At 44.9% G+C, this 234,166-nt stretch overlaps 3 protein-coding genes and 3 long non-coding RNA genes across 17 annotated transcripts in view; 2 read left to right on the top strand and 4 right to left on the bottom strand.

Annotated features, from left to right (window-relative positions):
- The first annotated feature begins 11,244 nt into the window (after positions 1–11,244).
- DENND11 (DENN domain containing 11) lies at positions 11,245–56,868 on the top strand. 8 transcript variants are annotated; one of them, XR_006199270.1, is made up of 11 exons: positions 11,245–11,512; positions 27,197–27,296; positions 28,520–28,678; positions 37,703–37,856; positions 45,092–45,230; positions 46,197–46,328; positions 46,556–46,706; positions 47,345–47,413; positions 49,100–49,314; positions 55,109–55,227; positions 55,391–56,868. XR_006199270.1 is itself a non-coding variant. In XM_042926703.1 (10 exons), exons 1-9 carry the CDS (start codon positions 11,245–11,247, stop codon positions 49,293–49,295), a joined length of 1,368 nt encoding a protein of 455 aa, XP_042782637.1. In that variant the 3' UTR covers positions 49,296–49,314; positions 55,109–56,868. The 8 variants fall into 8 exon arrangements, 6 of the variants coding, with proteins under 6 accessions (XP_042782637.1, XP_042782652.1, XP_042782620.1 ...); XR_006199268.1 differs by lacking the exons at positions 55,109–55,227; positions 55,391–56,868 and adding an exon at positions 51,009–55,067 and having other exon boundaries at positions 49,100–50,569; XM_042926703.1 differs by having other exon boundaries at positions 55,109–56,868.
- A 62-nt stretch (positions 56,869–56,930) lies between these two features.
- AGK (acylglycerol kinase) lies at positions 56,931–137,621 on the bottom strand. Of its 4 annotated transcripts, none has more exons than XM_042926719.1 (16): positions 137,557–137,621; positions 134,403–134,524; positions 110,092–110,131; positions 106,367–106,446; positions 101,376–101,451; positions 96,408–96,500; positions 94,691–94,723; positions 93,517–93,611; positions 85,816–85,885; positions 78,390–78,469; positions 71,897–71,954; positions 67,423–67,570; positions 66,886–66,983; positions 60,784–60,854; positions 58,786–58,870; positions 56,931–57,727 (listed from the first exon to the last, which is right to left on the bottom strand). In XM_042926719.1, exons 2-16 carry the CDS (start codon positions 134,501–134,503, stop codon positions 57,590–57,592), a joined length of 1,266 nt encoding a protein of 421 aa, XP_042782653.1. In that variant the 5' UTR covers positions 134,504–134,524; positions 137,557–137,621; the 3' UTR covers positions 56,931–57,589. The 4 variants fall into 4 exon arrangements, 3 of the variants coding, with proteins under 3 accessions (XP_042782653.1, XP_042782662.1, XP_042782671.1); XM_042926728.1 differs by having other exon boundaries at positions 134,403–134,520; positions 137,557–137,605; XR_006199294.1 differs by lacking the exon at positions 56,931–57,727 and adding an exon at positions 59,341–59,564 and having other exon boundaries at positions 58,791–59,060.
- On the top strand, positions 136,881–147,926 carry LOC122212777. 2 transcript variants are annotated; one of them, XR_006199305.1, is made up of 4 exons: positions 136,881–137,086; positions 146,376–146,441; positions 146,918–147,015; positions 147,665–147,926. It is a non-coding gene; the product is annotated as an uncharacterized LOC122212777 (long non-coding RNA). The 2 variants fall into 2 exon arrangements; XR_006199309.1 differs by lacking the exon at positions 136,881–137,086 and adding an exon at positions 137,685–137,802.
- LOC122212784 lies at positions 140,414–142,177 on the bottom strand. Its single transcript, XR_006199318.1, has 2 exons — positions 142,092–142,177; positions 140,414–140,937 (listed from the first exon to the last, which is right to left on the bottom strand). It is a non-coding gene; the product is annotated as an uncharacterized LOC122212784 (long non-coding RNA).
- Positions 147,927–209,252: 61,326 nt separating the features above from the next.
- TMEM178B (transmembrane protein 178B) overlaps positions 209,253–234,166 on the bottom strand; it is a 358,912-nt gene continuing 333,998 nt past the window's right edge. Inside the window, exon 4 of the mRNA XM_042926669.1 lies at positions 209,253–209,614. Within this exon, the coding sequence (XP_042782603.1) occupies positions 209,364–209,614 (251 nt within the window). The 3' untranslated portion in view covers positions 209,253–209,363. The remainder of the gene's footprint in view (positions 209,615–234,166) is intronic.
- On the bottom strand, positions 228,254–230,299 carry LOC122212714. The gene is made up of 2 exons (XR_006199264.1): positions 230,233–230,299; positions 228,254–228,661 (listed from the first exon to the last, which is right to left on the bottom strand). It is a non-coding gene; the product is annotated as an uncharacterized LOC122212714 (long non-coding RNA).

The following is a 234,166-nucleotide window of genomic DNA, read 5'->3' as shown; positions in this document are numbered from 1 at the left end:
GAAATATCATGCTCTCCTCTGTCCCCCACCCCCCACCCAGTGGCTAACAGCAGTTAATTAGAACTCAGCATCACCAGGATATCATAATCATCCTTAAATGGTCTCCTAACTTATCTTGGCTGGAGTTCATCTCCCTACCAGAGAGGTGCCTTAGATTTTTGCCAGGCACACCTGCCATAATTCAGGCATCTCACATCCTCCACCTGCCCCCAGGTATTAGCAGTTAAAACTTGCAGGGAATAAGACAAATTTTTAAACTGACAAAAGAAAGCCTAGAAAGATCAGTGACACATAGAAGCAGGTATGTATCACTTGAAAATGGCAATTACTTTGCCCCCAAATACCTTATTTTGTAAAAAAAAAAAAAAAAAAAAAAAAAAAAAAAATTTTTTTTTTTACTCTTTAACCTACATCATTTAATTTCTTCCTCAGAGAGGCCCCCATGGGAAAAGTAAAAAAAAAAAAAAAACTCTCTGAAGAAAAAAAAAAGCCACCGATATCACTTTAAAGGAGAAACCGTGTGAAAGGCAATCCATGAAAAAAGAAAATGTTATACATGAGCCCTCCTGTGACTTCGGGAGACACTCTGAAAGTCCTGGACACGTGGAATTATCTACATGATAAATGTGGGCCCAAAGAGAGAGGTGCTGGGGATAGTTTGATCTCGACCAAAACAAATTTAATTTCTCTTCTCTTACAGTCTTTGGCTTCTCATTGCCCATCACCTCTCTTCTATTTCCTATCAATCCCTCCACACCTTTCTCCTCTCTGGGTCTTTCCCATTTCTGACCTGAACCCATGAGGGGTGTTAATCCAAGTGAAACTAACTGGGAGGATGTGAAAGTATTTTTCCAGCTAAAAGCTTTCTTCTGCTCCAGCTTTTTATAGGTGGGCACACCGTCCGATCCTTTGCCCTTCCCTAGCTCACAACCACCCATGCAAACCTTCCCAAATCATTCCACAGGGGAAATCGTATTGCCCATAGCATACAGAAGCTCTCGGCTGCCCTTTCTCAGGTTTTCACCATCTCAGAGGGGTCAGAGACATTGAAGTCATCAACAGGGGAAGGAGGACTCAGGTTATAAGGAAATAAATAGCTATTAACTGAGATTTTGGGTTGAGGAGCAAGTTTCTTGTTCACAAATCGGCAGGTCGTGTGATACTATTCCTTCCCTATGGTCTTGATGTTGACCAGTATTCCCATCTCAGGCCTCGGCCGGTCATTCTTGCCTGTCCAGGCCAGCTGGAGGCTGGCTCTGCTCTGAAGCAGGATAGGACTTGCCCAAAGCACTCTGAGCGTATCACAGGCCTGCAGGCAGGTCACCGGGCGGCTGTTTTATGGGGTGCTAACTAGACAGACCAAGTTGTACTTTACCATCACCACCTCCCCCTTTCCTCTTGGCCTTGCTAGAGTTCTCACCCTTATTTCTGACCACACTGTTTACCTGGGGAGGGAGCTGTGCCTTCGTGATGCTTTGGGCCCCATGTCATCAGCGGTGACTTTGTTAGAAACTTGTGCCATTCACCTGTCACTGTCATGTATTGTCCCTCGGGCAAATGATCGTGCTAAGGCTTGAGAATAAGAAAGGCATAATAACAAGTACAAAAAAGATGCTCCCAACTTGGAAAGTAGAACAATGAGAACTGGGCAGTTGCTGACCTTGGTGGCCCACAGCCTCACTATTTGGGGTGTTCTTACTCTTTGTTCTCAGTTTCTGCGCTTTATAAAAAATCCCATCTTTGCCTCACTGCATGCTGATACCCTAGGCAACTATCCCGGGCAAAGAACTTCACATCATGAGATGACATGTCAAAAGGGGAACCCAGGTAATCTGTGGCAAGAAGGGAATGCCTGACACATAGTGGGTGTTCCTTAAATTGTTTTTGAGTAGACTTTGTACTTGGGAAAATAAATTAATGTATCTCAGTTTTCTTTAAAGTACTCAGTGTTTGGGGCGCCTAGGTGGCTCAGTTGGTTGAGTGTCTGACTCTCAATTTCGGCTCAGGTCACAATCTCAGGATTCGTGAGTTCAAACCCCATGTGGGGCTCTGTGCTGATGGTGCAGGGCCTGCTTTGAATTCTCTCTCTCTGCCCCTCCCCTGCAGTCTCTTGCACGCACACTTTCTGTCTGTCTCTAAAAATAAATGTATAAACTTAAATAAATAAATAGGGACTCCTGGGTGGCTCAGTCAGTTAAGTGTCCTATGTTGGCTCAGGTCATGATCTTGCGGTTTGTGAGCTTGAGCTCATTGAGCTCATTGGGCTCTCTGCTGTCAGCACAGAGCCCAGTTCAGATCCTCTGTCCCTCTCTGTCTCTCTCTGCCATCCCCAGCTTGCACTTGCTCCCTCCCTCTCTCTCTCAAAAATGAATAAACCTTTTTTTTTAAAAAGGAGAAAACTATTAATAAATAAATAAATAAATAACTCAGTGTTTTACTTTTTAGAAGTTTGAATATTTTTCTTACCGTACCAGGGGTTGCTGCACTACGGGAAAGCAGTGTTCCCAGGAATGAGATGTAAAAGGAAGGAGCCAGCTTTGCATCCCAGGGCTAAGATCCCTAAACCCTGTGCTTGGAAGAAGTTCTCTCTCCCACCGCTGAGTGACGAGAAAGCGTCTCGACCCAGAGCCCCACTCTGACCAAACCTTGGTGCTGAGGCGTTTGAAACACCACTGGTAAGAACAGAAGCAGGAAAGTCTGTCCATTCAGATCGGTTTAGAAGAGGTGGAAAATTGTATTCACCTTCGGGGTAGCCTGTTCCTTTGCAAAAGTAAAGCTAAGCCCACAGAAAATGAGATATTTGGGAGTCTATGGCTTCAAGGAAGGACATGCTGGCCTCATTGTTCCCTCAGGAGGGAGAATTGCAAACAATGCGTGAACAAGCCAAAGCGAAGCTCTCTAGCACATTATTTATTGAAGACTGAATTAAGACTGTGTCATTCCAGACTCTGAAAAATTACCAGTGTTGGGTTATGGTATATTTAATGAGACTGCCCCATTGGGAACCCTTGGGAGGTCTGGTTTCCCAAGCAAGAAAGGGACATTTTTGCCGTGAGGCTTTCTGGGAAGCTGGCAGGCTCCAGGACAGGAAGTGAACACCTGAGGAGGGCTAAGGCTGAAAGCAACTTTCCGGGGCTCCAGCCTGTTGGGCCTGGACTCTGAAGACTGGAGGCAAATCTGAGGGAACTCCAGGGTGATAGAGGGGAAAGTTGGCCTTCATCACCAGAACAGACCCTGTGAGGCAACAGTGCCACCATCAGCATGCTCAGACTAGGGCCTGTGGGCCTGTCGACTCAGGGAGGATTGCTCTTCCACTCGCTGAGGACACCAGCAGGCTAAACGGTATCTCTAAGGTCCCTGCCCACTCCAGCCCCATGGTCTTCTTTGTCCTTATCTTGTTCAGTCTCTCATCACAACCGGAAGTGTTGCTTCATCCCTGAAGGGGAAAGTTTGCAGTAACTTAGAGAAAAGCAGAATCAGTTCATCATATGTCGTATATCATATGTCACCAGCTCCCAGGACAAATCTATCAGCAGCAGTGACAGGAGGTGCAGACTGGAGCAGCTGCCCTGGGTGGGGGTCCATTGCAGCATGAGGTCTCAGATGCTCCTGACTCCTCTAGCAGCCCAGGGCGGTCAGCAAGGCCAGGAGCCTTGAAGGGGGACCTTATCTTGACCTCGCAGTAAATCTAGTGATAATTATATAAATCATAAATCATTAACAATACTTTATATTTCGCCACCACCAAATTTTGCATTTCAAAGTGCATATACAACTATACTAAGTAGCCTTGACTGCAGAACAGAATTCCAAGGGAAGATTGTGGGCTGAGTAAGATAAAGCCTAGAGGTCATTCTATTTTATTTTTTTATGTTTATTTCTTTATTTCGAGAGAGAGGGAGAGAGAGAGGCAGAGATAGAGGGAGAGAATCCCAAGCAGGCTCCATGCTGTCAGCACGGTGCCTGATGCAGGGCTTGAACTCATGAACCGCGAGATCATGACCTGAGCTAAAATCAAGAGTCAGATGCTCAACTGACTGAGCCACCCAGGTGGCCCATCCTGGAGCTCATTTTAAAGCCTCATTAATACTTTTCTTCTTGCTTAGCTTTTCCTTGCAGAAATGTCCAAGCACGCCGAGAGTAGAGAAAATACAGTATCAGGAGCCTTGTTGTATCAGTAATGTAGCTTCAAACAGTCACACTCACACAGTCTTGCTTCATTTATATCTCCAATTGTCTTGGGGTGGTGGGTGGGAGTATTTTAAAGCAAATCACTGATAACATGTCCTTTCACTCATGAAGACTTTCATGCCATTAGTAAAATCCTCAGATTAATCTATTCTCTTCAAATCGACTATAAATCTACCTGATGAAAAAATCAGATTCTAACAAACTGCTTCTCTCACCAGAACTTGCCATTTGGTAAATAGAAGATGTCCATCAAAATAACTGTTAGAGACACATGACTCACAAGACATGGGATTCTCCTTAGAACAAGCACAGATTGCTAACCTGACATCCCAACAACTTAGAGACCGTTGGTGTGCTACCCATATTTTAAGGGGCAGATATTTTGAAACTACCGTATAGACTCATTAGTCTGATCTCTTCCCTATTACCCGCAGTTGGGAGAATTTATGTGGCCCTTGGCCATTCCCAGATTCTCCAAAGTTAGACCAGATGGGTTGTCTTTGTGACCTAGTCCAAGGCCATCCCTGCCACCACAGAGGTTAGATATCTGTGTCTCTCTGTTTCTCTCTCACGCACACACACTCACTCACTGCTTTACGGGAAAGAATTTGTAGGAAAAGAAGAGAGCAGGATCTGCTGTGTCCGGGTCTTGACTTAGTATCTCTCTGCTCCCAGGACTGGGCTCAAGAAGTTGCTAGTAACTTGGTCAAACATTCCCAGCCCCTCTTCATGCTTCTGATCCAATTACAAGATCCCCACCCTGAAGTTTTACCTTCTTAAAACAAAACAAACGTTTAGTGATTTGGGGGAAGTGTGATAGGGAAGAATTAAAGCTCTTCCACAGAGGGTAACCCCCAGAAGCTGTAAACACGGAAACTGTCAGAAGTGGCAGCCTCTGAGTCGGGGAGAAGGGGTGCAGGAAGGTTGGGGGACAAGGAAATTGCTGCTCACTGTATGTGCCGTGTGCAATTTGATTTAATCAAATGGAAACCTGCTTATTAGAATGTTAAAATAATATCTAAAAATTTAAATGGGCGCCTGGGTGGCTCAGTCAGTGAAGCGTCCCACTCTTGATTTCGGCTCAGGTCATGGTCCCAGGGTCTTGGGATTGAGCCCTGCATCAGGCTCCAACGCTGGGCATGGGGCCCACTTGGAATTCCCTCTCTCCCTCCCTCTCTGCCCTTCCCTCATTCGTGTACTCTCTCTAAAATAAATAAATAAATAAATTAATTAATTAAATAAAATTTAAATGAAAATTATATATATATTTCAAACTGGTCGATAAAGTGCTTCAATCACTCTGCCCACTCCTCTGCACCTCCTGACCTCTGAACTCTGCAGGTCCCTTGGCTCAGTCTCCCCTGCTTTTTTCTCTGTGCACATTCACTTGTCGGAATAGCGTGCAGCCCGCGGCCGTGAACCCTCCACAAGCCAGTGACCCCCAATGTATATCTGCATCACGACCTCTCTCCTGAACCTCCGCTCTGCAGTTCCCTAATCCAGCCTCCCTCTGGATGTCCAATAGGGCATCTCCGTTTTAACATGGCCAAACCCACACTCCCGACCTCTCCAACCAAACCTGCTCCTCCCACAGTTTTCTCCTTCCTCCGTAAGTGGAAACGCGCTGAGCATGCTCTCTCCGCACCCCTGCCTCCGGTCTAGGAGAAATCCCTGCAGTTCCCCTGGCCTCCTACTGGCACCCCCTGCTTTCCCGCTGGCCTCACTTCAGTCTGTTCTGCAACAGTAGCCAAGGGGTCCTCCTGAAAGGGTCGGTCCTGCACTCACATCCTCCAGGGCCTCCCATTTCACTGAGCATACAGAGTCAGCCCCTGCTCCGTGGCCCACGGGGCCAGAGGACCCTCCCCACAACCTGTCTGGCTCCAGACTCCTCACTGTTCCTCCAGACACCACAATCGTTCCCTGCGTGTCTCACTCAGCCCCTGGCTTCCTCTGGGGGTCTGCTCAAAGGTCATTTGTCAGAGAGGCTTCCTTGACAACCCACAGAGTTCCCACCACCTATTCTCTGACTTCTTAATAAGCCTGTCTCACGCTTCCTCACACTTACCACTACATCATATTTATACATTTAATGGTGCATTTTACTTTATTTTTTTTTAAATTTTTTTTTAACGTTTTATTTATTTTTGAGACAGAGAGAGACAGAGCATGAACGGGGGAGGGGCAGAGAGAGAGGGAGACACAGAATCGGAAGCAGGCTCCAGGCTCTGAACCATCAGCCCAGAGCCCGACGCGGGGCTCAAACTCACGGACCTCGAGATCGTGACCTGAGCTGAAGTCGGACGCTTAACCGACTGAGCCACCCAGGTGCCCCACTTTATTTTTTTTTAACGGTTCATTTTAAACATTGTGTCTCCCCATCCGACCCCCAATAGAATCTAAATTCCATCAGGACAGGGGCTTAACTCTCCCTTGATGCTCTGTTTTCATTACCGGGAAGAGGGTGTGGCGCACAGCAGATGCTCTGAATCAAGGTGCGGGCCCTGGATGCATCCGATGTATCCTCATGTGGGCGCTACTGCAGAATGAATACCTTTTAAGAGGTTTCAGATTTTAAGTTTCCTACTCCATTGCAAATTCCAGGGGCCTAAAAGGGAGGAATGTGTTGATTTTAAATAACTTAGTAATTTTGACTATCTATTCATTTTATTAATCCCTATAACCATTTCTGCCTCCACCTGAGCTCCGCCTGTGTGGTACATGATTTATTGTGCTTTCAGCTTGGGTCAAACCAACAAATGCCTGTAGCACAGGCGATCTGGAAGGAAACAGTGCAGGCAGGTCTGACGTATAGCTAATATAGTCTAATGTATACAGTAGATATTAAGAAGGCAGAAGTCTGGAACAGACCACGTTCACCAGGATGCCTCTGGATGCCCCGAGCTCTGGGTCCTCAGGACAGATGGGACTTAAGTTCACAGGACAGAGAAGGGTACAGATATTCCTTAGGGCACAGGAAGATTATTTTTTTTCAAGCCCTTTATTCACAGTCTTAATTTTACCCTCTTACACCTCAGCTTGTCCCACAGTCTGGACTCTTGTATGGACCAGTAGTATCCGTCCTAGTCAACTAACTATGCAGTTTGGTCACGGAGGTAGTGTAACCTGTTCCTTACCTGGGAAAATAACAGTCAAAGAAATAGCTGAAGATTTTTTTAAAGGGTAGAGAACACTACCTCTCAAAAAAAATTAAAACTTATAAAACTTGTAAGAATAGTCACATCAGTGGTGAAGAATACATAAATTAGTAAATATCAGGAATTTAATATTGTAATTTCAAGGGGAATTATTAATCATAGGAATTGAAAGAATTATTCAATAAGTGGTGTAGCAATTATTAACTAGTCAATAAAAATTTTAGACTCTCACTTCATATCACGTATCAATATAAACATGGATTAGATTAAGAAATCAAAAGTCAACATAAGAAATCAACATATAAATAACTAAAAGAATAAAAGTGAATATTGAAAAAATTTCTGGGCGGGGACCAACTTTCTAAATGTCAAAGCAACATAAGAAATCACAAAAGAAGTGGGGGCGCCCGGGTGGCTCGGTCGGTTGAGCGTCCGACTTCGGCTCAGGTCATGATCTCATGGTTTGTGAGTTCGAACCCCACATTAGGCTCTGCACTGACAGTATAGAGCCTGCTTGGGATTCTCTCTCTCCCTCTCTCTTTGCCCCCCACCCTCTCAAAATAAATAAACTTTTTAAAATGCCATGTTCATCTGACAAGTTGGCAAAAAGTACTTTAAACGGCAATATCTAATTGCGACAAAATGAAATGGATGTCCTTACATACCCATGAATCAACAATTTGGCAGTATTATCGAGAACCTTAAAAACACAAATACATTTTAACCCAATATTGCTGCCTCTGGAAATCTGTCATCCATAAGTCAACAACCCGAAAAGCTGATTGTATCTGCCCTGTCACCCCTCCTTCTATATTTCATTTCTTGCCTGATAGCTGCCTTCCCTGCCAGGCTATAAGCCTGGTGAGAAGCGATATCTGCCTTCTTCCTGGCTGCCCCATCACTGTGTGCAGGGCTCGGCATATAATAGGTAGTGTTACTTCAGTGAAATTTGGCCAACACTTTAGGCACAATGAAAGGGGGAAGGGCTTGAGTGTCCAACAAGGAGAAAATGGTTAAATAAATTTTCAAACATACATACAATGGGAACCATTAAAATGATGCATACAAAAAGTTGCTAAAAGGATAGGAAAATGTTCCCGGTCTGATGTTAAGGAAAAAAAATACAAAATTTATGTATGGTATGATTTCAACATAAGCATGGAAAACTTTTCATTATATCATGTATTTTAAGATACAGCATTATTTTTACATGCCACTAAGAATTTTAAAATGCCCCAGGTGAGGAGTCGAGCACAATACCCCATATACACCTGTGGCAAATAAACCTTCCACATGGACAGGGCCAGGTAGGGAAACTTGTCTCTACTTTGTCATTGGCTGGAGGGAAGAAAAACATGTCGCCCAAGAATCTGCACTATCAGCCGGTGTTTGCACTAGCTTGCGTTTTGAATTCACACTACCAGCACGGTCCAAAGAACCTCAAGCACAGGACTTAACTCAAAGTACTCTCTGGTTGGCTGTGCCTGCAGAAGGCCGGCAAAAGTAAACACAAATCTCCTCAGTGAGAACTCGATCTCAGTGGGGCTGGCAGCAATCAGGAGTCACCATAGCAATGCTAGCAAGTGAGAAGCTGCACCCGAGAACTAGCAAAAAAGATAAGCAAAATCTTAACAGTGGCCAACCCAGTGGTGAGATTATAGATCAAAATCACTTTTATATACTACATTTTATATACATTACGTGTTTTATATCATATAGATATATAATGTAGATATGTTCAGTATTTGGGAAAATAAAATAACTTTATTTTAAAATTGAGATATATGGCATTCTAGGGGAACTCATTTTAAAATATAATATCATCCAGGGCGCCTGCGTGGCTCAGTTGGTTGAACATCCCACTTTGGCTCAGGTCATGATCTCGCGGTTCCTGAATTTGAGCCCCGAGTCGGGCTCTGCACTGACAGCTTGCTCAGAACCTGGAGTCTGCTTCGGATTGTGTGTCTCTTTCTCTCTCTGCCCCTCCTCTGCTTGCTCATGAGCTCTGTCTCTCAAAAATAAATAAATGTAAAAAAAAATCTTTTTAAAATATAACATCATCCTAGGGTCCCTGAATCTGACTGCCCTTCATTTCTTCTTGCCCTTCACACTCCTTTCCCACCAGAGCTATTCTAATAGCTACATTTAATTAGTTTCTTTTCCTATCATTTCGTGAAATTCAGTAGATACAGAGAAGATAATCTGATGGTCAGATGTAGAGCCCTTTCAGACTGTGAATGTGTTAAGAGGTCTGTCATCACCATCATTAACATTTTTGAGCACGTGTTAAGTGCAAGATGCTAGGTTAAGCCTGGCAGGAGGAGCCAGTTGTACGGAGGTGTTAAGTCTCTACTTTTATTCATCTGCTTAGTTGACAAATGCTTCTTGTGCACCTGTTATGCAGGGCACTAGGAATCTGCAGATAGACATGGTGGCTGGTGAGCTAGGACACATACGTTAATAAGTGTGGGAAAGGCTCTAGGTTTAAGGTTTGGACATTTTAGTCTTTTGTTTATATAGCAAATTATATATAGCATATATATCTGAATATATATAGGATGGAGATTATGAGTTTATTTCCTGGCACATTTACAACTTTTGGTACCTACACAACTTGAAGGTACTAAACTAGGGGGTTCTGGGTGGGGTTCACACAAAAGATCAGGAAAAAGAAGTCCCTTAGGGGAGAAAGAGAAAAGTCAGAACCAAAGCTGATGGCTTTGGAAATTGAGGATTTTCTATGAACCCCCTGTTTTATATTTAGAAATAGTATTTTGAATGCCCCAACCCTTGGGTATATCTGGTGGCTAAGTAATCAGAGGAGGTGGGAATAAGAAATAGCCGTTAAAATAAGAAAGAATGAGGAGAGGAGAGAGACCTGTTCAGACATGACTCCTCCAAGGTTCGAGGAGCCCCAGCAGTTTGCCTGCTCTCAGAAGGATCTGGTGGATTTATGCACTGGGTGTCACTCAGGCAGTGCCGAAGAAGAAGCCTATCCTATGTGCCAGAGATACAATGAAGACACGATTTAACCCCTCTTCCTAAGGAGATAATAAATGACTGCCCGGGGCTGCTGTTTCCAAGCCAAAATCCATGACATAACCATAATCTATTTATGCGGCATTTAGCCTACAGAAGGGGGACTGCTTTCATCGTTTGGCTCAACCTCCCCTTCCCGGGCCCAAGGGCAAGTAAATGACCATCCACCACCTTCTCTGGAGGCTTAGTCACTGAAATGGATGAGCCCCAGGCAGGGTCCAGGGAAGGGCGGGGCCAGGCAACAGCCGACTGGGTTCTGGACGCAAAACTACCTCAGGCAGCACACCCAAGCCCACAGCTCCAGGAGGCCAGGCCACATCCAAAGCCCAAACAACCCCGGGGCGGCCAAGGCTCCCTCTCCCGCTTCACTTCCCAGCCCAGCGCAGGCTTCAGCCACACTTCCAGGATTATGTAACACATTTCTGTCATGGTCCATATGACCAGGGAGATTACAAAAAGAATGATGGCGTATAAAAATTCACGGTGGTACAGTTATCCGACGGACTCCCAGGTGAGAAGGCACCTCACCCCAGCACAGGTGGACGGATCCAGGTGGATGCGCGTCCATGCCGCCAGACGTTTCCCGTGCACCGGCACACACATGCACCCGCGAATCCCAGCCGGGCACGCAGTTGGGCGAAGCCGGTGGGGAGGACGCCTTCTCTGGCTGGATCGGAGCGCCGGCCCTGGCGGGAGGGCGGCGGGAGGGCGGCGGCGGCGGCGGCGGCGGCGGGCGGGGCGGCGCGGGGCAGGTGCGGCCTCGGGCGGTGCGGCGGCCCGGCCCGGCCCGGCGAGGGGAGTTCCCGCAGCCCGCCCCTGCGCCCGCCCCTCGCCGCCCGCGGCTCCTCCTCGCTTCGCCATGGTGGAGCGGGGAGACGAGGCGCCGCTGCTGCGCTGGGCCGAGGGCCCCGCCGTCTCCCCGCCGCAGGCCCCGGAGCCGCAGGCCGGAGGCCGGGGCTGGGGCAGCGGCGGGGGCGGCCGGCCGGCCGCGGAGCCGGCCAGGAGGCGGGGGCCCGAGGAGCTGGGCGCCTCCGAGGTGCTGCTGCAGCCCGGGCGCCTGGAGCTGGGCGACGTGGAGGAGGACCAGGTGGTGGCCGTGTTCGTGGTCACCTTCGACCCCCGCTCGGGTGAGAGCCGCCGCTCCGGGGGCCGGGAGAGGGTCGCGCACCCCGGGGCTTTGGGGGCGGCGGGGGAGGGGCTCGCTGCGCGCGCACCCTCACCCACACACCTGCACCCCCCACCCCGCCGCCCCGCTCGCTCGGAGCGGCCAGAGTGCCCCCGCGAGGTCCGGGCGCGGGACGCGGGGCTTTGTTCGCGGAGCCCCCCCGACGCCCTTCTCCTTCCCGTCCCGCGCGGCCTCCCGGCAGATCCGCGGTCCGCGCCCGGGTCCCCACAGCCCTGTTTGCACTTCTCCAGTGCTGCAGGATCCCGTCGGCGGCCGCGGCGCGCTGCCTTTTGTTTTCTGGCTCTGCTGAAAGGTGTTTTTTGTTTTTTGTTTATTTTTTTCCCCATCAAGAGGAGAAATGCCCCCCAGGTGAACTCCTGAAACAGATTGTACTGAACTTCCAGGTTTTCTGCTTCCCCGCCCTCGCTCCCCGTCACTCCCGGCACGGTAACTTTCCAAGCGGCCAAGTTCACTTGCTCTGGCAGCATCATTTTGAGGAATTAGTGCCGGGAGCATTAAGGGATAGGACTGAGGGATTAAACTGGAGGCGGATTAAAGGAGAAGCCTCCTCAGGTAGACTCTTGATGGTTTGTATGGAGAATTAAAGGGTTATCTAAAATAATCTTGAGCCTAATTAACCAGGAAGGAAGTGTCCAAGTGAGTGGTGAAAGACTTCGTGGGGGTTCAAAAGTGAGTAAATACACTCTCTGGGAAAGCCTCAGGTGGTTGCTGCGGGGCCTCAAGCCGGAGCTCATCAGCTCTCAGCATTGAAGGAAGGAGTGCCTATTCCTGGTTCTGGGGTTTTAGGAAACCCAGATATTTCTGACCCTAACTCCCCGAGGGGAGTCCTGGAATGAAGAGTGCCTGGTAGTGAATGGAAATAACTTCTTCGTGATCCTCCAGGGAGGAGCTGTAGAACTCATTCACAAGAACCTGATGGGTGGCCGTGGGGTGGGAGGAGAAAGGCCTGGGATCTTCAGGTGGCAGAAGATAGTGTCCAGGCCGGGTAACTGACCTAGGGTCCGGGATGATAAAGCAGCAAGATGCAGGAAGAAATAGCATAGAATAGAAAAATAGTTGGTGGACGGACTAGGCCTTTCAGCCTCCTGTCTATTCCTTGGCCCTTATCCCAGTGGCTTTCAAACTTTTTTGATTGTGTGTGACCCACTGTTGGAAGTAAATTTGACTTCACGACCACTACACTCACAGGCATACAAATGAAACTGAAACCAGTTTCATGAAATAGTACTAACCCCTTCTACATGTGGTGCATACTGGTATTCTCCTTTTTCTTTTTTAACACCTGCTGGTTGACTCGTATGGTTGGGACTCCTAGATACCAGTGATTTCAGAAGCTACTGTTTCTGACCAAAAGCAGTCTTTATTGGTAAATAAAAACGGATACTTTGTAACTAATAATATTCCTTATCCCCTATCCCATCATCTACAGGTAAATGGTCGCAGGCATGGGACTGTGGGAAATGCTGAAGGCTAGCTAGAAGAAACGGCAAGAGAGCACTGACAGGGTCCGATTCCACAGTGGTATAGCACTGGCAGTAGAGTCTAGGGAGGGGAAAGAGAAAAGAAAAGCCCACTAACCACAGATGCAGTTGATGACATTAAAAAGCACTACAGAGCTGGGACCCTCCCCCTGCCTTGTCAGTCCCAGCTGTGACATCATTTGGATGGGTATATGTATATGGAATATACATACAAGGGGGTATGTATGTAATGTTTTCAAATTAAGGTTAGAGTGGACAGAAGGGATTGTAACTGGTCCTTGGACTCTTTGTGCAGGCGTTTTACTATCATGGTGTTTCATGTAGTTGTAATCCTCTATTTTGATCATCGTTCATACCCAGTTTATACATGAGCAAGCAGACCAAGGGTGATTAAGTAATTTAGAGACATTAACTAGCTAGTACATACTTGACTCTTAAGTTCAGTTGTCTAATGTATACCACACTGTGTGAACCTCTGCCCCCCCAACTTTTCATCTTTACTGTGTCCAGAGGGTGGAGAGGAAGGGAAGGAGTGGGAGAGAGGACAGGGGAAGAGAGAGAGAATGTGTGTTTAGCTTTGGTTGCTTTTGGTTTTTGTTTTTTCTGAAAGCTGCTGTTCCCTGCCCATAAACCTACCTCTCCTTTGTTACCTATCCCAGTCCAACAAGTCTCTTTGCATCTTGTAAAAATACTCTGGAAAAAAAAAATACTCTGGTAGTACCTCTATAAAGTGAAAGTAATATGGTGCATCTCCTAATGTAGAAGTTGGAATGAATGAATGCTGAGGTTCCTGGATCCTCAAAGGTTAGCACTAGGGCTCAGAGCTCCTGCTGTGTCCCTTATCTGGCGGTCGAGGCAGTCACTGTGCGGAGAGGTGAGATGCCAGTTCTCAGTTCCCCAGTGAGCTGGAGACATCACAGGACCAGACCATGTTTCCTGGTTCAGTTCCGTGTCCTCCTCACTCTGCTACTGAGGCTGATCTGCTATGTGTTACTCTTTAATCTTGGTCCGTGTTTTTCAGTTGGGTTAGAGCACAATGCTAGTAACCCTGGTCCACCAAGACTTTTGCCTTCCTTAGCCTTTGATACCAAAAATAGTAAAGCAATTACTGGCTTCTTTATAAAAATCAGAACATATCACAGAGCTTCTCACGTGGGAGAGATTGGAGTTTTTTCTCTTGCCTGCCTGCCTACCCACTCCCCCGTGTTTCTTCCACCTGTGTCCTGTTTCGTTCCCTAGTAGCCCCTCCCTTCTACCCTGACCTACCCAGTCATTTACTGCCCAGCCCATGGCTATTTCATTCAGCTTCCCATCTGGTGGAAGTAACTGTTGGCACGCGTGCACACGAGAGGGCGAGAGAGAAGATGTGGGAGGAGAGAAATCCACGGCTGTGGTGCACCTTGCGGCGGGGGGGTGGGGGGGGGGCAGAGAAGGTTGTGAGTGGCCTGTGGTGAAAGCGGATGTAAGAGGGTGTGAGGGAGGAGTGGGTCCTGGTGAGGGTGTGGGAGGGTGTGGGAGGGTGTGGGTGGACGTGTGCATGAGCACACGCTTCCAGCAGGAATACACTTAGGGATTCTCAGGCTGGTGTATAACAATGGGAGAGAGCAGTTCTTTTATACTTCTGGATACAAGTTTTGGGTTGGGCATTTGTAGGAAGGATCAGAGAAGAGGGTAGAGGTGTAATGCATGCGATTGTCATTGGATTCATGGTTTGAAAATTATGGTGGTCGTATCTACAAATGACGTGAGGACCGGGGCCTCAGGTTCAAGTGCAGTAGAGGCGCGTGTGCTCGCTCTCTCTCTTTACTCACTCACTCTCACACACTCAGTCTCTCTCTGGAGCAGGGAGCCCTGGGATGGCAGTTCTGGCCATCTGGGCTACAAAGCTGCTATTGACAGCAGGCCCAGATGCTTACTATGCAAGCCAGGTGGGAGGGTTTGGCAGCCAGAATCTTGCTCTTTCATTGTGATCAACCCATTATTCAAGCCTTCGATTCTTAATTTTTATTTTTTTTTCTGCCCACTTGTGTGTGAGCCTGCAGCAGGTAAAGCTTTGGACACAATGAATCGTTGGGGCTGTTTCTTTATAAGAGGTTCACCTTATTTTTATTTAATGTTTATTTATTTTAGAGCACAGGCAGGGGAGGAGCGGAGAGAGAGAGAGAGACAGAGGATCTGAAGCGGGTCTGCCCTGACAGCAGTGAGCCCGGTGTGGGGCTGGAGCTCACAAACCGTGAGATCATGACCTGAGCCCAAGTTGGAGGCTTAACCCACTGAGCCACCCAGGCGCCCCGTAAGAGAATTGCTTTAAACTGCTACATTCCCCCCAGCCTGAGTTATTTCATGGGGGGTCTGCAGATAATTCCTGTGTGGCGTATGCTTGCTTTGGACTGCTGAGGAGGGCACAGGGGAAGGCTGAGGGGAGGAGAGCTGAAGTTTTTGAGATAATCTCTTTTCCTTTTTGTTCTTCCAGATGAGGAATGAATTACTACCCGTTCCTCCCTCAGCCGCTAGCCACCACCTAAAGTACATCTAAACACCTGTTTCATTTAGTGAGTCTAAATGCCCCTAAATTTATGTATTTGAGATCACTCACACACCAATTTTAATCTCCATACGGTCTCCAAAAGTCCACACCGTACAAGCATGTTCTTTTCCACAGCAGACATGAGGGGGCACGGCGGGATTAAGGTTAGGTGTGGTGTCTGAGACCCAGCTTGGAGCATGGCCCACGTCCCCTGACTTGTGCAAATCGTAAGTGGCTCCAGCCGTGACAGGGGCAGTGACAAAGTAGAGTGAGAACGGAAGATGTGGGACATAATTTTGAGATGCAAAGAGCAGTCCTAAGCACGGCCAGCTCAGAGGGCAAAGAGAGGGCGCTTTCTGCCAACCAGCCAGGAGGTCCTTAGAATGATTAACTGCCACATCCTTTCCCAGAGTTCCCTCAGATGTCAGTGGAATGCAGTTGTGGTTAATTTCATTAATCCCACGTTGGCAGAATCTTCCCCGGCTGTTGGTGATTCACCTGCTTGTGGTTTTCAGAGAAAAGTCAGTGTGGCCATCTGCTGTGAATTCTGTTTCTTAAGAGAGTCAAGCAGGAATAGGAACCATAAGACCCACCAGTTACTGGGTCCCCATTATGCGGGGGGTTTCGGGGACCTGGTCTCTAATCCTTCTGACGCTGCTCATCACGGTAATGGCTCGGGGCGGTGGGGGGGTTGGGGGGGGTGGGCAGGAGAAGATGCCCTGAATTCACGGAGCAGAGAGGTCAGAGCCCAGAGGCCAGCCAAGTCTCCAGGGCCAGTGCTCCCTCCTCACACCGCTGCCCAGGGTAATACGATACAGAGTCTGTGAACTGGAAGGGTTTTTCCACTTGAAATTAATGCATCGGAATTCAGCCATGGATTGGTTGAGGGCTGACTTGAAATCACCAGGATTGATTTCTTCCTGCCCCAGGTTTCTTTATCCTGACTCTTCTTTTGCTTCGCGCATACTCTCACCCTAGGTGGTTTTAAAATTATTTAAGACCATTTAAGACCAAAAATCAATAGAAGCTATTTCCTTTTCTGGTGTTTGGAGGCTGAACCAAATAATCTTCTGAGGTTTCTTCCCTCTCTGGCATTTGGTGACACCCCCCCCCCCGCCCGCCCCACCAAGGAAATGGTTCTGTAGAGGGAAGGTGGGGAGGGGAGGCGCCACGTACCCCTGGATTCTTGCCTTTCTTCCCGAGACAAAGTTCCTTTTTACTTCCCAGCTAAAACCAGGGCTCGTGTCTATGCTGATGAGACGATGGAATGGGTGAAAAATCAAGGCATATGTTGGGGAGGGAAAAGGGGGCACAAAGCTCTGCTCCTGAGGTCAGAAGGAGCTGTAGGACATGTGCTGATGCAGCCACCGATAGCAAGACCTCAGGAGGAAATCCTTGATTGGAAACCACCCAACAGGAGGGAGGAGGGGGAAGGAAAGTCACGCGTTTCCCGTTAGAGATTATTTCGGTGAAGATCCTTGCTCTGTCTACTTTAAATACTTTGAGATGAACTTTGTAACAGGCAGCAGCAGTAACAGCCCACGTCTGTTCTCCCAGAGCAGTGGTGGTGCCAAATCACCTCAGTGTACACGGAAACAGTCCCGTTTGCAGTAGATGGGACAGAGCAGATCTCGCCCAGTGCAGGAGTTCATCAAACATCAGCCCTGGGAGGCTCTGCCGTGGACACAGCTGCCAGGCTGACCTTCCGAACTGTGGAGAGGCAGGTTCAGACCATCTGTCCATCTGCACCAGGCTCAGCCTCGCCCTCTGGCTTCCCCTGGATGACTGGGCTGCCTGCGCAATAAGCTGGGAGTCCAAGTTCCACGGGGACATACATATTTGCCTTTGCATGAGCCCAGCCCCTGGCACTGGCTGCCAATTATGTTCTGCCAATATTTATTGAATGGCCGGCTGGACGTACATAATGCAGATTGCCACATGTGACCCTCGTGCGCTCATGTGGCCCTTCCCCATAGGTTGTCTTTGCAGCTAGAGATGAGGCTGGGCCTCCAGGTGGGCCCACGGTTGCGAAGGAGAGAAAGTGAGGCGGGAAAGCCCTTGTCATTGTCAACTCGTCTCTTTTTGATTGATTACCCCTCGGATGAGCCCTTCTGTAGAATCCTTTTGGGCCCCAGTTTCCTGGCTGAGTTCTAAAATATGGTGAGGGTATTTGGGAAGCCAATAATAGTCCGAAGACCAAGACCGGGGTAGTTAGCATTCAATGGGAAGTTTTTCTGGCATGCAATGGGTTTTATTTTTACAGAATCACTTGTCTTTAAGTCTCTACAAATTTTATATGTAAACTGGCTTCCAATTTTTGTGAATGTTGTAATGTTTCTGGAAAGGATGACCTTTAGCCACGATGCCTCGTTATTACCCTACTTAGTGTAGATTGCCCCCATTTATTTTCCTTTTGCAAAGTCCTTTCTGCTTACCTTATGTTTTTTTCACATCCCTATCATTTAAATTATGTTCTCCAATTTGTTGAAATTTTTTAAACCTCAGAAAAGTTGGAGGAATAGTACAGTGAATACTTCGAGCCCGTCCCCATTTGTGGACATTTTGCCATATTTGCTTTATGCGTACACATCTCAGCTCTAATGTGGAACATGCATTCCTAAAAGTCACTGTGCTGTGAAAGACTTATGGTAAAAGTCACAAGGTTTATGGAGAAGATGGGGTCAGGGCACAGCGCTCAAAAACTGTCAGTGACACATTTTTTTTTAAAAAAAGGGAACCAAATAAAAATGGTAGGACAACTTTACATATGATAACTAGTTAGGAGATGCATAAATACTCAAAGTTTGGCACTTTACCTTAAGACACCTGGGGAGGTGGAGCCTGTGATTTATGGTGAAATGAATGGAAGTGGAGCTATGTGACATTTGATGAACAACAGTAGGCCTGGAAGTGATAGTCAGGGCTCTTAACTCTGAAGAAGGTAATGTGTGAGTGTTTGAGGTTTCGGGGGGGGTGTTTTGTGTATTTCCGTGCATCTCATTTCAACTGGGTGCAGTTTTCTGCATTCACATTGTGATCCTTGTGATCAAAATCACCTATCAGCAAACAGGAAATCCCCTACGATCAAACGGCTCCCTAATGTATCAGTTGCTTTGGATCGAATTCAGCTGGCGTTATAGCAGAACTGACTATATATAGAGGTGTGCTTATCTTTTTCTGCTGAACTATTTGACAGTAAGTTGCAGACATCATAACATTTCTTTTCTGAATACTTCAGTACAAATCTCCTAAGAATAAGGCCGTTTTCCTACATGACCACAATATCATTACCAATCCCAGGGTAATTCACCTGCATTAATTGATCCGTTACCTTCTTTTCTTAGTTAATAAACATTTTTTTTACGTCAGTTTCAGATTTACAGAAAAACTGAGAAGAAAGTGCAGAGGGTCCCATATCGCACCTTCGTACCCAGTTTTCCATTTTTATTCACATCTAGCATTAGTGTGGCATGTTTGTTACAATTGATGAACCAATATTGATAAATAATTATTAACTAAAGCCCATAGTTTACATTAGGGTCTACTCTTTGAGTTGTACATTCTCTGGGTTTGAAAAATGCACGATGTGGGGCACCTGGGTGGCTCAGTCCGTTAAGTGTCTGACTTCGGCTCAGCTCGTGATCTCATGGTTCCTGAGTTCAAGCCCCGCATCAGGGTCTGTGCTGACAGCTCAGAGCCTGGAACCTGCTTCGGATTCTGTGTCTCCCTCTCTCTCTGCCCCTTCCCATGCCCCACCCCCCCGCACCGGGAATAATCATCAAAAAAAATAAAAATGATTGCTTTAAGTACGTATAAATATTTCATGATGATTTGATAAAAGGAGTTTTAACATTGTTTAACAAAGCACACCAACTGTGAAAGAAATATAAAAGTTTTATCCTTGGGGTGTCTGGGTAGCTCAGTTGGTTAAGTGTCCAACTTTGGCTCAGGTCATGATCTCGTGGTTCGTGAGTTCAACACCCACATCAGGCTCTGTGCTGACAGCTCAGAGCCTGGAGCCTGCTTCGGATTCTGTGTCTCCCTCTCTCTCTGCCCCTTCCCACTCATACTCTGTCTCTCTGTCAAAAATAAAGAAACATTAATTTAAAAAAAATGAAAAGAAAAATGCGCAATGTTACATATGCGCTGTAAGAGTACCCCTACAGAAAGGGTTTTATTGCCCTAAAAATCCTCAGTGTTCCCCCTACTAATCCTTATTTGCTGATCTTTTTACTATCTCTTAATTTTTTCTTTTCATGGATGTCACAGAGTTGGAATTATATAGTATGTAGCCTTTTCAGATTGGCTTCTTTCTCTTAGCAACATGCATTTAAGGTTCCTTTATGTCTTTGTGGCTTGATAGCTCATTATTTCTGAACAGTATTTTATTGTCTGGATGTTCCACAGTTTGTTTATCCATTCACCAACTGAAGGACACCTTGGTTGCTTCCAGTTTGGGACAATCAGAAATAAAGCTGCTGTAAACCGTGGGCAGGCTTTCATGTGGACCTAAGTTCTCACTCTTGGGATAGATGTGAAGGAGCATGATTGCCTGATCATACAGTGAGAGTATGTTTAGTTGTAAGGAAATGCCAAACTGTCTTCGAAAGTGGTTGTACCATTTTGCATTCCTACCAGCAACGAATGAGACTTCCTGTTGCTGCGTGCTCTTGCAATTAGCATTTGGTGTTTTCCATGTTCGGGATTTTGACCATTCTAATAGGCGTGAGAAGAATCTTGTTTGGATTTGGAATTCCCCAATGACATGTAATTTTCAGCATGTTTTTCATAATCTCATTTGCCATCTGTATATCTTCTTCGGTGAGATCACTGGTCTGATCTTTTGTCCATTTTTAATATTTTTTTAAGTACACTCCACGCCCGGCATGGAGCCCAACATGGGGCTTGATTGAACTCACAACCCTGAGATCAGTACCTGAGCCGAAATCGAGTCATATGCTTAACCGACTGAGCCACCCAGGTGCCCCTTGTTCATTTTTTAAATTGGGTGTTTATATTTTTCTTAATGTTGTGTTTTAGTTCTTTGTATATTTTGGATTTAAGCCTTTATCAGGTATGTTTTTACAAATATTTTCTCTGTCTATGTCTTGTCTTTATTCTCTTCATAGTATCTTCCACAGATCAGAAGTTTTTAATTTTAATGAAGTACAACATACCAATTTTTTTCTTCATGGATCTTGCTCCTGGTGTTGTATCTAAAAACTCATTGCTAAACTCAGGGTCACCTAGATTTTCTCCTTTGTTACCTTCCAGAAGTTTTATAATTTTGCATTTTGCATTTAAGTATACTATTCATACTGAATTAATTTTTGTGAAAGGTGTAAGTTAAGTTCTGTGTCTAGATTCTTTTTTTTTTTTTTTTTTTTTGCCTGTGGTTATCCATTGTTGAAGAGATAATCCTTTATCCATTGTATGGCCTTTGCTTTGTTGGCAAAGATCAGCTGACTGTATTTGTGTGGGTCTGTTTCTGGGCTCTGTGTCCTGTTCCGTCGATGTGTCTAATCTTGTCTAATCACTGTCTTGATTACTGTAGTTTTCATGGTAAGTCTTAGAATTGGGTAGTGTCAATCCTCACTTTTTCTTCAGTCTTGTGTTGGCTGTCTGGGGCCTTTGCCTTTCCATATAAACTTTAGAATTAACTTTTCAATATCCACAAGTAATTTGCTGGCATTTGGATTGAGATTGCATTGAATCGCCAGCATAAGGAAATGTGAAATCCCTATGCTCAGATCGTTCAATACTTCAATTGTGTTGGGGCGCCCGGGTGCGTCAGTCAGTTGAGCATCTGACTTCCGCTCGGGTCATGATCTCGCAATTTATGGGTTCAAGCTCTGTATCGGGCTGTCTGCTGTCAGCATAGAGCCCGCTTCGGATCTTCTGTCCCCCTCTCTCTGCCCCTCCCCTGCTCACTCTTTCTCTCAAAGATCAATAATCTTAAAAAAGAAAAATACTTCAGTTGTGTCGACTCTAGTTCAGCAAGCAATGTGTCAAAACTGACTATATAAAGATATACTTTTTTTTTTCCTGAGCCTTTTGATAGTAAATGCAAACATGATGATCCTTCTAAATTCTTGAGTATAAACCTCCTAAGAAGAAGGACATTTTCTTACATAACCACAGTATCATTACCCCTAGGATAATTAACATTAATTCATCAGTTGGCTCTTTAAAAAATGCCTGCCTGCAATAAAGCTGTTTTTCTTTCATTATTGTTATTACTACGTAACACCCATCCTGTACCGTGCTAAGCGGTGTGCCATGTTGGGATGTGACGATCAACGAAGTTCCTGTCTTTAAGAAGTCCCGTCTCCTGTGGAAATAGACCTCTAAGAGTGATTACATAGGCTGGCATGAGGACCAAAGTAGCTTCGTCTACTTCATTTACTTTCCTTTCATTCAAGGAGCATGTCAGTAGGTAAAGGTGAGGGTAACTAGTCCCAGAGCAGTGCTCTGGAACCCGTGCTCATTCCGTGACTCGCCAGCCTGACCCTGATGGAACTTTCCCCTGAGGGACTTACATCCATCTAGAAGTTAAGACTGTAACTACCAGGATGTCACTCCCTCCATCTGAGTCTGTCAGTTTCTGTAGCGCGAGGACCGGACACGCACAGAGGGACGAGGGTGGCGGCTTTGAGAGCCACGCTGAGGAATGGGGGCTTTCTTCTACAGGTCAGTGGTGTCAGGTAACACGTGGGTTTGGCCATGAATACCAGGGACCCAAAGTAACAGTGGCTTAATCAAGATAGGAGTTTATTTCTCTTTCATGCAACAGGAGATAGCTAGCCTAGGGCTGGAATGCTGGCTCAGTCCAAGCGGCCATCCAGGGACCTAGATTCATGATGGCTTGTCACCACATCCACATTCTAGACAGCAGGATGGAGGAAGGGACAGCACGTACACCTGCCCTTTAAGGTACTTTTTGGCAACCATACACCTCACTTCTGTCCGTTTCCCATTGGCCAGAATTGACTCATGTAGCCGTACCTACAGGCAAGAAGGTACTGAGGAACGTAGTTGTGATTTGGCTAAATATAGGAGGTTTTGTTCCCTGTAAGAGTGGATATTGAGGGTCAACTTGCAGCTCCTTGTGCGCTGGCATTTCTTAAAAAAAAAAAATGTCTTCAGTAAAATTAGTCCCTTAAGATGCTTCTTCCCCCCACTTTGGTGGGCTGTACAGGGGATGCTTGTTAAGAATAGGTTTATTAGCCCCCAAATTTTGGAAACATTAAGGTCTCGTAGAGGTCCACAAAGCAGAGTAACATACTAAAGGCTCTGAGAAGTTCTGCAGTAAAGAAATGTGTCTATCCTTGTTTACCCTAAGATAATTTGGCCAAAATCCCTTTTGAAAAATGTGTTTTGTTTTGTTTTTGTTTTTGTTTTGTTTTTGTTTTTTTGCAGAAGCTCTGTCAACAAAAGCTTTGGGAAACACTGCTTTGGGAATTGTTAAAGATCTCTTAGTTAGCCCCGATGAAGACATTTTTACGGTAGTTCTATTCCTAGGGATGTTGTCGACGGAAATGTGTGCATATTGTATCAAAGTTTAATCGAAGAAACAGAACCGCTAGGAGATGTCTAAAGGGATTTATTGCAAGAATTTGATCTTATGCAGTTGTGGGAGCTAGGTAGGCAGGCTGTATAAGGCTGTTGTCTTTCTGCCTGATGAGGGAGCTGGAACTCTGTTGGGCCGGCAGTTATGGAAGAAGAGAGTATAGTTGGGAACATGGAGAGAAGCTGGAACTCATGTACAGGAACCCGGGTCAGTCCGCCTCCAGCTTTCAGGATGTGGGTGTCCTGATGAAGTTGATGCCCTTCATTGTGGAACTAAACACACACCTGGCTTAGGAGTCAGAGAAGGTGAAAGAAGATCCAGGGGAAGGTGGGTCCAGCATTCACGGGCCTGGCTGCCACCCCCAGACCCCCGAGGTGGTCCGCAGACGAGCAGTAATGCACACGAGCTGCCTGGTGCTCCTTCCCCAGCCTCCTGATGTGCATACAATATGCCGACTGCTGCCCTGCCATATCACTCCCACATCCCACATCCCACATTCCACCCGTCTCACCTGGAATTCACGAGGAAGGCAATTCTGAGAGACGTAGTTCGGCCTAGCCAGGCTGACCTATTACAAAGCCACCCCACATGTGTTCACCAGACGACTTAAGTATAAGACGTTTGGTAGTGGTCTGTTTGTAACAGCCTCAAATTGGAAACAAGCTAAACGCACATCAACAGTGAAATAGATAATCTGTTACATGCATAGGATGGAAGTAGCTTCGTGGATCCGCATGAATGAATCTTGCAAAGAATATTGAGCAAAAGAAGACCTAAAAGAATGTAAACTACAATTGCATCGATATAGATTTCAAAACAGCCAAGCGCATTTACAGCGTTAGAGGTCAAGATAATAGTTCCCGTTAAGAGAGGGTCACGAGGGGGACAGCGGGGCTTCTGGTGTATAGAAGGCTTCTCCTTCTTGGTCTGGGTGCTGGTTACGCAGGGATGTGCATGTTGGGGAAATTCACTGAGCAGTAGTTAGGATTTGTGTGCTCTTCTGTACTTAGCTGTCAGGAAAAAAATTTTAGGTAAATTCAAGTTTTGTTTCTTTGTTTTAAATGTTTATTTTGAGAATGTGTGAGCAGGGGAGGGGCAGAGAGGGAGAGAGAGAGAATCCCAAGCAGGCTGCATGCTGTCAGTGCAGAGCATGATGGGGGGCTTGATCCCCAGGCCTTGAGATGATGCCTGAGCTCAAAATCAAGAATTGGATGCTCAACCGACTGAGCCACCCAGGCACCCTGGTGGTGTTTTAACAAGTTTTTTTTGTTAGAAGTCATGGATTGGCTGGGTTGGAGGAAAGAAACAGTGTTAGGACTCTCTGAACCCATTATGGAGCGGCAGCGAGGGAAGAAGGCAGTGGATAAGAGAAGAGGCAGGTTGGGTAGGCAAGGAGGACAGCGTCTACCTGAGGGACACTGCAGCAGCCCTGTCCCAGGCTGTCCCTTCCTAGGCCGGCCACCTGTTCCCATCGCAGAGGGTTAGGGCCGTGTACACAGGCTGAAGCAGGAGCTCGCCAGCAGAATCCCCATGTGCTCCGAGGCAGGGACCATGATCCCGTATATTGGGGATAGGCCCCAACACCCTTATAAGTTCCCTGGGTGCCCTGATGCACTCCACAGGCCGAAAGCCACTGAACCACAGAGATAGTAGACGTGCACGGAAGGGGAAAGATGGAAATCCCTTTATCCCCAAGTTCACCCCTCTTTCAGTATGCAGCATGCTTTTCCTTGTCTTTAACCCGGACACGCACACCATCATTCTGTCCTTTCTGTTTTATAAAATCCTAATTCCCCTTTACACGCTTTTGGGTTTAGCTCTTTGTTAGAGCCCTGATTCCTCTCTTGAAAGAAAACTATTTGAAAGCACCTTAGGCTCTGAAGGTGAGGCCAGATAACCCTCCGTGGTGTCTGCCACGTTTGGAGACTGGACCCATATGTAGTAGACTGGATATGCAGCTTCTCTGATGCTTGGAGTACGATCTGAAAGCACTGTTGGCTGGATTATTCATGGCATCTCTAATGCCTAGGAAAGTAGGGTTTGGGGTAGTGATAAGTTTGTTCTAAAATAAAGTGTCATAATCCTTCCCACCCCTGTTTATACTCACAGGGCCATTGCCTACTCCTGGGCAGGTCACCCAAGGCCTGCCGCATCTGCTGCCCTCACCCCCCCCCCCCCAACTCTTCCCACCTTTCTCTGCCCTTGAAAGGGTCATTTCACATGTTTCTTTCCCACTTGGCTGAGGCCTATGCCAGGTGCTCAGAGCACAAGGGAAGTAGACGAGCCTCTGTCTTCAAGGAATATATATTCCTCTTGTACTGGATACTTGGGAATTTATGTTTAATTTTCTCCCCCTCATTGTAGTTGGGAATTAAAAGCTAGAAGCAATCTTACAGGTGAGTCAGCCTCCTCACGTATTGAATTGTCTTCATTTTACAATAAGGAAACCGAGGATCCAAGAGCTTTTACCAGAGGCCACACAGCTTGTGACAAAACCAAGCCTTGGAGCCAAGTCTAGCCTGGGCTAAGTGCGTATTTAACTGCTCCCCCCACACCGCTGTCGGATGACTGGTCTAGCTTCATGCAGGGAGTCCAGGCCCGGCCTGGAAACCAGCTCTTTTTTTTTTTTTTTTTTTTTTTTTTTTTTTTTAAGTTTATTTATTTATTTTGAGAGAGAGAGAGAGAGAATGAGCAGGGGAGGGGCAGAGAGATTGGGGCACAGAGGATCGGAAGCAGGCTCTGTGCTATCAGTATACAGTCTAGTGCAGGGCTTGAACTCGAGAGCCATGAGATAATGACCTGAGCCAAAGTCAGACACTTAACCCACTGAACCCTTCAGGTGCCCCCAGAACCCTAGTTCCTGGCAGCCCCTGCAGCACACCAGCTCAGCTGGTTAGGGGTGACTCTGAGCAAGTGTTCTATTTGTCTCATTGTTTCCTCGGATGTAAAAATGGGAGAACATTGAAAATGTGGTAGTTGGTTGCACAGCTGACTATACTAAAAGCCGTTGCGTTGTTTGCTGTAAGTGAGTAGATGGCACGGTGTGCGAATTGTATCTCAAGCTGTTAGAAAAAATAAAAATAAACTCACGCATAGCTCGATACTGTTATTTTGAAAAATTTTGAACACACAAGAAAACAGTAGGGAATATTCCGTATGTGTTCTGTCCGTGTTCTGGGTAACAGTGCTGTTGTGCAAATCTCCGATTCCCTCAATCTGATAGATGCTCATCGCTGCTCACATTCTCCTCTCTCATAGCGTTTATCCCCTGGAACTGTAATCTGTGGTCTCCTTGTTGATCTCTGGATTCTAATCTCTTTGCAGTCAGGGACTATGTCTTATTTGGCTTTGTAGCTCCAGCGTCCAGCTTGGTAAAAAGTCAGTAACTGATGATGAGTGAATGAGCCCCAAGGTTCTGGAAGCAAAGAACTGAAGGCCAAGCCTTGGATATGGGCCTCACCTAGGGAGAGAAGAGAAAGACTTTGGGAAGGAAGCAGAGCTACCTAGACAGAGAAGTAGGGAAAAAACCAAAATAGTATTTTCTCATGGGAATCAAGGCAAAAGAGGAATACACTTTTGAGGAATTCTCAAATTCCACAAAGAGGTCAATGACAACGTGAATTAAAAAGAGTTCAGGGTTGTCAGAGTCATCAGTAGCTGTAGAAGGACAAGTTGGAACAAGATCTCAGGGGGTTAGGGAAAGGAGACGGGGGTAAGAACCATGCCCTCAGAAGTAAGGCCATGAAAGGAAGGACATTTGAAAGTAGCTATGCAGAATGGAGCACCAAAGACCATATCGTCACTAGAAAGAATGTGCTCCTCTCTCGGCAGAGGGCAAGGCTCCTTTAAGGCCTGTCTCCTGGCCCTCTGGAGTAACTGGGGAACTCTGCCAGCGTGTGGGTGGTGGATGAGATGACCCACTTAAGCGTCTTGGTGGCTGAGCCAGCAGTGCGTGTATTGGGCAGCCGTATGCCCTCAGCCCTTGTACTACGTCCTTTTCTTTGAATGACTTTGTTTCTTTTAACTTGTCACCTTCCTTTCCCACAGGGAACATGGTGGAATGGTGCTTACCTCAAGATATTGACCTTGAAGGTGTTGAGTTCAAGTCTATGGCCAGTGGGTCCCATAAAATTCAGTCTGACTTCATGTAAGTATTTCAGAATGTAAATCCCTGTACCATTTCTCTCTTCTCACAGACTTTCCCCACAGCGTAAGGGCTCTCATCAGGGGGTCTTCCAAAGGTGTGTAGAAATGCCCTGAAAATATATATAGATAGATTTGTGTTTATATCAGTTTTCCAGCAAGAAGGCCCCCAGCTTTCATTAGGTTCCCAATGGGTTTCATGACCCCCAAAAGTTAAGAACTATCAGAGGTTCTCTCTCCCTTTTAAGAAAACGCTAGGTCTTACTTGAGGTTTGTCTTTGTTGAAAGAATGGACTTTCAGTACAGTTTGGGTTAACTTAAGCCATTTGTGGGCTAAAACTTGAAAGTCCAGCTTTCAGTAAGGCCAAGTTATAGTCCTGTGTAATTAAGATTCGTGTGAGGAGCAAACGAATAGAACACGAGGGTAACGAGAGTAGCTTTAATCTTCTCCCTGGGCTGAAACCATGACAGAAGTGTAAGAAAGGGGGAGGAGATAAAGTGACAGCTGTGGTCATCGGCCCTGTTAAAAATCTCAGAGACTCGGGAAGTGAGGAAAGAATCGACGTGGCTTATGCTACTAAAACAGAGCGCCCTTCCAGAGGGGCCTGAAGATGAATCTTTGTTTTGGTTCCTTATGGCATCAGTAGTTATGCAGGAGCGAAGGGATCTGTCCATGGTCATGGGCAGTGCAGCAGCAGACTTGCCAGAGGTCAAGTCCTAGCTCCTGCTGGGTGACCCTTGGTGAGTTGGGTAATCTCTTTATACCTGGGTTGTCTCCTCTGTGGGGTTGAGTGGTCTGGACTGACATTCCCCTTTGGTTCTAAAACATTGGTCTTCAGGCTGAGAGGTTTGTCATGCAGACCCCTGGACACAGCTCTCTGTCTTCCTCGGGGCTGCATCTCACATTAAAAACCAAAGCCAGGGGCGCCTGGGTGGCTCAGTCGGTTAAGTGTCCAACTTCAGCTCAAGTCATGATCTCGTGGTCTGTGAGTTCGAGCCCCGCATCGGGCTCTGTGCTCACAGCTCAGAGCCTGGAGCCGGCTATGGATTCTATGTCTCCCTCTCTGTCTGCCCTTCCCCTTGCTCACATACTCTCTCTCTCTCTCTCTCAAAAATAAAAAAATAAACATTAAAAAAAATTTTTTTTTAAACAAAACAAAAACCGAAGCCAAACAAAATTTCTCTTCTCTGATTTTGAGCCCCATGACGCATTTGGTCCGTTTTTAGCTATTTCCGAAAGGGACCCTTCTTCGGCCTGGCCTGCTTCGCCAACATGCCTGTGGAAAGTGAGCTGGAGCGTGGTGCACGTATGAAGTCTGTGGGCATCCTGTCTCCATCCTACACCCTGCTTTACCGGTACATGCACTTCTTGGAGAACCAGGTTCGGTATGTGGCTCGCATACATGTGCGGGGTGGCCGTGGGAATCTGCCAGCCAGGTGTGTGTGTGTGTGTGTGTGAGTGTGTGTGAGTGATGAGTCCTCAGAGACATAGGTTGTGTGTCAGAACAGCAGATGCCCTTGCTCGAACATCCATGGCCACATTTCACACCTCAGGTGGTGGTCTTTTCTCTGTCAACCCAACTCATGGCCCAAAGACTCTTCATGCTGGGGCGGATTTGCCTTCGGTCTGTGTCAATACTGTCCTCAGTTTTGTTGAATGACATAATCTGTTAATAAGTACGTGATCTTTGTTTACCCTAAGCCACAGCAATTACCTCCTTCACCCCAGGTAGGCAAATAGACTCTAAACTCTTTTTAAGCCTCATCATTCATTATTCGGGGTCATTATTACTGCTTGTGGTAATAGGAAGGGAATCTTTAACAGAAGCAGTGAAACTATTCGTTATCTTCTATAGTTTTCATTACTCTCATTTCAGATTTTGAGAGAAATCTATCCCTAATCCCTGAGGCACTATTAAAATCTTAGCACCTTTGCCTCTTTTCGGGTACACACATGTGTATACTTTTTAAAAAATATATATACTTGGCATCATACTATGTATACACTTTTATACTTTTAGAATTTATTTGAATTTTTTAACAGAACAGTCATTCTTGATGATGATCTTTGAAAGAACATGAAATTTGTTGCTTGTGGGAAAAAAGTTTATTATTTAAAATGTATGTAAAAGTACAAAGGGGCATCTGGGTGGTTCAGTCAGTTAAGCCTCTGATTCTTTTTTTATTTTGTTTTAATGTTTGTTTATTTTTGAGAGTGAGAGCGAGAGCGAGCAAGCACACAAGCAGGGGAGGGGCAGAGAGACAGGGAGACAGAATCTGAAGCAGGCTCCAGGCTCTGAGCTGTCAGCACAGAGCCCCATGTGGGGCTCAAACCCATGAACTATGAGATCATGACCTGGGCCGAAGTCAGACACTTAACCGACTGAGCCACCCAGGTGCCCCACTTTTTATTTTTTTAATGTTTAGTTTTGAGAGAGAGAGAGGGACAGACAGAGTGCAAGTGGGCGAGGGGCAGAGAGAGGGAGACACAGAATCCGAAGCAGGCTCCAGGCTCTAGGCTCTGAGCTATTGTGGGGCTCGAACCCATGGCCTGTGAGATCATGACCTGAGCCAAAGTCAGACGCTTAACTGACTGAGCCACCCAGGCATCCCCGATTCTTTTTTTGTTTGTTTGTTTTTTTAATGTTTATCTATTTTTGAGAGAGGCCAAGTGTGTGTGTGTCCCTTTTGATCTATAGATAGATCTTTTATTTTTAATTTCAGGAACGTTTCCTCCTGTAAGAAAATATTCCACTTTTCCATTCCATTTTTTTCCTTCTTTATGCACTGGTTAGGCATATGTTTTCTCTGCATTGTCCTCCGTATGTATCATTTTATCATTTTGATGATTATTTTAATAATTCTGTAATGCTAGAGCTGTTCTGTAAGTTGTCTTCATTATTCACTATGGTTGTCTGAGTCCTGACTTCAGCTCAGGTCATGATCTCACGGTTCGTGAGTTCGAGCCCCGCGTCAGGCTCTGCGCTGACAGTGTGACCTGTGCTCACTCGTTCTCTCTCTCTCTCTCAAAAAAATTAAACTTAAAAAAATAAATAAAATATTCATTATTCAGTGTGGTTGAGCATTTAGCGTGTTGTTGTTCACTGGTAAGTTCACTTGGTAAGTTTACTGGTGAAACCGTGGTTCTGTTATTGAGAATCCCCTTGCCCGTTTTCCTCCATGGCTCCTAGCTTTGCCTTCTAGGAGATTTTGTACCCATTTTCCGCCACAACCACTTCTGAAGCAGGCATGGGGGAACGTGATCTCCCTGAGGCTGCACACCTAGAGAGCACATTTCTTGCTGGTGTAGGTTGGTGGGTGTAGTGGTTTCTTTAAGGGTAGAGCAGTCACAGGCTTTTATAGGCCAGCCACATGACAATACAGATCCCTCAAAAACCGAATAGGCTTCTGGTCTGTTTGCTTCTAGTCGGTCCCAAATTAAAGTATCTGTTGCAAAAGATTCTTTTCGGTCTTAGTTTTTAAGTCAGTGGACTGTAGACTGGTTACTGTTGTCTGTTCTTGGCCTATCCATCTTTTTCTCATTTAAATGGCAACTACCATAAATACATACGTAAATACATACATATGTATACACACACACACACACACACACATATATATATATGTATATATATATATATATATATACACATATATATATAAAATATGACGCTACCTTGAGGCTGTACCCTAAATCTGATCTTTGCAAATGGGTCTGTCTCCCATGACTCTACTCTTAACTGGAGAGTTTCATAAAAGCTTTGAAGGAAATTCTTATCTCCTGGTTTTGGGGTACAAAAGCGGTTGGCTTTTCTAGTCCCATGGGATCTCAAAGAGTTGGAGCCTCAACTAACTTATATTGTAGAACTCAGAACACACTGTCCCTTGGGCTGTATTTCTTTCCATTTTGGCCTGCAAAGTGGCCAGTTCTTGCCTGTCTTCATCTTACTCTTGTAGCAGCTCACTGCAAATGAGAAGCAATCAACGTTTGATTTCTAAGTGCTTCCCCTGGAGGTACAAGTTCACATGACACGGGGCCTGTCCAAGTTACTGAAGTTCTAGCAGGTTTTTGCTACAGGGGGACAAGGGTTACCAGCTTTCTAGTCTACAACACCTACTTCCTTACCACCTTCCCGTGCCAGCTGCGAATTCAAATGCCACGGTGTCTTGTCTGATACCGCAGCAACTCATTTCTGGGCACCACTTTCCGCTTTAGCTAGAGCACAGGCTACGTTGCTACAACAAAGAGACCCAAAATCTAGTGACTCAAAGGAGATAGCTTTTCTAGCACAGCAGTCCTGGAGGGGGAGAGGCAGTCCCGTGTACTAGATGGCTCTGTTCCGCTGGGTCATCCTGGGACCCAAGTCTTTCTGTGTCCTATGCTCCTGTCTCCTAGAGTATTGTCCTCATCTGCATGATAGAGGAGGACTCACCATTACCAGGTCATGTTCAAGCCTCCAAGAAGAGGAAGAACTCAGGAATCCCCCAAGTTAAACACATCACTTCTGCTTACGTGCCATTGGCCAGTTCATTCCTAGCCACACCTAACAGCAAGAGAGTCTGGGAAATGTGGTCCTTGACTAGGTGACTCTGTAATGCGCTACAATCAGAAAGTTCTATTATTCAGGGAAGAAGAGAGTGGCAGTCTCTACTACTGGCATAAAATGAAAAGTCTTATCCCAGTTCCAATATTCATCCAATAATCCCAGCAATTACTGTTAATTTCTCTTCTATCTTTCCAAAATGTGTGTGTGTGCACAAATACAAATATATGTTCTTTTTTCCCCTCCTTTTCATGCAAAAAGTATCAGGTTGTACATGTTGTTTTACACCTTATCTTTTTCAACGAACAATATATCCAAGGAGATATCAGTACAGAAAGTTTATCGTTTCTCACCATTGTATTATATGCCTTGTCTAGAAGAACCGTGCTTTATCAAGTCTCTTATTGATGGACATTTGGTCATTTCCACTCTTTTGTTATTACAAATAATGCTGCACTGAATACCTATGTGCAAATATCATTTCACATATGAACAGAATATGTGTACAGTAAATTTCCAGAAATGAAATTGGTGGTTCAAGGGGTAGCGGTATTTGTAATTTTAATAGATTCTGTCCAGTTGTTTTCTATAAAGATTGTACAATTTTGCCCACCCAGCAGTAATGCAGGAGAATGCAGTTTCCTCACAACATTGCCAACACAAAAATAAAACTTTGAGGTTTTTGGCATTCTGTAGGGTAAGACACCATGCATGAGCATGGTTTTAATTTGCATTTTTCTTAGGAATGAGATGGAGCACCTTTATATTTATTTGATTCACTTGTTTTCCCTCTTCTGTGAACCATTTCCAGCCTTTGCTCAGTTCTGGTTTTTGTTTTTTTTGGTTGTTGACCTTATTAATTTCCAGGAGATCTTTGTATAGTAGGGACATTTGTTCTTTGCACTATAAATTATTTTTCCACTTTGTCATTCATCTTTTGGCATTACCTTTTGTCATGCAGATATCTTTCTTGATTGAATTCATTAATCTTTTCATGGCTTCTAGATTTTGAGTCACAGCTAGGAAGGTTTTCCAGCTTGCTGATTACAGAGGGCTTGAGGTGACATGAGAGGGAGGGACTTGCGTGACAGTGTGAGGGGGAGAGGAGCATGTGAGGCAGGTGCAGGTCCAGGCACAGGGCTGTTAGTCTAAATTAACTAGACTTGGTTTCTGAAAACACCGAATCTGTGTTTTCTGTCCATTCTTACTTCTTGTACCCAAACTTATTTATTAGATTTCCTCCGTAGACCTGGGCTTCAGTATCTCTCTAGCTAGTCCTTTCTGTGACTAGTTCTTATTAATCAGAAGATACTGGAGAACTGTCTTATAATTTAAAAACTAAATTAGAAAAAGGGGAGCGTTCTAGCGTAAAACAGGCTTATAAACATGTTAGTTACCATATCTCTGGACCCTCCTTCGATCATGATTCAAACAACCAACTGTAAAATATTTTGGGGACAGTTGGTATAATTTGAATGTGGACTGGCTATTATTTTGCATTCGGGCTTTGTTACTGATTTTGTTAGGCAAGATAATGGCATGGTGTTTAAGCTCTGTTTTAAATACACTTTATCAATTAGAGATGCACACCAAAGTGTTTATGGGTAAAATATTATGATAAGGGATTTTCTTTAAAGCATTCGAGGAAAAAGTGGTGTGGGGGCAGGGATACGGTGTAGATGTAACCAAACTGATAAAATATTGATCACTGTTGAAGCTAAATGTTGGATAATGGGGCTTATTATTCTTTTTTTTACTTTTTGTAGAAGTTTAAAATTTTCCATAATGAAAAGTTTAAAAGGACTAAACATAAAATTATCACATACTTATTGTAGAAGACTGAAAAATAGACAAAACTCAAAAAAAAAAAAAAAAACCCAACCATGATCCCACTAGCCAGCCCTATCTGCTGTGAACATAGCCTTCTGGTCTTTTCCCTGTATAAATATATACATACACGATTTAAAAATATATATATATCAAAGTCATTCAGCATCTAAAATTTCTAACTTCATACATTAACCTTTCTGTGAATGTCGCTCATAATAGTTCTCAACATCATGGTGATTTCAAAGCCTCTCAGTATGTAGACGTATCATGGTTTATTTAACTGTATCCCTGTTATTAGGCTTTTGAGTTGTTTCTTATTTTTTGCCACTGTAAACATGAGCAGCACTGTAGGTAAATGATCATTCATATCCAGATATGGTTGTTTAGGTCACCTTCCCAGAAATGGAATTGCTGGGTTAGACAGTATATGCAGTGTACAATTTGATACAGATTGCAAGTGACCACTCAGAAGGCTGGTACCATTCTATACCCACACCAGCAGTAAAAAAAAAAAAAAAAAAAAAAAAAATGCCTATTTTTCTGTACTTGCAAAGCCAGAAGCCAGACTGGGTCAGACCAGCAGTGAATACACCAGAGTGAGGAAGGGTACCTATCCCGCAGAGGCATCTCGGACTCTGACGCTGGCCACTTCATTGCTGGGTATGTAGGGGAAGCCAGGATTAGCTGCAGTGGGCATCTTTGTGGTCACATGAGCTTATGTTATGTCCGTGAAGGGGCTTGGGCTTAAGGAGAACCCCAGCGTCTCTGGTCCTGCAGGGGAGCCCTCGACTTAGCCTAGAAGCCTGAGGCTTCAGATCAGTAGTATCTATTCTGCCGTCATTCTCTAGTTTTTACAATGTCCTATGTTTTGGACACTTTCCCTAGATGACTTGGCCTGCCTTTCAGTGTGGTACTATGCGTCCTGAGAGGCAAGATCACCCAGAAACTCACCCCTTGCACGTCTTTGAAGCTCACCATCCCTTCCAGCTCTCAACCTTGCTACAGTACCTTTGGGGATATCTTGGTACTGAGGCTTGATAATCAGTGTTGTTTATGGCAAAATCTCCAGTGTGTTCAATTTTGACGCTTTCATACAACACTTGTTTAACATTTATCCAGAACTGCCAATTTATATTCCCATCCGTCCTCATATTCTGTCTTCCATATTAGTGCCTTGTTCCGTTCCATCAGTCAGTGATATCTTAGGCTGTCAGAGGACAGGGTCCTGAAACTAGCTTTTTGTCAAGGGACTCTAGCTTAGTGAGCTTTTTCTTTAGAAACTCAGTTCAAATATAGCATTTAAGGCAGTCAAACAGAAAAGACGCTGAGCAGCAAACCAAGAACCTAGAAAATGAAAAATTATCATAGCAGTTACCCCCAGCCCCCTTTAGTGCAGAAAATAGAGTATTGAGAATACAGTAAACTGATTCTCATTGTTCTTTCAGGGAAATTACATCCCAGTGAAAACACTTTTGAACTTAATCATTTTTGAGTTATTTTGTATTAAGCAAATTTTCATCAGTTTGACACATGTCCTTGAAGAGTATCCGGAATCTGCCATCTTCTTAGAATTAAACACAATTTAGCCACCACGGGGTTCCCATCAAGCACATGAGTAGGAGTGAAAAAAGGATTATAGGCACCCACTCCTCATGGTCATTTATTGTTATATCACATGACTTCCTTCTTGTGCAAAGCTTAAAACAAGGTATAGGAACCCCCAAATTAGCCTCCACTCTAAGAGGAACTTATCTTAGTAGTGTGTGTGTGTGTGTGTGTGTGTGTGTGTGTGTGTATTTAATTTTAGAGAGAGTAGGGGAGGGGCAGAGAGAATCCTGAGCAGGCTCCAAGCTCAGCATGGAGTCCAGTGCAGGGCTCGATCCCACAACCCTGGGATTGTGATCTGAGCCTAAATCAGGAGTCGGATGCTCAACAGACTGAACCACCCAGGAGCCCCTGTAATAATTTTTTTAAATGTAGTTGATTTTTTTTAATGTTTATTTTTTTGAGAGAGGGAGGGAGGGAGGGGAAGGGGCAGAGAGAGAGGGAGACATAGAATCTGAAGCTGGCTCCAAGCCCTGAGCTGTGAGCACAGAGCCCAGTGTGGGGCTTGAACTCACGAACAGCGAGATTATGATGTCGGATGCTTAACCAAACTGAGCCACCCAGGCGCCCCTACTTGATGTTGATTTTTTTTTTTTCTTCTTAAAAGGTGAATTTGCCTGTAGATCTCTTCCAGGGCTGGGCCTGAATTTGCCCCATTTACCCAGTGTTTTGAGCCCTCACTGTGCACCTGCCTAGATGCTGCCGGGTCGCTGGGGAGGAAGGAACCTAATGTTTGTGAATGACTGAAATGTGGCACAAGGCATATGAGGCTCTCTTCCTGCTTTATTTCATTTAGCCCTCAAAATAGTGTTGAGTTGGCACTAGTACCTCTCTTCGAGGGAGAGGGGGCAAACAGCGGATTTTAAAAAGCGTAGTAACTTCCCGGAGATCACCCAGTGCAGAGTGACAGCTGTCACCTTGGCATCAGGAGCTGGAAGTCATTCTGGAGAAGAGACCGTTTGAGGGCAGCTGGCTCCCGGTTGGAGTAGGAAGATCCTGACTCTGAGCAGTTTGAGGAGGTCTGAGGTCTGAGCTTGGAGGAGGCCAACAGCGATGGACTGGGGCGGTGGGGGGGGGGGTTCCCTGTTTTAGTCATCGTTGCTCCAGGGGCCAACCATAGTTTGTATGCTGAGTCTCTCACTGCAGTATGATGGAGATTGTAGGGCGCCAAGAAGATAAGACTAAAACGGCTTTACTGCCTTTTATTCCTCCCTATATTTGTTTCCTAAGGTGGTCGTAGCAAAGAACCCAAATCTAGGGGACTGAGAACAAGAGAAACCCTCCCACAGCTCTGGAGGCTGGCAGTCCGAGGTCAGGTGTCCGCAGGGTCGATTCCTTCTGGGGCCATGAGGGAGAGTCTGCTCCTTGCCTCTCTCCTAGCTTCTGGTGGTTTGCTGGTGATCTTTGGTCTTCCTGGGCTTCTAGATGCGTCTCTCCCGATGTCTGCCTTTATTTTCATGTGGCGTTCTCCTTGTGTATGTCAGCCATGTCCAAACTTTTTCCTTTTGGTAAGATCAGCAGTCATATTGGCTTGGGACCCACCACAATTACTTCATTTCAACTTGACTCTGTAAAGACTCTTGTCTCCAGAGAGGGTCACATTCTTAGGTACTGGGAGTTAGGACTCCAGCTGATCTTGTTTCTGGTGGGGTTGGAGGGGGACAGTTGGACCCATAACACCCCTATCAAACATAGTGCCCACAGCACTCCTGCGCTTGACTCGAAGGCAGGATTCTCCATTGTCCAAATGGCCAAGGGCTTCACTGAGGCTTTCTTGGTCTTGCGGTCGGTTGACAGGGTTCCCCACAGCCCAGTCTCTGTGGGCCTGAGCAGGTGGGGTGGGAAAATAAGAGATTCTGAGTTTTTCCTTCCTTCCTTCCTTTCTTTCTTTCTTTCTTTCTTTCTTTCTTTCTTTCTTTCTTTCTTTCTTTCTTTCTTTAAATAATTTTATTACTTGATGCAGAAAGTCTGAGGCCTGGTGACATCCAATAATTGTTTTCCCTCATTTGAGACGTTGAGGGGTAAGTTCCCTCTGAGTCTTCTATAACGAAGCAAACAAGCATGGTTTCTCAGCAGAGAGCAGCTGTAAGCAGGGGATTTGTGGCCTTCCACGTTGTCCCTTGGCTCAGCCTTCCCTGGGAGGCGCCACACCCTCTTCAGCACACCTTTCTGGAGAACAATAAACATTAGTCACGGTCTGTACATTCTGTCTGTTTCCCACGAGGAGGCGTGTGTCCCATGGTGTCAGGGAGAACCAGACCCCACGTGAGGATCTTCTGTAACCCCCGAGGGGGCATTCTGGGCAACCTCGAAATGAGGGTTTTTTGGTTTATCGCTTCGTCCCCAAGGGTTCCAGCCCTTGGGGCAAGGCGACCGAGGGGCAGAGCCGGGGCCAGAGCTGTTCTCACTGTGTGTGTGTGTGTGTTTGCAGACACCAGCTGGAGACGCCAGGACATTACTCTCATCTGGCTGCGTTCTATGAGGACAAGAAAGGGGTGCTCCATGCCGGTCCGGGGAGAGGCGGCAGCCTGCCCCCTGTCTACTGGCTGCCTTCCATCCACCGATACATGTACCCTGAGATGAAGGTGAGGCTGGCCAGGCGCTCGCGTGGGCCTGGGCTCGTGTCTGCTACAGTGGTTGTTGATTATTTTTTTGATTCATAAGGAATTTATGTCTTGGGCTTATGCCCAGAGTCTGATTTTGATGGAATAGGTTTCTGACGTAAGCATTTGGGTTCTTTGAAAACCCATATGCTTTCCAGACATTTCTAGAACCATGGTGCAAAGCCATATAGGATGATAGGGCAGGCCAGTTGTGGTAGATTCCTAGCAGAGAAGAAGTGGATTTGTTTCTGCTGTTTGCTTTAGATATTTAAAGCCAGACGTTGGAGTCAAAAAGATGAAAGATGAAGAATTTGATGAACACATGTTGTATTTCGTAGTTACCATATTACTTTTTTTTTTTTTTTTTTTAAGATTTTATTTTTGGGACACCTGGGCGGCTCAGTCGGTTAGGCATTCGACGTTGGCTCAGGTCATGATCTCACCAGTCATGGGTTCAGGCCCCACATCAGGCTCTGCATTGACAGCTCAGAGCCTGGAGCTGCTTCGGATTCTGTGTCTCCCTCTCTCTGTGCCCCTCCCCCTGCTCGCTCTCTCTCTCTCTCTCTCTCTCTCTCTCAAAAGTAAATAAATATTAAAAAAAATATATATTTTTTAGTACTCTCCACACCCTCCATGGGGCTCAAATTTACAACCCAATATCAAGAGTCGTGTGTTCTACCAGCTGAGCCAGCCAGGCTCCCTGTAGTTACCATATTCTTGATACGACTTTGCGATGCACTTTTTCTGAAGCACTTAGCTTGTGTACTAGAATATGTTCGCTTACAGTTGACAAGTGTGAGGCATTGGTAGGGTACAGAGATGACTGTGAACATGAAGCTCCTCCTTCTCCCTCCCCTGTAGGTGGCCACAAGGTACTTCAGGAGAAACCTAGGGCTCCCCGGTAGAGAAATTACGCCAGGGCTTTAAGGGTAAACTCTGGAAAGGCATCTTGGAAGAAGGGTTAGTCCCTGAAGTATTTGGCCAGGTGAGAAGTGAGGGAGGCTGGTTCCAGACTGAGGGAACAGGCCAGTGGGGGCCGTCACCTTCTCAGCCCCTCCTGTGAGGCTGGCTTTCTGCCAGCTATTTATCTATACCTGTTGCAGCATATTTTGTTTTATTTTTAACTTTAATTTTAATTTAATTTTAATGTTTGTTTATTTTTGAAAGAGAATGTGAGTAGGGGAGGGGCAGAGAGAGAGGGGGGGTGACACAGAACCTGAAGCAGGCTCCAGGCTCTGAGTTGTCAGCACAGAGCCCAACGCGAGGCACGAACTCACAAAACAGTGAGATCATGACCTGAGCCAAAGTCAGACGCTTAACTGACCAGGCTGCCCAGGCGCCTCTATTGCGGCATATTTTAAAGTAAATGATTGTTTACTCTCTGTTTCCAGATAAGCCAGCTGTGGTCTGTAAAGGTCCAGTGACTTACCTAGGGCCTTACAGCTAGTAGGAGATAGAGCCAGGACTTAAACACAGGACTGGTGCCAGAGTCAGTGCCAGCTGCTTAGCCCACCACCTTTGTGAAGGGATAGGTGTGAAAAGGCACAAGCAGGTTCATGGAGCATGAGCAGGCCACAGGCATGCCTGAGATCCCGCGGGTTCGGCTCCAGGCCATGCAGGAAAGCGAAAGCCGCAGTAAAGTGAGTCAGATGAAATTTCTGGTTGCCCAGTGCATTCACAAGTTATGTTTATACCGTGCTGTAGTTTATTAAGTATGCAATAGCACCATGCCTAAAAAACAATGCACATCCCTTAATTAAACCATACTTTATTGCTAAAAAATGCTAACCATCATCTGTGCTTTCAATGAGTCATAATCACTGATCACAGTTGACCATGACAAAAAAAAAAATAATGAAAAACTTGAAATATGGTGAGAATTACTAAAATGTGACCCAGAGATGTGACATGAGCAAATGCCATTGGGAAATGGCACCAATAGGCTGGCTCAATGCAAGGTTGCCACAGACTTTGATTTTATAAAAAAAAAAAAAAAAAAATATGCAGTCTGCAAAGCCTGATAAAGTGAAGTGCAATAAAACGAGGTCTTCCTGTAGCTGGACTGGGACGGATTCCTATGTCCACTGAGCAGGAGAGAAGAGAGTGGAAAAATAGATTGGAATCAAACGGTAGAGAACCTTAAACACTAGACCATGGAATGTGAACCCTATTAAGTACCAGTTAGGGTCTCGTCAGGAAAACACAAACTATGTTAGCTATTCCAGGCTACTTCCATACAGGGAATCCGTGATCTAGGCACTGGAAGACTGAAGGAGCAAAAAGGGAGCAAGGTAATACAGATACTTCTAACTGGAGACGGCTACCACCTTATATTAGTTATCGCCGCATTAAAAATTATCCCCAGATTCACGGTTTGAAATAGTACAAATGTATTATCTCACAGGGTCTGTGAACTAGGAATTCAGGCATGTTTTGGCTGGGTCCTCTGCTTCATGGTCTCCCGTGACACCACGGGCAGGGTATCGGCCAGGGTTGGGGGCTTGTCCGAAGGCTTGACTGGGGCGGGGGCAGTATCACTTCTGGGCTCATGTGACTGTTGGAGGATTGGTATCCTTGAAGGCTAGTGGACCAAGGCCCTCAGTACCTCCGCCTCTTTGTTGTCCTCAGTCCATAGCCAGGTGGGTCTCTCCAACACGGTGGCTTGCTTCATCAAAGGCAGCAAGTGAAAACAAAAGGGAAATCAGAATCCTTTGTAACCTAATTATAGAAGTGACAGCCCTGCAATGTTGCCATATTTTGTTGGTCAAAGCAAGTTACTCAAGAGGAAGAGGGGATTACGTACGGCTGTAAATACCAAGAGGTGGGGATTACTCAGGGCCCTCTTCCGGACTGCCTGTCACACCCTCACGGGGCTGGGGTAACTGGAGAGGTGATGTTATCAAAACCGTGGCAACCTGAGGAGGAGTCCTACACAGCCTGTGCTCAGGTGTCCTAGGCACTGTGCACCTGCTGTTGCCGGACCCTCTGGGGGGTCTGGCTCAGCTGGAGCTGCGGCTGCTGGGAGAAGCTGGAGGTTAGAATCAGACGCGTCCTCTGCTGCTGGCAAAATACCAGCATGAGTGAGAAAGCGGAGAGCTCGCTCTCCCTGCCTTCTGCCTTCCAGTCCCCAGTCATTGCCTCCCGCGGACGAACTTAACTGGAAGCCAGCTGCCATGGGAGTCCAGGGAACATAGTTTAAGGATTTCCCCACCCCATGGCATGCCCTGAGAGGCAATAATCAAGAAGTGGTCAGAGGGTCATTAGGGCGTTCTGGGTCTGTATTGACTGAACCCTGCTCTTTTTCTCACCACTCCAAACTCTGACCCAGCTTTTGCTCTGAGTCCAGTTGCTGCTGGGCTATCTTGAAACCTAAGCAAGGTGACCTGGGTCACCAGCATCTGACCTGGGTGTCCCCAGATTCCTCTCCCTAACAGGCCACAAAGGAGGGACAGAGGAGAGAAAGTAAAATCGCCATCTGCTTTTCTCTAGTGAGGGCTGCTCATTAACATGCCTACCAAACTCTAGTTGATGTGATGCGGGAAGAAGTGTACTTTGTTGGTTGCAGATGGAGATGTGACTGGTCTTCCAAATTTGTTAGGGGGTGCCTGGGTGGCTTATTTGGTTAAGCGTCCAGCTCTTGGTTTCGGCTCAGGTCATGATGTCACAGTTCGTGGGTTCAAGCCCCACATCTGGCTCTCTGCTGACAGTATGGAGCCTGCTTGGGATTCTGTCTCCTTCTCTCTCTGCCCTTTCCCTGCTCGCTCTCTCTCTCTCTCTCTCTCTCTCTCAAACATAAATACATAAAAACATTTAAAAAAAATCAAAATCAATTTGTTAGTACCTATTGAAAATACAAGTACCCTTTGTGTTAGCAATCCCACCCCTTAGGATCTGCCCTATATCTATAACCCAACAGAATATAATGATGTCTGTATAAGAATGTTTAAGTCAGCATTGTGTAGAGCGGTGGAGAATTAGAATGCCCCATATATTATACAGCCATTATAAATAACGAATTAGAGCATACATAGTTGACGTGCAAGGTTTACCAGCAAGTGTTTTTGTGTGAGAATAGCAAAGTACGGAAAACCATCTGTGATACGATCATATGCTTTCATAAAATAGTCACAGCCTCAGGTGCAGAAATGATAGATACACATACGTGCATATATAAACATGAGGCGGTGTTTGGGTGTATATACTAGGTTATTAATATATGTATTACCTGGGGATGAGATAAGGTATGGAGGGATGGTGCTTACATATGTAAAACAGGAAAGAACCAGGGAAAAAATGGCAGCACTGAAACAATAATATATGATATGACTCCATTGGCTGTTTATGGACTATCACATATAGGTACATATAAAGAAATTTGTCTGTAAGCTATTGAAACACCATATTTTGTCCCCACAAGTTAAAAGAACACCATACATATATAGTTAAGTGAATTTTTACAGAGTGAACACATGTATGAAGAACATGTAAAGTCGGGGTCAGATCTAAGGCCGTTGCAGAGTCAACACTAACTGGCAAGGGAGGAAGGACGGCCAGAGGCCGCTCGGAGGGGTCCAGCAGTGGCTGGTAGAGGCCCCTCCTTGGGAAGTGGACAAGTGGGGAGAGAGAGAAGGGAGCAGACGGAGTCCCTGGGCGGGGGCACAGGAGAGGCGAGGGACAGAGAGAGCCCAGGCGTTGCCAGCACAAGCCAGGGAAAGAGTTCCTTGTAAAAGCTGCAGCAGAACGAGGCCCAGAAGGGAGAGGTGGATTTTAAGAGGAGAAACGTCTGTTGTGTTGTGTGGTCGGACAGGGTCAGGTCGAGAGGGGTGCGTGTTCTCTGCCGCGGCCTCCAGAAGAGGGTGGCTCTTCCTCATCGTGGCCACTTCCCGCATCGCCCTGGTGCAGCCCAGGCCCAGCGCCTCAGCTACTGGCAGTTGTGTCCTATCTCCGGGCCTCGGCACGCGCTGGTCCCGCCACCAAGAACGCCCTCCCTCCAGTTACCCTTCATGTCAAAGATGAGACACGCTGCCTCCAGGAAGTCTTCCCTGTCTCTCTAGAATCAGTCTCTCCTGTGTACTCCTGCAGCCCTGCCCTCTCCCATTTCGGCTCTCAGGCTGGGATTGGCTCACGTGTGCACCTGCTTCTTCTAGTAGTCTCCAGGCTATATGGGGGCAGGGTCTGGGCCTTGCCATTCATTGTTGGGCTGAGACTAAACAGTGTTTGTGCAAAGTATGTGAGAACTATTTCTTGTGTGTGTGCGTCCATGCATTCATGAATGAATGAATAAGATCAGAATTAAGGGTTGGTCATTTATTCTGGGATCCTGGGGCCCAGGACACATTTGGACAAAATGCTGGCAGGCCTTTCCAGTGCTTGGGGCTTGGGGCCTGAGGATCAGCGGAGGGGAGCTGGGAGGGACCTGAACAGGCCTGGGCTCCCTTTCCTCTATAGTTGCCTTTGTTTCTTTCTTATTTAAATTCAAGTTAGTTAACATACAGTGTAGTTTTGGTTTCAGGGGTAGAACTCCGTGATTCATCACTTACACATAATACCCAGTGCTCATCAGAACAAGTGGCCTCCTTAACACCCATCCCCATCTAGCCCATCCCCCCACCCACCTCCCCTCCAGCAACCCTCAGTTTGTTCTCTGTAGTTAAGAGTCTCATGGTTTGCCTCCCTCTCTGTTGTCTTATTTTTGCTTCCCTTTCCCTATGTTCATTTGCTTTGTTTCTTAAATTCCATGTATGAGTGAAATCATATGATATTTGTCTTTCTCTGACTTATTTCACTTAGCATAATACACTCTAGCTTCATGCATGTCATAGCAAATGGCAAGATTTCATTCTTTTTGATTGTGGAGTAGTATTCGGTGTGTGTGTGTGTGTGTGTGTGTGTGTGTGTGTGTGTGTGTGTATTACATCTTCTTTATCCATTTATCAGTTGATGGACATATGGGCTCTTTCCGTAGTTCAGCTACCGTTGATAGCACACTGCTGTAAGTATTGAGGTACATGTGCCCCTTTGAATCAGCATTTTGGTATCCTTTGGATAAATACCTAGTAGTGAATGTTGGGTCGTTACCTTTGGACTTTTGTGAAAGATTGTGATTGTAGGAATCTGACCAGATGCGGTGGCTCGGCGCCTCTGCCCCTGGAGATCTGGGAGAGGGGTAGGCACAGGAGCAGGACAGGGACCCTCAGCGGAGGGCAGCCTTTCTGCCCACTCGGGACAACTGAGAGGCAGTGGTGCTGGGGTGCTGCCTGGGAAAGGGAGCCTCTGGTGCTGCGTGTCTCAAGGTCTCCTAGCCAGCAGGCCCAGCACTCTGCCTTGGTGTGGGTACCGCTCCTCTGAAGTGCTCTCATCGGCGCCCCCCAGGGGTGGTGAACGATACTGCTTCTGACACTTGTGCTTGGAAGTGACGCTGCGCATTTATTTGTTGCATCGGCTCCTGTGTATTTCATGTGTTTTGTCTCATAATCCTGGAGAGCCATGTGAGGGATGGGATGGCCTCCCCGTTTCGCATGCGGAAAGTGAACCGGAAAGTTGGCTACTTTCTCAAGGCCTTCCCTTACTAAATGGCAGAGCCGGGTTGGAATTCAGCTTTTCTGAGGTCAGAGCTTCTGGGGTATTCCTGGCTCAGGGCTCCTAGAAGCAGTCTGCAGGGGCCGATAGGCTCTTGCAGTTACCGAGAAGGAAGAGGCTGGACCCGACGTGCAGTGGTGGTCAGGCCGGGGAGGGGGCAGGGGGCGTGGGTCTTCCTGCCTGCACAACCCCTCACCTCACACGGCAGCGGGCCCCTGAGTACTTGGGGAGCTGATATGAGACCGTTGGCTCGTCACTGTACTCCTTCCAGGGCTCAATCATGGTTTCGAGTTGGATGTTCTCATTGAGAGGTACTGTCATTTCAGAGACTTTTCTGACTCTTCAAAAGTTAGGTTCAGCCTTGTGTCCTCTGTGCCTCTCTCTCCTGAGTACTTAATGACCCCTAAACTCAGACCTCACTGTATCAGGGGAGCTGTTGCAGTATCGAAACCCAGCATAAAGGTGAGACTTTAGAGAAAAATACCATCTTGTGTGGAAGTAACCGTCCCTTAATGCATCTGTTGGTTGTACTTTGTGATGTCTGTGGTGCAGGGGTGTGGGGAGTGGTTAGCACACATCTGCACGGGAGGTTTTTCACATTTTTTAACAAGCTCTTCTCCTCTCCTTTATTTTTTCAGATCACTCACCCAGCCGGCTGCATGTCTCAGTTTATCAAGTTCTTTGGAGAACAGATCCTCATCCTTTGGAAATTTGCCTTACTTCGAAAGCGCATTTTGATATTTTCTCCCCCTCCTGTGGGCGTTGTATGTTATAGAGGTAACTAAACACCAAGGTTGGGTGTCGTGTCGTGAGTTTCTCAGGGCAGAAACTGCTCGAGTCTTTGCGTTGTTGACCGAGTTCAGAAATGTTGGGGCTGTCCCAGGAGGGTCCCAGGTTTTCAGCCTGGGAATGCCAGGGCCGGACTTGCATTCTAGAATGTGGGCCCTGGCGGCCGTGAAGAAGGTTGGTTGGGGGACGCATCCGTGGTCTAGTAAGAGGTAGGTGGCGAGAGGAGATGGGGATTCTGATACAGTAAAGAGGAAAACTTGGCAAGAGTTGGTGTGTGATTGGGTTGGAAGGTTCTGATGTGTGTGAGGTAATGGAGGAGGGGTCCAGGATGACAAGGATGGGGGGGCCACCAGATGAGGGTCCAGGAGGAGTAGGGGGTGGAATGACAGCACTGGCTTTGAATACGGTGCGTGTCTGCTGTGAGGCCTCCGTGAGGTGGACACAGGCGCTGGTGCGGGTGGGTCAGGACTTGGGGGGGAAAGCGAGGCCGGCGTGTGGAGTGCCAGTGACCGCGGGACGGATGGCGTCACCCGGGAAGAGCGCGAGTGCAGGGAGGTGATGCGGGCACAGGAGGTGGAGCAGTAAAGGTGCAGGACAGAGGAGACTGCGGTGGGGCCATCAGAAGCAGGGAGGGAGCCGGGAGAAACAGGGGTTATCGCAGGCGGGGGTTCGGAGATGGGGGAAGGTCAGCAGTGCCAGAGTCTAAGCGGGACGCGGTGAGCTGCGCACTGGAAGCTGGAGGGGGTGAGGCACCGTTGGCGTGACTGGAGGTCCGGTTCCGCTGTGGGACCCGAGAGGCTCGTGCCCCCGTCCCACCCCTCAGAATGCCAGAGCGAGCCTCCTGTGACTCCGGTGCCGGGACAGCGCAGAGCCAAGCCCTCCGCGGCGTCCTCGGAGGCTGACTGCTCCGAGGGGGGCGGGCCACACTCCTCTCTCACCTCCCCTGTCCCACAGTGTACTGCTGCTGCTGCCTGGCCAACGTCTCCCTGCCTGGCATCGGGGGCGCCATTCCTGAGTCCAAGCCTTTCTTCTACGTGAACGTGGCCGACATCGAGAGCCTGGAGGTAGAGGTGTCCTATGTGGCCTGTGAGTACGGGGCCCTCCCTGCACCCCGCCCGCACATCCTTGCCCCGGCTCCCCGGGCCGGCTCTGCCAGAAGCCAGGCTCTGGCCTTCCAGCTCGCTCCCCGGGGGCCCCTTCTCCTCTCCTCGCAGTGCGGGGGCTCCCGGACCCCTTGTTTCCCCGGTGGGGTTGGGCTGGTGCCTCTCAGCGATGGCCTCCGGGTTCCCATACCCTGAGCTTGGCTGTCACAGGCACCACGGAGAAGATTTTCGAGGAGAAGCGGGAACTGTACGACGTCTACGTGGATAACCAGAATGTGAAGACGCACCACGGCCACCTGCAGCCCTTGCTGAGGATCAACAGCGCCGACCGGGAGAAGTACCGGCGGCTCAACGAGCAGAGGTAGTGGGAGCCGGTCCCGGCACGTGCGTGCCCACGCGGGGTGGCGGGCGCGGCCAAGGCCAGCACACCCTGAGAGAGACGGCCCCGGGGCACTGCCCTTCTCAGTTCAGCCGGGCCGGCCGACTGCACGGGAGATGGGGAACGAAGGGGAGCCTGGGGCGGACGAAGCCGGGCTCCTGGCGTGTTGGCCTGATATGCGGGCAGCGAGCGTGTGGAGGTGACCTCTGGCTGATGGGCTCGGAACCGGGGAGGCCCAGGGAAGAGCACGAGCACCTGGCGAGCACAGTGTTGGCAGCTTGCCTCTGCGTCATCTCCCGCAGTTCTCAGGAGTTTGGTTACCCCGTAAAGTAAACGGCACCCCCTGGTACCGGTGGCGAAATAAATACCATCACCATCCCTATCCCTGTTTTAGGGGCAGTTACGAAAGACTGCCACTTGCCTGAGGTCACCCAGGGGCAGAGCTGGCCCTGGACCCTGGGGGCTTTGGCTCCAAGGCCCGTTGATTCCCTTCCGGTCTCCCTGCTTTCGGGCCGGGGGCAGGGGCCGCCCGCCCCGTGCAGGTGCCTGACCCACGACCTGGCCGATGTCCGGGGTTCTGTGACGGCACCGGAGTGTGACGGGGGCCTCCTTCACCACAGGCAGATGCTGCTGTACTCCCAGGAGCTGGAAGACGACTACACCCCCTGTGAGGAGGACCTCTTTGTGCTGTAAGTCAGCCCGGGCAGCGGTCGTGGGGCTTCCCGGGATCCCTAAGCACTCGCCGCCTTGGGCCTCGACCCCTCCCGTGTCACGCTTGGCAGGCCAGGGATGGCCTTTATCGCTGCCGGGTACACTGAGAGCTGGGCTCCGTGTGGAGTCCACCGTGAGCCCTAAATGCCACTGGGGGACACCCAGCGGACAGGGAAGAGAAAAACGGAAGTCCTGATGTTTTGTCTTTCCGTTGAGCGTGTGCATCCAGATGTCCACTGCCCAGAAGCGTCTGCCCTGCAGGGTGCGGGGGCTTCTCATCCGTTGCTTCGCTCGAATAAAGAGTTCCTTGCGTTCAGTGTTACGGGACGATCAGAAATGTTAACTTTTGAACCTAATGAAATCCCCTGCCCCCAGATATGTTGGTTCGTGGTTGGGGGCAGGAGCCATAGTCTTCATACCTTACAGCATTTATGTAACTTCTGAGCAGCTTGTGAAACAGCGCTCGGCAGGGCGAACAGAACTGTGATTGGAACGGAAACCAATTATCCTGGCTTCCTGTCTGGACTTCCTTCCCCAGGCCCCGGGGTCGGGGTGAGGAACATGGCACTTTCAGCGAGAACCATCTCTGGCTTGGATGTTGAGAACTTAATGTGGACATTTCAACAGAGGTGTAGTTCTTGGATTCTACTAAAGCGTACCTCCCCACCCATGCACGATGCTGAGAGGTACAAGTTTTCGGAAATGATCCAGGAGGCTCCTCAGGGTCTGATGCGTTCCACTGCACCTGAAATTCACGAGCAGTTAGAACTTCTTTGGGCACTTAGATGCCTTGGTGGAACCTGAGAGCCCCTTGGAATAGATCTGAAAAGTCTAGACAGTTCACGCCTTTTCTGAACATGGCTCATAAATTTACGTAGCACCATAAATCGGTGACACGTAAATCACACTCTGTGTATAATACCCCCCCTCCCCCCCCCCGACACACAAAAAAAAGTAACCAAAGGAAAAGAAATACCGGAGGGTGGTGGGGAGCTAGGGCAGTATTGGTGCCTACAGTGGGGCTCCACGGCCCCTTGGCCTTTCACTCCCAGCTGTGGTAGCTACAAGACATCCCCGTGCCTGCCCCAGCCCCGAGCCCCACCTCTTCCTTGTGGATGGCCAGCCACAGCCTGGCGTGCTCTGTGGTGGCTCTCAGGCTGGAGAGCCTCTCAGGGCCCTGCTCTGTCCCCGCTAAGGCTCGTCCGTGCTGCTGGCCCCAGTGACCTGTCCGGGGCTTTGAAGGTGAATTTTAGTTTCTCACGTTTAAGTCTTGACCTCAGAGCTGGATCATCAGGATTTTTTTAGGGTTTTCTCTTTTCTTTCTCTTCCCCTTCTGACTAAGCAGAACAAAGAACACAGTGTATGTAGTAACCTTCCATAGGAAAGTTTGTTTTTGGCAGGCAGGCCAAAAGTCCCCAAGTTTGGGGACTTTGCAGGTCATGCCATGATTAATGCTAGCGGTTTCTTTGCTAAAGTTGGTGTCACTTTAGTAACCCTTGAACTTTGGTCCTAATTTTCTTATTTTTTTAGAGATCATTCTATTTTTGAAAGCATTTAAAAGCATATTAAAGCAATGTAGTTTTGGTTCCCCATGTGTGGATTATTTGGTGACCCTTTTTTTTTTTTCTGCCCTCCCTTCCGTGTGTCTTATCTTGTGAACACAGGTTTTTCCTAGAGCAGAACAACCGGATATTTCAGACTCTGTTGGAGGTGTCCGCCAGTCAAGACAAAACTCTGACCGCTGAGCACGCCCGGGGCATGGGTCTAGACCCCCAAGGGGACCGGAGCTTTCTGATGGACCTGCTGGAGGCCTATGGCATCGACGTCATGTTGGTCATTGACAACCCCTGCTGCCCATAGGAAGAGTGAGCCCAGACCGGTGAGCCGCTCCTCATGTGGGGAGTTCACACTGGGCCCCCAAGGACCTCCTTTTTTATTAAGTTGACACAAAGGAATATGGTTTATACTTCCCAACAAATGTGATTTTTTGCAATCTCCTTTCTCCCTTCCTTCCTAGTGGTAAGATGAGACCACCTTGGTTTTGTGCCCTGCCCTGGTGCCATGTTGGAATGGACCACTTTCTCCCAGAGCTACTGCCTGGGTTTTGTCATAGGCGTCATCCGAGTGGCTTCTCTTGCGTCCTGGTCGAGTGACTTGAGGGGATGTGGTGAAGGCCATGTGTCACTGGGAGCGGGCTGAGCTCGGAAACACTGGGGTGGGCTGTTCAGAAAGTCTCCAGGAGTTCGTCCCTTGCGGTATTCTGTCCAGGGTGGCCTTGTACGTGCATCTCCTCAAGGTGGAAGCTAGAGCTCATGACCTTTCGAGGTGTTTTATCAGTTCCGGGAGTCCAGTGTTGGGATCAGATCCCTTTTCCTGTTTGCTGGGGCAAATCTGTCTTCTCTGTTCACGTGAGTGGAGACCTCAAAGAGGAACAAGAGGATGTTGCCGTCACAAAGCATGAGCTTCTCTAAGGACAGAATGACAAGAAGAGGTTTCTTACCAGCCAGCTGGAAAGTAAAATTGTAGCCTGAAGTGTTGAAACTTTCCTCAGAGTAAATTAACGGTGGCCACTCAACGTAAAACTCCTCCTTTCTCTGAATCCCGCTCCTTCAGGGATGGCCCTGGAGCTTGCAAGCAAATTCATTTTACAATTGAGCTTCCTTTAAGGGCTAACTATGCTCTTAGAGCAATGTTTGTTCCCACCAAAGGTAGAGCAGTTGGGGTTCAAAGAGGATAGAGCAGAAGATGTTTCTCTGAGAGTTCTCTGGACATATCACCAGCAGAGCCTCGGGATCAAAACAGAGATTCACTGGATTCCATATTCCAGCAAGAATCCGGAGTTGGTTACTCAGAGTTTGAAGCATGGAACAAGACTGTGTACCAGTCTGGGGCCCTCACAAACAGATTTCTTGCCAGCAGAGTTGACAGTCCTTGAGCTAAGCAGTTGGGGCCAGAGACAGAACACGTTTGTTGGAGAGCAAATTTGATAGTGCCTTCACCTAGAGAAGTGGTTGGAACCCCCGAGCGTCAGTGATGAGTTTACCTGTGTCCCCGTGACATGTTTTGGTGTGGGACGGCTCCTGTGGGTCCCTGCCTGTTCTCTTTGGCTGTGCATTCCAGGAATGCCAACTTAGGTGAGACCGTAGGTATTTGAAGCCAGCTCCTGTGAGTAGAGGTTAGGGCTTTTTTTGGCCATAGTTTAGGATTTTGACTTGGGCTCCTGGGTTGTTGGTGACTTTCTTCCCTCTCGATCTTCTTGCCTGGCTCTGTTACTGGAATAGCCATCCGTGTGTTCATGTCTGTGACCAGGTTCCAGCCAGGCTACTACACACAGCAGAGAAATGACTTTCAAGTGGATGGCACACAAGTCTTACAGCTTTTCAGGGCTCACTGCTTTACTCAAAAATATTTTCACTGTAGTTCCATGATAGGGGATTCACGACTAAAGAAATTCACATGTAAAAATGCAAATACGTATTGATTAATCAAAGTAGGTTCTTTTATGTAAATATATAAATAAGTTTGGGCATTGAAATGTAAACTGTACAACTAATACACTTTTCTCCTCTGCAGTGTGGATTTAGCCATTTCAGTAATATAGATGTTTACAAAAAAAGCCTCGCCGCCTCTTTCCTTGAAGAGCAACCTTCTCTTGTCTCTGGGGAAGGAGCAGCCTTTCGGACTTGGGTCAAGTCATGGTGACTTTTAGTGCTATCTGAAGGCTCAAGGTTTTCTAAGTTAGGGGGATGGTCGATCGGAAGCAGGAAAGGTCGGATTCTCTTGGTGGACGCAGGCCCCCTTCCTCTGGAATTGAGGGGTTTGTTGGAAAGGACTATCTTAAAGCACGTCCGTCCCCGCGCCCTTCTGCATGCAAACACTTGTGTTTCTGTGGAATTGTAACTCCAAGCTCATAAGTGCTCATGTAAAGGTCGTAAGGTGAAAATAAGGTTTCTGTTCTTTCCTTTGCGTGGCGGGTCGGGGTTCTGGGTTCCCTTTAGCTGCAGACTCTTCCAGGCGGTTGTCTGGCGGCTGTGGGCCGCCCCCTCACCCTCGGGCAGGGGGCTGGGGGCTGGGCACGGAGGGGAATAATACGAGTGAGCCTGGGCTCAGCTGACCCCAGGACAGAACTGCTCCCCCTCCTGCCCTGTATTCCCTCTGTGAGGAGACCCAGCCGTCCTTCCCTTGCCAGTGTCATTATCAGCCAGAAGCCCAGCACAGCACCTCTGGCTGACTGAGCAACATGCCCCGTCGCTCTGTAGTCAGTCATACGGAGGTCCCCTTTGGAAGACTTGCTCTGTCCCCCACCCCTGCTTCCATCCCCCTGTCCTCTCCCCAGTGTCTCCAGTTAGCGGCTGCCCCTTCTCTACAAGGGGAACCGGAGAGTGAGGTACCCGGCAGGGCTCCCTGCAGTTGCAGAAGCTAGAAGCCACGTGGACCAGCTTTTCTGTCACTGTTGAACTATTTCCTTAAAACCCTTCTGCTTTCGGTCAGAAGACATTGGTCAACGTTCTTCTTCACCGCCTCGTAGATCAATAAGCTCTGGAGGGCGGGGATGGTTACCACCGACCCTTGGGGCAGAGCTGGAAGCCTAGGTGGGGTGGCTGGACCCGTGGTAGCCTTCTGCCCTTCTGTGCTGTTGAACCTCACCCCCTCCCCTGCCTCCTCTCAGCTGGCTGGGTCCTTCTGAGAACTCTCAGCCTGGTCTAATGCCATGCTATGAGCCATGTGGTCACCTGGAAACGTTGCTGACCTGAGACACCTGGGCTGCTGCCACCGTTGAATCAAGGCAGAAAAAACCAGGTGGCAGGACTCCTTGTGGGACCAAGAACCCAGGCCTGGGGTTTACTGACGTCCCGCCAAATGCGACAGAGGCCCATTTAGGTGGATTTTTCCAATTCTGCAGGCTCGGCAGATGGTAATAGTCAGCCATGGGGAGAATGTCTGGTTGCCCTCTGGCTTAGGCTTCTTTCTTCAGGAGTCAGAAACAGTAGGATTTATCTCCTACGAGAGCAAAAAGGGTGGGCCAATTTGTGTAGAATTAACTATGGCTTTAGACAAGCACGAAGCACTCCTTAGGCCCGGTGTCTGTTCCAGTATCATTGTGCCACCTGGGGCCTTGCACGGTCCTCCGGCAGCCAGGACGGCCGTGAGTCAGAAGGCTCTCGCCTCCCACAGCCGCCATCCGGCACGGCACCTCTTCCACTCGGCCGGGGAGGGGTGCCGAATTCATTGGTAATGATAGAAATAACTTGGCCCAGAATTTGCATCTATAGCTTCCCTTGTTTTGCTCCTTGTGAAAATCAAGATGGGAAATTGAAGTGTAGCACAGGGCACAGATCATTCTAAATACCACCTGTGAAGACGCATTTATCAGTGTAACTCCCTGATATTTTAACCGGAAGATAAAAGTAAAGAGAAATCCGAGCTGAATCGCTGTTTTTCATTCCGGTGGCTACGAGGACGAACTTGCTATTCGTCTTGATCCACTGAAAGCCCTTCCAACACAGTAAAAAGATGAGATGATTCACCTTTAAACCGAGGCCTTCAGGGAAGCTTTTGTAAAGGGCAGTCATGAATTAACGTTTTAATGGTAGGACAGCAACCCTCTGAGAAGAGGCAGGGACCTCAGGGACCTTTTTTTTTTCCCCCTGAAACTGCATAGCCCAGGGAATGGATTGAGATGTTTTCTCCAGTCCCCGTACAGATCATACTTGGAAAGGTAAAGGAGCAGGAGGGCGTCGAATAAAATTGTAAGACAACGTTCAGCTTGACACTGAACTTTCCTTCGTAGGATGCCAGTTCTGAAATAGGCAGGAAAGTCAACATGGGGACCAACACGTCATGCGGGGGCTTTCACCTCCCTGTCCAGTTCCTCACTAGTGGGCTCAGGGTCTGAGGTCCAGCCCCAGGGTCTTCCCGCACTTCGTGCCCTGCGGTGAGGCTCCTCCAGAGCCGGGGGGCTTACCTCCGCTGGCCCCCACCTGCCCCTTCTTGTTTCAGGAAGACCCTTCTCTGATTTCAGGTAGGGGAAGAGAAGGGGTCAAGGGCTCCTCTTACCCCCGAGTCCGTGGGTTTCGAAGATTCCATCTGATGACTAATATACCTCTGTTCCCAGGAGCTGCTAGGGCACTGAGTGTTGGGAGAAAGGCTAACTGTGAATTAAGTTACTGTTTTTCTTATGAGAAATGGGAGTTTATTTTTATGTCGATATTATTATGTGATGAATTAAGTGTGCAGATGTGGAAACGGAAGAAAATCTCAAAACTAGAATCCTGGAAGAAACAAGTTTTGTAACTTGGAAGCAACTGAAACCTCATAGAAGTGTCATTATTCGTCTTTGAGCGTGAATAAGGACACTGTGCTGGGAGCCTTAGCCATGCTCTCTGGGAGGTGAACGGGAGGGTCTTCGAGAGGATGGCACGGGCAGCGACCTCAAGGGAAACTCTTGCTTCACGTGAGGAGGCCGATTAGCAGGCCTCTTCCTGAAGCCACGTGGTCTTCTGCCTGGCACTTTCTCTCTGGAGCCGGAAGACGGGGGCAGTTGGGTAAAACTGCTCATTTAGAAAGGAAGTAAGAATTTTCTAGTGATTACAAACAATGATGGGGGGCCGGGGGGAAGCCCTCTTTAGAGTTATTCCAGAAGCTCAGCATAGGATGGGCTTTTATCAGTAACGTAATCTAAATTCAGAAAATTTATTTACTTACCGTAGTGTAAGGATAGGTGTGAATTACTTACGTTGGCTTTGGAAGGCGTGTTTAGACTAACGATACATTTAGTCTGCTTTCTAAAGACAGCTGGGGAATGCAGGGGTAGAGTAGGGCAGGGCCTTAGAAATTAGCCAGGGAGGATCCACAAAATGAAAAATCCCCAGAGAGGTCATAGAGTTAGCTGGTTGCAAATAGATTTCATTGATGTTGGAGTGAAAACCTCCTTAGGCCAAATGAAGATAAAAAGTGTTCAAAAACTTGGAAGGCGGCCTCAGGAATAGTTTGACTCGAGTGCCCACAAAGACCATAATGAGGAAAGGTATGAATTCTGTGCTGTTGAGCAGTCCAGCTAGGACACTTCAGGGGTACAGAGTAGAGGAAAAGAAAATCAACCTCCTTATTTACCCAAGCTTGTTGGCTGAATTTTTTTTTTTTTTTATAGGTCTGGGAAGTCAACCTTTTCTGAAAAAGGAATGGTTGTAGCCTTGGACAAATGGTTTTCCTATTTCTCCCAAGTTAGGATTAACATAGCCTCCCTGTCGCCTTAAATGTCAAACCCCTATTTTAATACCCCAGCATAAGAGTTCTAGCAATAAGAGACACTGAATCTATTTTTGTTTAAATTCTTGACCTCATAGTATGAAGCTAGTAAGACAGTTGATAAATTTCACCCTGAATACTAGTCGCATAGGTACATTCTTCTGTTTTGATGGTAATGATTTTAATGCCCTAAAGAAAGCTGGTGTTAATCCTGAAGCTACGAGGAGTGAATGTTTCTTTAATGATTTTGTGGTACAAATAACATCTGTGTATATCATATCTGTATATATCGGAACCAAGTTGTGTGCAGAGAGGTTGATATAACTATATTTACAGAAAACAATTTTTACAATTAAAATTCACATTTTAACATGAACGTGTGCGTTTCAGTCCTTCCCTGGCCCGAGAAATGTGGTTTGTGGTAGGAAGGAGGGATGGCCCAGTGTATGAGCAGAACCTGAATGCGGACGTCACAGTGACAGAGCAACCGGGGCGCCTGGTACCTGTTCTCCTAGAGGCCACGGTCTGCATGAACATCCTCCAGGTAATGGGGACCAAAGCTGGGAAGAATCGTGCCGTCCGGAAGAGCCAGGACTGGGCGTGCATATACACACCCACACACTTAAGTTTTCTTTCATTTTTAACCTTTGGGGGAGTTAGTGTAAGGGTAAAATTCCTAACATCACTGATGCTGTATTCAACGCCAGGTTCCTGCTTTCCAAGGCACATGACCGTATGATGGTACCGACTTCCCAGGGATGGGGTGAGAACACGGCGAATCTGTTGCGTGTGTAAACAAAGCACTGCACGCAGTCACGACAGCCATGTGCCCAGACCAGCCATGGCACCAAGCAAAAGACTTGCGTGCCAGGAAGCATCTGGATTTGTATTAGAAATAATCTGGCTTTTGAATAAAATTCGCCTTTCAAAAGGTTTGTGCCTAACAGGAGTGTCCTTCACCTGGATGTTCTGCTCCAGGACCATGGAAAGAACCAGAGCATGAACGATAAGAAACCACGTTCTCACAGGAAAGAGCCTGAATCAAGAAGGCAAAATTCACACCAGGGAGCCTAGATTTCAGAACGCATACAGATATTAATCTATTCGATATCCTTCCCCAGTTGAAATCCCACTATTTCACTGCAAGGACCCCATTCACTAAGTAAATACACATGCTGGTAGCCGATCAGGGAGGGAGCGAGCCGGCTTCTGGGCTTGTCCTTTACAGTCTTATCAGAAAACCAAGAAGGTGTAAGATGCTCCTCGCTCCCGCACAAACTTTTCCTCCTCCCACAGCATCCCTGCTCCCCTCTGTGGGCACCAGGGTGTGGGTCCTCCTTCCACTGCAGGGTTTTGGAGGCCAAAGCACAGCTTTTAACACCACTCTGAAGGATACAGAGCTGAACAGGTAAGCCTTGGTTTTTTTTGTGATCTTCATTCATGAGCTTTTTGTAGCTGCTTTGTAATCCTTTGAAGCATTAGTCTTCACTCTCCAAGGGCCTCATGGGCACAGGCATACATACGGTCCTAAAACTGATCTGCCCAAGGATGTGCCTGTCGCCAAGGCCTGCCCATCTGCCCCTTTACACTCCTGTTTCCTCTTTACAAAGAGGAAGGCTCACATCTCCTCCAACCTGGGCATCGCCTTCTGGAGTCTGAAAACCTCAGGGGCACCAAAGGTAAATCCCAATGGTAGTATTGAACGTAAAGGGCTATAAAGCCTGGTTAGCAAATCCTTCTCAAACCAGCCAGTTTCTGGTTTCTGCTTTCAACAAACTAAAGGAAGAGCATTAATAATTTTTGACATGTAATTCCAGAGGAATTCGAAGAACTGTATGTATGACATTAGAATCGTCTCTTCTGCTTATGTGCTTAGATCTATAAAGAACAAGGAATATCAATGATGTTGAGTCCTGTTCTAAGCTGTAAGTAACATGTGTTCTTCAACTCGTTAGGATAAAGAGCATTCTCATGAAGTGTTTATAGTATCCATTTTTGGTAATTAAAAAATTACTGAAATAAAATGGATGAAAACAATATTAGTTCTGGGTTAACACTAAAGAATTTCCATTTATATTTTTTGTTGGCAAGAAAATAGGGCAAGTGATAAAATTTCAAGCATGAAAATAGATCACGATAGCATTCTTTGCTGAAAGTGTATAGAAATAACCAAAGAACCTATTCGTGTATTTTTGTAAATGGAGGATGAGAGTCAAATTGCTGTATATTTAAATTGCACCAAATATGTTTAAAAGAGTGATATAACAGCTTTATTTTAAAATAACCAATATTTACATGACACCAGGAAATACACATACTGGTAACTCTTCAGTTGATATCTAGAAAGTGTGAGGGATACACGATCTTCCAAAATACTCGTAGGGGTGCGTGAACGGTGGCTGGTGTGCTTTACCACACTGACCAGCAAGGCTGGGGGACCGCATGGAGTAGAAGCACCTGGGCTTTTAATTAGAAATGCAGATCCCGGGGCTCCACCCCCAGCTTGAGTTGCTAGGTTTTCAGCATGCACCCCCGGGTGGTTCTCATGCAAACCAATACTTAAGCGCTACTGGAAAAAATAATACAAACTAGTATCTTACAGCATCGCGGCTGAGGGGGAAACACCTCACAGGTTTCTGGACTGAGGGGAGGACGGAGACCAGCGACATTCGAATCTGAGCTCAGAAAGCAGCAGCACCCATGGAGAAGCCCGGCTGCACCTGGGGGCCGGCGCGAGGTCGGGCCCCTTTCCCTCCACCGCACGCGGGCCCCCGGGGGGGACGGCGCCACGGAGGGGGACAGTGGTCACACGGAAGGAGGAGCATGCGCGGCGGGGAGGGGCGGGTACTTGCCGAGGCCTCTGCTCCCTTTTGGTCCCACCGGGGGTGCCGCCGCTCCCTGGGCGCTCACTGGGCCGAGCGCGGCAGCAGCTGCTCCCGCTTCCGGGGGTCGCAGAAGAACTGCAGCTTCCGGGGCAGCAGCTTCACCTCCACGGGCATCGCCTCGTACTCCTCGCTGTCGATGCTGAAAGAGCCCCCCGTGCCCTGCGGAGAAGAGTATTCGCAACGGCTCTCACCCCCGCAGCCCCCGGACAACGTCACCCTCGCGCAGGGAATTACCCTCCCGTTCTTTAAAAAAAAAAACCCGTGTCACTGCCTCTTACTGGTGCTGGTTCCGGAAATGTCTGCATTCGGCCACCAGCTCTTTTTTTTCAACCCCTCCCCTTGTTTGGCTTCTCTCTCTTCCCAGGGTATTTTGGGAGTCGAGAAACAAGGTTAGGATTTTAAAATACTTACTAAAATACGGGGGTCCTGCCACATCGTACAGGAATTCCTAAACTTAACAACGTTCTATGACCTAGGAAAACCACTCTGTCCACCTGATGGTTTGCATGGTTCTTCTGGAGGACTTGCTTATTAGCCTTATAGCTAAAGCACAGCAATATTAATATTACAGATGCTACAGAACCTTCCATAATTTGTGCATTTAGTTCCACATTTGCTATGTTGAAACTGTGGTGCCACCCCCGGTGGGGACAGCTTGTTTTACCTACAATCCTTTTTGAATGCCGTGGGACGACGAAGCCTGCCAAAGCCATCTGCAGCAACTCTTTTTCCTGAGGTATTACTCACAGAGTAACTACGTAATTTATATTCCTAACATTTTCCCCACTTCGATGGGTTATTCTAAGCTTGGCGTTTTATAATACAGAAAAACTTACTGCCATCCCCAAAGTGGTTTCCTGATCCTTTATAAAAAATGCGAAGGTAGAATCCACGAGGAGTGTCTGCCAGCTAGAAAATTCTGTGATGGCAGCCTCTGCCTACTTTACACTGGGAAGAATAAAGGCTGAGGAGCCACAAAGGTCGCTTTACACAACCCTGGCTTGAAAACACCGGAAGTCTGCGGGAAGCCCGCACCTCGCACCTCGGTCCCGGTCCCCGACGCAGGCAGGGGGTGCTCTCGGCTCCCCAGGTCTCCCAGAGCCTGGCGAAGTGCCCTCAGCCCATGCTAGGCGCCCACGTGCGCGTCTGGCACTGGAAAGGCAGATGGACCAAGACAACCCAGAGCTGGGGGAGCAGAGCCCCCCGCCCCCGCTCACCTCAGGAAGCAGCAGGGTGCACTGGCTGGCCTGGAGACACTCGGTGCCAGCCGCCCGCAGCCTGGGGTCCCTCACCTTTTTGCTTCTGTCGGTACAAGAAAAAGCACACTTGGGCACCGGCAACTGCGCTTGACTGCCGGAGCACAGCAAGTTCTTTTGTTGAGAGTGAACAGACGGGCTCGTGACAGGATGAACCGCGGGGTTCGGCGAAGAATTTTCCCACACTGATTCTTGCTTAGCCGTGTGGTATATTCTAGATTGAGAAGGTTAATTTGCTGAAAAGAATGGTGCAGCAAGTTAGGATGGAGTGATTTTGTACCTAATTCTTGGGCTATTAAAAATCCTCCATTTAAAAGTTAGAACGAATTGAAATTTTTGTAGGGAACTTACTAAACTTTTGCTATCTGATACTTGTGAGTCCATCATTACTTAAGGAGAAAATATCTTTATTCTAATTTAAAGGAGACATTTCTGTTATAGATGTATATGAACAACCAGTTCTGGGGACGCTCTATATTCACGTTAACAGACCACTTGGCATATACCGCCATCTACCTGGGAGTACAGCGAGCAGACCACACACTCCGCCTCATGCACATACACCCTGGAGAGCTTGTCACCGTCAGTGGAGAGAGCACAAGCTAATCCAAGTTAGTCCGTTCTTTATCATTAATTGATAACCAATTCGTTAGTATACGGAACTTCAGAGGTTTCTAAAGCAGCTTCACGATGTTCTATTCAGAGACCCAGAGGAAACGGACATGACTGAATCTCACTTCCTGTAGAGACCAAAGGAAACCGTGTTACTGCTGCCGATGAAAATGTGGACGGCAATGATGCACAGCATCATGACTTCACCTACACGAAGCAACATAAACATAAGCAGTTTTTGGTCTCAGTTTTGGACGTCAGTATTATGAAGGAAATTTGAGCACAGCTGGCCCCGTGGGCCAGACTCTCAATCAAGACAGTGTGTGGCTTCTGAACAACCTCTAGGAGAAGGGAAAGGCTTTTCCCTTCTTCCTTCTACGACAGATACAGCAAGGAAATCAAAGGCTGCAGAATCAGCTATTCAGCATTTGAAGACTGTAGCAAAGGCAAGAACAACACAAACCAATGAAAGCCATTCTGCTGCGGGTTCTGGTGCAGACAATGGAGTAGCCATGGAGACAGGGCTGCGGCAGCAGCAATGTCTAATCCTTAGACGGGCACAAGAGGGAGCTCTGGGACAAAGCACAAAATAACATAGCTGAGCAGATTACCAGTTGGCATGGCAACACGCAGCCTCCTCGGAGGGGTGGAAGACTGGTGGGGGGAGGGTTTAGGCCGTTCTTAACCAATAAAACTCTGGCAGAGGTCGGCCTTAACAAATCAGGACTGGAGAATATTTGCTAGTGGAAAAGGGGAAAAGCCTGGAGAATGTCCAAGGTACTCAATACCTTTTCAGGTTTTTCATTACTGCCCTGGGAACAGGACAAGGTGGACCGACGTCCATAGTAACCCACCCTGTGAAGTGCTTCACAGCAAGGACTTTCCCACACATGCTCTCATGTGAGACTCAAAGACAACCCTGAGGTAGTGAGATGGGATTACAGTATTCCTTTCTACACACAGAGGAAAGGAGCCAGAGAAGTTAAAGCGTTTGCCCAAGTCACGAGGCCAGGACGCGGCAGATCCAGGTTTGTATCCAGTAACTCTGACCCTGAAGCCAAAATCCTGGACGCTGTGCAATGCTACACAGAACCCTTCACTTCGTCGGAAAGGCAGCGCGTGCTCCCACGACGTGATTTTCCCAAAATGAACAGGGAAGGCCAAAGCAGGAGAGCTGTGCTCTACCCGTCAGCCCAGCTATTTGAAAGAAAGGCGGCGTCTCGGTCCCCAAAGCAGATGAGTCCTCTGCCGGGTCTCCATCTGAGGCTTCCTGGGCACGCGCTCTGAAGAGTGTTTCTGAGGATACAAACACTGAACCCGCACTTCCTAGGAGCCCAGCCCACTTACCCTATGGTTATGAAGTCTCCTTTGCTGACAGTGTCGGGTTCAATGCAGATGTTCATGAAGTCTTCTTTGCTCTACAAGGTCAGGAAGACGAACATTAGCACTCTACATTTTGGTGAACGCGGCCTGTTGTCCTCCTTTGCCCCAGAGTTTTATACTTTGAAGCTCTTTATTATACAGAGGCATTAACTTACAATAACTCCATCCTGAATACAGTCCCTTTCTTTCTTTTACATTAAGACTCTGGTTGAGGTACAATTTACATAGCATGAAGCTAATCACTGCTTGCTTGTTTGGTTGGTTCCTACTCCCCAGACAGCGAAACGAAAACTCAGGTTTGTCGGAACTCCGAGCGGGACATTTGTGAGGCTTTCACTCATCATCGGGGCTGTCCTGGTGTGTACGGTTCCCTCCCTTGCGGGCCAGGTTTCAGCCCCACCACCGGCAAAGCCCGGATCCTCACCGTCCGCCAGCATCACCCCACACCGGCTGGAGCCGCTGCTCGGTGTGCGGGGCCCCACTACCTACGGGCAGTTTCGATATGCGACCAGAGTTGAAGGTCCACAACCTCGTTTCTGCCATGGTAATGTTTTTAAAACTTTTCATTACAGACCACCGAGAGCTCTGGAAGAACGGAGCTATGAGGAAGTGGCTATAAAACCAGACTGGGCTCTTGTACCCCTCCGCCCCCGTTTACTACCAGGCCGTGGCTAGCGATACAAATCTGGCCCTCTGTACGTCAGTACCTCTACTTCTGTGTCTGCTTCAGGTAGAGGTTTTGTTTCTTCTTGGACAGGTTCAGAATCTGTTGCCCCAGGATATCTGCTGAGAGCAGACAGCCTTTGCCTAAGACTAAAGAGTGCTACCAAAGCACAACTTTCTCTCTCTCCCAGGAATTACAGATCATAGAGGGGATGACTGTGCTCTAGGTTCACCTTTCATTCAACAACTTGCTGAGTGTCAACTACCATCAACTCTTCCAGGTGTGTGAGTTACATCAGTGAACTAAAAAAACAATTATTTCTGCTTACGAAGAGTTTATATTTGGGGAGTGGAGATAATCAAAAAAAATAAAAATAAACCCTAACCATAATAAGTTACAGAATATACTAGAAACATGTGAGAGTGTATCAGTACAAAAATAGCAAATTACATAGAAACACACATGGTATATTACAGAGTATATTAGAAAACAAGTATATTAGAAGTATAGGAGACTTTATTAGGAACGTGAGATAAAAGAACTAGCACAAGAAACACCAGATGGTATGGGTGGCAGGGGTGTGGGGAGAGGGTGATCTTGAGCAGACACCTGAAGGAGGTGAGGGAATTAACAATGTGGATATCCAGGACTGTGGTTCTCAGACTTCAGCAAGTATCACCTGCAAGGCTTGTTAAAACTCAGACTCTGGCCCCATTCTCAGATTATGGCTCAGTAGACCTGGGGTAAGGCCCGAGAATGTCCATTTCTAACAACTTCCCAAGGACTGTACTCAGAACCACTGGCCTAGGGAAGAGCGATCCACACAAAGAGAACCACCAGGGCGGGCGCCGAAGATGGAAGCATGCTCGACAAGCCCAAGAGCAGTGAGGAAGCCAGTGTAGCTGGAGTAGAGCGAGAGAAGGGGAAAATAGGAAGGAAGTCAGAGAAGAAGGAAGGCCAGGGCCCTAGGGCCTATAGACCATTCCAAGGAATTTAGCTATTAGGCTGAGTGAAATGAGGAGTCATTGGAAGGTTCTAAGCAGAGAAATATGATCTGGCTTCATTTTAATAGGACCTCTCTGGCTGCTGTAGTTAGAATAGGAGGAAGGTGGGGGGAGCAGGGCAACCACTTAGGAACCCACTGGAATCACCCAGGCAGATGAGGGTGGCTTAGAGCAGTGACTCGGGGAGATCGTGTTAAGCACTGGCAGTAATTAGAAGGTGAAGCCACCAGCACTTCCACAAAGATTCGATGTGAGGGGAAAGAGGATGGCTTCAAGAGGTTTGGCCTGAACAACAGAAAGAATGGAATTAGAGTCAACAGCAATGGGGAGTCTGGATGGAGCACCAGCATCCAGGGGTGGAAGTAAAGAACAGGAGCTGTTGTGGACACACTGAGTTTGAAAAGCATATTAGCTATCTAAGGGGAGAAGTTAAGTAGACAGTTATACGCAGAAGACTAGGATTTGTTTTTTACAAATAGTGCACGTGCAAAAATCAACATCGTAGACACAAAGAATTACATGAGAAGACTCTCTCAGTAGATGCTGGAAAGGGACGTGATGAAATTAAGTATCCATTCATGATAAAAAAAAAAAAAAACAAACCCTTAGCAAATTAGGAACAGAAGGGAACTTCCTTCATCTTCTAAAAGGTGTCTACAAAAAAATCCCATCAAGGGGCACCTGGGTGACTCAGTCAGTGAAGCGTCCGACTCTGGCTCAGATCATGATCTCGCGGTTCATGAGTTTGGGCCTCGCGTCGGGCTCCGTGCTGACAGCTCAGCCTGAAGCCTGCGTCAGATTCTGTGTTTCCCTCTCTCTCCGGCCTCCCTTTCACTCACACTCTGTCTCTCTCTCTTTCTCTCTCTCTCAGAAAAGTAAATAAACATTTTTAAAAAGTCCCATCAAACTCAAGAATGAAGCAACGGAACCTTTCTGTCTACATCGGAGTAAGACAATGACATCTGCTAGCCCTACTTCTACTTAACACTCAACTGAGGTCCCGGCCACGGTGGTAAGAGAAAAGATTAGAAGGCTAAGTAGTTAAAAGGAAACACAAAACTTGCACTCTTTGCAATTGATATGGATGAATCCAGAGGAAATCCAAAGGAATCCATAAATGATAAATAAGAACTTGGTCATAAGATTGTTGATCACATATCTGTAAAAAATCAATTACATGTCCACCGAAAATATTTAAAATAAATTTTTAAGGGATACTATCTACAAAAGCATCAAAAATTAAGATAACCAGGAATATATCCAACAAAAGACAAAATGTTAGAGAAAACTATAAAACTTCATTGAAAGGCATTAAAAACCTCATGAAGAGCTATGCCACTTCATACGACAGCAGAGTCTATATTATAGAAATGTCATTTCTCCTCAAACTGATCTACAGATTCAGTGTAATCCTGATCAATAGGACAGATTTTTATGTGGAACCTAATAAAATAAACCTTTTAAGAAATTTATAGAGGTCAAAGAGCCAAGAATAGCCAAGAGACTCTTTAAGAAGAAAAACATTGAAGGACTTACAAAACGATAATAATTAAAAGCAGCATAGTACTAATCCAGGCCTAGAAAATCAGATCAATTGAAGAGAGAAACTGCGAACACGTCCATGTATACCTACACTTACAATACAACGGGGGTTTACAGCAGATGGGGGAGACAAGGGTGAGGAAATTCAGTAAATGCTGCTTGGACAACTGGCTTTCTATCAGAAAAGATTATAAAACTGAAGCCCTGCCTCCATCATTCACCAAACTCAATTATAGGTGAAAGTGTTTCTTTCTTTCTTTTTTCTTTTTTTTTTAGAGAGAGTAAAAGTGTTTCTTTTTAAAATAAAAATAGAATCATGTGATGCATACCATACTAGCCTGGTTTTTCACTTAACAATATATGATAACTATCTTTCCATGTCAGTAAACAGAGAACATTTTAAATAAATGCACCAGAATGTATTTAACCAGTCCCTTGGTTCATTTGTTTCATACACTTTGCTATTATAAATACAGTGAACAAAGCTGAACAAGAGATCCTAATTTGCACACACTCCACACCCCTTAAAGCCTCTTTGACTCTGAATGTACTTTTTTAAACGATAAATGAATTTTGAGCTATTACATGGCGGCATCATTGTCTTTGAATTATTTTATTGCATTTGCTTCTATTTCTACAAAGAGGTGTGGAAAAAGGAAATGAATGTGCGGCTACGGGTGATAAGCAGCACAGTACCCTACACTCTCCTAATTGCATGTGGCTAATCTTGAGCCACAATCACATCCTCGACTGAACTCCATCCATTCACTGGTATTCCATCATCAGAGAAAAGAACGACGATGAAGAACATGAACAAAGTACTAGAAACACACATTATCAGAGACTGGGTATAAAAGCAATGTGTAATTAGAAATTTTATCTTTCTTCTTGAAATCGTCCGGAACAAAAACTATTTTTTCAACCTTACTACATTCACTTCCACCAGTGTGTTCAGAATCCCATCATGTGAGAAGGGCATGTCTACACTATGTACGCATCTGACTGTTCCTGTACGATAAATTCTGGAAACATACTTAACAGGGCCAAAGGTGTGCTTATGTTTTAGATGCCTCATAGAGACCACCAAGATGCCATCAGGAAAGGGTGTTCTGATTTACCGTTCCAGCAGAAATGCACGAGTGCCCACTCGCCCACCGACCCCAACAGGGCACACTAGCATGCTTAATTTAGGACATTTCAATAGTTATTATTTTAATTTGCACTTCTTCGGTGTTGAGACTTTTTTCTGTTTCCTTACCCATTACATGTTTATAAAAGTTACATCTACCTGATAAGGTAGTTCTAAGGATCCCATGAGTTGACACTATGTAAAATTCTTAGGACAGTGCCTCGCTTACATTCAGCAAATGTAAGCTATTTTCTCAGGTTTATATGTCCTTTGTGAATTTCTATTCTTGTCCTGTGCCTGTTATTTATATTAGTACTCTGCCTATTTCTTAAGAATTTGTTATAAAAGAAAGCTATTAACTCCTGCTCTATCACTTCTCTTTCCCAATTTGTCATTAAAAGTTTGGTTATAGTTTCTTTCATTATGAGTAGGCAAATGCATCAATATGATTTTTGCTTTAGATGCCATGCTTAGAAAGATCTGGTCCTCCCCAAGTTTACATCAATAATCACTTAGCTTTCAGTCGAGTGCTTTCATGGTTTTATTTTTCTAATTTAACTCTTTAATCCAACTTGAATTAATCCAGGGGAAGGAAGCTGTGTTATCCAAATCTTATAGAACGGACACGTATTACTCTTACAGTTAGAAACCATCAGTACTCTGTTAACATTAGAGGCGAACTGCCCACTGTACTCATACGTTTAATCCCTACGTTCAGTCTCCAGACTGACTGGGTCAAGTGTAAACATACTACTTGGATCTACATAAAACCCGATCTTAGTAACTGGCCCACAGGTTAGGACAACTTTTCTATTAGCATTCTCACTAACATAAACTACTAAGGTTTTCTCTGCAGCAGGGGTCAGAAAACTCTGAATGGCCCGAGAGTCAATATTCTAGGCTTGGGGGCCAGAGAGTCTGTGGCAACTACTCGACTCTGCCGTCATGGCACGAAAGCAGCCAGACAGCATGTATGTGAATGAACGTGGTTCTTCCAATTAAACTTTACTTATGGACATCGAAACTCGAATTTCCTATTCTTTCTGCACATCACAAACTATTCTTTTGATTTTCTTACACCCATTTAAAAATGTAAGATCGATTCTTAGTTTGTGGGTTATACAAAAACAGGTGGCAGACCAGTGTGCCGACCTCTGTATTATGTCAACATTTTTTGGTGCATTGTCAATAGGGGCACGATCCAGAACTTTCTGCACTAACGGAAACATTTTGTATCTGTGCTTTCCAGTGTGGTAGCTACCTGCCACTATGGCTAACGGGCACTTGAAATGTGGCTATTGTGACTAAAGAAATGAGTGCTAGAGTTTATTTAATCCAAAAAGCCACGGGTCTAGAGGCCACTGCACTGGACAGTGTATGTCAACAGACTGGATTCTATGTATGTATATATATCTTTTTTTCTCCTGGGGACCTAAGTCCATACATTTAATGTAGTCACAAAAATAATGGAGAGTCGCTCAGGTAAAAGTTCCACAATTTTCTATTCCCACGACAAAAGGGAACAAACAGGTCAACTTTTCGTGTCTACTAAGCAGTGGCCGGAATCCTTGCTCAGAGCCCGTTAAGCGGGCTGTTCACTTGCTGTTTCTTTTCATTGCTATTATTCCTTAAAAGCACACCACACCCTCTTCTTCCCGATTCCTTTCCTCTCTCTCGGTCACTTTTCCCAGATACCAAATGCTCTTCTAATAAAGAGGCACACTCACCGTCAGGTCCAGCTGGCTGTTCCGTGTGGTGATGGACAGTTCGATGGTGGACAGCTGCACTTCTTTCCAGACCTTGGGGCTCAGCTCCTGGGACAGGGCTGCGTGGGTGCATGAGACTCAGGTCAAGTGCTCCCGTTAGTGTTCCACCACTGCCCCACCGAGGGCCAGCTGCCGGCTGCTCCGCTTGGCCTCCTAAGCCTGGCTGCTGACTCTCCACCTGTTTCCTTCCCCAGCTCTTACACACAGGACAAAGAGCCACGTGCCAGTGGCATCTCTGCGCCTGCGACACCCCCACCCAAGCAGCCACAATAACATCAAGCTTGGTGACAGAACGGGGGAGCCGCAGTTGGTCAGCAAAGGCACGGGCTGCTGCCACATCCGGGACGCTGTGCTGACTCGGGTCCTGCTCTGTGGCGCACACACGGCTAATTCAAGGATCCTTGAAAGGCTCCCCCTGCGCGAGAGAAGTCTCTCGCGCTGATCTGGGGCCCGCGCCAGGCAGTCCCGAACGGACCGCGGCACCACCACACGGCTCACCGTCCTGCGGTTGGGCCCAGTAGGACGCGAGCCTTCGCAGGATTCTCCTGTACAAAGAGGGCCGGGGAGGGGTCTCTTCTGCTCCACTGGGAAGTCTCTCTGTGGGTCCCGTGTACGAGATAGAGGCTTGATGAGTCTGAGGCCACTCCTTTTAATGTGAAGAGAGAAGCTTGTCAGGCACACACCGGTCCAAACTCTGGGAGTATCTCTACCTGCACCCGCCTGGACGCTAATTAATAATCTCTCACTGACTGGAATCATCTCTACTTTGGAGCATGGAGTCCCCAAGCTTTCTTTTCCTCCCGAAGGCCTGTCTTCTATCTTGAGAACCATGAACTCCGTGACTGCTGCCTCCACGGCTCTCACAGAGCAGGAGGTCCATGTGGACTAACCACCACTGCTTACGCTTCTCCAAAAACAACCATTTGAATGAGCATACAATCATCCCATAATGAGTTTATCTTCGGTTTACAGAAAATGACACAAAAATGACACGCATGAAGTCCCGCTGCATCGAATACCTTCTTCACTTCTGGAATCGTACTCCACACAGAGGCCAGAGTGGCTTCGGCCAGCCCCGTGATCCAGCCCAAGGCTTCAAAGTCCATCATTCTCACACTCTAGATTTTTTTGTCTTCTACTCCCTGACACCCCAAGCCCACCTCATCAGTGTCTACAGGAATAATTAAAACAACACCCTAGCCTCTCAGTCCTTGACATCATCTCTAATCCCCGCCCCAAGCCACCCATTTCCATGGCCACATCCTGGTCGTTCCTGTTACCCAGAACTATTCCACCATGGAAGTCTAAAACCTTGATATCCTACTCTCTAACCACACCCCATATTCTTCTTTTGACTGATTCTTTTGTGCTCAATATATCTCTTAGGGTGAACCACTCCTCCCTGTTCTCAGAGTTCCATGCAGTGAATTACAAAGGAGTAACAATTTTGGTTTCTCTCTCTCTCTCTCTCTGAAAGCGGCCATCCTGGGGACTCTGCTTCCTACAGCAGTCTGCCCTGAAGGAGACGTTTTAAGGGGATGAATTCAATTTGGAGTACTCGGAAATCTGATTGTGACCGTATTATCTAAGCTGTGTCCTTTACTCCTGCTGACATTTATAAGGCTGGTATTTTGATCTCCCTCTGCCTGGTTCCTGCATTTGCTTTCATAACCTGGTTCAGACTCAGAAGAGGAAGACAGGGGTGTTCGTTTTAGAGTCCTGAAGATCCTAACCACACCACATTTCTAATCACATTGGGAATTCCTGTCCCTGACCCCATTTCCTTCAGTACCTAATTAACAGTTGATTACTTCAAATCGCTCCTTTCCCATCACTGTTGGCTCTCTTATGTCTTTGGTGTTCCATAGTAGGGGCCCTGAAAAGCCCCTATTCTGGATCAGTCTTATCACTAGGTTTCTGTACTTGTACATCATGGCTCAGTGTTATTAGAAGGGCAAACAACACTCCAGCTAAGAACTGATACAGGGAAAGGGGCACATGAGTGTCACAATTCTTGGTCTCAGGTTCTCAATGCCATTTGATAATCCTTCTCAACCTCCCTGTTTTCATCTTTCTTCAAATCCCCCCCTCCCACTACCACCCACCTCGTTTTCAACAGATCACTTTGCTCCCTACGCTTCAGCGAGACTATCGAGACATCAGTGAGAACTGCCTGAACACTCTGTAAACTTGTTTTCACCTGGACCTCTGCTTTATTCCTCTTCTGTCTCAAGGAAAAGGGCTCCCCTTCCTCTGTTCAAGGCCTGTCCATGGGCCCCACACCCTCCTTCCTGCGCGTGCATTTTGCCACCTCACGCTTTGTGTCTTCCCTCACCTGTCCCTAGTCTCCCTTTCTCATTTCAGGGTATAAAGACACGGCTCTCTCTCCAATCAATAAAAACAACACTCCACTGGCCCCATATTTCTCACTAGTTTTTGCCTTTTCTATCTCCTTCCCGTCAAAGTCGGGCTTCCTGAAGGAGTGGCCCGATCCTCTGTGCCCACTTCTTCCCCTCCCATTTATTCCCTAACTTGCTTCAATGTGGCTCAGCAGCTCCACTCAGGAGGTGACCAGACCTTCAGAGGCCGCTGAGCTCAGGGGACACTTTCCTGCCCTTATTTAGCCTCTGTGCCGCTGCCTCACGAGGCTCTGGCTCCCACTAGTGTGCGCGTGTCCCTTCCCGGGGACTTCCCTCCCCTCGGGCTCCGGCTCCGGAGGCAGCTTTGAGGCTCTTTAAATGCTTACATTACTTGGGGCCATCCCTGTATCCCTGACCATCTCTCCTGCGCACATCCTCATCCAACCCACAGTCACAATGGCACTCAGACACTTACGATGTCTACACCGGTTTCTTCAGACCAAAGTCACAATTATGTCTCCACTGGCCTGTACCACAGGGAGGTTACACTCCGTATATGCCAAACTGAACATTTCATTTCTCTTTACAAACTTGATCCTACTCTAATATTGGCAATGTTGATGGAAAACTCTAGGCAGCCAACTAGTCCCTGAGACCAGAAATCTGGGGGTCCCATACTCTCCTTCCCACTTGTGAGGGGTCAACCTCAGTATCTCTGTATTCCATCCTCCTTGTCGACACGCACTGTTCTCACCCTATGTGGGTCTCATCCCCTCCCACCTGACTTACTTCCACAATCTTCGATCTGGTACCCTCACCTTAACCGCCCACAGCCATCTCTCGTCTACACTGCTGACAGGTAACTTTTCTAAAAGGCATACCTGCTCATGTCTCTCCCCTGCTTAAGACTCAGTAACTCCCCAACACTTTAATGGTGTAAGTTAGATCCCACATTCAGACCTGCCGTGACCGGCCCCTCCCCAACCCCCCAAAACCCCCTTCCTGCCACTCTATTGCACTGGCCACGTGACAGCACAGGGCCATCCCACAGTGGCTCCTCCACTCAGAATTCCCTTGACCTAGTCTTGTACAGATTTCAAACTTTAGTAAAACTGTTCCCTGCTCTGAAAAGACTGCTGTCCCTGAGTCAGATATGAGTGCCCCTCCTCTCCGCTCCCACCTCATCCTTCCATGCTCTCCCAGCACTTGCCAAACCGCGGATTTACTTGTCCTTCACATTCTCCTTCTTGGGGGCAGGAAACCGGCCTTATTTGACTTTGTATTCCAAGCATTGGCAGGGCTTGCCACAAAAGATATTAAAAACCGTTCAGTGGGCACCTGGGTGGCTCAGTAGGTTAAGCATCTGCCTTTAGCTCAGGTCGTGATCTTGCAGTTTGTGAGTTCAAGCCCCACATCAGGCTCTGTGCTGACAGCTCAGAGCCTGGAGCCTGCTTCGGATTCTGTGTCTCCCTCTCTGTCCCTTCCCCGCTCTCACTCCCTCTCTCAAAAACAAACTTAAAAAAAAATAACTGTTCACTAAAGAAATGGTGGAAACAGTTCACATTCTCCCTACTCTACAACTTAAATAGGTACTCTATTCTTCCTAAATGCACCTACTACTCCACCACTGAAATTATTCTCTTAAGCAAGAGTAACAATGCATTTTGCGTTTTAGTCTGCTTTCGGTGTAGAAACGCATTGCCCTCCAAGTTCATTTTCATAATCATGTAAATTGGTTACCCCTAGTACTTTAGGGATTTCATGTTTTTACATTTCTTTAACATAGTGGCAATTTATTTAGAAGGTAAAGGGAGCTTTGTTTTCCAAATGTTTTGCAATGGACATACATCATTTTTATAGTTAGAAAAACACCTGATACTCTGAATATTAACATTAGAACCAAGGTTTTCACTACAAACTTCATCTGCCAATTTTCAGATTGACCTGCCAAATTTTGTGTTTAGAGCTTTGATTTGCATAAAAGCTGAACACAATAGATCACCCGCAGATAAGGATGACTTTTCTATTAGCATTTCCATTAATGCACATTGTTCAGCTTTTCTCTATGCCAACATTTTTCAGTGTATAGTCTATAGCAGCAGCACTGCCCGATAGAACATTCTCCAATGTTGGAAATATTCTTTATTTGTACTGTCCAAGACAGTAACTACTACCCATATTTCGCTAGCACTGTCTGAAGCAGACTTTATTATACACAAGTCTGTACAATCATACATTCAGATACAAATCTCCAATTCATTTCCAGATACTAATACAGATACCCTTACAAATCACTGATGAGATATAGGTCATTCTGTTTCAGGTTTGTCTGGCAAGAATGAGTGAATAAATAGGCAAAAAGAAATGGAATATCAACAACAAATTAAGTATGGGTTTGGTAATGGAAGGAATGAGCTGGTAGAGGAGGGGTGACTGCTTAGGGAACAGGAATGCTTTCTGCATTCGTACCTATGTAAATATCCCCCATTTTACATCATTGGAGCATGTCATATGTATCTGTAGCAAGGGATTTTTCAAAATCCAAATACACACATCACAGACTAACAACACAATAACACAGGGCAAATTTCTACACTGTAAATTGCATTTACCTTAAGAGTACTGAAGAAGTGAGCCGCTTTGGTTTTTAGGGGACCAAGGTACCAGTACCTGAGAAAGATCAAGATAAAAATCTAATTAGAAAATTAAGAGAACTGGGGTACCTGGGTGGCTCAGTTGGTTGAGCATCCAACTTCGGCTCAGGTCATGATCTCACAGTTCGGGCCCCAAGTCGGGCTCTGTGCTGACATCTCAGAGCCTGGAGCCTGCTTCGGGTTCTGTGTCTCCCTCTCTCTCTGCTCCTCCCCTACTCACACTCTGTCTCTCTCTCACAAATAAATAAAGATTTTTTAAAATTTTTTTAAAGAAAATTAAGGAACTATCAACATTATTGAGACCATTCATGAAGGACACTATATTCGATTTCTGCCTCTACTGGGAGCACTAGTCATAAGCCCCCTAGTGTGAGCGGTGTACTAAGAATTACACTCTACTCTGAGCTCTGGAGGCTTAGGGATTGTGCTTTAGCAGAAAAAAGTCAGGCAGTTAAATTTTTAATCTGCATTTCAATGCCACGTCGAACAGCGTGTAATTAGTTATACACTGGATATAGATCCTTGCAATTTGTAAGAAATACATAATCAGCAACTCCCTGACTCTCTCAATTCCCAGGTATCACTGTAATGTACACTTTCAACCAAAGAACGTAGTAGAGTCTCCATTCAAAAGTGCAATGAGTGGAGGACAATGAAGCCACAATGAGAGGCAGATGCCAGGTGATCTGGTGTGTGACTCACAAGCTAAGTGACTGTATCCTGTATACCATGTTCTATCTCTATCCCTCTCTCTCTCTCTCTCTCTCACACACACACACACACTCAGAATTAAAATCTGTAAGTCAGCATAACTTCACATTACTCGTGTTATACAGCTTTAAAATGGCAAGTGTTAAATCTAGGAATGAAGAGGGTCTTCATATTGCTAAATACATAAAAGCCTGGTGTAAAGAGAAAGATGACTACTGGAAATTAGAAAAGTGGCATAAAGTAGATTCCTCTTCCTCTCCAGCCCCTACCAGCACATCTGAAGTGCTCCCTATTTGATTCTGATCAATATGCATTTATTTAGCACTTACTATGTATATGAAGCAAACAGAAGAAATACAGCGTATAAAATTCCTGCCTTTGAAGGCTTATAATTTGAGAAAACCCAAAAAAGTAGCAGAAAATGATAAATGACCATGTATATATATATTGGTATAAACCCATCGCCGTTTATTGGTAAGGAGAGTCAAGAAGGGATAAGAAATCACCGAGGGCCGAAAATCGTCAGAGCAGCCACGCCTATACAACGAATGGCTCCGGAGCAAAGTAAAGGTGTGGGATTTAGAAGGATCGTTTGGATTTAGATACATGGAAGAGGGAAAGCAATCATTCTAGGCGAGAAGAGAAGCAAAGGCACAGGAACCACTGAGAATAACACCCACAGCAAAAACTTAAAAGTAAAGATATGTAACTATGGAATTAGAGTTGATGACAGATTAAGTTGGGCCTTGAATGCCAGAATAAGGAGGTTTGATAGGCTCCAATGAGCCATGTGGAGCCATCCTAATTATTATCCAGGTTAATACTGTGATGCTACTAATGAGGGCCTTGACCATCTGATTTTTTTTAAGCTTATGTAATAATTGACTTCTCTTCCCAGCCAGCCAGAGAGAAAGGCGGTTTATTTCTCACTATCCATAGTTCCACTCATCTCTACCAATAGCAGAACTTGAGATGGCACTTGTAGCCTGATGGCCAGCTAGGAAACCATGGTTTGCAAGCCTACTGCTTCTCCCACAGCACACGGAGCAACTCGAGTCCTACTCAAGGTGTTAGAAACCACCACCCAAAATTTTAAAGTCACTGTTCCAAAACCAACCAAAATATAGGCAAGTGTGTGAGATATCCCTATGACCTATGCTAGTGTTCAGTTGTCAATGAACACATTTCAGGAAGCCATTTGTTCTCATCAGACTCAGGGAAAACTAAGCAATTCCTCTTGATGGAGTTGCTGGTATTCGAGATCACAGATAAAACCTAGGGTGATTGGTGCAGTCAAGGTAATCATGGCAATTTTGCAAATAAAAACAACGTGAAACGCTAAACAACTGCAGGGCGTAGTGTAATACAACCCATCTCTGACATTCCACTCTCAGGAACTTCATCAGCAGGATACAAAAGTGAGACAAGTATGAGAAATTTCCGTAAAGAAAGTGTGGTGGGAAAGCCTATGAGGAAAGAGTTTTCTTGATGAAAGCTATGTGTCAGATCGATCATAACTCATTTAAACTGCACTAAACCTGTAAGCCCGATGTTAAGGAAAGTTAAAAAAAAAAAAAAAAAAAAAAGGCACGACCCACCAGATATGGACCAAACCTCATACAGTGTCTCCTTAGTCCCACCTCAGGAAGCCTTTGCCTGCACCACCCTCCACTTCTAACAGAACACGGCACACCCTCTCTCCAAGCCAATAGTTTCATTTAGCACAATGAACTTTGCAAAAATAAGTCCATTTCTGTGGAAGCCAGCGACAGCTTCTCATCCCTGACTCCACGGGTCTGTTTCTTCCAGCTCCAAACACCATCAGGCGTCCACCTTTCTTCCCTCTCAGATAGGCAGCCTGCGGTCTCTCAATCTGCTAGGCTTGAGTTATACAGTGGAAAGATTTACAAGAATATACAAGAAATACATAGTCAGCATCTGCCTGACTCTCTCAATTTCCAAGTATCACTGTCGTGTAGCTAGGCTTTCAAAAAGAACACATCTCAAGAAGTTGCTCTGGCCGAGGTCAAAGAGGTTTCTGCCTGGGTTCTCTTCTAGGATTTTGATGGTTTCCTGTCTCACATTTAGGTCTTCCGTCCATTTTGCATTTATTTTTGTGCATGGTGTTCAGAAAGTGGTCCGGTTTTCCCAACACCATTTGTTGAAGAGACTATTTTGCCTCAGATACTCTTTCTTGCTTTGTCGAAGATTAGTTGGCCATACAGATGTAGGTCCATTTCTGGGTCTTCTATTCTGTTCCATTGATCTATGTACCCATTTTTGTGCCAGTACCATATTGTCTTGATGACTACAGCTTTGTGATATAGCTTCAAATCCAGAATTGCGATGCCTCCAGTTTTGTTTTTTTCAGGATTGCTTTGGCTATCCTTTTGTGGTTCCATACAAATCTTACATTTGTTCTGGCTCTACACAAAAATGCTGGTGGTATTTTGACAGGGGCTGCATTACATGTGTAGATTGCTTTGCATAGTATAGATATTTTAACCATGTTTGTTCTTCCAATCCATGAGCACGGAAAGCTTTCCCATTTCTTTGTGTCCTCTTCAATTTCTTTCATCAGTGTTCTATAGTTTTCAGAGTACAGAACTTTTACCTCTTTAGTTAGGTTTATTCCTAGGTATCTTACTGTTTTTGCTGCCATTGCAAATGGGATCAATTCCTTGATTTTTCTCCTGCTTTGTTATTGGTGTATAGAAATGCGACAGATTTCCGCACATCGATTTTGTATCCTGAGACTTTGCTGAACTCATGTACTAGTTCTAGCAATTTTTTGCTAGTCTTTCAGGTTTTCTACATAGACTATCATGTCATCTGCAGATAGTGAAAGTCTGACTTCTTCCTTGCTGATTTGGATGCCTTTCATCTCTTTTTGTTGTCTGATTGCTGAGGCTAAGACTTCCAGTACTATGTTAAACAGTCATGGTGAAAGTGGACATCCTTGTCCTGTTCCTGACTGTAGGGAAAAGGCTCTTAGTTCTTCCCCATTGAAGATGACATTAGCTGTGGGTCTTTCATATATGGCCTTTATGATGTTGAGGTATGTTCCGTCTATCCCTACTTTGTTGAGGCTTTTCATTAGGAATGGATGCTGTATTTTCTCAAATGCTTTTTCTGCATCTATCAACAGGATCGTATGGTTCTTATCCTTTCTTTTATTAATGTGGTGTATCATGTTGATTGATTTGCCAATATTGAACCAGCCCTGCAGCCCAGGAATAAATTCCACTTGGTCATGGTGGATAATTCTTTTAATGTGCTATTGAATTCAATGTGCTAATATATTATTGAGAATATCTGTATCCATGTTAGGGATATTGGCCTACAATTCTCCTTTTTAGGGGTCTTTGTCTGATTTTGGAACCAAGGTAATGCTGGCTTCTGGCTTCATAGAGTGAGTTTGGAAGTGTTCCTTCCATTTCTATTTTTTGGAACGGTTTGAGAGGAATAGGTATTAACTCTTCTTTAAAGAAGTCTGGTAGAATTTCCCTGGGAAGCCATCTGGCCCAGAACTCTTGTTTGTTGGAAGATTTTTGATTACTGATTCAATTTATTTGCTGGTTATGGGTCTGTTCAAATTGTCTATTTCTTCCTGTTTCAGTTTTGGTAGGTTGTGAGCTTCTAGGAATTTGCCCATTTCTTCCAGATTGCCCAATTTGTTGGCACGTAATGTTTCATTGCATTCTCTCATAATTGTATTTCTGTGGTGTTGGTTGTGATCTCTCCTCTTTCATTTGTGATTTTATCTATTTGAATCCTCTCTCTTTTCTTTTTGATAAACTAATCAATTTTGTTTACTCTTTCAAAGAACCAACTCTTAGTTTCATTGATCTCTTCTACTGTTTTTTGTTATTGTTGTTGTTTCTATATTATTTATTTCTGCTCTAATCTTTATAATTTCCCTTCTTCTGTTGGCTTTAGGCTTTATTTGCTCCTTTTCTAGTCCTTTAGGTGTAAGGTTCTTCTTACTAGACACAAGGCTGAAGGCAAGGGAAAGAAAAGCAAACAGGTCTATTGGGACTTCATCAAGATAAAAAGCTTCTGCACAGTGAAGGAAAGAATCAAGAAAACTAAAAGGAAACTGATGGAACGGGCTAAGATAATTGCAAATGACATATCAGATAAAGGGTTAGTATCCAAAATCTATACAGAACTTATCAAACTTAACACCCAAAAAAACAAATATGGGCAGAAGACATGAATAGACACTTTTCAAAGACGACATCCAGATGGCTAAAAGACACGTGAAAAGATGCTCAAAATCACTCATCATCAGGGAAATACAAATCAAAACCACAATGAGATACCACCTCACACCTGTCAGAATGGCTAAAATTAACAACCCAAGAAACAACAGGTGTTGGTGAGGATGTGGAGAAAGGGGATCCCTCTTGCACTGTTGTGGGAATGCAAACTGGTGCAGCCACACTGGAAAACAGTATGGAGGTTCCTCAAGAAACTAAAAATAGAACTAAAAATAGAACTATTCCTACGATGCAGCAATTGCACTATTATTTACCCAAAGGATACAAAAATGCTGATTCAAAGGGGCACAGGCACCCCAATGTTTATAGTGGCATTATCAACAATAGCCAAACTACGGAAAGAGTCCAAATGTCCATTGACTGATGAATGGATAAAGAAGATGTGGTATAGGGGAGACTGGGTGGCTCAGTCAGTTGAGCGTCCGACTTCAGCTCAGGTCATGATCTCCCAGTTTGTGAGTTTGGGCCCCGCATCGGGCTCTGTGCTGACAGCTCAGAGCCTGGAGCCTGCTTCAGATTCTGTGTCTCCCTCTCTCTCTGCCCCTCCCCTACTGGCACTCTGTCTCTCTCTGCCTTCAAAAAATAAAGTATTAAAAAAAAAAAAAAAAAAAAAAAAAAAAGATGTGATATATATACACAATTGAATGTTACCTAGCAATCAAAAAGAATGAAATCTGGCCATTTGCAATGACATGGATGGAGCTAGAGTGTATTAAGCTAAGCAAAATAAGTCAATCTGAGAAAGACACATACCGCATGATTTCACTCATATATGGAATTTAAGAAACAAAACAGATGAACATATGGGAAGGGGGTGCCGAAAGAGAATAGAGGGAGGCAAACCTTAAGAGACTCTTAAATACAGAGAACGGAGGGTTGATGGAGGGAGGTGGGTGGGGGATGGGCTAGATGGGTGATGGATACCAAGGAGGGCACTTGTTGGGATGAGCACTGGGTGTTGCATGTAAGTGATGAATCACTGAATTCTACTGCTGAAACCAATACTGCACTGCATTTTAACTAACAACAATTAAAATTTTTTTTAAAAGGGGGGAAAAAAACCCCAAAACCCCTCTCAGGCAGTCTTGAGACCAGGGCGGTAAAAGCTCCATAAGGCTGGGGCTCCAGCACTGTCTTTCACTTGGTGCCCAGCTGAGCAGGCTGCAGGATGATAGGCAACTTCTGTGTAGCATGAGCCTAACCTGCCCTCAAATATGACCTCCAGGGACAGAGATGCATCTCCTCCACTCCAATACCAAGCTGGGGGCGGGGAACCGAACCTTCCCTAACTGCTCTGTGTGGAAGACACAAACCTCTACCTGTATTAGTCACACATAATTCAACCGGCAGGCCCACCGGATTTCTTCCTAGAAGATCACTGTAGATAAAAATGTCAAGGATAGGAGCAAAACAAGATTTTTAAAAAATCATCCCATGGCAGTATAGTAATCCTTTACTTGCTAACTTTGACGCCAGCGTCTCTGAAGGATCCCCATCGAAGGCCGGTCACTGCAAACACGGGCTTTTCCTTTTCACCCTGGAAGTTAAATACATTCATTTTAAATTAATGATTACAGTTAACCTGGAACTCTCTATAGTTAAGTCAGCAAATGCTCACAGCCTAGTTTTCCTCAAACCAAATTCTAAAAAGGGTGTTCAAGGGGCGACTGGGTGGCTCAGTCGGTTAAGCGTCCGACTTCAGCTCAGGTCACGATCTTGCGGTCTGTGAGTTCGAGCCCCGCGTTGGGCTCTGTGCTGACTGCTTAGAGCCTGGAGCCTGTTTCAGATTCTGAGCCTCCCTCTCTCTCTGCCCATCCCCCGTTCATGCTCTCTCTCTGTCTCAAAAATAAATAAACGTTAAAAATAAATAAATAAATAAAAATAAAAAGGGTGTTCAAAATCTCAGAAATTAACTGAGTACTCAGTAAAAGGACCTGAATAAACCATCCTGTAAAATGAAATTAATTTTTATATATTAGGCCTCATGAATCTGCTGGCAAGGGAACATATTATCATACTTCAGACTGTAAAAGAAGTACCTAACTATGCTGGCTTTTTGACCAATCAGAAGTCGGGTCAGCCAGAAGTACTTCTCTCTCAGACTTGCCCAAGGCAAAGATCATTTCAGCCTGCATTCTCTTTAGAGGTCCATGTGTTCTCAAGTAAGATCAGAATCCTGGTACTCTAGAAAGTTTCACCTGAGCATCTAACAATACAGCCAGTTATCTGTCACAACAAGTCAGAATAAAAAGTGATTCGGACTGGGGCACCTGGGTGGCTCAGTCGGTTAAGTGTCCCACCTTCAGCTCAGGTCATGATCTCACAGTTCGCGTGGGTTCGAGCCCCACGTTGGGCTCTGTGCGGACAGCTCAGAGCCTGGGGCCTGCTTTGGATTCTGTGTCTCCCCCTGTCTCTGTCCCTCCCCCACTCATGCTCTGTCTCCGTCTCTCAAAAACAAATTAAGAAAAAAGAAAGTGATTCAGATTTAGCCCAATGCTTTATGGCAAAATACTGCAATTACCATCAGTGAGTTACTAATTAATCTGCCAGTTAAGCATTATAGAGAAAACATACACAATAGAGTCATTGTCTTTAAGAGTTTATACTTTATAATGGACCTTCCTTAGAATATAAAAATATTTAAATATATAGATATAGATAGATCAGGATCTATCTATATCTATATCTATATAATATATACAAGATCCAGATCCTAAAAGGGACTTTTCCCACAGCTCAGAATTAGAGCTAAAGCCCAAGAGTGTGCCCACATTCTAAACAGAGCAGCCACACGCTAGACATAACTCCACAGAACTTGCTAAATGGGGGCAGAGCCAGCTCGATTTCCACCAGGCCATCAGTACAAGCAAAGATTAGGAGCTGGAGGAGAATCCTGGACACCATAAATTGCTGGTCTAGGTCAAGTATATCAAGTGTTCTCCTCGGGGAGGGCGTGCTTCCCCCTCAATCCCACGATACCGAAACCCAGTGAGGGATTTCCAGGAAAATCACACACTCATAGGGGCAGCTTGTAAATAAAGATACTGGCCTCCCATTCCTTGCTTGTGTGTCTGTTCCAGCAGATTTGCTTTTCCGCCCTCTGCACCAGTAAGCAAGGAAAAGGGAACTAGACAGAGATGGTGAAGCACAGAGCTCATGGTGCGGCACCTTGGCCCCTGGCACAGGAGGGGTATGTTAGTCCCCTAGGTGCCAAGTGGGTATTGCGGAAAACAGCAGGACTTTGAGCCATCCTGATGATGGAAAATTCATCTTTTCTTTTTGCCCCATGGAATTATCATTGACAATATGATATATTAGGGAGTAGTAATAAAAATACCTGCTCTCCATTGAGGAGGGCACTTGCTGGGATGAGCACTAGGTGTTGACTGTAAGCAATGAATCATGGGAACATAACCCAAAACCAAGAGCGCACTGTATACACTGTATGTTAGCCAACCTGACAATAAATTATATTAAAAAAAAAAAAAAAAACCTGCCCTCAAAGAGCTCAAGGTACAATGAGGGTAGACAGACACAGACAACAACAATCCAATGCGGGAGGTTCCCACCACCAAGAAATGCATCGAGTGCTATGAAAGCACAGCAGGTGCGACTGGATGTGGTGTGTGAGGGGATCAAAGGACACACATGGTCAGGGCAACACAACATAAATTTTAAAACAAAACAAATTTTAAAGAATAAGGTGTCTAGATTGAGGGAGGTTAGAGAGAAGCACGGAGAGAAAGAAAAGGGAGAAGAAAGGTCTAACCTGAGGAAGAGAAGCAACACTGTGTGAGTCTGCAGTGGACTATTTCCCTCAACTGTTCCATAAGGGGTTTGTAAGCGTCACAACTAATAATAATGATAACTGTACAAGATTCCATGATGAAAGGAGTTGAGAAATACCAAAATTCGTTGGTTTGAAACAAGTTATGTTCACTACAATTCTTCTTGGGGTCTTTAACATGTTAATGTATATTATAAACTTCCAGAAGGAGAAATACGAATAGTTTTCCTGAATTGTTAACTGTGCAACCCTTCCCTGGGAGGCACTTTGTGTAACTAATACTCCTGGGGAAAGGCTGATCAAAAGCACATAGTCTAACACGATGTCCTGGTTTTAGTATTGAAGACTTCCCAACTGGTGCTCTAAAAATGTTTTCTCTGTCTTCATTGAGGAGGATTTTAGGAATATTCTGGGAAGATTAACTAAAAAGCCTTGTAACTTCAAGGTGCTACTGATTTGGGGTGCTATGTCCTAGCAAGGGGTAGGAATGACTCTGGACACTAGGAAATGAGTGTGGAAAGATCTAGAGAAGCCCAGCTAACAGCCAGATGGTCACAGGGCCCTCAGGATTCAGGAGAGGACAGAGGGTCGGTAATGAAGGGACTAGTCCTTGTTGGGGTACACAAGAAAAATAAGGGTAGGTGGACAGAGGAGAAGCCAACAGACAAACTACCACTGGAATGTTAACCCGATGAAGGTCTGGGTAATTGAGGATCAGATGGAAGGGTCAGTAAACAAAAACAGATAAAAACAGGCACACAACCAGGTCTTAACAGCAAAGGACATATGTTGTCCCAAGTCATAGACCCTCTGCAAAGGGAAAAGGGCCTACTGGTTTGCTAAAGAAAAATAACTCAGAAAGCTGGCTGGAATAAAAGCTTAAGGAACAGTGAAAAGAAAACAATTCTGGTCAACTAGATAGGTACCTAATCTAGGAATTTTAGGAACTCTAGATGAAGAGAAAGAAAATAGGAATTCTGAAGTTCTGAAGCAGCCCTAAGCGTCATCTTGAGAGAATGATCAGTCAGGGTTAAAAAAAAAAAAAAAGGAAACCAGGAATGATAGGGGAAAGGGGCAGATTCTAACTTCAGCCAGCAACCCTATCCTCCTCTTTGGGTTCTGGGTTGGCAGATTCTATGAGCCAACTGAAGTAGAAAAAAGAAAGAACTAGAAAGACTTCTGTAAGTCTTTAAAGCCTTTGAAGTTAAGTACCAGGCTTTGTAGATGTCTATATGGGAAAATGCCATTTGGAAATCACAGGATCGTGCCAAGAGTGATACCACCTAGACAAAGCAGTCAAGTTGAAAAGCAATGGACTATAAAACAGAAAATCTAGACTCTACTTCTGTCTTCAGCGTGACTAGTCAGATGACCAGCTGACTTTTTGTTTTCACTCAGTCAAATGAAGATAATAATACACATCTTGTCTTCTTAAGCTGGAGGTCCAAATGAGATGTAAGCATTCCTAGACACTATAAAAAGCTAAATATAAAGCATTATTATAGCTTCCAAGGACTATTTTTGGGGACTCTTCAATTATACAGGTTTAATTGGGTTTGGGTTTGTTTTCTTTTAAGAAGAGGAATCCAGTATCAGGCTTTACCTATCATGCTGCCCCCATATTCTGAAAGCAATTTCTAGGAATAAGGAAGAAAGAGAAGACAAATTCAGCTCTAGCTGAGTGCCTCAGAAGCCACAGAGGAGGCTGCTGTACTATGTTTTCTAGGAATTAATTTTCAAAGTTTTCTGCTTCCTGGGCTGTGTCATCAATACATGGAGCCTGTGGCAAATTTGATGCTGGTTTCATCAATTCACAAACTCAGTACATTTGGGAGAAAAGAAAAAAATCAGAGAGAAGACGTTTAAATACAAGCACAGTCAACAATTTCCAATTAAATCCTGATTACTCTGGAATGTATTACTCCTCACACATTTATAAGCAGCAGTGAATTACCTAGTTATCATAAGATACAGCCTGACTCACCTCCTTCAGTAATAACAACATTTTAAGATAATATCTTCATAGATGCCAATCTGTGGTGCGTTCCTAGGCTAGACTTTCACCCAGCTCTTGCATTTTGTTGAGAATGACTTAGATTTATTATTGCTAAAGAATAAAATACAACTTAAGTCACTTTTATCACGATCAATGACATCATGGTGGGGAGTCCAGACATCAGTGCAGAAGAACAGAGGAAAAGGAAAGGAAAACAGGCTGCAAGTACATGGGTTCACCAGTCATAAATATGCATATGGCCAATGCTATATAATCAACACCAATATTTTAGGACTCAAGTTTGGAATTGTGACATAGTATGGAACATTCTTTCAGAGATATCAGGAAACTTGAATGAATATAAAATGTTCAGAGCCTCTGAAGGACAATCGGAATGTAGCCAGTGCATTTTAAGACCAAATCTCAGTAAAGGACACAGGGCTCACTGTTCATACAGTTGTTTGGCTTTATGGCTTAGCCTTCTCGGGAATCTGTCCTTTTGTTGTGGGGAAAGAGGGGAGAAGATCTATGAAGAAGGAATGGTTACTTAACTACTGCCCAGAGAGAATATCCTTTGTTCCAGGAATTAAATTCTTTTTAAATGTTTATTTTTCAGACAGTGCAAGTGTTGGAGAGGGGCAAAGAGAGAGAGAGGGCGACAGAAGATCTGAAGTGGGCTCTACACGGACAGCACAGGGCCCAACGTGGGGCTCGAACCCACTAATTGTGAGATCATGACCTGTGCCTAAGTCAGATGCTTAGCCGACCGAACCACCCAGGTGCCTGGGAATTAAATTCTTCTTAAAGAGAGGATTCTAGGGGCGCCTGGGTGGCTCAGTCAGTTAAGTGGCCGACTTCGGCTCAGGTCATGATCTCGCGGTCTGTGAGTTTGAGCCCTGCATCGGGCTCTGTGCTGACAGCTCAGAGCCTGGAGCCTGTTTCAATTCTGTGTCTCCCTCTCTCTGACCCTCCCCCGTTCATGCTCTGTCTCTCTCTGTGTCAAAAATAAATAAACGTTAAAAAAAAAATTAAAAAAAAAAAAAAAAAAAAGAGGATTCCAAACAGGAATCAGGAACAGCTACTGGGTCTTCTTCCCTCCAAAATTTTTCTTTCGGAAAAATGTCAAACCAAGAAATCCTTTAATGTACAATGAACACCATTTACGTCTTTCACCTACATTCACCAGGCAAAACATTGTCCCCTATTAGCTTTATCTGTCTACGTGTTTTGTAGTTTTGTTAAATCATTTTCAAATACGCTGAAGACTTCATGACCCTCACCCCTCAAATTTCAGCACATCTCCTAAGAACAAGGACAGACATAAACATAATGCTGTCACCCTCAAGAAATCTAAATTGATATAGAATATTTAATATACAGTCCCTATTAAATAGGTCTGATTGTTCCAGTAGTACCTTTTATGGTCTTGTTTTTCATTCTTCTAATCCAGGATTTTGTGCCAGATTTAATTCTATTACTTTGGCTTCTGTAATCCTGAATAGACCATCTTCTTTTGGATTTCATGACACTGAAATTTTTGAAGAGGCCAGACCAACTGTTGTTTTTAGAAGGTCCCACAATTTGACAGACTTTTTTCTCATTATTATTTTCAGTTAGATTCAGATAATTTAACATTTTGAGCAAGAAACTATATACGTGATGATTTATCCTTCTTGATAGATCACATCAGAAGGCAGATAATGCCCATCTGTCCCATAACTGATGATGCTAAGTTTAATCACTAGGTGGTATATGCTAGATCTCTCTACTGTAAAGGTACGCTTTTCCCTCTGTAATCATTAAGTAGGCTGTGATGCTTTAAGACTGTGTTGATGTATGTTCCCCAACAACCCTTTTATCCAGCGGTTTGAGCATCCACTAATGATCTCTACTTGAATCAATTATTTCATTAGTGATTGCAAAATAATAACTATCATGTCTTCTACGTTTACAAGCTGGAAATTCTCTAATATTAAACTGTAGGCTTATAGATTCTTCATTTTTACTTATTGCATTATAATCCATCAGCATTATTATTCTTTTTGATGTTCAAACTATCCCAAAACTGGCCAGGAGGATACCATCAGACTAGCCTCCTATGTCTTTTCCTGTTGTCTCCATCAGTTTCTGAGTAACTCTTTGCTTTGTTCTTGCCTTGCCTCTGGAAGCCATCTTTTCACAGAGCCCTGGTCATGTTTATTATGGAACACTATTTAGAGACCAAAATCTGAAGGCCAGGTACATTCTTTGTTGTTTAGTGTCACTGCTTCTAAGCCCTTTGAGTGTGCAAAGCCAGCAGAAGTTTTTTTTTTTTAAACAATTCACAAGTTCATCTACAAATCAATAAAATGTTAGACAACCCAACAGAAAAATGGGAAGTCCTGCTCCCACCGAACATTAGGGTGGAACATTGTTTCCACCCTAAAAAAAAAAAAAGCCAGATAATTTACAAACTATCATTTTTTCTTGAGCTCATCAGAGAGAGAGCAGAGGCTGCAAGACATCGAAGTAACCTGAATTCCAAAGGACGGATGTGACATGAGAAAGATTTCACCTTTAGCAAAGCCTAAGGGATGGCCACCATGCAAACAGGTTCAGATGAAACCAGTCACTGTCGTCAATGCTTTGTATAATTAGCTCTTCTAATATTCCAAACCACCACATGAGATAGAGAAATTATATGGTCCAAAGGTAATCAGTGGAGGAAGTACAAAGAGAAACAACTATACTGAGAGGAGATATAGAGGAATTCTTACAGGGTACGGAGAGGTCAAGAGAGAAAGTCTGATACCGGTAAGTCAAAGGCAATGTTATACACTGAACACTAATGATCAAGTGTACACGTAAAAAAGGTTATGATGGTAACTTTTCTTTTGTGGGTTTTTTACCACAATTTTAAAAAGGAGTATCATGAGCATGTTAACTAGTGATAACAACTAGAATAAACAGGTAAAGTTATTTTTCTGTGGGAGTTATGCCTGGGACGGAAACAATATTGTTTTCATTGTAACCTCATTTGAACTGCTACAGCTCATTTCTTTAAAATGTATGTGTGCACTACTTTGTTAATTTTTCAAACTCTGGGAAAAACAGACTTTACCTTGATCTGCAAGACATCGAGTGGAATGGTCTCTCCTTTCACAATGGCAAGTGTAGCATCTGTAATATGTCTAAAAGACAAAGGGAGGAAACGATCACGTGCGGAAAACAAGCAGCACTTCCCCCATCACACACACACACACACACACACACACACACACACACACACACTCACTCACTCACTCTCTCCTGTCCAGAGTACTAACAGGTTCAGGGAAAAGAAATTCCTTCAAAATACTCCAAGATAGCAGAACAAGTGAATATAAAAGAATTACTGATACAAACATAGTGAAAGGCTCTGATACAGACTCAAAAGAGAAGGCTTTGGCCAAGAGAAGTTTATACAAAGTGCCAGTCATTTGTTTATTTCACATTTGACTCTCTACTATGTGTCTGACTCCTATCACTGGAAAATATGATAGTTAATATTAACAGCATCTTTCACTCATTCTAAGAAACTCAAGCACTTGAAAAAACATTATTTCTTTTTACTCTATTAACCCAAAGGGTAACTAAAGGACAGGTTTGAGTTATCTAAGCAAAATATAATCCAGAACCCAAGACCTATTCCTCTGACTTTCCAGGATTACAAGGATGTAATTTTAATTGCTGATTCTTTTGTTCAAGGACACGAGACTGTCCCTATCTACATTCTGTCAGTTGAAAAGTCTACAGGTAAAAAAAAAAAAAGCTTGTACTATCAGCAACCGTTCAGGGCATGTGAAACTATGCCAGGCTTGAAAGTAGTTCTAGGTTCATACTCTAATTAGATCCCAGGTCAGACACACATTAGGATACAAAAGACAGTCAGCAAAAGAAATATTAAATCAACAAGTGGCCAGACAATAAGATATTTTCTCTTGCAGCAGAAAGAACAAGCAAACCCACATTGAATACTTTCCTAGCCCGGCCTGTCCACCCCTCCTGTCACTTACCCGCTGTCCCTTTGCATGGCTCACTAGTCTCACCCTTCAGATCTTGGCTGATATGTCACCACTTCCCCTAAGCAGCCTCTAGGCCCTTCCCTATAATTCTCTATCACTGAACTGTGTTCATTTTCCTTCACAGCAGATCACAATTTATAATACATATTTTTTATTTACATCTTTATCATCTGCCTCCACCTGGAGACTAAAAGTTCCACAAGGTTGGTGATAATTTACATCCCTTATTGACCAATACAAAACCTAACACCTAGCCTAGTGCATGGTGCATACTAGGCAATCAATATTAGATGGATGATTTTATTCTATAAAATTCCAAGCATATAAAAAAAGTACAGAGAATAGTATCATGATTCCTGTGTATTCCTCATCCAGCCTCAACAATTATCAATGCACAGCCGATCTTATTTCCTTTTGCACCTCCCACCCACTTCTCCCCATCTGTATCAGAGCAAATCCCAGTTATCTTAACACTTTATCCATAGGTATTTGTTTATATATCTTTAAAAGATAAAAAGGTTCTTTAAAAAAAACATAAATTGCTATTATATCTAAAACACTTAAATAATTCCTTTAAATCAACAACATTTAGTCAATGTCAAAATTTCCCCAATTAACTCATATTCTTTTCAGCTTCTTTGTTCAAATCTGGACCTAATAGATAAGATCTATACATTGCAATTGGCTTATATGTCAAGTCTTTTCAAATCTACGGAGTCTCTCTCCTTTTCCCTACTCATTAAAGAAATGGGTTGTCTTACTGTGTTGCTGAGGATCTGGATTTTACTGATTGCATTCCCATGATATTAACACGTGTCCCAATTCCCTGCATTTCCTAAAAATCTGATTGAGCATGGAGTTTTTGGCAAAAATACTCCAGAGGTAGTGGTGTGTACTTGTATCAGTAAGTACATGAAATCTGTTTGCCTCTTTTTTGTGTGATAGTAGCAACCATTGACAATCAATGGCTAGATTTACTAGTTAACAGAGAGTTGCAAAATGGTGACCTTTTAATTCTGTTATTCCTTCTTACTTATTATCTGGTCCACAAAGAGAAACTTTCCCTCATCCAAAACTTGGTACCATAAAATTGAGGTCATGTGAGAAAAATCGATAAACGCTTTTTTTGTTAACTTCACCAATTTTCAAAATAAGTTGATATCCTTAGTATCCTCTAAAAAGGACCAGTAACTTTTTCATTTTTATTTCCTAGTATCATTATGAATGCATAGCTTTAAATATATTTGATATGTTTCAATACATTACAGTTATTAGCCTGATACTCAAATTGTCCCAAATGAATGAACTGCAAGGGTGGGGTACAAGGGTCAATAGATAATCACAAAGAACAATGAGAAAGAGGAGCCAAGGAAGGTCCAGGTCAATGTCAACCAAACTGAGAAGCGACTAACACTTCCACCCAAGCACTTATTCACACAAGTAGAATTATCTAAGCTTAAAAGAATTAGTTTAATATTTTAACTTCTTTTTTGAAGTTAGATTTATTGAGATATAATTTATACACAGCAAATTTCATGCTTTTAGTTATACTGTTCTACAAATTTTGACAAATGCCTTCAGTCATGTAATCATCACCATGACCAAGATACAGAACATTTACAGCATCTCAGAAAGTTCCTTCATGGCCCTTTGTGGCCAACCCACTCACCCCACCATCTGCTTCTGGCAACTACTGGCTGCTTTCTGTTTTCCAGAATGTCCTACAAATTGAAATAAGAAGTGTGAAGCCTTTTCACTAGCTTTTTAAAACTCCTAGCACGAGTATGAGGCTCATGCTGTTGGATGAATTTAAAGACTATTTCCTTTTATTGCAGAGTTGCATTCCGTTGTATGGAAGTACACAGTTTATCCATTCACCAATTGATGGACGCTGGCACCGTTCCCAGTTTTTGGCAGTTACCAATGAAGCTACCATAAACATTCCTCTACAGGTTTTCGTATTGACAGATGTCTTCATTTCTTTTGGGTAAGCACCTATAATTATGGCTCACAGGTTTAATTTTATAAGCAACTGCCAGACTGTTTTCCATAGTAGCTATACCACTTGGCATTTCCATCAGAGATAGGAGAGTTTCAGTTGCCTCATGTATATGTCAGCACTTGATGATGTCACGTTTCTGTTTGGCTTGTTTAAGCCATTCTAATAGATGCGTCTCAAAGTGGATTTAACTTGCACTTCTCTAATGACAAATGCCATCTATGTCTTTGGTGAAGTGTCTGTTCAAATGGTTTGCCCTTCTTTCTACAAGGGAGTTTGTTTTCTTATTAGTGAATTGTGAGAGTTATTTGTATACTCTGGATACTGGTCCTTTACCAGATATGTATCTTGCAAAATTTTTTTCCCAGTCTGTGGCTTGATTTTTCATTTTCTTAACAATTATTTTCAAGGGACAGATGTTTTAAATTTTACTGAAGCCCAATTTATCTTTTTTTAAAGGTTTCTGCTTTTTGTGTCCTAAGAAATCATTGCCTAACCAAGATCACAAAGATTTTCCTCTAGAAATGTTACAGTTTTAGGCTTTACATATAAGCCTATGATCGATTTCATGTTAATTTTTATATGTACTATGAAGTATGTGTTATGATTCATTTTCTTGCATGTGGTTAGCTCACTGTTTCAGCACCAACTGTTGAAAGAGTTAGTCTTGGACTGTCTGTTACAGAGTTAGTCTTAGAATCAGATAGGGTAAGTCCTCAAACCTAGTTATTCTTTTTCAGAGTTATTCTGGGTATTCTAGTTCCTTTATTTTTCCATATAAATTTTAGGATCTACAAGTCCATTTCTATAAAAAATCTTGAAAAAGAGATCAATTTGGAAAACAAACATCAAAATATTAGTCTTGAAGTCCATGAACACAGGTCTCTCCATTTATTTATGTTTTCTTGATTTCTCTCTTCAAGGTTTTGTAGTTTTCAGCATATACATCTTACACATATTTTGTTGGATTTATCCTTAAGTGTTTCATGTTTTTTTGTAAAGGCTCAGCAATGTTAGTATTCTATTACCTTTATTGTTATATTTTAGAAAACACAGTAATTACTAATAAAGTAAAAGATTTAGTGTGTCTAGCCTTTAAGTACAACTATAAAAAAGGAGACATTTAGAAATTACTATAATCTCTGTTCAAAAAAGTGTCGTTTCTCTCCTAATATGGCTCCTCCTAATCCGTTCTGCTCTGTACCCCACTGGTAGGAAAAAAAACCTTTCCATAGTAAAATGTTCTTTCCTTTAAAAATAAATGCTTTTCCTGGGGTGCATGGCTCAGTCAGTTAAGTGGCCTACTTCGGCTCAGGTCATGATTTCGCAGTCTGAGAGTCAGGCCCCGTGTCGGGCTCTGTGATGACAGCTCAGAGCCTGGAGCCTGCTTCAGATTCTGTGTCTCCCTCTTTCCCTGCCACTCCCCAGCTTTCACTCTGTTTCTCTCTCTCAAAAATATATAAACATTAAAAAATTTTTTTCTAATAACAATAAATGTTTTTCCTTAGGTGAAACAGCAAGAGAATAGAGGGTTGTCTTTTTTGATTTATGTTGTTTTAATTATAGAATCTAAACTCATTAATTGTACAGTCATCCTATTTCTTATTTACTATTTTCCATCCTAAATCATCAATAAATATGCATAAAGTCTTATCCCATGGTTTACCAAGCATAATTGCTTGTTTACCTAACAAGTCCTTATTTTAACTTGTTAATCTTCTGAGGTTCTATTGTTGGGCATCTGATAAATGCAGGTAAAGAAACTGACTCAAGAGGGAGATTTAATCATATTCTCAAGATGACAGAGCAAGCTGGTGGCAAAACAAGGTTCAACTAGGTCTAACTCCAAGGGTGCACTCTCTCACCTTCTGAGATTACTGTGAACGTACCAAAGGAGTACCTATGGTTCCCAAAGGGCAAGCCCATGACTTAGAGGCCTCCTCATCAGTGTGATCAGACTTAAAATGTAAACAGCTAAGTCAGGAATCACATCCACCTGAATCGGCACTTCTAGGAAAGTTACATACAGTTTAAGACACTTTCCCCAAAATATACACATTAACTCACTTAGAGTACATTCTGGGTTCCCCAGTAAGGAAAATCAAAGTGAAAAGATGGCCTACTTTACTTTTCCGTATTCCTCTATCGACACGTCTTTACCCCATTTTTCCCCCTCCAGTACAGATGCTATCCAGGACGTAGGCAGCAGTTTAGAAAATGAGGTTCAATTTAGGAGAAAGCAAGCAGCATGATCACAGGTTTAGATCCTATAAATATATTAATTCTGAAGGAAGCTCTTAGAAAGGATCCAAAAGCTCTGGACTTGCTCTGAGTAACACCTAGCACATTGAGGGGTTTAGGAAGAGCTTTTGAGAGACTGACCTTAAAATACAATGTCGTGGCTGAAAAAATCCTTTTTTTTTTTTTTAAAGTAGGCTCCACACCCAGCAGAGCCCAGTGCAGGGCTTGAACACATGACCATGAGATCAAGACTTGAGCTGAGATCAAAAGTCAGATATTTGCGGCGTCTGGGTGGCTCGGTCGGTTCAGCGTCCGACTTCGGCTCAGGTCATGATCTCACGGTCCGTGAGTTCGAGCCCTGCGTCGGGCTCTGTGCTGACAGCTCAGAGCCTGGAGCCTGTTTCAGATTCTGTGTCTCCCTCTCTCTCTGCCCCTCCCCTGTTCATGCTCTGTCTCTGTCTCAAAAATAAATAAATGTTAAAAAAAAAAAAAAAATTTAAAAAGTCAGATATTTAACCAACTGACCACCCAGGTGCCCCATGAAAAAGCCTTTTAATATTATTTTTTTCCCCAAAAATTATGTGGCAGAGAACAGCTAAGACACAACTCCAAATGTATCATTCTCTGGCAGTAATGGAAAGTTCTAAATAAAGCAGCACTGTAGCATGGAACAGCTATTTTTTAGGATTATTTACCTGCAACATTCCAGAGGCAAGACTCTTTTTTCTCCTGTAGTAATCGTGGTACAACACATCTTGAGAGCAGTGCAAAAAACAAAGCCTTGTTCTCTTAAATGGCCTTAGGCATCTGCCCTGTTGAGAGGTCTACAAAATTCCAAACCCAGGGCAAATTTACTTAATTACCTAAGAGCCCTTGGGCATGCTTATAAATTAAGTTTTATAAATCTTTAAATTATAAATAGAAGCAGCAACAACATTAGTTTAACCACAGGGAAAATCAGCTCCCAAAAAACTGAAGACCTTCAACAAACTAAGACCTTGAGGGCAGCTACGACGCGCACAAGCTGGCTTTTTGGGTAGGCAAGGTGTTCTCCAAGGAACATGGTCTCCCTCTGGATCACTGACATATTTGGGAACATTGGCTAAGCAATTCAAATAATCTGTATTGACACAGAACAAAAGACTAACTCTCTAAAGTAGCCAAGGCCCAAACCACATAGAATTTATCTCAGACAAACAAAAATGTTTGAATAATTCACTTTTTGTTATATCTACTGCTCCTCAAAAATTCTAAATTGGGAATAACAAGTCTGGCAAACTGAAATGCCATGTCAGGCTTTAGGATGACTAATGAAGAACTGGACATCCCACACAGATTAAGGATTGAAGCAAGAGACGTTAGATGAAGGCCTGATATATGTCTATGTTTATGCCTCGTGTTTGACATACGGACCAAGACTTTTATAATATATATGTAGGTGTATACATATGTGTATGTGTGTATATATGTGTGTGTGTGTGTGTGTGTGTGTGTGTGTGTGTAGATATATATACACAGAGAGAGGAGAGAGAGAATTGGTAAAAAGATATAAAATAACTCCTAAAATTGTAACAGCAAAAATAAATCCACAGAAACCAATTTAATCAAAATCCCAAAAGCAGAAAGAAAAAAAAAAAAAAAAACCCAAACAGTAAATCACTTGAATACTATTATTGTTATGATTCTAGAACCTTATATAACCAGAAATATCACGAGAAGATTTTAGTTAACACATTCAACAAGTATTTATTTATTGATCTCCCCTAACTGTGTCACAAAGCTGACATTAAAGATCAAGCAACTGACAACGAGAGCCTGCAAAGGATTTTCTCAGTTATACTATTTGTCACTGTTCAAAGCCAGGACTCCTATTCAAGATTTCCATCTTCTCGAAGGACTACAGCTTTGTTTACATAAGGCTTTTGAGAGAAAAGAACAACAACAACAATCTGCCCGACTCCTGAAGACAGATTCACAGCAATTTCATTTAGATGTTGCTTCCCCAGCTGCTTTATCCACAATGCCTTCCACTTTAGGCATTTCCCAAAGGATGCCACTATTACTTAGCTATTCTAGCTACTTATATTATCAGAATAGAGAAGCCACGGCTACCAGTTCAGTTTTCACAAGGGACATGCTGTTTGTGATCATGCATTTTTAAAGCAAACAAATGATCAATGCAAACCTGTCTTCACTAGACGATCTTACAACATAAAGGCATAAAGACAGTTTGGGTCAGGCATGCAATCTTCAAAACTGACAAAAGGACATCAATATTCATCTCTACACCTGACCTGGGCACTTGATATCAGATCACCAGGGTCCCAGAACCCAAAAAAGGAAACTTCCCAGTGAACAGAAAGGTTGAAATTTGATCTAGGTCTTGCGCTTAATGATTTGACGTTTCAGGCTATCAAAGCTAGAAACAAAACCAAAAAATTCATATCACCCACATGTGAACTGTCCATTCCCAGTCTCAGTCCCCCACAAATGCTACCACCCCACATTGACAACCTACTGGACTTTGTTTCCACTTTCGGCAAAGAGAGTATGACTCAAACTACTGGTCTGTCCCAGTGGGATAAATCCAATGGGGATTTTACTGAAGGAAGCCTAGGGGAAAAAAAGAAAAGTTTTATGGTTATGGTCAAAAAAAGTCAGGCTGAACAGAGACACAGACGCGTCCACTATGACAAAGTAACTGACCCTAAGTCCACTACCCTGTCTCTCCCTTACCCTAGACCAGCAATCGGGTAACATTAAGTGAGCAGTTTCTAGAATGAGAAAGCCCTTAAAAACAGGACTCTGAATCTGGAAGAAATATTTGGGTACTCATTAACGACAATTGGTTCAAAGAAATTTGGTTACAAAAATGAGGGTCTTAAAGATATTAGATAAATGTGCTATTGTGACAGAAATTGTATTATGTTGTCACAGTATTATTTGAAAAAATTGTGGATAAAATTCAACTAAAAATATCTAATCCTTGTAGAGTAACTAATGACAAGGCTTTATAAACAATCTCCAGTATAAAGAAGGCAAAGAGAATAAGCACATTCAAGGAGAAGTCCTTCATCCGTTTCCCTCTCTCCCTTCTGAGAGGCAACCATTATCCTGCCGTTGATGGGATTCCTTTCCAGCCACATTGTTATTCTTTTACAACATATTTAGGCATTCATCGATAGTATACAGTATTGTTTTCTGAATTCCAAAACCTAGTAGTAATGCCTAACATACTTTGGCAACCTGCCTTTTTCATTCAATATTTTAAAAATTTTATATGTACACATAAATATATATGTGTATACATACATACATAGAGAGAAAGATCTATAAATACTTATAGATCTAATTCATTCATTTTTACTGCTCCATGGCTTCCAGTATATGGATATACCACCATTCATTCATTTATGAAGGAATTCTGTGAACAAGAGTTTCCATGGGAAAATTTTATATTCCAAACAATAGCTTTTCCAGTAAAAAGCTGTTGGGTACTCTGGAATACTACAGCAGAGAAGTCTGTCACAGATTAATAATAAAAGTGTTCTAGGACACAGGCAGCAGTATTTACTAAAACCCAAGGAAGCACCTTAATATATAAAATGGTAAAAAAAAAAAAAAGGTAAAAGAAGAGAAAAAGAACAGAAATGCAGAAGTTAAAATGCAATTGCTCTTTCTTTAAAGCTCACCTCATCTGCTCTTTGAAGAACTCCAGTAATAACCTACAAATGTTAAAAAAAAATTATTATAAACGTGTATTCCCCTTATCATACAAGAATTAGACTCAATTTTCATGGATCACAAACTTGTTCCTATTTTCTTCCTAGAAACTATGTGAAAAGATGTACTAGCTCTTCAACCACAGTATTCTGCAAAGGGATCAGAGCTAAATTAGATTTTATTCTTGACCTAAAATCAATAGTCCAATAGAGGCTAAGACAAAATAATTACAAAACCTCCACATCATATTAGCAAAATTGTTTTAAGTTCTATAAAATGGATACAAGTGTGAGGCACCCATCAATCATACGGAAGAGCTGAGGTTGTACTGTAAGTGCACATACAGGAAAAAACTAACTCTTTGCTACACGCGGGAAAGTCTCTGCTCAATAAATGTTTCTTATTGATGAAAATGAAGACAAGGGGAAGAGCGGCCCCGCTTTTAAAAGGTATTTTTAATTTGAATTTGTACATGTTTTATTTTTAAAATATAATGCACAGGTCTTGTAAAAGTGGTGAAAAATACCCGAAGAAGAAATTCTTTCTCAAAGTCCCACCATGCAGAACAACCATCATTAATCAGTTTTTTACGTTTTGGCATATTCAGTGCCTATTTTTATATGACTGTGATGATTCCAGATACGCGATTTGGTATATTTCTTAAAAACTTTTTGTGAAGTAAAGGTTGACGCCAATCTTCCCCCTTCACCTCCTGCCTCACTGAATTTCAGGATTAAAGGGGGCTGTGTGAGGTCTACTTCCTTCTTTGTTGGCATGCTACCAGTATTCTTCACACTTCATTAAAACGCCATAAAAACAATTACAAGATCATTAGCACAGCCTTTCTAAAAGAAGCTTACTAAGGCTCACATAATTGCTAAGTCAAACATAGGACACTGCTCTGTCTGCTGTTAGCTCCGGATCCCTCAACACTGAGGAAACCACCAAATGGAGGCAAAAGGCAATCAGAAATGAGGCACAAATGTGAATTATGGCCCATAGGATGGAAACACTGAGCCAGAGGAGGGGCACCTGACCTGGCTCTTCAGGGGTTTCCAATACATAATGAAGGTTTCAGTCTGCTGCCCTCCAAAAGAAGAGCACTTCTAGGGCAACATACCTCCTGTCCTCATTGGACCAAAGTAAGCATTAAGGACATGAAGTTTTAAAAGAGAGGCAGATACATACACCTAAATATATAGACGCCGGCCTCTAACTGTACTATTAGGAGATAACATGCCATGTGATGGAAATGATGTGAGGACAGGCAAATGCATTTTGTTCAAAAGGGGTTCTTTAAGTTTATTTCAGAAGAATAAAATTCTTCATAATTAAAACTGATTCCCTAACTCCCTAACCAACAGGGCTTCTCCATCAGAGTCTCTAAAGTATAAAAATCTTATTGTACTCAACACCATTTCTTCTCTGTATTCATTTTTATCCAACTTCAATTTGATAAAACAAAAATCCTTCTATATGCTGGGTATAAAGTTTATACGAAGCAATGAAATAAAAGCACATGAGGAAAACGTAATGCTATGCCTGTGTCAGAGAGTAACAATCCTAAAAAAATAAACTAAAAATAAATCATTTCCTTAAGTTGTAACCACTTTATGCCATTGCTCAACCATCTAGTTTCCATTTTTCTCACCTTCAAAATGGTTTCAAACAGAACAACAGCCATACCTCCTGCAGTGTCCCATCTCCCCCTGCAACAATGATCACATCTGTGTTTTCCAACAGTTCCAGGAGTTTCTTGGCTTGGCCCTCATAATCAGTCTGAAATACAAAAGAAGACTTTGGTAAATTTATCATCCTAGGGCCATAAGATCAAAGATGTAAACATCTGAGATATTTTCTTTAAAGTTTTACACAAGTCTTTCCTCAAAGTCTGCATAATTGATAGGCATGAAAAACTAAGCAGCTATCAAAGCAATTATATATATACTTTTGTACTGTTTAGAGCTGGAAGGGACCTCAGAAACCATCTTTAAGCTTCTTAAAAATATAAAACTCGGGGCGCCTGGGTGGCTCAGTCGGTTCAGCATCAAACTTCGGCTCAGGTCATGATCTCACGGTTCGTGAGTTCGAGCCCTGCTGTCAGATGTCAGCACAGAGCCTGGAGCCTGTTTCAGATTCTGTGTCTCCCCCTCTCTCTGCCCCTCCCCCAGTTGTACTCTGTCTCTCTCAGAAATAAACACTTTAAAAAAATGTTAAAATATATATTTATATATATATATATATTTATATTATATAAATTTATATATGTATATGTGTATATATATATATATATATATATATATATATATATATATATACACACACACACACACACATATATACATATATATAAAACTCAAACCCAGTGATCTGTCTCCAGTTATACAGTTAGCTAGTCAAAGGACTCATTTCCAGTCCAGTGCAGATTCAATTACACTATTTACCGGGTGCCTTTCATCTGAAAGCAGGAAGTCATGTGTATATGCAAATACAGAGTAACAGATGTAATGAAAAGAGCACAGATTTGGGAGCCCAAGAAACCCAGATTAAAGGCCAACCCTGCTTGCTACTTTTTAGCTGAGAGGCCTTAAACTCTCAGGAGGTTAATTTCCTTATCAATGAGATTATGTGTGTTGGGGGATGGGGTAATAATAACTTCCCCTTAGTACTGTTGTAAAGCAGTGTATAAAATTACTAAACTAGCAAGGTAACTGTTCATAACTTGTACTGTACTTAAATGAAAGGTTAGGTTTTGCTATGACTACACGTTAAAGATGTACAGGTATGATTCAGAGTAGTTACGACACAGTACCTAAACCTCACCATTTTTACTGAAAGTATTTCCTCAGATACGTATGCAGACTTCAATAAGCCACTACCTCTAAAACCAAACATTAAATTTTAAAACACATAATGCAACTAATACTAAAATAGGAAACAGCCCTTCCTATTGACACTGTACAAGACACACTAATAGGCAAAGTACCTGAGCACAGTTAACACAGAGGAAAAAAGAAGCCCCTGAACTAACACCATTAATCTTATGATGAATTATCCCACTTTTATTCTAAAAATGAAATGGCTGGCTTTATTGTTAAACACACGTTTGCAAATAGTTAATTTTTTTTAAAAAGAATATATGTCAATCCTGATTAAGAGGATGGGTTGTGAGTATCCCAAAATAGGCGATCGTCAGGAATCAGTATGGGTTCGCTAAGAACGAGGCATTTTGGACCATCCTCATCTTCCTTGACATGACTAGATCAGTAGATATGGGAAACTAGACAGACATTGTATCTGCTCTTTAGCAAGGCACCTGGCAAGCTATGTGATGAGGTCCTCGGGGACAAAATAGAGAAACGTGGGAACAATACACTAGAATTTAAGCAGGTTAGTTAGCTACCAACTGAAGATCTGTGCTCCAAGGGAGCAGCTCAGTGGAGTGACATCAAATTGTAGGTAGATTCCCAGTGACATTTCTTTAGGACTCTCCCTTGAGCCTTTCTCTATACAACACTATCAACAATAGAGGCAAAAGGTAATTTACTGAATATGTAAATGACACCCCTATTCCTGCCGGTCCTTACTCTACTTGATATTTCTTCTTGGCACTCATCACCATCCGACAAACCGTATGTTTGTGTGTTTCCTATCTGATCCTTCCCTCTCCCACTTTGAAGCTCTTTGGGGACAGACATGGAAAATTTATTTTGTTCAGCCTGTATCCCCAATACCTAGAACAGGACTTAGCTCACAGTAGACAGTCAATAAATACTTGCAAAAAAATTAATAAATATGAATATGTACATGAATGCACCAAAATTCAAAAAATTTTTGACAGATTTAATAGACAGTTATTTAAAAGATTACATTTCTAAGGATAACATACTTGAAGATGAAAATTCCAAATGCACCAACAAAGGAAGGATTAAAAAAAAAAGTGGCCTAATGATATTAAATAAAGAAAAGTGAATCAAGACACTAGCTAGCATGACATGATATTAGAGAACTGTTACTTGTGCTGGGTATAATAAGGACACCGCAGTTACAAAGAAAGGTAGTCTGATTTTTTTTTTTTTTAAGTGCATACTGAAGAATCTAGGGATTAAAATGACATGATGTCTGTAATTTACTTCAGAGAACCCAGCTGCCAGGTGAAGATGTGTGCTGGGGACCACATGAGCCAGACAGCAGCAGAACTGACCGACAGATACATGAGTCAGGCCATCTTAGGCCATCCCTCCTCAGCCAGGCCATGGGCGAGCCCAGTGAGACCAGCACAAGGGCAGCTCTGAACAGACCACTGACCAACAGAATCAGAAGCAGAGAAGCAGTTGTCAAGGTGTTTCTTATGTAGCAGTAGATATCTAGTGTAGAAAGAAATATGGCAGTAATTATAATAAATGTTAATGGATTCAATGGTCCAGTAAAAAGACCAAAAAAAAAAAAAAAAAAAAAAAAAAAAGGTGGATCCTTAAAATACCCTGTTTTCAAGCCTTTACCAGCAGTACATCTAAAATATAAAGATACAAAAAGGCTGAAAGTAAAGGGATAAAAAAATATTACACCAAGCAAAAACCAACCAAAGCAAGCTAGAGTCACTAATACTAGAGAAGACAGACTGTGGCAGAGGTAGTACTGGGGCTAAAGAGAATTGCTCTCGACAGGGTCAAAGTGCAAGACAAATGAGGTGACTTGAAACGGGAGAGCAATCTATCAAATCTATCAAATATATAAAAAAAAAAAAAGATATATATATATCTATCTATATATATATATAGATAGATATATATATATATATATATCTCAAAATATGAAAACCAAAAATGAGCAAAACTACATAGAGAAATAGAAAAATTTGCACTAACGGTGGGAGCGTTCTAATACCCCTCTCTCTATAGTTAAAGCAGAAGGAAAAAACTCAGTAAGGACACAGAAGACTAGAACCACACAACGAACAGACTTAACTCATTGGGCACAAGCAGAACATGGTACCCAATGAGTGATACTCTTTAATGCATACGGGGAACATTTATGAAAACAAAACACACGCTAGGCCACAAAACAAGACTCGATAAACTTCCAAATGCTGGAATTGTATAGACTACATTCACTGACCCATAATGCAATCAAATAAGAAATCATTAACAAAATGCTAACTAGGAAAAAAGATAACTAGAAAAACTTTACATTTGGAAATTTAAAAACGGATCTAAAGAACTCACTGGCCAAACAAAAATCATGATGGAAATTAGAAAATATTTTTTAATGAATGTTAATGAAAATATCATATGTCATAACTTAGAAGATGCAGTTGAAGAAGTAAAGCAAAATTTATAGCTTGAAATAAACACAATGAAAAATGGTAAAACATAAATAAACATCCAAGTTAAAATGTCAGAACAGAACAGCGGGAAAAACCCGAAGTAAGTAGAATAAAGGAAACAATAAAGACAGACTAGAAATTAATGAAACAAACATAAACGAGAGGATCAACATGCCAAAAACTGATTCTTGGCAAGGATTAAATTGACGTATCTCTCACAAGACTAATGAGAGAAAAAACGGGGGCACATATAAACAATATGAAGAATTAAAATGAGATACTACAAGTATTACAGAAACTTAAAGTCAAAAGGAGGAAATTATGAACAACTTGATATCAATTAATTTGAAAACTTCAATGCAATGAACAAACTGCTTGAAAATCGTGCCTTACCAAAATTAATTCAAGAATAGAACCTGACTACTTCTAGAACCATACAAAACAATCTCCCCTCAGAGAAAGCTCCAGGTCCAGATGGTTTTGAGTTCAATCAAACATTCAAGGAAGAAATGTCAGTCCTACATAACAATTCTAGGATCTCTCATACGTGGAGCCTGAAACGTGCATTACAAGCACTCAGATGAACGTTAGCTCTCTTCCCCCTTCTCCCGTCCCTGGAGGTGGACAACTGAAGACCACATCTCGGACCAGCTGGACACGATAGGTCAACACGTCACGGTAAATTGGATTCAATTACCTTTTAATCTCTGATTTCATGAAAGTGTGTAATATTAAAAATAAACCACAGACTTACAAACATGAGAAGAGTGATTTTCACCAAATGCACACGCCTCGGTACACACCATATACATATCGCTTCAAAGTTTTGGGGCTTTGAGTGGAGTCTTGGAGCATCTTCTCTATAGCACAATCCTTCTAACTTACTTTTGTCCCCTTGTCTTAGCCAAATGTCACAAATTCTACAGCTTTACCACTTAAAATTCCTCACCAGAGAGAAAATGTTTACCTGTCTGTGGCACTACCAAGTAATTAATTACTCAAAGTGGAAATTTTTTTATTTTCAGGAAAAGAATTCTTACAGCTATTACTACTTTCATCTTCTAAGAGACAGTAATTCCGCGTCCTATCTTGCAGATGAAAGGAATCAAGTTCATGCTTCCATCTAATCTTACTCTGAAAATGAAAAGCTGGCAATGCTTTGAAAAAAATAAAAATAAAACCACTTTTATTAACGATCAGAACAAAGACACAACATTGATTCCTCTGTTCCCAGCTTCTTGTGTGTTAAGTGATTTCTGCTATGGAGTCAAGAGAAGAAGGTAAGAAGCAGTAGCTCGGATAAAATCAACACTCTGGAGCGTTCTTACCTTAACGACAGTCACATCCATGCCAGATAAGTGTAAAATTGGGGCAGCATTTTTTTCAAATAGAGTCCTGGCTTTGCTGTAGACAAAGGAAAAACACAAAAATTTTAACACAAGTTCTCAAGAGGGAGAATAAAAAGCCCAGCCATCCTCGCTGGAGTAGAACAAGAAGCAGATTTCCTCTATTTGTGCAAGTACAGGAAGTCGAACAATGAGTGATGAGCTTCTATGGATAGAAACGTAGATGGTACCACTCTGGGGCCTCCAGGAGTTTACCTTCTAATGCAATCAGCTCTTACCCACCTGGGATGCTTATAGTTCAGAGTCTAGTTCCTCTAGAGGAAGCATGTTCACTGCGTATGGCTCCCCTCAGGAAACAACATTTGATTCATTCAGCAAGTATTTACTGAGGACCTACTATGCGCTAGACACAGGTATAGGGGCTAGGGACACAGCACAACAAAGCAGACAAAAACAACTAGAACTTAAGTATAATGTAGTAAGTCCTCATGGAACTGATTTATATTCCAGGGGTAGAAGGAGATTGTATTTAACATTTTTCATATGGCCCAAGGGAATAAACTGAACCCCACAGAATACTGATTAATTCTAACTCAGTGGACACAATTTTTGATGAAGAAATACACCATTTTTAAGTTTCAAATACTAGAGATATCTCCATTTCTTGAGTTTCAAACCTGTAGTGAAATCCCAGGAGAAGGAGCAAAATTCTTTTCGATGAAGGCAGAATTTCTGCTAAGAAAGGGTAAGTTTGAAATTAATGTAACTTTAGGATAACCAACAGCTTGTCTGAAGCTCCCAGGCGTAGTCACATCCTTCTCTTTATTGCCCTATCACTTTGTATACACCTCTCTTAGGAATTTTCCTATTGCATGACGATCAGTGATCTGGCAAGACAGTCTTTGGGACAAGACTAAAAGCCTTCCAAAAACAGACACCGAATCTTATAATCCTTGCATCCCCCGGCCTCTAGGATTATGTCTGGCACACTCAGAAGATATTTAATAAGTATCTGACGAATGAATGCACTAATGCATGAATGAATAAACCTGCCCCAAATGTAGACATGTAAATTCTGCAGAAAAAAAGGAAACGACACAATTGTGAGGTGATCTACGAACAGAAACAGAGTCCTTTGAAGAATGTCGGTGTTTTAAAAGCATCAAATACATCATTCTGACAGTGACTCTTGTCCAGTGCAGGTGAGGAGTCAGAAACACAGCCCAGGAATCAAGGGTTGCACAACTTGCAAAGAGTCCTCAATGGCATAGTCTCAGAGTTGAATAAATGTTAAGCATACCAATCAGTTGACCTGTTTTTTCGCCCAAACATTTTCAACTATCACATCGAAGAAAAACAAAAGCTAGAACTTTCAAAATGCCGAGCCTCTAACTTTCGCATCCACATTTACTCAGTCCTCTTTCAAAGACTTTTTTTTGGGGGGGGGTGGTGCTTGGGTGGCTCAGTCGGTTAAGTGTCCGACTTCGGCTCAGGTCATGATCTCACGGTTTGTGAGTTCGAGCACCGCGTCAGGCTCTGTGCTGACAGCTCGGAGCCTGGAGCCTGCTTCAGGTTCTGTGTCTCCTTCTCTCTCTGCCCCTCCCCCACTCGTGCTGTCTCTGTCTCCCAAAAATAAATAAATGTTAAAAAAAAAAGATTTTTTTTTAAAGCAGTTATGCGTGCTTTGACTTTCTCACAGGCATTTTATACTAGGAAGAGACGCACAGGTAGCTCATGGGCCACATGTGCAGTGAGGCACAGATCAAATTCAACATTCTTTAAAAAGAAATAAGCACCAAAGGGCAGAGAGAAACACGTAACATTTCTGATTCTGAATTAAAATAGAAATGGAGAAGGTTGGACAAATTTTCACAAGAACCACTCAGAAAGTGTGTCTCCAACTCGTGATTTACACGAGCACGTCAGAAGCAAAGGCCACAAATATCCCCTGCCCCGTCTAGTGCCCTGAATGCTTCTTAGAACAAGCAGGGAAGGCTACATGAAGACCTCCCTTTTCCAGCTCACCATTTCTGGGGCTTCACCCAACAGCAAAGGGCTGAGCTAGTAACACTACAAATGCTTCTCCTTCCAGGGTTGTTTTCATTACTAGATTGATAAGAAAAGATCAGCTAGAAGTCGATCAGCTCTCACTGAGAAGCACAACTATGGACCAGTCTCAATCTGCTATATTAATCATTTACAACAAATCGGTAAACTCCTCCAAGTTGAAGAAACAGGATTTGAACATTTGGGCTTTTATTCACGTCTTTAGGTGATACGATGGCTACAGACAATCTCTAAAATGAAAGTGATTTTTTTCCCTTCTCATGTTCGATATAAAAAATTGAAAGTGTTACCAGGAAGAAATGCATTATTTATTACATAATTAAAGGTGAGATAGCACCAGAGCTAAAGGAAAACTTTATGTACCTACAGCAATTTCCAGGTTCACATACACACCAAAAAAACAATTACTTCTTAATGTATTATTTATTAATGCTAAACACACAGTTATCTTATTTCTTAAAGCGCCCATGTAGTTTTAAACCAGCACTACATAATGAAATAGCTACACGATGAATTATGAATTATGCGTCAGAGCAGAGCCAAGATGACAAAAATAGTGCAATTAAATAGTGAAAGCTTAGGGGAAAAAAAGATGCTGGAGAGCTGCAGAGTGGCGGCTGGCCAGAAGCATACAAGGGTTCACCTTGCTAAAAGGGACACTAACTTTACAAGACTTTCCCTTGCCTCACCTTTAAAGATAAAGATTTTATACTCTTAGACAATAACCCACCTTTAGAAATGCCAATACCTTCACATGTAAAAATGTACACAGAACCTAAAGTGCTCTAAAAAAGTTTCCTAATTTTTTAATGTAAATATCTAAGTAGGAACTTAATGTGTCATATTTTTCTTCATCAGAATTAGCAAGTTGCTAACTTACTAGGTCTCTAATGGAATAGGACCTACAACAGTTATACTACAGTAGGCAGGGGGGAGTTACAAGCACTTTCGAGAGCAAGTAGGGAGCGTTTTGAATCTCGCCAACAAGTCAAAAGTAATCACAGTGGCTTATAGTCCCCTTTTATCCAGTGCTTACAGGAGACAGAAACACCCAACACATTATAGGCATTATCTCATCTAATCCCAAAGGCGTCTATTCTATATGGCAATTGTATAAGGTAGGAGCTATTACTTTCCCATTTCACAGATGAGTACACTGAGGATTTAAGTTATGTAACTCCCGTAGTACACAGAACCGAAGAGTATACAAGTCTGGTCCTTCCGACTCTGAAGCCCACGGAGTTCTCTGCCAGCTTCTGCCACAGGCCACCGCTGTTTAGTTATCTTGGCTATTTTGATTGTGTGGTGTGAGGACGAATGATCAACAGGCGTTAAGATTGGTATGTTCATGGGGGAGGGAGGTGGCTCTGACCAAGCCAGTCTGATAGGATTCAAGTAGGCAGAGTCAGTTCAGACAATCTGTAGTTAAGCGTCAGAAACTGCAGAACTAAAAATAAGGCCTGACTCCTCCTTCTATCTATAAAGCCACACTCACTATTCTCAAGAAATTACTTCTTTCTTACTCAAGAAACTTATTTCAGAGACCCTGCGTTTTACACAAGACTACTTAGAAGCTGGTCCCAACTATTCTTTTTGTTGTTGTTGTTCTTAATATCATTTGACTTAGATCTTATACGATCCAACCTAATACGTATTTATTAATTTTCTGATCCTCAGAAAAGACAAAAAGAATTGTTCTGGTCGTTAGGGAGAATAAAAAATATTATTCCGCCCAACATACACACACACACAACCTTTTAATCCTTACTATATTTTAAGAATAATTTTGCATCTTAGGGGCGCCCAGTCGGTTAAGCGCTTGGCCCTTGATTTTGGCTCAGGTCATGAACTCACAGTTTGTGGGTTCAAGCCTTCATCAGGCTCTGTGCTGACAGTGCAGAGCCTGCTTGGGGATTCTCCCTCTCTTCCTCTCTCTCTCTCTCTCTGAATCTCAGACGTGCTCGCGCACACTCTCTCTCTCAAAATAAATAAACTTAAAAAGAATAACTTTAAGTTTTAAATGATTTTTTCTAAAAGCCTTCAAAGTCTTTTTAAATTCACCTTTCCAACTAAATGAGAGCAGCACCTAAGAATGAAAAAAAAAATTTTTTTCCCTTATAGTTTTTTAAAATTTATACACCTTATTATTTAGAGCAGTTTTCAAGTCCAGAGTAAAAATGAGCACAAAACACAGAGAATTTCCACGGACGCTTTGCCCTGCTAAATGCACACACAGCCTCCCCCACTCTCAACGTCCTGCACCAGCACAGGACCCTTGTTATGATAAATGAACACAAACATGTGATTATTAACCAAAGTCCCATGGATTCCTCACACCTGAATGCCCACCATGTCTTCACACAACCCTTCCAGGCCAGCCAGACCAGGTCACAGACTGTCATGGGACACAGCAGGGGCCTAACTAGTCATTCCTGTCCCTAGCACAACCCCCGCCCCCGGCTCATCTCCTCCATCAGGAAGACTGAGTGCTCTCACTCTGCCAACCTCCAAAGACCTAGCTCAAGGTTCCCTCCTTCCGGAAAGGTCATTTCTGACTTCACAAGCCCACAGTGCTCTTGGCCGTCGTGGAACATCCTGTGACAGAGAAGGCTCGATCATTGCCATCGCAACAGCAGGGGCTGTCCCCACACAGGGAAGACTTACGTGAGAGTGGGAATTCTGGGATTTTTATTAAACTGCAGCTAGACACGTTGGCTAAGCGTCAGGCAGCTTTACAGTTACAGCTCATTAACTGCTGTTTCTCCATTACAAATTAATCCTATTGCTAGCTGAGTACTGAGCCTTCTTCTTCCAATTCCACACAACCCAACTAGCTGCCTGATAGTCCAGGATTCCCCCCACCCCTGAGGAAAAGGGAGGATGTGACAAATCACAAACTGAGCTACCCTTTGCAAGCTGCGGGATTGAGAAAAACCGTGGCCTTCTTCACTTGCGCATTGGGAGGAATGAGTTGGTTGCCAAACACCTAAAAAGGAAAGAAGAAAAGTTTTAAGCAAATGTCTCTTTATTCAGTTAGCGATGACATATATTCTTTCAGTCCAAAGGCATTTACCTCCAGGAGACACAGTATCTACTCTGAGGGAAAAAAATGTTCTTTCAGGATTTCATACTGACAAAAACACGGTGGGCAATAACAAAGTCTACCATTATTTAATGACAATCACCTAAATTCTATAAGAAAAAAAACCCTGCTTCATCTACTAGAGGTAAGTAACTTTTCTGTTCTCCATAGGATACGGCCAGGTTTATTATAAACACATAATCAGCAAGGCCACAGTCGATCAGAAGGAAAGTTTAACCCATTTGTCCTCAGTTTTCAGAGTATAATCTTTTTCTCCTTCAATTTATTACTAAAGCGTACTCATAAAGAACCTATGTGTTACCAATTAATGTTCATACTTTCAAAGTGCCTGGGTGGCTGAATTAGTTAAGCATCTGACTTCAGCTCAGGTCATGACCTCGTGGTTCATGGGTTCGAGCCCCGCGTCAGGCACTGTGCTGACCGCTCAGAGCCTGGAGCCTGCTTCAGATTCTGTGTCTTCTTCTCTCTCTGCCCCTCCCCTGCTCATGCTCTGTCTCTCATTCTCTCTCTCTCTCTCTCAAAAACAAACATTAAAATTTTTCATCTTCAGATTTTCATACATATAGAAAATAAACCTAAAAGTCTATTGCCTCCTCCTCTTTGCGACCTTGTATAACTTGATAGCCAAATAGCATTAACTAGCAAGGAAAAGAAAGACGACACTTACTAAGCACCCAGTATTTGCCTCTGTCCTACACATTATTCTTGGTTCTCAGAAACTAAGGAGGTATTAAATGTTCCCATTTTAATAGTTGAGAAAACCACGATTCAGAAAGATTAAGTCCTATAGTTAATAAATCACAAGCCTAGAATTTACATGCGACTCCAAAGCCCAAACTTCTTCTATCTGTCAGCTCTGAAAAGCAGACAAAGGAGGTGGTGGCACTCAGAAGCACGCAGAACCGGATGCACAGAACCAAGCTGGGAACAAAGGTGAGCTGGCGCTCTCCCACCTGGGCTGGAAAAGACCATCACAAGGAGTGAGTAGGAAAGCTCCAGAGCCAAGCTTTCAGGTCTTTGATTGTGGAGAGCAGGTCTGGGCCAAGGAGGCAGACTTCAAGTGTACAAGCACAAAGTCAGGAGAAAAATGAAAGTTACACCAAGAGTTTTATTAAGTGACTCTAAATCCACTGAGTCCCTGACAGTCCTGGGGAGAGCTGTTCTCACCACGCACAGTCTTTTAAAACAAAACAAAGCAAAACAAAACACTTTCTGAATGCTTCTGAAAGACCTACCATGTGTTTGTAAAAAGTTTCTGGTGTGTTCTAATTTCTACTGTTTTCAGTTTTGTTGAATTCAACCTTAAAATTTCACTGCCAAATCTCCCAACATTGTAATGCGTTCTTTCTCTAGCCATATCTTTTCTGGAATGTGGCCAGAAGTCATTTAATTAACTAGTTCCTCTGGCCTACCAGATTGCAGATCTACAGTTCCAGATGATTCTCCCGTGTCCTGGTTTCCTAGTCTCTCCAGTTCTTACCTACCTCCAGTCTCGGGTTTACAGTGGGCTAAGGAGCTTATGTGAAGCTACAGTAAGTTGAGTTTACAGGAGATTAAAAAAAAAATTCTTTCAAGAATTTAGACTGTAAAAGGAAGGACATAAACACAAAGAGTAATGAGAGTAGGCTCTAAGGATGAATTCACTTCCATCTGCCAGATGGAAGGAGGTCCATGGGTGCTGAGAAGTAAAGAATTAGAGCCGTGGGAAGAGGTAAATATGAGGGAGCAAATGGCTAGGGGAGCAGTCTCTGAGAAAGGAAGAGACGGCACTCAGAACAGAGGTGGACCCATTTTCCTTAAACAAGAAAGAGAGGACCCTATAACCACTCTTCCTTAGGGAGAAACAAAGAAGTACGTCCTCTCCCAAGAAGATTTTCCAGTTGCTAATGGAAAATTAGCTTGGGGTGGGAAACACCTCGAATTTAATACTGAAATTTATTTGAAATTTATATATATATATACTTTTTTTTTTAGAGAGAGTGTGTGTGAGTGGGGGAGGGGGAGAGGGAGGGAGAGGGAGGGAGAGGGAGGGAGAGGGAGGGAGAGGGAGGGAGAGGGAGGGAGAGGGAGGGAGAGGGAGGGAGAGGGAGGGAGAGGGAGGGAGAGGGAGGGAGAGGGAGGGAGAGGGAGGGAGAGGGAGGGAGAGGGAGGGAGAGGGAGGGAGAGGGAGGGAGAGGGAGGGAGACGGAGGGAGACGGAGGGAGACGGAGGGAGACGGAGGGAGACGGAGGGAGACGGAGGGAGACGGAGGGAGACGGAGGATCTCAAGCAGGGTTCACACTCATCACGGAGCCCAACATGGGGCTTGACCCCACGACCCTGGGATCATGACCTGAGCCAAAATCAAAAGTCAGACGCTCAACCGACTATGCCACCCAGGCGTCCCTTGAATCGATTTTCAAAACAGCAGAGCCATAGGAGATAAAAACAAACAACATAAGTAATCAAATTCTTAACCACAGATTTAGAACAGTTAGATAATCACCAAAGAGAAGAATTTATTAATAGTATCTATTGTCATTGTCATCTATGAAAACATTTCAGTAACAAATATGAGGCTTGCCACCACATCTTCTACTAAATACATCATACCTTTGTCGTTTTTTACTTCATGTTTCCTTTTTGGTATTTCTGATATCATAAGCTTAAATGACATACAACAAAAAGGCAACTCAGGAACTCATGGAATTTCACCTGCAAGGTATAATGTACAAACTTGGAGGGGATGGAAGAACAAAAACATGGTCTTGAACTTGAAAGGATTTTTTTTTTAATGTTTTTTATTTTTGAGAGAAAGAGAGAGAGACACAGAGTGTGAGTGGGGAGGGTCAGAGAGAGAGAGGGAGACACAGAATCCGAAGCAGGCTCCAGGGTCTGAGCTGGCAGCACAGAGCCTGACGTAGGGCTTGAACTCTCGAACGTTGAGATCAGACCTGAGCCGAAGTCGGATGCTTAACCAACTAAGCCACCCAGGCGCCCCATTCAACTTGAAAGGATTTCTAATTCAACCATAACTAATGCAGCCAGATAGAGGAATATTTAAGTGCAGTATCACAGGCCTGGGAGAACCACACACACATGGTATGAATCAACTGTGCTAAACAGGCTTTAAAAATATGAATCAACAGTTTTAAGAAGATTTGACTTCAAGGGGCAATACCTGTTCTGAACGGACATCCTTGGGGTTTATTTGGAGCAGGGGAGTTCAGGGCTTAGTCTGATCTTCAAGGACAACCACAGACATGAACAAACTCCCTGAGCTCCAACCAGCCCACTTAATGCACTCTTAGGTCGAATCCAGAAGTAAGCATGTCTAAAGGGGTGGGCGTTAGAACTGCTCTTCACCAGATGGCTAACTTCCTCCAGCTCTCTTCAGAGCTGGCTCTCAGCCTGACTCATCCGGATAGTAGGAAAATCTCTCCAAACCACACCGAGGCAAGGCACCGCGCAGGTCCCCTGGAAGAGCCGGGGTGTTCTGCGCAGTGGAGATAAAGCGGGTTTTCACTTTAGCACATTAAGTGACATTACCTGAGCTTCTTGGCAGGCGGCTCTCCTTAGCAGGTTATCACTATCAAAGCAAACAAAGAGAATGAACATTAGCTTTAGCAAGCAGGTTAAGATCCAAACAAGTAAAACTGGCTTTTTCAAGTATTTAAAAAAAGAAAGTACAACCCTTCCCTATAAAATACCCAAGTGAAAGTTTCTAAAAGACCTGTAACAAAGCACAGGCACTTGTGAAAAGTACTTTCCCTGAATGAAATCCTGTGTTAAGTATTTACATAATGGTAGACAAAATACCACTCCCTCCAGGATGTCCACATCCTAATCCCCAGAACCTGAAAATATGTCACCTTACTTAGGTGGCAAAGGGGCTTTAACAGATATGATTAAGTTTAGGATCTAGAGATGGGAAGATGATCCTGGTTTTATGCAGGGGAGCCTAATCTAATCACGGGGGTCCCTAAAAGTTCCTGCCTGTGATCAGCAGCAAAGGGGACTATGGAAAAATTGTCAGAAAGGTGCAAGTTTGCTGGCCCTGAGGATGGGAGGAGGCCGCCAGTCAGCGAATGGAGGTACCTTCTAGAAGCTGGAAAGGCAAGGAAATGGCTTCTCCCCTAGAGCCTCCAGAAGGAGCGCGGTTCTTGTGGACACCTTGATTTTAGCCCAGTGAGACCCGTGTTGGACTTCCAACCCCAAGCACTGGAAGATGATAAATTCTTGCCATGTTAAGTCACTAGGTTTGCAGTAGTTTGTTAGCCCGGCATGAGAAGATTAAAGCACCTATCCTGTACTTTCGTTATCCAGTGGAAATTACTCAGGTCATTCTCCAGAAATAAATTTGATGTTTAGTTGCTGCTGCTACTGTTTTATCTGAATCTCTTATTTTTTATATCCCTGTCAGACACTCAATTATATCACAAGTGGAAAATTCTGGCATGAGGTGAAATTTTGGCTTGCAAAAATGCAAACATTCTGTCAGAAAAATGTTTGTCTATTTAACATAAAAGGTTCCTAAAATGTGTCTATGCCATTTATACTATAAGAGCATTTTAAATGGCTGACTGCCTACCAGACCCCAGGTCTTCTTGTAAGAGTCTATCCTAATGCATGTTGATGGCGCTAAGATAGTAATTTGAACCTGGTTAACCACAGTTAAAAACACTAATAAACAATTTATAGGAAAGAACTGAAAGGAGAAAAGGGTTCTTTCACTTAAATTATTTCTAAAAAAATAAAAAAATACTCTTTTTAGACCATTCTCATAACATTGGAGACTTTGAATTTTGCATTTTTTTTTTTTACATTTTTTTAACGTTTATTTATTTTTGAGACAGAAAGAGACAGAGCATGAACAGGGGAGGGGCAGAGAGAGAGGGAGACACTGAATCTGAAACGGGCTCCAGGCTCTGAGCTGTCAGTACAGAACCCGACACGGGGCTCGAACTCACAGACCGTGAGATCATGACCTGAGCCGAAGTCGGACGCTTAACTGACTGAGCCACCCAGGCACCCCAAATTTTGCATTTTTACAGTCATTCAAAACCTAATTTTGAGTTAAGGTTAAACTAAAAGAAATTAAACAACCTTTCGCTTTTTGCCATAGCTGCGGTCAAAGGCTACTCAATGATTTTTCTTCCACAGCCAGGCTGGAGAACCACCCCAGATTTCACAGAGCGGTCAACTTTCAGAAGAAAGCACTGTGTGAGGGAAGCACCCATGCCGCCCATCTGTGGGTTTTTACAAAGCACAACACCACTTAATTTGAACGGATATGTGTCCCCTTGTGTTTACTGCAGCATTATTTACAACAGCCAAGACGGGAAAGCAACCCAGTGTGCATCGACAGATGAATGGATACAGAAGATGTGGTATATAAATACAATGGAATATTATTCAGCCATAAAAAGAATGAAATCCTGCCATTTGCGAGGACATGGATGGAGCTAGAGAGTATAATGCTAAACAAAATAAGTCAGAGAAAGACAAATAACATGATTTCACTCATAGGTAGAACATAAGAAAGAAACAAAGGGGAAAAAAAAAAAGAGACAAACCAAAAAAGAGACTCTAACTAAAGAGAGCAAACTGGTGGTTATGAGAGGGGAGGTGGGGGGCGGGTAAAAGAGGTGATGGGGAATAAAGGGTACATTTATCATGATGAGATCGCTTCTTGGCCTTTTGGCTAAGATCAAGTATATGATGAGGAGCACCGGGCGATGTCTGCAACTGCTGCATCACTATATTGTGCACCTGAAACTAATATAACCCCATATGTTAACAATACTGGAATTTTCGTTTAATTTTAAAAGTGCTCCCCATCTGAAACCTAAGAACAATGTGCTATTAAAATTAAAATGACACTCAAAAGTGCAGGCTGCTGCTCTACAACAAACATTTTAGGGGGGCTAACCCTTTGTGAAATCTAGACCACAGGCACCTTTTACTGCCAGGCTCAGTCCCCACTTGCTTGGGTGACCATTCCCTCCTACCCTGTGGCAAAAGGTCGCTGCATAAGCTTCTCTCCTCTCCCCCACCAGAGATTCATAAATATTCTACCCAAAAGCTCTCCATCAACTGCTCTCAGTGAATCGTCCTAACAGCAACAATTATATATGTCATTTAAACACGCGCGCGCGCGCGATTAGGGAAATTCAAGGCACCAAGTAGTAAAATATTTAAAAGTAATTAACATGACAACACCACTTTATAGTTGACTTGACACCTCACATCCACGACTTCTATACCGTGACAAGGTAAAAATACTAAACCCTTGGTAACCAATAGATCACCAAAGAAAACTGGGTTCCTTGCAGCAACCTGAGCATTTGTCACTGGATCCCCTGGACTGGGCTCATCCTCAATCCAGCTCCCACACTGCCCTGGGGGGACCACTACCACCACGCAGAACTATGCTCCTCCAAACACCCACTTTAATGTATTTTTCCTATAGAATTACCTGTGCCTCCAGTCTTTTATACGACAGATACATCCTACGGATTACTCTCTACAAGGCCTCTGTACTGCTATAAAAGCTGCCTACCTGCCTGTATGTCCCCATCCCTTTCCCCCAGCTGGCTCCCCTCCTAGCAGGGGCAGGCCCTTGAACGTGCCAGGCTCCTCTGGGTCATTGCTAGATACCATCCGCCTTACTGTATTTCAGCCACATGGATTCCTGCAGACCTGGGTAAGAAGAGAATGACCCCCAATACAGACAAGAGGATGGGTAGCACCTTGGATCATTTTTTTCCCCAAATTCTTTTTCACTAGAAGTAAAATTTTGAATGTTAACTTGTGATTAAGTAGATGATTAAAGACCTCAGTTCTCTTGAGCTTGCTAATACTACTTGATTTATCAGAGCACTATTCAAAATCAAAAGACTTTTTTATAATTAATTCCCTGGATTTTAATGTGCCAGATGGAATATGCTGTCAAGGCCACCTGTGAGAAAGCTAGAAAATGTACCAATTTAGATGCTACAAAAGAAAATCTCATTATAATCACAATTTTTTTAATATCAAAAATGGTATTAACTATCTTGATCTTGCTCTCTGAACCAAGCTGTTTCTAAAAATCACACATCCTCAAAGAAAAAATGATTTCTCCCATTGATATATTCTGATGATCTATAACCAGCTCTGAAAACCATTTCAAAAAAGAAATTCCAAAAATGTTTCAGGAAAGGCAGCTTTGTTGGAATAAAAGAGAAAATAACTTAAAATTCATAGAGCGACTTCCATGTGTCAGATATTATAGCAGCTGTTCTCACAAACCTTTAATCTTTGTAACAACCTTGCAAGACAGGCATTATATTCTCATTTTATGTATGAAGAAGTTGAGGCTCAGAGCAGGAACTGACTTGCCCGAGACCACCATGTGACTAAATGATAGAGCTGGCATTCCAACCCATGCCAACTTGACCCTAAAATGCATGCTTTAAAGCTTTCTCTTAGCCTCAGAGAATCGTGAATGGGCAATACTCATTCATCTATCTACTTCATAGCACATTCATTCAATTAACCACATTACCTCCTAATCTCACTGAACTTTTAAAATTTACATTCATATAATGTTTTTAGTAAGTTCAAGTACAATAAAGTTCCCAAAAGCAGCAGGTGAAATAGTCATTGAACACAAAGTGTTTGGTACGGTACAACGAACCAGATTTGGTCCTGACCTGAAATAGCTCTTGGCAAGTATTAGTGATAAAGTAAAAGATCGGTTTCTTGATAAATGATATGCCAGGCACTGCGCAGATGTCCTGGATATACTAGTGAATAAACCCAGCCCTCCCCTCATGAAGTTTACAGATTCGAAGGGAAGAAAGACAATTTGACAGGCAATCGTAAGGTGACGTGACTTTTATATGCTCCGTAAAAGGGGCACATTTAGGAATACCTAATCGAGTCTTGGGGGAATTAGAGAAGGCTTTTTATAGGAAGTGGCCCTCAAATGTACATTTAGGGGAGAAATAAAAAGTAGCAAGGCAAAAATAGGGAGGAGAACGCAAAGGAAACAGCATGTACAAGCCTGAGAGTGTGAGGCAGGGCCAATATGGGAAAGTGAAAGTTCAGGACAGCTGGAGGCCGGCCTGCCGTGGGAGGAGCCACGGAAGAGGAGGGGAGGCACAGGCCAGACTGCCACGGCCCTTTTAAGCTATTTAAGGAATCAGGGCTTTACCCTTAGGTCATAAGAAACTTTTTTTTTTTATTTTTTAATGTTTATTTATTTTTGAGACAGAGAGAGACAGAGCATGAACGGGGGAGGGTCAGAGAGAGAGAGAGAGCGAGACACAGAATCTGAAACAGGCTCCAGGCTCTGAGCTGTCAGCACAGAGCCTGACGCGGGGCTCGAACTCACGGACCATGATATCATGACCTGAGCCGAAGTCGGATGCTTAACCGACTGAGCCACCCAGGCGCCCCAAAACTTTTAAAAGGTGTTAGGAAGATACAGGATGTGGCCAGAGTGACGTGTTAGGAGGACCATTCCAGCTGCAGTGTGAAGTCAGCCAGCCATGGTTGAAGGAAAGACTGGAGCCAGGGAGACCTGGGAGGGTTCTCCAGGAATACAAGAGAGCCAGGACGACAGGATGACCCACGGGAGCCAGGATCCAGGAGAGGACAGAGGCAGCAGATGTTTTGGAAGCAAACCCAAGGGCTGGCCTGTGGGGAAGAAAGGGAAGGCAGGGGTCCAAGGCAGTGTCCACATTGTTGCACTGAGCCATCGGTGGAAGGCGGTACCACTCAGAAGTGGGCTGTGGTAGGGGACACGGGTTTAGGAGGGCGGAAGCTGGGCTTAGTTCTGGATTTGTCGATCGGAGATAGGGGTGAGTCCAGGTGGAGGTGTCCAAGGGACAGCTGGAAATACACGTGTGGAATTCCAACAGTAATCTTGACTAAAGATACATGTGGTAATGGAGGGATGAGAGCGGATCGGATGGTCTACGTGAGAAGGTGAGAAGCAGAAGCAGCCGAAGAGATGCCCTGAGCCCTGGGACAGATGACAGAGAACGCCGGATGAATCTCACGTACACAGACTGCACCTCATTTGAAAGCCAAAGGAAAAATGCAGTGGGTAACTGAGGAAAGAAGTTAAGAACCACTTCCTTATCTCCCGTCGTGCTCTTGATGCCGCAAAAACCACACGCTTTTGCTTTTCCTAAAACAAACAGTGAACATTCCCCCTGCAAGGATCTGATCCCTCTATCCCTCATCCCTTTTAAAAACTAGAAAGGCCACACCCGATGCCACCCACACCCTTAGCCCACCACACACAAAACTGCTGGTCTCCCCTTTCTTCCTTCACTATAACTGCCTTGAATTCATGGATAATTCACCATTTTCTCATTTTCTCTTCTGCACACAGCACCTCTTGTAGATAAAAGGTACTCAATAAATAACTGTTCAATAAATAAGTGGCAAATGTTTCATCAGGAGAGACTGACTCACTGTGCTCACAGGCAGACTTTGTCCCGCAGAAAAAACTGAAGGTGATTCTTTGTATGAGTCGTTTGGCATTCTTGAAGCCACAGACCCACCTGAGATAGCTCTTCTCTGTAATTACCACCAAAGGGCAAGAGAAGAAATCACCGTGGTACAGTTGAGGATGAAAAGTTAGAACGGTCATGGAAACCTGACCAGATCAAGAACCGTGTGTGTGCGCACGTGCTTGGGGGAGTGGGTAAAAGAACTAGTTAAATGAGGAACTAGAAAGCTAAATGAAGAACTCCTTCTGGTATACTAAGAAGCATCCTAAGAACCGTCCCAGTGGCTGAGTCTGTTATCAGAGAAATTCTAGATTGCTCGTGGATCAAAAATCTGAAGGTGAAGCTAAAACCCTGTCACACATACACACACACACACACACACACACACACACACACACACACACAAGTACCATATATAAATTCCAAGTCCATGCTCTTTCTACTACATCATGCGGTCTGGTCTCCCAAGAGAACTGAAGTTTAGCACAATTTAACATGTAGTCATATCAAAAAGGTGTCCCTGAAGGGGTGCCTGGATGGCTCAGTCATTTAACCAAGCAGCCATTTAACCAAGCTCAGGTCATGATCTTGCAGTTCGTGAGTTCGAACCCCAGGTCGGGCTCTGTGCTAGACAGCTCAGAGCCTGGAGCCTGTTTCAGATTCTGCATCTCCCTCTCTCTCTCTCTCTGAACCTCCCCAGCTTGTGCTTGCTCGCTCGTTCTCTCTCTCTCTTAAAAAGAAATAAACGTTAAAAAGAAATCATTTTTTAAAAGGTCCCTAAAGATCTATCTGCTCAGTACTAAAATGCAGGTCCTTTGACAGAAATCAGAAGCTTCTGGATTAGGAAATGAAAAAAACCTGCTGATGTCACTCTGCCTGAGGCTTTAAAAGAATACAAACATGCCTGCTACCACAGGAAATGGGATGTTCACAATTTATTCTGAGCCATAAATGTTTTATTTATTACTTTAGGACTGCAAAGTAAGATAAGTTGTAATTTCAATAACAACTTTGCATGTTAACAAAAAAATCATATTGATCTATCCAATTTCCCAAAAACAGATATTTCCCACTACAGTCTAGAAGCAAACTGTATAGCAATTTCTACCACCAGCTTTTCCCTGGTGCATGCAACCCAGTTTCTGTTTTACACAAAACAGATTTCAAGTTTAGATGTTTACAGCAACTACTTCAACTCACCCAAGCCTACTCGAGTAATTAAGCATGATATTGCCAGGGGCGGTGAGCACAGGTTGTCCATGGAACAGCCTGGATGGAGTGGAGATGGAAGGAGAGACAGAAAAAACCATAGAGAAGGGATTCTCTTAGTGCACAGCAGGGAGCTTTGTCAAGCACACATCGCCCCCACCCGAACAGATAATGGCAGCGGCAGTGATCAGTGTCACCCGTGAGAAAATGGTGATCATCTCTGCCCAAGGGAAAGACTGGTCACCGAGCGGGAAGACATGCATTGTGTTCGAGAAGAACACTCAAAGATCTATTCTGGGCCTAAAGAAGGCTCACTCAGAGAGACGTAAATGGGGAACGTGATGGGTTACAAACTCTAGGAGAACGATAAAAACATTTTTGACTTTGAGAAGGATTTTAGGGCCTTCTGGTCTGGTCTTCCCATTTAACCAGAGAATGATGTCCCTTCTGGTTCTCCAGGCCTCCCCATGATGTGCTACCTGCGACTTCAGAAATTTGTATCTTCTTACGTTTCCCAACCATAATGAGATAAAGAAGTTCCCTAATGTCGTGAAAGTATCAAGCGTCAAGAAGAATTACTACTGATAAGCATACACTGAGTGGTGACTGTCTTCATTTTAATGACCCTTAGAATGCACAAAAGAAGAAAGAAAATAAGGAGGCAGGCAGGCAATCGCTGGCATTAAAATTCTGTCACCCCTGGTGCTGTCGGTGAGGTTTAGCAAAGGAAGAAGGAAGCTAAAGTCTACCATCAACTGTAAAGGACAAGGGTTCTGGGCTAGTGACAAGGATACACCAAACTTAGGTTCAGGAGCTCTGAGGTCAAATGGTGGTATATTTGGACTTCTTTCCCTGGTGGTATATTTAACAATGCAAGGATCAACATTTCCAATAACACTATAATGAAAGCCAAGGGCATTTTCCCCAGACTGTATTTACTAAAACAGGAAGGGGGAGTGGGGAGAGCCCCAGTCACTCAAGTCCACAGTGAACAAGAATGGATAACCCAGCACTGAAATTAAAAATCTAGTGGAAATAGCTACTCTTGTCAGTTTTACACAAGGTACCCTTATCTACTGCTGTATTAAAAGGCAAGAGAGAAAACGTTACAGAGAGGTTATGTCAGCTATTCGAAAAGATACTGTAGGCCGAGTCCCTTCTTCCCTTCCTCCTACCCTCCGAGTTGTGCTCTATAAACCACATGCATAAAGGGGTATTCAGCCTGGGCTCCGGAATACAGGACAGACCTTCTGACCTATAAACTCATCAACTATTGTCAGTATTTGTGCTGTTTCGTGACATACAATATTGGAGATGTCAGTTACCACCTACAGAGGGGTTAGTTTAGCCTGAGCTTCGACTGTTCTCTCTGCAGTGCTTGGAGCAGCTAATACCACTGATAGAAATATCACTAATAATGATGTGAAATCAATAAAACAAAACATAACTTAAATATATCTCCTGCCCTTCCATCTCAGTCCTCTCCACCCCACCCCACCCCCCCACCAATAAACATATGGGAAAGAATAATACAGATTTTTTTAGAAAAGAAGAAATCTGTTTTCTAAATAAAATGACAAAAGAGCTAAAAGGAGAGGGAATATAATTAAACTTCATTGCACTTAAAAAAAAAAAAAAGTTCCCTATTCCCTATCAAATCTGGGCTGACAGGCATGTTATTTAATTGCCCATAAATGAGCTTCTTTAAATAGCACCTATTAATACCCCAAACTTCAGCATCAGCCTGCACAGAGAGAGAGAGAGAGAGAGAGAGAACCCTGAAATGGCTGAAAAGCAAAACAAACTGCTTTTTTAAAACCACAACAAAATGTGAAATGAGGAAAAGCCAGGAGGGGAAAAATCCCTCGCTACCTTCGGCCCGTGCTGGACCAGCCAGGCCTGGGACCACCGACTGCAAAGGCAGAGGCTAATCTCAATGGATGTCAAGGTAAAACATCTGCTTTGTCAGAACCCCAGAGATCCGGAACAAAATGAAGCCCAAGACATTACTAAAACCATAATGTGTACCCAAAGAAATAATACAGGTCTAGTCAAGTGTGGCGCATGCATAATTTACCCCTGGAATCTAACACATTTCCCCCTGGATCTGCTGTCAGAGTCTCTAACCCAACATAGCTTAAAGGGAAGAGAATAATACCTCCTCCTTAAACCAATTCTCCCTGGCGACTTGCCTCTTTCTGTATCACCAATTATCCTAGTCTTGAAACCAAAAAATGACTTACCTTCCTCTCCTTCAACCAAACAGCCAGTCCATCATCGAATGATAATAAGAACTAGCATTTACCAAGGGGAAGCTAGGAGACAGGCACAGTAGCAGGTACTAGGAAATGCATCATCTCACTTAATCCTTACAACTAACCTGCAAAGCAGATCTCATTATCGCCATTACCCCAGAAGGTGACTGGGGTGCAGAAGTTGAATGGATTAAGTACTTGATAAAGGTCGCAGCTAGTAAATAGCAAAACGCAAACCAACCAGCAGTCTACCTGCCTACAGTGCTCATGCTCAGGTATTACGTTATCACAGCCTTATTCCACCCATTTATTTTCCCACTCCCAATGCCATCACTGTGGTCTGGCTTCTCTTAGCTTCTATGACGAAATGCCCTCCCAAACCACACGCCCTCCCCCTCCAATGTATCTTGCCCAACGGTGCTGGACTAAGCTTCCTGAGTGCTACTTTGTTCATGACATGCTCCTCTCCTTAAACATCTTCACTGTATCTCCACTGTTCACCAAATGCTACAAACTGCTTACAAAGACTTCCATAATTGAACTTTTTCTCCTATTCTACCAAAAAAAAAAAAAAAAAAAAAAAAACAAAAAACAAAAAAAAACTAACTGTAGTCTATAGTGAAGTCAAATTCTTTGCTAATCTCCAAAAATACACTGCATTTCCAGTTTCTGCCTATGCTCAAGGCATTAACATCACCTAGCACACTGTCCCACTCACCGCAAGGCCCAACTCCAAACACATCTTTGTTATGAGGCTTTCTCTGATAAGGATGGAAAAGCCAGAAGACGATGTGCTATTTCTGATGGAGAGCTTTTTTGTGCCTGGCCCTATTCTAAGAAAATCGGCATGACAACCCAAAGAAATGGGTTCCACTAGACAGAGAATTGAAGTTAGAGTTTAGAGAGAATTGAAGCACAGCGAGGTTTCATAGCTGGCCAGATGGAAAGCCGACATTCGAACCCGTGTGGTCACTCCTCCTCTTAACCACGTGGCTCTAGTAACTCTAAGAAGCCACGGTCTTCACTTTCTAATGGGTGGACTAAGCTGACTGCCTCCGAATCCACTGATCCGCCAAAAGCAGGACAACCCCACACCACGTACTTCCTGACACGATACGAGAAGAAATCCACAACACGTGTATGAAGCATGCTTGCCCTAAAAATTAAACCTGAATCTAATTCTGCCTTGGGAGCCGTGATCCTCAATCTCAGTATACACACAAATCCCTTGGGGACCTGGTTAAATGCACATTCTGACTCAGCAGGTCTGGGTTGGGTCCTGAGACTGCGTTTCTAATCCATTCCCAGGAGGAACTGCGCTGCAGGAGCACGGCCCACGCTTTGGACAGCAGCAAAGCTCTAGCACCTGGGTCTGATCGCCAGTTTATAAGACACAGGAGAGACAGGGGAACAGATTAAATGACTCAGGGCTGAGACTACAATGAGGAGAGTAAGGCATTCACCTCAGGTGCAAAATTCACACCAAAAAAACCACAATGGAGACAATCAATAATTCTAAAAATCAAAATGAATGCACAAGACCCATGATGAACACAGTATCACGGTTTGAAATAAACACAGAACCAACATCACTGATTTTTCTCCTTGCCTCAGGCCCCCACAGGACTCTGCGCAGCACTGAATGGTATAACTTATCCACCAAATCTCGATTATGAAAAACTCTCCAGGGAAAAGGCAGACCTGCCTGGTTTTGAAAATAAATAAATACTTTAGAAGAAGGAGGGGGTTATAGTTCGAGAGGCTTTAGAAATAGATACTAAATGCAATGTGTCAAAACTTGTTTTGACACTGATTTGAACAAACCATAAAACAAAGAATGGGGGGATAGGAGGGAAAATATAAACAGGCTGGATATGAGAAGACATAAAAGAATTTCAGGATTGTTAGGTTCATAATAATGCCATTGTGATTTTTTAAGTTCTTACTCATTAAAGACAAGGTACCGAAGTATAAATGATAGAAGCTAGAATTTCTGAAAATCTGCATCAAAATATTCCAGAGGGGAAAAAAAAAAAAGTAGAGAAATGAAATGAGATCAGTAAAATGTTGGTATTTATTGAGGCAGGGTGAGAACACATGGGGATTATACTATTCTGATTTTTATATGACTAAAATCTCCATAATAAAAAAACTTTAATCTTTTCTTAGGCACCCCTGACATTTACTTTGTACCTTCAAACAGGACCCAGCACAGAGCGCCTCATGCATTCATAATAAAAGTAACTGCTCTTTTAATTTGTGCCAGCAGCTGTGATTATATCTCCTAAGTGTCACAATAAGGTTGTCAGATGTTATACGGATGAATAAGGAGAAGTTTAACAAGGTTGAATAATCTGCCCAAAGTCACTCACCCAGCAAGTGGCACACACAAGGCTCGGACCCAACTAGCTCAGAAGCCCAGACTTAAAGCACTACGTTAAAGTATCTGTCTTATGTCCTATGGAGTCTATGACAGATGACAATCTTCAGTTTACGGCTCTTCATTTCTCCCCGGCTCCCTTAGATACAGGAGCCATTTCCAGAGGTTAAGGTAAGGACTACCTGGTTTGGAATCAGGGCTCTCCCACTTTTTAGCTGTGTGACCTTGGGCAAAATACTTAATCTTGCTCTCCCTTGGTTTCTGCCTCCTTCTAGGGTTATTAATCTCACACTAGTAGGAGATGAATAACCATCTCAAAGTTGTTCGGAGGATAAAATGAGTTAATAAACATAAAGTGCTTAGAATCACGTCTGGTATATGACAAGCCCTGATTAAGTGTGAGTGATCATCATCATTACTATTACCAAGTTCTCGATAAAACTGAATGACACTCAACACACCCCTCGTGCCAACTTAAAACCACTTATTTTTACTTCTTCTAAGCAATTCTGGCCACAGAACTTGAAAGGTGAGCTCCCACCCGTGCTGGTGAAAGCTGATGATACAGTCATCAAGATTAACCTTTCTATATTCGGAGGGAAAAAACTCCAATATTAATAAAAACCTAGGGACACACGGCCCAGGACCATCACTTAGCTTCGCATTTGCTTTGCAAGTTTCACGTTCAGGGATTCATAGTGTCAATGGGACTTTAAAATCCCCAAGAAAGTATCAAGAGTTCTGGCTGAGAGACTAGACGCCCCACAGAAATGAATGGCGGGAGCCCTGGGTCACAGGCCAAGGTGGGTGACTGAACCAGTGCCAGAGCACGGAGCCAAAGGACGGAGCTGAGCACGAGGAGCCAGAACAGAGGAAGAGCAGGGCTACCGTTGACTGCGGAGCCAGGAAAGGAAGTTCAGAACCTGTGCCAAGGCTCGCCAACCAAAATCACAGGGAGAGAAACCAGACCCAGGACGAGCAAGCACGAGATCCCCAGAGATGAAAGCAACAATGGGAGCTGAAATCAGATGCATGATGGTCCAGACCAAGCCAACTGTAACTGCTTACGCCCCGCCTCGTCTGGGGTTATGTTCTGTCGTAAAACCACACTTTCCAAGCTGTCCTGCTCCACGCAAAGTGAAATAATAAGGCTGAGATCTTATTAGACCATCTGGCAGATCCTGGTCTTCCTTCCCCACCGGTTGTCTCTCAAATCATTCACTGCCAGTTACCAGAAGTAATTCATGTTAACTCCCAACGTACTGAACATCAAATTTACTTACAATTACTAGCATTTGTTGAACCTCCTGTCTATCAGGCACGACGCGAACAGCTTTATGGTTCCTCACTCAATCCTTCAATGACCCAGTGAGGCACTCTTATCATCCCACCGTACAGGGGGACCTAAGGTTTAGGGAGCCCGAGGTCACACTGCTAGGAAGCGTCAGTTCTGCCTGACTCCGGAGACAACTTTAAGACGACACTGCCTCCTCTCCCCCGCACTTCTTATTAGCAGATTCTGTGCTACTGAAGGGTGAGGAACAAGAGAGGGACTGTTGCAGGGAACTGCCGACAGGATGAACTGAGGAAGCTGGAGCATAATCGCCCCCAGGGAGCCCAGAAAGCCTAGAAAGAGCAGTTGAAGAGGAATGAGCAATACTTAAATTCGCTTTACTTTCAGCAAACAGGGTCATTTCCTCCTCTTCAATTGCTCTTGCTGAGTCCTGAGAGGAGCCCCCGCTGCTCCTGCTCCGGTGGACTCCAGCAACCGGCTGTGGGCAAATTATGCAGAGGGAAAAATATCACAGGTTTTCTTCCTTGAAGCTGAGAGGAAGGGAGACTAAAAGGGGAAGGCACTCCCGAGGAAGAAAACTTACAAGCACATTAACAATGGAAAAGAGCCTGCAAAAAAATGATACCGGGGTCAAAAGGCAAATTAAGGGCAGCAACCAAAAATGGAACAGATCAAGAGGAACATATGCAACTTCTTCCAAATCTGTTGCAGAAAAAACTTTCCCTTAGAAAAACCATGACCATTATTAAAATCTCAAAATCAACATTAAAATACAGTCAACTGTTATTACTGGCACGTGAATCCTTCATCAGGAAATTGTTTTTCTTTCAAAGGGAAGAAAAAAGTCAAATACATATAATAAAACAATTTGTCTGGGGTTTTTTTAATGTCTATTTTTGAGAGACAGAGACAGAGAGAGAACATGCATACATGCGCAAGCAGGGGAGGGGCAGACAGAGGGAGAGAGAGATTCCCAAGGTTTTACTGTGTCGGCCCACAGCCCAACACGGGGCTAAATCCCACGGATTTTGAGACCATGACCTGAGCCCAAATTAAGAGTCAGACACCTAAACGACTAATCCATGCAGGTGGACCACAATTTGTATTTTCTAAAATGAGTAATGCAAAATATTATGTTCACCAGTCTCAGAAATCAAAATCAAGGAATTTACAATTCTCTAAGTATAAAATATTAACCATTATAATATGCTTACCTTCTTACTATTGAGCAATATAAAGGAGTGAACTATAGATAAATGCAATAGCACTTGTACTATTGTACTTTGATGAATCTCAAAGCCACTGTGCTGAGAGGAAGAAGCCTTTCAAAAAAAGAATACATCTTATTCCATGTACATAAAATTTGGAACAGGGGGGAAAAAAATCAATCTATGGTGGGGGAGAAAAGAATCAATCTATGGTGGGGGGAAAAAAAAAATCAGCAGGACAGTTACCTCTGGGGGCAGGGGACAGAGATTGACCATGAAGGGACATGAGGAAAACACACAGAGTGATGGCAACATTTTGTATTGTGCTAGGAATCTCGGTGATACACGTATATGCACCTGACAAAAACTCAGTGCACGTACACCTAAGATCTGCACATTCCAGGGGCACCTGGGTGGCTCAGTTGGTTAAGTGTCTGACTTCAGCTCAGGTCATGATCCCAAGGTTCGTGGGTTCAAGTCCCTCATCCAGCTCTGTGCTGACAGCTCAGAGCCTGGAGTCTACTTCAGATTCTGTGTCTCTCTCTGCCCCTCCCCTGCTCATGCTCTGTCTCTCTCAAAAATAAACAAACATTAAAGAAAATTTTAAAAAAAGATCTGTACATTCCATTTTACACAAATTCTATAACTAAAAAACCACCATAAGCAAATACTAATTTGCCTATAACCGAATTACTGATAAGCATCTTCAGGTATTTAGGTGGTAGTACAGACCTCTACAAATTATTTTGAAATGCATCAAAAAGTGAGACAGAGAGGGATGGACAAATGGAGAGATACGTGATAAGGCAAATACAGTAAAATCTAGACTCCAAGTAATAGGCAGGTGTTTATTGTAAAATGCTTTCAATTTTGTGGTATGTTTGAACATGTTCAGAGAATTTAGGAAAATCAACTCATCTACTTACTAAGGAAGCTAAAAAGGGAAAGGCAGAGGGAAGGGCAAGAACAGGGAGCAGAAGGGGAGTCAGACAAAGGTATCAACAAAGACAGCTACGGAGCACAGAGGAACCAATGACACTCTGGAGGTTTTGAAATAGGTGTCTTGGTCCCTGGCAGTGTGTCCGGTTTTCACCACGGATGTATAGTGCATGCTAACAAAGGTGTTCTAAGGGTTTTATTCCATTGGAGCAGTTAAAACTACAACAGGAACATTACGGAAGAGTTCTGATAAAGTTACACGAAAGGCAGTGAAAAGGTAGTGTCATTAATAAATCCAGTGGTACTTATACACAGAAGTGAGCATTGCTCTCCAAAGTCGTCATCAGCAAAGAAAGGACATGGGATTTCGGGTAGGATTTACCTGGGTCCAAATCCCACAAGCTACTAATCTACCTGAGCCTCAACTTCCTAATTTCGGGTATGGAAATCTTCTTACCCCTCTCACAAGACAATTCTGAGGATTCGATGAGACCACACACACGGAAGTGACTAGCCTGGCACGGGGTTAAAAATAATTCCTCAACACATTGTTTTGAATAATGAGTAATTGAGCAACTGTTGTTTTTCTTTCCTCTTAATCTGAGAATGCCACCTCTGTGACATTTTTGAGTTAATGACCAGGTGAATAAAAGTCCAGTGTTTGTGGGGAGAGGGAAAAGAACACACACAAAGAGAAGGGTAGCAGAAAACAGGCCTTCTTTTAGGGACCGCTGGAACACAGGTCGAGCTGAGGGGCCATGGAGGTGGGACGAGAAGGGACCAGGAAAAGACTGGAGAGGAAGACAAGGGCAGGGTCACCGAGGGCCTTCTGTGCCGGATTAAAGAAGTGGGTCTCTGCACTCTAAGCACTGGAGAGCCATTTACAGGCTGTCTGCTGAGGAGGACCATGATCAGAGTTCTCTTTTGGAAAGGATGTTCTGATGGCTGATCCCAGGGTAGAACTCCAGGACCACTTATGTGCAGACAACGTCAAGAGAATCAAGGTAAAGACTAGAAAAATAGGACTCCAAAATTGATACACCATACTTACAAACAGTAGTGTGGTTATGACCATCTAACCAGTGTGTGGAATAAAAAGAGGAACCCAGGAGAGTCCAGCATTTAAGGGATGAGCAGAGAAAGACACCCTACAGGTAACTAAAAGAGAGACAAAGAGAAACAAATGTGGTCGATACGGACTGAAAAGTATCCATTGAACTTGACAACTATGGGGCTATTAATGACCTTGTCAAGAGCAGGTTCAATCAAAAGATGAAATAGAAATCAATTTTACTAGGTTTACTCTAAAGTGAAGGTAGAGACTGAAGATGTGGGATATGCTTCCAGGATGGCATCAATGGGGGGCACCTAGGTGGCTCAGTTGGTTAAGCATCTGACGCTTGGTTTTGGCTCAGGTCATGGTCTCATAGTTCATGGGATCGAGCCCTGTGTCAGGCTCAGTGCTGACAGTGTGAAGCCAGCTTGGGATTCTCTCTCTCCCTCTCATTCTGCCCCTCCCCCAAGTGCTCACACGTTTTCTCTCTCTAACATAAAAAAATAAACTTAAAAAAAGAATGGCATAAATGAAAGAAGACAGAGCAGTAAATAAATGGAAGTACACAGTTGAGGAACAATATGTTTAAGCCACAGGGGTTCAACAAGTAGGAGGAAAAAGCAGGAAGGATGAGATTTAAAGATGAAGTGAGGGAGAGGATAACCCATGAGAAAGAACAGAATTTAGATCAGCGTTGGAGGGACTGGCCTTGGACAGGATGATAGAGACCTCACCCAAGGAGACAGAAAGGAAGAACATAAGTGTGTGTGCAGTGGGGCAGGGAAGAAATAATGTTCGAGACTTGGAGGAAAGGTAGCTGGCTGGGGAAGGAGGGAGGGGAGAGTGCTCCAGGGGGGAACAAGATGTGTGAAGGCCCTCCCAGGAGCCCTGAGACAGAACTTCAAGGAAAGTGAACTTCTTCCAAAGTGACCTGAGAGTTCTATAGACTAAGGTGTAGATGTGGCAGGGCTGGAGATGTGCACACACAACACCAAGTCAGGTCGAGTCGAATCCAAAAGCAATAGCAACCCGCACTTCTTTAAACATCACTCTGGCAGTGGAGTGCAAATTAGATACAAACCAGGCAGGAGTAGAGGCAAGAACAGTTAGGATGTATTTAATAAAAATCCAGGCAAGAGGGGCATCTGGGTGGCTCAGTCAGTTGAGCGTCTCACTTCGGCTCAGGTCATGATCTCACAGCTCGGCTCGTGAGTTCAAGCCCCACATCAGGCTCTGTGCTGACAGCTCATAGCCTGGAGCCTGCTTCAGCTTCTGTGTCTCCCTCTCTCTGTTCCTCCCCTGCTTACACCCTGTCTGTCTGTCTCTCTCTCTTTCTCTCTCTCTCAAAAACTAAACAGAATCCAGGCAAGAGATGACGGTGCTGTGGTGGCGACAGCAGAGCTGGCAAAAGAAATCAAATACGTTCCAAGATTTAGAAAAGGCAAAATCGCTTAGAATGTACAGCCTGAATGTAGGAAAGGAGAATGAAGGACAGATGGGGGATGAGGTTCACATCTCTAGTTTGGGAGGTTAGATAGATGGTGAGTGGTACCAATCACTGAGAAGGGCAGGTGTGGCCAGCGAGCTTTTGCTCTTCAGCCAGCCGAGCTTGAGGCATCTATCTGTGAAGCATGCAAGCAGACGCGTTAAGGAAGCAGGTGAGTGCACATACAGGTCTGGAGCCGCGAAGAGGTCTTTAGGGCAACAAACCTGGGACTGGTCTACAAACAGCTGGAAACCGCAGGCATTGAGTAGATGAGATTACGTAGAGAGAGGACGTAATGTGGCAGGGCCCGAAGGAACCGCTTCCCTAATGTATGAGTGGAGAGGAGGAGTCAACGAGGAGGAGGTGGAATAGCCAGACGCAGACGAGCAAAAACAGAAAGCAATGAAAAAATTATTTCAAGGACAGTAACTGTGTCTAAAGCTGAGCTGTCAAAAAGAATGAGAAGTAAAACTGGTGAGAATAATTCTAACAAAGACTGCATGGGATATAGAATGAGTAGGAGGTAGGGAAGAAGACAAAATCTACTCAAACAGCTTAACTGTGAAAAGGAGGAGGAACGAGGGAGAGAAAAGGCCAGGGAGGGCACCTGGGTGACTCCGTCGGTTGGGCGTCCACCTCTTGATTTCAGCTCCGGTCACGATCCCAGGGTCATGGGATTGAGTCCTGAGTCGGGCTCCATGCTGTGAATAAGGGAGGGAGGGCTGCCTGCCTCTGGCTGAATGGAGTCAAGAGAGGGCCCTCAGGGTGTCCGTAGGGGCTCCCAGGTGGGTACATAGCAACAAGGCCGTGGGTGGAGTGCCAGCCAAGCCATGAGCAAGGGACAGGGAAAAGAAGAGGGCATTCCCCAGACACAAGCACCCCTGGGCCAGGCAGGAGCAGGCTGGAGACAGGACCAGCTCTGAGCACCGTCCTAGGTGAAACATCCTCTCAGAGAGGGGCAGCTGGGGCTGTCAGATGTCAGCTCACGATCCCAGGGTGATGGGATAGAGCCTCGTCAGGCTCTGTGCTGAGCATGGAGTCTGCTTGAGATTCTCCCTCTCCTTCTGCCCAGCCCCTGCATGCACATGCTCTCGCTCTCTCTCAAAGAAAAAAAGAAAAAGCCAGGAGGACTCGTGAAAAGTGCAGCTGAGAAGTGTGTGACAGGCGCATCAAGAAATCGAGGGAAAAAGTGAAGAAAGCAGCAAAGAGTGATGGATTTGGAAGAAACTGGAGGCTCTCAGGGACAAGAAGTCTTGGTAATATTAAAAAATACGAGTAAGGTTGGGAAACGTGGAATAATAGAAGACTGAGAGACTGCGATACTGAAGTTCCAGATTTCAGAAGAAGAACAGGGGCAAGCAGTGAGAAGGTCTCAGCCACGGAGGGTCGGGGGGACCCAGAAGAAGGCGGAGCAGCAGTGAAAGTCCTGGAAGTAGACGAAGTCAGGAAAGGAAGGCCAGGCTGGTACACGGGTCACGTGCATGTATACTCGGGGTACACCAGAAGGTAACAAGACTCGGCGGGAAAAGGACACTGGTCAACCAGGCACTGAAGCCTACAACTAACATAAGTGAGATCCCAGAAAGCCAGAAGGTTTACAGTTGTAGGATATAGCCCGATATTCTGAGCCTCAAAGTAAAAGAGACTTGTATAAGAAGATGGAAGACGAACTGTTTGAAACAGGTACTGAGGAGCTAAGAGATGTCAACCCCACCTTACAACCCATTTGAAGGGGCAAGGCAGCTCCTACTCAAGAGAGCCACAGAGAAGATTTTCTCAGGAAAAAAGTAGATTAATATAAAGGACGAAAGTGAAGATTGCTATATGAAAAGGCTGAGGATATATAGGGGTGCCTGGGTGGCTCAGTCAGTTAAGTGCCCGACTTCGGCTCAGGTCATTACCTTGCTGTTCAGAGATCGAGCCTCACATCAGGCTCTGTGCTGACAGCTCAGAGCCTGGAGCCCGTTTCAGGTTCTGTGTCTCCCACTCCCTGTCCCTCCCCCACTCATGCGCACAGGTGCTCTCTCTCTCTCAAAAATAAACAAACATTAGAAAAAAATTTTTTAAGGATAAGGATATATAGATAAAAGGAAAAAGACAATAACAAGAAATAATCTGAACATAACCAAAGAACCCATGTGTAAAGCCCACAGCTGACACCATACTCAACAGTGAGAAACTGAAAGCTTTTTCTCAAAGATCAGGAACAAGGCAAGGATTTGCCACTTGTATTCGGTGTGGTATTGGAAGTCCTAGACAGAGTAATTAGTCAAGAAAAAGAAATAAAAGTCATCCAAATTGGAAAGGATGAAAAATTATCTGCTTGCAGAGGACATGATCTTTTACATAGAAAACCCTAAAGATTCCACACAACAAAAAAAAACTGTTAGAAAATACAAATTTAGCAACATTGCAGAATACAAAATCAGCACATAAAAATCCAGTTTTTATATACTAACAATGAACAACCCAAAAAGGAAATTAAGAAAATAATTCCATTTACAATAGCATCAAAAAAAAAAAAAAAAAAGTATATTTAGGAATAAATATAACCCAAGCAGGTGAAAGACTTGTACACTAAAAACTACAAAACACTGCTGAAAGAACGATACAAGTAAGTGGAAAGACATCCGTGTTCATGCACTGGAAGACTTAATATCATAAAAATGTGCGTACCACCCAAATAAGCTGCAGATTCAATGCAATCCCTATCAAAATTTCAGTGGCATGTTTTGCAGAAATAGAAAAAAAAAATCCTAAATTCATATGTAACACAAGGGACCTTGAATATCCAAAAGAATCTTGAACAAAGTTGGAGGCCTCACACTTCCTAATTTCAAAACATATTACAAAGCTACTAAAGCCAATGGTATGGGCATGAATATACAGACCGGCAGAACAGAACAGAGCACCCAGAAGTAAAAATTTTAAAAAACGGGCTGGCATATATGATCAATGGATGTTAGACAAGGATGCCAAGACCACACAATGGGGAAAGGACTCAAAATGGATTAAAGACCTAACTATAGGACCTAAAGTTATAAAACTCCTAGAGGAAAACACAGGGAGGAAAGCTTCCTAACACTGAATTTGGCAGTGAATTCTTAGATATGACACCAATAAGAGAGGCAACAAAAATAGAAATAGACAAATGGGATTATACCAAACTTTAAAACTTCTGGGCATCAAAAGACACCATCAAAAGAGGGAAAAGGCAGCCTATGAAATGAAAGGAAACATTTGCAAATCATCTATCTCCTAAGGGATTAAAGAATTCCTACAACTCACCAACAACAAAAAAACCCCAAGGAACCTGATTTTTTTTAAATTTTTTTTTAATCTTTATTTTTGAGAGAGAGAGAGAGAGTGTGTGTGTGTGTGTGTGTGTGTGTGAACAGGGGAGGAGCAGAGAGAGAGGGAGACACAGAATCCGAAGCAGGCTCCAGACTCTGAGCTGTCAGCACAGAGCCCAACGCAGGGCTCGAACTCACAAACTGTGAGATCATGACCTGAGCCGAAGTCGGACCCTCAACCGACGTAGCCACCTAGGCACCCCAGGAACCTGATTTTTAAAAACGGGCCAAGAATTTGAACAGACATTTCTCCAAAGATAAACAAATGGCCAAACAGTATACGAGAGGATGCTCAACATCACTAATTATTAGGGAAATGCAAATCAAAACCACAAGATACCCATATCATACCCATTACGATGGCCCCTATCAAAAGCAAAGCAAAACAAAACACAAATAACAAGCGTTGGTGAGGATGTGGCAAGATGGGAAACCTCGTGTCTGTGAAATGGTACAACCAGTATGGAAAACAGAATAGTGCTTCCTCAAAAACTTAAAACTGGAACTACCCTATGATCTAGCAATCCCACTTCTGGGTGTACACCCAAAAGCATTGAAAACAGGATCTGGAAGGACTATCTGCTCACTCAAGTTCATTGTAGTAGCATTATTCACAATAGCCGAGAGGGAGAAGCAACCCAAATGTCCATCAACAACGACTGGATAGAGAAAATGTGTTAGGTACATGCGTATGATGGAATATTATTCAGCCTTTTAAAAGAATGAAATCCTGCCATCTGCTACGACATTGATGAACCTTAAGAACGTTACGCTAAGTGAAATAAACCAGTCACAGAACACAAATACTATATGACAACACTCATGCAAGGTCCCTCAAGTAGTCAAACTGACAGAAACAGAAAGCAGACTGGTGGTTGCCAGGGGCTGGGCGGGGAGAGGAAATGGAGAGTTGTGTTTGATGGGTACAGAGTTTCAGTTTTGTAAGATGAAAAAACTCTAGAGCTCACTTGCACAACAATGGGAACGTACTTAACTCTACTGCTGGTACACTTAAAAAGGGCTAAGGTGACAAATTTTAGGTGTTTTCTACTACAATTTAAAAACAGAAAGGCCACATGGCATGAATGAATGGAGGAGAAAAGTCAGAAGAAAGGAAGAGCAACAGGACAATAGGGGTTTGCATTTTGAACGCACCCTTGAATGTCAAGGATGGAGGCAGAGCCAAAAGAAGCCAAAGGCAGGCTCCTACTACAAGATCAAGCTGTTTCTGATCTAATTCAGAAGGAGCAGGCCTCTTTTAAAGTCTCAAGATAACACTGGCAAAAAATTATGAGGGTGCCTACAAGACATCTTGAACATGGTTATTTCCTCAAATCTTCACCTGGTAGCAGAAACAGCAGTGATCCTTAGGGTGTGGGATGGGCAGGTGTCCCGAATGGACTTCCCTGTCGCCTGGAGCAGGTGCTCCTGCAAAGGGAATCCTAGTTCCCACCCAGGCAGACAGTATAAGGACTCAAGGGTAGTTAGAAAAGGGAGAAAAAGCACACATTATAGTTTTCACATTCCATTTGTGATAACATTTCCTCAACTTTTTTTTTTTAACATACTACCAATTTTTTTTTTTAATGTTTATTTATTTTTGAGACAGAGAAAGACAGAGAGTGAATGGGGGAGGGTCAGAGAGAGGGAGACACAGAATCCTAAGCAGGCTCCAGGCTCTAAGCTGTCAGCACAGAGCCCGACGTGGGGCCCGAACCCACAAACCACAAGATCATGACCTGAGCCGAAGTCGGACGCTGAACCGACTGAGCCACCCAGGTGCCCCCAGATCTGAGAAACTTAAAATTGGTAGTATACACGGGGCGCCTGGGTGGGTCAGTCAGTTGAGCGTCCGACTTCAGCTCAGGTCATGATCTCACAGCTCGTGAGTTCGAGCCCCGCGTTGGGCTGTGCTGACAGCTCGGAGCCTGCAGCCTGCTTCAGATTCTGTGCCTCCCCGTCTCTCTGCCCCAACCCACTCACATTCTGTCTCTGTCTCTCTCAAAAGTAAATAAACATCAAAAAACATTTAAAATAAGCTTCTCAGGTCTGTTCTTTACATGCTAGCTAATGGAATTCAAGTGCTGAGCCTTGAGAATACTTGGGGGGAAAGGGGCTTTGTCCCATTCAATCTACAGCTGTGAAAAACTAGACACCATGTAGCATCCCCAGATTATCCCTGACAGTGGTGAACTGAGATGGTTTACAAAAATATCAGTATGAATCTCCTTTCAAATGTGGAGACTTCCAATGTGGATTACAAAAGCTTAATCCCCAAAATACTGTAACTTGATTGGCTCTCTTAATTGTTTGGATAATTTTCATATAAAAATGTTACTGAAATCTTATTATCATGCTAAATCAGAGGGAGCTCTGGCACTTTCTTCTCCCTTCATGCCTAGAGGCTAATAAAACCCATGACTGTTGAACTCCTTATTCAGTCAAAAGGTTTGAAAGTCTTTGTCTCATTTAAATTAACCCGGGCTAGGGGCGCCTGGGTGGCGCAGTCGGTTAAGCGTCCGACTTCAGCCAGGTCACGATCTCACGGTCCGTGAGTTCGAGCCCCGCGTCGGGCTCTGGGCTGATGGCTCGGAGCCTGGAGCCTGTTTCCGATTCTGTGTCTCCCTCTCTCTCTGTCCCTCCCCCGTTCATGCTCTGTCTCTCTCTGTCCCAAAAATAAAAAAATAAACGTTGAAAAAAAAATTAAAAAAAAAATAAATAAATTAACCCGGGCTAACTCCAACCCAGGGGTTGGAGGAAGCAGATTCACTCAGGGTCCTACAACAGCAGTGATAACAGATCAAGAGGCTGTAGTAAGAAACAGAAGGAATGAAATCCCGAGGAGACATAGGAGTTCAATCCCTGTCTAGTAAGAACTTGGGAAGTGACTCCTCTCTCCCTAGGCTGGGCCTCAATTTGTTCAGCTTCTGATCTCACAATCTATATCACAGTCTATATCCGCTGTTATCCAGTGTTGATGGCACTGTTATAGTTACAATTTTCCAGAACTGATTACAACAAGAAGCCTTGGTCTTTGTGGTTTTAACATTTATTTTTCTTTTACACCACAATGTGTTCTAGAGAGGAGCACAGCTGAGCAAGATTTTGACCTTGGGCCCTTTTATACTGTTGGAGGTTGAAGGTGGGGTGGGTGGGGGCTGTCCGATATTTACCAGTGTTTTCCATACAGCCAATGGCTTCCCCATGTCAGCAGACAGATCCCAGCTGTAGTTTTCTTCCAATGATTTCTAAGTGTTTTAAAGAACACGGTCATCTTCTCCTAGGGATTTGCTAGCTTAATAGAAGCAGAAAAAGAAAAAGGTCAGTACCCAAGGTAATTGTGTAGAGGCCCCATGACGCCTTCCATCTGCCCATCCTGCCCATTTCCTTCCCTCACTCCTGTTCGTTGTTACCGTTCCTCTGGCCTCTTCCCACCTGCTCCCTTCCGGTCTCACCAAATCTTCTCACTGCCCACCTGCCTCTTCTTTCTTTCTTTCCTTCTACCTGAACTCACTTCTTCCCCTCTCTGTTCCCTTATGCCTCACTGTATTAGAAGCAAGGGGGGGGAAGGGCAGAGAAGAAGGCAATTCCAGGCCTCCTGCTTTTTCTTTCTTCCTACAGTCACTATACCACTGTTTAAGAGTGTCTGTCTAAATAAACAGTTTTAAAAATTAAAAGAAAATAAAAACTAATAAAAGGGGTACCTAGGTGGCTCAGTTGGTTGAGCGACTGACTTTGGCTCAGGGCATGATCTCTTGGTTTGTGAGTTCAAGCCCCGTGTCTGGCTCACTGCTGGCAGCACAGAGGCCCTTTCAGATTCTCTGTCCCCTTCCTCTCTGCCCCTTCCCTGCATTCTCTCTCAAAAATAAACATTAAAATTTTTACACACAAATGACTCAATAATAGATAAGTAATGTAAAGAGCTTATTCAAAATAGAGGAAAACACTAGCCACTCAACAGGAAAATAAACAGAGCAGAGAACACACACACACACACACACACACACACACACACACAGAGAAAATTCCATGAAGCACTAATACAAATGGCTGTGTGCAGTTTTCAACTTCCTGAGTAATCAAAGACATGCAAACTACAAGGAACTATCACTGTTCACCGCTCAAAGTAACAAACTTTTGAATGATTGTATTCACAGATGACAAAATGAGAATCGACCCTCTCGTGCACTCCTGTGAGCAAGGTAAATTAATACAACTTTACTAAAAAACCAAGTAACCGTATAGATCCTTATTCTGTTTGTTTTCTTCACAGCACTTATCACTGGATGATCTTTATTTGCTGATTTCTTTAGTAGCCTACCCCAAAGGAACATAAACTCCACAAGAGCAAGGACTTGGTTCTGGTCCCTGCTGTACCCCCAGGGCCTAAAATAAGATCGGGCACGTAACAATCGATAGCTAGCTAACTGCTGAATGTGACAGGGTTCAGGACGCACCACCCCCAAAATATAGCAACTTAGCATGGTGAATATTTTAAGCTAAAGGAGTCTGAGAAACTGTCAAAAGCAGGAAGGTCACTTTAGCCTCACCACCTGACTCGTCTTCCCTGAAATAGGTCATAAAATCCTCATATATGAGGTACCCTCCCTAAACCCAGAAGGAGCATCACCTGCAAAGAAAAAAAGGATGCCAAGAAGAATCCTAACAAACATGCCTTGCTAAGTTTCCTGTTAACTTCAATTTCCTGGAACTCAACTTACCATATTCCTCTGTGACTGTCCACTCTTCATCAAACCTAATTTTCTATCCACTGACCACCCCCCCCCCACCCCACCCCACGCCCGCTCCTGGCCTAGAAACCTCACTTGCCCACTTGTAGGAAGGGAGAGCAGAAACCAAGCCAGGTTTGTGCTTGGGCGACCGACTGAATAAGGATTTCCATCATTAGATCTGGAACATAGGTTCGTGGGGAAATGTAATGTGTGCAGTTGAGGAGACAGTGAGTTTGAGATGCCTGCACAACATCCAAGTGGGATATCCAAATGATCAGTGGGTGTCTGGATTGAGCAGTTTGGAGTTAGGAGAAGTTGGGTAGAAGATACAGATTTGGGACTCTTCAGTGTGAAGGAGGCCAAGTTTGACTGCAGATAAAAAATCACCCAAGGCCGGGGCACGTGGGTGTCTCAGTCCATGAAGTGTCTGGCTCCGGCTCAGGTCATGATCTTGTGGTCTGTGGGTTCAAGCCCCGCGTCGGGCCCTGTGCTGACAGCTCAGAGCCCGGAGTCTGCTTCGGAATCTGTGTCTCCCTCTCTCTCTCTCTCTGCCCCTCCACCGCTCACACTCTGTCTCTCCCTGTCTCTCAAAAAGGAATAAAACATTAAAAAAAATAATTTTTAAAAAAATCCCCCAAGGCATTGGCAGTATTAGAGGACAATTTAAGAGTCAATAAAAGTCTGTTTAAAGATCCAGTGGAACTCCCTTTTTGTCACAAAACAGTGATTCGTACATTATAAAAACGTGTAAACACGCAAGGCCCCAGTGGAAAAAGCACTGGTGCAAGGGTCCTGAGGCCTCGATTCTAGAGTCGCTTAATTACTTCCAGACAGCGAGAGCCTGGGTAAGTCATTTAACCTCTACCTCTCTCCCCTTGTCAGTAAAATCAGAATACGCCGCCACCGGCTCCTTTGGCTCAAAAGATCACACCCCAAAGAACTGTGAATGCCCTTTGTAAATTTCTCTGTAAGTATGTAAGTTGCCATGGCAATGTGCAATGTATTAGCTAACAATGCATATTCCTTCTAGGTACCCAAAAGAATTCTAACTCCTCAATCTCTGTGGAAGTCTCAATGTTATACGTTCAAATCAACATCTCTCCTCTGAAAAAGCAGATCGGCAGGTTGGTTGGTTGGTGGTGGTGTTTTGTTTGTTTAAGAACTCCCCAATTCTAATTGTATTCAACCCTCCTCACTGTCAGGTGGGGATTTTCTCACTAGGCTGTGAACCCCTCGTGGGTAGGTGCTGTCTATGCATCTCTAGCAAACAGAACCTAGTAAAGCATCTGGAATGAATGAACCCATCCATCGATCAGCAACTACTCGCCCCATCTTGCAAGAGAGAAAGCCGAAGCCCAAAGGGAAAAAGGGAGTAAGGGTCACACAGGCTAGCGACAGCTCCAGTACCAGAACCCAGGCCAGCTGACTCTCAGTGTGACAACCGGGACCCCGCCATCCCCCCGCCCGCACCCGCCGCCCGGACCCCCGGCCCAGACGGGCTCCCGCGGCTGCGCCCCCGCGTCCCGGAACCCCCGGCCCGGCCCCGTCCCAGCGCCCCGGGCTCCGCTCCCCTCCCGGGCCCCGCGCCGCTCACCCGGGCCGCTCCCGCTCCGCGCCCTGCCTTCCTGTGTGCTCCTTCAAGCTTCCCCCGCGCTTTTAAGGGAAACCGCGCCTCCGCCCTCGGGTTCCGCTGCGCCTTCCCGACGCGCCGGGACCGTGCGGCGTGCGGGGGCCGCAGCCTGGGGGCCGCCTTCGTTCCTGCTTCGCTCGTTTTTTCGTCCGTTCCTCCCTTCACCCCTCCGTTTGTCGCTCCACAGTATTTTATGGGAAGCCTACCAAGGTAAACGCTGTTTGGGGACCTGGTACTAAATCGGAAAATAAACGAACAGGGTAAATTGAGATCAGAAGTACGAAAAAGAAAAAAAAAAAAAAAAAAAAGAACCCGAAATGCGTGGAATCAAGAGAGTGAGGAGGAGGCAGTCTCAGCCCTTCCGAGTAAGGGGCAACCGATGTGAAGGAGAGGGAGCAGGTCCCCAAGGATCTGGAGGAAGGGAGCGCCTGGGGGAGGGAACAGCCGGTGCAAAAGCTCTAAGGCCTGAGACAGTTTGGCAGGTGGCGGTCAGGGCAGGCGAGGAGGCAAAGGAGTAAGCTGGGGAGGTGGGCCCCACAGGCGGTGGTGGTAAGGAGTTTGGACGTTATACCGCCGTCTGGGACGTCACCTGGCCTGGGTCCTGGTGCCAGAGCTGTCGCTACCCTGTGTGACCCTTACTCACTTTTTCCCTTTGGGTTTTGGCTTACTCATTGCAAAATGGGGCAAATAGTTCCTGATCCATTGGTGGATTGGTTGTCTCATTCATTCCAGGTGCTTTACTAGGTTCTGTTGGCTAGATATGCATAGACAGCACCTACCCATGAGGAGTTCAGCCAGAGGGGCGATGTGATGTGGTTTACGTTTTAAACATCTCTCCGCCACCACGTATTGAGTAAATTCCAGACAGCAAGAGAGCTACAAAGAAGCCAGGGCCAATGCTGACCACCAGATGGCAGTTTTAATTCTGTCCTCTTCCCACCAGTACCTCTCCCTTCCTCACCCCCACCCCCACCCCCAACGTTGGTGTTAGAACCAAACTAGTCAATCCAGATTTCTTTCTTACCTTCTTCTTTCCATCATTCCCTCAACCAACTTTGCTGCATGTAGACTGGGGATGCACTCATGTACAGCAACCCGCATGGTGCCTGCATTCATAGAGCTTGCATTCTAAATTCCCCATTTGGTACATGCAGACATGCATCCTTCCTATCTTCCCCTGGATGTGTATTTTAGGAAAAATGAGAACATCCAGTGAGGTTATGGGGCAGTAAAGCGTTTTCTGTCAGGTTCGAATCCTCGCTGGGCCGCACTGGATAACGTGAACTTGCTAGCCCTTTCTCCTGAGGTTCTGTCTGTATATTAGGGGAGGGAGAAGATCATCCTAAAACATACCTTCTAGCTATAAAATGTTGTGATATTGAAGGCATGGGAGACAGTTATTTTCACTTCTCCTGTCCCAACTATTTAGAATATTTGCATTTGAAAATGAGTTCCTGGGGTGCCTGGGTGGCTCAGTCAGTTGGGCCTCCAACTCTTGATTTCAGCTCAGATCATGATCTTGCGGTTCCTGGGTTGAGGCTCCGCATTGAGCTTGAGATTCTCTCCCTCTCTCTCTGCCCCTCGCCCCTCTCTCTCTTTCTCTCTCTCTGTAAATAAATAAATAAATAAATAAACTTTAAAAAAAAAGAGAGAAAGAAAGAAAAGAAAATGAGTTGCTGAACTGCATCCCTGCAGGCTAGAAAAGTCTGGGTCTAGATGCTGGATTGTCCAATGGGCAGACTAAGCTTTAAGGCTTCAGCAAAACAGTAGTTCCCAAAAATAAGAGAAGTTCTGCGTGGATGAAATTACCATAATTTTCCAATCAGAAAATCAAGAAAGAAGTTCTTTCTTAAAACTTAGGAGAGGAAAACTTGATTTTAGTTGAGTGGGAGCCATGTCCTGTTGGAAAGATCAGGCATCACAAGGCAGATGCCCAGAGTGCCGGTGAAGAAGGGTGGCCTGGTGGGTCTCTGCGACCTGGGAGAAAGCCACACCCCAGAAGAGAGGCAGCCACTCCCTGGGAGGGCAAACACAGACATACACAGCATAGCAGGCCTCACTCAGGACCATCTCTAATTGAAAAGTGCTCATCAGGCCATGGGGGGGTATTTGTGAGTTTACATTCTTCCTTTAATAGGCAGGCTTTAATTCACTGTGGCCAGCATGGTGGCAAATGGGGACGTCGATGTCACTCTGTTGTGTTCCCAGCAGAGAAATCTGGAAACAACTCCCAGGCTTCTATATGGATTATGAAACTAGAAAAGATGAGACATCTCCACACAATACAAACCTCAGAATTCCATGTGCAAAAGAGGAATGTGGTGGGGGTGGGAGGGGCAGGGCAGGTCTCTGAAAGACGTTTTGTGTTCCCTCCTTAAATTGCACGCTTGTATAGATAGAAACAGTGGGTCCTATGACTCAGATATGTCACCTGCAAATGGGAAATATCTGCATCAAAATAGGACTAAGTCAGAAATTAGTCAGAAAATCATCTTCAAGGAGTTAACGGGACCCATTACATGACACGTATTTACTGACATTTTAATGCGTTGTTGTAATACCCCATTTAGTTTTGAAGTTATATAACTCATACTATTAATATTTTCCCTGTAGTAAGTACCTTTTTTGGGCTACCATTGGCCCGTTGGTTAAGCTAACTATTGTCCCCTCAGATTGCTTCCAGAGGGACACAGGTATAAATTAAGGATTGTCCATGCTTGATAAAACTTAACCTTCCACCCTAGGAGGGATTATAGGGAAAGCCACATCTTAAAACATGTAGCTTGCACATGCGTAAGGACACAAATGACGCTAAAACATGGAAACTTCCCAAATGCTCTTTTCAGGCATCATGAGTGTTGGACATAGAGATGTATCACCTGCTGCCCCAGCTGCTGGGGGTAGTTTGGGCAGACAGACTTCAGCTGTCGGCCCCTTCAGGGACAGCCTCCAATGCAGTGAGCCTTCTTAACCAAGGTCACGCCTTTCTGCGGATGGCCCACGTGCAGTGACTGATCTAGGAGGGAATTCAAAAGCTTGGTCATTTGGCCCAAAGTAAAACACCTCTGAGAGCCCCACAGCTCCTCACGGGGTCAGCTGAGGCTGTCCGGATACATCACAGCTCTTCTCCCTCTGCCCAATCTCGTGTTCTTCTCTCCCTTCTTCAAAAGCATTAGTGCTGAATGAGAAACACTGTGGTAGAGAGAATAATGACCCCCTAAAGATGCCCTTAACCCCTGGAACCTATTGTTCCTTTGCACGGCTGGTTAAGTTACGGCTCCTGAGTTGGGAAGATTATCCTGAATCATCCAGGTGGGTCCGATGTAATCACAAAGGTAAGGGTCACTATAAGAAGGAGACCAGAAATCAGAGAGAAAGGGGCAGTAAATGTGAAAACGGTAAATAATTTATAAGTTAAAGATAATATTCGAGAAATCTGGGTGAAGAATATACTGTCAGGAGGTGGTCTGCATAGTTTAAGACACATACAGTGATTCATCCTCCAACACCAGCTATTGGATTAAAAATTGAGCACATAGCTCAATTTAGACCAAAGAGTCTTAAGGATGAGTCCGCTGAGAGATCTCAGGAAAGGTTCATTCTCCTTAAAGGGTGAGATTTAAAAAAGTGACGGCAACGGGCCTTAAAACCATTATGCTCATGCTTGGTGAAATAAACCGGTCACAAAGACTGCATATTATGTGATTCCGTTTACACGAAACATCCAGAATTAGCAAGTACACAGAGATGGCAAGCAGAGCAGAGGCTGCCCAGGGCTGGGTTTGGGGCTGGTTGGGGGGGGGAATGGAAAATGGTTGCTAACGGATATGAGATTTCCTTTGGGAAGTAATGAAATGTGCTATGGTTGGCTGCGGTGATAGCTGCATACGTGTAGGAATACAAAGGGGGACATTGCATGGTATAGGAGTCGCATCCCAATACAGCTGAGATGAAAATGGCAGAGATTGTCCCGCCTTTTCCCTCCGATGGGATCATCTGTGTACATGATACCTGAAACTGCTGAGGGAGAGAAGCGGAACAGACTCTATTTTAGCAAGGCTCTGTCTCTGCTGTTTTTCTGCTGGGCCCCATTTACTCATGTTCTATATTTTGCCTCTGAATAAACCAAAGAAGCTATGTTCCCACTTCAAAGGAGAAACAAGAAAGCTAATCACTCTCTGAGTTTTGGCCCAGACCCCCCCACACCTGATAACACGTGAGAAGAGAGGCAGATCCCGAACACGTTCCAGGACGTTAGCTTCAAACAAAGCTTGGCCGACTCGGGCCTAGATACCCCCCACCCCCCCTTCGGTAATTTGTGACACCTGTTATTCACCTGGCATCTGCCTCTAATCAGACCCTGCCCTGGATTCCTAAAGGAACACGTACCCCAGACCCCTCTCCAATCTAAACCCCTGACCCCAAGTGGCAATGAGGCTCCTTCTCCCCTTTCTGAGTCTCCCAGACACTCTGCCTGCTCCTCTTCACTTATCACTCACAGTGTTCAGTAAACTCAGTTATCACTTTCTCCAACTGGTGTTTGATTTCTCTCCCGAGTGAATCCAAGGACCATCTTGGATGGTCCTGCAGGACCCCCCTCTGGGTCCTCAAGCCCAGCCTGCCTGCATCACAGCCATAACCACTGTTCAGCCACAAAGGGAACCAGTTTGGGCCAATGCTAACTCACAGGGGACAGGAGGGGAAAGGCAGAAAGAACCTGGGTCGTTGATAACATCATGGAGCCAAATGGTTGTCCTGTGCCTGGAGCTTGCTCAAAGACTGGATGTCCTATTGCGTGAAATAATAAATCCCCTTATTGCATAAGCTGGTTAGAGTCAGGGTTTTCTGTTTCTTGAAGCCAAGAGCACTGAACTGATAAACTGCAAGCCACAGGCTATTGGTGGGTAGAAGACATGGTAAGGACAATGCTTGTAAAAAGATGATAAGTTTTTATGAGGAATATGGGTGAAAGTAGATGGCAGATACCCTTGATATCGATGATATGCTTCAACGTTTATTGTTCCTAAAATCATTCTCCAGCCATCCCCCTGGCCCCTGGGCCTGTGCCACGCTTGCTGTCTACAGATCCACTAACAATAAAAGACAAAGGTTCAAACAACCTGAGATAGTGCTAATCATCACAAACAGCCTTCTATGTAGCATCTCGGATGAAATCTGCCTATGGGAACAGGTGCCCCCTATTCTGATAGGAGTTAGAACTTCTACCGTGGAAAACTATGTATGAATTCTCTTAACATTCATTCTTGGTTTACTTACTTTATGCATATAGATTCTTCTTTAGACTACTTAGTTTCCCCTAAGGAAAAGTATAAAATGGTGTTCTTGTGGTATTTATGCTCAAAATCTCTTCCTTATTGTGACCTTTAATATCCACTGCATCTACTACTGCCAGATTGGAAACATGTAAATGAGGCCTTTTAAGAAACCAGCAGATTCTTAGGAGAGAGAATATCTTCTACAATGTAACATGGGATTTTATCAGACCCTCTGTAATGCCCATTCTCACCCATGCTCTGTATGGGCCTGCCTTTTTCTGAACAGGACTTCTCTTATTAATGTGTCTCCTTGTCATCCTTTGCCACCTACTCCTCCTGGCGACATCTAGCTCTGGCTGACACTTTCTAGCTGCCTGTTTAATATGGGAGTGAAAAACGACAAAGGTGGGGTCCTCGTTGATTGCATCAAACAAGGTCTCCAATTTTGTTTTGCAAAACCCAGTCTCCCAGGGTAATTCAATTGTAAGTATTCTGGAACAAGAAGGGGGTGATTCCATCAATAATGAACCTCGAGTAAATTTTTTAAGACTTTATTTTTTAGAGCAGTTTTAGGTTTATAACAAAATTCAGAGGAAGGTACAGAGATTTTTCTATACATGTCCCTACGCCTACACTTGCATAGCCTCCTACATTATCAACTTCTCTCACCAGAGTGGCACATTTGTTACAAATGATGAATCTATATTGACACATCATAATCAGCCAAAGTCCATGGTTTACCCTACCGTTAACTCTTGGTGCTGTACATCTTATGGATTTAAAGAAAGTATAATGACATATATCCATCATTATAATATCGTACAGAGTAATTTTCCATGCCCTAAAAATCCTCTGTGTTCTGCCTCTTTACCTTTCCCTACCCCCACCCTGGCAACCACTGACTTTTTGTTTTTTTAATTTTTTTTAACATTTATTTTTGAGACAGAGAGAGACAGAGCATGAATGGGCGAGGGTCAGAGAGAGAGGGAGACACAGATTCTGGAACAGGTTCCAGGCTCGGAGCTGTCAGCACAGAGCCTGACATGGGGCTCAAACTCTCGGACCGCGAGATCATGACCTGAGCCGAAGTTGGACGCTTAACTGACTGAGCCACCCCAGGCGCCCCTGATTTTTTTTTTTGTATTAATAGTTTTACCTTTACCAGAATGTCATATAATTGGAGTCATACATTATGTAGCCTTTTCAAATAGGCTTCTTTCACTTCGCAATAAGCATTTAAATTTCCTTCATGTCTTTTCATGGCCTGATAGCTCATTTCTTTTTAGCACCAAATAACACTTCATTAGATGGACCACAGTTTATTTATCTATTCACCTACCAAAGGACACCTTGGTTGCTTCTGAGTTAAGGCAATTATGAGTAAGTCTGCCATAAACATATGTGTGGAGGTTTTGTGTAGACATGTCTTCAACTTCTTTGGATCAATACCAAGAAGCATGATTGCTGGCTCATATGATAAGCATATGTTTAGTTTTGTACAAAACCACCGAACTGTCTTCCAGAGTGGGCACACCATGTTGCATTCCCACCAGCGATGAATGAGAGTTCCTGTTGCTCTACACCGTCACCAGCATTTGGTCGTGTCCAGTGTTCCAGATTTGGGACATGTGAATAGGTGTGTGGTAGTATCTCGTTGTTTTCCTTCGCATTTCCTGGATGATACGTGATGTGGAACATCTTTTCATATGCTTGTTTGCCGTCTGTATATTTTTTTTGGTGAGGGGTCTGTAAAGGTTTTTGGCCTATTTTAAAAATCGAGTTGTTTTCTTATTGTTGAGTCTTAAGAGTTCATTGCACATTTTGAATAGTTGTCCGTTACCAGATGTGTCTTTTACAAATGTCTTCTCCCAGTTTGTGGTTTACCTTATTTTTTTTGAAGTTCATTTTATTTTATTTTGGGAGAGATAGAGAGCATGAACTGGGGGAGGGGTGCAGAGAGAGAGAGAGAGAGAGAGAGAGAGAGAGAGAATCCCAAGCAGGCTCTGTGCTACCAGTGCAGAGCCTGATGTGGGGCTCAAATTCATGACTGTGAGATCATGACCTAAGCTGAAATCAAGAGTCAGATGCTTAACAAACTGAGCCACCCAGACACCTCTGTGGCTTGTCTTCTAATTCTCTTGATATTGCCTCTTGCACAAAATAATTTTTTCATTTTAATAAAGGCCAGCCTATCAGTTTTTTTTCTTTCAGGGATCATGTTTAGTGTTGTATCTGAAAAAGCATCACCGCACCCAAGGTCATCTAGGTTTTCTCCTATCTTCTAGGAGATTTATAGATTTGTACCTTACATTTAGGTCTATGATCCAAAAGTTTGAAGTAACTTTTGTAAAGAGTACAAGGTCTATGTTTAGATTCAGTTTTGTTTTTTTGTTTTTTTTTTTTTTTCTGCATGTAGATGTCCCGTTTTTCCAGCTCCATTTGTTGAAGCAACTATCTTTGCTTCAATGTACTGCCCTTGCTCTTTTCCAAAGATCAGTTCATTATATTTATGTGGCTCTATTTCTGGGCTATTTTGTTCCATTTGTCTATCTATTTTTTCATCAATACCACAATGCCTTGATTACTGTAGCTTGATAGTAAGTCTTGAAGTTGGGTAGCATCTGTCCTCCAACTTTGTTCTTCTCCTTCAATGTTGTGTTGTCTATTTGGGGGTCATTAGCCTCTCTATATAAACTTTAGAGGGACTTTGTCAATATCCATAAGCTGACTTGCTGGGACTTTGATTGGGATCATAATGACTCTATGGATAAAATAAAAGGAACTGACATCTTGAGAATATTGAGTCTTTCTATCCATGAACATGAACTATCTCTCCATTTATTTAATTCTTCTTTTATTTCATTTACCAGAGAATCAAAATATAAAAGAGAGTTAACAGGCATGGAAGAGAGCATGAGAAGATCCCACCACCATTTAGTGGTATCTCCAGAAGGAAAGAATAGAGAATAGGAAGAAGGAGTATTCAAAAATACTGGCAGATATTCCATACTGAACCTGCAGAACACTAAAAGCAAAACCCTAAAAGCAGCCATAGGAAGAGGAAGGCAAAGGAATTAACTGAAAATGTATAAACATATGTGGGAAAGGAAACATAGGTGGGGGTTTCAGTTCTTGTTCTGCCACTAGTCTCTGACCTGTAACAGTGATTATAACCTGCCCCTCCACTACCCATTCCATACTTCCTCACCTTACACCAGGTTGTAGCCGGCTAAAATTTGAGGTAGGAGATCAAATCTTCATTCTCAGGGGACTGAGTTTGAGGTCCTGCCTGGGCAGAAACACGTCCCTCATGAACATTTACCCTTAGACTTGGCAAAATAAAGAAGTGCCCGGTGATCCCCTGGGTTTCATGCATATAACTCCCTGCTTTCATTGTATACGACAACTTCATTTGCCCTTACAAATTGGGTAAAAGTCCCTCACTGGGAGAGCCAGATCTTTTGCTTAAGGTCTCTGATGACTCTTTTCTGTCTTCACTTTATGCAGGTTTGGTTACAAGCTGAATCAGTAGGACTGAGCCAACTCAACAAAGAATGCAAGATCTGGCCTCAGGTGTGTAGATTCTGTTAGTTGAGCTCCAGACCCTAGTTATTTCCCTAGTAAAGATGCTCCCTTTGTCACATACTAGACCAAATGTTCCTGTCTTTCTCCCAATTTCCCTGGAAATATGGAAACTAGCAGGGACAGGATTTCATTACTGGAAGACTTTCCATGGCATTTCCAGCTGTGCCTAATTTAAGCACATCTCAATATGGAATAATGAGAGTTTGCAGGATCAATTATACACACTCTTCTCCTTCTCCTTCTCCTTCTCCTTCTCCTTCTCTTTCTCTTCTCTTACTGCTGCTGTTTTTCTCTTTATCCCTCCTTTACACCTTCAATACTATTTGTATGTGACAGTGTGTGTTTGCCCGTGTGTGTACATGTGTATGCATGGCCATCCACACCCTTCACACATTGCCAGCTATCTTAGCCTACAATCTATGAATGCAGAGGCTGAAAGCTATAATGTATTGTTATTTTTTAAGACATGCAATCCCAGGGAGGAGCAAAAGAAGGAGGAACAAAGAGGTGAGGCAGCAAAAGTGGTCTCCCCAATGAGGATGTGTTATCAAGCTGGCCACCTGTAAGTGTGAACCATTGCTTCATCCGCGGGGACTGTCCTCCGAATACCCACATCAACTAAGTCTCAGAACTATCCCTGGAAGGAGAAGTAGGGGAAGGATCTATTCACCAGCTCTTGCCTTCAAGTGCAGGCATGGGTGCTGAGCAGGATCTCACAGCAGTATCAAGAAGGATGCCAGGGATACAAGACAAGCGCCCTGAGCCACACACTCAAGATGGGTGTGATCTGGCTGTGCCCCTCCAAAGTCAGAGCACATGCAAATCTGGTTGCCACAGTGACAGCTGGAACAAGAGACGGGTCCTTAGACATGAACTGACGCATAGGATGTGTCAGATACACTGACTTAAAAGCATAACCCTGATTTTTGCCTGTGTGCCCAGTGACCTCATGAGATATAATACCCAGTTGGTAGTCTAAGCTTCAAGTACAGTAAAAATATTGTTCTCTTGGTACCAGCATTTCTATTTTAGATATGAAGCTTTTCATACAATGGGGACAGGGAGTAAACATTTTAGAAGGAGGTCACTGGGCATTCATGAGATGTGCTACTCCCAATTCTACTACTTGATTCCCTGGCTTACATATTCTAGTTAAAGGAAGAATAACATCATATATTGTGCTGGTTCAAAGAATATTCTCTATCTTTCAGGCAACAATCCTCATTGAAAGTGCTTACTTAACCAGCTGGAGGCACAAGTGAATTTTAATAGACTATTCCACTATTCTGTGAGACCAGCTGCTTCTGGGGGTTGGGTACGTGATAAGACCAGCGATTCTAATGGGCTACAGCCCATTATCTAACTTGGACTCCTTGGTTAGAAGCAATGTTGTACAAGATACCATGGCCATTTTTAAGGCCTCTGAAAAGTCCTCAGACAGTGGTTCTGGCATGGCATGGCAGGCGAAGAAAATAAAAGCCAATCTGTTCATCTTTCACGGTGTCTTGCTGTGAGCTCCATTTAACATCCTGATCTGCTCCTAGATTCCAGGGGTATTAAATCTGCTAGGTCTTAAGGGCTGAAGGACAAAGTTGATGTACCAGATGAGCAAAGGAGCCTTCTCATGCTCTGAACCCACTCAAATCTGATAGCTTTTCTTCATCTGTGAAATGGGCCCCTGCAGGAAACAAAATCTCATATTTGTTGCCTCAAGAATATATGCCTTCTTGTGGTAGAGGATACAGTGCCCAGCACCCTTCCTTCACTATGATGGCATTAATGGAGTGGGCCAGCCAATATGATGTCTTTGGGGTACAGTAGCAGGGAAAGTCTCTTGCCCTCTGTCATTGCATAGTCCCAGGATCACATAGATCACAATATTTTTTAAATCCTTTTTAATTAATGTATGATACTGCAACATTTGGATACATCCCTTCGTTGTTAAAGGTAGGGCTTTGAGATTTTAACTAAAAAACAAGATCTTTGAAGTCTTTTATGGTTACATTCTTAGGGTTAATTTTAAAAACTGGAATCAGAGGAAATATATTTGAGGTTCTAGATGCATATTCCCAAACTGTTTTATTAAAAACTTACAACCATTTTCCATTCCCATTATCTATATGGGATAGCACCTTCACCGTCATTAATTTTTCTCCCAATTTCTATTTATTTAATTGTTAGGAAAATGCCATTTCATTTTTTGCAATTTATATTTTTTATTATGAGTTAAAATGCTTTTTATGTCCATCTAGCCATTTTCATTTTCTCTTCCATAAAATATTTGCTATGTCTTTTACTTGCATTTTTATTATATTTTCCCAACTTGCCTCCTACACTTATTTTTCTTTTTAAAATTCTCTAACTTTATGACCAAAGTATCACATTTTAGAAAGACAATATTATAGTAACTGGATTCTACTGATAGTTTGATGCCTTTCACATCAATTTGATACATGCTCTTTATAGATTTAGTACAGTAGTCCTTTGATTTGTTTGTTGCTAATATTTTCCTGGTTTATTTGCCTTTGTACTTGGCTTGTGATACATTCTATGTGAAAAACAAAACAAAAACCTTGAATTGTATGTAGATGAACCTTTAAAAAATTTTTTTTTACTGTTTATTTATTTTTGAGAGAGGGGGAGACACAGCATGAGCAGGGGAGGGGCAGAGAGAGAGGGAGACACAGAAACAGAAGCAAGCTCCAGGCTCTGAGCTGTCAGCACAGAGCCAGACATGAGGCTTGAACTCAGACCGTGAGATCATGACCTGAGCCAAAGTCGGATGCTAAACTGACTGAGCCACCCAGGTGCCCCCAAGTTTAATTAAGTAATCTCTATGCCCAATGTGGGGCTTGAACTCACAACACCAAGATCAAGAATTGCATGTTCTACCAACCGAGCCAGCCAGGTGCCTTGTAGGTGGATGAATCTTAATCATACTCTTGGAGAACCCTCTAATGATTAGAAATTCACATATCTATTTTTCTGTGGTTTCATTTTCTTATAAAATGAAAAAAATTCACCCATGACTATGTTTCTGTATCAAAATGTACCAAAATCTTTCCAACTTCAAGGTCTCCACTGAGGCCCCTGATCACCTTGCTCCCACTCATTCTCCTCCCTACAACCTGTTCACCCAACAGACTCCTCCTGCATCATCCATCTAAATCAGGTTCCTACTGCTACACTTGACCAAAGCTCCCGTGTCCTTTATGGAATTCATAATAACCTTCAATTACATATTCCGTTGTGTGGTTATTTAACACCTGACCCCTCTTCCCACCACAGTGTTCTAAATTCTGTAAAGGCAGTGACAACATTATTCTTTTTCCTGCAGAGTAGCCACATCCTAATATATATATAATGCCAGGTACTATATATGTATATGTGTACATATATATATATATATATATATATGTACACATATATATATACACACTGTATATATATAGTATATACCATATATATTTCTATGTATATAATATATAATATTAATATATAATATAATAATATATAATATAATATAATAATGATATAATATATAATAATATATATGGGAATATATATATATATATATATATATATATATATATAGAAAGAGAGAGAGAATTTAAAATAAATATTAAAGTTTAAGTGAACCACGAACTTCCTCCACTCTCTGCCCTCCCACATACTAAGTTACACACATATTTACTCAATACCACACAGCACCTTCCTCCACTGTACGTCTGGGAGAGAATGTTCCCTCCTCCCACCCAAGGCTAATGCATCCACCTGTGTTTTGTACAGCACCCCCTTCTTCCTCTCTGAGAAATCGGCCTCACCAGTAATCTTCTCCCTGAAGTATTCTCTCCCTCCATCTCCACTGTCCTTCCCTCTTAGCGTATAACACCTACTCAAAAACCATCCACTTCAACACACAAATATACCAAAACCTGTCCCTTCTGATCTTTCATTCCCTGCTACAATTTTAAAAATCAATTTTATTACCATACGATTTACATATGACAAAATTTACCCATTCTAAGTGTACAAATTGGTGACTTTTGATGACTGTATATGTTCCTAGAGTGGCCACAGTGGAAATACAGAACATTTCCATCACTGCCCCAGTGTCTTTCTGCCCTTCCTGGCCAACTTTCTCATGCCCTCAATCGGCCCCAGCACCAAGCAGCCATGACTCTGCTTTCTGCCACTGTACATTACATCTCTCTCTTTCAGAGTTTCATATAAATGGAATCACACTGTAGTTGCCTTTTGTCCCTGACTTCTTTCTCTCAAAGTAGTGTCTAAGATGTATCCATGTTGTTGGGTGTATGAGCAGTTTGCTCTTCTTACTGCCAATGGTAGCCCGCTCTCAGGGTCTACTGCAATTTGTTTATCCACTCACCCATTGATGGATGTTTAGGTTGTTTTAAGGTTTAGGTATTATAAATCAAGCTACAGTTAACATTTGTATACAAGTCTTTGTGTGAACATATGCTTATGTCTTCACCACTTTAGGGTAAATACATAGAAATGTAATGGCTGGGTTATATGATTAAGTGTATTTTTAACTTTTTAATCAACTACCAAACTATTTTCCAAAGTGGTTGTACCATTTCACATTCCCACCAGCACTTTATGAGAGGTCCAGTGGCTCCAAATCCTCACCAACACTTGGTATGTCAGTTTCTAAATTGGAGGAATCCTAATGGGTCTAATTGTCTATTATATACCTTCTTGGGTTGAGCATCTATTCAAATATTTTGCTCATTTTGAAAACTTAGGTGATAAGTCTTACTTGAATTTTGAGTTATTTACATACTTTAGATACAAGTCCTTTTTCAGGTATTTTTTATAAATATTTTCTCCCAGTCTGTGATGTGCCTTTTCATTTTCATAACAGAGTCTTTTGAAGAGCAAAAGATTTAGATTTTGGTGAAATACAATTTATTTTTTTCTTTTATGGTTCAAACTTATGTGACCTATTTAAGAAATTTTTTGCTTAACCCAAGATCATTAAGATTTTCTCCCATGTTTCTTTTAGGAAGTTCTATAGTTTTCCTTTATATTTAGGTCTATGATCTATTTTAAGTTAATTTTTGTGAGTGGTATGATGTAAGGGTTGAGGTTTCTTTTTTACATATGATTATACAGTTGTTTCAGCATTATTTTTCAAAATACTATCTTTTCTACCACTAAAACACTTTGCAAATCATTTGACCACAGATACATGGATCTATTTATGGACTTTTTATTCTGTTTTGTTGGTCTATGTGTTTCACCTTATGCCAATACTATCTTGATTAATAAGGCTTTGTAGGAAGTCTTGAAATTAGATAGTGTAAATGTTCCAATTTTGTTCTTCTTTTCCAAAATACTCTGGCTATTCTAGGTTTTTTGAATTTCTATATGGAGCTTAAAATCATTCTGTCGATTTCTACCCCAAAAAAGTCTGTGATTGTGATGGAGAGCAGACAAACTTTTTACAATATTGAGTATTTCAATCCATGAACATAGTATTTCTCTCCATTTATTTAGGCATCTTTAACTTATCTCAGTAATGTTTCTTAGGTTTTAAGTGTACATGTCTTGTACATATTTTATTTAATACATCTATGTGTTTCATGTTTTTAGTATTATTGTAAATTGTACTGTTTAAATTCTAATATCCAATGATTTGTTTCTAGAATGTAGCAATACAGTTTGGATCCTGTAACTTTGCTAAACTCCACTATTAATTATGGTATTTTTTTTTGTAGAGGCCTAAGGATTTTCTATGTATGCAATCAAGTCAGTTATCAATAAAGACAGCTTTACTTCCTTTTTATCTGAATGTATTGTATTTCTTTTTATTTTCTTATTTTACTAATTAATTAATAAGGTGATATTAAATAGGATTGGTGAGAGTGGGCATTCTTGTCTAATTCTTGATCTAAGGAGAAAAGCATTCAAAATTCCACCATTAAGAATGATCATAGGGCACCTGGCTGGCTCAGTCAGTAGAGCATGTGACCTTTGATCTTGGGGCTGTTGGGTTTGAGCCCCATGTTGTGGGTAGACTTTACTTAAAAAGAAAAAGGTTTAAAAAAGAAAGAAATGATCATAGCTCTAAGTTGATCATAGATGGCCTTCATGACTTCAAAGGCATTCTCTGCATTTCCTAGTTTTATGAGAGTTTTTGTCATGAATAGTTGTTGCATTTTTTAAAATGCTTTTTCTGCATCTATTTATCTGTGCCTCTAGATTTGGGACTGGGATGAGAGTCCCAGTTTGGACAGCACTGAATCTACTAGAAGACACTGAATGACATGGGAAAATATAACACACAAGTTTAGGGTTAGAGGCAGACAATCTTTGGTACTCTTTCCCCCAAATCTCTCCAAAGCTAACTGAAGTTTTCCAGTTAGAGAATTATTTATATCAATTGCAAATACTCCTGAAGCACTAAGGACTGATAATATAATCAATATGAACTTGATCAGATTTTTTTCCTAACCTTAAACTGACAAAACACTGAGGAAATGGGAATGGGTGTCAAAGGTAACTTTGAAACCTAGTGCATGTGGAGATGAGCAGATTAAGATTGGCCACTAGAGTAGCAATACAAGAAAAGTTGAGAGATGTCACAAAAAGGAAGTGAGATGATACCATAGCATAGATACATTTTAAATTTTCATGGAGAAGCCTGGAGATAATCACCATGCCGTCGAAGTCCTGCTCTCCTACATTAATTCTTTCTTGAACAAGGATGGTTACAAACAAGAATTTTAAAATAAAATCATCCTCTAAGCTGTTTTGGGCAAGTATACCCAGTAACTACCTTGAAAGACTGAATCTTCATTCATTTCACAACTATCTCTCAAGCCCACCTCTCACCAGTCAGACTGTCCAGCCAGCATTTCTCATGGTGTGTTTATAGAGCACTATTTCAGAGGAAGGTTAATAGTTACACACACACACACACACACACACACACACCCCAAACAACAACAATGCCATAAGCTTGGGGATCACTAGGCCAAACATGTCTTTATATTAGAATTCAATAGAACCTCTGATATACAAATGAGCATACAAATTTCCAAAGGAATAATACAGCATATGGTGTTTTCTGTATTATTTAAGCTGGGAATAAAACTTCACTTCTTGGCTTCAATTCTGGTGGAGTCAAGTGGTGTGGCAGAGATACTGCTAGACTTCAAGCCAGGAAACTTGGCTCAATGTCTAGTTCTTCTGACTAGTTGCTACGTCACTGGGGGTGCTTTATTAAAATGTCTGAGGGGCGCCTGGGTGGCTCAGTTGGTTAAGTGCTGACTCTCGATTTTGGCTCAGGTTACTGTTCGTGAGTTCAAGCCCTATGTCGGGCTCCGTGCTGACAGCACAGAACCTGTTTGGGATTCTCTCTCTCTCTCAAAATAAATAAATAAATAAATAAATAAATAAGCATTTAAAAAACATGTCTGAGGGGCGCCTCGGTGGCTCAGTCAGTTAAGCATCCGACTTCAGCTCAGGTCATGTTCTCAGAGTTCGTGAGTTTGAGCCCTGCGTCAGGCTCTGTGCTGACAGCTCAGAGCCTGGAGCCTGCTTCGGATTCTGTGTCTCCGTCTCTCTCTGCCCCTCCCCTGCTCACGCTCTGTCTCTGTCTCTGTTTCTCTCTCTCTCTCAAAAATAAACATTAAAAAAATAATAAAAAAACATGTCTGAATCTCTGTTTCTTCATCAATATAAAGATAATCCTCTAACTTACCTATAGGGCTAGTCATAAAGATTAAATTAGTTATTGGATGTGCTATCACCTGCTCAGTATCTCATGCCAAGTACACATGTGGTCTTTCAATTCCAAACTGCATCCTCTTAAAGAAAATACAGATTTAAAAATCCATTGTGAATTGTGTTAATTAGATTTTAAATGTTACATATAGTGATGGACCTAAAATGTTATAACCAATAAAGGGATATAAGTTGGCATTATACAGAAGGTACTTAATGTATACAACAAATGTAATAAACTGCCATCCACATTATCAAAATTGTCAGGAATTCTAGTTCCTGTGTGAGGGACAGAGTAACCAAAGTCCTTAAGAAAACAGGTTGTGAGTATAAAATAAAGACTGACCCATTCGTGGGAGAATATCAGAGAAATCGTAGCAAAACAGAAAATATCAAAAGAAAGAGGGCACTTTGAAGCAGCATAGCAAAGGGAAAAGACATTCCACCCAGTCAGGGTTCTTGCCTCATTTACTGGACACTTGACCTTGGGCAGTGAACGAAGACTGACTTGCTTTAATTGTGAAATGGAAATGACACGTCCCCTGTCTGGAGTCAGGGGCTGGATCAGATTCTCTTTCTCCACTTCTTAGTTCTGTATTCTCTTTACACAACTTTAATTTTTGATCTTGGCCCCATTGTCCAAAATTGCTCAGTATTCAAAACAGCAAAATGGTAAGCACAAATACAAGATCCTGCTCCTAATTGTGTATGTAATTGCTGAGATTAAGTCCTGTGACTTAAAATTCTCTGACATTAATTCTAAAGCTCTCCATTTATTCCTTATTTCCACATAGTGTCTTATCTTGAACCTTAAGAGGAAGGCTTTAATCCTCCCAGCTTTAAACCAGGGCAGGAAGCCCTGGTGGGCGTTTTGGCAATGCAGTGAACCCGAAGGGAGCACCACTAGGTGGCGCTGAAGATCCGGCTGTAGAAGGAAAATCGGGATAAACCCCGCACCAGCGTTAATTTCCTCTGGGTCTATTGGCTGGCACGGGGCTATTTCCTTTATTGTCAGGGATCTTGGGGATGTCTTGGCTTGAATCTAATGCAAACAGTCCCTCTGCAGTGCTCAGCAGTTGGTAAAGGGGGTCTTGGGCTTGGCAATAGTATCTCCCGGGTTATTTACAAAATCACTAATGACCAGATCTTTCTGCCTCCTCCCAGAACCTTCCCTCAGTTCCCAGATCTGGGACCTATTCTGCTTCTTCAGCCATTCATTCATTCATTCATTCAAACATTTATTGCATGCTCTTACATATCAGGCATACAGCCGGTAGTAATGTGGTTTGAGAGATCCAGAACATTAGAACTTTTTTTCTTAGTCGGCCAACAGCACCAAACCCAGGTATGGTGCCTCAGAGTGACTGCTCAGGCCGTGCACTGAGGGGGCCAAGTTGCTGGCAGCTGAGCTGTGTTCCCAGGAGGGAGCAGAGGAGGAAGTATCGTGGTTCTTGCATTTACAACCAGCCCATAACACCTTCCTCCTCCAGCACACTTACCTGTATGAAGGCAGCGTAGCCTCTCTGCCTGATGACCTGCATGTCAAGCTGACCTTAGCACGTTCTTTTTCTCATTAATGGAGCTGTTGATATTTACTTTAACTCTATTACAATGTAGTCTTGGGTTGTTTTTTTTTTTTAAGTAAAAAATCTGGGGAAGTGAAAATACTCTGTATGATAGCAGAATGATGGCAATATACCATCATACATTTGTCCAAACCCACACCAAGAGTGAACCCTAATGTAAACTACGGACATTGAGTGATTACAGTGTATCAATACAGGTTTATCAATCGTAACAAATGTACCATCCTGGTGAGTGGTATCGATAGTGGGGAACGCTCTGCATGTGTCAGGACAGAGAGTATATTGGAAATCTCTACCTTCTCTCAATTTTGTTGCAAACTTAATAAACTGATCTAAAAAATAAAACCTTTTTTAAAAAGTCTATTGGGAATTCATTTATAATGGAATAGTATTCAGCAATAAAAAGAAATGAGTTATCCCGCTATCGATGAAAATACATGGAAGAATTTTATATGCATATTACTAAGGGAAACAAGCCAATCTGAAAAGGATACACACTATATGATTCCAACCATATGACATCTGGAAAAGACAAAGCGATGGAGACTATAAAAAGATCAATGATTGTCAGGGGTTGAGGGAGAGGGAGGACGAGATGAACACATACACAAAGGGGATTTTTAGGGCAGTGGAACCATTCTGTATGATCCTCTAACAGTGGATACATGTCATAACACGTTTGTCGAAGCCCATATAATGTACAATACAAAGAATAAACTCTAATGTCAACCAGAGACCTTAGTTAATAGTTATACATCAATATTGGCATATCAATTGTAACTAATTGATTCAAGAAGTTAACAGGAGGGGGAACTGCAGAGGGAGTAAGGGTTTATGGGAACGTCTTGCACTTTCTATGCAATTTTGCTGTAAACCTAAAACTGCACCCCCAAAATAGTCTATTAATCTTTTAAGTCTGTTTGGAAAGACCTCATATTTATATGACGCTTTGTAATTTTCAGATCAATCCACTTGATTCTCACAAGAGCACTGTAAGATGTAAAGGATTGGTTTTGTCCCACGTTTGCAGATATATGGACATGGAGGGCAAGGGAATCAAGTGACTTCTCAAGTTCATGCAGCTAAGTAAACAGCAAGGCAAGGACTTGAACCCATGTCTTCCTGCTGCAGATCCAGAGCACTTTTCTCTCTATTCTAAGTACTTACAAGCAAGGAGAATGATACCAGTCCTCTGTACTCTCCAGTGACTTTCCTTTCTTTCTCCCAGGGTTTTGGAGTCAAACTCAATAGAGATATACACTGTAAATTACAGTTCAAGATTTCGGTCTGTGGCTATTCGATACAATGTAGTACAAGGATTTCACGTGTAAAACAGCAACTTTAACTTTTTTCCTACCAATTATTTCCTCCAGTGTCTTTTGAAATCTTAGCTTCCTCTCCACTTTCAGGATACTCCATAGAACAAGAATGAAAGCAGAGATGAGCGACAAGAATCTGGGGACATTTTTACAGAATATAGCACTGAGAATGTGGGATTTTTTCCCCTTAAAGAGCCACAGCAGCTTGGGATGAAAGGGGAGCCTTCTAGGGGGCATCATTGTCCCAGAGCAAATCAGCACCAGCTGTCCAACTGCACAGAGAGAATCTTTGACAGCGACACCTTGTGGTAATGAGAATTAATAGCAGTAAAAGAGGAGACTAATTTGCTCTCTTGGGTATGGAGATCAGACTGACTCCTCTTGAGACTGTGCAAACCTCCTCCAGAATTCCTTGACATGGCTGGGGGGGAGGGGAGTAAAAATTCCCAAGAGAGGCATCTGTTTTCAGCTAAGTAATCATTTAGACATTTGAGCAATAAATTAGAAAAACAAAAGAGGAAAGACCTATGGAAGGGCAGAGAGAGAAGGTGGTCTTCTACAAACTCAGGAGAGAGGCCTCAGGAGAAACCAAACCTGCCAGCACCTTAATTCCGACTTCCAGCCTCCAGAACTGTGAGAAGATAATTTCTGTTGCTTAAGCCACCCAGTCTATGATATTTTGTTACAACAGCCCTAACAATCCAATACAGGCATATAGTAGGCACTCAGTAAAGTTGAAGGGATAAATGAATTCTGCAATTAAAAATTCACAATTGGTAAATACTAGGAAGGATAAATAAATGTTGCTGGGAACAAATAATAACGTGACCTGACCTACTCTGGGACAATGGGGAGGGCTGATCCAAAGAAGTGATATTTAGGTCGAGGTCAGGAAGAAGGTGTTAAAGGTCAGGAAAAAGCCTTCCACACGCAGAAGGAAGTAGCATGTGCAAAGGCCCTGAGGTGGAAAGGAACACAGTGTGGTTTTGGATTTGGAAGGCAGTACAGAGAGAAGAAGAGGGAGACAGGTTCTGGAAGAGGCTGGTGAGGCAGCTCAGAACCTGACCAGATAGGGCCTTTCAGGCCATGTCAAGGAGTATGGAGTCATGGCAATCCATTTTAATTACGGGAATGACAGGAACATATTTGTGTGGCAACAAGATTCCTCTGGCTGCTGTGTGGAGACTGCAGGGTGGGGTGGGGTGGGGTGGAAAGGGGTGGAAAAAGGCTGGATGTGGAGAGACCAGGAGTCCACAGGAGGCAAAGTAGGACATTGCGGCTTGAACTAGGGTGATGGAAGCAGAGGTGAGTGGGTAACTCCAAAAGATATTTAGAAAGATATGCAAAAAAGAAAACAGCTGGATCCTCACCCTCAGAAACCTTACTTTTCCTGAGCACGGAAAGCCATGGGGAAGGTAGGAGTGGTAGTAGGGAAGGGAAGGAATAAATAGGAAGACAAAGAAGTAGAATCTGGTCTAATAAAACCTGCAAGTGTTAGAAAGGGATTTCTGAGAGGAGATAATCTAAGACTTGGGGGAAGATGAAAACCAGGATCATCCTGCTAACACTGCTGGTTTGATTATTTTACAAAATCCCCTTGGTAACACTGGAGCCACGACACATATTGGTTCGCCACTGGAAATAATCGTATTTTGCATTAATAGTTTTGGCCTTCAGCTCATCTTCATGCACTTTTGGATCTGATTTTTTTTTTCTGTTTGACAGATTGCACTCTTGGTTGCCTTTTAATTATTGAATCGCTGTTCTTTATCTGCAGTCTTCGACTAGTAACCTTATTATAACAATTGCCCAAGACTCAGAACTGAACAGTGCACAATAAAAATCCACAATAAAAATGCTTAAATTAAATAAAAATCTCCCAACAAGTAGCAGAGCATGCTGGAATGGATTGTATGAGTCACCGATTGTATGAATGATTTATTTTGGAAGTTATATCAGCTAAAGAAAAGTGTATTTTGATCCTAACATTCAATACCCAGGCCTAATACACTCATCACAAAGCCTCTGAATGAAATAGCCTCATGCAAGATTATCAGCCTATAAATAACATCCTAATAGTCTGTTTGTATTTATGACTACTGTTTTTAAAAATAGTTACTAGGGACTTTCATAGTTGTTGAGTATTGCTTTGCACTGTCCCATACCCATACATGTTTGTAACTCTTGCACACGTGTGTGTGTGTGTGTGTGCGTGTGTGTGTGTGTGGTGCGCTCACTAAAATAGTCATACTGTGATACACAGGCTAGAATCTGCTTCTCTTTCTTAATTTTAAAGAAGAATAGGAAAAGAAAAAAGTCTCATAGAACATTAAAGAAAAATCTCAATTTTGTGACTTGAGAATGCAGGATGGTTTTACGAATAGAACTAGAAAGTTATGTTCTAAATTCCATTCCTCCTTTACCGCAGCAGCAAAAAGGAACCACTTGGCTAGAGAGTTGATCAGGCACTTTACAAAAGAGGAGATCAAATGGCCCATAATCATATGAAAAGTTACTCGACCCCCTTAAGAATCAAAGACACGCATATTGAAATACAAATGAGATACCATGACAGAATGGCTATAATTAAACAGACTGATGATGCCAGGCGATGATGATGACGTAGAGCAAAGGGAACCCTCCTGCATACCTGGTAGAGGTATAACTGGTCCAACCACACTAGAAAACTCTTGGAAATACCTATAAAAGGTGAACATAGACATACCCAGTGTCTATGTATATTCCTATAGGTAGTATAGGAATATACTATATTGTATTAATTTTCATTGTATTAATTTTCTATTGCTGCCGTGACAAATTACCATGAACTTAGGGGCTTGAAAAAACAAGTTTGTCATCTTAAGAACTTCAAAGAAAATTTCACTGTCATAGAAAATCTCCGGAGTGAATAAGTACATCAAAAATTACCTATTACACCCATATCTGCCCTTGGCTATGACAAAGGCCGTAAAGAATGGGTCTCAAAGGGGAACTTCAGAAAATGATATTCCGAAAGACATTTTCCTGTGGATCGCATGTGACATCTCTCTGAAGGATCGGGGGCAGGTTTCCAGATACTGAGCGTCTTTGCTAAGTGTCTCTTTCCATTCCCTAGGGGAAGGAGTGGTCTTTGTTGCTCTCCCTATTACTATGAATTCTTATGTTGTGTTATTTTTAAAAAGTAAAGCCTTTAAGTACTTTTTGAATGAAACAAGATTTTACTTGAAAGATGGGTCATACATAGTATCATTTCAATGAGTTAAGCATACGGCAATTTCCATATGCTTCTACATGTAAGTTTACAGACACTTATATCCTAATGAAAGAAGATGTTACCTGAAACAGTGATTACACACAGCATAGTTTCAGTGAGTTAAGCACAGGGCTATTCCCATACAACATTATTATTAGCCAATAATATGGGTTAATCCCATATTATTACGATTTTAATAATAAAAAGCAATGACCCTCTCCCACCTCCCTCTGCCGGGTCTGCACCAATATTCCAGAGCCAGCAAGGGACTGTCTGTTGCTTGAGAGACACTCAGCAGGAGGTGGGCTGAGCACATGGCTAAACTCTCCCAGCATCAGGGGCCAACCTCTTCCTAATTTCTCTTGGGGCCACGCGTTCTCATGAAGTCCATCAGGTTAGAAGTTCTCACCTTCTCCCCCCAACAAGGAGATACTTAGCAAATCCTAGCAGTGGTGTTTTTTTTTTCTCTTTCAATCAAATGAGATCTAAAAATTCCATCACATGAAAAAAAAATGCCATCATGTGATTTGAAACCACAGAAAATAATAGTAATAGGGGAGTTGCCATGATATTATGGTCGGCTTCTATCTTTTGCATTCAGTGTCGCTGCCTGTCTGTGGGTTGCATTTGCTCTGCTCACGATGTGTCATTGCAGTTAGCTAACCCATGGTGGAGCAGAAGAGAATTCCTGGTGAATTTTAGTTGATGTGCAAGTGGGAGGCATACGCTGCTTGCTAAGTGTCTGACAGATGTATGATGTTGTAGGGGTGAGAGTCACTAGGTAGCAGTGACCTGCACCACGGAGGCGGGGCTTGTTTCTGAGCAACTGGGAGGGATTTTCTCCTCCCCAATGCTAATTAATCTGTAGGAGCAAGAGATCAGATGAGAATCATAGTATTCAATGCCTCTTATTTCCAAGGCTGTGGTTGAGGGAATGGTCGTCAACCTATTCCCTTTGAAGTGCAAAAAAACCCTTTAAATACTTTTTAAAAAATGGCTTATCTTATAGTTCTGCAGTTCAGAAGTTTGAAAAGGCTCTCCTGGGCTAAAATCAAGGTTTCGGCAAGGCTGTGTTCTTTCTGGAGACTCTAGGGAAGAATCCTTGATTATGTCAGCATCCGGAGGCTGCCCATAGTCCTTGGTGGATGGTCCCAAATCCAGCAACAGTGGGCGAATTCTCACATGTATCACTCTGACCTCTTCTGCCCCCACTTCCCCATTTAAGGACTCGTGATTACATTGGGCCCAGCCAGGTCTTCGAGGATTATCATCTTCCTGTCTCAAGCTGATTAGCAAATTTACTTTCATTTGCCACCTTACTTCCCCTTTGCCATGAAATGTAACATATTCATAGGTTCTGGGGATCCAGATGTAGACATCTTTGGGGGACTATTATTCTGCCTACCACAATGGCCAACAGCCATGCACGCATGTGTACATCAAAAGACACGTATAAGGATGTTTAGAGCAGTGTTGTCTTTATTGGCCAAAAGCTGGAAATACCCCAAATGTACATCCACAGTAGAATGGATTGTTATATATTGTATATTGCGGTATGTTCATAAAACAGAATCCTTTACAGCAATGAAATAAATGAGTCACAACTTCATGCTACAGCTTAAATGGACCTCACATAATGTTAATCAAGAAGCCAGACACAAAATAAAGCATATGGCAGGATTCCATTTATGCAGTTTAAAAACAGGCAAACTTGCCAATTATACCTCAATAAAGCTGAAAAAGAAAAAAACCAACAATAGGCAAACCGTGCTAGAAGTCAAGGCAGTGATTAGATTTAAGGAAGAAGAGGAAAGGTAATGACAGTGAAGGACTGGGCCTTCTGGATGCTTCTGGACACTTCTGGATGCTTCTAGGTCATGTTCTCATTCTTGATCTGGGTGGTTACATGAGTGTGTTCATTTTATGAAAATTCCTTGAGCTATACAGGTAAGATTTGCATGCTTTTCACATCTGTGTCGATAAAAAGGTTTAAGAAAATGGTTCCCCTCCTTATTAAATATTTTTTACCTATTGTTCTCATCTGTCATGGGGCAGCCCTGTGGAAAAGTCCATATGGTGGAGCTTAGAAGCATGTGATCTATGGCGCCTAGGAATGGCTACACCAGTGAGTTTCCAAGTGGCCCTCTGAGCTTTCAGGTAAGACTGCAGCCTTCAGGGGCCATTGTGCCAGAGGCATCAGCTAAACCACTCCCAGAGCCCTGACCAGCAAGAATCATGACATAATAGATGTTTGCTGTTTTAAATCACTAAGTGTTGGGGATAATTGGTTAGTCGGCAATGGATCCCCAATAAGGAACCACGCGGTACTATTCCCCCTTAGCAGAGATCTGTGGGAGAGGCCAGGCTTGTACAGTTCACATCCCCTCGTGAGAGCAAGTGCGGTGCTGAGTGGAAAGTCAGCTCCTTGAAGGCAGTGCCCACCATGGGGTGTAAGGGACAGGTTTAGTATGCAAACCACATTTGTTGGTCAAAGAGCAACAATACCTTAGTGACAAAAGCAGACAGAAGACAGCCACCACGTGTCACAACAGCCATGTCTAGACATCCCGTCACAAACATTGGTAGCAGCGATAAAGCTTCTGTTGGCTAAGATTCCTACATGACCCAGATATGCATGCCAGGGCATGGATTCCTTTCCCGGGACACTTCAAATGAACTCTTCTTCTCCTTCTATTACAGCAACCAGTGGTTCCCGATTCAACCCCTATGATGGATACTGAAGACTTTCTTGGAACAGTTGTCTTGAGGAATGCCTCCCAAGTGAGGGAAACAAGTGAGTTCTGGGAAGTCACACCTCTCCTCACCTGCTCCAAGTCTGGCCCATTCGGTCAAGTAACTGAGATCTGCCATTGGCTGCCACGTCTTCCCAGCTGCACCCCCTACAACCCATCTCCAAGGGGGCGTGAAACCTCCTCCAGGCCAACTTGTTCAAAGATGTTGTGGGTATATGTCATTGAACCCAGTCACATGCTTTCATAAGGATGTCTCCAACCACATCATATGTACCACAGCCAGACCAAGCTGGCTAGCTTTCTAAGATGGGTATTTTGTCTCATGCACCCTCTGTAGCATCACACACAACAGCAGGTTGGTCACATGCACCCTTGAACTCACGTCAGGAGCCACAGAGATGCATATGTGCAGAAGGAAGCTTGTTTCTACAGTTCACTCAGATGTGATTTTCCCTTTCCTGTAACTGATCTGCTCTATGTTATCAGTCCCTCATCCCAATGGGTAACTAAGAAGAGAAACAAAACTAAAACATTATCAGTGTGTATTTCACAAACTACTTTGCTTTAAGTGACCTTTTAGAATATATCACCTAGCCTCTTTGTGGTATAAAGCTCAGTTGTTCAGATGTCCTTCAAACCCAGTTCCCTTAAAGGATGGTGTGTGGGAAGGTAGCCAGTATTCAGAGCCTTATGGTAACAAATTGGGGGGGGGGCAGGAAACTGGAACCTTCAGTTGAGTCATTTCACTCAAAAAATATTGATCAAGCACCTACTATGTTCCAGGCAGTGCTCCAGGTGCTGGATATACAGCAATGAACAAAAGAAAGCTTTTTGCCCACTGGCCTTCTGGATCTTACATTCTGCCAGATATGTGGCAGATAATAAATGGACATAATATGTGCTGTGTCAGGAAGATAGGGATATGGAGGGTCAGAGGCAGGCGAAAGGAAATCGTGCAGGCGGGGCAGTTGTTATCCCATAAAGGGAAGGCCTTATTAATAAGATGATTTTAGAAGCAGAGTCCTGGAGACAGCGAGGGACCAATTCTGGGAAGGCAAGGGTGGGCATCATGTATTGGAGAAGTGTAGGGCATCCTGGATGGCTGGACTAAATGCACAGGCAGCCCGATCGTGGTGCATCTGGTGGACAGGGGTAAAGAGTTTTGCTTTTACCCTGAACGAGATGAGAAGCCTTTGGAGGATCTGGAACAGGGAAGCAGCTTACATGTTTAGAGCTGCACCCGCGGCTGTCGTGTGCAGAGCAGACGGGAAGCAAGAGTGGGTAAGGCGGGCGCGTTAGGGGGTGACTGCAAAACCCCTGGTGAGGAGGGTTGAGGGTGCTGGAGAGCAGAATAGTAGCACCAGCGGGACTTACCAATGGCTCAAGGAAGAGCTAGGACTGGACACACATAGTTGAGGTCTGTAGTGTACAAAAATGCTTAAAGCCATGACATTGGACAGTATCACTGAGGGAGTTGAGAACAGAAAGAATGCCAGAGTTTAGAGATAAAGAGGAATCTGCAAAGGGGACTTGGAAAGAGTCCAGTGACAGCCATTTGCCTAGTCTCAATGTCCTGCCATGGCCATGTCGTCCTCCAACCCCCAGCTCTGTGTGCCCCCAGCACTCTCCCTTCCTTTTTCTCAGCGAGGTGAAAACCCCAGATGCTGTGCTCTTCCTGGTCTGGCCACGGGGGGCCAGAGTACTGCCTCTGACCCCTTCATCTGGCTACCTCCTCAGCCAATGCCTGGCAACTGCTCTTTTGTCATCTTGCATAGATGGGATTTCAGCTGGGAACTGACAGTGTCCTCTAAGATGTGCCCAGGCACCTGTGCCACAGGCCCTGGCGACAAAAGCCCTTCACTTTAATATTCTCAGGTTCCTCCATAACTACCTGTTTCTCTACTGTTTCTCTCCCCGTCCTCCACCTACACACATATATATACACGCACACAAGCGCATATGCATGCACACGCACACATCAGGGTCCTGTCCCTAAGAAGGGGTGACAAGAACCTATATGACCTCAGGTCCTAGCTCAATCTCTTCTGGCCCTCCATACCCTCCTTTTAAGCATCCACTGGATAGGTCTTCTCTCTGATGTGGACCTTCCTTTTCTAAAACCTACCCATCCACCAACTAGGCATGGCTCTCCATAAATCAGAGGAGGAGTTTGAGAATTTAGAAATCCCTATTGTCTTTCTGCAGTGCCTAGCTTCCAAGTCCAAGCTCTTGATTAAGAGAGATTTAATGCCCAAAGGTATCAGTTGCCCCTTATCTCTTCCCACCTTCTCCCTCCCCGGGGCAGTAAACACTTTCAGACTTGGGGTCGGAAATAAATCTGAAAGTAATAAGGTTTAAAGGAGAAACAAAAATAAGTCGTTTTTAATATTTTCAAAATATGATTCCATTCTCAACTCAACCATCTACCACTCAGACACGATTTTTAAACATTTTTAACGTGCAAGTTCCCCACCTCACCCCCACTTGAACTTGGAGTCACGTGCAGAGACAGGCACAGAATGTTTAGCTGTATGGGCAGCAGAGGAAAGCACAGGGGGAGTTGCTACTGAGCCCAGCGAAGATTTAGCACATTGATTTCCCCCCCTTTATTTTCTCTCGGCACTGTGGTTTGTGATTGAGTGGGGAGGTTGGGGAGGACAGCCAAAGCTTTTAAAGGTGCCAATACTTTAGCAAGAAATAAGGAATAGTGGCTGTTAAAAGAGCCTAGATTCTCCACTCTACCCTCCCGTGCCTCATTTTTCTTTTCCTCTTTCTACTTTCTTAGATGACCCTGCCTGTCAGTGAGGTGACTAACAGCTTTGGTGAAAGGAGAGGAGAGGGAGGGTTTGGGGGAGGGCTCAGAGCGGGAGTCGGGAGTCATGGGTCCTGCTTTCGACCGGTTATCCCACCTTGAGCCGGTCACTGCCCAGCCCCTCGGTTCTGCTCTTCCTTCCTCCACATGCTCTTTCATTGCTGCATCCATTGAATCTTTCAGGAGGGTCTACTGTGTGCCAGGCACTCTGCGTGCCACTGGGACAAAGCGGACATGGGCCCTGCCCTCAGAGAGCTTACACTTGAGGAAGGCAGCAACCAAGAGAATGGCAAGAAATAAATATGATGTGACAACAGGTAATGAAAAGTGCCGCAAAGGAAAATGACACCACACCATGAAAGAGAATCACCGGGCAGGGGCTTCCGACTTTAGACGGGAGTCAGGGACAGATTCTCTGAGAGGCGACGCTTAAATGGGGGCCGGAGGATGGCGTGAAATGGAGGCGAGACCCAGATCACCCCCACAGGAACAGGCCGCCAAGGAAAGCAAGAGATCATGACGAAAAGAGCTCAGGTGGACTCCTCAAACCCAGCAGAACAGGTTGGGGAGCGACTTGTACATTTTCTGTCATGCTTATTCATTAGCGTCAATCTGTTCAAGTCTGCTATTTTTTGGGGAAAAAAACTGAACTTTCTAAATTAAAAAAAAATCATGAACGATGCTATAATTAGGACCTAAAATACTTCTTAAAACAAAAGTCAGAAAGCACAGATACTTGTGAAATTAACTCTCTTCCTCGTTTTCAGGGAAAAGAACAGAACAAAACAGACTAAGTCCCTCTTCTCATGAAGATTATCTGTGGCCTGAGTGAGACAGTCAACAAACACATCAATAGGCAATGGGTCTGTTTGCCTTCGGTGATGAAGAAATAAAGAAGAGAAATAAGGCAGAGAGAGGGGACAGAGACCGACTCATGGGGGTCAGGGTTCCTACATTATAAACAGATGAAGATTATATTTGAACAGAGACCTGAAGGACAGAAGAGGAAGAGTATTTCAGGCAGAGGGAACGGAAGATATTAAGGCTCTGAGGTGGCGGGGTGTTTGGTGCGTTCTAGAAACAGGAAGCTGGCATGCCCAGAATAGACTGAGAGGTGCCTTAGTCTGCAAACTCCCTGAGACAAAAATATGGGTCAAGTGGTTTATTCTGGAGGTGATCTGATGAAGCACTAAGAGAGAATGGGGAAGTGAACGAGGGAAGAAAGGCAAGCCAATAAACAGGACATGAATGAGTGGGTTACCACTGTGGGCTACTGAGATTCACCCCTGCTAGGGACCTCTGGGACTGTAAGGAATATGCTTCAGAACTACCCCAGTGAGCAGTCAGCAAGCTGGGTATGTATCCAATTCCTGTCTCACTGACGAAGATGGCTTCTGGAACCTGCTCCTGAGGCCATACAGTACCTCCAGGCGGATGTAAGAAGGCCACTGGAGCACAAGACAGTGTCTGCGGTAACCTCTGGGCCACCCTGGGGATGTGGGCAGGGCACTGGCAGTATCTGCTAGAGGGAACGGCATGATGAGATCAGAGAGGAGGTGGGGGCCCAGATCGCATAGGCCTGGTAGACCACGATAAGAACTTTAAATTTTATTTTCATCACGATGGCAAGCATTTGGAGAGTTCAAGCAACATTATCTGCTTTCCTTTCCATTTTTAAAGAAAAACCTGACGAATGTAGGAAAAACAAACACGAGGGGAGCAAGGATGGATGCAAGGAGACCAGTTAGAAGGCCTTTGCAATAACGTAGGCAAGATGTGGTGACAGTTGGATACAGGGTGGTAACAGCCTGATGGTAAGAGGTCGCTGATCTCTCCGTGGATGTCGCAGGTGAAGCGCACAGAATCTGCTAACGGATTAATAGTGGAGCATGAGAGAAAGAGGACAGTGAAAACTACGGCTTCTGGCCTGAGAAATGGGGAAAAGAGAACGGACACTGATAGAGATGGGGTGGGCTTGGGGAAGAACTTTGGTCCTGCTATGTTTGGAATGCCTCCGAGTGGAAGATACCCGAGCAAAGATGTGGATTAGGCAAGATGTCCACTTGGAACTTAACTCGTGCCTACCTGACCCACAGCGTGGGCCAATTAATTCCCTCCTGGCCAGCCCAGAGTCTTCTCATTCCTGGCATGAAACTGCATGAAGGGGGCTCAGTTGGTTAAGTGTCCAACTCTTGATTTTGGCTCAGGTCATGGCCCCAGGGTCATATGATTGAGCCCCACATTGGGCTCCGTGGTAGGCACGGAACCTGCCTGGGATTCTTTCTCCCTTAGCCCCTCCCCACCCCCCACCCCCAGTTGTTTTTTTTTTTATCTGGGCCCTTCCATCGTCACCCTACACTTCTGAATTGGTACCATTATTTTTTCCTCCGTTCTCATACTCCTTTCTCTACCCCTAAACAAAAGATGAACAGGTGACTAGGAAGTAAGTAGCCTATGCTTGGCGAATGACCGTTTTAATGCCTCCCTCCCCCTTACTTCCATTGGTTCCTTTCCAGTATCTCCTAAGCTACAGCAGAAATGCTAGCCTAAGATGTACCACAGCTTCAATAAATACCTCTCATGGCTTTGGTCCACTTCCGGCTAACCCAACAAGTCTCTGAGGACAAGGTTTCTCACGTGCAAGTACCTGTACGAGCATCTTCGTATGGGAAGAGAGCGTTCGGAACAGTGCGAACAAGTTATTTTTCCCTGGAAAGATACACTCATGCTATCTTAGGAAATAAGCAATCTTTAAAGCTCAATGTTTTAACATAATACACGTTTACTTCTTTGCCCACATCACAGTCCATTGTTGGTCAGGCATCTCTCCTGGTGGTGACTCAAAGGTCCAGGATCCTCCATTGTATGTCTCCTGTTGCAGAGTCCTTCACTTCCAGCACTTGGGACATTTTACGGCCAGGTCTGGAAGCGGCATATGTCACTTCTGCAGACATTCTGTTAGCTAGCATTAAATCACACGGTTCCATCTATGGGCAGGTGAGGCTGAGTCATACAGTCTCCTTACGTGTCCACGGAGAAGTTGCAGGATTGGCGAGCATCTAGCCCGTCCCTGACACAAAAGGCTTATCCCTTCCAGTAAATTAATACATTGCCACTCTGGTTTTGTCCTTATTCTCTTGCCACTGGTATGGGTGAATCTACTTTGCAATGAGTGATAGCTCCCAGTGAACCAAAAAGATCAAGTTCCTGAATCTGCAAAGTTGAGGACCAAACAATGCTGACCCCGAAGTGCAGTCAACCCACGAAGTTCCTCCAACCACATCTCATCTGGAACACTGCCTACCGGAGTCACCAGGGAAGGACCAAGTACATTACCTGTGCTCTGTATAATATGCCAATGAAGTGTGTCCTAAATTTCCTTATTTCTAGCATCTCATCCTAATTCCCCAGTTGAGCTAGGTTTCACTGCTGTCACGTGCTACCCATGGCTAGGGAGGTAGCAGAGGGAGTGATTCAAGAAAGAACAAAGAAAAGAAAGAGAGGGGAAGGCTATGCAGAGAAGATAAATGACAGAAAAGCCTGTGAATGACAGAAAAGAAGAGGCGCCAGAGGTGAAAGTCACACAGGAGAGAAAGGGGTGGGAGAGCAAAACAGCCAAAGGGCGAGAGCTTGGGAGAGGTGAAACTAAGGTGAGGGGGTGGGGTGGGGTTGGGTGGGATGGGGAGGAGAGCTGGCTGCGTAGAAAGGTGCCAAGGTGCCAGCGTGCTTTTAGGAGACCCGGGGCGCAGCCTGGGAAGGGTGCGGAGCTGTTACTACTCAGGCGCATACAGCTCCTTGGGCGCCCTGGTGCCCGAGCGCCCCCCATTGGGGGAGCTGAACGGCCTGGTCCACCAGCCCGGGAGCAGGCAGAGCAGGGGAGGGGAGGCTGGACAGGCTGGGAAGGAGGGGGAGCAGAGACTCCTGCGAGGGCCGGGCAAACTGCCCGTGCAGGAAAGATCAAGCAAGCCCCTTTGTGCTGGGCACATGAGGTTTTTAGCCCCTGAAGACACTCTTAGCTCCCACTTTTCAGTCTCGGTTGGGAATAAACACACTGGCCCACCAAGAGAGGACGGGAGCGAGGCTGGTGTGCCTCGTTCCCATGAGAGCTGCTCCCACGCCCTGCAGGCAGCAACTGGACCTACCTGGGCACACCTGGCAGCACCTGCCGCTGTTCTCCCGCAGCGCTGGCTGCCTCCTGGACTTTGTCCTGGATTTTGTTCCACGGCGCTGGAGAATCCCGGTCTGGGAACAGGAGGCCAAGAAGTGTGAGGTGGGGTGGAGCTGGCGGGGGTGGGGCAGTAATTTGGGTGCTCGGGAGAGAGCTCCTCCCAAGGAGCAGCGATGGCCAAGGAATCAGCCACAAAGGATCAAACCCTCTTTCTGGCTTTCTGCTCTGAACGTTAGCCTCCGTCGTGTGCTTGGCAGCATTTTTCAGATCGCTGGCTGTTAGCAGACGAGCATGTGCAGAAGAGGTTGAGCCGCTTAGGGGAAGCGCTGGAGGGTTGAGGAATCAAGTCCAGGCGCAGGTGGGGCGCGACAGGTCCTGAAGGTCACTCCCTTCGGGGCAACTTCCCACAGCGGGGCATCCTAAGGGCCTCCAACCTCCGGCGACCTTTCACTCTTCCACTCCATCACGTCTGCCTCGATTTTACTTTTTCTTTTGTTGGATCTTTTGTGTGTCTTCTCCCTTGTTTTTTTCATCAGTCTGGGCCACACCTGAAACTTCTGGAAGTTACTAAGTCTACGGGGCATTTAGTAATAGGTTATCCCCAAGGCCATCCCAGATGAAGGCTCTTTTCTCCAGGCACCTTGGGGAACTTTCTTCTCTTACCATCAAGCCTCCTCGCCGCCAAACTCCACCCAAGCCAGTCAGTTAAAATGCTTAATTTACTTTACAGCTGTTTAAAGTAATGGAAAGGAACAGCTGATGTTCATAGTGCAGTTTTAAAGTAATACATTTGGCACTAGGAGCCACATAGGGAAACCACATTATCGCTTCAGTTACATCTGAACCGTGGTATGTTCCTTTCACTCAACTATCTCCTTGGGGGTTGAATGCCCTTTCCAGGCACCCCCAGTTATCGTTCCGTCTTTGGTCCCTTTAGCCAGGTTCCCAGGATCTGGGGGAAGACCAGGTGTGATTGCTATCTCCCGGCTTGCACGCCTGCTTGCCTGCCTCTCCAAGGCTTCCAACCCAAGGCTCTGAAGTCCTCTGAAATCTCCAGGTCTGCCGAGCACCTTCTGGGCTCCGTTCTTACAGATCTGTTCTTCCTTTTAGTTCTCGCTATGCTTCTTCCTGTCCTTGCTCCCAGGGTTTCCTGGCCCTCCCTTCACTGGGATCCAGTTTGTTTTAGTGGCTCTCTAGCTTTCTGAAATAATTACACTAGAAAGTTCCCTTAGCTTGCCACAGCTCCAGCGCCTGGCCTTGGCAATACTGGTCTACCCTGGATGCCCATGTTACCTTGACCAATACGGCTCAGCAGGCTCCAGATGATGGCCAGTCCCAGCTGGGTTCTGCCTTACAAATAAACATTCATAAGAAGTTAAAGGCTTTTTGCTTTACAGGGGACACTGCTTCATTTCCAAGTGCAATCTCAGATTCTACTCAGGATACAGCCGTTGTGAGAGAAGATTGTGGAGCTAGGGTCCATAACTGGGATGTCTTTGAATCATAAAGCGGCTTCTGGACTCTCAGAGCTGTATTGGACCTTTGAGATCACCTAGTCCAGTGGTTTCCAGCAGAGACGGGGAAGACTGACAGAGGTGGATCATACCAGTGATAAGAGACAGTGTGCCCAAGCATCTGCAATGTACTGGGCAGGTCATCTGGAGAATGGCTCCAAGCCAGGCTGATCACCAGGATCACAGAGAAGCCGGACCACAGAGGCTGCCGTGGGGTGCAAGCTTCCCTTCTCTACTGGCTTTCTCTAAAGTGCTCATTTAATTTCTTGAAATTCTTTGTCCACTTGTTTTTGTGAAATTCTCTATCCCCTCTACCACTCCCTCAGTGGTTTTCTCCTGTTTGCATTCTCTATTTTCAAAGATTCTCTGCTTTTCCACCCACCGATTTGAGTCCCACACAAATGCCAGAAAATAGCATGGACATTTTCATCCCTTTATATTTGCCACATGCCTTCATTCCATTCTCATTCATGCTGTCTCCTCAAGAAAACATCTTGATCAGTTTCCCTTCTATCCTGTGCCCACTTGGCACACACAGACACGTCTATACTTATACACACATAACAGAATGTTTAATCCTGTCTTTCCTGAGGTCTACTTGTTTGCACTGAATCCCCAAAGGTAGAGAGCAATATAATAGATGTCATATCCCACAAGTCCTAGTGGGTGTTAGTTCACATGTAGGACACCTTACGAGATTAAGAAAACGAGTGTTTCCAGAGTTAGTCCATCCTGTGAAAGAGAAGGCCTTGGAGAACCAAGGAGGAGACTATTCCTTTGGAGAGAATGTTGATGCTTTGTCCTCCTCTCAAGTCAGCAGGGGTTGCTAGGGACTGCCCAGACAGCCTGGCGTGTTTCTGGGGCTAGTATATTGGGAACTAGTATATAATACATGGCTGAAGAATGTAAAAGCAAAAGGCTTGAGATGGCAGAAGAGGGGAAGGGGAGAGGAGGAGGGGGAGGAGGGTGGGGAGGAGGGGGAGAGAGGGAGAGGGAGAGAAGGAAAGAAGACAGGGAGAGGGGGAGAGGGAGACAAAGAGAGGGGAGAGGGTGAGAGAGAACTACCCTGGAAGCAATGTGCACTTGCACGAATAACTATAGAGCACTGATGTTTCCTGGTGGAAGAAGTGTGTGACATGCTAGAAGGAGATGGCCTGGAGCCATCTTCAAAGGGACCTGGCCCAGGAGCACTGCCTGGGAGGACAGACTGACCCAGCAGAAGGGTGGGCTCCTGAAGATGAGAGCCCGAGTGTTGGAGGCTTCAATGGCTTTTGGGAGGAGCCATCGCCTGGCTCATTGGAAGGGCACTGGGAGGTTCTGTTGGGGAATCTCAAGAGAAACCACAGTAGAAAGCCTGGAGTGAGGTAATGAGCTTTGAAATTCTACCAAGGCCAGAGACTGTACCTTTTCCCTAATCCCTTTCCCCACCCTCACCAGGGCCAGAAACAGCAGCTGGCTAATGGGGCAGAGAGAGTGGAGAAAAGACAGCAGCAGCCTTCCGCCATCCTGCCCCGGTCCTGTACTGCAGGCAGGAGAGCTGGAGGAGGAACCGAGCTCAAGGTGGAGTGCCTTATTATATGGACTGGACATATTGACTATGAAAAGAAATCAGTTCTTGTGATTGCAAGGACCAGGAAAATCTTAAGACCGGCCCACAATTTCCCCCAAGGCAAAAACTAGGCCACAGAGCAAAGGGGAACATGAGGAAGGAGTCCCTCTCGTTCAATATAATGAGCACACATATTCGTGCACACAGGTGATGGCAGCTGAGCAGGCAAGTATATAGCAAGACATTAATTGACCTGTAGTAAAAGCGATGGGGAGGAATGTGGACTTTGTATTTATTTTGACTTGGTCATTCCCACTGCGGTGTGTCTTAGGACTAGAGGGTGGGCTCGCACACCCAGCAGCCGTTGTGGAATCCTTGTTTCCTCCCAAGTAAATTTTCTGTTAGGCACTCTGCCATCCAATGAAGCAGGGTGGTGGGAAGGTGACTTGGCCATGTGTTCATAATCCAAACCACGAGGCTTTCTATAGAGTATTGAACAACATGCTTTTTTCTGCTCAGTTATACTTTTTGTATAAAAAATAGAAAACTTTAATAAAACCAGATCGGCATGGGGCGCCCGGGTGGCTCGGTCGGCTGAGTCTGACTTTAGCTCAGGTCATGATCTTGTGGCTGGTGAGTGTAAGCCCCACATCGGGCTCACTGCTGTCAGCCTGTCAGTGCAGAGCCCGCTTTGGATCCTCTGTCCCCCTCCTCCCACCCCTGCCCCGTTTACGCTCTTTCTCTCAAAAAATAAAAACATTTAAAAAAAAAAAAACCAGATCAGTGTGTTAGCAGAACGTAAGTTATTGCTTCAAATGGTGAATTTTCTTAAAAAAAATTTTTTTTAATGTTTATTTTATTTTTGAGAGAGAGAGAGAGAGAGACAGAACATGAGCAGGGGAGGGGCAGAGAGAGAGGGAGACACAGAATCTGAAGTAGGCTCCAGGCTCCAAGCCGGACGCTGGGCTCAACTTCACAAATCATAAGATCATGACCTGAGCCAAAGTCAGAAGCCTAGTCGACTGAGCCACCCAGGTGCCCCTAAATGGTGAATTTTCTTTAGGGGTATTTTCTTTCTAAGCCAGAGGCTCACATGTGCATAAGAACTATCTTAGGACCTTGCTAAGCAGGTTCCCAGGATCCCTATCTCAGTTGAAGAGAGATTGTATCAGGGCACCTGGGTGGCACAGTTAAGCCTCAGACTCAGTCTCATCATGGTCATCATGATCTCATGGTTTGTGAGTTCGAGCCCTGCATCGGGCCAGCTTGGATTCTGTCGCTCCTCTCTGCTCCTCCCAGACTTGTGCTCACTCTCTCTCAAAATAAAGAAATAAACTTACAGAAAAAAATTTTTTTAAACGAAAGATTGTCTTAATTAGTAGTGATCACAGGGCGACTCAGTCTCCCCCTTTGCTTTCTCCTGGACGGGATGGAAATAGTTTACTCTGAGTCTTTTAAAGCTTGAACGTTTCGGACGGCCTGAGGTTTTAGCAACTTTGCCAGGTATCCAACCCGCTGACATTCCTCTCGTGGAAAACTAGTAAATTAGTCCTAATTACCTGCCTTCTATTTGACTAGAATACGTACTTGCCCCTTGAGTGAGCCTGTTTCTTCAGGCGACCGAATGAACGGAATGGCCAGCTCACCTGTGGGCTCACAGTAGTACCCCGTTCAGAACGACTGTTCTGATCAATACCGAACAGCGCTGACGTTTACTCACGAAACGCTTTCCCGAGCAAAGATCACACGCTCAGGATTACATACCAGTCTGCTTCGGAGACATTTGCTTTCAAAGCTTGGGGTTTAAAAAAATCTAAGCCCGCCCTGTCCACCTAATTGAAATTTAACAAGATTTTAAAACAGATACAGTAATTTCTTCACACGCCTGGAGATAATCAGATAGAAACAGGTGTGACTAGAATAGCAAAAATCGGGAGGGAGGGAATCCATCTAGTCAAGGATTTAATCAGAAGCTCCAGTCAATGAACTTTCGGGTCCTTTTCCTCTAAGAATCTGCCCTTTGTTTTTCTCCATTAAATTTCTTCCTGGCTTTGGCCCATCATTCCAGCCTGTCGGCTTTGTCTTCTATCATATTAGCTATAACCTCCTCCCCACCCCCCGCCCAACCTTTACTTAGCGTCACTGTGCTAGCCCTGTGCGCGCATGATCTCATTTAATTCCCATAACCCGTTATAGGAAAGAACCGGTAGCTGCCAGCATGGGCTCTGGGGGCGAACGGCTTGGGTTTGAATCCTGACACTGGCACTTACTAGTTGTGGCCTCGGGAGCGTTTTCTGCTTGAAGATTCTCATTCGCAAGTGATGAGAGTAATAGCCCTACTCATGGGCTTGTGGCATTTTGTAGGGGACTCCACTGCTAAAACAGATAAGCCCTCAGATCTGAATGGCTTAACATAATGAAGGTTTACTTCACACATGTAATGGTCAATGCAGGGATCAATGGGCAGCCTTCCACGTGGACATTTAAGGGTCCGTGTCCCCTCTACTTTATGATTCTGCTAGTGGCTAGGTGGAGAGATAGGATTAGGGGAATGGGCCGAATGGGAGACGCGAGACTTATGGACCAGACCCAGAAGTGAGGCACATTCCACGGTACCCAGACCTAATCACACGGCTACTCTGACTGCAAGGCAGGCTGGGAAATGGGGTCCGTGTGTCCAGGAGGAAAAAGAATGAATTTGGTGTCTTCCATGGTTGTGATGATTAAATTTAAATCCCTTGGATCGGTACCAGTCACGTAGTAAGTGCTCAATAAATGATGGGTGATCATTACCACTTCTGTCGCCCTAGCTCTGGCTGTTCTCCTCATGTTGTCTTTCCAGAATGCCTGTGTCCCGATATCTTAACCTTTCACTCCAGAGCTTCCCCAGGTTTAGCCTGACCTTTGTGATGCTTGGGGGTTCTCCCTGAAAATCTTGGCAACCTTTGGGCATTAGGGCTGCTGTTTTGTGGACAACAAACCCAGCATTTTCTCTGAACCCAAAGGTCCCTGCAACCCCAGGGGGATGTGAGGGAGAGGTCAGCTGGGTCCAGACTGCCTCGTGCAGGCCTGCATGGCCGACCTGCTCCTGCATTCCTGTATGCTATTCCTGAGGGCTAAGGAGGCCGCTGCAGAAACCTTTGCATGAAAGCCTGTGATTCAGAGTTTGTCCCTGTGCCATCATCTAATCATTAATTGAGCAAGCAACTTGATCTCTCCACCTACTACCCTCAAAACACCCATAAACATAGTCTGAATGAAATGTTTGAGGATGGGGGGGTGGATGGAGTACAGAGTTTTTGAATGTAGAAGTGTAGAGCTTCAAGGTAGCTTAGTTGGTTAAGTGTCTGACTCTTGATTTCAGTTCAGGTCATGATCTCCCAGTTTCATGAGTTCAAGCCCCATGTTGGGCTCTGCGCAGACAGTGAAGAGCTTGCTTGGGATTCTCCCTCTCTCTGCCCCTCCCCTGCTTGCACTCTTCTGTTTCTCAAAAAATAAATAAATAATCAGAAGTAAAACACTTAAAAAATAACATAAAAAGAAGTGTAGAGTTTTATTTTCTAGCTTGGTGAGATATTTGGAATTTTCGTACCACAGCACAAGGTGAACTGCGACGTTTGTTTTACGGTTTACGTAGCAGATATAAGAAACTTTGAAAAATCAATCGTGCTCTTGTGAGCATAACAGCATGGTCAGGGCCAAACAGATCTGTATTTGAATTCTAGCCCTGCCTCTTTCCTGCCTTGTGACTGTGGGTAAGATACTTAATTACTCAAGCCTCAGCGTCTTCATCTGCTAAAGGACAACACCAGTACTTATGTCATAGAGGGGCTTTGCACAGCACTTGGCAACAGTGAACTCAGTAAATGGCAGTTATTTTTGTTATAATAATGATCTCCAGAACTTCCCATAATTCCTCCTCTGTACCATTGAGGGAGAGGCACACGTGTTCCTCCCCCTCCCCCACCAAAGCCACAAGTACCCTACCTACCTGGAGTTTTGAAGAATATTACTTGCAAGTTGTCTCTGGCATCCTAGTTCTGCATTTTTCCTTTATGGAGGCATCTATCTATCCACGTGATCTTCTTTGCACATTTAAGATGGAGGTACCCCAAACAGCTAATGTTTATTATCTAAACAGTTTGGTAGAAGCTGAGGGCTTCAGAAGATAAGTGTTTGTGGGGTAAGGGGTACTGATGGTGGGAGGTTCCCAGGGAAAGACCGGTTGAAGCTGGAGGAGAGAATCTTTTTTTAAAATGTTTTTAAATTTACTTCTGAGAGAGAGAGAGAGAGAGAGAGAGAGAGAGACAGAGAGAGAATGACCAGGGGATGGGCAGAAAGAGAGAGACAGACAGACAGAATCCCAAGCAGGCCCCACACTGTCAGCAGAGACACTAATGCGGGGCTTGAACTCACTAGCCACAGGATCATGACCTAAGCTTAAACCAAGGCCAGACGCTTAACTGACTGAGCCACCCAGGTGCCCCTGGAGGAGAGACTCTTAAATGCCATCCAGTCTCACTCCATCTACTTGTTAATTCTCATGATGGTTCAATTTGGCAAGAAGAGGTTCTCCTCTTAAAGACCCCTCTGAGGAGCTGATGATGTCATGGACTCTTGTCCTAGAAAAATGCATTTATAGCCATATGCACAAAGGTTTGCAATCAATTTCAGTGGGCTCAAGATACCCCTATGACCCATTTGTGGACCTCAGGTTAAGACATAGCCCTCATATGGCCTACTTCCTTATGTGGCTGAAAACAGCAACCTGAGGCTCGGGACGAGAACGGTACCATCAGATCCAAGGGCTCGTGGCACTGCCCACGATGGGCATGACATTGGAGGCAGGGAGGCCAATTAGACCCTTCCAACAGATGATGAATCTGATTTCAGGCAGAGAGGGGGGAAAGGAGGGAGCCCACTCAGGTTGAATAATAAAAGAAGATTCCATCACTCACCCCAGTGGTTGAGCAGTGATGAGGGAGAAGGAGGGTCTAAGGATGACTCCCAGTTTTCCAGCTTAGATAACAAACTGGTGCCATTCTTTGGGGGTAGTAAATATGGGAAGGAAAGGATGATGATGGCTTGTATAGTTTAGAAAATGATGAATCTAGCAGGGCTGTGAGCTATCTAGTGAGGATATCCCATAGATGGTTAAATCTGCATTAACAGCTCAGGAGACAGCTACAGACAGAGATAATGGAGTCAACATTACATCCAATCTATGTGACTAGATGAGAAATCACAAAAGAGGAGATGAGAGCCTACGTCAGAGTCCTGAGAAACACTGGCATGGAAAGCAACGTTTCCCAGACCCCAGGCATTTGTATATCCTAGTCCTTTCTCACCTGGACTATTGGTTTTCTCAGGCTTTTTCTCAATTCACCTCAACTTTGATTAATTTTTTATGAGATTATTTGAAAGAAAATGCATAATATAATATTATAAATGATATATATTTAAATGATATATATATATCATTTATATAATAAATGATAAAGTAATATCCCTTGCCACCAAAAGATAGTACTCCTTTTTTTTTTTAAGTTAGTACTCCTAAAAATAACTGCAAAAGGAAATCAAGAAAACCCTATTTCTACATTCTAGTTGGTGACTGTTGGCCAGAGAAGGCTCCAGGTCTGAGACTGCTCTTTTTTAATTTTAGAAAAGGAAAATGAGCAAGCCTTAGAAAAGTGTTAAAGACACACTAATTCCGAACAGAAACCTTTTCTTTGCTTCAATCAGAAGAACTGAAAGAGGATTAAGAGAGAATTTATTTTCTCACTATGCAACTCACATTTTATTTTGTGCTGAGGCAGGGCTGAAATCCAGAGGGAAAGATTTTACACAGTGTCCCCAGCCCTGGTTGTGGTCTTACAGCATCTAAAATTACCCCTTCTGCCACCAGTGGTTTGACTCCTTCACTTTGGGAATGAGGTCATGGGATATGGGGGTGGGGAGGCCCAGGAAGGGGAGTGGTCAGTGTCAGCAGCTTCAGAGAGGCCCAAGTCAGGACCGAAAGGCTCCCTGAACTTGGCAGCCAGGGGCCACCATGTCTTTGGTGGAGTGGATTTCATGGCACAGTGGGAGGCAGGGGTCAGAATACAGCAGCTAGAGAGTGAAGGGGAGGAATCACTTGGCTGTGAAGGGAAGGAAAGAGGTAAGGTGCCACTTGGGGTTCAAGGAGATGTTGTTTTGCTTCCTTTTGTAAAATATGGGAAATAATCTGAACTACTTTTAGGTACTTGGGAAGGAGATGGATGCAAGTCTGTGGATGCTGGAGAGAGGTGGTGATAGATGGAGCTAGGTTCTGGTTTGGGGGAAGAAGAGAAGGGTTCATTCAGATCAAGAGCACAGGGGGAGGGACTAACCCACAATAGGAGAACGGTCATCTTTTCTTAGTTTGAGGGTAAGAGGTAAGGGCGCGTTTAAGCTCAGGTAATTGCTTGCATGTTGTAAGAGTGGAAAGTGAGGAAGTTCATGTCTGGAACATGATTTTCCTGTCAAGCAGGGGCTGAGATTATTTCTGGGGGCTAAGGAAAAACTGAGTGCAGGCTTGAACTAATCCTCCAGTTTAAAGAGTGTATGAGGGTTCTATAGAGAACCAGAACCAATAAGGTGTATCTCTATTCTTCTGAGAGAGAGAGAGAGCTAGTGAGAGCGGGAGAGATTGTAAGGAATTCACTCACATGTTTGTGGAGGCTGGCAAGTCCAAAATCTGCAGGATAGACCTGCAGGCTGGAGACCCACGGAAATGTTAACCTTGCAGCTCAATTCCAAGGCAGTCTAAGGCAGAATTCCATCTTCCTTCTGGGGACCTCACTCTGCTTTCTATTTAGGTCTTTAACTGATTGGATGAGGCCCACCCATCATGGAGGATAATCTGCTTTACTCAGGTTAGGAGAAAAAATACCTTCACAGCAATCTCCAGACTGGATGTTTGACCAAATATCTGGGTGGCCAAATCACGCTGATGCATAAAACTAACCATGGTAAAGAGTATTAATGACCTGGTTTATATCAATAGCAAAACAAGACATGATGTAGATAAAGACTATAGAATGTGGAAAGAATCATCCGGATTCTAGGAAATTCCAAGTGGAATTAGGAGCTCTTTGGACCACAGGGATTCTAATGAAGCCAGAGCAAATGAAGACAAAAGGGAAGAGCTGTGGGGGACGATCCACTATGGAGAGTTATCATCTCAGCATAGAAAGATAGATACAATGAAAAAGAAGCTTCTAGATGCAAATTTTGATTCTGAAGCCCCAGTCAATAACTTCTGGGGACCCTCCCACCATGCAAACAGCAGGGCACAGGTATTTCCAAGATAACACACTATAGAAGCTATCTTTTCTCCTCTCCTCTCCTCTCCTCTCCTGTCCTGTCCTCTCCTCTCCTCTTCCCTCCCCTCCCCTCCCCTCCCCTCCTCTCCTTTGTTAGAAACACACAGAGAGAGAGAGGGAGTGGGGAAGGGTCAGAGAGAGAGGGAGAGAGGGAATCCCAAACAGGCTTCATGCTGGGGGGGGGGGGGAGGAGGCTGACACAGGGCTGGATCCCACAACCATGAGATCATGACCTGACCCAAAATCAAGAGTCAGACATTCAACAACTGAGCCACCCAGGTGTCCTTACTACCTCTATTTTTAACAGGGTCAAAGCCATATACACTTACCTCACTGAGATCAGTATGATTATTTATTTTCAAGGCCACCTTTTCTCAGTGTCATAGAATTTCCGGCCCAGCCTATTTTTCCTTCACTCACAAGCCTGAGGTCTTTTCATATCCATCATGTCCTTGGCAAGAATCCTTGGAGAGTGGCCTGGGACATACCTAGTGGTAAAGCCACCTGCTCTGGGTTGAGGGTGGATCTATTCTGGTCATAGGCTTTGTGATCTGGACAAAGGAATTGAGTGTGTGCCTGTCGAATTGTAAGGCAATACTAAATTTGGCAGGCCAGCTGAATTCTACCAGAAAATCATGCAAAATAAGGTTTAGCAATTAGGAAAAAATTGGCCCACAGGAAAAGACAATTGGATAAAATTCAGCAGGACTTCAGGGCCATAGAACTCTAAGACTGCAGCTAGCTATGTGGGCCTTGTAGCACAGGGCCCAATCCTCAGATCTAAGAGGGAGCTGTGTCACATCAAAGAGTCTTGGAGCCAAAGTGACCCTTGAGGAGAAGCCATCTCCTTGCTTTATAAGCATTAGAAACAACAAAACAACAACAACAACACAGGTTTTTTCCAGCTTCAAAAAGTTATGGTTCTCAAAGTTCACTTCCTCTGAGCTTTCATGATCCTCTTCCTGATCCTTCTAACCAGAATTACTCACATCTGCCCCTCCGATGCTCTCCACTCTGTAGTGTTTCCTTCATATGCCTTTGATTCTCTTCGAGATTGTCAGCACCTTGACAATAGGACCACACTGTGTGTGTCTGTTTACGAGGATTTCTGAGGATTATTATAGTGCCTGGCACATAATTAATGATCAATAAATTTTGGTTAAATAGTAATAAAAAGAAATCCCATTTTTTTCATGTGTTATGGTTATTCTCATCCAAGACACTCTCGTCTATGCAGAGCCTAATTCAGTGACTCTCTTAAAACTGTAAAGGTCAAATATTTAACATGGTTCACCAGATCTTTGACCAACATAAAATGTAGGGTGAAAAAATCCTTCATGCCTGGACATTTTACTTCTGGTAAAAGAATCTGAAAACTGCATTGGCTTAGTTTTAACCCTACATCACATTAAGCTTGTGGCCAACTGAAATAGTAAGATGTTTTCATGTGGATATCTGCCAAGCCTCATCGCCTCCATTCTGCGTGTGTGCAACTGATCTTGAACCCAAAATGTAGGACTTTGTATTTTTCGTTTCAGCTCAAGGTTAAATCCTATCAAAATCACTTTGAATTTGATGCTGTCAATGACTACATTAGCAATCCTTCCTGGCTTCAGGTCACTGGCAAATTTGACACGCATATCTTTTTTGTTCTTCCCAACAACGATGTTAGAAGAATTGAGACTAAGACAGAAGCTCCAGTAGTAACTACCCACCACTCCATGTCGACCCAGAGCCATTCATAAAACTTATGGGTAATCAGGGGCACCTGAGTGGCTCAGTTGGTTAAGCGTTTGACTCTTGGTTTCGGCTCTGGTCATGATCTCACAGTTTCATGAGTTTGAGCCCCACATCGGGCTCTGTGTTGGCAGCTCGGAGCCTGCTTGGGATTCTCTCTCTCTCTCTCTCTCTCTCTCTCTCTCTCTCTCCCTCTCTCTCTCCCTCTCTCTCTCCCTCTCTCTCTTCCCCTCCCCTGCTTGCATGGTCTCTATCCCTATCTCTCTAAAAATATATTAAAAAAAACTTACGGGTAATCAACCACAAACTGAAAATACACTGGAAAAGTCTGCATCCCTTATTTCTCCATCTTACCCACAAAGCTCTTATGGATGATGTTTCAAAAAGATTTTCTGAAGTACACACACACTTCATCGACAATAGCCCCTGAAATTTGCCAGCCAAGTTACCCATTAAAGAAACACACACACACACACACACACACACACACACACACACAGCTTGTATGGTACAACATCTCAGCATGCGGATGCTAGACCTGATGCCCCTGGCACTCTTCTAAACTTCACAGGCTTCTCCCCCTTTAAATAAATCTAACTTACTGATTATAGCCTGGCATTGACATCGAGCTGATTTTCCATGGTTGGGATCCCATATGATGGTTTATCCAATCTTATTTATCTCTTTCATGATTCCTCAAAAATTACCCACTGTGACTGTCAGATCATAGTACAACTTCTTGACACATCCCAAGACAAAGTTGTTTGAACTTTAAACAATATTTGTGGAGAGTGGTCTTCATAAGCACAAGGAAGCTATTCTTGACTCTTAAGTGGCAAGGATCTGCACTCACATCAATTATTGTTTCTTCTGATTTTTACCAAATTCTGTAGGATGAGGCAATGGAATAGGCCTTTGTGACCCTGAACATCTACCACGATTAAACACAGCCACCTGCTGAGAATCTTCATCCCAGGGTGTTTTAAATCTTCTCCCTTGTGGATATGAAGAATCTATACATGTTAGTATTCTTCTGATCTTTTGATGCTGAACGTATGAAGGGCCTGAATGATACCTGTAGTACCAAGAGGCCAAGCTGATTGTCAAAAGATGCCAAGAACTGAGAAGAAGACCGTCCAGTCAGCTATGTTAGAATTTGAGATGAAAGCCACAGGGCAGGCTCACTTTTCCCTAATAATACCTCTGGTTGCTCTCATGAGTAGAAAGTGCCAGAACTGAGAGATAACTAAAATGTCCTGATGGGAGAAGCTTTCCTCTCACTCTTTTTTTTTTTTCTTTCAGAATGTAAGCTTTGGAAGTAGGTGGGATACACCCATGCTTTTGTTTCCATAATGTGTCAGACATAATGAGATCAACAAAATATCCTAAGATTTAGAGCATGAAGCCAGGCTTTGTCTTTTCCACCTGACTCTTGAACTCCAAAAAGCCTTATATGTTCAAAAAGGGGCCCAGTAACAAGCTTATTTTATGGGAGAGTATTGAAGTCTGAGTCTTTAAAAGGTAGCTTAGAGATGAAGGAGTCAAAGTGCATCCTTTTATAGGAAGGGAAACTGAAGTTCAAAGGGGTTCAATGGCTTGTCCAAGGTCATGCGGTTATTGAAAAATGGAGCCGGCCCCTGATCCCAGGGCTTTGTAGTGTGGGCCCCTTCACCATAACAGGTGCTGCCCCTTTTGTACATGGTGGTAGTTTGTCCACCACCCTTTATTTACTTCTACTCTTTCCAACTTGAAGATGTTTCTTTCTTCCTAGACAATAGTGAAAGAGAACATAGTTTGAAGAGTTCTGGCTTCTGCTAATCTCATGTTGTCTATGAGCGGGAATATGGAAGGTGGTAAATTTAGAGACAGAGAAGCCAGTAATGGAAAAGCAGGGCTGGGGGATGGGGGGGACAGATTAGGCACAGGTGCAACACAAAGAGACGACAGAGGTCATGGCTGACCACAGCGGGAGGGGTGCAGCAAGGGAGTGCCATTGCTGAAAAGCCAAAATGATACCAGGCTGTATTTATAGAAGGATGGCATGCAAAGTCCAGGAAGCAATCATTAGGCTACGATCTACATTAGTCAGCTCTCTATCGAAAATGATGCCCAGTTTGCCACACTTTGAAACGCAAGAGCCCGGAGCGGGGAACAAAGTGACAGGAAATCATTACTTAGAGTAAAATTAAAGAATCTGGATTGCTGAAGGGAACCTTTTCACTGATTCCACCCATTGTCTGATTGCTTGAACAGCCAGGAAGAATGATGCGGGGTGGGGGACACAGAGGAGGAATTCCAGCTGGAAATTTCCCTTCACGCTGCTGTCCTCTCAGCATAGAATTTTCGGTAGCACGTCTCTCTCCTCTCTTTCCAGTCAAGGTTAAGATCCCCTGCCTAAGGTCTCTTTCTGCAAAGACTTGAAAGCCCTGCGTAATCAATTCTTATCAATTAAGGATGGTTTCTCTACCTGTGCAGGGCTCTTACTAAGTTACCACCTGCACATGCTGGTTACAGGGGCTTCAAGAGCAAAGCAGCTGGGCAGACTCGGGCTCATGGCTGGACCCCCACACTGACCACAGCAGCACTGGTTCTCCACATGATGTCTGAACTTGTTTTCAGCCTGTACGTGAAATATTTTCTCATTCTGTCTTTAGTAGATCCCTGTAGGAGTCCACAACACCACCTTACTTCCATTCTTGAATGGCTCTTGAATGGCTTACATAATTGTACGTTGAGTCTGTTGGTAGAGACAGATCAACCTCAGAGACTCAAGGCTGACTTCCAGAAGGTAAAAACTGAGGATCCTTCTGATTTTAGACAAATCGGACGCAGTAATTCCATATTTTGAAGAAAGGCAGTAATGACTTTAAAACAGTTCTTCTCCTTCATGTCTTCTTTGACCTTCTTCTACAGAGGTTTTAAGCTTCATTTAATCTCTCCTGAAAAAAAGAAAGACGGAAAAGAAAAAAGACACCAAAGCAGAAAGAGCCTTGTAGGGGTCATGCACAGGTTCTTGCAGACCAAAAACGATAAGTGGACAAGTCCTGGGGCAGGCTTTTCCTATCTTGCCTCCAAAGAAATCCCTGGGGGGGAAACAGTAAGAGGACACTGCATCCCTCCTGCAGAGTGAGAATTCAGGAAGCCAAGTCCCTAGTGGCTGGCGGTAGCCAGATGGTCCTCATTTCTCCGGAGGAGCGTGAACTCTGCTTGCTCTTTCTGGTCCCAGAACTTAGGGACTCCTTTAGCGAGAGCTCTGGGGCACAAGGGGCCAACAAAGTGGGGAGCATAGCAGAAGAGTGGCTGAATCTTCAAGCATCTGCCACCAGAATTTCAGAAGACCAACTGTGTCGACACGAAGAGGCCATTAAAATTTGGAGGCACAATGGGGCGCCTGGGTGGCTCAGTCGGTTGAGCGTCCGACTTCAGCTCAGGTCACGATCTCACGGTTCGTGAGTTTGAGCCCCGCGTCAGGCTCTGGGCTGATGGCTCAGAGCCTGGAGCCTGCTTCCGATTCTGTGTCTCCCTCTCTCTCTGCCCCTCCCCCATTCATGCTCTGTCTCTCTCTGTCTCAAAAATAAATAAACATTAAAAAAAAATTAAAAAACAAATTTGGAGGCACAAGCTTTGCAATGAGGCAGACCTGGGATGGAACATCATCTCTGTCAGCTCCCCTCCCTCAGCCCAGGGTGAGCCTCAACTGCATCCAAAGATAATCCTACACACCTTCCAGAAACAGCTGGTCTCCTACAGGACCAAAGCACATGTCTAGTGTTTTTACTCAGTGCATTATCTTGCACATCTCTCTGTAGCAGCACTCAGATTGACCTTGGAGGTTTTAATGGCTGCATGGAACACCATGCATGAATATGGCCATATTCACTCTTGCCATTACCCAAGAAAGAATGTGAACTTGTTTACGGTTTTTGCTGTAGCGAACAATGCTGCAGTGGATGTCCTCATGTAAATATCTGTACATGAATGCAGCTGCAGGAAAATTACAAGAAATAGAATTGCTGTGTCTCCAAAATTTTGACACTGTTAAATTGGTCTCTAAAGAGCCTCCACTGATTTACCCACCCACTAATGGTGCCCAAGAACGCTTCTTTCTGAGAAGGCTCTGTGAAGGAGGGTCCGACCGGCATGTGGAGGAAGGAACTAAAAACGTCTTTTGTTATTCTTTGGCTCTCCAACAGAGCATTGTTGGTGCTATTTTGGGGGGTCCTTGGTGCTGACTCCACAGACAAGGAGAGCACAGTTGTGCTTTTCTCAAAGGGGACATCTGTCAGAAGCTGGGCTTATTTTTGGCAACTCAGTGACATGCTCCCTGCCTTTCCAGGGGATTCTTGGCTTCCCTCACCAATGACCCATTTGTGGCTGAATATTTAGCTGCTCTCTCAATCCTGATGTCTGTCCTGCAAATTATTTTGAGATTTGATGGGTTGGTTCCCAGCAGACACTGGATGTAAACCCCGAAGTCAGGATCTTCCGCTCCGTTATTTGTCTGGGAAGGTAGTACCTGGTTTAAACATGTTTTCAATTTTTATTATTTACTTAAAATTTTTTATTATGGGAAATAGCAGACACATATAAAAATAGAAAAAAAATAGTGTGAGGAATCCCTATATACCCAGAACCTAGCTTCAATGGTCCACTCATGATCCGTCTTGTTTATCTGTACCCATGCTAATTCCTCACCTCCTGTATTGTTTTGTAGCAGATTCCAGACATCTTGTCATTTCAGCCATAACTGTTTCAAGGTCTGCCTACAAATTTCAGGTCTTTTTAGAAAGACACAGTCACATTACCATGAACACACCTAAGATAGTTCACAGTGATTTTTGAACATACACAAATAATCCGGTCAGTGTTCAAATTTGTTCCAATTGTCTCCTAAAATGATTTAAACATGATTTTTTTAAATGCTAGAAAAGCAATGTTCAGGGCCAGGAGAACTGAGTTTGAGTCCCAGGTTTGCCCCTCTCTCTTTGAGTGACTCTCGTTAATTCCCGAGTCCCCTTTGCCTCATTTTTTTTTTTTTAGAATATGGGCATTGGAAAAGACCCATGAATCTAAACACTCTCAGATGATGCTAACGAAGAAAGGAAAAGAGCAGGAAAAAACCCACTGCACTAGCTGAAAGTAGAGTCAAGTTCTAATTTCTATATAATGGTGACCAGATCAATAAATGTCTCCAAAAGTCAATACAAGTTACAAAATCTGTCTCCCCTTCTCCCTGTGGAAGAGAGATGTTAGGGTCAAGGGATCCTTATCTTCTCCTCTTGGCAGATAAGTGCTTTTCAAAATGAAGTAGATACACTTTGTAGTAGATATACTATGAGCTGCTTTCATTTTAAAGCACATCGTCTTAATATAGTATTTGTTTAAATTTTTTTTAACGTTTTTTATTTATTTTTGAGACAGAGAGAGACAGAGCATGAACGGGGGAGGGGCAGGGAGAGAGGGAGACACAGAATCTGAAGCAGGCTCCAGGCTCTGAGCCATCAGCCCAGAGCCCGATGCGGGGCTCGAACTCACAGACCGTGAGATCGTGACCTGAGCTGAAGTCGGACGCTTAACCGACTGAGCCACCCAGGCGCCCCATAGTATTTGTTTAAAACCCACAGATACTCTGTTAGCATATCCTCATGTTAGTTAGGAGACTGGAAAGAGGGCTGGGGGAAAGGAAGAAAGAAGAAAGACTTGTCAGTGATTCTGGAAGTCAGGCAATGCCATTGGTGGCTCCGTTGTCACATGAGATAATGTATGCATGCATAAATTATAAAGTGCCATAAAATTGTTATTAGACAAATGAGGATCTCCAGATGATCCTAAATCATGCCTACTGTTTTCCCCATTGAATTTCTATTAGCAGCAGATTTCTCTTCTAAAGAAAAAAAAAAAAAACACATATTCCCTAGAAAATCTAGAAGACAAGGAGAAGGAAGCGGAAATAGCCAAATAAAGACATATTGGCAGGAAATTGAAAATACTGCCAAAAACTCTTGAAAGACTTTTTTAAAAAAAGACCATTGCAAATACCTTTTCCTTGTTCTGTGTGTAGGTGGGAGCACGGGAGGCGGTGAGCTAGGAGTGTAAAGGGAGGGAGGGGAAAATGAACAAAAGAAGAATCTTCGTTTCTCGTGGTGGTTGGCGAAGACAGAATGGAGAACACCTTCCCGGGAGAGGTGGGTTACAGCTGCCAGAAGAGGCGTGAGTCTCTATCTTCTCAACGAATGGGATCCTTTAGCAGAAAAACAGCTAGGAGACCATGAGGGGTAGGCACCTTCACTCTCTCTCTCTCTCTTTAAAATGTTTATTTATTTTTGAGAGAGACAGAATGTGAGCAGGGGAGAGACAGACACACATACACACACACACAAAGAATCGGAAGCAGGCTGCAGGCTCTGAGATGTCAGCACAGAGCTCGATGTGGGGCTCGAACCCACAAACCGCAAGATCATAACCTGAGCCGAAGTCAGATGCTTAACCGACTGAGTCACCCCGGTGCCCCACTTTTTCTTTCTTTTGAAGACAAGAGTGCTCAGGGTTTGAAGAGACTGATTTTTGTTAAGTTTATTTAGAGAGAGAGAGAGAGAGAGAGAAGGGGGGGGAGCGCACAAGCAGGGGAGGGGCAGAGAGAGAGGGAGAGAGAGAGTCCCAAGCAGGCTGTCAGTGCAGAACCCGACAGGGGGCTCAAACCCACGAACCACGAGATCATGACTGAGCCACCCAGGCGCCCCTGAACAGACTGGATTTCTGCTGTTTGAACATCTGCAGGGCACAATCCCTGACCTTTATCTGAACGCAAGTGCTCACACATGCAGACGTGATACTTTCTCCCCCCAAATATACAGAAGACTCTAACAAGCCGCCCCTCTGTTCAAAGAGCAACGGTGACAGTCAGCTGCTTCCTGACATGTCAGGGGATGGGAGAGAGAGAGAGAGAGAGAGAGAGAGAGAGAGAGAGAGAGAGCAGGGGTGGGGGTCTTCACGGGTACGACCCTGAGAACTCAGCCGGATGCTGTGGGTGGGCGCAGAACCCCCGTCCTCACTGGCCATGACCAGTCAGAGCAGCAAAGATGAAGATTCACAATTACCTTGGCAACCAGATAGCAGGCAAAACTGTCACTTGGCAATTCCCATAGACTCCCTGTCCCTTCCCCCCACACCCATCGTCTCCCACGGCAGCGCATACACTTTCCCCCTTGAACGCGTCTCTAAGATCACAAGACTGTGTGTGAGGACGCGAAGGGGGAAGGGGAAGACAGATCCGAGACAGACGTGGGGAAAGAGAGACCATTTTTTAAGCCCAGGTGGGAGGTCCTGGTTTTTATGACCTCCTCCCACTGGTGACAGGACACAGACGAATGGGGGACAGAGGGAAAAGGAAGAGGGGGTAAGCAGAAAAGCTGGAATAACAGGCGGTTCGTTTGTTCATTGTTTCCAGAAATCACGAAAATGGAACAAAGGCAGGGGGGGAAGCAGAATGCATTTGCTCCCCTGTTCGATTCCCTCCGTCCCTCCCTTCTTTCTGGAAGTCCTATTATGGAAACCCGCCTTCAGCGGTCTGTGCCCACCGGGGTCCTGCCCGGTGGCTGCTGGCTTTGGACTCACGGGCCTGCCGCATGCAGTTCAGACAGACCAGTCTCTGCTCCCTTGGAGCCTGCAGTGGGGATGCCAAAGTCCAAGTGGGCAGACAAACAAAATCACTGGAAATTAGAACAGTGGTGCCAACCCAACAAGGACTGGGCACAGAGCAAGGGCTTGAGTGCAAAACTAACAGGAAAGGGCTTACTTTTGGTTTCCTTGGGTTTTTTTTTTAATTTTATTTATTTTGAGAGAGAGAGAGAGAGAGAGGAAGCTCGTGAAAGTGGGGGAGGGACAGAGAGAGAGGGAAAAAGGGAGAGAGAGAGAGAAAGAGAGAGAGAGAGAGAGAGAGAATCTCAAGCAGGCTCCAGGCTCTCAGCACAGAGCCCGATGCGGGGCTCGAACTCACCAACTGCGACATGGTGACCTGAGCCAAAACCAAGAGTCAGATGCTTAACTGACTGAGGCACCCAGGCACCCCTGTTTGTAGATTTAGTCTCTTAATTCATTCATCATTGCTTTTATTACTTCCTTTGATTCTTTAAACTTTCCATTCTGGAATATTCTTAGGCAGAAGAGTTGAGTTCTTATCCACACCTCCCCAAGCTTCCTGTAACGTTCTTAACAATTTTATTGAACTGTAACTGATGGAGAACGGCACACATTTAACTCACGATTTCATGGGTTTGGACACAGGCAAACTCCCCGTCATACCTTTACCACAGCAAAGGGAGCGGGCACATCAGTACCTCCCAGAATTTCCTTGTGTCTTTCGCGCGCGCGCGTGTGTGTGTGTGTGTGTGTGTGTGTGTGTGTGTAAGAACACTTAACGTGAGATCTACTTTCTTAACAAATGGGTTTTGGAGTGTACAATTTCACACTGTTAACTACAGGCACTTTATGGTACAACAGGTTTTGCCAACTTCCTCGTCTTGTAGGACTGCAACTTTGTAGCCATTGGATAGCAACTCCCCGTTTCCTCCACCCTCCAGCCCCTGCAGCCACCCCCGTGTTCTCTGCTACTAGGGGTCTGATCCTTCAGAAACATCACAAGAGTGGAATCATGCAGTGATGGTCCAGTACAGCATCATGTCCTTCAGGTTCATCCCTGTGATTGCAAATGGCAGGATTTCCTTCTTTATAAGACAGAATAATAATATTCCTTCGTATTTTTTCATCCACTCATCCATCTTTGGACACTTGGGTTGTTTCCGCGTCTTGGCTACTGCGAATGGTGTTGCAATGAATATGGGGGCGCAGATGCTACAACTTAGCAGATGTGGTAGGAGCAAGACTAAGAAGAAAGGACTCTTTTGATTAGGAGACAAGGGAAGAATTCTGTCATTTAGGCCAAGATCTGAAGCCTTGGTATTGTACCACACACAGGGCCACTGTAAATGTTGTCCAGGTTGTACACTGCACAAATCTAGAGGGTGCTATTTGCGTTATGATCTATTTTGTACAAAAATATGCAGAAACCCTGAATCCACATTCAACCTCCTACACCCTAGTTGTTCTTCTCAGCTGCTTTTTCCCATCTCCTAGCTATGTATTCAGACTTACTTCTGGTCTACTGGTAGGGCTCAGTGGTGTGTGTGTGTGGAGAGAGCGAGAAGGAAGGGGAGGGAGAGAGGGAGAGAGAGAGAGAGAGAGAGAGAGAGAGAGAGAGAGGTATCGGAGGGAAGAAGGGAGGAGAAATGAGGGACATAACAGGGCAAGATAGAATATTCTGTATATAATCCTTCAAAAGGCTAACAACGGGCAAAGCAACATTTTAAGTTCTGATAGTTCTAGTAAGAAAATCCGTTAAATTATGGAGAAGAAGAACCAGCAGCCTAGCGATTGGCAGAACATCTGTGCTGATTATTAGGAGATAAAAGGAGGCAAAATTTAAAGCGAAGCTTCACTGTCATGCACTTGAAGGCAAATATGAAGGACTGAAAACGGAGGTCGACTTCCAGATCTAGTCTGGCACGGGTGCTTGGAGTCTGGCCTCATTTCAAGCCAAAGCATTGTGATGTTGCAGGAGGAAGTTGATACGATGAAGGACTGAAGGTCGGAGCTTTAGTGCAAGGAAGAGCATGCTTCTGATTTTTATAAGCTGGAATATCATTTGTGCTGCATAACCAACATATTTACTGTAATTTTAAAAAATAACAGAAAGAAAGTATGTCAATATGTTACTGGTGATTATCTTCTTTGGGTGGTGGAACTCAGCAGATCCCCTCCTGCTTCTTGTCTCCTCCTCCTCCTCCTTCCGCCCCCTTCCCTCCTCTCCTCCCATTCCTTTGTGTGTGTGTGTGTGTGTGTGTGTGTGTGTGCATGTTCCTTATTTTCCCCAATGAAACTCTTTTTTTAAGGTAAGAATCATTTGGTTCTTTTAATTAAAGTTTTGGTGTGGCTAACATGGCATATCACATTTTTTCCTCTAAGATGGCAAAAAGCCATTGTGTATTTTAGTTTCAGAATATCCTTCAGTATCAGAGGAACTGCGTTATTCTAGAAGAAAATGCAGATGCCAGGATATGCAATATTCAACAAGATGAATCCACACTTGGCCTTCAAACTAGCTAAGGATAGATTTTATTTTTGCTTAGTCCTATATGAAGCTCATTCCTTCAACATTTAAAAGTTATATTAAAAGGCAGACCTCTAGGGGCTAGAAACCAAATTCTTAAGCTTGGATAACTAGAGTACTTTCTGAAGGCCATTTTGTTTTTATGACCATTTGGTGCAGAATTAATGAGAACTACTTTGCATAGACATCATTTATATTCTAAAGCAATACCTTTTGGGGATTCTTCCACTCACCTTGTAGATATAGATGATCAAAGCTGGGTTTTTTGTTGTTTTTTTTTTGTTGTTGTTGTTGTTCCCAACACATTCCTGTTCTAGTCTATGAACCTCAGAGATAATTATCTTTTCAGGCCTACAATTTTAGACACTTATCAGGTTATTAAAACCACCAATTATCATGGTAAACACCCAAGGAATTTGGAGACTGTTGGAAAGATTAAGAAAACCAACTGCAGTGATTCCTTTGGAGGGAAGGGGTACACAGAACAGAGAGAGCTCTGTGTCCTCATTGAACCCTTATATTTTTACGTCTTTTGAAATGTTTCTTGTTTCGTCTCAAATAGAGAGGACCCTTCTTGTGAACAAGATGCTGAGAAGGCGACTGATGACTACGTATAAAATTTTAGACAGGTCTTGATGTCCCCATGTGGTTTTAAGCCACGAAAATGATTTGTGATCTCCGAGGACACAATACTGGAATTAGAATCGCACTGTCTTCGGCAGAGGGCCGTGTGGTCTGGGATGGATAGTGAAGACCTTTGTTGGCCTGGGATCTTCAGTGTCAGGTGTGCTGACTCCATTTAAAAATACTTTTGAACACCCATCTCAGTGGTCTATTCTCAGTAGAGTGTGGGTAGGAGGAGACGGATGAAGAACTAATTTTCCCCGGGCCTCTGATCTATAGGAAAAGCAAACACAAGCAAGAACGGAGCCAAAGGTAGGTCCAGCTCCTAAGAGGTTGGGCTTCCGGGGAGATGAAGCATGAAGAGTGAGTCGTCAATATCACAGCGAGCAGAAGGTCTTATTTGGGTCCCACGGTTGTGGGAATGGTCACAGCGTGATGGAATAAAGCCGCGTGGATTCAACTTGGCACAGATTCTGTTGCCCCACCCCCACCCCCACATCGTTCCTCCTTCTACTGTATGTTTCTGAAATCTGACCCAAGGACAACGGTGCACATATGTCCCTGCAAGGCAGGTGGCTTCATTAAAGGCACACCCCCATCACCTCCATCCCCTTTCCCTGATTTTTCCCCAAAGAACTTACCATATTGACGTTTACCTAGTTTATCATCTATATCACTATATTTACTATATCATACCATCTGTCTCCCCCCTGCCCATGCTATACCATGAGCGGGCTCCGTGAGGGCAACCCTTTCCGTCTGTTTCATTCACTGCTCAATCATCGTGACCCAGGACAGTGCCTGACACGAAATTTGCACTTGAAAAACAGTCCACCGCTCCCCAGTGATCCTGACGCACTTTCGAATTTGAGGACAATGGTTACCGCCTCTTTCAGAACTGATCTGCTGTGCTTCTGAAGTGATTTTTCATTTTTATTTACCATATTTATGAATGGCTTTACCTTATAAGTAGCAGTATTTTTGTTTGTTTTTGCTTGTGGTTTTTGTTTCGCTTTGTTTTTTGCTTGTTTTTGTTTTTCCCGTAGATCAGAGGCCCGGGGGAAATTAGTTCTTCTGTCTTATATGGCACATTGCCAAAATTTAAGGAATAGTGTAGGGAAATAAGGGAGGAGAAGCTAAGGAGAACCACCCCTTCCCTGCCAAGGTAAAACCCCTCGTTCGAGGTAGACTCAGAGAACACAGATAAGACTGGTGTTAAGATGCAGGAGCTCTGTCCCCAACTGTAGCTTATCCTTCAACCCTTCTGCACCCGTCCCTGCCTAGGGAGAAGCTGAGGGCCAGGATGGGCATTATCATTCGGGTTCCTCACACCCCACAGGTGGGGCCCCTGGACCTGGGAAGGACAGTTGCTGTCTTTGCTCCGCACGGAACACCAGGGGAGTGGGATCTCAGGGCTCAACCAGGCATAGACAGGCCACTCCGGTCAGCTGTGGAGTGGGGGAAATTGTACCAATCTAATAGAATTAAAGATTAAATGAGAGAACACAAGAAAGTGTCCGGCAGAAAGTAAATTCTTCCCCCTCCCCCACACCATTTATTTTGAGAAAGAGAAACCAGGGGAGGGGCAGAAAGAAAGGGGAGAACCTTAAGCGGGCTCCAAGGTCAGCCCAGAGCCCGACGTGGGGCTCGATCACATGACCATGAGATCATGACCTGAACAGAAATAAAGAGTCAAACATTGAACCAACTGACCCACCCAGGTGCCCCAAAAGTAAATTCTTAACGAGTGGAGCATATGAGGGGACGCCTGGGTGGCTCCTTCAATTAAGCGTCCGACTTCAGCTCAGGTCATGATCTCACGGTTCACAGGTTCAAGTCCTGTGTCAGGCTCTGTGCTGACGGCTTAAAGCCTACAGCCTGCTTCAGATTCTGTGTCTCCTTCTCTCTCTGTCCCTCTCCTGCTTGCGCCGTCTCTGTCTCCAAAAAAAACCCCAAAACCAAAAAACAAAACATCAGACAAATGGAGCATACGACCATTGGCTGGTTCCAAGAGAGGCACATACATTACACTGCCTCTTCCTTCCGTGCCTTACAAATGGGTCTCACAGGCCTGGAGCAGCAAACTTGGTAGTTAGAAGAACATTTATTTGTTTAGCGAAAAGGAACAATTAAAAAAAAAAAATAACACCCTTGTTCCAAACCCCCATGATAAGAAGGGCTCTGAAGACATACACCGAAAACTCACCTTGAGGGGAGGGGTTCCTGAGGCAGGGCACAGAGAAAACCGAGAGGGGTCACTGTGGTCCTAGCCACTGGCCAGGAGGTAGAACTGGGGATCCCACGGCTCTAGGGGCTGCAGCCTGGCACGGGAAGGGTCAGGCCCCAGCCAGTGACGCCAACGGCTGCTCGTGGAGATGGGCCTCCCCACTTCCTCCACACAACAGGAGCCCCCATCAGCTTCACAGCGACGTTCTGCAGAAAACTCTCCATTACCCTCTTCCCCACGGCTCTGTCCTCACGTGTAGCCCCACAGTCCCACCTTCTGCTCAGGTCTCATTAGCCAGGGTGACTTCGCCAGGCTACTTAAAATTTGAACTGTTTAGTAATAAGTACATACATAGTACCTACTGTGTGTCAAGCTCCGTTTTAAGCACATGGCAAGTATTAACCCATTTTACCCTCACACAAAAAGGTACAAGGTAGGTATTGGTACCACCCTCATCTGTTGAGGGGGAAACTGATGCTAAATATCCTGCCTGAGGCTATATCACTGGCAAGTGCTACCAAAGTTGAATGCGGGGCGGACTTTGTGCCATCTAGTTCACAAAGAGCACGAAAGAAGGGACATCAGGGCAATGGGCTTCTAATCCCCGTTCTTCAGATCTATTTGGTCTCACAGCCCAGGCTTTCTTAGGATGAGGCAAGGGCACACAAACGCCTCCCCTTCGGGCCACCCCAAGCCTGCCCTCCATGGTGGCCGAAAACCACATGGTGTGACACACACCTGCTCGGACACAGCTGCTATGGTGTCGGGGTAGCCCGACACCTGCTCATGGGGACACACAAAACCTAATTACTTGGCCCCGTTCCCCCAGTGCTTACCCCCCAAAAGCAGGGTGAAGCCCAGAAGGAAGGATCTTTCTTGGGATGTAGGTTAAAATACATAATACCTATTCCGATGTGGCTTGAAACCTCACCCTGGGACTAATTTTTTTTTTCGTTGTCCTTTGAAATCCTCCTGTGATCTCTATCCTAGATAAAAGATATTAACAGAAATGTTGAAAACAACTTTCCCATCACGTAGCGAGGTTCGCTGAACGCTCCAGACCAGTGTGTCCGAATCACCTGGAGGTCATGTTAAACTGCAGACTCTGATTCCGCGGATGTGGGGTTAGACTGAAGATTCGGCATGTCTAGCAAGATCTCGGGCGATGCCGGTAGAGTGACAAGGTTGTAGAGCGTTTCTGTCGGTCCTAGAAAAGGAAGAGGCCTCCACAAAGGGAAAGAGCCTTTCCAATACCAGATTTTCCTCCTCCCCTGAGTTAAAAATATTTCAAAGGATGATTTTATTGCACTAGCCGTATGCCTACGTAGGAGTTGTATGGACTAAACAGTGGTTGAATTTGGTAAGTGTGAGTTTGCACCTAAAGGATCAATGTTCGCCCTCTGTGGGATCGTGGGGTGGTGACTCCTGTGGGACTCTCACATCGCACAAATCTCCGTTTAGAAAGCCTTCCTAGAAAGGGAAGACGTGGGGCCTGCTTAAGAATGAGAGGGCAAAGTGCAGGCGTACGGGGTGACCGACAGGCACTGAGTGACCATCTGGGCCAGGCATCTCCTATGGGTCCCTCACTTTGTGGAGTGGTATGGGGGGTAGGTGTTGCAGGGCTCAGTTACGTACCTACGGGGACACAGGCTGAGGGGGGCAATGACACGACTTGTATGTAGAAGGACTTGAATTCAGATCGGCTCAAAGACTTGAGCTCCTGTGTTAACCTCCCCTGCCCCTCACCCCAGCCCCTTGTGAAGGGTGCATAGAGCTGTCTGCAGAGGCTGGATGGGAAGGGGACCAAGGCCAAAGAGCTTCAGTAAGTGACCCACAAAGGGCAGGACCGGGCTTGTCTGTAGATGGTCAAGGGGCAAGGGAAGGGATCTAGAAGACGTGGAGAGGAGCTGTGTTCACGTGGAGAGGAACCGTGTTCTGCTCGATGGAACGTATCACACAGCTTAGCGATAAAGGGCTGACACAGCAGGTCTGGGTTGCCCAAACCCCGCGCTTTCCAAAGAAGGAATATCCAGCTTGATGACTGTGTCTTGCCTTACCTGGTTTACCTTGGGCCGTGCTGGGAAGTCTACGCTACCATTGTGATTTACGGCGGAGGCTTTGTCCGTGGGGTGTCAGTTTGACTTCAGGAGGGGTTGGAAGCTGCTCACATGAGGCCAGCTGTATGAATGCTTGAGCCTACATGGCCGACCTCCCCCAACTCCCTGAACACGAAGGCTTGGGTGAGCTCCCTGGTTGGCAATTCTTCTGTCACACAGCATTGCTGGGAGAATTAAGTGCCATCTGTATAAAACCCCTGGGAGAGGACAACTGGATCTTGTGTCCGCTCTCTCCTGAACTCCGCCCCATGCGCCTTTTCCCTTTTTGTTTCCTTTCAGCGTTATAGACAATAACCCTGAGTGTAGCAGCTTTTCTGAGAGCCCATCTAGCAAATCGTTGAATCTGAGGGTGGACGTGGGGACCCCCAAGAACACTTACTTACAGAAGAATCGGACACCAGTATTGAGGGCCAACTTGAGTGAGCGGATGGGGGAAGACTTTAGTTTGGTTCAGGTCAGTCAGTATTTACTGAGCATTTACCTCACACGAGGCACTACTAGTCACCGGGATAAGAAGGCGAGTTAAGTCAGGATACCTGCTCTTCAAGACAACCCAGTTCCGGAGGAGATGGGAGAAAACACCAATTCCATCCGGAAGTGCTAGGTGCCATGAGAGAGACACAGCATGGTGCCATGGGGGTTCGGGGGAGGGCACTAGGCGAGCTGGACATTCAGGAAAGGAAGGCTTCCTGGAGGACGGTGTCCCTCCGTGGACCACCCTGGATATTTCGCGGACTTGGTCACAGTTCCCGGAGCTGCCTTTCTCCAATTACGTAACAGCTCTCCTTGTGGGGGCCTGTGTGCCCGGAGGCACAGGTGCTGGGGCGAGAGGGAGTAGGTGTGCTTCTCACACACCCAACGGACTGCATAATTCATCAGACACAGAAATCAAAGTTGTGTTTCATTGGAAAAAGGAGAGCCAGGCTGTTTATCTCTTCGTGGCCTACCCCAGGCTGTCGGAGGGGCATCCGGGCATCACGCCTGAGAGCTGCTGGTGCCCTCACCCAGCCCTCAGGTCAGAACGCTGCAACACACATCTGCAGGCCCTGGAGGCAGCGTCATCCTCCCCAACTCCACTCCATCTTGGGTGCGGCAGAAGCTCCTTAAGTCCACCTGCTTTCCCTTGAAGGCACAAGGACTGAAAGGCTTTCCTCACTTCTTAACCCCAGTGGGGTTTCCATTCTCTCTCTCCCAAGGGACATGACTACCAAGGAGGGGAGGGGCCCCTTGGGATTCTAGTCTCCCATTTCTTCCGAGATTTTCTCTACTTAGAGCCATTCGCCCACCCATTCTGCAAGGCACTTACCTTTGACCTCTACCTACTTGTGAAACGTTTTACTGCTTAGTTCCATTACCTCCAAGACGATGGTGGTGATTCTTGGTCTTTTCCTCCTTTTAAAATTCCACTGCCTTAATATTAGTGTTCTTTTTTTCAGATCCAATCTATGCAGGTCTTCTGTACGATGGCCAGCATCGTGCCCCTCTTTCTACAGAGCTGTCAGCTGTGCTGCTAATCACTGTCGTGAAGATTATACACATACGCCCTTGGCCACTGCTCAGATGCACCACAAAGATGGAGCATTATACCTCTCATTCAGGGAGCCTTCCTCTAATGGGCATTTCCCCCTTTTTGTCTTCCCAGCATTCTATGCCTCCTCGTATGTTTGGGGAATTGTCGGATCTTGGTGGGAGGCAGAGCTCGCCACCAGAGAGAGAAATAGGAGGCTCTAGGCTTGTTTTCCTGACCCCTCGGATGGTGTGCTCGCCTGGGATTTGGACTCTGGGGCTACCGCCTGAAAGGAGGAAGAGACCTGGGAATTCATCCTGGTGAAGGTGGTGGTAAAGGCAGGACCATCCGGTCTCCAGAGTCCAACAGCAGCATGGGCGAGGGTCCGGATTTGCCTGGGGTGTGATTCTGGCTATCTCGCGGCTTCCTCCTGCCTGTGCCATGGGCTTCCAGCAACCCAAGCTTCTCAGGAAATTTCTTTTCCACTTGCACCAGATGGAGACAGTTTCCTTTGCTTAACACTGGCGATGTTGACGGACACGTCACGCCCTTTAACAAGCATGTGCCTCCCACCGTCTTTCTTTCCTAGCTGTCCTATCCAGGCTGTCCCATCTGAGCCAGAAACTTTTAAAAGGTATGGGTGGCTGGCAACTGTGATTCTATGGGAGGGACAGAGATAATAGAGACTGAATGAGAAATTTCTCTCCTCACTGAGAGCCGGGAAGTAGGCTTAGGGGTTAGAATGTAACCAGTAATTGCAGGATCTCATAAAGCTTTTTTTTTTTTTTCCAAAAAGTTACTCAATGCTAGCGATAGGGAAAAAAGAACCATTGATTCCTTCTTGTTCTCTTCTGAGCTGCTCTCCATTTCCCTGCTCTCACCCAACTGTAAAAGCAGGGACCTTTGGCTTGCACATGCTTGAAATGTTTATTATCTATTTCCTCCAGGATTAGTCTTCTGTCTGTTATCTATAGAAGAGTTGTCCTATTTTTTTTTCCTATACGAAACCTGAGGGATGAAACATGGCTCTCCACCAAATACTGCGACGTCTTCCTCCCCTCCCCCAGCAGACACAATTACTTAAAACACACAACATGATCTTCTTTATTTAATTGTTTAATCAGTTTACATTCCACAACTGACAGGTTATTTTTATTTTTTTTTCCATGAACAAGTCATTTAATTAATTACCAGACACTTTTTTTTTCTTCAATCGATGGAAATACGAGATTTCTGCCAATTTGAAAAAGAAAATTGCAAGATGCAGTCAGTGTCCGCGAGGTCCCCAAATGCTCTCTGCTTCCTCAGTCCTTGCAAAGTTACAGGAACCTGGCAATTTCCCTTTTCATCCCCCCCCTCCCGCTTCCCTGTTAAATTCACCTCTCCGGAGAGCACAATGGTTTCAAGATCTGGTTTGGATCACCTTTCCTGTAATTAATTAGTTAATTATGAGAAGGAACGGACAGTACAATAGATCTGATAAGATGTCGCATTCTTGTTAAGATTAAACAACACAGTTATTCACATCGTATCAGAACAAATTAACATAATATTTATTCTTATTTTAGCACCAATAACCGCAGGAATGGCTACCTCCGAGGGCAGAGGCGGTGTTGGAATCCTGCAGTACATACTGCTCCTTGTCTACCCAATCAGAAAGCACTATGCAAATGAAAGGTAAATTTATGTAAATTTATATTGACCAAGCAATAATCTGGGACCATAAACCCTCCAAGATTCGTTTGAGAGTTTTGTCGGCTATGGTCCCCGTCTAATGACCATATATAAAACATACTCACCAAATCAGCTCATTTTCTTTCACTTGGTATCAAAGGGCTCAGAATGTTATATTTTAAATGAGTTAAATCGTGTCATACTGGCTCTTTGAAATGCTTTGAGAATGCCCAGGGGTTGCTGGCGTGCATTTGATTCTGTTCTCTGTGCTGAGATCTGGCATTGTCTTCCTCCCCAACCACCCCCACCCCAAACAAAAGAGGTTTCTTCACCTCTAAGGAAGGTCTCTAGTCAGGAAGGACAGGGAGGCGATGGTGGACTGAGTCTCAGGGCAAAGGACAGAACCTGTCACCTTCTAGAAAAGCCGGTCTTGCCTCTCTATGGTCACTGCTCTAACACATCCCCTTTTAGCGTCTGACTTTAAGATACAAATGTAAAGAAATGAAGGGATTGGGGGAAAAAACAAAACAAAACAAAACACAGCGCCAGATATTAGTGAGATGTTATGAGGTGACTGGACTCGATGACAAAATGGTGTGGAGACCATTATTCTTGACCGAGACAGGGAGGCCTGTCTGGCCCCCTCTCCTCTGTAAGATAAAGGGCCGGTGGACGAGGGATAAGTGGATGGTCCTATAGCTGAAGAAAGTGACCTGCTCTGGCAGGAGAACATTGACGGGTCACCAGCACCGTGTCCAGGGGCAGCACTGACACCCTGTGGAGACGTGACATGTATTTGACAGGCAATAGTCCTCTCCTCCGACTAAGCAGGTGAAGTAGAATTTCAGGGGCCAGGAGAGCAGCTTGGCCATCACTGCTGTGCTCTCTACTCGGGGCCAACGCCAACTTCCGGCTTCTGTCTGCCGGGAGACCCGAATGACTCGTGGGGGAGGGGGTCCTATTCGGTCTCTTATCAAAGAGTCTAAATCTTTGCTGTCCTATACAGTAGCCATTTGCCACACGTGGCTGTCGAGCACTGGAAATGTGGCTGGTCCAAACCGAGACGTGTTCTAAGAATAAAATTCACATTGGATTTCAAAGACTTCATTAAAAAACAAAGGTGGCGAAGTATTTCAGTAACTTTTTGACATTGATTCCACGTTAAAATAATATTTTTGATATGTTGGGTTGAAATGTGTTAAAATTAACTTCGCCTGTTTGTTTGGACTTTTAAAAAGGGGGCGGCTAGTAGGATATTTAAAATTGCATACGTGGCTCACACTGGTTGGACAGCACTGGTCTAAATGGCCTTCTTGAAGCCGGTGCCAGAGTGATGACCACTAGGGACGGGCAGAAAGGAGGAGGGTTTGGATAGAAGGCGCCATGGATGGAGGGTTAGGGTAAGCGTGGTGGAACCCCCTCCCCGCAGGGCACCTCATCTTCTCAGTCTTAGGGGAGGCAGTCCCTTGTGCTATAGTATCACCCACTCCTGCCCTTCTTTCCTACTTCCCCTTACTTCAGGGTGCCCTGCCTTTGGGGGATCCTTCTCTGCTGCCATGCTGAGGATGCTCTGGTGATTCTGCCGTTTTCCCTTCCAAAAGTTTTATCTTCCCTGCACGGCCAACTCCCCTCTGCCGCCCACTGCCCTTACCCCACCCCCCCACCCGTACTTTCTTCACGGTGGCGGCATCCCATAGACAGCCTCTCCGCTTCTGACATCACAAGCCATGTTTGTATAGTGAGTCAGAGATTGCAAAGCCATTTCAGTCACCATCTCGTCTGATGTCCTTCTCCTACCAAAACTCTGTCAGTAAGGACAGTCAAATGAGATAGGCAAAGTGGGGTGGGAAAAGGCATCTGAGAACAAAAAGGTAGATCGAAGGCTTTGGAATGGAGCACACACTGGCTGTTAGCTTGAGGTCACTTTCGGAGGAGTGAGGGGGGTGAGAGCAGGGGGGAGGAAAACTCTCCAAATGTGCCTTCACACAGGAAGCAGACACCCACGCGGGCTCGAAGTCTCTGAGAATAGCGGCAGCATGGCCAAGGAGACCCGGTGCCCCAGGAGCCTCTGCTCCCGGTTTGCTTGAGAGGACACAGAGACAGTGAGGTAACGAGACTCGCCCGAGGCCCCAGGTGAGCCAGTGACAAAGCTATGAAGGCAAACCCAGGATCAGGTCTTTGTGTTGACCTTCACGATGACCTTCACCCTTCAGACTTTGATAACTTGCTTTCTACTTTCTGGAAAACAGATTTTACTTTAAAGGCAAAAAGCTTTTAGAACAGAGGGTCCCAAGCAGACACTAGTGACTGTCAGAGAAACAACCAGAAAACGAAACAAAACAAAACCTTCTGTGCCAACGGCTTTCCTCCCTTCAAATCCCACCCAGAGTCAGGATTTTGGGGCAGTCTCTACATAAAGTCCTCCAAAAACTGAGGGCTACATCAACGCATTTGTTTCATCTCAATTCCCTCCCCCTTATTTTCAGTTTCCACTTTTATTTGTACATTTTTACAGAAAGTCTTGGATCTAAAACAGTCACAACCATGGACAGAAGTGGGAAAGGAATCTGAGAATGAGTGAGTGAAAGGCATCATTACATCCACAACACAGGCACACCGATACATTCAGGCTCAAAAGGGTCTCCAGGTAACCAGGGAAAGAAGGGAAAGGCTTGGCCGGAGGGAGTAATGGGAGACAGGAGAGAGGGACACAGAGTTCCAACACCCAGTCCTTGGAAATGAAAGGCAGGGCTGTCATTGCTGAAGCTGGCATCCGTCAAAGTGAGGCCAGCCCCCATGCTTATGGTTTTCTGCCTCTCAATAGTGAACAAACACCCCCTATGGTTGGGTAGTCCCCCCATTTCTGGTTGGGCTCTACCCCTATAGTGAGCAAGGTTGTGGACTTCCCTTAGAGAAGGCTTCCCTACAGCACCGAAGCCAGTTCCCCTGCAAAGCAGAAAGCGTGCAAACCCTTTTGGAAGTGCAGTCTTGTTTAGAATCTAGGATTCAGTCCTTCCCAAACAGGATCGCACCCAGAACATCTCCCAGTGAATGCGCCATCCATTCTCAATCCCATGAGAACCCATATGCTTTTGATGAAGCCATCTGCTTCACCAACTGACAAGAGAAAGAAGATTCCAGTTCTCTGAAACTTGTTCCCATATTAAACGACCATTAAAACATTTCAGAACCTGATCTGCTCCCACCACCAGTGCATGCACGGCTACAAATGATGTTTGCAGGAAAGAAAAAAAAGAAAGAAAGAAAAGCATTGACCCTGTGCCTTGGTTAATGGTTGTATGCTTTTTGCTCCACATGGTTTGCTCATTCCATCACCTCTGGGAATAATTGAGAGGGATTAAGAGTGCCTTTTGCAAAACTGGCTTTGGACAAAAGGAAGGAAGCCTGAGAATGGGTAAGTTAAGGAGCCAACCTCCGTGAGGGACCCGAATGATAGAAGAGGAGAATCCCAAGTGCTGAAGCTGGATAGGGACGGTCCTGTTTGGCGGCCAAGATGACCTCCCACTCGCGATTGTCCTTTCAGCAACAAGGCCCAGGCACCACGTACCTGGAAGAACTCCGTGTAGTCAGGGTTCTGCTGCTGCAGGATCATTTGAACAGCACATAACTTATATGATACATCATGTCTGCAAATCACTTGGCAATTTCTTTGCCACCCTTAATATACCATGAGGTAAAGTGTTATCACTATCCTCATTTTGTGGATGAGGAAGTTCAAGTATGGAGAAGACACAGTGCCCAGAGTCACAAATCATTGGAGGGCAGAGCTGAAAGAAACTTTACAGTAACCGTGTTAGAGAAGTGTAGCTTAATTAGTGAGTTACTCTGGCTTCCATGCTCTTACACCTACAATTAGATTGAGATAGCACTTAAAAAAAGAAGAAGAAGAAGAAAAGAAAAAAAAAAAAAGGAAAGAACGTAGGAATCTTTTCTCTCTGTTCCACCCATCCCTAAGCTCTGGCACTGACCTTTTACAAAAGTCCCTTTGCCATCGTTAGGGGCTCAGAGCCCTGCTCTTCTCCTGCTATGAACACAGGGTTAACTCCATGCAGACCAGTGTGGTTCTGTGGCCTTAGACTACACTCCTAGCCCCAACTGCCAACCCAAGACAACCACTCACCGTGTAGGTACTGGGGTCATCATGATGCCTCTGAGTGATGAAATTATAAACAATCCTTTCGTCTTTTTGGTACTTTATTTTTCTAATTCTCTACAATTTTCTATTATTCAGAAAAAATAACCCAATAGCCAATAATAAAGTAGTCTGAGAACTAACAATAATGTTTAAGAAACATTTTGCACCATGGAAGCATCAACGGAAAGAGTCCAAACGCAGCCCGCCAAGTTGACTGCTTTGAGACACCAGAATCTTTTATGTCCATCAGCTCAAGGGGACTTGTTTAAAAACCTGCCCCCTTACTCTGCCAGATACCAGCTAGAAGATAGCACAGAAGCCAACCTGGCTGGTATGCACCGATGACTTCTAAATATGGTGAAATCACCTCTATGATTCATCATATTGCCCTGGAAAGGGCTGGATTTGTCCACTGGGATGGTTGGCCCCTGGGGGAGGAGGAACACTTTCAGAAAAGCAGCTTCCCTTTAGTTGCAAGAATCAACCAAACAACCCACACAAACCACACCAAAGATGACCGGAGTGTATTTTCTTCTCGCTCCTTCCCCTCAGATACTTAAAAAACAGTTAATTAACACTCTCAGAATAAGCCAGGGGAAGACAGAGTCCATGCCTCTGGGTGATGGGCTTGATTTCATTACTTTGAGTCTGACTCAGGTAGGCAGCTTTAGGGACCTAAGCAGCACATCCCCCGTTGAATCAGAACAACCACACGTGGTTCATTTCACACCTCTTATCAGGACTGTGGAGGACTGTTAAGAGGTAGGGCCTATACTCAAGAATTTCAGGATATCGCCTTCCCTGATCAAAGGAAAGGCAAGCACTGTTAGGTGGAACCACACACCCCAACAAGAGAATATGCCAGAATGGGCTCCGAGGGCGGCATATGGACATGTGAACAAGGAAGGCTTTGTCTTGGCTGGGTGATGCTGAGTCTTCTTGACTTTGTGATCCCTGAAGCTGAAAGGATGTAAATTGTTGAAAGGCAGAGGGTTTCAGGAGGATTGAAGCTGGAATAGGCACATTTAAAAATTTTTTATATTTCAATGCCGGGAAGCCACGGACCTCCTTCTGAAGCCCACAGCCACAACAAATGAGGAAGGGGTTTGCTTGGAGAGTATGAGCCTCTCCAGAGACAAATTCCTTAACTATTTTAATTGATTGACTATTTTAAGTTGATGCAGAAGGAGAGAGGAAGGGAGCAAAGAGGAAAATGAAACATAAAGAAACCAAAGCTCCCAAAATGGAGAGAGAAAGAAATAGGACCTCTTTCCAGGCAGACACCTCACTTGTCTGAATCCCCAATCTCATAGGGTAAGGAAGGAAATGAAAGCTGAAAGCCCCATGCTTAAGGCTAATTCACATGGAGCTCAAAACACATACATGATCATAGACCTTGCATGCACACCGGTAAGGAATCTGAACTTCACCTGGGGTCGGGGCTGGGACTTTTATGAAGCTGCTGACCCTAAATCCCATCAGTAGGTTGGGTTCTACTTTGATTTGGAGTTAGCAGAGGCTCTCTTTTCCTTCCCCCACCCCGCTTCCCTTCTTCTTCAGCCACACCAGAGCCTCACTAATAGCGTGGGGACGGCGGGTCTTAACTTGGATCCCTACACTGGAGGGATTGAGCCCCTCCCCGGCCTCCGCCTCCCCGGTCCCCCACCCCTGGACAAGGATTTGCCATCTGTATGGGGCTTTATTGGCCCCAAGCAGGATCAGACCTCAGAGTGTATCTGTTCCTATCTGGCCCCGCTACCAAAGAAGTAGCTCAAAGCTTCTGTTCTACTGATGGCAAGTTAAGCCCAGGTGGTTTACTTCTTTCTTAGGAGTCTCTTAACATTTCAGGAAGGCTTCAAAGGGACACAATAAGCTGTATTAAGGGTCAATCACAAAGATTAGTAGCTGGAAAGACTGGATGATCCATTTATGGCAAGCATGGGATAAAAAAAAAAAAAGAAGGTATAAATAGTCACAGGTCAGCGAGGCACTGTCCTCAAACACAGTTACTCAAGAAAAGTTTAAATGACTGATAGCAAGTGGCCCCTTGTAGAATTTCTTTCTCCATTTTCCTGCACCTGGGAAACAGCTGGTCACAGACAGGCCCTCTGCTCCAAACAGACGCTCGTGGACACCTGCCTCTCCCTGCTCAGCAGAGCCCACTCAAGATGCTTGGAAGGAAGACATGAAGCCTCTCAATCTGGGATGCTTCTCACTTTTCCCTCAAGCCCTAGCATGCCTTTCCTTTAAGGGGGAAATCTAGCTTTCCAAGAAAAAGAAATTTTTAATTCTGTATACAATAGAAAAGTTAGGGTTTCCCAAAAATGATTTCTCTTCTCATAGAATTAATCCTTTATTTAAAAAAAATCCTTTGAAGCCCAATTGGAAGAGAATAGCGTTTCCTGCTCCACACCTTACCCCTCATCTCTCAGCACACCCATACAAGGGGCACGCGCACATGAGACCTTTTGCAGAAGCTGACCAGTGTCGCTGGGAAGGAAGCCTTGAGTAGCACACCCACACCCGTGTCCAGGTACATACTGACAAAAACACACAGAAAATGCACCAGGGAGCTACACGTATACAGAGACCCACATTTAGGCCCATTCATGCACATGGGATGTCTTAACTGGATGTGAATCACACACACACAGTCAAAAAGAGCAGATGAGGGGACAGGTAGGACTTGTAGCCTGGCGGATGGAAGAGGGAGAGGTGGTTAGTAGATGAGAAGTGGGGACTGGTAGGAAGACAGATCAGGAGACAGGTCGATGAAACAGGTACATGGGTGGGAAAGAAGGCTGTTGAGCTGTTGGCAAAGCGCCCAAAGCATATCTATTTATGAAGCAACTGAATACTCAGCTACATGGTTGACCCATGGCTGTACAGCTTGGGGATTCACTCCTTGCCTCCCTGGGGCCGCTCAGCCCCAGCAGGGTCACTGAGGTGACTGTCAGCTGCTCCTGCCCACTCTTCCCGGCAGACTCTTGTCCCTACAGCTTCCACGACTCTGGCTGACATGGTAGTTCGCCGACACCTGCAGGGCCAGTGTGCTCGAACGAGCCTGAGACGTCGGGCTGGATTTATGCCACCTCTGTTTGGGGGCTAGCCACTAAGATGGCTATTTGGGGATGCATGGCCTTGAATACCAAGAGGGTAAGGAAGAAGATGGAAAGAGTCCGGAGTTCGCCATTAATTTACACAATATCATACAAACTTGAGCCCACGGAGCATGGAGATGCTCTCTCTGCACGTGACCCATTTTCTTTCATCTGTACAGAGGTCGCCCCCAGGAGAGGGGTGGATGTCCAGTGACAAAGGACAGCTTCCATGATGGGGAGTGAAGATCTGGTTTGGTACGTACTTGTACAACAGCAACAGAGGCAATGTTCCTTCTCCCTCCTGAACCATGTTCCCCCTCTTCTCTCACAGCTTTGTGCCCAGCTTTGTCTTGAACTTCCAGATTTAGAGGACTAAATCCCGTGGCATCCCAGAACTGTGATGTGAAGGACCACCAGGCCCTCTGCCCAGTGATTTTGTTCTCAGTTCTGCCCTCTGGGAATTTCAGCTGCACTACAAATAATAGAAAAATGCAACACAAACAATAAAACCCCACACTCAGAAAACACCCACCACACGTACACACTCCAGGGATCTGAAACTACAGAATGGGCACCCACACTGGCCTGCCCCTCATTATTCCTCCTAGTCTCGGGACTCCGCCCTGGCCCATGAAACCACCACAAACGATAGACACAACAGTCATAATGAAGTCTTTCCATTTTAAAAGGTGAAAAGGAAAAAAGGAAACCACCAAAAGTAGTCTCACACACACACACACACACACGCACGCACGCACGCACACACGCACACATCACAGCATTACTCCAAGGCTCCAATCTGCCCAGGGAGTGCAGGTGGGGTCGGGGGTAGGGCGGCCTCTTGTTTAACTGGATGTAAGGCAGCTGGAAGGTAAGACTGGGTTTTCTGAGCATCCACTGAAGTGTCCTTTTATTGACGTGGATCTTGCCCCTCAGCACGTTGTTCTCTCCCCCTTCCCACCTCTGTAACTTTGTCCAAAAGTTTGGCAACAAAGAGAAAACTTCCTTCTCAGTCTGTTTTCTCTTCCACTTCTTGTGTGTTGCTGGTGGGCCAGGAAGGGAATCAGAACAGGAAGATCAGGAGAAGTGATCTGCAAATGATGTCAAAGATGTGGTTACATTCTATGAACTAAGGGCTTTGTTTCTCTGCAACACGATCGGCGTTGGGGTGGTGTCCTCACTGCTGGCCCAATGGATGGTACCTCCTTCTCTACATCCGTGCCGCTTCAGACCACTGGCACTGTCCCTTCCCAGCCCACCACCCCATCCTCGTGAGTGATGGGATCAGGACGCTATCACAAGTGGTGATGTTCGCTCTGTCTTCAAAAAACCGTGGAGCCAAAAGTTAAGAAATGATGGAAGAGCCACGTGACGGGGACGCTTTCCCCATCTCGGTGATGAGGCAACACAAAGTCCGACGAGATGCGGGTGCCTGAACCAACTCAACTCTACCTTGGCACTGGCATCATCTTGAGTTAGTTTTGTTTTATATATGTATATTATATATATATTTATATATATATATATATATGTATGGGTTTGTTTTTTTAGCACACTGTCCCATTCTCGGGTCTGGATTTAGGGCAGTTGGTCCTCGGGACAGGTTGGACAGAAGGGGCCAAGGTACAGAAGAATCCCGAGATTAGTGTGAGGCCCAGGCCCCCCCATGCACAGAACATGGACCATCCGTATCCATGGCTGATGTCATCGGGGAGTCCATACAGGTAGCGTGGGTAGCGTGACAGCTCAAAGTTGATTCCAGCCACACAGGTGCACAGTGATATGATGCAGAAAGTTCCTGGAGTGCAAGGCAAGGAACATGGGGTGGGGTGGGGTGAGGGAGAGGGAAAGGGAAGAGGGAAAGGGGAGAGAGAGGGAGAGAGAAAGAGAGAAGTGAGGTTGACAGCATTTTTCAATTTTCTTGAGTAGGCAAGGTGAAAAGACGCAGATATAAGCCACCAAGATCCGTAGCTGGAAATATTCATGGAGAGGAGAAAAGTGTCAAGAGATCATGGCTTCCTCACTCTCCAATAATTGCCCGGTCTTGGAACAACTTGGGAAGTCTTGCCTGTGGGAAAATACTAAATAAGCATCGCAGTAGAGTCTCATGTGGGGTATGGTGAGGCAAGAGTATTCAATTCATTTTTCTAAAGCATTGAAAATTCACCATCTTTCTTGGGAGACACAGAAAACACACCCCACCCTCCCACCCGCTACTTGTTTACAGAGAAAAACAACGTCTATTCTTTCCTATATAAAACATTCCTATACGACATTGGGTTTTCCTTTAACCCATTCACCAACAAGTCACCCCAATCCTGGGAGCCCTTTTCCTTTTCCTGTAAGACAGCATCTCCCAAAGTTGGAACACCGACCCTCTGAGATATTCCTTTACAAAGGGGCAGCAGAGTCAAAACCTCTGGGAAACTCTGTACGTTACTTCTCACCACGAAGATGTATAGCCCACAGTAGCATAAGCTCATGCATCTAACCTAGTCTTATGAGTATTTGACAGACTTGATGGGAACTCTTCTTTTTAAAAAATTACTCCTGGGGCGCCTGGGTGGCTCAGTCAGTTAAGCGGCTGACTTTAGCTCAGGTCATGATCTCACGGTCCGTGAATTTGAGCCCCGCGTCGGGCTCTGTGCTGACAGCTCAAGCCTGGAGCCTGTTTCAGATTCTGTGTCTCCCTCTCTCTGACCCTCCCCCGTTCATGCTCTGTCTCTCTCTGTCTCAAAAATAAATGTTAAAAAATTTTTTTAAAACTAAAAAATTACTCCTACTAACCCTCAATGAGAAGGCTGCTATAAGAGAGAAAATGTTATAAAAATGTTATAAAAATTAAAAAATTTTTAACCATTGGAGATATGTGGCAAACCCAAAATGAGTTCAAGAGCTTTTCTTGGACCACCTGGGGGGCTCGGGTGGTTAAATGGTTAAGCGTCTGACTCTTGGTTTCGGCTCAGGTCATGATCTCATGGTTTGTGAGTTCAATCCCTGTGTCAGGCTCTGCGCTGCCAGTGCAGAGCCTGCTTGGGATTCTCTCCCCCGGGCCCTCCCCCATTCCCTCTCTTTCTCACTCTCAAAATAAATAAACTTAAAAAAAAAAAAAGGTTTTCTCGATATTGGCTGCGTCTCACGTTTCTTCGGTCAGCAACTGATATGACGGCAATGGCCTGTGAAGTTTGAGAAGGCTGGGTTGGGTCAGTAGAAGAAAGAAAAGGGAGAAGCATATTTTTTAGGGGGCGGGGACAAGAGGAGGGGCATTATATTTATATTTATTATGAGACCTCTTGCTTCCTGATGGCCAAGTTTCCTTAAGATCCAACCTTTTTTCCTCCAGGCCTCAGGCCCATGAACTTGTGATAATTTCAGCGGTCATAGTGACAGTCGCTGTACCTAACATTTATTAAGTGTGTGTGCTAGGAACTGTGTTGAGTGCTTAAACATGTATGGAAACTTTAATTCTCTAAATAAATCTATGCAGGTCACATTATTATCCCTATTTTGTCTCTGTCCCTACTTGATGGAAGAAATCGAGGCTCAGAGAGGTTAAGCCATCTGTCTAAAATCACACAGCTAGTAACTGGTGGAGCTGGGCTATAAGCTCAGGCAGGCTAGTTCCTGAGTCTGTGGTCTTATCCTTCATGCTTAGATGGGTGCCGTACAAGGTGGGTCCCTCCTGTTGTGCACGTGGGTTCAAGATGAATTCTCTATCACTCAGTCTGGGATAGGGCAGTTTGGAGTCTTGGGTGGCTTATTAAAGCAGACTGCTGGGCCCTACCCCAGAGCTTCTGGTGAGTAGGTCTGGGTAGCACCTGAGAATTTAGACTTTTTTTTTTTTAAATTTTTTTTAACGTTTTTATTTATTTTTGAGACAGAGAGAGACAGAGCATGAATGGGGGAGGGGCAGAGAGAGAGGGAGACACAGAATCAGAAGCAGGCTCCAGGCTCTGAGCCATCAGCCCAGAGCCCGACGCGGGGCTCGAACTCACAGACTGTGAGATAGTGACCTGAGCCGAAGTGGGACGCTCAACCGACTGAGCCACCCAGGCGCCCCGAATTTAGACTTTTAACAAGCTCTCGGGTGATGCTGATGCTGCCAGTCCAGTGACTACACTTTGGGACCACTGAGTTAGAAAAAGGTTTTAGTAGAGAAAGACGAAACTTAATAGTCCAACGTTCAGAGAACGGAGAAAAAAAGACAAACGGGCAATAAATGTGAAAAATGCCCAATTGTGCCAATAATCAGAGACTTGGAAAATAAAGACATAGTAACAGAAGATAATCGAATCGGTGCCGTTTGGGTTTTCGTCTTGCTTTTTAATGATTATTTCCAAACCTAGTGAGGAAGCAGCAAAATGGACCATCCCATAGACTCTGGGGGAGATGTAAGCTGGTGTTTCCTTACAGGAAAGTGATCCTCAAAATATTCATACATTTGACCTAGTGACTTCCTTCTAGATTAAGAAAGGAATCCCACCTGGGAACAAAGATTTAAATACAAAGATGTGCACGTGGCGAAGGGTGGAACTGAGACGTGGCAGTTGGAGGGGCCAAAGTGAGCCTCAGATCCGCGGTGAACACTGCTTTTTGGGCTGAGAGGTCTGAACATTAGGCCGAGTGAAAGAAGGTGTTGAGGCACTTTGGTGGCTCCGATCTGCATTCCCAAAGACCGCGAAGGAGCCTGCTACAAGGACCTGGAAGAAGGGAGATGGGGGCTGGCGTGGAGGGAGGAGGGCGCAGTGAATACCTGTTCAGTGAACACTCCTTCTAGAGGCAATGTAAAGTGATGTGTCAGGGGGGACCTGGGCTCAGGAGCCCCAGAAATAAAATGGGTGCCTATGTGTGCCTGTGCAGTGTTTCTGTGTATGTATATGTGCATGCACGTGCATGCATTTGTGCACAGTGTGTGTATGGGATTGTGCACACGTGTGCATGTGTAGTGACAGCCACTATGTACAAACACGTGTGGCAGCATCATTACCTGGCAGAGCAGGGGTCCCAAACTTCAGGGAGTTAACAAAGCAACCCAGTCTCTCCTGCTGTGCACTGGGGCTCAGATGGAATTCTATGATAATATCTACACGGACTAGGTCTCACCTCGGTCCTGCTGAGTCGGCACGTCTTGGGGAAGAGGATGGGAAAATTTTGGTTCGTCAGGTGACTTCCGTTGATCAGGCTGGTGGGACCCTTGGGTTAGGGCAGAGGGCCTTTGTGTAACCTTGAGACAGAGCCAGGTGAGGGGAAGAGGAAAGGTGGTCCAGAAGGAAGGGGGCAGCCTGTGGGGCAAGGCCAACGAGAGGGTGACAACCTGGAAGTGTGAGAACTAAAGAAAAGCTGTGTGTGACACCAGTTTCAAATAATCCAAATGCCAACAAACCAGAGCTGGCCTTCTGTGCCTCAAGAAGGCTCCTTTTACTGCCTGGCTTGGGAACCTGAGTGTGCACAGATACAATCTGCTAAAACTTAGATTAAGGACAGGAAAAGTGTGTGTGTGTGTGTGTGTGTGTGTGTGTGTGTGTGTGTGTGTGCACGTGCATGCATGTGTGCTCAGTTCAAATCTGAGCTGCCGTTGAGATGGCGAGGCACTTGGCACCATGGATCTGGAGCCTGATAGAAAGTTCTGAGCTAGAGATGTGGATTGAATCATCATCCTATAAACTGAAGCTCTGTGTGTGAGGAGGTCACCCACTGATTTTATATAAATCTACAAGATGCTGTAAAGAAATGGAGACACTCCTTATCATCAAAAGGTACACTATCCTCCCGATTAAATCCAGTGATTTGTTCTGGGGGAGAAGGTTGACCTCGAGTAGTTTTGATCTTCCTGAGTTGCCAGTAGCTGAAAAATGTTGACACACGCTGTTTTAATCATGTATTCTGCAAGTACAGTGGACAGGACACAAAGGATGTGGTTGCTACGTTGAGAGTAAAGAGCTTAGGTCTGTGTGGAGCTAATTACCAATTGGAAATGGCCCAGCCTGTGGATAGCATACATCTTGTTGGGTTACGCTAATGGAGTTAATAGGGGATCTTCTAGCCTTAACTTCCTATCCGCTCTTCTGTGACTTTGGAACCTTTTGAAATTTCTGTTAGTGCTTGTCCATATTGCCCTTGACGGGAGAAAACTTCTAGGGGTCTCACGAAAGAGGGCCCTTTGAGCCAACCATCTAAGCGACTTGTTAGGAAACTGTGTGTGAAAAAGAGAGAAGACTGGAAACAGGTTCTGTTTCCACATAAGGCTACTGTTTTCTGTTACAATCAAGAACTTAATCGTTTTTTTTTAAATTTTTTTTCAACGTTTTTTATTTATTTTTGGGACAGAGAGAGACAGAGCATGAACGGGGGAGGGGCAGAGAGAGAGGGAGACACAGAATCGGAAACAGGCTCCAGGCTCCGAGCCATCAGCCCAGAGCCTGACGCGGGGCTCGAACTCACAGACCGCGAGATCGTGACCTGGCTGAAGTCGGACGCTTAACCGACTGCGCCACCCAGGCGCCCCAAACTTAATCGTTTTTACATATCTCTGTACTTGTAAATTCAAATTTGAAAATGCACATTAGTAATTAATGGATATTAATTAGTAATTAATGGATATTCACATGTATATGGATGTGGATTAATTAGTAATTAATGGATATTCACATGTATAGTAATTAATGGATATTAATTAGTAATTAATGGATATTCACATGTATATGGCAGATCCTCCATCAATGGACTGAATGAATGATGTGCTGCCCTTGTTCCTCAGCCTAACAACAGACTTTGACAAACACCCACTGAGTCCCTTGAATCCCAGAGAGTAGAGGAGATGGGGACAAAGGTGGCCGAGCACCCTAACTGTCCCAGTTTTCTCAGATGATGAACTAAACTCTCAGAGCTGTAAACTGGCGACTAACTGGTGAGTGTAGGGTGCAGACCCCGCCCCCACCCCCGCCACCCCCACAGCTCTCTGGGGTTCTCTGCAGAGTGAAGACAGATTCTGAAGGCTCCTGCTGGAAACCATGGATGGCAGTGGATAGGACGGCCTCCCCTCATTTACCCAAAGTACAGTGTGAGGTCCTCCCGTCCCCCACAGCAGTAGACTGGAGCCTCTGGGGCTAGGTCTCTTGAATGTGTCATTTTGTTCCTGATGAGCACTTATTGAGAGATAGGCGAGGATCCAAGAAATAATGCAGCGTCACATCTTCTTAGGAATCCCCCCCGCCCTTGGTTTGGGGTTTGGGCCTAATTCCAATCAGATTCCTAGACTAACTGCAGTCAGAAAGAACTTTGCCCCGAGCTCTTCCCTCTGGAGCCAGGCTCTGCTGTGTGCTCCAGACCTGGCTGTAAGAAACATCAGGTGGAAAGCAGGCCAGGGAGGCAGGGACAGTGCCCATATGATTGTCACGTCTCGGTGACGGCAGGCCTGGTGTGGGAGCGGGAGGGGGACATCCCTGTGGCTGTGGGCTCTGTGACGCAACACAGCTCATCAGCAAGTATTTGTAGAACTGTGTTTATGCTAGATGATAAAAAGGAGAATAAGATATGATCCCTGTTCTTAAGAATCTTTAAATCTAAACTAAAAGAGATTTTTTAAACAAGCTTCTCATCTAGTCGGCGATAGAATTGAGGATGCTGTGACCACAGAACCTGACCCAGAGGCTGCAGTTTAGAGCCAGCTCTGGGCCTCTACCTGCCCCCGCTTCCAGCAGGAAGATGGGGAGCGGAGCAGATGACTGTGAGGTTCCCCCCCCATCATCCAGGCGTCTTTAGGAAGAGGAGGAATACCCCGTAGTGGGTGGTTAGGGTCAATCTCTGACAGAGACAATCAAGCTGGGCCAGGGAAGGTTTCCCAGGCAAAGAACAGAATTCCCGCAGACAGTACACAGAAGTGGGGGGCCTCACCTGGTCTGGAGCGTGTCCCTCCTTTGCCCTCAGTGCCCTCCTTGCCCCGGGTCTCTATGCAGAGATGACAGGGCAGGCCCGTGTGCCCCTGTCACAGAGCTTCTCACTTCCCAACTGCTCACTGCTCTAGCCTTGTCCAGCCTCCATCATTTCTCACGTGAGCGGCCGTAACAAGTCACTGCTGTCTTGCCTTCTGTTCTTGCCCCCGCAGAGCAGCCAGTGATATTTTAAAAATGTAATCAAATCATAATTATCTCCCCTGCTTAAAACCCTCCAATAGCTTCCTATCACACTCAGAATACAAACCCAACTCCTTACCCTGACCATAGAACCTTATCTCAGTAGACCCTGCCTCCCCATCTGGCCTCATTTCTCACCTTGACCCCCACACTCTAGCCACAGAAAAGAGCATTCTGTGTCTCAAACTAGCTAACCGTCTACCCACCCCAGGGACTTTGCACTTGCTGTTCTCTCATCTGGGACGCCCTTTTTCTAGCTCTTCTCAGATCTCAAATGTCATCCCCTCAGAGAGATCCTCCCTGGCCTCCTTCTAAAATTGTGCCTCCCCAGTGGTTTTCCAGCTGTGCCCCATGGAGGTTCTCAGGAGAGGGAGAGGGAGTAGAAGAGGATCCAGCCCTCTCTCCTCTCTTTGGCCAGAATAGCCCTGCTTTGATGTGAGTCCATGTGAAATTCCATTTGAAGAAAGGAGTCCAGTGATTTCAGCATTTCTGAAAAGCACTGGGCTCATCCATTCACAAGGGAGCCTCAAGGTATGTCATTACAGGGACTAAGCTTTGGACAGCAAAGTCCGATGGCTGCCCCCATAGTTGCAAGTCTATGCCTTTGGCAGCAGAAGCTAATAGGTCTCCGCTCTCATCGCTGCTGGCCCTGGAAGGGGCCTCCAACTCCTACTCAGCCCCGCCCTCCAGGCAGCCAGCCCCGACTCGCCAGCTGGTTGGAAGAGAAACGAACTCTAATTACCCCTCTCTGTGCCAGGACCCTCATTCGCAAGGACCCGGAGTTCAGGAAGTCCAGCTAGAAGAGAAGCCACCACCCCCTGGAACCCTGAGAGCCCGCGCTTGAAGACCCCCTGGCGTGGAGGGAACACTCTCCAGCCCCCTCTCGTGTCCCTATTTGCAAACCCCACCTGGAAAGGACGGCCAACAGGTGGGAGGAACTACGTAAACATCACGTTTCCTTCTCATTGTACAAACAAACCACCTGTTTCTTTTAATGACTGTTCCAACCTGAAGCCCCTTCAGGACTCACGACCACCTTGTAACCCCCGGCCCCGCCCTGGTCGCACCTGCCTGTGTCCTGTCAGTCCCTGGCAGGCCGAGGACAGGGCCTGCTGCCCACCCCGTCCCCAGTCCCCTTGGCTCCAGGCACAGCTGAGACTCGAGTGGGGGCGAGGGAGGAGACGGCTTCCGCCCGGCCTGCCAACACCAAACACAGCTTCCCCATCCACCTCCTCCACATGGCTGCCATCTCTAATTAGCACTCCCTGCATTGCCAGATATTAGATTCCAGTCTCCCTGCATCCCTCCCCCCAACCCTGAGCTTCAGTTTCTCTGTTGGACAACTTCCCCTTGCTTGACATCTCTTCCCTGGGTCTCCGAGCTGCCTCTTGATCCCAGCTCCATGCCACCTGTCTGTCCCTCAGAGGGACTTCTCCTCCTCTAGTCTTTGTACAGTCAAGGTTCCCAGCTCCCCTCTTCTGCCAAGTCCTTCCTTCTGGCAACTTCACCCTCGTCTCCAACTTCAGCTACCACCAGGACATGACCGATTCATAGGATTATGTGATATTATGTGACACCCTGTACGTGTCCCCAACCCCAGGGACACAGTATGGATGGTCAAGGTATTCCCTGGCTACAGGTTTCCAGCCCAAGTTCCTGTAAGCTCCTGACTTCTTTATTCTTTGGAAGCCTTGCTTCCCTAGTAGGGTGACCACCCATCCTAGTTTGCCTGGGAGTCGGCGGGGACAGGGGTGTGTCCATGGAACGTGGGATTTTTATCCTCAAACCAGAAAGTCCTGGGCTAAGTGGGACACATCAGTCACCCTTCCTACAGGCTCCCTCACAGTCCTCCCCACTCGGGTCCCAATCAGTGATACTGCAGCAATGACACAAAGTAATCCTTGCTTGTCAATTCAATTAGACATAATGCCTTCACCCAGCGCAAGGACGGAGACTCCGGTGCCTGGAATGTGTTGCTAATGTTAAGAAAACACCATGCTGGGATTGCATTGTTTGGGGTTGGGGGCTGGCAGCTAAGTCTGCCACCCTAAAATGTTGCCCAGGAACACTTAACCAGCAGCCCAACAATGGTCCCATCCCAGCACCACCTTAAAGTTCAATTATTTTTAAGCGGCTCTTCAGAGTTCTGGTGGAAGCTTCCTGCTCAGCGCACCCTGGAGCACGGATTGCAGGTGTGTAGGGTGTGACCTGGGCCTCCCTGTGTGGCGGCTGCTGTGTTAGCACACACAGGCAGGGAGGGGAGGACGTGTGTCTCTGCCTCCCTGTAGGGACCGTCAGAGATGTCTCGGTAGTAATGCCACAGCAATGGACCTGTGTAGAAATCGCATCAAAACTGAGGCCTCAGATTAGGCAGCAGCAAAGCTCTTATTAATTCAAGAGGCCACGAGCCAGGAAACTGAAGGCCTCGAGAAGGTTCTCCCAGGAATCCAGGGCAGTTACATATTCAGTGCACAGGCACCTTCCCAAATGTCTATTCCTTATGGGGCCAAGTGGTACCCAAAACTTCACTGGACATAATTTCTGCAGCTTTCTGGGGCAGGAGATCCATCTGCGTGACATTTTCTGCTCCTGGGAATGAGGAATGACGTCTGTGTATCCCTGGCCCTCCCACGTTCCTGTGTGGCTTCGTGGCCAAAGAGCCCCTGGTCTGACCCGAGCCCACTAGCTTGCTGCAAAGTGGTGACTGCAGAGGTGCCCTCGTGGGCGTGCAGGTCAGGGACATCTGGGGAGCAGCCCAAGTCCTCCCTCAGACACTCCCCCGTGAGCCCCTCTCTGATCTTTAAAACCATAAAGAAGCAAATCAGCAAACAGAAAAAGGATCCCTCCTCCTCCAGCAGCAGCGAATGCACCCTAGGAAGCTGGTGTCCACTAAACCCTTCCTTTGCGGAGATTAAATGCCTCGGCAGCATTGAGCTCTCAAGAGCTCTTTATAGCTTTGCTCAGACCTGCACGGAATATAAATTACGGTTGAATGATACACCATCGCATCAGCAGCAGCCAACAGGCAGGTCACATGGGGTTTTCCATCCAGGGTGCCTTAAGGGTTCGTTGGGATGAGGCATGGAGTGGTGACAGGCCCCCGAGAACACACTGTGAGGCATGGCGCCCTGAGTTCGGACACAACCATCCATCATTCTGGAAGCTGTGCAAACGCTCCAGGCAGAGACACTGCAGGCGTGCCGCCACACCCCCACCCTCCCGGGCAAGCAGCGTGTGTGTTCCCGGGGTCGTGCCTACGTGCTACAAGGCTGTTCTTTGGGCATAATCATGCCATGGTAATGCAACATCCCCAGCTCAAGCACTGAAAGGGACTGGCCCGTGCATACAGGTTGGCATCGGTTCTAAAGACAATGCTTCCAGATTCCTAACATAGAACCTGGAGTCTTATGCTTTAGTTTTTGCATATCCACAGGGTGGCCTCCAAATCCGGAAGCACTGGTGTCACGGACCGAATTGTGTCCTTGCAAACTTTGTACATTAAAGACCTGACCCCTGTGCCTCAGGATGTGACTGTATCTGAGACAGGGCTGTTAAAGAGCTAATAAAGGTAAAATGAGGCTGTTAGGGTGGCCCCTAATGCCAACTGACTAGTGTCCTTACAAGAAAAGATTAGGACCTACAAAGAGACACCAGCCAGCTGTGTGGACAGAGGGAAGGCCACGTGAAGGGGCAAGCAAGAGGGTGGCTGTGTGTGAGAAAGAGGCCTCAGAGGAGACAACGCCACTGATGCCCTGATCTTGGACTTTCAGCCTCCAGGACTGTGGGAAGATAAATTTCTCTTGTTTAAGCCCTCCAGTCTGTGGAATTTTATCTTGGTGGCCCTAGCAATCTAATGCAACAGGTGAATACATAATAAGTGGCTTATTACCATATCATTACAATCCATAATAAAATAAGATCACCTACGTTTCCCGACTTTATAGCCACCCTGTAGCTAAAACAGGCATCTCAACATAGCCCTATAAAACAACAGGTGCTGGGCATCTTCTGGTTTTTGGCCCCCACCTCATCTTCCTCACCTATGTTATCTGTGCTTACTCTCACTCAATACCCACCAATCCATTTATTCTTTTGGGTGTAGATTTAGATTTGATCTTAAGAGCCGTGGCTCTTGCGGCCTCTACGCCAAGGATGGAGCCTTTGCAAACTTGGGCAAATATCTAAAGGGCTGAACAAATGAAGAGGCCGTTGGTGGATGTCCACATGCTTTTTGTGGTGGGAATTTACTGAGATCAAAGAACCTCTGTCCATTGACCTTGACTGGAGACAGACATTTCCGCTGTCCTCCCGGTCTTCCCAGAGTCCACATAGCCACCCCTGATGGTCCAAGCCAAGTCCCGTCTCCCAAGAAGCCTTCCCTGAACATGCCTAGCATTAAGATTATTCTCATTTTTTCTGGTCTGGAACAGGCAACCTGACAATTATAGGGTCCCCCCTCTTGTTCTCCATTCTAGTTTGTGTTCAGCTAGACTGTCATTTTCTCCAGAAGTGGTGGGTAGTGATGTCTCTTGCATTACACACAACACCAAGCATGAAAACTCCATGTCACTGGGAGAAATGGACTTCCAGGCTATAGGGCTTTCCAGTGAAAATATGGGCTTTGAAACCTAGAGGGGAAGGAAGGCGACGCCATGCCCGGTCCTCCCACCCTTCATCCTCCCATACCGTTCTGCGATGGCTGAGGGGTTTGCACACCCACGCATGTGCTCACCTACCCCTGTTTTAGTGGGCACCTTGGGTTTCAGGAAGCGTTTTTGTATTCACAGAAATTCAGCATTGGAATAATACACTCTCTGCAGGATTATTTTGAAAAGCGATAATAATAAATGTGAAAAGGCTTACAGAAGTTAAAATTGCTTTCTATATGTAAGGTATAATATTAGAAATGGAAGGCTTTAAGTGAGGGTGAAGAAAAATCGTCCTGGAGGACGAGAAAAAAAATGTGACTGCTGTTTCAGTCTCCATCACCCACTCCATTTCCCCCAGCCCTGCTCCAGGGTAAATACTACACCAGGAAAAAACGGCCCTTGACAGAAACCAGAAGAAGAGCTCACTCAGGACTCTTCATTCTATGGACTTGGTTAAACCAGAACCATGGCATTTGGAAGATCTCAGAATACATTTCTGAGAAGGATCATCCTCAGAGGGGGCTCAGAGAGGTTATGGCAGCCAGCAGAGGTCACGTGACAACCTTGGTGGGTTTGCAAAGCAGCTTGTAAGCCTGTGGCTCAACCAGGATGGGTAAAAGGGAGCAACCCTGATAGCAGTGTTGGGATCACTATTTAACAGGAGTTGGGGACCTTTTACAGGTGCCACAAAGCTTCTGATCTGGTTCCTCTGGAACACAGAGGTGGCATCTACAGTTATCCCACACTTATTCATTAAACATCTACTATATAGTGGACTGTGAGAGCTATATTTTTATTATTTTTAGTCTGCATGACAATTTCCTTTCTTCCTTCTGTTAAAATCCACCACCATTTGTTCTCATGGGAAAGCCATGATTCATTCAGACATAAGCACCTGATATAAGCCAAATCTTGGGTGGTGTATCTTCTACTCCTCTTGAGGTTGTGATTACAGACATGCGCATATAGATGTGAGTTATACATATATCTATATTTTGCCCACCTGCCCTTGGATATTTCATGCTTCATGGAGCAAAAAGTTGGGAATATCTGAGGTGGGTGGTCCGTGGAGAGCTATGAGCTTTCTATATGGCAGGCACATATCTACGGGTGAGAAAAGTCCTAGGAAGACAATGAATCAAGAGTACAACATCACATCTTTCTCAATGTGAATCTTTGGAGCTTCCTATCCATCTGGGTCTTGGTTCAGAGCTGAGAGTTGGTGGGATCCAACTGGCTTCCTGACTAAACTGAGAGTGGCATCTACAGCTGTGCAGAAAGGAACATTCTCAAGCTGTGAACAGTGAGCTTCCAAGAGTAAAGCCACTTAGCGCATGCCATCTTCCTGCCGCTGCTTCTCTTTTCTTTCCTTCTCTTTCTAGGCCAACTCTTTCTGATGAATGACAATGGTCCACAGAGCAAACTTGGAGAACCTCTAGGATGGAGGGCAATCTTGTCCTGAGTTTCTTGCTCGGGACAATGCTTGAAGGAATTCAAAACCTCCTGAAGATCATCTCTGATTCCTGGTTGCTCTACTCATTGGTCTTCCAAAGTAGTACACGAGGCATTTGCAGAAAAAGCCACATCACCCCCCAGGGCCAGCATGAAGCTGGCACAAGTAGATGTATCATTACCTACGAACTCCTGTCTTGGTGGTCTAAGGCTCTCCTGGCCCAGAGGTCCACCAAGGCAGCCTGTACCAGCTTCCCAGTAGGAGAACTGCAGCCAACAGGGGGTTATGCATGGTGGAAAGAGAACTCCACCAAGAATCAGAACATCTGAGTTCTGGTCTCATCTCTGCCCATGAAGTGGGCAAATCACTTCACCTCTCTGGGCCATGATCCCTCAACCACACAATACAGAGGATGGAACCAGATCTCTACAGTCCTTCCAGTTAAGCGATTCCCTGGCTCTTGGTATTGGGCTAAGTAGGTGCCCTTCTCTCTGAACTGCTCTAGGACCGGTTACCAGTTATTTTGTCACATGTGAGCCACTTGGAGAGAAGTTACTGCTTCTCACCTCCTGACATGCACAGAAGGGCTGGTGGATGAGACCATTAGATGTCATTACTCGACATCAATGTGCATATGAGGCTCTGCTCTAAATTGCCATGATTGTAAATGTGGAAGGATTGGGACCCAGCTGTTTAAGTGCCTGGAAGAAATTGGCTCCTGAAAGAAATCTCTCAGGCTTCTGCCCTATCTGATCCAAGCCAATGCCATGTTAATTAGGAGAGGAAGAGGCTTAGGGTGGGAGTCAGAAGATCAGGCGAGCCTGCCACATGGTGTGGTTTATGTTTCCATATGCCTGGCACATTTGTCAGCTGGCCCCGGCCTTTCTTTGAGATGATGTCACCTCATCACTGGGTCACTGAACACATATATAGTTTCACATGGATCAAACACTGATATGTAATATTTATAATGTGGCAGGCATTGTTTCAAATGCTTTTAATGTTAGCTCTTTTAATCCTCAACGCAACTTTATGAGGTTTGGATAAGGGAAGTGAGGCATAGAGAGGTTAAGTAGATTGTGTAAGGTCACACAGCAAGTATGGGAGCCAGTAATTTCAAATCCACGCTTCTGACGCTTGTTATGTTGTCTCTCATTTCTCGTGCATGTGGATTGTCTCTGGAGCTGGACTGTAAGCACAGAAGCTTCTTCCCCAGTAGGGCTCTCTACTCGGTGGTGATTCATTCAATCAGACTTATTGACTAGATGATGAGATTGGGAGAGGAGCCCCTGTCATGACTAAGTGCAGCCCCAAGGAGGTTCTGGGTACCACACAGACTCACGGCTCAGGTAATAAACTCTTGTTGCTGAATTCTTCAGAGAACTTGGAAAACCTATCATAACCTGTCATAACATGGCTTTGCTCCTTATCTGGGCCACTTAGAGGGGTGAGCTTCTGTGGAGGAACAGAGGTTTTCTATGAGGTGTAGGGTGGGCAGCTCAAGAAAGGCAACGAATCAAGATCACAGCATTAACTTTCTTTCACTTCCCAGTTGGCCAGAAACTAAACCCAGTGGACAGAGGAAGCTGGTGGCCAGAACAGGACCCGCAGGAGCTCAGTGTGGATCCCAGCCCGTCAAAGGGGTCTTCCCTCCCACCAGCATCTCCTGGCTCATGAACGGGTCTCAGCCTGGGCACCTCTTTTTCCTCTTTTCTCTTGGAGACTTGGAGAGTGATAATTACTCATCTTTGCTTGGTGAATCCATACTCTAGTGAGGAAAGAGTCACAGGAAGGAGATTGACAGGGCAAAAACATGTCGGCTTTATAAGGCTAGCATGGCAACCGTGGCCACATTCAAGTGCACCTGTACCTTCCCTCAGGCTGACATTTTAGGATGATTTTCCTAGAGGAACATGGAGGTTTACAAAGCAGATACACTCACCTAGAAGTGTTGACTCACACTGGTGAGCCTCCTGATGCCAGCCTGGGCCTGGGGCCTCAACCCAGGAATTCTGCCCAATGGAGGAGCAAGCAGGGGCAGAGGACCCAGGTGGTGCTGAGGTCCCACAAGCTCGGCCTCTTGACCCAACCACACCAGAGAAGTCAGTCCCCTCTTCTCTTGGGACTTGAAGAGAGTCTTGAAAGGTAGCTTGTCCTCCTGAAGAGAGAAGCTTCCTACTTTATGGACCCTGATGGGAATGCTGAGATCAAAGGAAAGAACACTGTCCAACCTCCCCTTGGCCATACTAACTTAAGGACCAGAAGCAGCTGTGACCCAGAGGCTTCTGGGAAACGTGACTGCAATGGAACTTGTCTGAAAACGTTAAGAGCTGAGCCCGAAGGGGTAGTTTCATTAAATGAAGTGTAGCCTGGAAAAGTGGCTGAATCTTTAAGAAGCTCCTAGGTTTTGTTAGCGGGGGAAGTGGGAAGGACACAGCTATTGGCATTCCTCTCTAGCCACGGCCAAAATTAGGGGATCAAATATCATACTAGACTTATATTTTACCTTCACATAAAGCAGCTTAAGCATTTTTAGATAAAGGGATTTTTTTCTTTTTGCTTCATTCACGACCGAGTTTAGTTACACAGAGATATATAAAAAACGGAAATGTATTAATGACATGTGAAATCCTAAACGAGAAGGGATAAAAACTTGGCATACTGCTTCTGGAAAGTGGCCAACTCTTAGTCTCTGTGCAGGCTCAGGTGATCGATGGCATGAAAGCCCTTTGAGGACAACAGTAAGGGCAAGTTGACTTGATTCTTCCTTCGGCCTCAATCACTACCTCCCTTTGAGGCTGCTCCTGAGTGTTCAGCACAGAAAAATCCTCTTTCTCTGTGCACCCACCGGCCCTCTGCTATGGCACTGGTCATCTGCCTCCACCATGGCCTGGGTGGCCGTTAAGGACAGGAGCCATCCATGTTTTTGTATGTATGTCCTGGGTGCTACCACATGACTAGCATTCAGTAGGCACTCAATTAATGTTTAGTGAGTTGAATTTAGTTTGTAAAGCAAATAATTAAGAAGTGCAATAGAGCTGTCTTCAAATATTTGAAGGACCTTTGGAGGAAGATGGTCCTGACTTTAACTTACATTACTTTAGCAGAAAGGACCCAAGTCCAAAAAGTCAAAGTTTAGAGAAAACATATTAAGGTGTTTTTGTTTTGTTTTGTTTTGTTTTACTTTAGAGAGAGAGACCGCATAAACAGGGAATAGGGACAGAGGGAGAGACAGAATCTTAAGCAGACTCCATGCTCAGTGTGAAGCCTGATGTGGGACTCGATCCCATGACTCTGGGATCATGACATGAACTGAAATCAAGAGTTGGATGTTCAATGGACTGAACCAGCCAAGTGCCCCTAAGGTTTAAAATAAGGAAGAGCTGGGGTGTCTGGGTGGCTCTGTTGGCTGAACATCATCTGACTCTCAATTTTGACTCAGGTCATGATCTCAAGGTCGTGAGATTGGGCTGAGCTTGCTAAAGATTCTCTCTCTGCCCCACCCCCACTTGCACGCATGCTCTCTTTTAAGTGAAATAAGAGCAAAATGACAACAGGAGGAGCCAATAAGGAAGCGGCCCCCTGCTACCATGGAGACTTTCACCCAGAGGGGAGACAGGAAATTATCTAGATTTCTGCTCCCAGGATACTCATAATGAGGTGAGTGCCATCAAAATGGTACAAAGTGATGTCTGAGTTCAGAGGCAGAGTCTGGTTTTAGTGAAGCTGATTCAGAAAGTTTTACCCTATGACCCAGCAATAGCACTGCTAGGAATTTACCCAAGGGATACAGGAGTGCTGATGCATAGAGGCACTTGTACCCCAATGTTTATAGCAGCACTTTCAACAATAGCCAAATTATGGAAAGAGCCTAAGTGTCCATCAACTGATGAATGGATAAAGAAATTGTGGTTTATATACACAATGGAGTACTATGTGGCAATGACAAAGAATGAAATGTGGCCTTTTGTAGCAACGTAGATGGAACTGGAGAGTGTTATGCTTAGTGAAATAAGTCATACAGAGAAAGACAGATTCCATATGTTTTCACTCCTAGGTGGATCCTGAGAAGCTTAACAGAAGACCATGGGGGAGGGGAAGGAAAAAAAAAAAGGTTAGAGAGGGAGGGAGCCAAAACATAGGAGACTCTCAAAAACTGAGAACTGAGGGTTGATGGGGGGGTGGGAGGGAGGGAAGGGTGAGTGAGGGGTACTGAGGAGGGCACCTGTTGGAATGAGCACTGGGTGTTGTATGGAAACCAATTTGACAATAAATTTCATATTAAAAAAAAAAGTTTCTAGAAGATGCTGAGTGCACACTGAGCCTCGAGGAAGTGGAGGCCATCGGCAAGCCTAGCAAGGTGGCTTGGAGGTGGGCAACGGCAAGTGGTCTAGAGGAAGCCCAGGATATGTGGCTGAAATGGAGTCTGAGGCAAGACTGTGGTCAACGTTCAACTCCCGGCTGGTGCCGCCGACAGACATGGAGCCACAGAATGTTTTCACCAGAGCAGTGACGTAGCAGGAGGCATATTTTTATTTTATCTATGTTTTTAAATGTTTATTTTTGAGAAAGCACGAGTGGGGGAGGGGCAAAGAGAGAGGGGGACAGAGGATCTGAAGCGGGCTCTATGCTGACAGCACAGAGCCCAATGTGGGGCTTGAGCTCACCTGAGTCCCAAATCGGACACTCAACCAACTGAGCCACCCGGATGCCCCACAAGGTGTATTTTTAGAAAGGCAGAGTGGTGTAAAAGTTGAATTAAGTGGCAAATAGAAGAGATAAACATCTATGCGATACTTTTCCTCTGCTAGATTGCTTTTCCTGTATACTATTTCATTTCATCCACACAAAAACCATAGAGGGTAGGCAGCTCTGTTTCAGTTTTACAGATGAGAAAATGGACACTGGGAGTTTGGTGACTCAGTGGTGGGTCAGAGGTGTCCACCAAGGGCTGAGTGACCACCACTCTGCCTTAGTAAGAAGGGCCCCGGTGGCACTCGGGGAGTGGATATGGATGAAAAAGCCACACAGAATACGGCACAGGAAATATTGGCAGATGTTGACAATTGCTGCTAAGGTACGGGTGACACTGCAAAAGTGAACAATGACTCAGAAGTGACTGGGAGACTCCCCGTGCTGAGGAAGGCCAGAAAAGCAGCTCATTTCATTAGGGGAAAGGAAAGGACAGAAGCTGATACTTGTCAGGCACCTGCAGTAAGCCGGGCACTTAACACATAGGCCAGAAACATAAAGCACATGCATACCATACACAGAGAAAGCGCAAGTCTAGTCCTAGGCATGTTTGAGTTTCCAGAAGGGTGGAGATGTCCAGTGAATAGTTAGAAACACGAGGCTGGAGCTCAGAACAGGCCATTCCATACCATTTCCAGGCTCGTCTGTGCAGAGATCATTACCACTGTGTGAGGAGATACTGGTGTCAAGGAGGCATGTGTGTAGGGAAAAAGAAAAGAACACCGAAGGTCAGATTTACAGGTGAAGTAAAGAGCAAAGGAAGCAGAAAAGGCCCAGGAAAAAGGAAAAGTCATGAGTGTGCTGTCATGTAAGACAAGAGACGAGAGTCTGAAAACCAGAGACAGGTAAATCCACAGGAGCTCAGCAAGAGGAGGTTCAAGGATAGGTGACGGGCAGAACAGCCAGGAGGAAGCAGGTCTCCAAGAAAGCAGTTTCTGTGACATGGTGGGAACAGAAACCAGACTTCAAGAGATGAGGGAGGTTGGTGCAGAGCTATAGAAGTGATAAGATTATTCTTTTTGCTACATGAGCCCCAAGCTTTGTCTTTGGTCTCAGAGCATATGAAAAGGTAAGGCCCTCAGCCAAAGAGACTCATTTTCCTATTCCTCTAGGAAATATCCCTTGAACAGAATCAGGCTCATCTTTTCTGCCCCCCCCCCCCCACCAAGAACAGTAGTCTTCATCTACCATGACAAGAGGTCTGTACGGAGTCAGCTCTTACCCTATCAGGTGATGAGCTGCTGGAGGCTCATAAATGTGTCAACAACTTAATTTTGATTTGAGAGAGAGCACTGCATGGTAAGTACAAACCCAGGCTTCAGAGTGGAATAGATCTGAGGTGGAATCCTTGTGTCTGGGAACTATGTGACTTCGGGCAAGGTACTTAAACTCTCTAAGCCAGCACTAGCAACTCCAAAGAAGGTAAGAGCCGGTGATAAACTGAGCACACATGAGTAAAAACGTAGGAAGTGCTATTATTACAGGCCGACCATGTTCAGTGTGTTCCACTTCTCAGTTATTTCTCAGCACAATCCTAGAAGGCAGGTACTATTTTGCAGATGGTGAAATTGAGGCTAACCTTCATCGCATCTGGACCTGATGCTTTTGGTAACACTTTGGTAGTAGAAGTGACTCCCTTCATGGCTTCTGTACCCCTCTCTTCCTGTCTTGCCCCCCAACGAACACATGCCTACCACTGGTGGGGGCCAAAGAGGAGCCCTCCGCCTTGCTGGTGGGGGCAAGGAGGACCCCTGCGCCTCGGGTATAAACAAAGGCTTGCCAGGAAGCCTGCATATTTCTTGCTGGTTAATTCCTCAGGCTGCTGTTTTGTCCCAGGTGGGCTCACCAAGTATCCTTCTCTTTAATTCCACGCGTCCCAGAAACAGAGAAAAAAGAGCGGGGATTAGTCTGAAGACCTTAGTTTAAGGTTCTACCATTTACTTAATCGCCTGACCCTGTGCTTGTTTTGTGGCTCTCCAGGCCCAGTTCTACAAATTTAGGGCTGATGGGAAGATGCAAAAAAAATAACGTTGGAACAAGATCTACCAAGGATATGGCAGAGATGCTTTGAAATGTGAGCTCTTCCCTTCCCCGGTCTGCCTCTTCAGGTGGTTTGAAGGTCCACTGAGACCATCCCCTCCCTTTGGAGCTCCGTGAACTTCAAGTGTCACCCAACTCATAAGTGACCCCCTTTCTGCCCTTTTCTGTGTGGCCAGCACCTCTTCCCTAAGAAGCTGGATGGATAGATTGAAGTCTCCTTGTCTTCTTCGCTGCTGAAAATCCAGACACAGAATTCTTTTCTTTTTAACATTTTTCAATTTAAAGGTGTCTGTCATTAAAAGGAAAACAGCTCTATTATTACACTAATTGGCCTAGGTGTCTGATTCTTCTCGAAGATTGTGAGCAACCCCAAGACACTGAGTTTTATCATCCACAGTGCCTAGTACCCTAGTACTTAGCGGGTACTTAACAACTGGTTGTTTATTTAATGAATAATTCACACTGAACGGGTTCTAATGGTTCATTAATGTGGCAATGGGCTCCCCTCTTTCACAGCCACATCTTGGACATCCTTGATCTTCTGATGGCTTCTATAGATAGGGAGAGTGTATTTTCCAAAGCCCAAGTCAAGACATGTGGTATGGGACAGGATCTGATGACAGGAAAGTGTATTTGAAATCAGGAGACTTCCAGAATGTCTGGGAGGTAGCACAGCTTCACACAGGCCCTCATTCTCCAATTATTTTATACTTGGGAATAAAATGCACATCATTACCCACCTGTCCTCCCCAAAGCCCAAGTTCTGTTAGGATGGAAAGGATTCCTTTACCCTCTCTGGGGCCATCTTCATAAACCCTTTCCAGAGTAATGCTTTAGGGCTTTTCTGGAATCACTTTCCCATTGGTACGCCCTAGGCCATTGCCAGCCCCCGCTAAGGTGCAGAGAGCTGAACAGTCCAGCCTTGTCAAGCCCCTCCCCATCCCATCCACAAGGGGCACGCTGCCCTGGGTTCACAGGTGTGCCTGCCCGCCCTGCCCCCCAGCTCACTGATCCAGGCCAGGTCAAGTCAGCTTTTGGGTACCCAGAGAGCATGGGGACCCTAACTCCTGTGTTCACACATTGCATTTCAGCCATCCAAGTGGTGGGGGTGACAAGATACCTGGCGGGGGACAGAGCTCCCCTCCTCCCTTTCTTGGGTCTGGCTATTTCTGCTGCAGCTTCTCACCTGTCCTTAATCCCCCAGGGCAGGAGAGAGGAAATTCCTCATTTATATCTGCTCCTCCCTTTTGTTTCCCCAGGAGCAGCTTTTATGCCCACTAGGAGGGGTCTCTCCGTTTATTTCAGGAACCAGCATTTTTCTTTGATTTATGATTCATTTCAAGAGCCAGAGGCTTGCCTGACAAGTTCCCTTTCTCTGAAGCTTGCATACCTCTGTAAGAACATCCTAGAAGAGCCATAGGGATGGAAGCTTTTGAAGCTGCTTTAGAAATTACCTAAGTTTCCATGGCAATCAAGCACTGTGAAGTCACCACCACATTCTGGGTCTTTCTGTTTCCACTGAAAAGGCTGTTGGAGAAATCTGTTCTTTCTCAACAACCCTCCCCCCCACCCCCCCACCCCCACGCCACCTCAGTAATAGAGATGGTCTTCCAGTGACCCTGCCCTCTCTCTCTTCTCCTGCCTGCCCTTCCCCCATCCCATTCTTGTAACAGTCCATTGTCTGCAAGCAAAGACCCACAATTCAGGGCAGCAATGTGATTATTTCTACCCCAGGAAAAACAGGGTCTTCTTACCATGATAGGAGGAGACCTTAGGACATCAGTCTCCTTACCTGACTCTGGACTATACTCATTGGATAACTCAGACATGTCTGAGCATGTCTGTGTCAGCAGAGGCAGGCCAGTCAGGAAGGCACCAGGCTGAAGAGAAATCACTCATTCTGAGTGAGACCCCCAGTCGCCCACCCCATACTCAGCCTAGACACTGAACCAAAACCATGCCTTACTGTCTAGAGTAACCCAACTTTGCTATATTCCCTTGTCTCCTTTACACTTCTGGGTCTGTCCTGCCCACGTAGGATTAAAAAAAAATTTTTTTAATGTTTTATTTATTTTCAGAGACAGAGAGAGAGAGGAAGAGCAAGTGAGCAAGCACGTAAGGGGCAGAGAGAGAGGGAGACACAAGCAAGCTCCAGGCTCTGAGCTGTCAGCACAGAGCCCAATGCGGGGCTCGAACTCACAAACTGTGAGATCATGACCTCAGCTGAAGTCGGACACTTAACTGGCTGAGCCACCCAGATGCCCTTTTACATTTTTAAAAAAATGTTTACTTTTGAGAGAGCGAGCAAGCACGAGTGGGGGAGGGGCAGAGAGGGGGACAGAGGATCTGAAGCAGGCTCTGTCCTGATAGCAGTGAACCCGACATGGGGCTGGAACTCACGAACTACAAGATCGACCTGAGCCGAAGGTGGAAGCTCAACCGACTGAGTCACCCAGGCACCCCCTTAACTGACTGGTTTTGATTATTCATTACAGGAACTTCACAAAAGATCCATCAACTTCCACTGAAAACATTGACAGTGTGGGCTCTTAAGATTTTTTCAACCCTGCTGTTTCCATCAATTCTAGACATCATCAGTATTTTCAACCAATCTCAATCAAACACCTGCACTGAAATAAAGGCCTTCAAGCAAACTTCTAATTCTCAATAAATTCTGACCTTACCTTCCCGCTCTGAGACCCTCCCAGTTTTGCAAGGTGCCGTTGTCCCCTACTGCAATAAGCAACAAACTCAGCTAGTCTTACCAGCAGCAATGCTAGTTGTGTGGGCAATGCTTGGGGAGCCAGCTTTTGATTAAGGAAAGGGGAGCACATGTCTATGTGATTATTTGGTCATCAAAGAACAGAGGTGATTTTAAGCACAGCAGAATTGGCCTGAGTTAGGGAAAACAAGGTACTGTAAGCAGAAGAGAGGAAAGACCTGACTTCTCAAGACCTTCTGAAGCCCCTGAAGCAAAGGGTTGCCATGCCCGGGTCTCAGGGAGGGTGAGTGTGGGACAGTGATGGAGGCAGAGCTGGCTTCCTGGGCATGCAGCCCGCATAGTTGTGTGCTTGTTTTAATGCTCTGCTGTCACCATCTTGGAATTTGTAATGCTTAAATAAGGAGTCCACGTTTTCATTTTGCATCAGGCCCCACAAATTATACAGCTGGTCCTGGTTGCGGGAGTGGGGGGAGGGGGATGCTTCCAGATGTGTGACAATGCAACATTTTCAGGGGCATGTGACAGTCCCCCTACTTTACCTGGCCACCCTGGGGCACAGACATCATGCCCCACTCACAGGAACTGCCATGGGAAGTTGAAGAAGCTCTAGCCATCAGCACCCCAGAAGGAAGCCACCTCACTGATAAAAGCCACATAATATCAAGTGATCGCCTAGGAGAGAACCCCCAGGGCAATCTGTGAAATAGAAGGAAGGCCAGAATGAGGGATGATGCCCCCTCGATCTTCAAACCCATTAGCATTGCCTCCAAGGCCCTACATCTGCTCTGTTTGAGGGAATACCTCCATCTCGCTCGGTTCCTGTTACAACTGTCCTCTTGCTTAACTTCCTTGGACCCACCAGGCTCATTTCCATCCCAAGTCCCTTGCATCTGCTGTGCTGTTTGCAAGGACTGATCCACCAAGTCTTTCCAGGAAGACTTCCATTCAATGGACGAGGAAGACTTCAGTGAAGGCTTGAGAGGCCTTCTGCCTACCCACTGCCCCCTCGTCTACAGCAATGCCCCATCACTCCCTTCCTCCCTCCCAGCTTTCTTTTTCTCCACAGAAATGTCCCGTCGTCTGGCAACATATTATATACTTAAAGTACTTGCTTATCTGTCCCTCCAACAAGAATGTAAACTCCATGAGGACTTTGCCTTATTCCCCACTCTAGCCCAAGTAAACAGTGTCTGTCACAAAGGCAATCACAATTTATTGAATGAGTAAGTAAGGTGGTGATTAACCAGAGAGGCATGATCTGTTCAAGCAATTTTATCTTTATCATCCCATGGAATGTGTCTCTGCATGGCGTTGGCAGTGATGGGATAAGACTGTTCAGAGCAGTGTGTCATTGAAGGTGGCTGTTTAAAAAAAAAGGTAGCTAAAACAATAATATCTCAAAATTTTTCTGAGAACAGCACTAGGAATTGTCCTAAGCCCTTCACATGAGTGAACTCTAGAATTCTCACAACTGCTATGCTTCTGGTAGGTACCATCATTAGTCCTCTTTACAGATGAGAAAGTTGAAGCAACACATGGAAGGTGGTTAAGTAACTTTCGTAAGTCACGAGGCCAGTCCAAGGCTCCGTTAGTCCTGGACTAGTTTTTCATGACAAAACTATAATTTTCCCTTTTAGTTGCATGATTCTACTTCCTGAACAAAGAAAACTTTAGTTAGGTGGTGGGGAATGGAAGGAAGGTAGCTCACGGTCACATGTGCACAGGGACATCCAAGAGACGAAGGTTGGTTCCTCCCATGAGATCTCATAGATACCTTCACCGTCCACCCTACTTTCCACCTCCTTCTAGGCTCTGCTTTCTGTCTTAGCATTCCCTTCCGAGAATTTAATGACAAAGCTTCCCCCGGTTCTGGAGACTATGTAGCACCGTGGCTTTGCTGAGTGTTTGGTGGGCAGGTTGTAGGCATCCTGGTACGGCCTTCACTGACCAGACTTGGGTTTACAGGACCAAGGCTGCTTACTAGTCTCCTCTGAAGTGCAAATCTATAACGGAGGCAGGTCCCCTTGGGTGGCAAGGACGGAACTCCTTCAGATTTTTTCCAGCTGGAACTCCTTCGGATCTGTTCCAGTTCTTCAGGTGAAAGTGAAGCCCTTCTGTTGCCTGGGTTGCTGGAGTGATTGATCCTGGCCACTCGTTCTACATTAGGTAAATGTGTAGGTTATTTCTTAATCCCCCTGGCAATGTGTCTCCTCCCTCAAATGTCTTTGTTGTGAATGTAATTATCAAATGCTAATAAATATTCAAATATGCACCTTCCAAAAGGCAAGATTTATTCCAGGGTATGAACTAGTTTGTGAATCTCTGCTCAGGATTTTATAGGAAATGTGGTAAGCCAAAAAGCCAAGAGGAGAGTTGTGATGATCTAGTGAAATCTCACATGAACCTATAAAAGCAGTTTCGCAGGGTAAGTAGATGGGTTTTATGCCCTTGTTTGGTCACGGTAGATTATAGATACTTCTCTGCCTATTAGAATGGACTTCACTTAGGGCATACATATAACAGTAACAGCTACCGTTTACTGAGGGTTTTATAAGCTTTGCAGCATGGTAAGTCATTGAGTTATTGAATTTACTCTCTCCTC

This window comes from Panthera leo, chromosome A2 (genome assembly GCF_018350215.1).
Source record: "Panthera leo isolate Ple1 chromosome A2, P.leo_Ple1_pat1.1, whole genome shotgun sequence".
Classification (NCBI taxonomy): domain Eukaryota; kingdom Metazoa; phylum Chordata; class Mammalia; order Carnivora; family Felidae; genus Panthera; species Panthera leo.
Note: the sequence above shows the minus strand (reverse complement) of the source record. Positions and strands in the feature narration are given on the sequence as shown.

Bases quoted from the DNA above. Each gene is read 5' to 3' on its own strand.
- DENND11 (XM_042926703.1), top strand. From the start codon at position 11,245: ATGGTGGAGCGGGGAGACGAGGCGCCGCTGCTGCGCTGGGCCGAGGGC. The intron at 11,513-27,196 runs GTGAGAGCCGCC...CCTTTCCCACAG, and splicing joins CACCTTCGACCCCCGCTCGG to GGAACATGGTGGAATGGTGC. The intron at 28,679-37,702 runs GTATGTGGCTCG...GTGTGTTTGCAG, and splicing joins TTCTTGGAGAACCAGGTTCG to ACACCAGCTGGAGACGCCAG.
- AGK (XM_042926719.1), bottom strand. From the start codon at position 134,503: ATGACCGTGTTCTTTAAAACACTTAGAAATCATTGGAAGAAAACTACA. The intron at 110,132-134,402 runs GTAAATATCGGA...TTGCTTTGATAG, and splicing joins TGGCTGTATGGAAAACACTG to TGATAACCTGCTAAGGAGAG. The intron at 78,470-85,815 runs GTAAAGTCTGTT...TTTAACTTCCAG, and splicing joins TCGATGTCTTGCAGATCAAG to GGTGAAAAGGAAAAGCCCGT.